Here is a 288,358-nt window from a genome sequence, read left to right as displayed (position 1 = left end):
ATGCCTCTCCCAGGCCTCCTCCTCCTCTCATGTGGTTGACGTGCGATACTTTTAACGACACTCCCGCACTCACGAGCGATATTTTTATATCGCTATCTTCGCTATTTTACGCGCGATACTGGACGGCACTCCCGCACTATTTCGGTACGATTAAAAATTTGATCGCGCGATGTATATATTTAATATATATATATACTTTCAACGACACTCCCGGTTTCGGTACGAGCGAAAATCCCATTTCACTTACGAGAATTAGCTTCAAGTCAACAGGTCGGGAATGCAACGATACAACGAGCAAGGACTAAGCCCAAACCGGAAAGAAGACGAAACGATTGACGGAAATAGAGGAAAATGAAGTTCACCAACTCTTTTTCGCGCATAATTATCCTATCTCGTATCGAACCTGGACCCGCTAAGCACGATTTCAGGTGCTCCGCCCGGACATATTATGCCTCCCGCGGTTGCTATATGCTACACCAGGCTAGTAGACGGCAAAAGAAGAGAATACCCACATTTTTTAAATGCTAACATTCAGCAATTTAAAAAATGGGGAGGCAATCCCTTTTACCGAGCGAAAATCGTGCCTAGGGGAATCCACTCGACTCCTCGGCAGGGTTAACACACGCAGTGCGTGTGGCTGTAGACGAGCAAAGAGAAGGGACCCATTGACGACCATTCCGAGCAATCGATCGAGTTCTAACTAATTCGGGCCGAATCACTTGACGAAGCACGAAGCAAGAGTGTACGTTGCATAGCAACGTGTGCAAACTCGAAACATCCCAGTTAGTTGGCATCGGAAGTAGAGACTCGTGACAATAACTGAAATTGGGATTTTATATGAAAAAGTCCAAAAGTTCCGCGAAAACGCGACAACGCGAGAATACTACAACGCGAAAACGCGGTAACGAAGCGCTTGCCGTCCGCGGCACATTGACGGCACCGACGACGCGAAAGGGTACTTAGCTTCCCATTCAGGCACCTTAAGATTTATCATAAATAGAAAAATTTAAAATAAACCTCAAGGCACCATCCAAGTACTAAGCCCTCCGACCACGACAAGGTGTACCCCATGGGAGAGTTATATTATATATAATTTTATATATAATATAATACATAATTTGAAATTTATTTTGTAATACAGTACATAAATTTAAATTCGCAAATATAAACGATAAATAAAAATATAAAAAATAAAAGAAAATCTATTATATAAAGCAATGTTCAAAATAATTGATTTTAAAACTAATTATTGCGCGCAATTAATTTTTACTTTTAAATAGATATCTTTTAATGTTATAAATCGCGTAATTGCAAAATAATTTATATTTCTTATAGATATAAACTTTTAAAAATATGATAAATAAAAAAATTTCTATATTTTTATATATGAAATATTTAAATAAATATATTAATATGAAATGTTTTATAAAATATAAGAAGTATCTGAAAATATTAATTAATAAAAAATTTTATAAATGTTTTAATTATTTTAAAATAAAATGGAATATTTTTTGTAAGTATATGTATTATATATATTACAATTTAAAATCACTATTGAATCACTATCAAAGAAATAAAATGAAACGTGAAATATGTATATTTTGAATATATACTAATGATAAATAATTTATATATTATTGCGTCCGCGGAACGATATATATCGAATGCGCGCGACACAATCGGCATACGCTGACGTTCGTGCACAAGAATTTTAAACCGCCAGTAACATACAAGAATTCAGAATAATCGTAAAACGGATCACAAATAAACGCGCTTCCGCACAGCTTAACAGCTAAACCCAGACTCTCTAACAGTCGTTGTTTATAACAACATCTTGACAACGCGCGCGGAAACGATCTTCTTCGAAAGAATTCAACGGATGACGAATACATTCAGCGGGACGGGACGCGGGGACGCAACAATATAATAAATAATGAATGTGATAAATAATTTATATTAATAACTTACATCATATCTCATTGGTCCATCCATTTCCAAAACCTTCTTTCTTCTTTTGCTTTCTTCACTATTTCCTCGTGGCACTTCAATCCTCGTTGCACTGATTTAAATCCCTCGTTGCACTTACACTCATTCACGAAAAGTTCCTCGTTGCACTTGCAATTGTGTTCAGAGAAAGAATTTGATAATATATGATACGTCTCACATCACTACTTCACTGCTCAAGAGCCACTAAGCGAATGATCGTAAGTCAGAAACATTACCGCGGTACTGTTTATATCGCCAAGGTTGACTACGTATAGAATGAATTTGATAATATGTGAAACGTCTCTCACGTCACTACTCTAGGTCACTGTGCGAATGATAATAAAGCCGTGTAACATATTAACAATAGCGCGATACTGTTTATGAAGGTCGAACACGGTGTTATTGATAATTCTCTCGCTGCCGAAATATTTTCTGTAATATAAAATATTTGCGCGAGGAATATTAAATTATAGAAGTATTTTAATTTATTGATTAAGATTAATTGATTATTTATTAAACTATTCATCATGAAGTCTTATGTTATGCTAATTATTTGCATCTATAATTCGATTGTTTTATTTCGTGTTCTCTCACAATCCCCCCCCCCCCCAAATTATATTTAGATTGTCAAGTAGAATGATAAAGTAACACGGATGGAATATATTTGTGACTTTAAGTATTACAATAATAATTATTGTCCGTAAAGATTGCAAACATCGATGTGATTATTTAATATGTTGGATTCCTATCACATTAAATCGATTCTCGATTAAATTGTATATTGTTTAATTAACCAATCTCGTGTAAAGGTCATGTTGCTCTCTTATGATATAATAAGCGTATATAAGTTTCGTATGATTATTTCGCGATTGAGTCTCGTGCAAAATGCGCCACGTATTCGATTAATCATAATTAAATCGTGTTTTCGTGAGTGAGTGAATGCCACAAGAGGAAATAACGAAAAATACGTAAGAGAGGAAAAGGAAATCTGGAAAAGCATCAGATGTAACGTACGGAGTAAAACGAAGTAACACGAAGTAAAACATTTGAATTATATATGCAAATAATTAGCATAACGAAAGGCTCCGTGAATTGTTTAATAAATAATCAATTTTAATCAGTAAATTAAAATACTTTCATAATTTAATATTCCGCGTTAATGTACATTTTATAATATATAAAATATTTCGGCAACGAATTATCGATAACACGGCGTTCGACTTTGGCAATATAAAATATAAACAGTAGCGTCCTATACATTACCGCTTTGTTATCATTCGCACAGTGACTCTGGAGTAATAAAGTAGTGGTGAGAAACGCTTCGTATATTGTAATTTTCTTACCAAACACGATTACGATTAGTATCGAAACATAATTTACTATAAATATTAATAAAAATTAATTAAATAAAAATTAATTAGCGACATGAAACAGTATCGCAACGATAAATCTTTATCGAATCGCAATCATTCATTATTGCGAATAAAAATTGAAACATGGGATATATAAAAGGAGATAAGAGAATTAATTATGTTATGATATCGATCATTAATCCTTATTATAATATTCCTTTAACAATATTAGAATTAACTATATTTCGACCAAAGCTTTAAATTTTCCCAATCCTTGTTAATTAAACACAATTTAATCGAGAATCAATTAAATTATTAGAATCCATAATATTAAATAATCACTTCAATCGTTGCGGACAATAATTATTATTTTAATATTTAGTGTCAAATGTATTTCATCCGTGTTACTTTATCGTTCTACTTGACAATCTAAATATAATTTGGGGGACGATTACGAGAAAACACGAAGTAAAACAAACGAATTATAGATGCAAATAATTAGCATAACGAAAGGCTCCGTGAATTCTTTAATAAATAATCAATTTTAATCAATAAATTAAAATACTTTCATAATTTAATATTCCGCGTTAATGTATATTTTATAATATATAAAATATTTCGGCAACGAATTATCGATAACACGGCGTTCGACTTTAGCAATATAAAATATAAACAGTAGCGTCCTATACGTTACCGCTCTGTTATCATTCGCACGGTGACTCTGGAGTAATAAAGTAGTGGTGAGAAACGCTTCGTATATTGTAATTTTTTTACTAAACACGATTACGATTAGTATCGAAACATAATTTGCTATAAATATTAATAGAAATAAATAATTAAAATTAATTAATGATATGAAACTATATTGCAACGATAAATCTTTATCGAATCGCAATCATTCATTACTGCGAATAAAAATTGAAACATGGGATACGTAAAAGGGGATAAGAGAATTAATTATGTTATGATATCGATCATTGATGCTTATTATAATATTTCTTTAACAATATTAGAATTAAATATATTGCGACCAATGCTTTAAATTTTCTCAATCCTTGTTAATTAAACACACAATTTAATCGAGAATCGATTAAATTAATTAAATTATAGGAATCCATAATATTAAATAATCACTTCGATCGTTGCGATTTTTACGGACAATTATTATTTTAATATTTAATGTCACAAATGTATTTCATCCGTGTTACTTTATCGTTCTACTTGACAATCTAAATATAACGTAATTTGGGGGGCGATTGTGAGAAAACACGAAGTAAAACAATCGAATTATAGAAGCAAATAATTAGCATAACGAAAGGCTCCGTGATAAATTGTTTAATAAATAATGAATTTTAATCAATAATTAAAATACTTCCATAATTTAATATTCCGCATTAATGTATATTTTATAATATATAAAATATTTCGGCCACGAATTATCGATAACACGGTGTTCGACTTTAGCAATATAAAATATAAACAGTAGCGTCCTATACGTTACCGCTCTGTTATCATTCGCACGGTGACTCTGGAGTAATAAAGTAGTGGTGAGAAACGCTCCGTATATTGTAATTTTTTTACTAAACACGATTACGATTAGTATCGAAACATAATTTACTATAAATATTAATAAAAATTAATTAATTAAAAATTAATTAGCGACATGAAACAGTATCGCAACGATAAATCTTTATCGAATCGCAATCATTCATTACTGCGAATAAAAATTGAAATATGGGATACGTAAAAGGGGATAAGAGAATTAATTATGTTATGATATCGATCATAGATGCTTATTATAATATTTCTTTAACAATATTAAAATTAACTATATTTCGACCAATGCTTTAAATATTCTCCTTGTTAATTAAATCCTTGTTAATTGAACAATAGTTATGTATCACAACATGTAATTATTTTAATCTTTTAATCTTACGATACATTAATACGTTAGATATATGAGATACATTAATATGTTAAAATATTTCAACATTGAATTAACAACAACATAGTATCCGACATAAACAGTACCGCCTTAATGATTTTGTTTTACGGTCTTGTTATCCAAATTTAAATTTATATACTATATTACAAAATAAATTTCAAATTATGTATTATATTATATATAAAATTATATATAATATAACTCTCCCATGGGGTACACCTTGTCGCGGTGGGAGGGCTTAGTACTTGGATGGTGCCTTGAGATTTATCTTAAATTTTTCTATTTGTGATAAATTTTATGGTGCCTGAAAGGGAAGCTAAGTACCCTTTCGCGTCGTCGGTGCCGTCAACGTTCCGCGGACGGCTGCGCTTCGTAACCGCGTTTTCACGTTGTAGTATTCTCGCGTTATCGCGTTTTCGCGTTTTCAAAATCCCAATTTCGTTTTTGTCAACGAGTCTCTCCTTCCGACGCCAACTAACTGAGATGTTTCATCGAGTCGTTGCTTTGCGACATACTCGCGCCTTGTGCATCGCGGCACTTGGTGATGCCGGCCGCGCAGAACGTATGTCCAGTACAAAATGTACATGGGCGCGCGGGTTCGAGCTTCGCGCTCGATCGGCTTAGTGATGGACACGCTCTGCTTCGTCAATTGATTTGGCCCGAATCGGTTAGAACTCGATCGATTGTTCGGAATGGTCGTTAATGTGTCCCTTCTCTTTGCTCGTCTACAGCCATACGCCCAGCGTGTGTTAACCCTGTCGAGACTCTGTCGAGTGGATTCCCCTAGGCACGATTTTCGCTCGGTAAAAGGGGTTGCCTCCCCATTTTCTAAATTGCTGAATGTTAGCATTTAAAAAATGTGGGTATCCTCTTCTTTTACCGTCTACCAGCCTTGTGTACTGCGCTAGTGATATAGCATCCATGCGGGTCACCTGAAATCGTGCTTAGCGGGTCCAGGTTCGATACGAGATAGGATAATTATGCGCGAAAAAGAGCTGGTGAACTTCATTTTCCTCTATTTCGTCAATCGTTTCGTCTTCTTTCCGGTTCGGGCCTAATCTTTGCTCGTTGTACCGTTGCATTCCCGATCTCTTGGCTCGAAGTTGATTCTCGTGAAATGAAATGGGATTTTCGTTCGTACCGAAATCGGGAGTGTCGTACCAAGTATATATATATTAAATATATACATCGCGCGACCAAATTTTTAATCGTACCGAATTAGTGCGGGAGTGCCGTTTAGTATCGCGTGTAAAATAGCGGAAATAGCGATATAAAAATATCGCTCGTGAGTGCGGGAGTGCCGTTAAAAGTATCGCGCGTCAACAACATGAGAGGAGGAGGAGGCCTGGGAGAGGCATCTTGCATCGGCGGAGCAACCTGATGGTAAATATTTATTATTTATATATCAATTATTATAAATCGTACGCATAATAATTCGATCTTATTATTTAAATGAATTAAAGAGAAAATTAGAGAGAAAGATTTTTATAAAAGTCATAAAACTTTCTATTTAAAAAACAGTTTCAAAAATTTATAAAATTTTTCCACACGTGTTTATATCTGCTTATTATTTTACACATCGGATATAAAATTCCGTGCGATAAGAATTTTTTGAAATATTGATTGCATTTTGTGAACATTAATATAAATGAATTTTATATTTATATGTTACAGACAACGTAGTTTTGAAAACAACAACTCCGCTGTTGCGCATCAGTGCCGGTGAGTGAGAAAAACTTTTATTTAACTTTAAGGTAACGGATTCGTAAAGATAAATAAATATTTTTCTTTATTCATTGTCATATTTATATCTTTTTATTTACAAAACAGAAGATGCCTGCTGTGGGATAAAAACATTTTTAATCGTATTTCTATAAATCTTCTTAATTAGCAGTAAACTGATCTTTGATATTTATCAATCATTTTTTTTAATTATTTAAAAATTTAATTATTAATACATGTATAGAATTTGTCAAATTAATCACTGATCGACTTCTCCTGAAGTTTTTATAATTAAGACTCGAAAAATATAGATGTTGCAAAATATTTTAAGTCTCTTCCTTTATATAAAATATAAAGAATTCATATGTTCCATTTTAATATAACTAACATTATTTTTATATATTTTTATTATAATTTTCATACCAACATAATATTTTTATGCATAATATTTTTATGCTAAATACATATTACAAAATATATGACAAAATATAATACAAATTTAATATAAAATATAATTCGAAATTTAATACAAAATAATTATTACATGGAATAATTTATTACACGAAAATGTCCAAAATATACGTATAATATAAAATTTACTAAAAATTTTTACATAGTCCAGACGAGACTGATCAGCGAAGATTAATTACGCGACATTTATTATTAATAATAGATATGCAATAATAGAATTTAATAAGTTTTATGTAATGTAAATAATCGTAATCAAAAGAATCATTAATAAAATTATTGATCGTTTCTTCGATTGTAAAAGAAAGTATTTGCATTACTGGCGCATTTTGTATAGATTATCAAAGGAAATATTCAAAATGAAAAGATAGAATAAACTTCGAAATCAACAATTAAATTACTAAATAATTCGCGATTTAAAATACACGATAAAATGCGACGAATAAATAAATCGATAATATTCAGAATATTCAATTGTAGATACGCGAGTGACATACCGATAATCCGATAAAAAGAGAAGCGATCTCAAAAATGGAGAACGATTAACATCTTGTTTCTACATCAGATTTCGCAAGATCAATCTGCGAAGAAAAGTTAAGTGATCCATTGAACGTCGGGAACTTCACTGTAGGAGGGAACGAATCCTGGATCTTCCGGACTATTCCCGATAGCAATGATTTCAGTAATATATCAACGACCAAACAATTATCCCTCGTCATTGTCTTCAATTCACGAAATTGATATGCACGTCAGAAAACATGTTCTTTCATTATTAAGAAATATATTTCTTTATTGAAAATTAAATGGATATAACGATTTTTTTATAAAAATGTGATTACGAACGATTATATTTATAAATAATAAAATACATGCATCATTGGAGTTTGTGTTAAATGTGCGAACACAATAATTTGGGGTACCGTTCGCGCGCGCGAGACGAATCGAATCCGATATCAGCAAGATTTAAAAAATTTCAATTCGAATAGTGTGCAAAATAAAATAAATAAAATAATTTTAAATAATTAATTCTAGATTAATTCTCTAGATTCTTATTCTTATAACGTTTAAACTAATAATTTTTTTTCTTTTAATCAATATCTTACTGATATAGAGGTACCCATTCGATTTGTCTCGAATTTTCAAGTATTCGCACATTTTATGTAACATTCATGTATAATTTCGCTTATATATATATATATAACATTATTAAAAATTATAAAAATATTTTGGATACGTGAATTTGTGCATGTATTTTATTATACATATATATAAAATGGTATATACCTAAAAACTAATATTTCAAAATGGCGATGGATGTCCAATACCTGCAAATAGTTTCTTAAAAGAAACTAAAAATTAATGTTAATATCCCCAGCACCTAGAAATAATTTTTCAAAAGAGACAAATTATATTAATTAAAAATATATTCGTTCGTAATCATTTTTATCAAAAAATTTATACAAATTAATTACAATATGAAATTACTTGAAAAATTAAAATTTATACACAACGCTATATCCATATTTAATCTACTATTAAATCTTTCTGGCATTATATATATAGACAATAATAATACCAATCCTAATAATGATAGAACATTTTTAATGAAGAAAAGAAAAGATACATTTCTCTCATCTAAATATATATTATTTAAATTAATTCGACTTCAAAGAAGCGTATGGGGTTCGTCGTTGAATTACTATCAAAATCATTGCTTTCGGAAATTGCCAAGAAAACCTGGGATTAGTTCCTTCAATCTTACAATAAAAATTTCCAATTTTCAACAGGGCACCGAACTAGACGTCGCGAATGGATCTCACAAGAACCGGTGAGAAATAATTCTCCATGATGAAAATCGTTTCGACTCCTCGGCGGTACGAGCCACGCAACTTTCATTAACGTTTATTTAACGAAAGGAACAATGATAATTCTTTTATTAAAACGACAATCTCGTCTAAGAACGCGAAAAGAAAACGTGGGAAAAACACGGTGATTTCGCAACCATAATTTATTAATTTATTTATGAATATTTTCCGATACAAAATTCGTAAATACAAATATAACTGAAAAAACAAATTATTAAATTCATAATAATTAACTCGCGATTCTATAATATCGAAGGTGATCGTTAGATTTTGTAAAGTTAATATTTAATCGTTGACTTATCACATCGAATCTTCACTCTCTCTTATTCGACATTTCTTTATATTTAATTAGCAATATTTAGGAATATTATCTGACGAGAGGGACAGCGATAAAATTCTTTTGTTAAAATGATAATCTTGTATAAGGACGCGAAGAGAACGCGGAAAGAACACGGTATTTTCGCAATTATAATTTAATAATTTATTTTAAGAATATTCAGTTCCGCGCGATATGGAATTCATAAATAAATAAAGCTAACGGAAAGCATATCATTAAGTTTATAATAATTGACTCGCGATTCTGTAACGAAGGCGTCCGTCAAATTTTATAATGCTTATATTTAATCATTAATTTAGCATCGAATTTTTACATTTTATATAAAAATTTTCCGAATTTATTAATGACTCTTTGACATGAAATTACAAACAGTTACTCTTTTATGAATATTCCAAAAATATATACTTCAGAAACAAATACTTTAATTTAATGAATTACTATTATGTAATCATTATACGTATATTTTCGATAATTTTTCGTGTAATTTACATAAGAATTTACAATCGTAAATACAATTTCATATAATACAATTATAGTCATAATTGTATTATATTTTACAATTAAAATATCAATGTTAGATTATAATTAAAATACAATTATAACTATTTATAATTTACAATTTACAATTTACAAATTTATGATGCTATCAATATCAAATAATAATATTCGATTTATTCAAATATTTAATAACATCGATATAATAATTTGATATTGATAGCATTAACATTTGGATTTAATATTATATTTGATTTAGTACACATATATTTTTAAGTTTTAAAATAAAATATAACATGTAAAGATTTCTTAAACGTTAATAATTATGCAATTTCTTTAATATTTCTGAAGATAATTTTGATAATTTAAACTTTTAAAACATTTTTATTTTTAAAACATGTTATATTTATTTTTACGTTTTTAAAAATAAATTCAACTTAATGAAAATAATTTTAATTTACCCCTAGGATTATTGGAATATTAAAAGAAAGAATGAATCTTACTTAATAGCCCTAACAACCCTACTATTAAAGGATTCTAATAATTTTAATAGCTCTAACAATCCTACTATTACAGAATTCTAATGATCTTAAGAGCCCTAACAATCCTAATATTAATAGAAGAATTCTAATGATCTTGATGATTACTTAATATAGTCCTAACAACCCTACTTCCTGATTAACTAAAATTATTCGAGATTTGTGGAACCTATTTCTAATCATCACCTAACCTAATCATGTATATATTTTAATCACGTGCTTTAATTACATGCTCTAATCGCGTGCCCTAACCGCGTGCCCTAACCGCGTGTCCTAACCGCGTACCCTAACCGCGTACTCTAACTGCGTCCTCTTCAGGCCAGTTGAACCTACCTTTCGTTGATCCTGGCCATTTTCTTTCTCGATCTCTAATCAGAGATCGAAAAAGGAGATAAACACTCCTTCTTTTGCTGGATAATTACCGGCAAATGAGCGTGAAATATTTACGCTCATTTAGTAACGATCGTTCCATTTTACGATCGTTCGTTAAATATTTGAATATAACTTTATTTTAACTGAAATAAAGCCAAATTACTACAAATTTCTATATATTTTATATTTTGTAATAAAATATAAAATTAATTTGTGTATAATTTTTATCATATTACAAATTATTTAATTAATTAATCATTTGACTTTATATTAAGTTCAAGTAAAGTTTAAAAACAATATCTACAAACAAATTCTACGATGGATGAGCTATAAGGAATTAGAAGATAAGTGCGCGTTATAAGAATAAATTAGCATAAGGAATTGATAAAATTGATAAAATTGTTAATGCATGTTCTTTATTTAATAAATTAATTTAATTAATTAGAGAAAATCTTTACAAAAAAATCTTTTCTTGATTTCTTCTTTATTTAATTAATATTTCAATATATTTTTGTAATAGATGCAAAGCATTTCGAAAGAACTTTAATCCATCCTAGCTCATTCATTTTAAGGCAACGGATTTATCTACAATCTACAATCTATATCTACATCTACATCTTCAATCTCTACGAATCCGTTACCTTAAAGTTAAATAAAAGTTTTTCTCACTCACCGACACTGATGCGCAACAGCGGAGTTGTTGTTATCGAAGCTAGTTGTCTGTAACATACAAATATAAAATTCATTTATAATAATGCTCACAAAATGCAATCAATATTTAAAAAAATTTTTATCGCGCGGAATTTTATATCCGATATGTAAAATAATAAGCAGATAAACACGTATGGAAAAATTTTATAAATTTTTGAAACTATTTTTTAAATAGAAAATTTTATATGACTTTTATAAAAATCTTTCTCTTTAATTCATTTAAATAATAAGATCAAATTATTGTTCGTTTATAACAAGTTAACGATTTATAACAATTAATATATAAATAATAATATTCACCATCAGGTTGTTCCGCCGGTGCAAGATGCCTCTCCTAGGCCTGCTCCTCCTCTCAGATCATCAGGGTTGTTACATCGATCTATAACATACAAAAGAAGATTCCAATGTAGCAGCGTTCAAAATAATTAATATTTCAAAAATTATTATACATTGTACATATTATACATTGTATTATACATAGTATACATTGAATTTTATATTCGATGCATATAATAATAGCAGATTAATAAAATAATTCTATAAATTTTAAAAAACATTACTAATAATTCTCTTATAACTTTATAAAAGCTTACACCTTTACAAGATTATAGCTTTAATTTAAAAATCTTTGTCTTTAATTCTCTCTTATTTAAATATAAATAAAAAAATATAAATAAAAACATCAAATTAATTGTTGCGATTAATTGTTTAATTTAAATTATAATAAATATATTTAATATTTAATATATAATTACAAATAAATAAATTGCTTACCAGAAGGTTGCTCTGCCGGAGCCCGATGCCTCTCCTAGGCCTCCTCCTCCTCTCAGTAGTCTTAGACGCGCGATACTTAACGGCACTCCCGCACTCACGAGCGATATTTTTATATCGCTATTTTCCTTATTTTACGCGCGATACTGAACGGCACTCCCGCACTATTTCGGTACGATTAAAAATTTGCTCGCGCGATGTATATATTTAATATATATATACTTTCAACGACACTCCCGGTTTCGGTACGAGCGAAAATCCCATTTCATTTACGAGAATCAACTTCGAGCCAATAGATCGGGAATGCAACGATACAACGAGCAAAGATTAGGCCCGAACCAGAAAGAAGACGAAACGATTGAGGGAATAGAAGAAAATAAAGTTCACCAGCTCTTTTTCGCGCATAATTATCCTATCTCGTATCGAACCTGGATCCGCTAAGCACGATTTCAGGTGCTTCGCCCGGAACACGAAGTTTCCCGCGATTGCAGGACATGGCTACACCAGGCTGGTAGACGGCAAAAGAAGAGGATACCCACATTTTTTAAATGCTAACATTCAGCAATTTAGAAAATGGGGAGGCAACCCCTTTTACCGAGCGAAAATCGTGCCTAGGGGAATCCACTCGACTCCTCGACAGGGTTAACACACGCAGTGCGTGTGGCTGTAGACGAGCAAAGAGAAGGGACCCATTGACGACCATTCCGAGCAATCGATCGAGTTCTAATCAATTCGGGCCGAATCACTTGACGAAGCACGAAGCACGAAGCGCGAGTGTTTGTTGCATAGCAACGTGTGCAAACTCGAAACATCCCAGTTAGTTGGCATCGGAAGTAGAGACTCGTGACAATAAATGAAATTGGGATTTATATGAAAAAGTCCAAAAGTTTCGCGAAAACGCGACGATGCGAGAATACTACAACGCGAAAATGCGGCGCGTTGACGAAGCGCTTGCCGTCCGCGGCACGTTGACGGCACCGACGACGCGAAAGGGTACTTAGCTTCCCATTCAGGCACCTTAAGATTTATCATAAATAGAAAAATTTAAGATAAACCTCAAGGCACCATCCAAGTACTAAGCCCTCCCACCGCGACAAGGTGTACCCCATGGGAGGGTTATATTATATATAATTTTATATATAATATAATACATAATTTGAAATTTATTTTGTAATACAGTACATAAATTTAAATTCGAAAATATAAACGATAAATAAAAATATAAAAGATAAAAGAAAATCTATTATATAAAGCAATGTTCAAAATAATTGATTTTAAAACTAATTATTGCGGGCAATTAATTTTTACTTTTAAATAGATATATTTTAATGTTATATATCGCGTAATTACAAAATAATTTATGTTTCGTATATATAAACTTTTAAAAATATGATAAATAAAAAAATTTCTATTTTTTTATACATGAAATATTTAAATAAATATATTATTGTAATATAAAATGTTTTATAAAATATAAGAAGTATCTGAAAATATCAATTAATAAACAATTTTATAAATGTTTTAATTATTTTAAAATAAAATGGAATATTTTTTGTAAGTATATGTATTATATATATTACAATTTAAAATCACTATTGAATCACTATCAAAAAAATAAAACGAAACGAGAAATATGTATATTTTGAATATATATACTATTGATAAATAATTTATATATTGTTGCGTCCGCGGAACGATATATATCGAACGCGCGCGACCAATCGGGCGGCACACGCTGACGCTCGCGCACTCGTAAATAATAACGCGATTTAAGGTACACAAGAACTTTAATAAACCAGTAACTTTAATAAACGAATAACATACTAGAATTCAGAATAATCGTAAAACGGATCGTAAAACAGATAGACGCGCGTCCGCACAGCTTGACAGCTGAGCTCACTCTTTGACAGTCGTTGTTTATAACATCTTGACAACGCGCGCGAAAACGATCTTCTTCCGTCGACGTACTTCCGCCGAAAGAATTCAACGGGTGACGAATACATTCAGCGGGACGAGACGCGGGGACGCAACAATATAATAATTAATGAATGTGATAAATAATTTATATTAATGACTTACATCATATCTTATTGATCCATCCATTTCCAAAACCTCCTTTTTTCTTTTGCTTCCTTCGCTTTTTCTTCATGGCACTTCAATCCTCGTTGCACTTACACTCATTCACGAAAAGTTCCTCGTTGCACTTGCAATTGTGTTTAGAGAAAGAATTTGATAATATATGAAACGATAATATATTTCACATCACTACTTCACTGCTCAAGAGCCACTGAGCGAATGATCGTAAGTCAGAAACATTACCGCGGTACTGTTTATATCGCCTAGGTCGACTATGTAAAGGAAGAATTTGATAATATATGAAACGTCTCACATCCCTACTTTACTGCTTAAGGTTACTGCGCGAATGATCGTAAATCAAAAACATTATCGCGGTACTGTTTATATCGCCAAAGTCGAACACCGTGTTACTGATAATTTGTGTTGCCGAATATATAAAATATACTCGCGGGGAATATTAAATTATAGAAATATTTTAATTTATTCATTAAGATTAATTAATTATTTATTAAACAATTCATTATGGGGCCTTTCGTTATGATAATTATTTGCATCTGTGATTCGATTGTTTTACTTCGGGTTACTTCGTTTTACTCCGTACATTACATCTGATGCTTTTCCAGACTTCCTTTTCCTCTCTTACGTATCTTTCATTGTTTCCTCTTATAGCATTCACTCACTAACAAAAACATGATTTAATTGTGATTAATCGAATGTGTGGAACACTTTGCACGACACTCTCGATCACGAAATAATCATACGAAACTTATATACGCACTTTATTATATCATAAGAGAGAACCATGACCTTTACACGAGACCAAAATCATTCGCTACAGCAATGCGTGTTGTACTGTATACTACTGATACGCGTATTATACGCTGTATAATATACGAATCATAAGAATCAAAAGATTAAAGTAATGAATAAAGTTGTGAGATAGCAATCATTTAATTAATAATTAATTTATGTTCACATTTTAGAAAAATTTAAAGTTTTGTATGTTTGACTGTAAGTATTATTAAATAAATAATTATTATTTATAAGAATCGATAATCGAAGAACCATAATAAAAGTTGTTTTTATTCCTCTTGTTTCAATTTTTACTTGTAATATTTGAATGACCGTTCTTCCATAAAGATTTACCGTCGCGATACAATTTCATGTCGTTTATCAAAAATTAATTAATTATTAATTAATAATCATAGCTAATTATGTTTAGATATTAGTTGCGATCGCGTTTAGAAAAAGAATCTAACAATTATACGAAATGTTTCGCATTACTATTTCACTGTTCGAGTGTCGCCGTGCGAATGATAGCAAGGTTGTACTACATAAACAATAGCGCGCTACAGTTTATACTGCCAAAGTTGAACACCGTGTTATTGATAATTCGTTGCCGATATATTTTAAATATACTATGATATGTATGCGCATGCGAAATATTAAATTATGAAAGTATTTTAATTTATAAGATTAATTAATGATTTTACTTATTAACGATTAATGTTTAAATTAGGAGCCTTTCCTTTAATGTTAATTATTTGGATCTATAATTCAATTGTTTTATTGCGCGTTTTCAATCTAAATTATATTTAGATCTTAAAGAAATAAAGCGACAAAGCGCATTATGGTGAAATATATTTGATTCTAAATATTATTAAAGAAATAATTATTGTCCGTAAAGATCGCACAATGAAACAATAATTTATATATATTTTAAATCTCCTTCTCTATCATTACGATTCTTACTTAATTAAACGAATAAATTACACGGAGCGTATGGCGTTTGTCGTTGAATTATTATCGAAATCATTGCTTTCAGAAATTACTAGAAAAACCTGGGATTAATTTCAATCTTACAATGAAAATCCCCAATTTTCAATAGAACACCGAACTAGACATCGCGAATTGATCTTATAAGAACCGATAAGAAATAATTTTCTATAATGAAAATCATTTCTACTCCTCACTGGTACTTTGCTATTCCTCGTGGTACTTGCATTTATTTGAATTTCTTGTTGCATTTGCATTCACTCGCGAAAATATTTGCGATTGCGTTAAAAAAGAAATTCGATAATATACGAAGCATCAAATAGCAAGACCGTAAGATATAAATATTAGCGCGTTACTGTTTATGCTGTCAAAGTAAAACATGATGTTATAGATAATTTGATGCTGAAACGCTTTACGTATTATAACTTATAACATATACTCTTATACACGCAAAGTATTAAATTGTAGAAGTTTTTTAATTTATAGATTAATTAAATAATTATTTCTTAAACAATTAATTAATATACGAAACGTTTCGCATCATTACTTACTGCTTGAATATCACCGAGCAAATGATAGCAAAACCATAACATATAAACATCGCGCTACTGTTTACGAGGCCAAAATCATGATTTTATTGATAATTCGTTGCCGAAATATTTTATATACTATAAAATATACACGCGCAGAATATTAAATTATAGAAATAATTTATAGATTAATTAAATAATTATTTATTAAACAATTAATATACGAAACGTTTCGCATCATTACTTACTGCTTGAATATCACTGAGCAAATGATAGTAAAACCGTAACATATAAACTACGCGCTACTGTTTACGAGGTCAAAGTCATGATTTTATTGATAATTCGTTGCCGAGAAATATTTTATGTACTATAAAATACACACGCGCAGAATATTAAATTATAGAAGTATTTTAATTTATTGATTAAAATTGATTATTTATTTAACAATTCATCATGGAGTTCTTTATGCATAAAATATCTAAATAATATATTATTGTGAAGAAGTTTATAAAATATTACTATCTATATAAAAGTATTAATTAATACGAGAATATTTTGAATATATTAAAATAAAATCCAGAATATTTTCTATATATGTTATATTAATATAATTAAAAAATTTAAATAATTTAGATAATTTAGAATCAGAGAGAGAGAGAGGGAGAGAGAGGGAAAGAGAATCGTTACCGAGAAAATGAAAAAAGGACAAGCAATATATAATATGATCTGAATAGAAATGATATATATATATATATATATATATATATATATATATAAATCTAATATATAAATGATATATATATAATATAGTCTGAATATAAATGATAAATATAAATGATAAATAATTTATAAATTACTTACCGCATATTGTTGCTCCGTACGTTGCCCAGTGTTTTTTCAGACTTGCTTTTCCTCTCCTTTGCTATTTCTTCGTTGCACTCACATTCACTCCCGAAAACAAGATTAATTAAGATTAGTTAATTAAGATTAATATATGCAACGATCGTAAGACACTTTGCACGGCACTCCCGATCGCGTAATAATTACAATTAAAAGTTTAGCAAGTATTAATTATAATTATCATGGCGAATTATGTTTCGCGATTGCGTTTTATTCTTAGAGAGAAAATTTGACAATATATAAAGTATTTCGCACCTTACTCCTCGAATGTTGCCGTATGAATGATATTAAGCAATGATGCCAGATTCCGGCCTTTCGGTAGCATGGAAGGGATAATAGAAAGAGACAAAACATGATTCTCTCTCGCTCTTTTCTCGCAAAGAAAGCGAAAGAGAATCATGTTTTGTCTCTTTCTATTATCCCCTCCATGCTACCGAAGGGCCGGAATCTGGCATCACTGATATTAAGGCCGTACATGTAAATACAGCGCGTCATACGCCGCCAAGGCCGAACGTGTTATTGTCCATTCATTGTCGAAATATTTTACGTACTTTAACATTATACACGGAATATTAAAGCGTATAGGAGTGTTTTAGATTATATAGATTAATTAAATAATATTTGTTAAAGGATTGATCTATTACGAAGCTTTTCATTATGTTAATTACATCGATTTATGATTCGATTTGTTTTGCTGTACGTTTTAAATCTAAATTATATTTATAATTGAAAATTATATTAATAATTTATAATATTTATAATTGAAAAATAGAACGAGATAAAGCGTCGCGGACGAATTATATATATGATTCTATAAATATATATCATTAAAGTAATAATTTCTTGTAAAAATCAATTTTACATCGAAACTATAATTTATTATTTTAGATTTCTGTTTCGACGATTCTTACTTGATTAAATGAATAAATTACGCGAAATATGCGCTTCGAGAATTTTCATTGCAATATATATATACATATATGTATATAATAATTTATGTAAATTGAAGTAGTGATCCAATACGCTTCGTATATTGTCGAATTTATTTTTTAAATGCAATTGCGAGTATTTGCGCGAGTGAGTGCAAGTGCCATGAGGAATTTGAGTGAGTGCAAGTGCCACGAGAAACAACAAAGAGAGCAAGAAAGAAAAAGAAGATTTAAATAACGGACGGATCAATGAGATATATGGTAAGTAATTAACATAAATTATTTATATAATATGTCATATGCCATATGTGTGAGTTTCTTAATCCTTTAATCATGGGTATGTATTCATGATATTAAATCTCCAAACGCAAAAATAAAATTTCGTTAACCGCTAATAATTATTAAAAAAAGTGCCCAACACGTAAGAAAAATAAATAAATAAATGAAATAAATTATTGAATGAATAAAATAAATAACTGTAGATAGACGCGAGATAACATAACGTAAACAAATGAAACTAATGAAATTGTCAATAAGCGATCGCGCGTATTTATATTTTTATTTATATTATTTATATTATCAGAGAGAAGACTGAGAGGTATCATGGTCCGCTTTCAGGTGATCTCTGAAAGTGATACGCTCTTTCTGGACATTAAAAAGAGGGTAACATATGTTACCCTCTAAGAACATTCGTGGACATTGGCTTTGTAGTTCACATTTTTAATGTCCAGAGGGCATATCCCTTTCAGGAATTATCTAAAAGCAGGCCATGATCATGACACCTCTGTCTTCTCTCTGATTTAATACATGTGGAAAGGATGTTTTGCACTATTTCGAGATTCCATTGTACACTACTGCAGCTATTTTTTATTTTCATATCGGATACATGCGAATTACATAGCTTAAATATACTAGTACAAAATCAATGTTCGTTTTTAATTTTTTATATACATAATCCATTTTATTATTTTGTTGTTATAACTTATATACGTATTTTGCATTATTTGTAGAGTAAAATAATTACTTTATTCACATAAGAGAATAATATTTCTGTTAAATAATCAATTCCAGAATATCATAAAACAAAGCATTAATATTTTATGATATACATTATACGTTTATTTCTGAATATCATTTAAAAAGTATAAAGATTAAAAAACTTCTTCAATAATATTTTATATATGCCATCCATTTAACTTGTAGAAAATAGAACGTATTTATTCTTCCAAGAAGAAATATTGTCCAGCCCTCTTTTGGTCTAAATCCTATAAAAAAAAGTTAAAATTATATATAAGATTTTATTTTATATATATATATATATATGTGTGTGTGTGTGTGTGTGTATGTGTGTGTTTATGAATACTATATGTGTATGCAAAAATATACACATTGCAATTTTTAATAAATTTTTCGCAAATATAATCTCAAAGAAATATATGAGAAACCTTACGTATATTAATAAAACTTATACATACCTTCACTGATTGATTTTTATTAATTCTTGGTCTAAAATTGTTGGGATCTCTTCTAAAAGTAATACCTAATAGCTTCAAAAATCTATTCATTCCATTGTATAAAGACTGAGGACTATGGGCAGTAGTTGATAGAGATGGTGTACCAGAGAATACTATTACACGATCAGCCAAGTATGTAGCCATAATGAAATCGTGCTCTACTACAAATCCTGTTTTCTTTGCATGTAATATAAATCTAAAATGTAAGTGCAATTCTTATAATTCTTATTTATTTATGCATATTGCGCATTTCCACAATCAAAAATATTTAATTAAATACCTTTTAATGACTTTTGCTGCAACCAAACGTTGTTCAGAATCTAAGTATGCTGATGGTTCATCAATTAGATAAACATCAGCTGGTTTTCCCAGACAAAGGGCTAAAGCAACTCGTTGCAACTCTCCTCCAGAAAGATTTTGCACTTCTTGATCCATAATATCGTCGATTTTCAAAGGCTTCATTACATCAGTTACAAATTGTGGATGCACATATGCATCTCGGACCTTTTCATGTAATAATTGTCTAACAATACCTTGAGATTTGGGACTTATCTTTTGTGGTTTATAACTGATATGAAGTTGAGGAATACTTTCTGCAAAGCAATAATTTTATCGTTTTATTTTATGTAAAATATTATATAATCTATAGACTTTTATCAAATATTTCATAAAAGTTTCCAAAAGTATAAAAGACAAAAAAGATATATTATTCATAAAGATATCTGTCAATTTTTCAAAAGTAAGATTTTTGCAAATAAAATTTTATTTTACATCTTTAACTATTTTATATATATATATATATATATATATATATATTAAAAATGGTACAAAAGATTTACTTTTATTATATATATAAGTCTTAAATAGAGTTAAATAAAATCTTAAATAAATTTGAAATAAATAAAATTTTAATTTTTTTAATTGCTAAATAAAAATGATTAATAATGGACTATACAATCTTGCATACTTATATTTAAGTTTACCTGAGCCATCATCTAATGCTAAGTTGCCAGCCAGCATCCTGATAAATGTTGTTTTACCAGTTCCATTTTCTCCTAACAGAACAAGTATTTCCGAATCGGTAAATTGTCCTTTTTCAACATTCAATTTAAAAGTTCCCATTGTTTTTGTCATTGTAGGATATTCATAATGATTCATGCGTTTTACTTCTTCTTCAGTTGCACTTTCTGCTACTTTAAATACAAGAGATTCTTCGCGGAATCGTAAATTTTCCGTGGGAACAAATCCATCAAGAAAAATGTTTATTCCTTCTCTTACAGAAAAAGGCATAGTAACGACGCCGTATGCTCCAGGAACGCCATATAGACAACAAATGAAGTCTGATAAATAATCCAAAACAGACAGATCATGCTCCACTACTATTATAAACCTGATATATAAAATATAAATATATTAAAAATTTAATAAAAATTAATATATATGTACAGTGTTTTACAAAATAAATCTTTACTTGTCTGGATGAATGAGAGATCTAATAGTTTTAGCAGCATTAAGACGTTGTTTGACATCTAGATATGAGGAAGGTTCATCAAACATGAAAATATCTCCATTTTGAATGCATACCATTGCACAAGCAAATCGTTGAAGTTCACCACCTGAAAGTGCTTCAATACCTCGATCGCGTATATGTAATAAATCTAAAAAAAAAAGAAGAAAATCTTAATAGAAGTATAAAATATGTAAAAGATTATCACTGCTTAAATAGCTTATATTTAGTTTTTACTTAAAACTATTATAATTAACATTATTGCTCACCAAGCATTTTGCAAATTTCCATTTGATTTTTGCACTCATCTTTTTTATCTAAAAGTTGCTGCACAGTACCTTTTACAGCTTTAGGAATTTGATCAACATATTGAGGCTTAATAAGTGCTTTTAAATCATCCTCCAAAATTTTAGTAAAATAATTTTGCAATTCACTACCTCTAAAGTGACTCAAAATTTCTGTCCAATCTGGTGGATCCTATCCAAATAAAAAAAATTTTATCCATTTTATTATTGAAAAACCATATATGCATATATATAATTTAAATCGACTTTATGGATACATACAGAATATCTTCCCAGGTTTGGTTTTTGCTTGCCAGCTAAAATTTTAAGGGCAGTAGATTTACCAATTCCGTTAGTTCCTACGAGTCCTAGAACTTCTCCAGGACGTGGAATAGGAAGTCTATGCAGTTTAAATGAATTTTTCGAATAGCGATGCGTTGTTTCTTTCTCTAAATTACTAGGAAGATTAATAATAGATATTGCTTCAAATGGACATTTCTGCAAGAATATATTTTTGTTAGTATCATTATTAAAAATTATTATTGCGTAATACTCATAAAGATAGACATTGTATATATAGAAGATATTTGAAGCTTGATAATATAATGATAATTTAATGATAATATAATTTTAAGGAATGTTTAAATAGTTAATAAAGAACATTTTATATATTTTATATCAATATTATATATAAATTGTATTATATTATAAGCACATTATGTGATATAGTTATGACTGAGAATATAGTTATAATTATTACCTTGACACAGATACCACACCCAATGCATAACTCCTCTGAAATAGCTGCTATTTTACTATTTGGGTTGACTTCTATACAAAGCTTTCCCATTCGTACTACAGGACATGATCTTTTGCATTCTTGTCTACATCGTTTCGGTTTACATTTATCAGAATTCACAATTGCTATACGGGTTAACCGATCTGTCTCTTCCATTGACTTTTTTGGCGGCATAGTAGAATATTAACTTAAGAAAGAAAAGAGAACTTTAAGTGCACAATTAAAATAAATTATATAAATATAATGTATACTGTAATATTGTTAAAATTATTTCTAACTTTTTTATGTATTCTAAAGCATAAATATTATGCAAATTATTATGAAGTAAGTTAAATACTTAAAATATATATAATTATAAGTATATAATTATAATATAAATATATATAATTTTATATATATATATATATATATATATATATATATATATATATATTGACTATCCATATTAAGTATATATGAGATTCAAGATATATGTGTGTACACAAATACTTTTAAATTTCTTTCATATGTATCTTAGATGACAGTATTTTAGAATTAAGTAACTAAATATATATAGTGTCATATGCACACATATATACAGATTCTCTCACTCTCTCTCTCTTCCTCCCGTCTCTTTTTCCTCACTCTAGAATATATATTAGAATATTTTTAAGTTATATATTATATTTTATTTAATAGAAATTGTGTTATATACATCTATATTTATATTTCTTATATTTCCAAATTATAAGTGAATTATAACATTTTTGTACAAGTTATGTAATATAAAACTTGCAATAAGTAAATAAAGTTTCTGTAACTTTCTTTTAATACATTTTTAAACATTTTTAAAATTGTTTTTCCAAAAATTTATTATATTTATTAAACCTATTATATTTTTATGATTAACAGAACGTTTTACAAATCTTTCCAGATAGAAAAATCAGCAGAACAACAGAAATTTAAATAAAGCTTGAATACAATAATGCATTAAAGACATATAACAAAGTATTTTAAGAATATAGAATATATATAAATTAATATATATAAATAAAGAATATATTATATAAATTACAATTAAGCATATAACACAAAATTAAAATAAGATATACAATAATAAAAGACTAAAACGATGATAAGTATAAATGAAATAAATTATTGTAAAATAATTCATATGAGAATATGTTCAAATTAATGCAAGCTGTTAAGATAATACTCCATATTATGAACATTGTATACTTTGCATTTTGGAGTAAATAAAATAATAACATGCAAATGCATTGAATAGTTAATTTATAATTGGATTTTAACTATTGTAAATGTAAAAGATGTTAATGCCATGCGGCTTTAACCTAACATTTTCTAAATGTTAGACCATACTTCAACGAAAATAAATCTCGAAAAGAAAGTTATCAGAAATAACACAGAAAACATATGTTACAATACGAATGACAGAACATAATATATCGATGCATACCTATTGTAAATTCTCAAAACCAATAATGTGGAAGCGATTCTGCTCAATATCTTCTGACTTTTCTAAAGGAATATTTGCTATTTCCGTGTTAACGCAAGTGCACAGTGCACGTAATGCGAGATGGAGGAACGAATCTTTCTAGGCGGGACTTTTGTGCGCACGCGTGAGTATGTCATCGACCATATGACGGATCCAGAATGCCTGCATAGCAGCGCCTCTATATTTATTTTAGAGCTCCCGAAACTACATAGTACATCTATTCCTTCGATGTTGGTAAAATCTTCATTTGGTGTATGTCCGTACTACATACATTGTGTAAGGATCAGAGAAGCACGGAAATATGAATTTAATAATATAATTTTATTAGCTGCGCGTGATGTCCTTTTATTTTAGCATATACTATGGGTAGCGTATATGTATAAATTATTATTGAAGTATTTTTATATGTATATGTGCGCATGTGTATATTAATAAAATAAATTTTCTCAATCAATTTTCTTAATAATTCTTAATTTAATAAGGAATAAAGGAGGCGCATCTGCAACAAATTGTTTCCCTTTTTTATTATTTTTAGAACAAATATGTGTATATATATTTATTATGCTACTGTAAATTTGTATACATAATAGAGTCTTTTTATTTAATATGCACAGTACTCATTATAGTGCATGCATTCGAACTTATTACAAAATGAAAACAATATGTATATGTATATAAAAAGTATCAAGCAATTAAATCAAATTAAAACTACTTATTTTACATTATAATACTGAATTTGTTCATATTTGGTTTTTATCTTGTATCTGTCATAATTTCTTAAAGATTCTCATAAAATATTGTATAAATTATGATCTAATATATCGCACGTATATTTGCTATTTGTCCTTCGAATCTACTTTTTTATTTCGTAAAATACTTTTATCTACATCAAAATTGGTACAAAATAGGAGTTTTATCATAATAACTGAAAATAACTTTATTACCTTTAATGATAGGAAAATATTTCCAAGAAAAATATTCAAGGGCAGTGTATGTAATTAGTAAGCACTTTTCTAAATTATAGTCTTTGCATTTGGCTGAAATATATTTTTAAATAAAAAATTATATATTTATTTACACACATAAATTAATTTCTCTCGCTATAATTGGTAAAATTTATACTTGCGCGCTCACATGTATATGTGCATATGTATATGTATTATTTAGATAAAAATATAATTTATATTTATAATTTACAATTTACTTCTATATACATATATTATAAACTATTTTTCCTCAGAATGTATTCTTTCATAGATATTTTAATTTGAAAAAATAAAGCCAAGAAATATAAAGCTGTTAAAAAAGGAAATGCTTAAAAGCATTGTATAGTGGTTGTTTGAAAGCATCGTACAAAATTGAAATAGATCTTCATGTAAAGAGTAACTGAAAGCATTAGAGGAAAAGATTATCAATTAGCTTGCTTTAATAATAAGCGAACTAAAATCTTTTAAAGATTATTCAGAATCACGATTTTGACAATATATGTTAATATTAAAGTAATTTGAAGAGAGGATGCTTCTTATTAAATTATATATACATTCAAAATTTAATATAGATCAAGTTATATGAACATAGCAAAGTTATTATATTTAAAGACAAAACATATGTATGTGCAAATTTTTTATGTTATTTTATTTTTTTTTATATTATATGTTAATTTTTTCATCGGAAATTGAAGCCACCAAATTTCCGACATTTGTATAAAATGTTAGCATTATAACAGTCATATTTAATACTTTTAGTTCTTATGCATGTGTGTAGAAATAAGAACAAAATGTAATTGGTATATACTTTTGTATTTTCGAAGTTTTGCAATTTCGATATTTTGCAATATCAGTAATGCGTATCGGCGTTATCATTTTGTGCAAAATAATAGAGCAGAATTGCTATTTCCAGGAAACAATTCCGCTTTTTTACATTTTGTTAGAGAAACTTGACACAATATATAATACTTTAGACGCTGCAAGCTACTTGTTTAATCATTTACGAAACTTACTTGTCACAATACACACTTGTATTCTGATTATGGCGTTTTGTTGGAAATTCTGTGGAAATATGAAGGGTATGTGAAAATTCGAAATAATATATTAAATGAATCGTATATGAAATAATTCAAATAATTATATGATTTTATTATTTATTATTATATAAATTAACAAATATAAATTAAATATATATAAATTATTTAAATTAAATTATTTAAATTAAAGATTGTAGAATATTTGTTACTTAGGCCTTTATTTATATGATTTAGAATATTTCTTGTATATTTTATATATACTCAAATATTTGCAACAATTAGTAGTATTGCAAAAATTAATAGTATTCTAGTCTAACTAAATGAATAAAAATACAATATGAAGCAAAATACAAATTCTATTATGTATTTTATATACTTCTAATTTCTATAGTTATATTATTATATTTTATTTCTATTATAAATAATGGATAAGGATAAAGATAAATATGATGCATATAAGAGATAATTATAAGAGGAAATTTATCTTTTATTCTTTTCTTGAAAAGTTAATTATAATGGCAATAATAATATTGCAATTATATCTTATTTATATTATTTGATTGTGTTTTAATATTTAATATTTATAAAATATATTTAATATTCATAAAAAGAATTTTTTACATGTTTTATATACTGTTAATATTAATGTTAAATAAACATTTACATATTTGTCAAGAAATAATTTTTGGTTACAAAAAAACTGTTTTTTAAATATTATAATCCATATGTCTTAATTGATATAACACGAAATATATCAATTATATTGTAGCAATGTTATAATCTTGCAAATTCTAATGTATATTGTACAGATATTGTAAGAATGGGATATGTATAATTGTGATATTTTACAAGAAATATTACAATAACATTCTAGAAATTACAAGAGTAATGTCCAATAGTTATTAATTATTAGTTTTTATGCAATGCGCTATCTATCTCATATTTATTTTAATCGTAAAAACTATATAAAGCTTGCAAAGAGCGCTAATAGTGTAATAATTATTTCTATAAATTTAATTTTTTGATATAATCCCAATACATAGGGAATTCAGATATTGAATTGATTGTTCGAAATCGAACAGATAAATGTCTGAATAAAAATCATTTGTTTATCTCTACTATTTATATATATGACAAAACTTAATGTAATTGAATCAATAACATAATATAAATTTAAATAATTTAAATTAAAAATCAATATTTTATTTTTTATATGTATTTATATGTATACTCTATTTTATAGACTTTAAATAAAGATAAACGAATGATATTTATTATATATATATATATATATATATATATATATATATATATATAAAGTGACAGAAACATGCAGATGTATGTATTATAATGTATATGTATAATAATTATATATAAAATAATTATAATTATTTTAATCAAAGCAGTTTTATTTGGCTTGCTGCTGCTTTTATTTATATTAACTGAGACGAAACAAAGTTGCAACTATTCGGGAAATTTAGAAATTGACAAAACATATCATGTGAATAATCCCAATTACCCTGAAAAAACCAAAGGAGAAGCAAATTGTAGGTGGCAAATAATGAATTATGTGGAAATAAATTGTAATGTTGATTTACCAACCGTAAGTTTGTATACAATTGTATGAATTTTTATGTAAATAATACATAACATACATATGTGTGTGTGTATGTATATCTATATGTGTGTTTTGTTTAAGATTCACAGAGAGATTTATTATTCATTAAAAATGCATAAGCATCATTTAGCAATTGAATTTATTTAAATTATATATGTATATATATATATATATATATATATATATATATAATATATATAATATTATATATAAATATTGTATAATATTGTATATAAATATTATATAATATATAACATTATATATTAAATGTAATATTATATGTAAGTATTATATATATATATATATATATTATATATGTAATAATATGTAATAAAGTTATAGACTATGTATAGAAATAGAAAAGAGAATATAAATAATTTAATATATTTTATAGAATACTACGGGATGTGAACAACAGAGTCTTTCTATCCAATTTGAAGGAAAAGAAGCGCTGCCATATTGTGGTAAAGGCACAATTACTATCGAAGGAATAAATCCGATTATAACATTTTTTTCATCACGTCACTCGCAACCAGGTAAATTTTTTTGCACAATTCAAGCAAAAAAGGTTCATGGAAATTGCAGCTGTGGTAAAAAAAAACCAGTAAGTTTAAATGCATTTTGGGAGGATGCAATATATATATATATATATATATATATATATATATATATATATATTAATTATTATATAGGTTATTAATTATTTATTTATAATTATTAAATATTAGTTTTATAATATTTAGCTTATAATCAACTATAAAGTTGTTTATTAATAATATTTTAATTCGATTAAGTCTTCAAAAGTTAATCATATTTCTTGAATTAGAAATGTTACTTATTTAGAAATATAAAAATAGACTTGAGGAATCTTAATACCATAAAAAATTTATATATTAAAACAATATATGCATTTATCAATAAATATTGTAACAAAAATTATATATTGCAAATCAAATTTTTGATGCAAATTACATATAACAAGTTGAGTTTATCATTCAAATTTATAAATATTTCGATTCTGAACTCTTTAATATTTCTTATATCTCAAACTCTATTAGGTGCAAAAATTGTTGTTGATTAAGTTTGTTCGATTATATATATATAATATAAAGTTAACTATAGTAGTCAGTTGATAACATACAAAATTCGTTATAATAATGGACAATAGATCGTTATCTAACATGAAATTTTTTTCGAAAGTTTACTATATATTATTTACATCAAAAAAACATTGTTAATCATGTTAAAAGAATAAAAAATCATTAAAATTTTAAGAATAATTACAATTAATAATTTCATATTAGAACTTATTCTAATTAATTTCTTATTCAAATTTAATTAATTTTTCAGTGAGAAAGCCTATAGAGAATATACATATATATGTTTATACAATTAATTAACATAATATATATGTAATATATATATAAAATCTTTAGGTTTTTAAATTAACATACAAAACAATAAAGTCAATCATATAAATAATGGAAATAACAAATAAAAAACGAAACTTATAACTCAGAATTAAATGCGGTAATTTTAAAGATCATTAAATTTCTTGATAATAAGAAAATAACAAGAGTTAAATAATTCTATATTGTTTTGCAAGTTTTGTCTTTTAATGTATTTGTAGAGCAGCTAGAATTTATTTGCACATTTCAACCAAATTTCATGATTTACGCTCATTGTTTCTCTCTCGCCATCCGCGCATCGTAACAAATCGTTAGATACGCGTAATTAAGGAATACGACACTTAAAATTAATCGTAGGGATATTTGTAAGACACAAATGTAATATAAGACAATATTTTTCTAATAATATTACGAAATTTCTTAAAATCAAAATTTTTTCTTCGATATTTTACATTTTATTAATAATACATGTAATATGTAATATGTAACACTATACATATTTTTTTCTTTTATCAATTACAAATATGTTCTGCGATAATTCTTAAGTTTTTGATATGTATATTGACATTTTATTCAAAGCTTAGTACTTTGTCACCGCAGATGCTGCGCTCATTCTCTCACTCGCTCATTGCTTCTCTCGCAAACTCGATCATTATAATAATAATAAGTTAAATAAGTTAATATAAAATCTTGCACAATAAATAATATGATAAGCTTAACTTACTATATATAATTTATATTGAAAAAGTTTGGTATATAATATTTAATTTTCGTTAGAATTTTAATATGTGTCCTTTTTAATCTTCGTATTAATCTTCTTCAAGTCTACTTTTATATATGTATTTGATTTTATCGGCGAAACCTTTCGATTAATTTGCTTGTGTAGACTAGAATAGTAGGTGGTAATGAAACTGGAGTAAATGAATATCCTATGATGGCTGGGATCGTTAACCTGCAGAACGAAATATATTGTGGTGCTACTATAATATGTTCAACTTACGTACTGACGGCAGCTCATTGTCTAAATAATAAGACTCCTAAAGAAATTGCCGTTGTTGTTGGTGAACACGATGTATCTACAAGTAATCGTTGAAATAAGCATCTAATTAGTATTTAAAGTATAGAATACAGATAAACGTTTATGTGTGGTCGCAATAATACAAACATAAGTCATATAATTCTTTTTGTATCTGTAAGAATACAAATATAATTGAAAGACAGAGCTATAATAAAATTAAATATTGACGGAATTTCAAAGTGATGTGCACAAGGAAAAAGCCAGAGAAAGATAATCACGCACAAAGCTATTTTTAAATTTTTTGACAAAAGTGAATTAGTATATTATACGAATAGAAATAAAAAGAAAAAGATACCTCAATATTTTCTTATAAATGCATTATTAAAAAGTTATGTTGACGATTTAAAATATAACAAAAATAGTAATGAAAACTTGTTTTAATTTTTAATGTGTAAGAATAAATGGACGATATGCTGAAAGTATTAAAAATAATCATACTGTTCCATTTCGAAATGGTGCTTTTATCAATACAAGATTAATACGATTAAAAAATTGTCTCACACAACTTATATAAACATAAATATCATTAATTTATTCTTACACTTTATTATCTATATACTAACTAGCACAAGTTCGTCATTCTTTTTATATTTAATATTTCTTATATAACTTTTCGTAAAATATTTATAAACATTAATAGATATTTCTATGCAATACTTTTTTTTATATGTATTCAAAAAATAGTAATACAATATGATCGGATGATTTTGGGGAACGTGTAATTTATATAGATACTTTTTATTACAAAAATTGTTTGCGCGCATGAAAAAGTTAAATTTTTCATATTTGATTAGAATCGATTTTTTGTTATAAAAATATTTTGATAAGTTTTAATGTTTAATAGCAGTTTAAAATATTGTATATATACATATATAGAATATGTAAAAATGAACAAAGTATTAAGTAATCATTAATATTAAGATTTTTGGAGAAACGCAAATTTTTTTGTATAGATTTATATATGTATATATTATTTCGCGGGTAGGTAAAGAGACCAATGCTGAATTGCTTCGCGTGATCGAAATAGTTAGACTCGATGCAGAAGATATAGCTCTTTGTAAGATTAAAGGCGTTATAAAATATAGTGCTGAGGTTGGTCCAGTCTGCTTACCTTTTCAACATAGTTGTGACTCGTTCGGTGGTGATTTTGTAACGGCATTGGGTTAGTACTTTTTAATTATTCTTATTATTATTACCTCTCATTACATATATTAATATCGGTTATTGATTTTATTCTAATACTATTCAATCATCAGGTTGGGGTTTATTGGAATATGCCGGCCGCAAATCTGAGGTGCTACAAAAAGTACCCTTAAATGTGATAAGTCTAAAAAAATGCGAAGAAGCTTATTCTAATAATAATGATGTTAACATAACTAGCAAAAACATATGCACTTACACTCCGGGAAAGGATACTTGTCAAGTAAAAAAAACATTTTTTATTGCTTGATTGTTATTAATGCAAAGATATGATTATGTATTCAAGAACAGTGATATATAAAGCATCTCAAAGTTATGACATTTTTTTCTATATGCTTTGCCACAGATGGACAGCGGCGGGCCTCTCTTATGGAAGGATCCTACTACAAGAAGGCTTGTATTAGTTGGTATAACATCTAGAGGTGTAGGCTGTGCTTCAGACACACCAGCTATGTATGTACGTGTAGGAGCTTACATAAATTGGATAAAATCTCACACAGATGGTAAGAATTGACAAATAGGCAAATTAGAAACATGAAAATGTCATCGCAATAAAAGATAAATTTAATATCATGTTTTTTATTTTAGGTTGTCAATTTTGTGGCGTAGAGTAATCTCTTTACATAATTATTTCACAAGATTATGATGACTCTTTATCATCAATAAATCGATGCTTCGTAATTTTGCAGAAAGATATATATGAAATGTATGCACTATAATATCATAATAACGTGTTTATATTATATTTTATTTTAATTATATAAACATAATATTCATTATGTTTGCTTCCATATAGAAAATGGTTTTTTTATTTAATGACATCATTTCTTTGGCTGTTCATAGTTTAATGCTTTTTATTCTTCCGACATGTTTTTTGTAACCGAAATTTCTTTTGTTCGAGAAAAGAAACAATAAAGAAAACACTTTATGGAAACTGAAGCATAATATCGAAGAACATATTTTATTTACACATATCTAAGAAACATGATACTCAAGAACAAGAATTAAGAAAGGAAGTGTTTATTGAAATTAAAATAATATACACTCATGGACATGTACATGCACATAGAGATAGATTCATATGCGTGTGTATGTTGTGTGTCAGTATATATATATATATAAAGTTAAATTGCTAAGCAAGCCGTGTATGCTATCTTTGAGAGCAGAACTTCTAATTAAGTACTAAACTGAGATTACATTATTCCGGAAATTAATCCAATCAGCACGGAGACATGTAAAATGTTTAAAAGTTTTGAAATGTATCGGTTAATTGCTTTCGCGAAATTTGATCTCAATTCAGAGAATTTCGGGAACATTTCCGATTTTATCCACTCTTCAAAAATCTACAATGATAGCTGATTCAAATCAAACTCAAAGTGAAGATACATATATGTGTAACATTTTGCTATTCGATTTTAATATACGTTAGTATTGATAAGTTGAATTCTACAATTTAATTTTCAATAATTAATATACTGGTTATATTTTACAGATTTTTTTGTGTTATATACATCATCTCTCTCTCTCCCCCCTCTCTCCCCCTCCCTCCTTTCCCTCCCACCCCCCTCTCCCCTCTCCCCCCTCTCTCCCCCCTCTCTCTCTCTCGATTACACATATATTTATTTATAATTTTATATATATATAATGACATATGCATGATTATATGTATAATATTTAAAAATTTTCTTTATATATATATATATATATATATATATATATATATATATATATATAATTACAGGTATCAGAAATTATTAGAATTCTAATCAAATCAATCTTCTTTGTAGTCAAATTACAATTATAATTTCTCTAATAAATTCAACCAGAAAAAATATTATTACAATATAATGTAATGAGGTAATTTTTACCAGAATTCTGATTTTTTGATTCAATTTCGAACAAATTAATTGGTTGAATTTATTAGTTTTCCAGTTCGTGCGATCAGATGTTTTTTTCAGTGTGATTTACATTTAATCTGCATTTAATTTTTAATCTTTGCATTCAGTTACGGTAACCGTATAAATCATGTTTTTCTAGATATATGGTCAACTGATCGCATTTGCATTTTTGCGAAATGTAACGACAAATTCGATAATGTATAGACAAGATAGCACGTAAATCAATAGTCTTTAAATTATTCTTCGATTCTGCCAGTAGCTTTTGCAGTCGTGTTATTTTTGTCAAAAGGCTGGACGAGAGAGAAAACTGTCGCGTAAGTACATCTGTTAGCGATATTTCAGCTCGAAACAAAATACGACAGCGAATTTCCGTTTTCTGGCAGAACGCCAGAACGTGGATGACGTGGATGCTGCATCCAATATCGCGATTGCAGAATGAGGTAATATGTTTTCTTGCTGGATCGTCATATTTTTATTTGATGACTGATGGCTAAATCGACAAATTTATTGAGTACGTTTTCTTGAGTTGTCTTGTATCTTAACTCTAATATTGGCTGATTTATCGAATCGAATCTTTTATGATTATTCATTGCAACAGCATTAATTAATGATTTGGAATTAGCTCATACAATACCGTATATTTATTTGTCTGATTTATAAAATTATAATTTTCTAAACTAGCTTTTTAGTTCTTCTGACAGTTTGAGTGAGCTTATATTAAATTGCAAAATAAAATCAGTTTTTAGAAACAAAAATTTAAAGACTATTAAATTTAAGATTATTAAATAGCTACTGTACTCACTGTACGATATATTAAAAATATTTTGCAGTAAATTTTTCTTCAAAATTGGCAGAAAATTCTCATCTCTGTATTTCTGTAATTCATTTGATATTTCAAGTTTGCTCTTCGCTATTCGTTTCTTCTCGTCTATTATCGATGCCAAAACTCTCTTGTATTTTAGCCAAACTGTGACCGCGAGTATCCTTTACAAGAAGGGCGCAAAGGATTCCGGCTAGCCAGCAAAAGCCAGCAAAGAGCCACATGGTCTTTGTAACACCGAGAGCATCCAGCATTTCTCCAAAGGTCATCGTTGCTATTAAACATAACAACCAATTGAAAGTGGCAGCACACGCAACGGCAGTCTCCCTTATTTGCATTGGAAAGATATCACCCAACAGCGCCCATGATATCGGGCCGACACCGATATTAAAAGCGGCAAAAAAAAGGGCTGTCCATGTCGGCGGCATCCAGAAATAAATATCGTCGTATTCTGGATCCTGGTCCCTCAATTCATAAAACCATCCTGAAAATACATAATCAGAAAAGAGATTTTATTCTATGTTAGTTTCATGAAATTTACTGCTAATATATTAATATTATTTTATTTTCACAAAAAAGTAAGTAGGTTTTTACGAATTATTAAAATATGAATGATTCTGCATTCATGTAATAATATTTGCTACAGATATCAAAACGAGTAGCATTATTAAGTGGAAACAATATTTTTTATATTGGAACATAGCCATAATTTCTGTAGATATATTTAATAGACGTGATGTGGCGATACTTTTTTCAAAAACTAATTGGAGGATGCAGTGTTCAATTAAACCAGTAAAAGACTAGGTTACACGGTTTATAACACGTATCTATAACACGTATCAATATTTATAAGCAAAATAAATAAAGATAGCTTTTTTGTAAAATTGTAACTCATTTCGAAATAGAACGTGATTAAATACTGTCTTAAGTATTTTTATTATATTGCGTTTTCATTTTTCAATATAAACATACTGAAAAAAGAAGTTAAACTAAATTTTCCTTGCAAAGCAAAAAAATTGTAAATTGAAAATACTGATGACAAAAGAATTTTCAGCTACTTTCTTTCTCTCTCTTGACAAATTTTGAATTTTATACATTATTTACCTTTGTTACATGTATCACTTTTAATAAAAATTTATATTTTATTTGAGAGAGAGAGAGAAAATTCAGAGAATTTTCGCAAAAATGAAAAGATTAATGAAATCTTTTTTGTTATAAAGAATTTACAAATTACAATGAGTTATAGCATAATAAGCAATATCTTGATTGACATTTCATTTTCAGCATGCATTTATTTAGAATATTATGTTGTCCGTAATAAAATGCTTTAAATCTTTAACCATTATTGTAGTTATTATCTGCTTTAATGAGTATTATTATCATGATCGGAAATTGTTTACCTAACAGCATCAAGAACAGTCCCATAAGCATCGAAGATGTAATTAGTAATATTCGACGTCCGACCATATTTATCAAACTCGTAGCTAAGAAACAAGACAGTATTTGTATGCTGCCAATAACGATGGTTTGCTCGCTTGCAGTTAAATCGCCTGATCCGCCGACATTGAAAAGCGTCAATGCGTAAAAGATCATAATATTAACGCCGCTCAATTGCTGGGCCAAGAATGCGAAGAAACACGTGAAGAAGGAACTTACGATATATCGATTTTTTAAGATACTCATTGTGCTCTGTAAAGAAAAATTTTATATTTTAGGGTCTCTTAATGATAAGTTATAGGAAACAAATAAATTTTTATAGAAGAATTAAAATAATTTTTACATAGTATTTTATTTATATCATAGTATCTTTTATAATGCTCTGCAATAGCATTTTGTTTCTAAAGATCTTTATATTAATTTACAATAACTACTAAATACTAAACTTAAATTGATGATCATGTTTTTTAGAGATGATCATGTTTTTTAAAAATAGATTATTTTAATGAAATTTGTTTTATGATGATCTTATTTTTGTAGTTTTATATCTGTATGGGTAATATTATAAGTATAACTTTTTGGATAGTTACCATAAAAAATTAAACATTTTACCTTTTTTGAATGGTTTACAATAGCGAGATATTTTAATTCTTTCATTTCGACGTCATCTTCATAAATTTGGCCACGGTACCATTTTAGAGAATCTCTGGCTTTAATTTCGTCATTCTTCATAAGATAATAGAGAGAGCTCTCAGGCACTAGATTTATTAATGCAATCAGGAGGCACGTCACAGCGCAGATAAAGCTATATCTAATTATTAACGATTCATAAGTTTTCCTGAAGTTTAATTCTGATTTAATTTCTATATTTCACATAATTGATTAAGATTGATATAAAAAATATGCGATATCGCTAAAAATGTGATAACAAATGCATGAATGTGTGAATATTATTTATTGATAATTATAATTAAGTTAAAGATAGTATATATTAATGTGCTATTAATATAAAAATTTTATTATCTATTTAGCACAGGATATAAATGAGATTCGAATAATCGATAATTGAATAAAATTTGATAATTATTGATTTGATAATAAGATTTAATAAGTTTAAACTTTGAATAAAATTTATGAAAATATAATTAATGAATTTAAAATGATAAATTTGAAATGTGATTATTATAATTAAAATTAATTAATGATATAATTCATTAATCAAATGACGATTAGATGCGAATAGAAGCCGAATCGCAATATTTAATATTTTCAGAAAATCAATCTCTGCCATGTGTCATATTTCTTTTAGATAATACCATTAATAATATCAATAATTATACAATTTAATTTCAGATGTTTTTATACCTTTCTTTTCTCTCTTGGAAAAAATTGAAAGAGAAAAGCAAATGAGAAAAATATTTAATCGCGACTAGCTGAATAAAAAATTAATGATATAATAAAGTTTCAAGAATTGATTATCTGGACAATATTTAGAAAATATTGCACGTTATCAACGTGCTTTTCTAGTCAGTAATTATTATTTGATTATTATAATTAAGTTTATAAATTTTGCGTACATCACATCAATATTGTGTAAATACCTCCATATAGCATCGTGCTCCTCTAAAATATGGGCGACCACAAAAGCATACATAATTCCGCAGTTGATCAAGAGATGAAAATACATAAGAAGTTGTTCTCGTAAATTTTTATCTGCTATTTCCGCAATATAAATTGGAATTAGAATGCATAATGCTCCACCACTCACACCACATATCAGCCGACCAATTATGAGAAGCAAAATCTATGAAAATATTTGATATATTAATAATACATATTTAAAAAGTTATAAATTACATATAATTTTATACATAGGATTTTTATATTTGTAGCATTAATATAAATTTTTACAAGTCTCTTCTTTAAAATTTAATACAATATTTTATTTATATATTAAAATTGTGCTCCAATATTTGAACTAATTTGATCATTTTCCGACGTTAAAATGAAATTCAATAATGAGACAAGGTAAAATTCGTGCTTCATGCTTTAAGACTCCTTTAATGACAGAGGGCAAATTTGCTTTCACTTTAATTTCATACAGTCTATTATATGTAAATGGCATTTTGGCAGAACTTAAGATTTAACAAAATGGCACGTGAAAGCATACTTTCTGGTCGGCCAAGCAGATAAACGTCCACCCAACGATAAATCCTGGCATGGTCAAAAATATGATTGTGGTACGGCTGAGATACTTCATAAAGAAAGGCACGAACATTACACCGATACAGGCACCGGCATTCAAGATACTACCGATAAGGCCAATCTCGATACTGTTAGCGTTTAAGATATTTCGAAGGACCTCTCCTGCGCTAGAATTCCAACCGAGTGTGACACCAAGAGCGAAACCACCGAGAGAGGCTAAATTTTCAAACGAAAGGGTTGTTAATTTACTATGTAGTAAATTAAATAAACTCTAGAACATCGCCGATATATATTACTAGCATATCAAAAATTTAAATTTACTTCAGATAAATATACTTGATTTTTATTATTGTCTTTTTATAAATATTATAAACCAAAGATTCTTTTTTATTTAAATTATATTTATTTTAATTTTATTTATTTTTATTTAAATTGTATTTTATCTTTTTAGATTATTTATGTGTAAAAATTTTATTGTGTTGGTATGTATATACATGCATATGCATTGTGCGTGTGTGTAATTTATATGCATAAATTTCTGACACATTATCTGTTAATGATGGATTTTTGATGATACTTGAAAAAAATCGTTTTTAAAATGTTTAGACTATATAATTGGCTAAAGTTTACGTTTTTAAATACGATATATCTCGCAGTAATAAGGATACTTTTAGATCTTTTTTATCGATCTACTTTTATTTTATTTTAATTATGAACATATTTTTATAATAATATTAAAAAATGCTTCTTAATATATATGCATACACATAATGAAAATAGTTATCTAGAAAAATTTAATTTGCATAGAAAGCATATAATCTTTATACAATTTTTAATTCATAAATATATATATATATATATAAAACAACAAAATATATATATATATATATTGTATTGTTACATCCGCAGATCGATATATATTCGAATTCCGCGTAATTAACAGACTATCGCATTCATTCTTGCTCCATAGCAAATCATAAATAGCAAACATTATTTAAGAAAAGATAATTTTAATAAAGCTAAGGGGATAAGATAATTAATTAATTAGCAAAGCTGTCCGTGCAACACGACTATACAACTTGACAACAGTTGTCAATCTTCAAAGATGCTGCTTTTGTTGACGAACAAAAAAGTACTCGGAGACAATCTCTCGAAAACGAGTACATCGGATATCAAATGTAGCCTTGAAAGAGCTTCACGTAGGGATGAAACGTAATACACTGCTCTTTCTTTTCAAGATTATTGTCGCGACAATCAATAACCAAAGGATTTATTTTATTGGTGTGTGTTTCACATCAATTTCAGAATTCTTAACAAATCTTTCTGTTCTATCTTGGGCTCCTGCCTAAATTATCAAGTGAAATGTCATACTTAATCAATCGATCATTACATCAACTCTATAGTGTTTCGATAAGGCTTCTTGCTTTACTTTGGGTCCAAGTTATTGAGCAATCCACCATACTGGATCTAATCTACTACCAACTTACTTTAACGTTAGTTTCAGAGAGCAAGACGAATTGCTATTCTATCTTAAATTGCTGTTCAAATTACCAAGTAACGCGTCATATCTTATCCGCTATTAATTCTACAAGTGTTCCATCTCAAACTTCGTTTTGATGCAGACACGTTATTGTCCTTGGGACTTTTTGGACAAGAGAAGAATATACAGAACACTGGATCTATCCAGTGTTCTGAAAGAATTTCTCAAGTCCCAGTTTCAACATTTGTCGTTGAGAGTATTAGACAAGAGGGGACTATTCAGAACATTGGCCTTATATATGGATCCAGTATTCTAAAAGAATTCCTATAGTCTCTGCCTCGGTACTTGCTCTTTGTCCCACGGAAAAATCACGGATGAAAAACCGTGGATGAGCTTTCTTTGAAAAAAAGAAGTAGTCTTTTTTCTTCTCCAAAAAGGCTCAATTTCGCATTTGAAATTTTTGCATTCATTTTTTCTGAATAAAAGACAATAATTCTTTGCGAAAGCAATCTCGTCTTATTTATTTATAAGAAATTATTCAACATCTTTTTAAATAATAATTATTTTGCAGGCTATGACTGTGTAATTTAATTATCAACTTTGTCTCAATTGTTCATTTTTTGTTCTTTTAATTAAGAATTAAAACATGTATGTGGTAGGATACTCTGCATATTTGCTTAAAAGTTGTATTCAAAAACTTTACATAAGAATTATGGTTATAGACACAGTTCTAATTAAGAACGTTTGTAGTACTTGTAGTACTTGTACTTGTAAACAACACATATACATACACGTGCGCGTGTACTGAAAAGTGTAGAAAGAAAGAAAGGCAAAATAATACCTTTTTTAAAATAATTAATAAAATAAAAATGTGTGATATATATAAATTATGAGATGAGTTCGATATTATATTATACAAGATCGTTAGAAATTATTCAAATTTCTAGAAAATGTAAATATATTCTAAATATTATATATGTATATATTATATATTTTATATATTATAAATATATTATCTATGTAATTTGGCAATTTTTATAATCGGTTTTTTTCAAAAGTGAAGTTTTACACAAAGGATATTTATTCTTTTTGACTTAATTTGGAATAAAAAATCACCTTTATTTCGTATGTATTATGATTTCAATGCAATTTGTTTGTTAGTCGTATAATTATTTTTGATGTAAATTATACGGACGCATTTCATAACACTATTGTTTCCGGAGTTTCCGAATTGCTGCAGCTGCAGCACATTTATTGTTTTTTACGGTCACTCCATTATTGTAGTTGCTCCATTATTCTGTTCTTGCTAATTGGCAATCAAGCCATTAATTTGATTTAAGCATATGATAATGCTTTATTTATCGAAGCTGGAAAATTTTTCTGTCAGTTATTTTAATGTTCCAAAAATAAACGGCAAAGCATTGTGTAATAAATAAATTAAAATTGTGCTATTGAAATTCTGTATAATCATTTATTTTATATATAATTATTTATTTTTATATAATTATTTTGAGCTATTGAAATAATGTATAATTAATTTGAGATAATAAAATTAGAGTCTATCTTTGTAGAAAAAATATTATTTCAACAAAAATTCAGAAGAATTTTTAATTTAGTATTTTTTGGTATATATTGTTTTAACTCTTGAGTAATTACTTTTATTATTATTTTATTCAATATTTATTTAATTATTATTAATATTTTGCAACTTAAAATGATCGTTAAAAGCAGTATTGTCTACATTTACCTATAAAAGCAGCAATCCGCTGATTCCAACGGTGGATTTTAGTACCGTCAGTGACTTCGGAAGTTAATGTCGATGTCATTTTCATAACTAGCGTGATGAGCAATGCTGTCTAAACGTTATCGTAGTTCTCCAACTGTCAACTACTGATATAAGTCGATTCGAGAGAATTCAGTTGCATGACTGACCACACAGGCGAGTTCAATATGAACATATCGATTTCGCGTTTAATATATGACCGGATGTTTTGCCAAACTGTGTTTGTGAAATGCCTTGATTCGTGATTTACTACAATCGCTACAAAAATGAACACTTTCGGGTGTAATTGCTTACTATAAGCTTTTCTTATTTTTAAAGAATATTTAGTAATTCATTATATATTAAGAAATTCATTAGATGCAGTATCATATAATTAAGCATAGAATCAATAAATTGTTAAATATTGTATTATAACATATAAAGAATAAAAAATATTTAGGATAAAGAATATAGAAAATATTTAGGAAAGTAATTTAAGGTAATTTAAAGAGTCAATAAATAATATAATTCATGTAATATGTCAATTTCTAAAATCTTGAATTTGTCTATCTTTGATTCGCTTTGTACGAAATGCAATAAATCTGATTGGCAATGTACAGTACATGCAAATAGTCTCAATATTTTATCAGCTGATCTTTTAAATAATGTTTCAGACAGAATTCAGTTCCTGCAATTATGGTGATTTCTTATAGAACTGATATCTTAAAATTTGTATACCTTAAGATTTGTGAACGTCTTACATATGTATATTTTGCAAATGAGATTAATCATTTTAATGAAAACATTTATTGCTTGAAAAAAGTTTATACTAAAAAATAATACATTAAATAAGATAAATAACATATAAAGTAATAAATATAACATATAACATATAAAGTAATAAATATAAAATAAAAATATTTTATTTTCAAAAAAATTAAGTTCATAGAAGATATGTTTAATTAATCTTATATTATAACAATGGAAAAAAAATGGAATCATAAGAACAGCAATAATGACGTATCAGTGTAGATCTGTACTTTCTAAATTTAAAATATAATTTAGTTCAATATCTTTCAGCATTCAAAATAGCAGCATTCAATAATACATTGATAAGCAGCAATGTTGTTTTTAAACTTCCCGAATATAACGATTGAACGTTGTGATATTAAGCGTTAATGCAATTATATTTAGAATGAGATGCGAATGTAAATGACATTGAATGATGTAGCTTTAGAAGTAAAGTGGAACATTTTTAAAGAACATAATAATGCTTTCACTTACATACACAAAACACATATACACCTTTGACAACATATATCATTGAAAATTTAAGAATGTGAGAAATTCTAAATAGTATATAACTTCTCTTTCGGAATAGAAAAATTATTTCTTCAAAAAATAGAAGCTAAAGTATTTCAAACTTTAAGATTTACTTGAAATATCACTCTAATAAACACTTATTTAGATACTAATAAACTTTTTTATTATTATGGACAATAAAAAAAAAGAAATAAGGAAGTTAGCACCATTTTTTCTATAGAGTATATTCTATAGAGTATATTCTAACTTGGATAATATATTATACGCTTTTTGTGAGATAGAGAAAGAGAGTATGGATCGTAGACAGAGATAGAATATAATATAATATAAGGATATAGTTTCATGAACTACAAGTATCGCAAATATCGTAATTTTTTACCTCGTATAAAATCCATACATGGCACACATTTTAACTTTATCAATGTAGCGCGTTTAATGCTGCGTATATATAAAATCTTACTTTTCTGCCATCAGATTTATGTTTTACATTAAAATTTAAAGCACTGTGAAGATTTGGACATAAAAGAATATCTGATATTTACATAAATTACGATACAAAAATTTTTCATTGCAGGGAAATATATATTATAAAAACTCTTTGTAACGAACGAAACATTTCAAATTAATGCATCTAAATAAAAATAAACATTGATAGAGAATAAGGAATATGTGAGCATATATCGTACATCTTTATTTTCTCTAGTGTAATATTTTTACTTTGCGCAGACTAAAATTATGTGACCATTTAAATTATTCTTTAAATTTGTTAATAGTGTTTTTCTGGTTTATGAAAAATGATAAATTCTGATAATTACTTATTAAACTATGTAAAGTAAATTGTTTTTTATTTTGTGTATATGCATAAAATATGATACTCTCAATGATATAATAATATGAAAAGTTCATAGCGTTGTAACACAAGCTTTTCACACGAATAAAGAGAATAAAATTGCAGGAATAAATTTTGCGCAATTCTTATTTTGTCTTCATTTTATTATTAGATTTAAGAATTTTCTTATAAAATGTAATGACGAAAATCTTTTAAAATCTGTGACATTTAAAAATGGAACAAACATTTCAGTACTTTTTATTAAATCTAGTTATCTGTAAAGTGTATTTTCTGCATTATCAAAACGTGTGTATGTTTGTAAAAAAATAATTTAAAAATTGAAAACCTTATATATATGCTAAATTATACAACTTTAAAAATATTTCACTTTCTCTTAATAATATACAATTCTTTTAAATTCATATGTACAAATAACAAAGATCTGCGCTAACTAAGATTGAAATATTTTAAACTAATATAAATATAAGAATATGATCGCAATAAAAATGGATTTATATAATTTTTGTGGTACGAAAATATATTTTTTGTAAAATAATTGTGTCATTATATATACTTTATTTATCCTAGCTCTTCTTAAAATATATTATCTTATTAATAAATTGCTTTAAGAATTATCATTTTTTCGATAGAAATGCATAAAATTGCAATATTATGAGAACAATTTTATTATATAAATATCATATGATTAGTATTATGTTGTCGGTATTAAACTCTTTTTCCTCGACCATGGCCCCATTTATATTTCATCAAGACATAATGGCGGACGACATTGCGACCTCATTGGAAAATGACTCAACTTTTCCAGATCGAAACGTTACAATGTATATTTTTACTACAATGTAATGTGTGTGCTCCTTTAAAACTGCAGAAAGCAGAGAGTTACATATTCGCAGAATTTCTATCGTATATCAGAATAGCTTCTATCTATGAAATATGTATCAAAAATAGTATAGATAAGCACATTGCATTCATATTATATTAAATGTACCAATTCATAAAGAGTTTTTCAAGACAATTTTAAAAGGACTTTTAATATAACAAATGACTCAAAAATTCTGAAATATACGCAAATTTTCTCCAAAATGAATTACCTGGTCTTCTCCCAGATGTTTCTCTCCGAGTAAAAACAGGATGTATTTTTTAATATGATGGGGTTCCTGTGTATTTCTGTCAGGTACGCGAATTTTTAAACACGTATTATCCAGACAGACGAATGAATCGAAGTAGCCCAAATCATTTAGCAATCATCAGATCTTAACGTGCTCGATTAATTCATGTAGAATATATTAAAGATTTAGTCGACCACGATAATTTATGCAAATATTTATTTAAAATTCTAAATAATGATAACATAGGTATCGCACCTGCAGTAATTAATTTTAAAAAACGTTTTTTCTTTTTGTATGAAAAAAAAATTGAAATATGATATTGATCAATCAAGCTTTGGCACTAAAATTTTAAAATATTCAAAAAGAGTTAATCACTTTAATCTGTGGCTCATATCTGTAATATCTGCTATATCTGTAATTTATATTATAATGTTAAATATATTACAGATATATATCAGATTAAATATCAGACAATCTCTGATATTTATTAAAATACAGTTATTAATCATATTAGTTAAAACTAATCTAAATTTAAAATTCTAAATCAAACAAAATTATGTTGCATTAAAGGAATTAAGCGTAGGATGCCATAGGGAATTCTTGTAACATTTACATTATGAAAATATAGATTAATCATATATTGCATGATGTGCAATAAAGTCAATATGAAACAACACGCTGCGGATATTGGCTTTTTGTATTTACATTATATTATATGTTAATGAGATATGAAGTATAATCGAATTGTGTAAAATATATTTTGTAATATTTATTGTGCTTGATAGAATAAATATTACATAATATCTAGTTCCTAATAAAGTACAGTAGGATTGTACAAATTGCACAAAACCTTTAGTTCTATATAAATTCTATATATTACATTTGACAATAATCTATAATTAATCAGCTGGCCTATTTACTTTTAGAATAACAGATTATTATATCGTCACGATCATGTATTAAATCCGTTACAGTTCATTGCTCTTATGTGTCACATATACATTCTATTTGATAGCACAATGTATTTATTTTCAAGCGTACAATTTCACATAAACAAGGTGTGTTTTATTTGTTAATGAAAAAAGTACAAATAAATACAAATAATGCAATGAATGAAAACTAAATAAACTAAACAAGCCGGTAGTATTTTATATTTCAAGATATTTATTTACCATATATTTTTAAATTATTTACCATATATTCTTAAATTAAAAGATTAGAAATGGTATAGACTTATGCTATATTAACAAAAAATTAATTAATTAATATATTTACTAAACAATGTTTTCTAATTTTTTTCTATGGCATTTTCTATTTATACATATAGCATACAATAATTATTTTACATTGCAATAAAGTAATTAATGTAATTGATTTGAAAAGTTTATTTCTCCTTATATTATAAAGGCCATATTTAGTTTAGAAATAGACTGCATATAAAGTTTAGAAATGTAAAGAAATTTTTTAAAATAAAATTGCTTATATTATAATAAATATGTACTATATATGTTACAATATATATATATATTTCATAATAAATCGTGACCTAAAATAATAACTCAAATAAGCAGGTTAAAAATTTCGATTATCTTAAAAATTACGAAGATCGTTAAAATATGTACAATAAAAATTTTTTGAAATGTTTAATAAAATGTTTAAATGTTTAGTTTTGATTGTTTCATATTATATATGATAAAGTCATTAAAATAAATATATGTATATATGGAGCTATAATAATATTTAGATATTTAAATTTATACGTATGTCTTTTTATTATTTTGTCCGTTGATATTAACATCAAAAACAATATGAAAAAAATCCTATTCTGATTTATATATGATTTATAAAATCCTATTCTGATTTATATATGATTTATAAAATCCTATTCTGATTTATGTATTTAAATTGTGATAAATTTAACAAAAATCTTTACGATTGAGCATGTGCATTTAAATAAATATATAATGTAAACGATAAGATGAGAACGTGCACTGCATGACTGCCAATGTAGTTGATTATAAGTGGACGTTACCTATTTATTGTTTGCATTTCAATTACATTTCTCATTTCTTGGCCGAGATGTCGATATTCGGCTCACTATTGAATGTCATATGGAGCAGCTGTGGATGTTCAGAGAATCTAAAAGCGGCCGATATATTATGTCAAAACGATTTGGTACTATGACAAGTCATTGATAAAGTATCGATTAAATGCTTCCGCCATTCCTGTCAAATCTTTTTTGTAGAATAACCGATTTTAAATAGTATTTTATATAGATTACTATGTTTTAATAGATTTTTTAATTTTGATTTTGTATAATAAAATATCTTCGCGACAAAGCGTTTCAAACTTAAATTATGATAAAACTAAGTTTTAAACTTGCAAATTCATTATATTTATAATAATTATTATATTTGTAAGAAAAAGAAGGAGAGAGAAAATCTTTTGATTTGTTCTTACATAACAATTAAAACTTTTTACTTTAATTTTAATTTCATTAAAATCATTGTGATAAAAGAAAGTATTATATAATTTTGACTGTATTTCTTATCGTATTGATCATTTGCCTATATAATATACAAGGCAAAATTTTGTCAGGAGTTGATTCCGTAGCTAAATGACATCTAATATTAAGTGCACAGCTGCCGCAATCACATTTCAAGAGATATTCTTCTCACGCTGAGTGAAATAAATTGCAATTTCGATTTCCATCCAGTAGATTCCGGTATGCCCATCGGTAGTATATAACTCGTGAAAAAAGCACCTTTTTTCTATTCTTCGTATTGGATCGAACATTCTCGATATATGTATTGCTTCGTATTTGTACAAGATATTGATTGGAATTGGTCGTTGCCCTCGAGTGCTGGTCGCTTTAATCGAACAATAATTAGATATTATAAATTATATAATATATAATTATACACTATATAATTATATACTAATTATGAATATAATTAAGAATCTGCTGTCGCATCACGATATCTTATGAAAAGTAAAAGCAAATGCAATAAATATAATGTTTGCATTCACGTCATCAATTTTATAATTGTTGTAATTCTTAAATATCAAAGTTTTTTAAATAAAAAAGATTAGAAAAAAATTAAAATATAATAATTATTACATTTTGAGTAAAAATACTTGAATGAGTTAAAAAATTAAGCTTGTCAAAGTTATGGAAAGTTTTGACAAAAGACTTATTTACTTTTATAGATTGCATACACAATATGCAAAGATTATTTTACTATATCTTTTTTTTTTGATATTTACAAAGACTGTTCTATGTATTCGTCTTTTTATTTATATAATTCTTTTATATGCAACCGAAAACTTATAATTTATAAAACTTGTAATATTGATATTTTATGTTTGCAAAAATTTTAATAATTTTTTAAATATTTACTTTTACATTCTTCCTTTCTTTTTCTCTCTCTTTCTTTCTTTTTTCCCAGCTTTTATTTAAATTGAGGAAGTTAAACAATAATATATATGTTAAAAATATTAAGTATATATATTTATATTAAAATATATAAACATATATAATACATATGAAAATCATGTAGAACTGTAATGTAACATACATATACACACATGTACACGCGCGCGCGTACACACACACACACATACATCATATAATCTTGTATATATTCATAAAGATGACTTGTTTGTTCACTGAGAAAGTTAAATTAATGTTTAAGTTATAATACAACTGACATAATTTATCAAATATAAATGGTCAGATAAAATAAATTAATTTATGTACATGCATGTGCATGCATTTAATCTTAAGACCAAAGAATTAATGCTGGGCACTCAAAAGAAATACATTATCCAAATTAGAAACATAAATTAAAAAATAATAATAAAGTAATAAAATAATAAAATATAATAATATAAGCAGTCTATATATAATTGATAAACAAAATAAAGTTTTATAAAATTACAATAGTACGTTTGTAAATTCAACGTAAAAATTATTATTAGATTTGTCTAATACAATGCCTATGAAAATCAATGTTATTTCTGTTACGTCAAAAATGTCAATTTCAAAAATATGGCCTTTCTGTAATTTATGTTTCAAGTTGTATAAATACATTGGTGTCATTTTTTAAAACGTTGTAATACCAATAAAATAATTAAGCTTCTTAAACAATATAAAACGATATTAAAATTATTGCAAATTTTTATGTGTATTTTTTTTCATCTGAATGAATTAAAAAAAGTTATTAATTGCTAAAACATTTTTCTTATATATTATTTTTACAGATATGCGTCACATGTATAATCTTGTTATACATATAAAAAATACGACGCAAAAACTGCTATGCGGTAATTTCTTTCTGACAATGAAAAAGAAGCAGTTCTAGTTGATATTTCGATTCGAAACGTAACGATTGAATACGTCGTTCAAGAAGCCACCTTAAAGCTGTCATTAAAGCGTGATCCCTTTAAAGATTGCTGGCACGGATCTTTGAAAATTTCGCTAGTGGTATTGGTCGTAGCTTAAATTCTCCCTCGACGCTGTACATCTACCCCTCTATCCTCGTCCCTTGTGCTCGGCGTCCAACTCCCTCTCTCTCCCACTCACTAGCCCGAGGTATGCTCGCTCATTCAAGCTCGACCCCAGTCGCCTCGCAACGATTCAGTCGCGGTCGACCCGCCACGCTGCGAGCTTTGTCGAGTACGTGTGTGCTACGATTTCTCTCTTTTTTCTTTCTTTCTATTTCCTTCGCTCGTTTCTGCTTGTTCTCATCTTTCACCTTACATCTTTATCTCCCTTTTCTTATCATATATGTACATCATCTTCCTTTTTTTCTATCTTTTTTTCTCTTTTTCGATCTCGTTTCATTCTGATTAAGTCACTGTTCTTTAAGAAAATTATCATGGTCCCTTCTATAAAGAGAGAAGTGACGAGATTTCTTTCTCCATCTCTCTCTTTCTTTCTCTCTCTCTGTCTCATTGCTCGGCTTATTAGCCGAGGAAAACCGAACTCGTGAATCGAAATTTGTTTTCTTTATGAAAAAGGGAAGAGAGAAAAAGAGAAAGAGGATAGAGAATGATAGAAAGAGATAAACGCGAAATCGACTTGGAGGGTCGAAGCTCCAGGTTCGGAGCTTGCGCCGGTTCACTAGGAGCTCGGACTTTCACGTACGACAGCGCAGGGAATCTTTCCAATTTTCATCTCGCGAATATCTAATAAAATTGATCGATTCATATTTAATTTTGTCAGGTTGCTTTTATGCTAATAAATGTGTGAGAAAAGAAAAAGAAGCGCTGACTTTTTTGCACAAGTTCCTTCGAATTGTACAGATTTTAAGAACAGAATCAGAGGACGTTGGAAAGCTAAAATGTGTCATCGGCAATTTCTGCATCATTTAGTTTGAAACCAGTGTACGAATATACAAGTCTATTTTCAATCACGTTGAATTTCGTTTTATGTTTGATTGGAATCGAGTAAAGACTCTATGGATTTTTTGTGATTGTTAGTATTGTGGAGTAGTAAAAATTGACGTAAAAATCCGAAAATGCTCCTCGAAAGGAGTTGTACGATTGAAGAGTTGCACTGGACGGTTCGATCTTGTCGTAGAAAGTCATCGTGTGCTGTCGATATACGCGATTTGATGAGCGACGTGCCGCGATAATGCAGTGATTAATCGTGATAACGTTTACGTGCACGTGCGCAAGTGGCGACAAGTGCAAGTGCATTTTGTGAGAACGTGCTTTGTGCTTGGCAACGACAATTTTATTGAAAATTACAAGAGATCAGAAATCATACACGATTGCATGAAGGACCAATTTACGTAAGTTTTCTGCAATATTATTACATTATAATTATGCTATCCCATAATTATACAATGATATGTGATATTTTTTGGTGCATACATATTCATGATCATTTTCAGTTGAAAAAATGAAAATATCTTGAAGAATCATTCTTTTCTCATCTAGTTCATATATTTGAATATATTTTTTCATAATTTTTTCTTGTGAGATATAAGGATAAAAAATGTTCTTGTGTAAGATTGTCGTCATACATCGTTTACATTTTAACCGTTTCATCGTTTTATAATTTATAATAACATCTAAAATGGTATAAACGAATTGTTATATAAATCACGGAACTTAAATAATCGTCAAATACTACGAGTCACAAAGCTTCAATGTCAATATAATATTTTGAAGGAAATAAATACGATAAATTGATTATTAATAAAAATAGATTAATAAGACAAATATTTCACTATAAGCTTTAAAAAATTAGATATATGTTTAATTATTAATGTTAAATAGATCCAATTTATCTAAAATTGAATATTTCGAAAATTTAACTTAAAAATTTACATAACATAATTTCATGTTTGATATTTCTTATCATTTGCAAAAATTTTGTAACATTTATTTTCACGTTTATATAACATCATCAGTTTCAAAACAATTAAAAGTTTGTGGAAAAATAAATTCCCAAAGTTATATGAATTAAATGTAAATTTTATAGGAATATTATTACTTTTTAAAACAGTAAAATTTTGCAACATTTTACATTAATATATTGTTTGTTAATTATAAATTTGTTTTAAAAAAACCACATATAAGTGCGTTCAAGGTTGTTAACAAATTTCTACGTACATCTGTTGTTTCACTTGTCGTGTCGACAAACTGATTTTGTTTACTAGCTTAGCGAGGTTGCATATGCGAAGCGAGAAAATTATATTTAGCAAATGAGATCCTATCGTGTCGCACGGTATTGCTTCGCGTGACATGAGAAATAAGTATTTGCGGCTATTTGTCCGCGTGCGCTTGCGCTATATTTCGTTTGCGGCTTTCGATGCAGTATCATCGACATGCACTATGCGAATTCTCTGTCCACGTATAGCAAAGATCATTTATAAATTTAACATTTACATTGGAATTGAATCAATACACAAAATAAGTGACGAATAAAATAAAAAGTGTGAATAAAGTCAAAAATATGAGTATAATAATATATACGTATATATGTATATTCCTCCAAATCATATTGATGACTTGAAATTAATTTGGCAAGCTTTGAATTTCTTCTACAAATTCATACGTGTTAATATGCACTATATTATTCATGAACTTTATTTTTGATTTCTTAGTTATTTTTGATGGTGTTATTTGTGAAATTTGTCATTAAAATATCTATCAAGTATGTTTACAAATGCAATCTTAAAACAGCAGCACACACCTGTCGCATATTAGTATCACACAACATGTATATATGTATATTATGTTATATATTCAATCGTGTTGTCCTTTGAGAAATTTTCGGTAGAAATAATAATAAAATTTACGTTTTCGAGTTTAGTCAGACATTCATGTCGCGAGAAAATCTTAATAAACTATTTTATTTACAAATTAATCTACGTTTTGGAAAGATTTGTGTTTTGTAATATACGGTTGTATGAGTTATAAATTATGAAATATATAATATAAAAATTTTTTTATATGTATATCTTTTAATCCTTTCATTTTTATGTAAATTTATATTAAAATTATAACTCTTACATTGAAAATACAAACATACGTAATTGGAGAATTTATATTTAATGTAATTACTTATATATATTAAAAATATTTCAAATTTGCTTGTAGTTTTCAGTATCAAGTAGTTTTTGACAACGATTATATCGTTTATTTATTTTCTTAAAATTTAGTTTCTATCTCGTAAATATTTTTTAAATATTAATGCTTTGATATTGAAATAAGTATTTCTCTCTCCCTCCCTCCCTCTCTCTCTCTCTCTCTCTCCCTCTCTCTCTCGAAGTTCTTTAATGATTTGCATCATCCTATTCATTGATAATAGGTCACATGGAAAAAATCTGTGAATATTAAAAAGAGCTTTAAATTAAAAATTTATTATATATATATATATATATACACTCACCCGCAAAAAAAACGGGCCACTAAATTTTAACACAATTTTTTCACATTTTTAAATAGCGATAAATCAGCAAAAAATCATCGTATCGAGATGAAACAAAGCTCAAATTAAAGCTTGAACATTTCTCTTCAAAACCAAGGAAACCAAATTTGAATTACAAAAAATTTTTTATAAAATGGCGGACGTTTAAGATAGCCTTCGAAAAATGGGAAACAAATTTTTTTTTAACTGTTGCATTGCTCAGGAGAATCTACACGCTAATACACAAATGTATTAGTTTTGAAGCTCATTTATTTCCTAACAAATCCATATTTTGAACAATTTTCTACGACCTTTTTTAATAAAGTTATACCGTTTTGAAGAAAATGTTGCAAAATGGGACTTTTCTTGTAAAATCTGCAATTCAACAATAAATTATCGAGAAAAACTTTTTCAATAAAAGAAATTAAAGTGTCGACCCAAGATGCTTCATATGGCTGGATTTAAATCTTGTGTGAGTGCGTGCGTGTACATATGCATATGCGTGTATCCTGCTCTTGGCATTATCCAGGGTCAACGACGTGGACGTGGCAGGAATTTGATTCCATGTGTGTGTGTGTGTGTGTGTCTGTGTCTGTGTGCGTAAGTGCGTGTGTGCGTGCGTGCGTGTGTGTGTGTTTAATAATGCGTATTGCCTCCTTTCGCATTTATCAATTCTTCGATTTGTTGGAGCATACTGTTACTCAAATTTCTTCCTGTTTTAAATTGTTCGATTCCTCTTGCAAAGCGTTGCGGTGAAAAGGCCCATTTTGCAACATTTTCTTCAAAACGGTATAACTTTATTAAAAAAGGTCGTAGAAAATTGTTCAAAATATGGATTTGTTAGGAAATAAATGAGCTTCAAAACTCATACATTTGTCTATTAGCGTGTAGATTCTCCTGAGCAACGCAACAGTTGAAAAAAAAAATTTGTTTCCCATTTTTCGAAGGTTATCTTCAACGTCCACCATTTTATAAAAAATTTTTTGTAATTCAAATTTGGTTTTCTTGGTTTTTAAGAGAAATGTTCAAGCTTTAATTTGAGCTTTGTTTCATCTCGATACGGTGATTATTTGCTAATTTATCGCTATTTGAAAATGTGAAAAAATTGTGTTAAAATTTAGTGGTCCGTTTTTTTTGCGGGTGAGTGTATATATATATATATATATATATATATATATATATATATATATTTGTATTTTGTCATTAATATTATAAAAGAAATAATTACAACAATAATTACAACATTCACAATTATAATATTTTTAATGTAATATATTATTAATTATAATTATATATTATTTAGAAATTATACACCACATATTTCGATATTACATTAGTCATCGCAAAATCAATTATAAGAAAGTAGGCTAAGGTAAACGAGGGATCATAATGCCACAAAGCAGTTTCCAATAAATTACATCTTCGCGTTAGCGAAACTATGACTAGTTTATTAATTAACGTTACGAATTGTAATTGAGAGGCGCGTATTAATCTACCATTAAGAGATGAAGAAATAATCGGATTTAATTATAAAAGAAAATCCTATCTTATTTTTTATAGTAGTCTAATAAAATACAATTGTAATTTTTTAATGGATTAATTATTTCAAGATAAATTCTTAAAAATAGAAAATCGTTAAATAATTATCTAAGTAATTATATATATTCATCATTGGTGATAATTAAAAGACAATATTTGAGACAATAGTTTAGAAGAGCAAAATTTTCTGAAATTTTATAGTGAGCTTTTTTTTATAAAGATCCTTAATTACTACTTTTTAGAAAGATTAACTCAATATCTACACACACACAGAGAAAAAAATTGCTCGATGTTTGCAATCAATTTTCGTAATTATTAAGCAATTTTAGTCTTTAATTTAACAAATATTTATTTTTGTAAATTTACATCATCAATTCTGACAACTATTATATGTACTAATTTACAGAATATATGTATAGTTTTAGTTTACGTTGATAAAAAAATGTAAATTTTGACATTTTTTTTCTCGGAAAGTGAAGTTATTAAAAGATAAAATCTTTAGTAATAATCCAGCAATTGGAACAGTATTCAAATACTTCAACAAATTTCACAAGCAATATCGCACAGCAGTGTTGAATAATTTCTTTGTTAATATTATGAATGTATTTTGAAATTGATTAATTATGTACCGATTTTATAATATTTGTTATGGTTATACATTAATATATTTATTTTGCAAGCTATATTTACGTTTTTACGGATTTATGTAATGTTTCTTGAAGATACATAGGTATGCGTAAATAGTGAATAAATATAAATAAAAATAAATAAAATCAATCGGACATTAATTGTACCGATATTCGTTATATCGAAGAGTTCATTAATAAGTATTATGATTGAACATCAATAGTCAGTTCGAATTCGGTTCGCCAGTTCGCAGAGGAGTATTAATTAAACGATCATCTGCACTACAAGCTTTTAACAATGCTTGAAATAACAATAATATAGGACATTTGCGATAAACTTAAACGAATGGTAAATCTCATTAAATTGAACAACTTTTATTAAGTAATTGATGTTCTAGCGCCTGTTAAAGACATTAGATATAAGTTTTAGCTTTATTTTGACTTATTGAATTAAACGCTGTTTAATTCAATAAATTAAATTATAAAAGTCATATGTTTTTAAATGTTGTGAATTTTCTTCGTTTTATAACAAATGTGTAAAAATGAAGGCTTCCAACTTTAAGCATATTTTAACTTCAAGACTAAAACAATACAATAGGATTTCTGTTATGTGTGTGTTCCAAGATTTCTTTTTTATATATTTCATTTCCAATGTTTTATATGCTCTAATTCCTAAATCCTAAATTTAATTATTCGATCATTCTTTTATTCAGATTTCTAATAGAACATTTTTATTTCTCTTTCGAAACAGAAAAATATTTTACTCAATATTTACATTCTTTCATAATTATCAAAATTAATCTTGATGTTTAATTCAATATAGAAATGATAGCGCGAATCCGTTTCTGCGTTATAATGGCATTAAAATATATTTAATCAATATCATATTAAATATCATATTAAAATTTATACAAAATATATTTTTAAAATATATATATCGTCAACAATGATACTTTCTCTGTACATGAATTAATATAATTTTTAATGCAACACTTTGTATATCATTTGTGATTTTTCAGCGTTACATTTTTTATTGAATTTTATAACGCGTGTGACGACTCTTTGCACTTGTATATTTGCTCTCAGCTGCCTGGATTTCCACTATATTTAAATTATATTACGAGTGCAAAGTTAATTATATAACTACCATCATAATCATAAATTTTTTATTTTTCTTTTCGTGCAATGTTTAGAAATTAAAAAAACATTAAATTTTTCTATTTTGCTGCTTATTGTAAAACTAATAATGCAAACCTGAAGGATTTTCGCGCTGCGGACATTGTGATGTATAGATTAAAGCATTAGTAGGCATTATTTTAGTTTAGTGGACATTACAAGAAAAGAATGATTATTGTTAAGCATTGGACATTATTAGTGGTATTAAAGTATTACACGGACATTTTACTGGGCATTATATTAAATATTTTATAGTAATGTTAGTAACTAGATTGATTGAGTACTATTATATGACATTATACGATATTAGTGAGCATTAAGAGAACGATCTTTTTTCGAGATGTAAAATTGTAGACATTTTTGCTATTTTTTTCATAGTAAACATTACGAAGCATTATCTTAAAAATAGTATAATTGAGCATTATTAGTGCACACAATTTTTAACAATTTACTTTTCGTATGAAAAATTCGAAAATTCCTGTTTTTTTCTCTTTCTCTTTGTTTCATTGGATTCTTCACCAATGACATTGTTTCATTAATAATAAATTAATATTTAATATATTTATAATGCGTGTATATGTAGAAATTTCTGAATTTATGTATTACATGTTATTTATGTATACATGTATGTCGAAGTTTATAGGGAATTTAATTATTGAGTACTATGAGGTACAAAGCTCCATGATATTGCATTTAAGAGAAATGCTTTAGTGGAAAGCGCGGCTATTAGAAAGTCAAGTACGACGAGAGATGCGTGCAGGTTCCATTTCAACATCGTTCATGTATATTATTTTGCAATCGTATTATATATATGTCGACAGTAATAACAATATTTGTCTTTTTTTATATGATTAAACTATATATATTAAAGCTCACTTTCTGTATGATTCTTTTATTTGTTATACAAATACTATATGCTATACACTTGAAATAATTTTAATAAGTATATAAAATTTTGGGAAAAGAAAAAACAGAAAAAATAATGAAAGATAATGAAAGAGAGAGAAAGAGAGAGAGAGAGAGAGAGTGTGTGCATTTTTTTTCTAAATTGTAGATTGTATAAAATATGTTTCATATTAACTATAATAAAATATGTTTTGTATATTAAGTATGATTTAATAAACCATAAATTACTTAAAGTCAATTTTAAATTTATATATTTGTTTATGTATTTAGTGCGTCTTTTTAAGAAAGGCTTTTTTACAGGAATTTTTTATTACTTTTATAGAGAGAATAGATATTTTATAATTATAATATGTGTAAATAGCTTTTTATACTATTTATAGAATTTGCAATAAAATTCACGATAGGAAATACATAAAACAACACATGAAGTGGAAATTCATAATTTGAATAAATCTCAGAAATCTTATAATTTACTTAAATTTGCAACGATTTTTAAATAGACGAATTAATTTTCACAATCAAAAAACAATATTTAGGCAAAATATTTCTTAATAAGTTACGCGAAATGGGTCTAATGTTATTTTTTGTTATAATCAAAAAACAACGATATAGATTAAGTCTTTTATAATCGAACCACAACTTGTTTAAATTACGACTTTTCTCATTTTCGCTAGCATGAGGGTCGACAGACATTGTGATCAACCTTATCGGCTGTGCCAGAGGCGATAACAAAGAGCAAGAGCATTACAATGATCCATTGTTTATGAAACCTCTCTAACAAAACTTGTTCGTTATCGGTTTTCTATCCAATAAAGAGATGCGATTTTATTCCTATGGCGTGCTATTTCAATCGAAAAAATGACTAACTCTCATAATTAGAGAGAGAGAGAGAGAGAGAGAGAGAGAGAGAGAGAGAGAGAGAGAGAGAGAAATTTTATTAGAATCTCTTATAAGAATTAATAGGCATTATTAGAAACAACTATTCAATAAGGAAATTTTCAAAATAATGGAACAATCATTTTTGAATGATTAAACACTAATAATACTACATTTAAATACTACTAGTATTTCGCATAAATAATCTCGAAATTATTTAAATGAAGACATAAAATATATATAAATATATTCTAGATTAAATATTTATTGACAATGAGTCATAATTTATGAATATATACATATATATATATATATATATATATATATATATATATATATATATATATAAATGTTTTCGATCGAAGATGTCTAATAATTATTTTACAAAATATCTAATGATTACTTTACGGCATTAATGAATCCTATGTTTGAGAAATAGTAAATTTACTCATTTTATTTATTATAATATTAATTATTTTATTATACTAATTAATTTCATTTTTTTACATACAATTTATACACAAGTAAAAATATTTTACGCAAATATATAAATATTTATCATTGAAGATATGTTATACGAGTTCTTTTTTTTATATAACAAAAGATATCAGCATATCAGCACTATATATTTTTAAAGAATTCATGGAAATGCAGAATATCTACAATTCAGGCAGGAAATAAATAAGGCAAGATCATTGTTCAAAAATAAATAAGGCAAATTTCAAATGTGTATTTTATGCTCCTGCATTTTGTGTAAATGCTTTCTGCACATATATATATATATATATATATATATATATATATATATGATACATGACGTTACTAAGCTCGCATTATGCAAATGTTGAACTTACCTTATGTTTGCTATAATAGAAGTTATGTTGTAATTGTCAATATTTGTATTTTAAGGCACCATAATGCATTTTTAATGCGTTTGCACTACATAAAAATAATGCAAATTGTTGGACAGGATTAAATATTATAATTGCGAAAATAAATAATTAATTGTTTATTATACATATGTTCTTTAAAATATAAAATTAAAATATAAAATTTATATGATTATTATTGGTGATAAGTTTTGTACTTTAATTTATCACAAAATTAAAAGTGTGAAGAAAATATATATAATAATGAATATCACAGAAATTGTAAAAAATAATATTATATAAATTTTATAAACAAATATTTTAAAAAATAATAAAATACAAGAGATTTAATGTATAGAAAAGAAATTCGAAGACTTCCGTTGTTTCTCTCTTCATTTAATACAAATTTAACAATTATATTATTTTTTTAAACATTAAGATAACAATATCCATCAACATTCTTAAAAAGCATTAAGGAAGAACACATATATATACGCTCACAATATCTCTTCGCTTGGTGATACTATATATAAAGAAAAACATGTAATGTCCATACTGCACAGGAACGTCTTTATTCTCTAGAAATACCTGCGGATCAAGTATGTCGTATGTTACGCGATTCCTTTCGTCTCTCTTTCCTCATGCAAGAATACCGTAACTTGGCGCGCAGCAAGTGGAAAATTTATTCGTACGTCGACTCCTCTCGTTCCATCCTCTTTCAGCAATATATCTCTCGTCGTTGATATTTCACGTTGGGCTCTAGAGGACAGAGTGGCCCTCTTGTGGCTCGTCATTTTCTGTGGCATGAAATTCAATTTCATCCGATTCTACGAGACTTCTGATGGCGTTATTACGCCTGCCTTCGTGTTGCGGATCAGTCAAGGATTACAGACGGCGAACCTTGGCAACCTTGGGGGTTAAGAACGCAATATAGGGCATCTTCGAATATGACAGCAAGAGGGTATTGTTTAGCAATTATTGGAACAGTTTCTTTTTTATCAAAATTGAAAGTATAATTTAATCACGATAATATTTAATATTGAAAATTAAATTAAATTTCAAAATAATAACAATATAAAGCGATACAGCAAAGATATTTGATAATAAAAATGTAAAATTAAAAAAACAGACAAAAAGTGAAAGAATCGTTTCCAAAGTAGATATCAAATATCATTTTACTGTTAATTTCTTGAGACATTTGTGTATTATTACACTCTTTCTAATGAAGATTTGTATTGGAGAGAGATATCTCGCAAAATTACTTATTCAGATCTCTTCACTTATTCTTAAAGTGAAAAAAGAAACTTTATTTTTTCATATTTATTTTTTATATTTAAAAAAACTTGGAACATTTTGTGTATCATTACACTCTTTCTAATGAAGATTTATATTAGATATCTCGTAAAATTACTTATTCAAATTTCTTCACTTATTCTTAAAGTAAAAAAAGAAGAAACTTTATTTGTTCATATTTATTTTTTATATTTAAAAAAAACTTGACAAATTCATAAAATAAATTAATTTGAAATAATAATTTGCGTTCGAAAAATTATGTAATGATGACTTACGTGCAGTTTATGGCGATTACCAGTTGAAAAGCTATTTCTCTGAAATTCTTTCAGTGATAATTACGACGTGCTTGAAAAAATATGCCGCATCACACAACATATTATTCATATTTTTTTTCTTTTTAAAAGAGATGTTTTCTCTCAGTACAAATACACCGCCTCGCGGCTATGTCATTTATGAATTATATTCACTTTATACTCATGTTATATTCGAAAGAAAAATGGTTTTAATTACAATTTGTAGCTTTTTTTATATTTTTAGTAAGCTGAATTCTTTTCTTTGCTCAAGATATAAGAATTCCAGAATTGAAAAAAGAAATATTATAAAGTAATTATTCAGTAGAATTGTTTAATAAACTTCGCGTATTCGTAATATTTATATATTACATATTTTTATACATATATGTATTCGTCGCGCTTTATTTTTATTTTATCATTTTTCTCATCAAGATTTGCAATAGAGAATTTTCGTTACAAAATTTAATAAGAAAAATTTCTTATTGTTTGCATTAGATAAAAGAAAATTTATTGTTGTCAGAGAGCAATGAATTTAGAATTACAGAAATTTTATGAAGTTAAAATAAACTTTTAATTATGCAGCTATATATGTATTTAAACTTTGTTGTTGATTACATCACCGCATTTACTGGATGTGTTGTATACACAACAATTGAGTATTGTTTTATGAACTTTTTGATTAAATAATTATTAATATATAAATAATAGCTTAATTAAAACTTTTTGATTATTTGAGTTTTACGTAATTGTTTGATAGGTCTGAACATTACTATTGATTGCGGAATGCATTTTAAATTTAAATGAGGAATTTATAATTTCTAACAATTAATTATGCTGCGATAACAAGCGATAATAAAATGATTATTTTAGTATAATGAGACAAGACATCTGTGAGATGACATAATCCGCATAAATCGCATAAGGCCGCTTTTGCATCTACGAATAATCGCATAAGTTAGCTGTAATATATATAAATGTAATACATGTAATATATGTAATATATATAAGATTTTGTGCTTGGTATGCTTTGTATGTAGTAACTTAACTAGTGGAATTATCTATTACGAAGCATATTCTACATAATAAAAAATACTTAAATGCGATGCATTTCCTTGAAAAATAATATATTTAATTGTGTCTCGATAACATTCACATATTTTGCAAATCATGTATTTTAAATTCCTTATTATTGCGTTATTTTCTTTATTGAGTGTGACATGATTCGATTGGCTGTATCGGATATTGACTTCCTAGTGGGAAGTTGCAAGTTAATTATTACGCAAAGAGTTTTTAGACTTGCAAATATTGCGTCTGAAGAATAATGATATAAGTGGCGATAATGTTACGCATTTATATAGAGTGTATGCAAGAGCATAAACAAATAATTATTTCTTTAACACTTTGTAATCTGTTTTCTTTTTCGATGAATGTTTAATTGAATGTATTAATAAATTTGTAATTTGAATTATAACTGCAAATAGAAAAATGTTTTGTAAGCTAGAAATTATGATTATATTAAGGATTTTAATAAATTTTTGATAGTGAAAATTAAATTCAAAGCTTTAAAATGTACACACAATTATATATTTGTCATAGCTTTAAAATATACACACAATGATATATTTAGATACAGGTTATTATATAGATTATATAATCGACTTGTAATAAAAAATAAAATCTTAAAAAAGATAGGAAAATATTGACTATAACATATAGAGGATTTTTTGAGACTATTTTGAAATGTGACAATTTTCCGTGCAGCTGCTGCTAAAGTTATATTAAAGTTCAGTCATAGACATTATAATGATGCATGGCCTACGTCCAAATGATGAAATTTTATCGAGATCCGAAAATGTGAATATACAAAATTACTTCAACAGTAATTTATGTTTCAAAAGCAATATATATCTTCCTCTATTATTTAACAATGCTAAGCTATTTGGTATTTTTAAATAATTATTTCTAAATGTATATTTCTAAATATAAATGTTTGTTTTTATTATCAGTTTTGAATATTATCTATGCACTTATAAATATTATAAAATATATATGTACCTTATAAATATCATAATTTTTTTATAAATATAATTAATTTTATATATATATAAGTTATTTTTATAATTATTTTTTATATAAAATGCATGATATATACAATTATAATTAAATAATGATATTTTATTTCTATCTTTCTTTCTACTTTCGATTACATTCCGATATTATTTTATAAATATTTATTTTTTTATGTGAAATTTTTAGCTGTGACACAATTTACACAATTGTTATTAAATAAATATATCATATTTGTTATTGTCAAATTTTACTAATTTCCCAAACAAAACATTTGAATTGCGCAAAGAACATGAAAAAGAATGCCTATATAAATATTGAATTTAATGGCTACAAGCTATTTGTCTGCTGCATGTTTGTCGTTGGCATGCAATAGTCGCGAGACGCATCTCGATTGACGAATGCATGTACATATAACAGATTCCCTGCAATTAATCTGAGCACCGTGTGTCGAGCACCGAGAATGACGGTCGGGCAATTAACAATGGCATTGTGTGTTAGAGTATACAACACGTTCATAATAGCCATTTCCAATTCCTACATACTAAAACGATATTACAAAAATTAATAAATTAAAACGATATTGTTACAAAATTGTGTGTTCATTTTTATCTTATTGATTTTTGAATTGCCAATATACCTTACCAAAGAAATTTCAGCAATGTGAAGGAAAGCTTTTTTAAAATATTTAATTACATTTTTAAAAATATTTGTTAAGCTTTTTTATAGATATACAGATATTTAGCATTTAATCTATTTGATAAATTAAGATATGATGAATTAGTGCAGTTTACTAAAATATAAAATCTATAGGATTTATCTATATAGGATTTATGTTTTCATTATTATTATGTTTCATTATGTTCCGATGCGATTTTATCATTGCGGTTTCATCGATCGTTGTAATTTTATTGAATAGTAGTGTTTGTACGTATATTTCTCTTTCGATTCTAATGGTTGATTTAATATAAGATAAAAATGATAAGATTTCGATTTGTTGAAAGTTGTGAGATTTGATTGAATGTTCTTCTGATGATAAAATAGACGATGTCGTATTCATTATTGTCAATTGCACAATATTAATCTTAAATGCTGTGATCTGGAGATATTAAGATTAAAGATTATAGTCCAACCGAGATCTAAAGATACCGAATTTACGCTATATAAGTAATCAGATTACGCTGTATAAGTAATCATTGCGAGCATCCATGAATTATGTATTACACTCGGAACTTTATAAATCTGAGCGGATACGAGGGCGTTACGCCGCGACGACTGGACTGCTCGTTTGATTATGAGCTATGAATATTCGATTGACCATTATTCACTTGAGAAGAATACCCAGATCCTCCTTACACACATCCTCAAATCGTCATACGAGACGGCCGTTTTCTTCTTTCACGTCAAGGAAGCTTATAAATCTTCTTAACTACGACTGTTTTCGCGAATTCGCCAATCAAAGCTGAAATCAAATGGTCTGATCTCGAAATTTTCACTTCATCGAGGTCAAGGAATTATATCGACCAAGAATTCTATTTTAAAAGATATTGATTTTCTTGGCTCCTATATTAATTGGTACTTTCGATAAGATATTCTTTCAATTATTGAAACAAGCAAGATGTAATTTACGGTTTGTTACAATCATTGTTTGTTTAAAGTTTCTAATTAAAAAAAAAACTTGATGATAATGTGAAATTTGCTTTATTTGATTGAAAACTAAGTCTCAAATGTTTCTCAAATTTAAACTTGCTTCTTAAGTGTTGCTGATCTAGCTACATACACATATACAAATACATATATGCGCACAGAGGAAGAGAAATATTCAAAAGAAAATTTTTTCTAAAAAGAATTTATATTTTTATATGTTCTCGTATAATTTAAAGTAATTTGTGTAAAGTCAAATCTATTGCTTGCTTTTCCACCTTTTCCAGTAAATCTTATTGAATTAAAAATAGTTTTTATATTTAGCAAAATCTTTTTTAATTTAAAAGAAAGATTATTAATTTGAATAAGATTAAATTGACTGATTGTGAATTAAAGTTTTATTTTGTATCTAAAAGAAAGGATAATTTGTTTAATATGGATGAAATTAAAATGCCGTATCAAAAATATTCACAGATAAAAAAAGAAAATCAGAAACTAAGGTCACTTTTATAACTCAAGAGTTTGAAGAGATAAATCTATACAGTTATTGAATCTTAATGCAAGATACATTAAAATATCAAATTCACTTAAATCTTACTTTTTTAAAAGGTTAATTAGTTTTAAATGACACTTCAAGAATTGCATATATTATATATATTCATATTCATTTTGTTTATATTTTATAGTTGAAAAGGACTCTGAAAACAAACTTTATACACTATTAATTATTCGATTCATAATCAATATAAAAATAAATTTAAGAGGATTAAAAATATTATAATTATATTTAATATATTCAACTGTTATTTAACATTAAATTTGTTGATTAAGATAATTTTTTTAAGTACTTTGTAATTTCAAGATTGACATTATTTGCATAATTCGGATTTTTGATGCGATGGGTGTAACTTAAAGCTTACAGTTTAATTTAAATATATTTTGTCAATAAAATGTGATTGAGTTTGCTAAAAATATTACTTGTTATTTACTAACATAAGCTAAAGAGTCATAAAATTTATACGACACTCTTTTTGTCACAATTTAAACTTTAATTTCATAAATAATTTTTAGAAATATAAAGTAAAATAAGGAAGAAATTATAGAGAAAGAAAAAAATGCATTTTGAATAAGAAGTATAAAATAGAACAAAAAAAGAAAACATATATATTTTAAAATGTTTCAAATTTTTATTAGATTTAAATTTTTAGAAAATATGTTACATTTTTATATATGAATTGTTTATAAAATTCAAGTATTTACCCTTTGAATATTTGCTTGCTTATCAGTTCATCAAATTTCAAAGTAAGTAACTTAGAAATCTTTTAATTTATTTCTCTCAAGATAAAAAAAAATGATGAAAAAGGTTAGAAGACGATGAAGACGATAAAACGTAATCATCGATCTAAGAAACAGTTGGTTATATATAGGCTAAAAGTTCTTATAGAAATAGCAACATACTTAACCAAGTAGTTATAAATAACATTGAAACTTATTTTGCAATCAATATTTATTGTCTTGACTACGGCCATGACAGAGGATTTGCTGTGTTAGCGGATTTACACTGTGACATGATATAATGTAAAAGGCTATAAGTACTAATAGTAATCTTGTGACGATATTGAGCGTAAAGATTAAATTTACATTAGCTTCCGTCGTTGCCTTTTGTACTTTGCGGTTTGTACAAGAATGGCGAATAGAGTGGCGTTTAGCTTTAGCTTTAACATCAAAGCAGGTTGCGCATACACATACACACACAAGTATTTTGTATTATCTATTAGAATGCAGAAAATTTGCATTTGATTTAATTTTTCCACAAAAAAGCTTTTAGGAATGCAGATCATGATTTTTTATATTATTACTTTATCATACATTTAAGAGAAAATCCCATTAGATTAAATCAATTAAATTTATTAATCTAGATATCAAGATTAATCAATATCGTTTATCGTATTTAATATGTAATAAATAATATGAGATTTTAAATAATTGTTAATCTTAAAATGTAATTTTATATAAATATATGAACTGGTTATTTTCTTTTCTTTGTTAAGTATACTAATAAATAAAAAATAAAAAGTCTAATTTTATTAAGATAAATAGTATTTATATATTTTTTTCATAATTAAAAACATATACAGGGTGTCCCGAAACTAACGCTTGATATTTTAAAGGCAGATTCTCTGGCCAATTTAAAAACGATTTTTCCTCAGCGAAAATGTCGCGGCACTAATAGTTTTCGAGTTATAAACGATTGAAAATAAAGGGTTTCTCGCAAACTAAGTCTTATGGGAATAAAATATTAATAAAGTCACATTCTTTAGTTAATTTTAGGTAGAGTTTACTTTAATAGAATTTTAATTTAAGGCTTAGTTAGAGAAAGATACATGATGACAAAAATTGGGAATATGCAAAAAATAATGATCTCCCTCGACATTTTCGCTGAGGAAAAATCGTTTTTAAATTGGCCAGAGAATCTGCCTTTAAAATATCAAGCGTTAGTTTCGGGACACCCTGTATATATAAGATAATAATAAGAAGATTTTTATATATTATTTACTAGCAATTATATAAATACAATTTAATCTAAACTGAATAAATATTTTTCATGAAAAGCATCATACATTTTTTATTTCATTTAAAATTAAATCATTTGTACATTAGAATCTATAATTTTCAAGGCAAATTATAATAAATTTGGACAATAATTAAAACAATGTAATCATGGAAATTCAATTTTCTCTTTTCTTACTTTCTTTTTTTCTCTTGTTTTCTTTTAAATTTATTACAAAAACTTCTTTATTACTGATTTCTTTTTTGTTTTCTTTTTTCCATTATTTTGTGAAATTTAGTTAAACTTTGATTTCCTCTGTGCTATTGAGATTTACATGACAGATTCAGCAGATAAATGTTAGAAATTCATCAGTTTATTGCTCGTTTAAAGCAGGTTCGAGCGAATCTGATCGAATATTGAATTCTCTCTCTCTCTCTCTCTCTCTCTCTCTCTCTCCCCTTTTATCTCTCTCTCTGTCTGTGTGTGTATGTGTGCAAGTGTAGAATCATTAAATTAATATTTATCATCAACTATTCTGCGTCAGCCATGTATGTTGACGATATGTTTGTGATAAAGCCAACCGTTGAAATCTCGAAAATAAATTCTTCAATGCTGTTTAATATAACTGTTTAATATAAATGTTCCTAATTTTTTATTAATATTTTTGCAAATCAAAATATTGTTTACATTTTTTTAATCTTTTGAATTTAGTACTAACTCTATATTTATAATTAGATAAAGGACAATCAAGTATGCACATTGTTATTTTAGTATTTTAATAAATAAGTAAATATATATATATATATATACACATATTTTTTTTAATGATATTGACACATATATATTTCAGTTTTTTTAATATATAAATAAATATTAATTTTTCCAAATAGATAATCTGTGTGTTTATGTAATATGTGTGACAACAAAGAAAAAATAAATATTAAATAATTTTAAAGCAATAAAATAACATAATAGAAATTATTTGTATATCAAACAATTGTATTTATGTATTAATATTAATTCTTAAAGTTATGATAAATTAATTATGTTTAAGTTTATGTAACAAAAAGTACAAACAAGCATTGTCATTGTGTTTTACGTACATTGGATGAAGATAAATATAGGTGTATTTTCTTGCGTTAAAATTGGCCTCTTAAATAGATACATAATATTTACATATTTTTCAGAAAATGCATTTATTTAATTTTGCAACAAGCTATTTCATTATCACGGTGTTAAACCACTAGAGACTAACTTAGAGACTAACCGAGCATTTATATTGGCTTGCTACAGATTTATCGCGAGCAAGTTTCGCGCATCAACTGATATTACGCTCTATTTCCTTAACTGAATCAAATATTATCATTCCCGCTTTTTCATTGTTTATGTTATGCAACATATTGTCAATGTCAAAATAGTAACATATCATAATTATTATGCAATCGCTATTATTAATATGCTCACATAACTAATTGTGAAATTATTAACAATAAAAATATCAATGCGAAAAATATCGAAGATTAATATAAAGATTAATATAAAGATGTATGTAATATATAATGTGTAAATACATTTTTTAATATGTACATTGGAATAACAGCAACACAATAATAACAACACAAGATTATTATTTATTATAATTTATATATTAAGATTTATTATCTCTCTCTGTATTAAATATTCATTCAATGGATTTGAAAACGTGTTTATATATTGCTTATTTCAAAGTCATATTACAAGAAGTTGTTGAATGATCTATCTCAATATTTATCTCAAAATTAGTAATGTTTGGATGATTGATAGGAAAAAAATATAAGTTCTAATTTACAAAACACTTCGATGACTTTAATATCGAATACTTTAAAATATATATAATTTTTTAATTATAAAATAAATAATTTGTTAATTATATGTATATCCTGGAAAAAAATATTTTTTTTAATAATAAAAAATACTTTAATATTATCAGAAAAAACATTACAGTGGTCACGAAATAAATGGTACATATATAATTCTATTTTTTAGTTGATTTGCTGTAAAGATTTTACTTTATGTATAAATTATTAATCTCAATTTAAATTTAATATTATAAAAATATAGTGTTACAAAAAAGGTGTCATAAACAATGATTTTTTCCAACAGCTTTGCTGAAAAAGAATATATATATCGTAAAATATCCTATGTGTTATATTATATAATATTTTGACACCTACGCATACTTGCGCGCAAAGAGAGAGAAAGAAAGACTAAGAATGCCCTAGAAATATAATTGTTCATCTGAAGAAGTCAGATGAATCCGAGCTATATAAATATAGACAAACGCAATTGGCATTGGGTACCCAGATGAAGTTATCAAGTATTTCCATGGATGAACAAATCCAATAGCGTATGGCCATTTATTGAACTCTCTTCTATTTGTGATACACTAGATATAAACAAAAATTACAAATATTCATTTATTTAATTCTATGTATAAAATTTCGTCTGACATAATAACTTAAGATAATTAGAAAACTAGAAAACTTTCTTTATTAATAATTTTTAAAGTTTTTATTTTAACAGTTTTCTAAATTTGTAAATTCAAATCATTTAAAATTTATATGAGATTAGTAGAATCGTTACATTTTTATTAAATAATATTTTAAAAAGAGGAACTAATTTATTTATTTCCTTTCTCATATTTAATTATAATAGCAAATTCTTAATAATTTTATATAAATAAAGTTTTAGATGTGTCTTACGAGGAGCATACATAAATGTTTTCTTAAAAGTATTAAAATAATTATATCAACAATAAAAGTTGTAGATAGCAATAATATCTAGTAAAATATAACAACAAAAATTTAATAGAAGAATTGATCAGAATGCCAGTTATGGGGCATCATATTTATTTTTAAAGTATATATAATTTGTGATACTTTATAATATTAATTATAAATGATTTTTTGCATGAAATATATCTGAACCAGAGATATTCCAGAATACAAGATTCTTTCATGTAACAGGCATTTTATTGAGTTTTGAAATGAGTTCTTAATTGAGTTCTGGATTTCACAAACAAATATTCCATATTTATTTGTCATAATAAATTATTTTTGTGGTCAAACAGAATTGGATATCGACTCCGCATGCGATTCCATGTCCGGTCGAAACTTTAAGTCTCGCTTCTCGAACCCTTGTCATTTCTAGAGGGTCAAATCGATATTCGACACCAGGCAGGGTCGCTTGGCAGTCCGGTATTGCGCACACCTCCGGTTATAATGTTCTCGCTAAAGGATTCTTTAGTACGCACGCGATTTCTCTTTTAATTATATTCAAAGTAACTATACTCAAGCGTTTTCTTATGTTAGATAAGTGAAATAGTTCAGTTAGGGTATAATAAAAAATAATATGAAATCTTTTATATTATCTTTTTATATGATTTACTAGAATTAAACTAGTATTTATATATTTATTTTATCTTAAAAAATATAAAAATTAAAGTTTTTCTAAAATTGAAGTTTTCAAAATTGAAATTTTTAAAATTAAGTTTCTACATTTTTAACAGAAGTTTTTATTTCTCTAGTATTTTCGGAAAGAACTTATCTATTTGAAGTATATGTGGATACTTTTTGTATTATTAATCTTTCTTCATATCCCATTTGCGAAGTAATGTACCATGTATTATATAAAAAAGGTAAACAAAAGTTCTTTGTCCTTTTGCATATTATTTTGCGTACGCACACACGCACACATACACAATAAAAAAATAATATGAAATAATAAATAAATAAATTTTAAAATAGATTATGATGGATATTAAAAAAAGAGGACGGTAATTGTAGGGAAATATGAGCATAAAATTGAGGTTTTTCAAGCATCAACAAATTAATTCATTGTAACTTATATATTCTACGCAAACAATATTTGCATACAGATTATTTGGGAATTATATATTTCTTATGTACGTTCGTTGTAGCTAAATATAAATTTTTATAAATAATATCTATTTTTGTTATAATAATATCTTTTTGTAATGTTATAAATATCTTTTATTTTATGTTAATATCTTGTATATGAGACGTATGCACATGCAAATGAGTATACCATAAATATGACGAAATAAGGCTCCAGCATTTGCAAATTTAATGAAATGTGGATAGAGATATATGAATCTCACCCTGAATGCATTATTGCACGTTTAGTGCTTGGTAAATATATATATATATATATATATATATATATATATATATATATATCGGGCAAGTATATAAGAATACTTATTCACACGAGTAAGTTTCTTGAAGTCTACCATGAAAGTTGATGGAAAATGATTAAATTTTCAACAAGTTTTAAAGATTGTACGTGCATGTATGTTCTAATTACACTGATTGTTCTAAAATTATCTTGGAAACGATAAAGCTGCTAAGTTCACGCGTAAATCTTAATTTAGATTTGATGTAATTATTCGGGTAAAAATGTTTTTCTACTTTCTTACCTTGAAAACATCAAGAATAATCTCACACATAAAAGAATCTACAATAATAAACCAATACACAACAATGTACAATAAGAGTAAATCTTTTTTTCTTGTGCTTGCTTAATATTTTAAGTTAAAATTCGAAAAAATATAAGTAAAAATTAAATTTAAAATTAGCGAAAATAATTTTTAAATTATAAGGAAATTTTATTTAATTTTTAATATGCAAACAATAAATTAAAATAACTTTTTTATAATTTTTTAAAATAGAGATTAAAAATTTTAATATAATTTACAAATGTCTTATTATTAATGTTGTTTAACATTTTATTTATTTGTTTTTTTATTAAGTACGTGAATTCATTAGTCAATTTTTGATGAATTTCCATGATACAATCGATGATCAAATTGAAAAACTTAATAAAACCGAAGTTATATTTTAACACACCATATGTTAAAATATGGTAAAATATAAGATAAGGATCTTATATTTGCATGTCGTTCATTCCATAATCCAGTGTAATCAGCATCTTCATATAATGAAACATTGTTTTATAGAGGGCAAACAATTGAACTTTGTTGTGCAATAAGAAGCGAATTAATTGATTATATCTTGAATGATTTCGAAAATAAAACTTAAGTTATATTTTAAAAGCACTTATCGCAAAAGCTAAATAAAGATAATGAAAACTATTGAATAGTATCGCTTATATTATACTATACTTTGCAATGCAAGAATTTTAAGTTTCTAAAAGTTATTATATATTCGCATATATTCTATTTTTAAATCGACATAAAATGATAAAGGAATTTTTATTCAAATAGAAAATATTTCTTAAAATTAAAAATTTAATTCATTTTAATATATTTTCTATTCTGTTTTGTTTTAAAATAGTTTTTTTTTCTATTGAAAGATAACATTAATTCAATACTTTAATTTTTTACAATTTTATATTAGAAAGAAAGGTCTCCATATATTGTAAAAATGTATTTATTTTGTTATACTTCCTTCTTCCGTGTGAACATTGTTAGATATCGTATCCAAGCAAACAGAAGAGAGAGGACAAACTAAAACAAATACATATTGAATAACTGAAAAAAGCATAAAGTTATTACGTTTTTCTTTGCTCTAAACTCGTAACACAATTGTGTTTCACAGCGTTTTAAAATATACATTTTTTAGTGAATATTTGAAATAAAAATCTGATGTTTAGTATATTACATTTAGTTATATTTAGTTACATTTAGGTATATTTAGTTTATTACATTTAATATAAATGTAATAAAAATGTTATAGTAAAATGCAATTAAATAAATAAGTCTTACAAAATAAATAATAAATATGATAATAAACTTTTAATTGTTTAAATTATCACCATAGAATATTTCAGATAGAATGTAACAAAATTTAATTACTTCGAAGATTTTTCATTCTGAATAATGAATAGAATGTTCAAAAATATATTACATTCAAAAATAGTTGGAAGACTCCACAATTTCATAAAAATTTAGAATTCTTCTTTATAAATATAGAATATGAAAAAAAGTTCGACATGAATTTATAACTTTTCGCACAATGTGAGATTCATTCCATATCGCTATTGCTTTTGGTATGAAACGAGTTTTGTAGTTCCACGCAGATTTACAACTTTTTACGCATAGCGAGATCTACATTGCCCAAAATTCGGTACGTAAAATGATATTCGATATTGTATGGTTTCATATAGATTTGCAGTTTTTCGCACTAAATAAAATAAATGATCCCATAATAATTAGTGCTTTCAGATTTAAAGATAAATAAAGATGATAAAGAAAAGAATGGTTTTCAAGCCATCAAATGATGTGGACCTTGTTTTGCCCGGAAAATTAAGTAGAAATATAGAATTGAATATAAAATTAGACAAATATAGATTTTTCGTTTCGCTCATTAAAAGCATCGGGTGATATGGCATGGATTTTGCTTTGTACAGAAAGTAGGAAACCTATATGAAATTGTGTAATAATAGATCACTTTTGTACTGAAAACACCAAATGATATGGAATGGACCTCGCTTTGATGTGCAAACTCATGTAGAACCGCAGAATTGTAGATCTCGTTTTGAAAGCATTAGACGATGTGAATTGCTTCTCACTTTAGATTGAAAATTATAAATCTGTGTAGAGCCTCTGCCTCTCATTTATATGTATATTCATTCTTCAATTCTTTATAATTTTCAACATTTTACATAAAAATCTGTGATAAGTATATGGTTATTTAGATATACGTTTATATGCATAGAAATATTCCATAAAATGTATGTAATGTCAATTTTTTCATTATATCAATCTATTTTCTTGGCATCTTGGTATCTTGGTTTGCATAAATATTAATAGCTTTTTAATAACTAATAATTGATGAAATCTTTCGGCTGAAACTTTTGGAGATTATTCAAGATCATGAGCTTAACATATCGAAAAATTATTGGGAAGAATTACACTAATATAAAGATTTATCCAAACTATGTTAAATTAACTATACAGAATCAGAGGTATTAAAAATTATACACTTAAAAATTGCAGAAATTGCATACATTGCAAAAATTGCAGAAATTGCATACATTTAAAAAAGACATGGGATTAAACGAACTTTTTCTGCGAGATGGAGGCGTTTTGGAAATTTTAAAGTTAATTTTTGATTTTGTAAATGGAACATATATTTTTTTTATAGCATAAAATTGTAATATATATTTTTCTGAGTACGATTATCATAGATTGTTACAGTTAGATTCTGATTCGTTATTTGCTGGAAGAACATCTTCAAGATAATTTTCTAATTTTTAAAATCTAGAAAGATTTCGTTTGAAGAAACGTTTAATCGATCTTATATGGCCTTCTTAAAATCATGCAACTTTAATTTAATCCATTTTTCTCTACAGACAATAATACTTGATATAAATCAAGATGTTAATCTAGTGCTCTACTTGTATATTTACTTGTATATTTATACTCCACTTGTGTAGATGTGCATAATTATACATTGTTCAATTTAGGCAGTATTACGTTTGGAGGTAATAAGGAAAATTAATCGGGATTTGTTAATTTATGTGACACAATGACGGGACATATAATCTCTCTCTCACGATATATTATGCTCAATTATATCTCAATCAGTTCGCAATTTCCATCATTCGTGTAATCATTTAATCCTTAGAAAATTAACAAGCTCTTTCTAATGATTGACAGAGAATATCAGTGAATTAATATTTTTATAGTATAAGGTATTCTATATAATATTATTTTTCTATCATAGATTTTAGATCTATTTAGGTTCAATTTTTCTTTGACAGAAAGCATCATGAAAGAATAAACATGTTAATGTTAAAAAGGAAGGAAATTTAATTAATTTCAATTTATTCTGATGAAATAGAAAAAGAAAGACATAAATAAGAGAAAGAGATGAATCAATTGTATTATTTCTCGAGAAACAAAGAATTTTGAAAAACAAAGATTAACAAGAAACAATTTAAAATAAATAAAATTTATATTGTCCTATATAAAAGAGAGAAGGAAATTTATAAAATCATATCGATGATAATTTTTTTAATATCTGATATGTGCAAAGGATAATATAATATAAAAGACGATGATGCAATCAAGTTGAGAATGCAGCAGCGAAGAACGTTATGCATAGGCGTCGATCCTAATGATATCTTCATTACAACTGGACACAAACGAAGCATAACATAACATACACTTCGATGCAGCAATCTTGCGATACGATAGCCTCTTGCGTAACGAGTACGGCGTTATTCAATTGTAACGTCTCAAGGTTTCTGCCTTCGGTGTTCACACGAACGTTTGAAAATATTGTACATTTCATGCAACGGTATTCATTATCTCAAATCTTTCGCAACTCTTACGTCTCTTCAAAATGCTTCTTTACGGCGTTTATAATCCTTTATTAAGGTTCGTGTTTGATCTCGTGTTTAGATCAACTGTTAAATCACGAAGTTTGATTCGAATAATTTCGTCGAAAAGTATGGAGAAAAATTCAAAATATCTAAAATATCATCATAAAATTATCTTACAATGAGTACTGAGACTTAAAGTGAAATAAAGAATTGTGAAAAGATGTTTTATCTTTGTTTTATCGTTGAAGATTAATTTAAGCATATATACTCTTTTTATGAATGAGAATAAATAAATGGACATATAAATGAACAAAATATGATGTTATAACTACAGAAATATTTTTAATTATATTACATACAGTATTGCAGGTATTGTCATCATGCAACCATTTGCTAATGACAAGTGGAGTTATTTGAAAGGAATTTTTCCTCGACGAAAATGTCAAGGGAAATCATCATTTTTTATGAATAATGATAATGAAAATATAATTAAAATTTTGTTAAGTTTCCAATTTTTGCTATAATATATTTTTGTAATTGAGCTTTAAATTAAAATCCTATTAAACTTCACTTGAAATTCGAAGAATGTAATTTTGTTAATTTTTTAAATCTCTTTTCACCAAATTTAATTTGCTTTTTTTGCAATTGCTTATAACTCGAAAATTATTGATGCCTCAATATTTTCGGTAAAAAAAATCATTTCCAAATCATTTCAAGAATCTGTTAATAATAGGTGGTACAATAACCCTAGATATTTTGTATATGTATATATGATTTAATTTTTTATTAATAATATAATATAAAATAATTATGTATATAATATAATATAATATTATAAATATTTATAATACAATTTATTATTTATATATTATATTAAATAATCATATAATGTATTACGTATATAAATAGAATATATATACTTAAGGTAATATTTTAGTATAATCATAAATGATTAGATTTTTATGCACATTTATAAAGATAAATTATTTCTTATATTAAATAAATATTATTTTTATTGTAACGATAATCTCTGTTGTATCATTGGTGGCACAATATAGTACGCGTTCACCAATTGCGAAAATAACAACTCGGGAGACGATATTCTGGTGAGAGACGCATGCATCTTCATGCGTCGCTTCCTTTGGATCGAATAATGACATTCTATTTATATAATTAAGAACGACCAAAAATACACAGGCGTATTCGATTATCTATTTCGAGAACCTGCCGGCTCGAAGGCCGAATTACAAATTTCGTATTCAAGGGTATTAAACACCACGTACATACCTATTCGCGCTCGTTAAATCGATCGCTACCTTGCACGGCGCGACCTGCATTGCAGCAACTGAATAGGAACATGTGCATACGGATTTTCCAATTTCATTTAAAAGTACAATGTTTAAATTATACAATTTTATGAAACGTGTCGCAATGTAATTACATCATGTAAATGTTGTATTATTTGTATACTAGTCCACATACACTTATGTCCACATATACGATATTGAACATTAATTATTACAATATGTATATTAACAAACAAAAGTATTAAAAATATAATATTCGATAAAGAAAAAGAAAAATAAAAAAGAGACAAAAAGAATATAAATGGAAGAAACTCTAGACTTTAAATGTATGAATAAATTAGATATGCTTGTTTGTTAAAGTGTTGTATATTAAACAATAGTTACAATGTAATTGCTATTATAATGATTGTAGAAATAATTAGAGAGCGCTCTTTAATATTTGAATTATTAATTAAATTTCTTTACTTGTTTTTAGTTTAAATATGTTGCTTTAAAATTTTACAGTAAATAAATAAATATATTTATGTTTACCTGTGTGTTTCGCAAGAAAGTATATATGAGGCATATATATATTTATATATGTATAAATATATATGTAGAATGTTTTTAGATATTTAGAGATGTTGAGTTGAATATATAATATCCTGAGAAAAGAAAATTTATATATAATAAATATATATATTATATATACGTTTCTTTCTTTTCTTTGTATAATCTCTGTTTGTATATGTAGGAAAAATAATAAGAAGAAAAACTGAAAAATAATTAAAAGAATGATTTTTTGCATCCTTTTGTGATATTCAGAATGAAAAAATACTATCCATATATAATTATATATCAATTTTTATACGATTATATATGGCTTTTTTCCCAGATAATAAAATAGTAAATATCATTTGTATAATAATATAGTAAAAATATAGTATATAGTATAATAAAGTAATAATATAGTATATAATATGTAATAAATATAGTAAATAATTAATAAACTTTGCATTAGCGCGCGCACATATATTTACACAATCGAAAGATTGAAAACAATTAATAATTTATTTGTTGCATTATATGGTGCATCTGCTAAAGCTGATAGCTAATATTTCTGTTATTATAATATAATATCGTATGTCACTATTTTTATCGCGGAAAGCCTAACGAAATAAATTTATTTATTTATTATATTCCGCAATAAACAGCAAACTTTGCTACAAATGGCGTGACGCCAATGATAAATTTGAATGATAAAAAGCACGAAAACAAATAACAAAATACTTTACGTAATGCAATCAAGCTATTAATCGAGAGAATGAAGCGAACGAAGAAGCGACAATTTCCTGCTTGGCGAGGATAAAGATGGATCCATTTATTTCAATGTAATGCGGTAGATCTGTTGCCGTTCTTGCGTAAAATGAGACATCAGGGTGATTATCCTTGAACCAATGACAACTACCATAAAAATTGCGTAACTAACGATTTAATCGCGCAAAAACAATCATGAAGCATTTGACAAGTTTACGCACTTTGTAGAAAAAATTTTATTGAAAATTTTAAAAATAACGTTCCTTCCCTCAATAACTCTTTCTACATAAACGAAGGCCGATATTAACATTGTGACTACAAATACAATCAGTTGTTGAGAGATCCTGCGAACTATGGAACTTTAAAATTTAGAAGTTTTTCAATAAGAGTAACTTCTGTCCGAATTGTATTCTCGTTAGATGTTTCATAATATTTTTCCGTTTTTAATTATAAACTTTTTAATATGATCATGCATGACATAGTCAAAAAAAGAATTACAGTAAGAAAATATAACTTTGCAGTTTAAAAGATTGCAATCTATTTTATACACAGATATTAAAAAACCAAATAAACAATAAAATCTGATGTTTATGCTCAGAAGATTTTTTAAATAGATATATTCTGCATATATATATTATTGTTAATTTAAGATTAGAGTAAGATTTATTACCATGAATTTTTTTAAAAATATTATTATAGAAAAATTTTTGAAAAATTAAATATTAATAAAAATGTTTGTGATTTTTTATTTTGAGCAGTATTTTTTTGAAATATAAGGGTTTAGAATTCAAATTGGTCAATCACAGACTACATTTAGATTGTCGCCTATTTGTGAACTGTGCATGTGTTAGTTTCATGACACATGTACGATTCACAAACAGGCTATCTGTAAGTATATCCTGTAATTTTGACCAGTTTTAAATTTTCATATTTGAAAAACTATATCTAGAAAACTAACAAAAAATATATAAAAAAGTACATTAAAAAAGAATTTTAAGAGAGAGAATATGAAATTGACCTTAAAATTATGTAAAAAATCATTATGCATGGAAAATATAAAATTATAAGATTTTATATTCTTTTAAATATTCAATCAAAAATTTAAATTGATATTTTTCAGTAGATTTTTAAATTAACATTCTCTTCCAATCTCATAACATTTGTAAAAAACATATTTTTTTATTTATTTACTAGTTTAAAAGTTATTTATCGAAAATACTCTTGTGTAACTTGTTCTTTTAATTAATATTATCCAAAATTAATTACGATAACGAATATCTGATTTCATGAGTGTATATCACAGATAAGAATCCTGGCTTTCTCAGCAACCCTCCTTTACGTTACCTTGAATAAGACGAGGAGTAATTTGAAAACGATTACTATTGGATAAACGTTACTACTGAAACTTCAACGATAGAAGAACGAGAAGAAAAAGCAACATAAATTTTAAATTTTATCATCAATTTTATCAATTTAGAATTAATTTTCTTAAATTCTTTCTTTCTTTAGATTTATTATTTAGTATTTATTTGATGGAGTATCATATCAACTGTGTAAACCAGGTCATGCTTGCCCGAGTAAGCCCTCTTCATCACCGTTAACAATATGCACTGATCACAGGACTTTTCTCTTGCATATGACTCGCGAATCATTTTAAATGATCTTAATTTAAATTTTTCTTGCTATTGTTTGTAATTTGCTTGAGCATTTTTATACCAAACTATTCGTCCAATAAAATTGTATTTTTATAATCTTTAAAGAACACAATGCAATTGCATAAGGATATTATTATATCGCAGAGAATTTTCGTTGTGGCAATATTCTTGCTTTATGCATGATTTTGAGAATTGAAAAACAACTTCGCGTATCGTGGATATTTGCATTAAAAAAAAATCTCATCGGAATATGAATATTACGAGACATAGTGTATAACATATAAATTATTATTACGTTAACATATAATGTAACATATAAATGTGATATTGAAGTTCTAACAATAATTTATTATAATCATTGCCTCAGTTTTATTGTTAAAAAAATTCAATATGTTTGGAGATCCATAAGTCGATTTTTTTTTTAATTTTATTCTTTTTAATGATGAAGCAATTTTCCGTAATACTGAAATATTGACTCAATGTAATCACTATTGTGATTTTGCATGCTCTTTTTATATGATTTTGCAATATCTCTGTTTATAGAATACACAGAGCAAAAATGAAAACATTCTTGTTATATAAACTCAACTTTTGATTAAGTCTAATACTAATAAAAAATTCGATTGGCCTATAGGCGTTGCTAAAATCCAATAATCTTAGGTACTCTTAACTGGGGTAGCGCTCATGTATATATATATATATATATATATATATATATATATATATATATACAATCTCGTTATATTGCGCATTATTATTTCCTTGGCGCGAGACATCATGTTTCTTGATTTTCAGATATACAGAATTATAAGCTATTTTTTGCGTTTATGTGGAATACAGGTGGATTTCGTGATAAGCATAAGTTATACTTTAATAAATATAATTCTCATTGTTAGCATTTATGTACAAAATGTTCCTGACTATCTATCTTTAATCTCTTAACAGCTTTTTTCTAAATAAAAAACGACTTTTATTATTAATACAAAATTACATTTTTTTTTAAGAATTAAGTAAATTCAATTAAAACTTGAAGACTTCTCACTAATTAAAACCTTAAGCGATTGCTCAATGTTAATTATTAAGAGGAAAATTATTGTCTAACGATAGATTCATGAATATAAATTTTCATAGAAACGTGTTTTACGATTATCATACATTGTACAACATAAAGTAGGACGAAAAAGATGAACGTAACAGATAATGAAGCGCGTACTTTTGGCACGCTTAAGGATTCGTGTCGGGCGAGCATCGATTCATCGCTGCTACCGCTCTGTGCTTTATTAACAAACCGGCAATGAGATATGTATCCACGGAAAATTTTAGTCAAATGAACGAGGAAGAAAGTACGCAAAATATGTTTTGGAAAATCACAGGAAATATACAAGTTTATACACACACTCATCACTCGGCATATACGCACATATATACATCATTGAACTCTATCCTAACTAGAAATATAAGCTAACTAGAAGTATAAGCCGATGATGGCATGCTTGAAATAAAAAAAACGCAATAAGATATATATATATATAGAACTGTCTCTCTCTCAGAATGAGTCACATGACTCGAGAACAATAGCTACGCTTTTTCCAATTAAGTTACAGTTCAATGGTATACATTTTATTGTGTATGTCTGTGTGTTGTATGCGCGCGCGCATACAACACACAGACATACACAATACAATCCTTTCATATATATATACGTACACACGCATATACTATTGCTAGACGCGTAATAATTGCGGAAGCCAGGTCCGTTGGTGATTTTGGCATGAATTGGCAACGCATTCGATGTATCTCTCGTAGAGAGACAAGATCTCACGACAAGATTGTGTGTGTGTAGCTCCTCGATCGAAGGTCAGTGTCGTAACAAATTTATTTACGGGCTGCATTATTTATGGAAAGATAGTCAGCGCACTTAAGTGGACGCCTCTGATGAGGTTACACATAAAATTATTTTAAAAATAGCATGTTTTCTGTTTTTCATCGTACTCTGCATTAACATACTTTAAATATAAAGACCGCCTAAAAGCCTAGAAGGGAAATTATATGGCATGTGTAGATCATATGCAAATTGCAGATTTGATTGTGATCTTATTCGTATATTGCGATTTTATTCTACTCTTTAGTTTTTCCTAGAAATTTAGTGAAGAAAAGTAAGAAAAAAGTATGAATTATACATACTATAAAGTACAGCTTTGAGAATTTTTTATCGCAAAAGATACAAAATTACAAGTACTAAATTTTTTATCGATGATGGTAAAGTTTCGTCTCATCATAAAGAAATATATTTAATCATTGAGGAGTATAATTAATTTTACAAATGAACGCACATGATATATTATATTCGTATATGTTTATATGTACGTATATGTATGTGTATTTCTAAATTAATAACATTTAAATTAATTATTATTTATTTTTTTGCAATTATTTAAATGCATTTAGTGTGTTCGTTTTCTTAATTCCTAAGAAATTCTTTTTTATAAGTGTACAATTACTATTTCATATTTTAAATAAAAAAATCTGCCTGCCTTGAATAAATTTTAATTTTAATTGTGTGTACGTGATTGGATGCTTATGAGGAATCAGGTGGACTTACAATTATAGGGAGTTATAAGGCTATTGCTTCTTTTAGCTTTCGTACAAAAGTTCGGTTTCAACCTGGACAAAATAAGTTCCAGTTCAAGGGCACGTGCTCTTATATGTATTGATCGATGGAAACGCAGCACAATGATATTATCTTAGAACTTAGCGATCTGATTATATAAATATTTAAGATGTCGACTAATTAAAAATAATCATGAGATTGATATAATAATCGTATAAATGTGTATATATTTAATAATATCAATAATGGTCAATATTTTGGACTATAACAATCAATTCAGATTGATACATGTAAGCTATATATTGAGGCGTTGCATTCAAGTAACGGTTAATTGTTATTTTTTTACTTTTGATTTTTTTATTTTAATCATAACTATGCATTTATCTGTTTAAAACTTAAATTTTATCAGTCTTTCAAATGTTGAATTTCTGATGAGAGAGATATATATCTCAAAGTCACAATTTAATCAATAATCATATATTAAGAACAGAATATTTTTAAATGTACTGCTATATATGTACTTAAACGCGCATATAAATGTATATTTAAGCATTTTCTACGAAATAAATTAATATATTTATTTAATTTTGATAAATAGAGGTATATTAAAAGTTTAAAACATGGAAGAGAGAAAAAATGCAATTAATAATAAAGTTTTCTGGTAGAAAATGTGGGATTTATTTTCGAAGTTTGTGCAGATCTTTTAATTAAGCCTTGTATATATATAAGCCATAAATCTTTTGTATATATCATATTTTGTATATTCACTTCTCCATATTATATCAAAAATAGCAGAGATATTTCTGTGATTTTCTATTTTTGATATAATGTGGGAAAGTAAATAAAGTGTGTGAAGATATTTAATTGTTAAATTAGATAAAAATGATTAAATTAGGTAGTTAAATTAGATAAAATGTCCTAAATGTATGAGAATGGTAATATATTATTGCTTTCGATTTCAAGCGATTTAAAAAATATATTGTTTTTGAATATAAATCAATCAAATAAGTAGCTATCGAAGAAGAAGACATTGCTTTTCTTTCTTTTAACATAATTTAATGCATCTTGATGTGATCGTTTATTGCACGTTATCACAATATTCTATTTCAAATGTGCAAAATGTGAAGGCTCAGTGAGTTGGCATTTACAGCTAACAAAGAACATCCTGGCAGCATGATTTGAATCGTTTAATTTAAGCGCGTTTACATAACTCGAGTACATGTGAACAGTTGACTAGTATCGTGGGAAGTAGTTGAATTTTTCTTGCTTTTCAGACTTTTTTCGCGCGCGCGAATGATCACATATAGCATGAATGCATAAGAATTTTAAAGGACGATTTTGAAATAAACACGTATCAAATATAAGAACTAAGCTCGCGAATGAGGTTGCTTGTCCAAAAGTAAACAATTGTTTATGACAACGTTACTCTTATAAAAATATACTGAATGTTGACATTCGTATGTTACGGAATGGAATATGATCTTAAGCAAAATCTTCTTGTTCATTTCGACTATGTCTGGCTTTCTGTGGTTTATCTCTCCGTTGCTATGTATGTTGTATTTTAAAACAATCCAATTTATCTCGCTTTCAGTTTGTGTTGTATTCTAAAATAAACTAACTTATTTTGATATTTCTTGCTGCACTTTTATACTATCTCTGCTTATAGTATTATGCTTATAGCATTCTCTTCTAGAAGAAGGATTTTATTCTTAGTCTGTTTTTCTTTGATTTATTCTACGATATTAACAATCTAGTAAACAATCTGCGTATTTTGAATAAATATTTGAAGTTATGCATCAGAATAAACATACATACATAAAGCTACATTTTCGGCTTGAGACTATCTTTGATTATTTACATTTGTATGAAATAATAGAAAAATAAATATCAAGAAAAAAAAGATTATAATTTATTAAAATGTGAGTGTTTTTAATTTTTTTATATATCAATTATCTGTTTAAATTTTAATACACTTATGAGCTTAAGTAAAAGTATATGTCTGAAATATCTAAATTATCATTGTCTCTCGTGTCTCTCATTTCCTCTTTTTTATCTTTATAAAATAGGTCTGCAATTATATTAAACTAATATTTTTCATGTTTGTTTAAAAATGTTTATACTGTTCAAGGTAATATGAATTTAAATTCTTAAGATGCACCTCACGATCTAGATGACTTTTTACTACTATTATACTACCCATAAAAAGCACCTGTCTGTTAACATTATCGCTCACAAAGTAAAGTATACTTGACAGAAATAGTACAAATGATAACAAAAGTTTAAATTTCGAAATTTTTTCAATAAATTTCATTCTGTCTTAAATCGACAATATCTCGTCTGGCACAATTCGATCACCTGATTTGACTTTCATGCCAGAACAACAACTGCTACAGATTAAAATGTCAGTAAAAACTGATAAAGATCATATAAATATGGTGTGCGCCAACGATAATTCGCGGTTGTTAGTTATTATCGCGAACTTGAAACGAATGCACTTGAAGGTCGGTCGAAAATGATAGTGTAAGAGAGTCGCGTAAAAGTGATAATACCTAAGAAAGAAGAGCTGTAAAACCAAATATAACTTAATGTTAATACATTTTTCGTGATATTAATATGTATAATACGTTTAGTTATTGTGAATTGTGATTAATATAAAATTATCTATTTACATATTAAAATAAATATTTTTAAAAAAGTAAGTATTTTAAAGAGCTGTGCTAAATAATTATAAAATTCATATTGTGTATTATAACGTTGATTATAATATATTTTGTAGAAAAGACACAGCGTGTTACTTGGGAATATGAGATCTTTAGTTAACTATTATGCAAATACGCTTAAGATTAATTAATTTTACGAAGCATATTATGAGAATAATAACTAAGACAAAGTTCTGATTTTACATTGAATAATTGATTATTCAGGGAAAGTAGATGCACGCTTTTATGTTAAGGAGAAAGATAGGGACAAAATGAAATATTTAATATTGAACTATAGATTATAAGGTAAAAATATATAAGACTATAAGTCAATAATATCATTTATTTGATTATGCTTTAGCAATAACACATAATGAAAAATATAGAAAAATTAAGAAACATAAATTAATTTAAAAAATTTAAAGATTTATTTTGTTCTCTTCCATAGATGAAATGTTCTATCTATAGAGAAGCTACATAAAGCTTTATTTAAAAAATAATGATAAAAATATAATTATGCAATACATACACACAATATAAATAAATATATAAAAGCATACTTATTAAACATAATAATAAATTATATAAATATATTTCTTAATTTATGTATGTAATTTTTTATCTGTGATATAATTTATAAACATTCATCATTATCATTTTCAATTCAATTGTAGTTGTGCGCTCATTTTTTGCATTTCCTGTAAACCATTTAACTTTAATATAATATAAAATGTAGGTCATAACAATAAAGACAAACTGCATCTTTGTTTTTGTTTCCATCGATATACTGAATTTTGTCTTTCTTCGTATTTTATTTCTTTTTTTCTTTTTCCAGTTCCAACTTTTTCTTTATCTGAGATTATTTTCCGTGTTTTCTGTTTTTATTTTATCAATTTTATCAACTTTATTACAAATGATTTTATCATTCAATTTATAAAGTACAAATATACAGAAAATATTATTGAATGTCTCATTAAACATTAAATATTGTTTACATACACACACACACACATATCTAGTTTTAAAATTATAAGTATCAAAAGATGAAAATTTATCTTACATCTTATCCCTTATTTTGGACGCAAAATCTTAAAATATACAGCTTTGCATATATTTTCAATTTTCTACACAAAGCGAAATTACCTATACACTTCCTTGTTGTTTGGATGCGAAAAAAAATCTAAAAATGCTCAGTTCTTTATAAATTTTTAATTATTCAAGCAAAACGAGATATATCCCATATCAAATTTTCCTTTTATCTTTTGTACCTTCTCTAGACAATAGACATTGTTTTAAAAAGCTATTGTGTGGAAAATCGAAAACGTATATAGAATTTTAGATTTTTCAACCTTGTTCTACATCCAAAGTAACGGTGTGGAGTGAATTTCGTTTTGTGTGGATAATCGAAACTACGCAGAATTGTACATCTTTAACTCTTGAATACAAATATCAGATGATATAAGATGAAACTCACTTTTCATTCAAAACTTATACAGAATTATACACATTTTTTAGCTTTTCATTTAAAGCACTGAACTATTCTTAAATTTGTCATTACGTTCTAGATGATTTCTTCCTTTTGTTAACTTAAAGCATTAATTGCATTAATATATATATATATATATATATATATATATATATATATATATAAACTCTTAAATCTGATCACGACTGAAGATTAAATTACTCGTTTTTCGTGAATATATGTAACAAATATTTTTCTTTAGCCGAAATGTAATAAATTTTTTCTGATACCAGGTACATCGTAAAGTAAAAGAGACCTCGGAGATTTCAAAAAGATTTTTCTTGTAACCGGCTTTTATATGCAAAAAAGACACTAGAGATTATCGAAATGTGCTTTCATTCTTATCGATAAATATGTTATAAGGGTGTTAAAAGAGTGTATAAGAATGTTAAAAGAATGTATCAATATTATATAAAAATCTGTAAAATAGCATATAATACTATTAGGATCAAATAAAAATAAACTTATAAAAATACAGCTGTAAAAAGTATTTAGCGAAACATAAATTGTATCAATTAAATCAATCATTTTTATTTAATATTAGCTGGGTAGAATCTTAAGATTCTACCTAAGACATTTGGACGATTTTGAATATAAAAATAAATGACAAATAACCTAAAGAAACTTCAAAAATTTTAATCATTGTTTATTAAATCGTTATTAATAAAAAATTATATATAATCATTAATAAATAAAAATTTATGTACTAAGTAAGATTTAATGTAGAAAGATAATATAAAGAGTTCAACATTAAATAAGTAATATATAGATATTAATACATACAACAACGTTCTTTAGAATTATAGGAATAATATTATTGAAATAGGAACATTTTAAGAAAATACATTATTAAAATATATAAATAATTTTTGTCCAAATTATTTTTTTAACAATTATTATTAAAAATAGGATGTTTAAAGATATAAGAAGACTAAAAAATAAAAATAAATTAAAAAATAGAATGTTTAAGGTAGACAAATTAAGATAGTTTATTAAAAGAGCTAACTCTCTCTTAAAATTAAATCTGAAATTAATTCGTCTATCCAAGTACTCTAATATTTGTTTATCAATTTATAAGTGATTTTATAGAAGATCGACACAGAAAATAATTAAAACGTAAAATATTTTTAATTCTTTTAAATATTAATTTTTTGAACATTTTGAGTTATTTAAAATGATTCTTAAATATATTTTTAAATGCCTTAGAAAATGTTTAACAAGTGAGAATGATATCACAATTTTTGAGAAATAGTCTCTTTTAATTTTCACATATCTTTTTCTTGAAAATCATTAATATAATTTTGATTATTTTGTTCAATTTATTCTATTTAGATAAATAACTTGGTTTCAATTAAATATCGATGAACTTTATCGTGCGATGTATAAAAATTATTTTAGGAAGAAATTTTATAACATTTTATATATTTTATAACTGGAAAGATATGTATTTTTTTAAATATTATATTGTTCATATACCACTATGTTTCTCTCTTGTTATTATTTTTGCAAATTTGAAATTTAGGACAAGGCGCAAAAGGAGAGAACTAAATGTCAAACCATTCATGTGAAACAATAATGCATTCCGAAATCACATTTTTGAAAAATGAGTTTTAAACATTGTATCATATGGATCTGGATTATAATACGTGATAACAACTTTTCTTACTTTATGCCTTCATACGCTATAATATAATTGAACAAACTAAATATTTCTAGTAGCGTGCATGCATGACGTATAATGCATTATATAACATATAATAAATACCTTATACATATATGTATAAATAAATAATATTTATAGCAATATTATGTTTAATCAGGAAAATTGAGGAGAAATATTAAATTTGTTTGAATAATCGAAAAGTTGTTTTAACACGAAAAACATATGTAAGAAATATATGTCTGTTTATATGTTATATAATATATTCGAAATTTTATCTACGTAACATATATGTATATATTATCGAAATATAGCTTATCAATATAAGAAAACTTTTCAATAAAAATTGTTAAAATATTTTCAAAATTTTCTTGAAATAAATGATATATTTTATAACGATAATAAACTGTACTAAATTTTTGATATTACCGTATTGAATATCTATATCGGCCCACGTCCCGATTGAACGCAGAATCTCCTAATTGGTCAATCACGCCTGGGCTAGTGAAAAGAGCATTGATTGCTGTGAGTGGTTATTTCTAATCGGGATATGTATTAATAGGATGCTCTCACCGTGTCTCTTGGGCTTTATTGAAGATAATATTTTTAATATATATTGAAATATATGGAAATTAATTAATTAAATTTTATAATACAAAAAACTGTTTATTCCTAATTGATGCATATTTATAATGTTATACCTTGCGATATCCCTTTTACGGGACACCATTAACGTTAAAACAATACCTTTTTTTATTTTTTTTTAAAACGTATGAACTTGTGGACTTTCTCTAGTTTTGCAAAAATAATATCTTCTTAATATATATATATAAAATGGCAATTAGAGAGTTATTGAAATTATTCAATTGTTATTTGAGAACAAATAAGAAATAACAGATACGTGACCAAACAACAATTTATTATTAATTTTTCAGTATAAACACTTTGAATTATTCTGCCCATAAAAAACGTTCTTCAAACAATTTAATAATATTAAATAATAAAATATTTTTGGATCATACAGTTGCATAATATAAGTTCAATTTAAGAAAAAAAAGTTGGAAAATATTGTTCGATAAAATTAAAATTTAGCTTTTAAAGTTTAACTTATGGAAAATGTCGATATATTCAATAACGGATAAAGAATAAATAACTCCACAGAAATATTTTATATATATACTTATATATAGCGCTGTTTTGCTGTGTATGTTAATTATATTGCATTATAAATCAATGTGATGTTTTTCTGTTGAAACAACGAACTGTTTGAAGAATTAGCAGATGAAAATATTTCAAACTGAAACGATGATATTTATATTGTCGGATGACTTATGTGTGTGCTATTCATATTTTATTGGAAGCTTTTGGCACAAGCGATATGAGAGGAGAAGAAAAAGAGAAACATAGAGGGAAAAAAATCGCGAATATTAAATTTTAAAAGATCTGCGTATCTCCTTATGCTGACAAATTGAGAAGTCTGCGAGCTTGTTGGTAAATAGACGCTCGTTTAAAAAATAAATGAGAAAGAAAACGACAAAATTTATCAGATAATACAACACAACAAACAACTTGCAACACAAATAAAATTTTGACAATATTGTCTACACAGATGATATGTGCATTTCTCTCTTTAATCGAAGATCTTAAATATATTAACATGTCATTGTTATTCACATGGAGTCAGTAATAAAAGAATCTGAAGCATTTTAATTACTGGAAAACTGCCATTATAATATAAAACCCTATGTTATAAAACAGCTTTGCAATAAGATTGGAAAATATTGATGATTTTCTTTTAGTCTTTTATTTAATAATCTTAAGTCTGTTTGGAAAGATATTTTCCGAATTTTTAGAAACTTGAAAAATATACAAATTGTTCAGAATTTTATTGGAATTCAAATAGCCGAATATTCGAGCATTATTAATCAAAATTTAATTATTATTATGTTAGTTTTGTCCGAATTGCAGATACTGCTCGAAAGTTTAAAACACAAAACATTTCTACTTCAAACTTTAAACAATTTACGCTCGCAATTTATTAAAGTTTATATCTAGGTTTTATTAAAAATAAACTCGAGGAATTCTTGCCGATAGATGCGTGAACGTTTCTAATGTTTGTAATGTTCTGACGAGACGCCGACAATTATCCAATTTATTAATTTCGTGACACATTTGATGATTTGCGCAACTACGATACACATTGCCCTCGGAAATGCGAGAAATTCTCATTACGAGTGGAACGGTAAGGCACGAGACCGACTTATCATTGATCTTTCGAATTCCACAAAGTCTGTCCTTGGCCAACCTTAGCGTTGAGAATTCTACTTATATTCAGCAGACAATTGCGTGCGATTTACATACTCGGCATTGTTACGTGATGCGATCCTCTGCATGGATGTGCAATATGTCTTCCACGCACAATTTTTTCCGTAGATTTGTACATTCTAAATATGCAAAATTCTCCTGAAAATACTAAAAAAGAGACATATTATGTTATGTTTGTAAATAATAGAATGATATCAAGTATATAACTTGTATATGTATATTTATATATGCCCAAACAGCAAATGCAACAATGTTTGCTGGCGATTTTTCCATGCATTCTTTAAATAAGGCATTCGCCATTACATAATTAAAAAAGATATAACGAACGAGAGAAAGATAATATGAGAGAATTAATAAGAGAGAAAGATAAGAGTAATATATAATTGTGTAACAACATAAAACATCACGATTTCTTTATCCCGTGGATGAAGTGAAAATTCCGATATTATCTTTTATCTTACTTACAGAATCTTGCATTGCTACTTTCTCTACCTCTGTATTAGAGATAAAATTTGCGCATGAAAGCAGGAATAGAGAAATTTAGATGTGTGTGTATACGAGAGAGAGAGAGAGAGAGAGAGAGAGAGAGAGAGAGAGAGAGAGAGAGAGAAATATAACATTAAATTTTTAAGTAAAAACTTGATTCAGTCTTATGCATATTACTTGTCAATTTTCATCGATATGTTCTATTTATTAATACGATATATTATTCTATATTAAACTCTATATCTTCCTTTCATAAAAAATTTTTATAATTATGTTTATTTTTCGTATTATTTTCATACTATTTGTGTGAACACAAAGCCAGTTATGATTTTTCTCATTCAATCACAATCCTTTCTTAGAGCCTTCATTTCACGCAATCAGTGAGATTTCATCCTGGAAAAGCATATTACTGCAATTAAATTAAAATGTTTATCACTGAGGAATTATTGTGTGATTTTTGATTGATTATAATCTCATGATTATATGAAACATATGGATGCATTAACAATCTTTCTTAATTCTCCTTAATCCCTGTTAACATGATTATGCTCACGATACTATCATTTACGCATTCTTTGTGATTCTTTCTTTATAAATAATAAAATAATGGAAAACATAAATTAGTCATTTTTATAAACTGACTTAAAAAAATCTTTAATGACAATTTATATCATGTTTTTATCAAGGATTATATACATATACAATATTATAAATAAATCAATAGTTTAATTTCTTAAAACAGAAAGAAAACTTAAAACTTTTTATTATAATTAATTAATTATTCTTAAATATTTTTTATAAAATGTTGACATTAAGTTACAGCTCACAAATTATTTTTTTAACATATATTATAAAAGATACAATTCTCAGTAATATATACTTTGAATTACGTGGTGTGGTTACTCTATTAATTTTTAAGATATGCAACTTTGAAATATATTGTAAAAATAAAATTAAAAAAAAAATTTATATCTCACACACACAATTACTTTAACTTTAATATATGTTTTCAAGATTATGATACTTGGTAACTTCCGAAATATATCATAAAGCATTTAAGAGCGCAGGGCTCTCTGCATCCTCGGCAAAATTCAAACTTAATCCAAACCTATATACATTTTTTATTTTAAATTAAAATTAGCTTTGGATTAAGTTAGAATATTTTTGAGATGAAAGAAGGTGCACAAGGAAAGGGGCCCTTTTCCCGTCTACATGTTTATTTATATATAAATATTGATTTATTATTTTAAATAAATAATAAAGCATGTAGATAAAATTAGCAAAATGATACAGTGACTATACATGTACATATATATATATATATAATTAACTATATATTATTATAAAATCTATATATTATTATTAAAAAATTAATAATATACTTTTTATTGCTCTTCATATATATTTATTATTTATTATTCTCTATTCCATTATTTAGATAAAAATGGATAACGTATATAATGTATAACTATGTTTAGTATATCTAATTTAATTTAAAAATCACACGCAACTAATTTATTTAAATCTATATAAAAACTTCTTTAACTTTACCACAAATTTTAGAAAGAATGAAACATGCAAATTATATTTCTATATTTCATTTAATTTTGTCGCAGTATTTAATATTCGATAGACTACTTGAATATTTACATTATTCAATTGCAAGTAGTTGTGCATAATTTTTTATTTTCGAACCGATTTTTCATTAAATGAAAAACGTTCTCGTTTTTTTTTTTTACTTTGGTGAAGCTACATTATCACGAGGCCATCGCGTTAAGAAAGGGCATCCTGTGGAATGGGAAAAGCATTCTAAATGCATCATGGCGCAACGTGTGCAAAAGGCAGACATATTTCAACTACTGTGGATCGCGATGCATGTATGCTCTGTGCAACTGAGAACGAATATAACCAAAAAAATTTATGTGAGCATAAATAATGTTGCTTTGGGAGAACGCTGCATATTTTTCATATGGCACTATCTGTTTCTATACAAAGTCACTATGCACCGGACTTAAAATATAATTCATGAACTGACGTGTACGATTTTTATGTGTACATAAAAGTGAATTTAAATAAAATACAAATATAATAGGACATCGTCTTTGTATGTTTCATACATCTAATCTCCGTAATTTTAAATTCCTATTAATTATTATATTTTGCTAATACCTAAAATCATAAACAACATTTAAATATTATTTATAATTATTTAAATATTATTTAAATAATTTTTAAATATAATACGTATGAGAAAATTATATAGAAATTTTTTAGTGTTATTTTGTATAATATTTTAAAACATTTGTTAAATATTTTATATTTTATAATAAATAAAAAAAAGTATACATATACATATACACACACGTGCATGTGCGGATTTAAACGAAATCATTGTACGTATAGTCACATATAGTATTCAATATGCGATTTTTATGAATGTATGCCCTAAAAACAGCACTGCTTGTATGAATGCCCTTTAATAATCCCTCTTTCGTTGAGCATCGCAGAAAAAAAATGGTTCAGAACTTTTCGATTTATTTTTCAGGAATAGCGTTATATGATTCGTGAACATGAATTATAATTGAAATGCAAAATAAATAAACGGGAGAGGGATTCTCTGCTCTACATTAGATCTAATCTAAAATTAGGAAAGGGAATGTTGCTTCTTCTCTTCTTATATATTTATTTTTTATCTTTAATGTAAGATAGAATTTACTTCGTGCGAAAAGAAATTGCAGGCTCATGTAGAATCCATGTTCCGTTCGTACATTCACCTTTCAATTTTTGATATTTTTAAATATTTTATATAAAGACTGTGTGTGTTTGTCTAAGTATATGTAGAAAGTTCGAGTAATAATATTCAAATAAACTGTGTCCAATATTGACTTTCTTATTCTCAGTTTTCCTCGCTTTACATAAACTTTTGTTAAGAATTTTCTAATAAATAATGTAAAAAACTAAAATTCTTTCTAAAATTATTTAGAATCATGATTTTAATAAAATATTTATATGTCAAAATCAAAGTTATTGAACGAGTAATGTTGATAATCAAAATATTAATTAATTTTTTATATTATACATATATAATATTTACAAAATATTTAATAAAAAATATATAATAAAAGAAAGGGAAATATACCACATATACATCATAGCATATTGGTATAAACTTCAGAAGTAGAAGTTTGTTAAAGATTTAAAAATTGATGTAAAATTAAAAAGTACTTTAATCGCATGAAAATACATATCTCTTCTTTTATTTTTGATTTTTTTTAGGTATAGGTATTATATATTTTTATACATTTTTATTTCCGATCTTTTTCTAAATAGATATATATTTTCACCCTTTGGTTTTAGATACTTATAAAAATTTCTCCAACTAATAAATCCAAAATTACCATACATAATTATTTAAATATTATACATAATTATTATATAGCTATTATACAGTTTTATATACGCGATCAGAAATACAAATACCTAAATACCTGAATAAAATTAAATTTATTGTCCTCTTTAAAATATTCTTTCCCGCTTATTACATATTTATTCTAACATTTTTGTCACTTTAGAATTAGAAATCTTTTTTCCTAAGTGCATTGATTTCTTTTTAATTGCATTATCATAGCTGCTTCAGTCTTCCTTTTCATTATTATTTTTATTTTGAGAAAGAGCCAAAAGTCGCATAGTGTCAAAATGGCATATAAATCTGGAATATATATGCACACATATAATTTTTTTATCTATGTTAATGCATTGTTCGTAATTTACAACAACTTAAAAACTTTCATATAACCATAACTTAATACTGGCTGATCGAACTAAACAACTGAAACTTGTTGTATATTAAAGTTGAAACTTGTTATATATTATAAGGGGAAGTTTTACAATTAAATTTCATTACAAAAGTTCCCCTCTTTTTACTATATATAACGCGCTATGGCAATCACCATATTTTTTGATCATACTTTATACTTGAAATAAGATTCATTGACCGTAAGATTATGTTCTCAATCACGTTAGATTATTTAGTTTCATGTGGAAAAACATGTTCCCCTTTATATTATTTCTTCTAACATTCACTATGATAGATATTAAATAATGTAAGAGTTTAATTGCAATAATTATTTAATTAAGTAAATCAAATTTTTTATTTACTATCTCATAAAATTATACATTAAAATAATTAAATGTATATTTTAAAACGCATAGAGAAGTATATAATTATATATATTTTTAAAAGAGAAAGAGAGAGAAAGATATATATATATATATATATATATATATATATATATATTTTTTTTGTCTCTTTCTCTCTTTCACTTTTTTTCTTTTTCTCTTTCTTCTCCTTTGCGGAAGGAAAACTGTTCGCGATCAAGATGAAGATAGCATGAAATTTCTGTCATAAATTTAATCAAATATTCACATTTAATCAAACCTCTTGCGTTTATAAATTAGCTATTTTTTTTAGTAAAACAAAATTTTATCAAGAATGTATATCGTATCTTTTTCTCATGTGATTTTACGTCATGTAATTTATAAGATCGGCACGCGCTTATTGAAGAATAAAAATATTATCTTTTCGATAATAACAGTTTTTTTCTTCTATTGTTTTCTTTAGGACTGACCGATACTACCGTCAGAATAATTGACTTAAATGTACCGCAAAAATAGTGGATCATAAATTACACGGTCTTGACAAGAGTACACTTGACACAGCACTGTCGCTACATGACTATTGTACAGAGGAAGAGACAGAAAGACACGGAGAAGGGAGAAACAGTGACAAAGAGGAATGGTGAGCAAAAGGTGGGGAAAAAAGAGGACATTCCATTGAAGATTGCCAGTTCTCTTCCGACGTGTCCTCATTTTGAATAGAAACGAATGGAAAACTGCCGTACCAACTGATATGCAAATCTCGAAGGAATTGCAACAATCGAAGTGGTTATATGCCAAAGGATCATTTAATTATATAAATTTGTCTGTGTATTGCATCTCAAATCATCTAAATTCATCTATTAGTTGTGTGACATCAATAATTTGTTGTAATTGTAAAAATAAAAAAAAATATCATAAGAAAGAGAAAAAGAAAAATTACAACAATAAAAAATTTGATAACAATTTTTAAAATTTTAACGATTTTACATATATGAATTTTTAATATTAAATTTTTAATAATTTTAACAATATATTTTTAATCATAAATATTTTTAATAATATTTTTAATAATAACATTGTAAACTTTTAATTAATTCGTGTAAATGTGCTTGACAAATATTTATTTTATTTATTAATAATATTTATAAAAACAGATTTTTTGTGTATGCGTATGTAAATGCGTGTCTGAGAAAATTTAGAAGTATAAAAATTTGAAAAACATCGTAAGAGAAATCTGAAGAAAATCGTTTATTTATATTTCTAATTACATGATATAATTTCATTTAGTTATATATTTATTAGACTAATCCTGTAATTTATGTATCTTCAATAAAATGCTTTTCTGTTCAATCACTTTTAATTTTTGTTACACTTATTTAAATGTTAGAAAATAAATAAAATGATATTCTTTTACAAGTAATGAGGATAAAAATAATTTGTTGGCATCAATTCAGACGAATAGAATAGGTATAAAGCTGTAATATTTTGTTAAAGATTATTCAACATTGTTATGGATTATTGCGGCATTGTGAGTAAATGTGTCATGCAAGAAGATTTACTCTTGGGTCGTCACATTTCGTTTCCAGTTCTTTTGTTAGATGATTCAACGTTTCGTAACTTGTTTGTAGTACACTGTATTTACAGTTAGTCTTTCTGAGATAAATTTTTTATAATATCTTTTTAAAATAATATCTTTTAAAAAACAAACGAGACTTGATTTTTAGACATATTTTTTGCGATTTTCAAATTCCAATTTCTGCGGTTCCCGAAATAGTTTATATCAATTAATATACAAAATATTTGATTTATTGGAAGGAATTGTTTTATTTCTATAAACTGTTTTTGCATTATCCGAACTGTGTTTCAAATTTATATCTTCCGCCTTAAAACAAAATTTAATTGCTATTTTGCAAACTTAAATCTGATGATAAAACACAATTTAGAAATGTGTAAACTCATCAAATATATACTATAATGTATAATATATAATATATAATATATAATTTCTGTTTTATCTTTATTATATAAATAGAAATTTAAATTCATAAGAATTTGATGAATTTTAATTAATAAAGATTTTAAGCTGTTTGAGTTGACACAATTCAATAATGTTAATATAAAATATTAAAAGGAAGCTTCTAATAATCCTACCGCGGCATTAAAAATAATGAAATATTTTTCGAATATTTTGTAAAACAAAATGGTTTTATCGCCGCTATAATTATATGCCAATTTTTTGTCGCATTTAAATTAAATATATCTTGTGAACACTTTAATAAAAATGATTTTTTGAAATTACATTTGTGAATTTTATAATCATCTACTCGCTTGTATCACAATACTTTTTGTAGATTAAAAAGAATTCCTTGATTTTCTTTTATAAAAATATCCTTTTTTCTCATTTACAGATCCAGAAGAGTGCATGCGTGACAGCAAAATAAGATGCTAGAAATGAGCTAAAACTTTTTTACAAGGCGCCTCTTATGAGTCGGCATCGTGAATCTCACGCCAATTATGTTGACAAACAAGGTTAAGAAAAACAAATTCGTAAGAAAGGAACATTCTTTTTCTCGAATCAACAATGAATGTCTGCCTTGCACGTCGATTGGTTGGGACTTCCGTCACCTAAAGTCACCTTCTCGGAACTCTTCCGTTTGACCGAGAGGATAAACCAAAGTGTGGTCGACGCTCGGTGACGGCAGGGACCGTCATTGAGCGAGGATGACCACAAAAACGACATTCGATCCAGCGGAGATCTCTTCGTTCGATATGACGTCGATGCTGGATGTCACTTCGACTGAGGAGGATCCTTACGTCAATAACACTGAAGTGAACGTTGTGGAGATCAATTGGCCGGATGTGCCATCAGCCATCATGAAAGTCTGCATCCTTGGTTCAATCATCACTACGGCTTTGTTCGGTAATCTCCTTGTGATGGTGTCCGTGATACGACACAGAAAACTACGAATCATAACGAACTACTTCGTGGTCTCGCTAGCATTAGCGGACATGCTTGTGGCGATGTTTGCAATGACCTTCAATGCTAGCGTTCAGATAACTGGCAGGTGGCTCTTTGGCTACTTCATGTGCGATGTCTGGAATTCTCTGGATGTATATTTCAGCACTAGTTCGATACTTCATCTAATGTGTATCTCAGTGGATCGATATTACGCAATCGTGAAGCCGCTTAAGTATCCTATTAACATGACAAAAAGAGTGGTGGCATTTATGCTGCTCGCTTGCTGGCTAGCGCCAGCCATTATTTCCTTCGTGCCAATCTTTTACGGTTGGTACACTACGGAAGAGAACAGTGTGCATAGGCACAAGCACCCAGAACTATGCGAATTCAAAGTCAACAGAATATACGCCATACTTTCATCGAGTATATCCTTTTGGATACCCTGCACCATTATGATTTTCACTTACTTTGCAATATTCAAAGAGGCTAATAAACAAGAAAAGCAGATGCACAGCAGAATGGGCAATGCTATGTTACTTAGTCATAGACCGAGTAAAGATCTTAATAATTTAAACGGAGAACTGAATAGCGGCGGATCATCGAAAACGCTAACATTGAACGAGATTAATACTGAACATTTGCACACTCCCACGAAAGATAAACACATGATGAAAATGAAAAGGGAGCATAAAGCGGCAAGAACGTTAGGTATTATTATGGGTACTTTCATCCTTTGTTGGCTGCCATTTTTCCTCTGGTACGTGGGTCCAAGTGTGCGTTGGTATATGAATTTTGATATGTTAAATTAATCTTTCCTTCCTTCTCATTGTTTCCTATTGTATCATCACTAACGAATTATTAATGAATTTATTATTCTGTGGAAAATTTACATTGATAAAACAAAGACGGTTAAAAAAATATTTTTCAAAAAATTATTAAATATATACTATAGAATTTTTTTTATATATGTATATACATACCTACAGAAATCCAGCATAAACTTGAAATTAATTATTTTTGTACTAAAATTTGTACAAATAAATAATTTTTAATTTTGTACAATTATCAGGTACGTTACTACGGCGTTATGCGGCGAAAGCTGTCCGTGTCCCAATATCGTGATCGCGATCCTCTTCTGGATTGGATATACAAACTCGGCATTGAATCCATTGATCTATGCGTACTTTAATCGTGACTTTCGAGAAGCGTTTAAAAACACGCTACAGTGCGCTTTTTGTTCGCTCTGTAAACGCGAACCGTCGGATCTCGAAGCGCTGGACTTCCGTCGACCATCCCTCAGGTACGATCTGGTCTAACACCTGAAGGTATGCATTCATTCTATCGCTTTATCTTTTCAAATTTAATTGCTCATGTTGCTATATTTGTCACTTGATAATACAAAATGTTTCTTTCTTGATATATCAGAAATCAATTAACAAGTTGCTATCATTTATAATAGATAACAATATTACTCCGGATGTTGAGCAACAATTACATATGTATGTAAAGCTTAAATTATTTATATGTACATATATTTTTAAATTTTTTTTACGATAATACTTGTAATTTTTTTTATTCAAATTTTAATTTATTATTATACCTCATGCATACATTATGCGTTTTAACATATACATCTTTTTTTTGTCTTGCAATTTTTCACATAAAAGTATTTTTAAATTTGTAAACTTTATATAGATTCACGTACTTCTTTCATAAATAATACCATGTATATATGTATGTTATAATCATTTTCTGTTCTCTACAAAATTCTATTGAAGTTATATATTTAAGTATATATTTGTAAAATTGTTAATGTTTTGAACTTCATGTTGTATTTGAAAATTTTTGCTATCTATCATAATCATGTCTCTGTTATAATATCTTATATCTTAATAGTTTTATATCTTTTTTTATGACATATAATAAAAAAATACATTTACATAATTCCATTAAATACAGATTAAAAATATTATTAAGAAAGAATAGAATCAATAAAGCAAAATTATTAAATTTATTTTGATTTTATTTAGTACGATTTTATTTAATATAAACTATTTTTTAAGTATATTTTGTTAATTATAATTATTTTATTATAGTTACTATCATATTGCATGCGAAATTATGCAAAAATGTACTTTTTCCATTATAAACTGTAAATTTATTTACTCTATAAAGCTTTAATGAAATTTAATGAAATTTAATAATATAACTTAATCGTGTACATCTCTGCAATTTTTTGAAACGGCACAGAAAGTCTGAATACTATGACATATAATTACATTATAATTATAAATACAACTAAAATATGTGGATTAATTTTGCAAAAATCATTAAACCATTAATTAAGAATAAATAAAAATATTTTAATCTTTATCTAATTAAAATAATAAATATTATAATAATATATAAATTTAATGGCATACACACACATTGAGAGAAAGAGAGAAAGAATTATTAAAATTAGTTTTCGTAATTTGAATGGTATTCATCATATAAAGACGACATAAGATGTTAAATGTATTTATGAATGCTTCAGGATCATTTTGTTATGATAACATTTATTATAATTTGTGTATCTATTAAATTATTGTACGATGCTTTGTTGTTGCTAATAGCGAGTAATTTATATACTGAATAATAAAACAATGAATATATACAGAACGATTATTATGAACACGAATTTATCTCAAGCATTTGCGAATCCAAGAAAGGATATCATTAAACTCATAAATTAAACCTATTTTAATCCGCGTAGATATATGGCGTCATGTATCTCCATTTTCATTCTCTGCGCCAATTACTTCATTATTCTGTTCAATTACATACACTGCGTATCTCACACAAGTCGCATCCGCAATGATGCACGATGACGACTGAACTGCAATAAACACACAAGAATAAACTGACAAGTAAGGATTATTAAAAAATGCTAAAAATAATCATCATTATTTTTTTATTTAATATAAATGCTTTTTATGCAGTATTTTTCTTTAAAACAAACTATATTATAAACTATATGATAAAAAATAATGAATTATTAATTTGTGTTTAAAGAAAACGTTTAATAATCCTTCTATTTGAAATAACTTGCATTAAATTTAATTAATTAATAGCTGTATACACTTTGTAACAATATTAATTGAACTCTTTGCTTTCCCAAAGTTGTTTGATGTATACTATGTACATGTGTAGCAATGTCAGTGTATAGCAAAGGATTAAACTAGTTGCATAAATTTAACATAGATCGACACACAAGATTTATGATTTCATTTATATAACATTATGTTCTACAATATACGCAATTTTTTTGGCTACATTATTTAATACATCCATTTGAATTAAAATTGAATAAAGTATAAAAATCACTTTATTAATATTAATAGTATTATTTTGTTATTTTTACATGTGTAAGATTATTTTAAATGAGATGAAGTGTGCAAATATTTTTTTACTTATCATACATCAAGTGATCTATATAAAAGATTAGGACCTATTTTATTTTTTTATTCCCAGTACAATCTATGATAACACAATTCAACAATTTGGTATTTGTGTATGTGATATATTTAATGCATTTTTACATTCTCAGTTTTTCACAATCGAGTTAAAATAAAAAAAACATAGCTAAAATAAACGATTATTAGATATTGATCAGAAATATCGAACATTGATAAATATGTTATGCATCTGCATGTATTCGCAATTTTTTTATGTATAATATTTTTGTTACAACTTTTTAATAAAGCGTTTCCGAAACAATATTCATTTAACATTTTTTTTATCCATAGAAGTAATAGCAAACTGCGATTGTCTAAATTTGGAACTTCTATGTATATAAATATGTATGTATACATGTGTGTGTGTGTGTGTGTATGTATCAGTTTAAAGGATAAATGGATATTGTACAAAATTTCATTTTTATGTAACTTTGCGGAAGAAATTAATTTCGACCTTTAATTTTGTTTCCAGATACAATAATGTTAATTCTGTTTTCAGATATGACGATCGTACTAAAAGCATATATTCGGAGACATACATGAAGCACATCGACCGACGAAGATCGAGTGAGTTTGGAAGCAGTCTTTGAGACAAAACCTGTAAACATTAGTGCATAAAACAGCGTCTTTAAACACAATAGTACTGCAAACACATTTAATATGTACCACATATACATACGCGCACACCAATACAACATAACATAATCATATATACATGCATACATAAATCATATATATATAAGTTAATATGAAACAAATAAATCCCATCTAAATCTTCCGTCATTATACTAAATGGATGAAAACACGAAGAAGATAAAAAAAAGAGTCATCCTTTTTCTTATATGCCGACGATAATTATGCGCGACATACATTGCATGAAACTCGTATATGTTAGATACATATACATTATATCCTATTGCCAAAGTTAGTTTTTTTAAGCAAGCTTTCGTAGCCAATGAGAAGTGTGTCGTGTTTCGCGAGGATCAATAAAATCATGTCCGCGGAGGAAGGAAGGAGGTTCCGACTGAACGACTGAACATTGCTGAGCACTTTGCGAGAAGAAGCGTTTCGTTTCTGGATGGGTACCCTGGTAGAATACCTGAGCGAATGTAACTTTGAGAAGTTCGAGAACGATGGAAAGCCTGGTTGGTCCCATATATCTCTTAATGTACTCTTTGCGAATTGAAAGATGTACCTTGGAAGGTCTTCTTCTGTAAGTCTCATGCTTTCTTCGACGAAATTAAATCTTCCTTATATTACATCAAATCTTGTATTCAATCTGTTCTAAAATCTTGTATTAAATTTGTCTAAAATCTTGTATCAAATCTGTTTCAAAAAATGATCTAATTTGAATATTTACTACTGATTATTTACTGAGATACGAATATTATAGAACGTTTTCTAATTTGGTGAATTTTGTAACAATAAAGAAAATTTTATTATAATATTATGTTGCAATTAAAATTAATTTTCTGATTTGATTGAAACAAATTTATATTATACATACATACATGTATATACACACATGTATGAATATATGTATATATGTATGTGCGTGCATGCATGCGTACACACATAATTATGTTGAGAAAAATAAATTTTTAATTAATATAAATGCTCATTTGTAAATATAAGACTAATGATTTTAAAGTTATCCATTAAATTTCAATTTTCACAAACACATACAATCTCAATTTTGGTAATTAAAGTATTAATATTTTGTCTTTAGAAAAGATTATTAAATTAAATATAATGTATTATATTTTAGTTTGAAAATTCATAAAGTGAGAAAAAATTAAGTCACTATATATATATATATATATATATATATATATATATATATATAGATATGGAAAGATCTAAAATTGATATTTAATATTTAGCTAATCTAATGCTAGTTGACGATTATTGTTTATTTGCACGTTCGCGACTAAACGGGCATGACATCATTCGATTGTTTTTGCTTGATAAATTAAAGCTTAAGAAAAATTTTTTTATGTGTATATCTAAATGTTAATTCATAAATTGTTTTAAGTAGAATTTTTTTAGGCCATAATCGATGCTAAAACTGATACATAAAACATAACTGTTATACTGTAATTATATATTATTGTAACCTATAGGAATATATAATAATTATAGTTTTATTATCGCATTAAGTAGAAAAATCAAACATCATTCTTCATTGTATTAGAAATTATTAGAAATTTCTGTCCCGAACGTGGATTTGATCATTATATAATTTAAATTTGTAGTTATATTTGATAATTTATCGAAATTTATTGGCATTGTTAATCGAAAATATATAATAATTTTTTAATGTTTACGATTTTCGCTTTAGAAAGTCTTTACAATAAAAAAAAATTGAAGTTGAAATTATAAAAAAGAATACTTTAAATTATAAGTTTAATTCTAGTAATTTACTAAACTAATTATTGTATATATGATGTAGAGGAAAATCTATTTCCTTGTTCAAAATATGTTTTTAAAATTTTTTGTTTAAAGAAATGTTTGTAAATATCCAGCTCAACTTACTATCAAGTATTTGATTCACTGCTTCGTAAAATTAGCATAAAAAATAATCAGTTCAACCAAAAAAAATAAAAAAATAAAAAGAAAAATTTATTAATTTTTTAGTGTTCAAGATGATTTTTGGCTCAGAAAATCTTTATAATTTTAAGAAAATTGAGGTTAAAAATATGAGAAAGACTATATCAACATAATTTGTGCTAATTAAACGTAATTATTATACGATATACTGGAAAAAATTTTATTTCTGCCAAAATTTAAATATATTTTTAAATTTTTAAGCTTTTGCAAGATATTTGTTATAAATATTAAATTTAAATGTTAAGGTTAATATTCTTTCATTATCAAATATTATTAATATAATAATATTTTAAGTATTGAATATTCCGACAATATATTTAATTATATTTAATTAATTATATATTTACTTATATATTTAATTAATTTTGAACACAAAATAAAAGTTATTTGACACATCATACATATTACAGATATAACATTAAATAAGTATTAAAATTTTAAGTTAAGACAATCTTTTTTACACAAGTTTAACTTCAATTTTTCAAAATTGTAACGTAATACGATATTTAAGAGGCTGGAATTATATTTATAATATAAAAGAAAATTATATAAAGAGATTGATCAACTTTTGTTCTAATGTAAGTCTGAGAAAATTTAATTTTTGTTAAACTATAGTATCACACAAAAAGACTTTCTCAGGATTTGTAGTCGTTGTAAGCGGAATTTTTGAACGTCAAGAGGATTTTTATAGAAGTTATTGCGCTTCGAAAAAGTATTTAATATAATGACAAGTCGCGACAGTATTATTACAGTATCATTAATATATTATACGAAAATAAATTATCACTACGTTATCATTAATATATACGACTCAGCGATTTAAGGCCAATCGAATTATTCCATAGATAATATCAAGATTAAATTCTACGGTCTGTCGTCGAATAAAACGGTGCTGAATGTAACATGATTCCTATAAACTATCTAAATATTTTTATCTCTTTTATTTCTTTTTTCTCGTTGACCGAATCGATTATTTTCCCGATTATTATTTAAGAATCATAAGAATTTTTTATTTTGCGAATTCGCTATTCAAAAAGCAATATACTAGCAGAATTTACGAATAGTTTATTGCTATTCATATATATTAGACGAATATTTATTCTCTCTTTTTTTTATCTCTTCTTTCGCTCTTTCAATGAAATGCTGTACTTTTAAAGAAATGACTTCTTGTTTTTTATAAGCAAAAAGTGCAATTAATTACTCTTGATCAACCAAGCAATAAGAAAGAAATGAAATTGGAAAAGCTTGCTTACCAGAATGATGAACAAAACAATGATAATTGCAATCCTGTCCCTTCATTCAAATCCAATGAGCGTGTATTTTATTTGTACTTTCTATTTCCTCGTTAAGAACAAAGATCATTTGTATGTACATCTTGTTCTCATGTTATTTGAAAATCCAATCTAGAATTTAGTAATGCAAGTGTAGAATCCGCAATAATGCGATTTTCACTAATCGTCGGTTAACATCGTCGCACTGGTCGTTGAGTGATAGTAAACAATTAGAATAAGATTAATTATTGTTTAAGATGTGTGCAAATATGTGACTGTTGCAATATTGTAAAATTAGCAATTGCGATGAATTATATACGTTTCCATCAACTTTTTGCTCTACAGTGGTACATTTGCACTCAAACGCATAGTATGACGCAATCGGATAGTATTATGCTAATTGCTAATTATTGTCATTATATTTAATGAAATTATATTTATGTATATATATGATATCAATGAAATGCTCAAAAATGTTATTATTTTAATAGTCTTTGACGTGCGTAAACTTTAATTAGGCGATTTTAATGTCGGTCAAAAATAAGCAATTGTAAAATAATATTGCTTGGATTATTGAATTCTTTAAATAATGAAAATCATTGATTATTATAATAAAAAATTTTAAATATATCCTCCCTGTATATATATAATTAATCAAAATATTGTGTATTAATTTTGTACTCTTTATTATGTATTTATGTATTTTAATTTGCCTCGTTATATTCTTTATTTCATATTTATTATATTTTTCATGTCATATTTTTCACTTTTAAATGTCGAATATAACAATTGCTTATCTTTGTTATCGATATTGACATTAAAAAAGACGCACATATTCGTTATATTAATTTAAATGAAGAGCAAAACATCGCAAAGAATCGGCAAAGAATTAAATCGACATGTTCGAAATATTGTATAATGAAAAATTCTTTGTAAGAGCAACTTCATGGGGTGTATATAAGTTCTTTTTTACCAATACTTGACTTGTAAAGCGCAATTATTATTACATATTAGAGAGTAAAGTTTCTCTTGCCGGAGAAAAGAACTGAGAATCGATGCAATAACGTTCTTTCGTTAAATCATTTTTCATATCGAGATAAAAACAGAATTTGTGTAAAGAAAATTCGTTATTAACTTCTTTTAAAGAAAATGTGCAGTAGTTTAGTCTTTATTTAATTAATCTTTCAAATTTGTTAATATTTGTCAATATTTTGCTTTTCATTTTACACTAGAGAACACTCACTACACAACAATACACTATTTTATACATACGCGTTTGTTTTAATTATTTTAAAATAATTCTTATATTGTGCGTTTACGTAACTAAAATGTAATGATTTCGAAAAAGAGAAAAAAAGATAATAATAATTTGTTATAAAAATAGTAGTCAGTCTTTCGATTAATATATATATGTTTGTTTATATAATACTATGATATGTTATTCGCTTTTCTTCTGTGATAAAAATTAAGAATTATTGGATTTTATAATTCGTTATTTGTATACAATTTGTAAATATACAGGGTATCCCATGCAAATGAACGAAGCTGTATCTTTATAACAGTTGGATATAAAAATTTTAGAAAGCACAATTAAATATTTTTAAGCTTGTTCCATATCACTTTTATGCATTTTTATGCATGAATCCAATTGCAAATTGCATATTATTTTTAAAAATAGAATAATATATTTTTTGATACACTAATTATAGTTTTTCAGTCTTTAAAAATATCTAGAAAGTTAATTTAGAAATTATTTTAATTTTAAGTTTGTAGCATTTGTGACTCTATCAGCAGAGATTGACTTATGCATAAATATACATAAGAGTAATATAAAAATGTGATGCGTCTAAAAATCATTTAATTTTACCTTGTGATATTTTTTTTGATTTTTAATCATTTTAAAACAGTTCTGCCTAGTTTTGCTTGCATAGAATACCTTGTGTGCGTGCATACGTGCGTGCATGCGTACGTGTATGTGTGTGTATGTGTGTGTATATGTATGTGTGTGTATGTGTGTATGTGCGCGCGCGCATGTATGTATTTCATGAGACAAATAATTACCAAAAAGACTAGTTGTGCAATAATTATATTAAAAAATATTTTATCCTGTTTTGGTAACATATTTAATAATTTTAAAATGCGTATTAACAATCAAATAATACAGTGTAATGATCGTAGAAAATATAAGCTATAGATAAACGATGTAAAAAAAATTAACTCATTTTTTTCAATTCTTTTTCTATTATATCGCAATATAATATCAGTGGCTATCAAGATAATATACCATATCATTATAATTTTTATTTCATTTTCTACGCTATTTGCTTCTGACTTTCAATTTCACTTGAGAATAATATCGCAGAAAGAGAGAAGCACTAAATAATAAGATATTCTGACTGTGACCGCTTAAATCTGAAAAATCACTTAATTTAATTTTATGTTAAATTGACGATACATTTTGTAGAGAAATATAATATCAACTCTGACAAGAATATATCAACGCCACGTTACGACAGACACTTTATATATAATAGAAAAACTGCGATTTTTCTTGTTCGTATTTTAAAATCTATCATTCAAATTTTGACAAAGTATGTTGAATGTACTGCAAATTAACTGTAAATCAAGAATCATATATCTAATTAAAAGTATAAAACTTATATATTTGCATGTCTTTTATTATATCTAAGTCTTATTACTTTACCATTTTGTTTTTATCATAATAAGATTATTCAATTCAGGTTTAATAAGTCTTCGCTAATATGAATTAAAAATCACTAATTGTAAATATATTTTAAATCCAGAATATTTCGTACATGCCGTCAAATATTTTCTATTCACTTTTATTCTGCTTGTTTAAAATTTACAAATTGTTCGACGAAATAAATTAATGTTATTTTTATACGCTCAAGAAATAATTTCCAGAGATTTTTTAAAATCTTACTACTTTATCTAGAGCTTCAATTAAATATGATTTTCTTAAGCTAATCATGAGTCTAATTTTTTCATGCAAGAAAAGATATATTATTACGCGACTCCAGCGATGATTTCCGTTTTATTAAGGAGATTCTTGATCAACAAAATGGACATTTTGTGGAAAGCTTAGGTCTTGAGTTTTGCAACTGCAACGTGCTATGGTAGCTACGATTATTGCAATATTTCTCTGTGTTTCTAATTATTATTAAAATTATTATGTGCTTTTCAAAGAATATTATTATTTTGTGCGAATGCCATGACGTATTACGAAGGCATATTACGAAATTAATCGAGATTGATTCATGCAGGTGCAATATTTAAGATCATATTAAGATCAAGATCACTGGGATTCAGTAATCAAAGATATTTACTGCACTCAATAACTGCATCATGTTTTGTTGTGTGTGTAGTTTTAAATAACTTTTGAACGGTTAGTGAATTTAAATAAAATTTAGCATAAATGTTAAAATTAATAAATTCGTTAAAATTAATAAATGGAAAATTTGATTTGGTTAGCAATGTTTTATCTTTATTAAATTTATTAACTAGTGCTGCAATGCACAATTTTTCATAAGAATTAATTATTTTAAAAGTTATAATCAATTTTGATTAGTGTAAAAGTTAAATAACTTTAATCAGATTGGGAAATTATGCTTAAATTTTGAGCAAATAATTATTATGAGAAATAATAAAATAAAATATGAAATTTTTATATTTTTTAATGTGTTTAAATATGTAACTAATATACAATTTTAATTCAAATCTGATACTTTAATTGCGTATGGCGATAAATATATAATTAAATATCTCTACTAAATAATATTTAATTATACATTATACAATATCTTTGCTAATTAAATGATATTTAATGCACACATTATTAATATTTATAAATACATTTCAAAATACATAATTTGCAAAAATTGATAACATGCAGAAAGTATGTAACATACATCCATAATTCTACAAATTAATCCTTCTCTTTAATCATGCAAAACTTATTCTACCTTGCAATATTGTACATCTAAAATAAAATATAATATAATAATAATAAAAGAATAAAATAATAATAAAATAATAATAAAAGAATAATAAATATATTACACCGATTTTTTTTGTAGTAACAAAATTATTGTATTATTCTAATTTCTTTTTTACTGCCAATTCTTACCAGGTGTTACAGACATTATCCAATCAATGAAGGCTCCTGTACGTGTTGCAACAGCAGGTTCGTCTGAACCACAACCAATACCAGTAGATACTATACCAACTAATACAAGATTATGTGTGGTAGGATTTTGCCATAAGACAGGCCCGCCACTGTCCATCTACAAAAAAAAAGAAGGAATTGTATCTTTGAAATGACTTGTTTTACTATGTTTTTTGAATAATACAGTTTTGCACTCTTATGTTATAACTATTAATAAAAATTATTTCTTCACCTGACAAGAATCCTTTCCAGGACTATAAGTACATATATTGTTATTGGTTAATTCAGGATAATAATATTCGCATTTTGTAGGACTTATTACATTTAATTTTACTTTTTGTAGCGTAGTTGATTTTGCGCCGGCAAATTCTAGCAAACCCCAGCCTGACAATTATATGGAATTAGATTGTATAATCAATAACTATGAAAATAATTAGAGAATACTAACCCAACACATCTACAATAGCACCTACGAACGTGTCTTGTTCATGTTGAAATGGTAAGCAGACTGGACCAACCTCAGCACTATATTTTAGGGCACCAATAATTTTACAAACAGCTATATCATTGTTAATTTCGTTGTAATAAGGATGCATTATGCACTTATTCACACGGAACACCTTAGTTGCTTTAGTCTCATTACCTAGTCACAAAATGATATAGTTCAAGATTATGCTATTCAGTGCTATTTCAGTGTTAAAATCCAGAATATTCTCGATGCATTCGGAAAAGCACTTCTTTGCTGCCTTGGTTTTCTTTAGAAATATCATACGAAATCAATTGATCAATCGGATATGAATACTATTGCAATCATAAAGATTTGCTTAAAATTCTTTTATAAGTATTAATTAAATATTTTAGTATAAAATTACCTGTGGTTACATCGTGTTCACCAACAACAACGCCAATCCTAGTGATATCTTTACCTTCAATACAATGAGCTGCTGTCAGTACATATTGTTGAGATATTATAGTACAACCACAATATATCACTTTCATAGTACTATCAATGAGTCCACACATCATAGGATATTCATTTATCCCAGTTTCCGTACCGCCTACTATTCTAGTCTAAATAATTTAAATTATGATTGATACTTTATTTTAAACGCTTATCAAATTAAAGTATAGTTTTAATAAATAGTTATATACTTGGCTATAGAATATAAAGTCAATTACAAATCAATAATTACTAACCAATTAGTAAATAATATTTTACGAAATATAAATTGTACTTACTACTTTTTTCCAACCACATTTGCAATTGTTTTCATCGAACGGGTTCTCTGCTTGAATTTGGCATAAAAATTGACCTCCTTGCGAAGAATAAGGTGAATTTAATTTTATAGTCGGATTTATCCCTTCAAGAACCAATGTACCGAAACCACAATATTTCTGTATATTTCCTCCAGCAAATTGGATAGAAAGACTATCTTGAATACAACCATTCTATAAAATAAAATAAAATAATAATTAATAAGATAATATAATAAGAATAGATAAAATAATGTATTAAATTCATTCTTTCCATTCTATACTGTAGCTACATAATATAGTAAAATACAATAAAATGATTTTTTTTCTTGGATTCTTTTCTGTTAAATTGTATTCTGCTTGAAGATTTCCAATTAATGCTAAAGTCTATGCATAAATCTTGAACAAAGTATTTATCTACAAACTTACAAGAAACGCTGGCATATCAACACTGCAATTTATTTTAGTAACATAACGACTTGTCATTTGCCATGTGCACTGATTTGCACCTTTATATTTATAGGGAAAACCAGGATTATACACGTAATATGTTTGCCCAGCTTCTAAATTTTGAAAATAGTCGCAGGCAGATTCAATCCCATTTAGCATCAAGAATGACAGCAGGAAGCCAAATAACACCTTGACTAATTGTAAGATAATTGGAATTGTTTTTTCATTACACTATATTTGAGCAATTTTCTGCATAAAAAATTTTATACGTCACTTAATATACAATACATATTTGAAGCTTATAACATTTTTTGACAAAATTTTATATTTTTCTCTATATATATTTGAATAAATTAGTATAATCTTATAATACTTTAAATTTTTATCACCTCGTGATAAAAATTTAAAGTATTATAAGATTATACCTCTTTAATAAGCAATAATAAGATATCCAAAAAAAAGATATATAAATACACTCCAATTTTTTAACAACACAATTATAAATATTTTATAAATAATGAAAGTTCGATATGTAAAAAATATATTATAGAGAGTATATTTAAAACGTATTAAGAATATATATTAAATATATAATAACGAATTGATATTATATTTCGAAATATGTATATTTTTATAGACACAGTTTGTAATACCTGCTTGCATGGTACATCTGTTAAGATATTCTGGCACTTTAAGAAGTTAACTTACTTCTGACAAGCAACCATGCATATCATAGAAATGTCTGCTTTCATTCCAAAGATAAAATACAGCAAAAACTGATAATATTTCATGTACCTTATCTTAATTAATTACAGTTTGCGAGCAGATTTACCGCAAAAAAAACGAATACTTTTAAAATGGCATTATTGTAATCTCAAATTTGATAAGATATGGACATTAAAAATAAGTACGTAAAGTATTTTAAATACTGTTAATGTTGTCAAAATTTAAAAAAATACATAAAACAATGTTTGTATAACATATGTCATTAAATTAGTGCTGTATTTACTGAAATTATATAGACATATCTTTTGGCGAAATTAAAATTAATTTTTTCTTAATAGAAGAATGTGATATAATTACAAATTTTTCATTATATATGAATTAAAAAAACTTAACAGAAAAATATAGATTTAAGACCTTGTTCTTTATTCAATCTGAAATAGACTTTAACTAAAGCTTAATATAAGATTTAATTATTAACATATTTTATGTTATATCACATTCTTTAACAAATATTATATTTTAGGAAATATAAAATTGCAATAAAATTGCAATAAAATAAAATAAAATTTTCTAAAACAAAAGTAAACTCTAATTTAATCTCTCAAAATTACAAATATTTACAAAATTAATTCTTTAATTTATAGAATAGCAATATTTTTCATAATAAGAATTTTATAATAGTATTTTCTTCTTCTTATAAAATAGAATTTATTTAATTAATATTGAAATGGAATGATTTTTGAAACACATTAAAAAGTCAATAATGACGTCTTATGACAATAATGATATCTTATCTTGCAGATGCGGCATAAAAGTAGAACACATGTTACTTTTTGCATATGATATAAATGATATAGTAAAGTAATAAATAAAAAATATTATTATATTTTTATTATAATATATATAAAGACAAATAAATTTAACAAGTATAAGAATACAAAAAAAGCAATAAATAAACAAATAAACCTATAAATTTAATGTTATTTTACAATATTATCTGTATAAACTCAACATATATTTATTTATTATAATTATAAGAACAATATAAATTAATTAGTTTTTCTATTGAATTTGTAACTCTTTTATTACATATTCTATGAAATTATAAAAAATACACATCAAATATATATAAAAAAAACAGTAAGTTTAAAAGGTTTAAAAAAATAAAATACTGAAAAAATCACTTGTGCAAAAATAAATATGAGATTAAGCCAATTAATCAAATAATTGATTGTATACTTGATTTATAAACAAAGTGCTATTTTTAGACATTTATTAGTTCATATAGTATATTTAATAAATGATGTACAATTTGAAAGAAAACTTCTTGTTGCATAAAACAGATATAAGATTAAAAGTAAAATAAAACTTGGCATAACAATATTTTATATACAATATATATAATTTTTATTTTACATAATCATACATTATACATTATTAGATACAATAATTTTAATGTTAAAATATAATGTTAGTTTACAACATCAAAAGTTTTATAATTTAATGCAATATAATTGATATTTTTGCGCGTATTTCCTATGCAATACTATATCCGATTTTTTTTCTAAATATCTGGCAAACATTCCTGAAATATGAGATATCAATTCTACACAGAAACACTACATAGAATTGAATATTTTGCATTTAAAGTACAAATAATTCATAGAAGAAATAAATAATTTTATTTTCTACGTGACTTATGAATTCTTTCTTTAATATGAACATAAATATTTTATGCCGTACCATATCATACTTTATTTTCAATAATTTCGAATATCCTGTACATATATATTTAATATTACCAGATAATATTAGAGTATAGGTTTTATTTTAAATCTTAAAATAAAATTGCATAAAGTTACATGATAAAGTTTAAAATTTTCTGGATTATGTTTATAATATTATCATGATTTTTGTATAAAATTGACATCATGATGCTTCAAAATATAATACATAATTAAAATTTTAATTACTTACAAAAAGGACGTCTTAAATTAAGATCGGAATTCTAAATATCCAAAACGGATTCTAGGCTTCCTGGAAATAACAAAAACGATTTTCAATTTTGTCGAAAAGCTTAAAATTTCGTTTATGAATATTTAAAATTCGAATCTCAGGTTCAGAGAAACGTTTTTCTTGTTAATAATACTCACTCAGTTGCATATATATATATATATATATATATATATATATATATATATATATATATATATATAGAGAGAGAGAGAGAGAGAGAGAGAGAGAGAGAGAGAGGGAGGGAGGGAGGGAAGGAGGGAGGGAGAAAGAGAACTTATCTCATATTCACATTACTTTTCAATAAAAATTATGATAATTAAAATAATATCAAAAAATCTTAAGTAAAATTTATTTTTATATAAATATTAATAATTATCAATCTTTATAAAATATTGTTACGATTTATAACATATAAATAATGATTTATATATTATACTAAAATATAATATATTAAGATTTACAATTTGCAGAGAGATTTTACATAATATTGATATTTTTTAATAAAGTATTTTATTTTATTTTAATAACAGTAGAGTGATTATACATATTGTATTATACATAATTTCGATACGAAAGTTATTATTTCGTGCAATTCCTCACAACATCAAATGATATATCATCATATCATTACACTTGCATTAGTTATTTGCTGATTGTGTTGTATTATTAATTACTATTAGTATTCCTCCCAGTACATAAGACGAAGCCATTTATAGCAAACTTCCCACATCCACTCTAAACAGACTGTATTCTGAAAAAAATATACAAGAAAATAATTAATATTTAATTCCTACCTTTTTGATATACATTCTTATATTTCGCGAATTGAAGAAAAATACTTTACGCACTATGATTTGTATAAAACATTCTTTTAAGAACTTTTATTTTTCAGATATTAAAAATTATATCCCATTTAGAGTATGGACATAATAAATAATTCTTGATTTTTTATTTTATATATTTTTTAAGAACTATTCTATAGAAAAATATGCATACATATTGTATGCATAGGTTTCATAAATACAACTATAGATTATATGACTATTTGGTTTTAAACAATTTTAAATAATTGCACAATTTTTATAAAAATATATATTTAATTTAATATTTATGTTAAAAAATTGTCAAAAATTGATAATTGATATCATTTTTAAAGTAAAAATATAAATATTAAAAGATACAAGTTCTATCATATACATATACACATATACATAAATATACACAACAATTTTTCATACCATGTAATTATCATGTTCTTTTATTTTTTCGGCTTCTTTAGTATATGTCTTCAGTTCTTCTTGATCAATAGCAGTTTGATTAATTTTTTGAGCCACACTAGAGATCATGACGATCGAAACAATTAGCAAAGTTAGATATAACACCTTCATTATTGCAAACTTATAAAGTATCCAAGGTTTAAAATGTACCTATCACATCTTCACGTGATACTCTAATTTATACTATAAAAATCGTGATCAAAGTGCTATAAATATTATCTACTCCAAGGAATTCTAAAGTTTATTAGAATTTTAAATAACTTTATTTGAATATTTTTTTTTAAGATTCAAGATACAAGTGTTTTATAATATTACTTTAGTAATAGCAAACAGTATCATTGATCATAAAATTTCTTAAAGGAAATAAATACGATATTTTATGTATTTAGATATTCACATATATCTATGATGTAAAACACGTTCCTACTATTTAAACTGTGCACAGTTAAAGTGTATAAAAAGAATTATTTTACTCAATTTAAGAGAAATAAAATGTCGGTCCATTATTTTTTTTAAATTTTAATCTCTAGATATTTATAATAAATTGTTCTTGTTTATTTGATGATACGAACGACATTATTATCATTAGACTCTATTAATAATTGTTACAATAATTAAAAGTGCCAGTGAATATAGTCTTTATGTACGACTTAAAAAATATTAGCATTAATCTCATAAATATTTTTCATGGATGCTCTCCCTTGCAATGTTTGATTTTAATAGCTCGCTCGGTCGGCAAAGTGAACAGGTTGACGCGCGGTTATACGTCAGGGCAGCTGAAGAAAATAAGATAGAGAGAGAGTTTGAAAGTAGGTCTTAGTCGTTCAGTCAGTTGTCGACTACGTGTCTGGACGATTGGTTAGCATAATGGTGAGTTTTCGAACATCGTGAAGTGAGTGATGCATTTTCTATTATTGGGAAAGCATGAAATATTTTCAATTTTCCTGCACGAATTTGACATTATTTTATAGATATTGGTTTAATATGTTTGTGCGATGGCATCGAAATCAAAGACTGTCAAAAGAGATTTATATTGTGACAAATTAAAATTGATAAATCAAAATAATTTAAAATTAAAATTGGAAAGACGATTTTTCAAACGTGAAGTGAAAATAAACTTTGTATCCACAATATTGTAACATGGCAAATGTTGTTTACTTGCGTTAAATGTGATAAAAAAACTCAAGAACATTTGAATATTTCAATGTTATGTGAATATAATTGTTACAGAATTATACTCTCTTATAAATAATTATTCTACTTGTATGTTAATCGCTACATATCGTTATATTTATTCGAGTTCTATTTGTCATATAAATCGTATTTTAATTATTACCAAATTATTAATACTAATATATATACATTTGTTAATAACAATAACATATGTACAATTATTAATAATAATATATGTACATTTTAATAATTAGCTCACAAGGTATTGTCATAAACATTATGTCAATGCTTATTTTTCAATTATGAATTTATTCTTCAAAAATTGGTTTATATCTTCATATTATATCTTTCAATGCTTTCTTAATTAATTGTATTTACTCTATTGCATTTTGCATATATATCAGTAAACATTATAATTTTTTGCAATGAAAACTAGTAAATATTTTTCAACATTGCATGACATCAGATTGTGAAAGTTGGCTCTTTCCGGTGACGTTTTTGCTGTACGCTCGTTAAGCAAATTTTTTATATACATGCATTCGTGATTATTTCTCAAGTATTTTCTGTGCAATTCAAAGCTGGAAAAAACCGCAAAATAAATATTTATTTCAATGTTTTATGATTGAAAATATTTATGATGGAAAAATCAATTATCATCAAGTTTACGAAGATCTTTTCTATTGCAAGAATTTTTGTTTTAGAATCATATTTTTTCGTTTCGAATTATGGACTGTAACAATTGTAATTTCCTGTTGCGATATCACAATACATCAACAAATTATAATTATGGCAAATAAATATTGTATTCATGCCTAATAATATAATAAAATACAAAAAATTTAATTGCCGAATTTATCGAATCATCGATTAGGTGGAAATTGATTTTATCGTGAAGAATTGATTGCGTTGGTCTCATAATGTATTATTTCTTCTTTTTCGTTACGTGAAATAAATATTTATATTGTTAATATTGTAAAATAATTGCTTGTTAGAAAAAAGCATACTGTATGATATAAGAGTAAATTTATTTTATTACATATTTGTTATTATATTATTATAATTTATATTTTAGTAAAAATATTATTATGCTTATATAAATTTAAAATTTACAAAAATATCTTTGATATAATTGCTTTGCATCTTCTTATATTCTTGAAAGAATGGATACAAAACAAGTTTAATAAGAAATGAAAAAAATATTGATACTTGTGAATTGCGATCTGAAAAATGTAGTTAATAAATATCATGTAATTTGATTTATAAGAATGTTTGATAATTCTCTACAAAACTTACAGCACGAACTATCTTGACTTTGATACATATATTGTAAAGGATTCATTCCTAAGTAATATGCGTTTCAAATTGACCAACGCGCTTTTATATAATTTTGGAAATATTTTACGTTAAAATTCATATTTTAAACTACGTTGAATATTTTAAAATTTTTGTAGATATATCTTATAACAAATTTGATTATTTTATAAATTTAACAAAATATAAACTATGTACGCATCATGAGTATTAAAGATGTTGAAATGAAAGGATATAGACTGTGAAAGTTAGTCAACTATGCTCTTTGACATCAGAGATCTAGTCAAGATTCATTTTGCAACTTTTGCTCATGAATATGAAAAATATAATTGACATATATCTTTGACTCGTTCTTCTTTGGTTCAATTGCGTAATCATAGCTTACGTATTATTAAGGCAATTCCATCTAGTAAATTAATATGTATGAGATGATTTCTCATATATCTAGGACATCTACGTAAATATATGCAAACATTTCTAAGAAAAGATATATTCAAATTAAATGAAAATTATTTTTATAATACTTTTGTAATTCGTATTAACATTATTCAATATTATGTTATAAATCTTATGCGTACATCAATTTTTAATTAATTTGCATTATATTTAACAAAGAATGTTAGAAGAAACTAACATTCTATATGTGCTTAATATATTGCAATTAATTATAAATCATATTTGGGCTCACAAGAAAAGGTTACTATTGTAAAATATATTTATATACACAATTTATATATAGGAAAATCAGAAATATTGCGGAGCTAGATACGTTATAAAATTAGATTATTGAATTAGCTGAAATTATATATATGTTTGAGTTTATAATGTAACTATACCGAAAAGCCAATTTTAACGTTATAAAATTATTTTATCGTTATAAAATTATAACTATATAGTTTAGAATATAATAATTAAATTATTGCATCCTAATGCAAATTATGTTAAAATACTAATATTTCTAAAACTTATTACAATCTTTCTGTTTGTGAATAATTTGTATAATAACTAGAAAATGTTGCATTTATTTTTCCAATATTTGTTGCATTGAAATTCGAATAATTGCTATTTTTTTTTTTAGATTGTGTTATTGTGCATGCTGATCGTCTTTGGTTTAAGTCATGGCGATGATCTTCCATCAAAAATTGAAGTTGAGAACTCGATCAATCGAACGATTAACGAAGTCGAGAGATTAATTCGTGAGAACTCGACTTTGCCGCATCTCACTAGGAATGAAATCGTCGAAATTCTTTTAAACATTACAACATCCAAAAACCTACAGACGCTTAAGAATAAAGAGACAATTGAGAAAGCAAGAAAGCTTTATGAAAGAGCGTTAATGGTAGTTTTACCATACAATGCAGAAGATGCGAAAGACAATATAAAAGATCTATATACCAAGCCACCGATAGTTCAAATAATTGCAGACTCTTCTTCTAAGGATTCGAAAGACTTTAATGTGTGGAAAAGCGAAAAATTACCATACAGCACACTCACACAGAAAATGCAACGTGATGAAGAACCTCTTGAAAATTTGGTAGTGACACATGCCTCGGAGAAAGAGAATCCATCCCTCAAAACGCAATATAAAAATCACAGAGAAACATATTCGGAAATGCGTAAAACGCCGTTAAAGGAGACACTGAATTTTGAATCGGCACCAATCAAATTTAGTTTTAATTTGGACAATCTACAAAAGCAACCAGCGATCAATGAAGCACCTTCAACTAGCACTAAGCGACCAGTGTTTCAAGGAGAATCTTCATCAACCAAAAATGAAGAAGTCTACATAATATACAGTACAAGTGCAACAACAATGCGACCAGTGGAGACGAGTTCTAAGAAGGAGAATATTTTGACGATTAATTTAAAAGAATCACAAACAACATCTCGTCCTTTGAAATACAACGAAAATGTTCTATCAGTTGATCAATGGCGTTATAACGCACCAACAAGTACTACGGAAAGTCCTACGACATCATTGAAGTCTTTAGATTCGCCTTTTAAGATATCATTAGGAGACGTTGTGGTGCCAACTGTAATTAGTAAAGTTGAGGACCCTCCAGAGATTACGAAGATACCACTCGAAAAAATACAAATGACGGATGCGGAGCCATCAACTTTTGTCTATATAACACCAACACCCTCTTCTCCTTCTTCTTCTTCCGAAAAATACAATTCTACTTATAATTTAAATTCTGGAGGTTTTCGTGATATTACAACAACAACAATGCGACCAGAAGTCATGGAATTGCTTGCTTCAATTGGACTTCGACCGGAAAATTCTACGAATGTGGAGGAAGTGTTTGAAAAAAATCAAGAAAGTCTGAAAAATAAATCTGTGATTTCCAATAGTAACGGCATTGTTTATCCAACGATTTCCGGCCTGACAGGCATTGTACCAGATTCGCCCTCGATAACCGCTCAAAATACTTTCGACAATCCTGTTCTAGAGATTGGAAAAGGAATGAATAATTTGACGCCAGATGTACAGTTACTCTTTCAGCGATTCGGTCTGCAGAAGTCTAATCTAATGACAACTACAACATCCACGCCCAGGCCAACCGTGAATACAAATTCTTATACAAATTTCAAACCTTTACCGACGTCTAAGGTAAAAAATGAAGATATGAAAGAATTTTTGGCACAGTTCGGTCTTGGCATCAGTGATAATAGGCAGAAGAAAGCTATGCCGGTATCGACAGAACGGCCATCGTTGATCGAGGTTGTTCCAGATAACATGAGGCAAATTTTAGAGAATATAGGTCTCATAGGTTCTCGCAAGACATCGAAAATAGTACCGAAAATGAAGGAGAGAGAGAAGGATGTAGAACCAAAAAACACAACCAAGTTCCACATATTTAAACCTCATGAGGTCCAAGTGAAGGACGAAAGACAGAAGATGAAAATCAACGAATTATTGGACATTATCAACAAATTAGTTCAAGAGGGAAAGACAAATACGGAGGATGTGCAAAGGGTAGCCGACGACCTGCTCATAAACATGAAAACCCTAAAGGATGGTCCAAATCCGTTAGATGTAGAAGACATTATTAGAATCTATAACGAAGACATAAAGAATGAAGTGAAAAGACAAAATCCGGAAGAAACTGTTGAGACAACCACTATTGGCGATGAAGATCTCGCGAAGAACACAACAACAACTACCGGTATAAAAAGATTTATGATATCCATTTTGGGCACTTCGGAATCTTGGATTAGACGAATTAATCAGAGTTTCACAAGGATCGGGCGCATGCTAATTAATATAAGGGATATGTTTAGACGACCTTTCGATTAAATAGACTTATTCTGAAAGGTTGCTATCTACATATTTTGCTACATTTCTCTCCGCATGATCTTCTTTGGCTACAACTTCTTCCCTTTCTACTTCAATATTTTCGCTTTATATCTTATTTATATTTGCTTAAATCTAACTTTATATTTCAAGAAAAAATTTGCGGATTGATAACAGAGATATCAATAATATCAAAATGATATAAATTAATTAATAGTTAATTAATATTGATACTAATATATTTTTACATAATTTGGATGCCATAGAAGATATGAAGTGGATAATGTTATGTACTTAAATTATTATTAGCTGTACAATAATCATAGTGATTTGTATGGCTTATTTCATTATTTATATATATATTTCAAATTGCAATCGTAATGACGCAATAGATATTCTTGATAATATAACATATACTTTTAAGAGACAAAATTTAACCATATAAAGAAAGTTGTAGATTAATTTGAACAATTTCAAATGAATTTTTAACGCTGCTTTACTTACATTGATTAATAGTAAAACTTATTCAAATAATTGAAATCTAATTGAGAAAAATCTGATGTCCTTATAATAAAATAATAAGGACAAAATAAATTGCTACCGTGATGTAACGTTCGATAAATTTCGATTTGTATTGGCATGCAATTTATCTCTGCAATCCTTACAAGTTTTTTGCACGCTGACTCTTTCTTATGCGCATATATGTATATTACTGTCAGCTAAGAATATGACTTTTAGCCTACATTTTCTTGCCCTCAAAGCACACAGAGAAAAATATCATTCTACTGCCAAGAAAAGCGATTACTCAGTTTATTTTTCTTTTTTTAAATAATAATTTTCTTCAACAAAGAATATATTCTTAATAATAGTCTTAAAATATACTCATCACAAGTGTTAGAAAATCTCATTATCATGTACTCAGAAGAAGAATTTATTTTCTCTTCAAGAATATTGTAAAGTTATATCAAAGAAAAATCAAATTTACTTTATGTAGTAAGCAAACCAAATTTTTGTTTAAATTTAATATTCTTGACTAAAATACTGCACTTACTAAAATTCAGAATATATTCAATTAAATTTAATGCTTGTGGTGAACTTGTGATATATTTGCGGATATACAAACTTATGATATACTTAAAATAAATAATATTTACTTGAATACAGTATACATTTTTCTCTGTGCAATGTATTATAAATGTTGTTATGCAAATGTTGTTATTGCACGTGCTAGATTATACACGAATTGGTTCATAACTCGAACACAATCTTATCGTCATCAGTATTATTCATGATCAATTAAATAAAAGCTTTAATTTTCTTTACTCTTGACATACATACATACATGTGCAATTTTTTTTAGAATTTTTTTGATGCAATAAATTAAACTGTAAAGAAACCATACAGTAGAGAGTTCTCATATTTCACATTAGAAATCAAAAGTCTGCTTTTTTGAAATCTTAAATTATTTGCTTATAATTTTTATTTACTTTATAATTATAATACATTTTTTTAGTTCTTGAATTTAAGATTTTACTCAAAAAAATAATATTATATATTTAACATTAAGATATACACCTATAAAATATTATTTTAAAAGCATAGAAATAATAGAGAGATTTATATATACCTATAAAGTATTAATTTAAAAGCATAGAAATAATAGAGAGATTTACAGGAATGTATATGATTTAGTTATCAGAGCACATTAACTTTATTTTATGAGTTATTTTATGCAAAATTTCCATAAAATTTTCTTTTAATATGTACATCATAATGCGTATAAAATATTTTTTACAAGAAAGAAAAGAAATTCATTTAGACTCTTTTAGAAACTAATTGTGTATAATCTCAATTGAAAAAATCTACTTTAATAATTGATATTAAATCTGTTTTGAAAGATTAATATTATTATTTTTAACAATTGTTTAATAATTTTAATTTGTGAATTTCTGTTTATAATATATATAAATATGGATACTCTCTTATGTATGTATTTGTGTAAAGAAGTTTTGAGAATGATTTTTTATTAGCAATGTTTGCTGCAAATATGATGTTCCTTATTAATATTTTATGCTCTCAGCATCATCAATTTATTTTTCAAATTATGCTTGCATACTTTATGATTTATTATTATTGTGTATACTTTATTATTTTGTATGCTTCAGATTTATATTTGCGGTCGCAAAATTTATTACAATTTTTAGTAATGCTTTTAATTGATCTTTATATATTCATTATTAAGCATGCCAAAATCACTTGCAAAATAAAATGCGCAAAATATCAAACACTTTATCAACAACTTTATCACGGATCTTGTCGGCAGAATCTATAAATGTTTCCTCGACGATCCCAACAACAATGCCCACGACGATTGAATCAGATTCAGCAAAGAATGGCTCAATTCTTCTTACGGATATATTATCACCCGTTCCAATGCCATCGACATCCACAAGTGCAAATCTTGCAGCACTAGAGGAATCCTTTGGTGGTACCACTCGTGCACCAGATCCTGTTTTACCAACTAAGCGAAGGAGCGGTCTCTATTTTCTCGTGGACTGGAATACCTTTCTCGAAGTTGGCGACGAGGACAGCGAAAAAGTGAACCTAAGATTTCAACCGAAAGTTGGCGACAGAACAAGATTTCTACCAATCAGTGTTCCATAATTTATGAAGAACAATTTTATTATGTAATATTTTTTCCAATGTAAATGTTACTTTAATCCTTAGATTCTTATATCTGTATTCATAATTTAGAGGCTTAAATGTCTAATATATGTATATATATTTGTTTCATTTTTTGTTATATAATATTCGATACTGAATACAATTTTTCAATACTCTTCAATATTTAATATATTGTAAAAAAAATTAAATTTATATTTTTTATATTGCTTTAATGATGTTTCATTATAAAAATTATATCTTTTGTTGACAATTTTTTTAATCTTGTTTTACAATTCGATGTGTATCTGATTTAATTACAAATAAATTGATTGAAACATCATATAACAATGTATGATACGATTGTTGGAGAAACCAGAAGAATTTTGAAAAATTATTTATAGCATCTATACACAAGAATTTATCTATTCTACTTAAACTCTTTGTATATATAACAAATATAAAAGATATAGAAAAAATGGTAAATTATACAATAAACGTTTAGTTTAATTGTTAAATGCATTCAAGTTATTAATATCAACAGTTCTTATAAAATATAATAAATAAAAAATATGTAGAGAGAATAACGAAAGCGCGTAATAAATGAAATTAAAAAATATAATTTAAAAATAATTAAATAATTAATTGAAAAGAACCTTATGCTTATGAAAAACATATATATAATCTTCTTATATTGAGTATGTACAAGATATGGTAATATCTTGCGCAGCAACTACTGCGAACCCTGTATTTATGTATAAAAAAATAGATTATTTATGTATAATGTATATATAACCCACTATGCTAAGAATATTTTAGATTATCGGATTTCAATATATATATATATATATAAAACGCGCGTAGCATGCGTAGATCAATAGTGTTTATAATAGACTTATGTGACTGATAGATTGATTGTTATATCACAATTGCATTCAGCATAAAAAAATTACTTATATTAAATTAATTATAGAAAATAACTAATCTCTTGTATGTTCTTCAATTTTTTATTAAACTATATTATTAATAAAATTATATTTTATGAGAGAGAATGTATAATTATTAATAAAATATAGTACAGACACAAGCTGGGAAATATCTTGTTAATAATATCTTATTTAATTTTGAAATAAAACGTTTAGGTAAATTTGAAGAATGTGTTGGATTTTAGATGTCAACACTTGGCTCAATGAATAATCAAAATATTATGAGTCGTATGAGGATATTTACGAGATATTAAACGTGAGAATCTCACAGTCAAGTCTCAGTACACATCCAGAATGTTACAGAGTAAAGATCTTGTCGTATATTTCCTCTTTCTATCTATTTTCGTGAATAATGCAAAATGCCAGGATATCGAAGAAATGTCTAAGACATTGGATAAAATACTCGGTAATACTAGATCATTTCGACGACCACGGAATCACGAAGACACATCGTCAATTTGGCAGGAATATGAATTTGGCACTGGGGCTGGAAATCGAGAAGGTAATTGTTATCAAATGTATTATTAAATTAGTATTAACAAGTATAAGTGTATATATATATATTAATATAAAATTAATTAAATATGATTAAATCATATGTCAATTATAAAGAAAATAAAATAAATTATAAAGAGGTAAAGGAGGCATATCAATTATTTTATTTTTATACTAATATACATTTTTTTTCCATAACATAAAAAAATTAAATAATTGAGATCATCTAACATAATTATATATATTTAGTAATTTAATCTTTTTTATAGAACATCTGTAATATTGTGTTTATTGTTTTATTATACAAATAAAAGTGTAATTTTTCTCACGCCAGCTATTTATAATTTAAAAGAATGTGTTTATTTTCAGAAATTATTGTGACAAATATTTCATTGCATAAATTCAATATGCCCGATAACATTAATTGGCAAGTTTTGCAAGCGGAAACTACTTACTTTATTCGTGCTGAGAATTCAACATTGTTTATCTATGAAATTGAGTTTGATGACTTGTCAGTTGAATATATTATGAATATAATAACTTACGGACATATATTACAATTTAAAGTTCTTAATTTAAATACCGAAGAATCATCTGATGAGAGTCATATCAATTTAATGATAGTTCTACTGGTTGAATTTGAACAAAGCTATTATTTGTATTGGTATAAAATCTTTGGAAATACGTATACATTGTATTCGACATGGCCTATACAAAAACAAATTCAAGACATGGAATTTGTCCGAGAAGAAGATCAGTATGAATTATTGCTACTCGACAATGATGTATATCTCGAAGGACAATCAATGATCGATATTTACGGTTTTAATATTGATTATAATAGTCATCGCATCAATATGTGGTAATTACATAATTTTATATATATACATATATATATATATATATATATATATATATATATAATTTATAACAAAAATTTATAGCAGAAAATAAAAAGAATTGTGTTTTAAATAATTTACTAAATAAAATTACTAAATATTAACTAAATATTGAATACACTTTTATGCCTATAGATTTTAATACTTTCTTTATTAGAATATTTTTATACAAAAATTTTAAAAAAGAACACACTTTTTATTTATTTCAAAAAATTTAAAATTATTTCTTATTTATATACATACAAATGTTTTATGCACATGCTGAAATTATATTTCTCAATGTGCAAAATGATATAACACAAATATAGAATATTTTCTATATAAGCAAACTTATATTGCACAGGCTTTGTCGGCGGTTATTTGTTCCAAGAATATTTGATATTCAAATCTGCTCGATTTATGGACGCTCCGTGTTGGGCTTCCAAGGAATTGATAACATTGTTTTATACAAATCGAAAAATGACCATGACTTATGCCAGTTTGAAAAGTTTGATACTATTAAATCTAATAATCTTACAAATTTTGTCTGTTTCGAGAGTGGTTATATCGAATATTTGGCAAATGGTGGAAAGAAAGCACATTTACTTCGCTTTTCTGAAAACGAGTTTCAAAATAACGTTGAAACGGATCTGCATTTCAATGGTAACCCAATGATAATTTGCAATTAAAATGTAACTTTTTTTTTAAACGAATAGTATTTATTTCACAGACACTACTGAGATTTTTTGGATCACCACTATGCCACTGGACACATATCGAGATGAGTCATTATTATTGGTTCAGTTTAAAAATTTATCAGTAATAGCTTTGGCTTGGCAAGGATCAATGTTTAAGACAGTAGTTTTACCTAATCAAATTTTAAATAATTTTGATCTGTCAAAAATCATCATTATTCCAAAAATTGGATTCATTCATGCAAACGTATTCGTACGTATAGAAGTAGCATTGAACGAATTAGGGCATCCTGTTCATAACGAAACGGAAAGCATGTTAAAGACGCAAGCTTTGTTGGAGGTACTTATGTTTGCATAATTTGTTTTTCTTATAATATTTTATATAATTATGCATTATAATTATATATTTTGTACATAATTATATAAATATATGGTTCAAACAACTTAGAATACAATAAAATGTATGCATAAATATATACAATAAACATATTATTTTATGTTTATTTATGTTTTAAAAATAATTTTTAAATTGAGAAATTTTATAATTTTATACTTGTTTAAAATAAAATGTTTTCAGGAGGTTTTTCGAAAACAGGAAGTTGTCTTTGACGAAACTCAAACACGTTTGAATCAAAGTTACTTTAAAAATTCTATATCAGGATTTTGGAATTTTTCGAAAGTGGATGCGTCAAATGCTACAATCGAAAGCAATGTAAATTATGGCGCTGTCAAAGTTGGTTTAGTCGATTTAAAAATGGAAGATATGTTGATAAATATAACATCAAGTTTAAAGAAACTAGAAGAATTTGAAACGAAGCTTAATCAAATATTATCGGATTTGGAAAATATAACTAATTTGAGGAGAATTAACTTATCGTCGGATATTGAATTAACTGGAGATTTTCTAGTGACTGGAACTCTGCATACGAAAAATATAACTGCTGTTTTTATAAATAATGCGTCAACTTCGATTGCAGCAAATAATATTATAAATTACGCTTCTAATATCATTATCGATGGCCAAAAACCTTTTCTCTCTATTGACACTGATAACTTGACGGTTTTTTCCTTGAATGGCATCCCGTTGGAAGATATTGTTTTCGATACGTCAATCAAAAATTATAATAACATTGATTTTTCGCAGTTTAATCGATTAAAAATTAATGGACATTTAAACTTTTCTCAAATAAATGATGTTAAATGGAAGAATCTAATGCAAAGTATAGTATGGAAAGATAAATCAAGAATTATTCCAGGAGAGACAGTCGTGGAAGCGGTAAGACAATATAATTATAAAGAATCATAAAATTTTAGAAAAGGAGACCTACCTAACACATTAATAATCTTGATTTATGTTGTCAAAATCGCTGTTCATTTTATGATTTACTAAACGTATATTAAAATCGAAGTTTTATAACTTTTTCTTTGATAAAAGATAATTTTTTTCCAGCTTATCGCCGATGAGGCTAATATAAAAAATTTGAATGATTTACGATACCCAGAAGATTATGTTTTAATTAATAATAGAGATCCCATCAACATTACGGGTGAAAAATACTTTGTCAATCTGTCTACAACAGATTTGTTGGGTATCAATACAATAAATAAAATAAATATTGACGATTTCATTATTCTTAGCAGACACGAAATTATTAATAATGAAATTACTTTTGAGAATTTGGAAGTTGGGACTTTTCAGGTACGATCACATAAATAATAATATACTACATAATATACTCACAAATAATAATATAATATAATATATTATTAATATATATAATAATATAAATAATAATATACTCACATAATAATATACTATATTATACGTCTAAGGGTACAATTCGATAAATGTATTTCACAATTATGTAAAAAGACATTATGTCACAATTTTAGATCGATGGCAATGTGACGGGTATTAATATAAGCAATATAGAGGGGTTAATCAATGAAACCAATAGGCTTTCATCAGATATTATTTTTGAAAATCTGACTGTTATGGGAAACATTATACTTCAAGATTCAATTAATGCTAAAATGTGGTCAGATTTTGATGATCTTTTGTTGAAAACTGATGGAAATGCGTTAATTACTGGGAATAAAAAATTCTTGAATGGCATTCATGTAAATTCTAACGTAACAATTACATCCGGACAAATTAATAATCACTTATTCACAGAATTTGTAACGCTAAATACTGATCAACAGTTTCCTTGTAAGTATTAATTAAAGTAAAATAAAGATTATTTATAATTATTAATTGCATGCGCATAAAAATTATTAAAAACATTTTAAATGTTTTATTTTTGTAACAGTAAAATTATAAAATATAAAGACCTTATAATATTACTTATAATATATAAACGAAATGTATTCTGTTTTTCTTCCTCTTTTATCGAAGAAAAAATAATTAAAAAAATACTTGTTTTTATTTACATTACACTCTACAATATTATTTTTATAATAAATTATTTTACTATTTTAGATTTGAGAAAAATATCGGCAAATGTCATGTTTGACAATGTAACTTTTGGCATGATGAAGAAGTTAGAAAATTATATAACCCGTGAGCAAAATGTTGCTTCTGCTTGTCTAAACAAAGTATTATTCTTTATTAAATCATGTATCACTGATAACTTGTCTTTTAATACTCTGAAGCATAATATCACGCAAACTACTTTCTTTGACAAATTAAATCAAACTTTCCAAAAACTGAATTTCGAAAATTTAACACTCTCAACATTAATAGCCGATGAAGTCTTGCCGAACATGATCAATTCTATCAATTACATTGATTCGACTAAACGCATCTTAACAATCTCTACGCAGCAGAATTTGACAGGCACTTTAATAATTGACAATTTAGAAACCGATGTCTTGAACGCGGAAATCATTAATGGAATGTCATTAAATAAATTAAATCGATTATTAGAACAAGCAAAAACATTTTACGATGACATTTTCAACGGAAATACGTCGATAAAATCACTTCGAGTGACAGGAATGTTAACAGCATCTTTAATTAATGAGAACGACATCGTTGACGTTTACAAAAGAGATCGCATGGGGACTGTAATTTTCAATGAAAACACATCGATTAAAGACCTAACAGTGATTGGTTTCGTGAATGGTTTAAATCTGTCTGAATTTGTTATTGACGCTGTACAGAAAACCGACAGAAATATTACATTTGCAGGCTACAAAACATTCGAAAATGTTACATGCGAGTTTTTGAATATACAGTTTATAAATGGACACTTCGTCGAGAATATCTTAGATCCTAATAAAATGCAGATACTGAAAGGACCAGTTGTTATAAATGGTATATTGCAGCACAAAAATATTTAAATATTTCTTTGTTTCTCTGTTTTTAGTTTATACAATTTTATTCTCAAACATAATTATATAAATAGTTAATTTTTTTAGGCTGGGTCGACGTTTTAAGAAATTTCAACACAACTGGCAAGATTGGAAATGTACCTTTACCTGATTTCACAAATAGATTTAAATCACTTGGAAATAATTCCTATGCTCTTCGCGGTAATTTTTATTTCAATGAAACCACTTCCATAACAAGACTGAATATAAGTGGATCAATTCAAAGATCAATGTTTAATAACTTTTTGGAGACAGTTATCTTTAAAAATGATATGAATATTACACTATCTGGATTCAAAGTATTTAAAAGTCCAATTACTTTCAACAGTACATTCATCATTGATGACAGTTTAAATAATTTAGATTTGAATACATTTCATAAAAATGCTGTTTATATTGATAAACCTTTCTCGATTGATATTAAAATTATATTTAAAGAGGATGTTTACATACGAAAAGCTCTCGTAGTAAAAACAGAATTACAATCAAATACCATCATGAAAGTCGATATGCAAGATTTACAGGAGAATGTTATTGCTCTTAACAAACTTAATTATTTTTCAGGTAATTACGTGTTTATATATATTATATTATGTATTTATGTGTAATAAAAAATTACATGTAAATATAAATATATAACAATTGAAAGTTTTTTAACGATTTGTTAAATAAATAGAAATATCATCGAGCAATTTTTTTATATAATAAAATATTTATATTTTAGAAAGGATTACACTCGATAATGTGACTTTCAAAGCAAATTTAAAAGTTGAACAAGTCAATGACTTAAAAATGAATATGTTGATTCCATTGCATACGAAACAGTCCATCATGGTCGATAGACTTCAATGTATTAATGCCACCGTTAAAAACATACAAATATCAGGACATATTAATACCTACTATTTAGAAGATATTTATGAAAACACTTTTTTGGTATAAACATCAAAATAAAATAACAATTTTATCATTTCAGACTTAGATTAAAATATGTGAAAATATTTGAATAAATTAACATGTGTACAATTTATATTCACTTTAATCATGTATTATATTTTATAATTGTATTAAAAATTGTATTATTTTACGATTATCTATTTTATTTTTTCAAGTACACAATTTATATTTATATTAAAATCTTAATATTATATAATAAAAGATTAAAAATAATAAAATTAATAATTTTTTTACAGATATACAGCAATCAAAATATTTCGGGACATATAAGGATTCGGGGAAATGTTTATGCATATCATGACTTTAATGCACACCTCATCAATAGATTTAATCCTAAACGAATTGTTTCTTTAATTACCAATGACACTTTAACTGGTAAGAAATTGACAAATATATATCCAGGAACATCCTCAATCTCCCTTTTTTCATATTCGCACACCCACACTTTTCCTGTTTTCTCTCTTTCATATTTTACGTCATTCAAAATTTCGTCCAGAGAAAACTTATACGATGGCAATTAATATAAATAATACATTTGCTTAATTTTTTTAGGAAATTTTATGTTTAAAACTCCAGTTATCCTTAATAAAAGTCTGAGAATTTTGGGTCTTCTGAACGGAATAAATCCAATTAATTGGCAAGGCATTGCAATTAAAACAACAGATAAGGCAAAACAGATTATATCTAGGAAGTGGAAAATATATGGAAATATCCATTTCGAAAAAAATATTGACGGAAGTGAGTTTTTGAATGGAGTTAATGTCACGGAAATATTAATTGCTTCGTCACAGGAACATATTCAACTAGATCATATTATTGATGAAACATATGTAAGAAAATTATATATATTTTATACACATATTCATAAGATTATTAATTAAAATTAGATTATAAAGACATTTAGTGAAATAACATTTTTGACAGTAAATGCGTTTTTATACGATAACACTCAAAAACAAATTAATAAATACTTCTTTTTTTAATTACTAACATTTATTTTTTACTATATAAACTCTTTTTACATTGAAACCAACACATGTCCCATCAAAATTTAATTTTATGTTTTATTCACGCTCTTAACATAATTTTATTTTGTACAGATGGATCTAAATAACGTGTGTGCATTGCATTTAGACATGCTTAAATGCAATGCCATAAATCAGATATACAAATTCAATACTTTTGATTACTTAAAAATTCAGGAATTCGAAGGAGATATTCATGATATCCGTACTATTGAATTAGATGATTTCGATTATATATTAGTAAATTATGATACCTGCCATATGAAACTTATACTGTATACTCATGCTGATTTTCAAGTGGTCGACGAAGTATCCGATGTTGGATTAATTAATGAATGGATCTTTTTTAAATTAAATCGCCCTTTATACTTGCTTACCATCGCAAAACACACCTGCGGTAGAAGCTTCAATAATATATGGAAATTGGAAAATAATAGATTACAGGTGAGTTTATTGCAATATGTAAGAAATATATAAAAAGAAGTGATACATGCGCTTGATGTAATAACAAATATGTATATATATTATTTAAATAAGTTTTTCAACAAAATAAAAATGCTTATAAAATATAATATAATTTTTGCTTGGAATAAATTCAGCTTTTTTTAATTTCTTATTTTATCTTCGTTCTTACAGCATGTGTTGGAACTTGGTAATGTTAGCGATATTATGGATTTATATCAAGATATATTTGTAGCAATGACTCACGAAAATCTTGAAAGTACTCCAAACAAGATTCAATCAGATATATTAAAGAGTCTCATTTCATATAAGAATGAGAATGAAAAATTAAAATTAAATTCAAATACTGATCCAATTGTCTTCGTTAATCAATCATTAATTTACGAATTACAAGGAAAATCTTCAAATGACACACATCTAAAAAATTGTCTCGATTGTGACAGTACGTTAAATTTTAAAGTAGGTATTTATGAGACAGAAGAATTCTTTTATTATAACAAAGAAGTCAGCCAGAATTATATATTTGTAAGTAGAAAAAATTTTTTCTTTATTATGATATAAAATTAAATATTATTTTATGTATTAATATATTGTTTAAAATTTGATCATGTTTGTTTCATCATTTAGTTGTGCAAAAATGACATCTCGCAAACAAAGATCTTACAGATAATAAAAGCACGTCTGCCGAAATCATTTTTGATTCTGAATTTCGATGGACTTGTCGAAACATTGTTTATTTTCGCAGAAAATAATGATGCTATCCAGATTTATGAATATAGAGGTAAGTCTACATTGTAGAATTGAAAATGTAAGCAAGTTAAAGAAAGATATTTATTTAATTACATGTAAAATCATATAATTATAATGTTTTTTCGTAATTTTTTGCAAGGTATCGAAGGTTTCATGCATAAAAATGTTATCAAAATTAAAGTCGATAAGTTATATAACTTTAAAATAAGAAAGTACACTAATCTAGAGAAAAGACATTGTTTGGCTGTAATACACAAGAATCGATTAACCATCTTAGAAGCAAAAATGTATGGTGAAAAGTTGGATTTAAGCACTCCAGTTAAAAATGCCTGTTACACAAATACTAGTAAATTTAGAAATTGTGAATAAATATAAAGTTGCGCGCTATTGTTGTACAATGTATTAAAAATTTCAATTTTTAGAAATTGTTTTAGAATTTAATAAAAATTAGCATAGAAGATGCTATTAATATGCGCGATTAATATGAATATATAATTTAAATTAAATTGTTATTACAATTGCAAAATTATTATATCATGTATGTTATCAAATATTATATTTATAAAATTATTATGTAACATATTACAATATTATATGTATAATATATACATATGTATATTATAATGAGCTATTACTAAATATAAGTAATTATTCAATTTGTTAAAATTTTATTTATTAGTTTATTACTTATAATAACCTAATAAATATAATTTAATCCCGTTTAATTATATGAATAATATGCACATAAAATAGTAATAATTACACACAATATTTAAATAATAATTAATCTCATAAATCGTCCTTACATACACAGTTTGAACAATAGTTTCATATTTTAATATCTTTATAGTAATATATTTTGTAGATATAAACGATTAATATCTATTTTACGTACGCAAGCTCGCTCGAAATTTTCGCGCCATAGCATCGCCTCTTGCGTCTCGATATCTCGTTGCGTTCAAGAAATCGATTCAGCCGGTACGCGCGCACGAGAAAAGGCTCCGGCGCGCGCCGTCGCGTCATCTTGACGACGACGACGACGTCGACGTCGCTGTGACGTCGGCGCAGTGCGTCGTCGCGTAATAAAAGCCGCTGCACCGGGTCGACGGTCCCGCCGATGTCAGGCCAGTGTCCCGACTTTTCTCGGCTTTCGCGCTACGTGTCTCGCCTCGTCGCTGACGTCGGCATCGTTATTGTCACGATTCCATCCTATCGTTGGCCTCAGCCTCTCATATGATCGCATAAAACCTCGTTAAAAGCGAGGGAATCTGTCGCGTCGTAAATTTAAAACGTTGGCGAGAGACCTAGTGCGCTGAAACCTCCATCGCCCGTTCAGCTCGCTGACGACGCGCGATGTCGTCGAGCGATGCTGTCGAAAATGCACGATGTTGATCTTGTGACCACCATGGTGTGAGAAGCCACCGGGACATGTGCCTTCTTGCTCCCTATTGATCGGCGCGTCCTGACCGGCGCGACCAGAAGATTTGCACATTTCACGACTTGTACGAGACCCGGTAAGATTCTTTAATCCCTTCGTGATTTTAGACAGCCATTTGTTTCTTGAATAAGTTGCTCTATTAAATACATATAGAATTAATTGTATATTTCATAAAAAATGAAATAACGTCACAGCCTTCTAAAGCGCGTATTATATATAAAAAAGATCGTATTGCAATGTTAAAACATTGGAAATGTTAAAAATATCGTATAAAGTTAGAACACGTATGTAGTTAAATATTCTCATAATACATATTCTATTAATAAAAATATTAACATATTTAAATTACAATTATATCCTCTCGATGCTTAATAAGCAGTTATCTTGCCCGGCGAGATGAGTTATGTTATTTTATTCATAAAAAATTAAGTGTGATACATTTGCATCATCTAATCATAAAAGCGACTATTTCCTCTGATATAAATATAATTCTTATTGTAATTGCTATTATTATAGCATAATGATAAAAATAACAACGTTGTAATAGGTATCTTTTCCCGTATACTATTTTAATCTATAAGGAAAAATATAACTATTAATTTTATAATTTATTTAATTTTTTTAAAAGTATTTATTTTGTACATTATTTTACTGTCTTTTATAATTCTTTTGCTTATTTCTTTCTGAACGGTTTATTCGCGAAGGGGATAGCTTGCAGAATGTTCCTTACTTATCATGATTGCTCTAAATATCTCCATAAAGAGAACCTCTTTTAATTAATGGTTTCTGAAATTATAAGCTTATTGAAGTTTTCCTCAATTAGAATTATATGAAAGTATTAGAATAAGATTGTAAAAAATTATTTAAGCTTTTTATAAACTATATATCATATTTAATCCTGACACATATTCTCAAATAAAAATAAATTATTTATAAAATATTTACTTAATTCTAATGGAATAAATAGTTGCATAAGTTATTGTATTAAAAAAAGATAATATTCTTATAAAAAATACTTTTTGATAACTTTGAAATTGCAATCTTAAAAAGGTTCTCGTTGACTATGAAAAATTCCTTGCTTTCAAATAATTTTTTCTCGAAAGAAATTATTTGTATATCATTAAAAGCAATAAAACTTTTTGAGGAAATAATAATAAATGAAATATTCTGTAATCAAATCTATAAAATAAAATTATAAATTTATATTATACTATCTCTAAAAAAAAACTATTTCTTATAGAACTTTCTCTTATATTATTTAAGCCAACTTAGATTTCTCATTATTATTTTTCATATTTCATTTCATATGTTATCCCAAATTCCATCCTATCAGTATTTTTGATTATAAATACAATTTTAATTGATCTATTGTTTCTTAAATAATCTAAATATTATATATACACTTCTTCAATTTTAAATTAAATGTTTTATAATTGATATTTAAATGTTTTATAATTGATACAACCTGGCATGTGAAACTAACACGATTAGATTCAGTGTGTTTCAACGAGCACGCGTTAAAATTTAAGTCGTTAATGAATAAGGTAAATAATATAGTAATTGACACACATGTTGGGCGATCCGGAAAAAATTTACTCGTTTAGTCTGTGCGCATGCGCCTTTCTGTAGTTTGCAATCTGTAATGTTGATGAACTGTGACATCTGTGTCGTGGATATTTAGTCCCAAGCATTCGAAAGTTGCCAATTGTTCCGCATAGGTGCGGCAGAAAATTAAGTGTTTGCTAATAGAAAAATTGTCTCTCAGAATTTCTTATTAATTTTTAATCGACATATTTCACTCCCATTTGATTTCATAATCAAATATACTTTTAATCATATATCTTAATTATGTCATTTAAAAACAATATTACGATAAAATATTATTAAAAATAATATCATTAATTAAATATATCACAGAATACTCATTATATAGATATAGAAATATGTTAATAGCAATTATTTATCGAAATATAACTGATTTAGCGAGAAATGTAACTCATCTTATCTTTGAAAACAAAATTAAAAAAATTTTTTTCTATTGCTCAGCATCCGATAGAGATACATCAAACTATAGTTTATGGCAATACAAATGATAAATAGTGCATTGTGAGAAAGCTTGACATTTGAAAATGTCAGTGACTACCTACGTGAATTCTACATGTGGCCTTATGTTGCTTATTGTCATATTATACTGACACTCGGCATGGGGAGCTGAACAATTCAAGTTTGTCCAATGCGTGCATCATACATGCAATCCATCTCCGCCTTTTTCTACTTCGAAATAATGAAGATAACGCAACATAGACATTATTACATTATAGAATTTTATTGATTATAATTTAATATTATAATCGATATTTGGGACCTGTTGCAAAACAAAATATGAAGTTTTAGGAACATACATATGTATATGTGTATGTGTGATTATTTATAATTATTTCGATAGAACCATAAGGCAAGATAGAAAACAATTTTTTGAACGAAAAATTGATATATAAATAATAATGATATATATTTGCGAAATATATATTAATTTAATCAATAAGATCGTATCAGTTAATTAAACTTTCGATACATCTCATGATTGTCAAACGCAAGAGACATTGTGTCATATATATTTGAATATAATTATTGTCGTTTCAATTGAATACTACAACTGTTATCATATCAAATAGAAAAAAAACGAAATTTTTGTAATCTATGTAAAGTTTATTCTTGAAGAAAAATTAAAAAATTTGTTTATATGTTTTAAATTTTTGAGGAAAATGTATAAATTATCCAGGATATCTCTTATCTAGATTAAAAGAAACATATGTTCCTCCATGGATATTTTAAATATGTATTTGGAGAAACGATTTTACAGGAAACCATATAAACTTTGCAGTGGTTTCCGTCCATGTCCAACATCTTTTCCCTCTTATTCAAACTATTTTCGGCATCGCTGCACTGATACATCGCAAGGCTAAACTCATGTTTTATTACGCATCGTCCTATATTATTTTAGATCTTACACTTTTTGTCATACCATAAAAATATACTTTATCATGACTATTGTTCAGTCATATAACTCTCGGAGGAAATATTATTTTCATTATCTTTATAATGAAACTGCGAGAAAAATTAGAACAATAAAAAATGATTCAAAATATCTCACGGAAAATATCTTGATAAATTTTCCGATAAAGTTATTCCTCATCAATCATTTTGATTTTTACATATATATAATAGATAAAGTCCTGAATTATATGCACTTTGAATCACGTTGCACGTAAGTTAGGGCTCCATCCATTATAATACATGTCAAAATTATGGTGTAACCTCTTCGAAAGGTTTACCAATATATCTTGATAGTATAATATTTTCGAAACTCATCAATATTTTAATTTTAATGATATCGCCGCATATATGATTAAGAAAGAAAGCAGTCCCATAAGAATTACATGACATATTTTGATGAGTTATGCTTGAAATCATCATTCGTGGAATTCCTGCTGTAGTAAGATAATAATAAATGAGAAATGCGAACTAACGAGCGTTATTTAAAACTTAATGATTACCCATGATAAGAATCCAGACGTTTTTTTGAGCGAGTTGCTAACAGAAACAGGAACGAATTAATAGTAGGAAAAACTAGCAAAGCTGCATTCTAATCAATGTTCATCTATTCGTTAGCGAAATAGCACGATAAAATCGATAGCTCCACATCTCAACAAGAGCAAAGAGCGCCATGTGGGCTATCGACCACAGCTGTTAACTCCCTGTGCGCATACATCACGCCCTTAAAGCTTCTTTCACACAAGATCTCGTCTGCGAAGAGGAAAACTGATACAATTGTTGGGAATCTAGGGAACGATAATCTTAAGTTTTTTATTATGCGATTTTTTTATTAAATCCACAAATTGTCGGACAATTGATATTCAATGTGTATATAATTGAATTTTAAAAAATGGAATGATAATAGATATATAAATGCTTGATTATTGGATGTAAGAATGTATAAAAAATATTTAAATATAATATAATTAAACACGTATCTAAATAATAAAATAATAAATATAATTTTGTATAATAATCTAATGCAAAAACATTTTTGTTACCGCACAAATAAATAAAATACAAATTTAGTTGCAATATTAAACAGATGAATAGAATACAATCACTTGATATTATAACTAATAATATAAAAGTTGTATAATCACTTAAAAAAAAATTATGATTTTATAATGTCTCTCATAAAATGGAAAACCTATAGTCACAATTTTATGTATCTATGCGGTAATATGTAAAGTAACAGTCACATATACGTAAGTAATAATAACACATGCCTTACGGCTCCATTAAAAGGTTAAGGTCAATGTAAATAGGCTCGTAATTCATTCATACCGAGTATCGATTACAATCTATTCACATGAGCTCCCGAAACTTTCTTATATGATTTTTTTCGTAATCTTTTCTTGTGTGCACGCATCCTAAGGATGAATCCTAACACAACGTCTTAAGGATCTCATTTCCGAATGAGTCAGAGAATCCGGATGATGTCTGCCAAAATACTATACGCGTACATATCTAAGTTATTGATCGTGATTATAACAGTGAAATAATGTCATTTAAAATATGGAAGCATTAAAAATGAATTTGTTGTAATTTTTTTTTCTCGTAAATTAAATGCGCATCATGCTATTTTATTTTTAAAAATATTTTTCATATATGTATATGTTCGTTATTACATAAGTATTCAGTTTCAATATCACAAGAAGAATTTTAAATTCAAGAACAGAAATTCAAATCTTCCATGATTGAGAGTATTTTAAATTCTATTCACATCTTAATCGTGGACCGAGTTGACTTAGTTGCATTTTTTTATTGTAATTAACGAAAAGATATTTTATTTTATAATTAAGACAGTTATTAATATACAATAAAATTTCAAATGTCTTATTTGTACCTTTCAGTATCTCATACTTTTATATTACTTTTCCCACGTTTGGATATATTGATTTCGATCGAACAATTTTTTAATATGTTTGAATTATTTTTATAAAATTTAAAAATATTTTTATCAAATATAATTTCAGAAAAATAAATTTTCATTATTATTCTACATTTATTGATATTCTTTCTGTTTACAAATTAATATTACAATTCGATAATGCGTGATTATATCGATAAAATAGAATTTATTCTTCTGACTGCTGATAAAAAAGAAAAAACAGACCTATTATATTAAAAATTAAAATCATAATATCATAATATAATTTTCATAATACGTACATATATTAGCGTTGTTTAATAATTATTATTTATTAATTAATAGTAATTAATTAATATTACATAAGATATTATAATTCAAATCTTCAGTTATATCAATGATTATTATAATTGAATATAATAATGAATCAAAATGTAATATAAACATCAATTAGTAATACATTTTGTTGACCATAATTGTCATCGTATTTACAATCTCTTTTCTTTTTTTTTCTTTCACTTTTTTTCATCTTAAAAGTTGTAACCGTAATAAAAAATATAGTTTATCCAATTATAAAGTCCAATTATATGAGAGTATATATCGAATTTTATATAATATAAACAAAAATATAAACAAAAATATTTTTTAAAAGAAATAAAAGCAGAGCTATAAACTAAATAAACATATGTATAGAAGAAAACATTATTTTATTTAAATTTACTTTGCAAATCTGAACTTCTTATAGAAACATATCGGAAACAATTACTATAATAATAAAATAAAATTGCAACGTGCATATAATCTCATTTATTATCTCTTTCCTTGTTGAATAGAATAATTATTATGAATGCAACGAAGAGAGAGAGAGAGGAAAACATCAAAGCGATTGAGAAATATCATAATAGTCTTGTTTGTATTAATTGACTATCCTATCTAAAGCGATCATTATTGTAATTAATATGCCAGTAAACTTATATATTATGTATGCAATACAAGATTCAAATGTTATCACTACACGAAACGTAAATTACAACTCTAGAAACAGCATAGTCGCTTGGCAATTGGCAGCAATTGACAGCAATTAGGACTAAGAGTCGGGATGGTCGTGATTGCACATTATGCCAATACAGACCGACAAAGCTCACGCTTTGAATTTTGAATATGCAAGTAATTGATCTCCTCTCTCTCTCTTTCTTGTGATTTAAAATTGATAATTAGCTGTCATATTGTTGCTCTGAATATTGTTGCACTGATGCATGATGTAAATCAATATCCAAAGATACATGAGCACGTTACATTGTCATATTGAATGTCGGATGCGCATCGGAAATGCAATGCTAATTTAATGCATTCTTCCATGTTAAACTGATATTTATGAGCGCGTACATTGTAATTAGAATTGTTTAACGGTTTATTAAAGAGGGATCAATCATAAATGCACTTCGTTATGCCAAGTAGATAATTAACATTGCATTAAGAAACGTTTATAATAACAATCGAATGTATAAACGAGTAAAAATTGTCTACTTTTAAATATATAAGAAAGATAAACAATATTTAAAAAAAAAACTGTAATTTTTGTTCCTCATATAGAATTAAAATTTGGTGCGTTTGATACTTATATATGTTGAAAATTAAAAAAAAATTATAATTCTTATAAATTATTTTATTTTTATTTATTCTATATAAATTCTTTTAAAAATATTCGTACTGCTCGAAAGATCAAATAAAAAAAAATCAAAGATAACGAAGGTAGAACACAGCAGTAAAAATATACTATTATTTTGATATCTGAATCTGCATATCTAATCTAACATGTCTAGTCAAACATCATATAAAATATGAAAGAAATATATACCGTATCTGAAGGCAATGGGCCGGCTGATGGTAGTGGTTTAGAAGGGAGGAGGGGAGAGGAATCTTGGACAGATGTTTAATCCATAGTGCGAGGGTCCAGTTCCCCCATGGAGAATCGTGCCAAGAACTACCCTCCGTCAACGATTACTACATACGAACGCAGTATTGGCAGCATTGTATCCACGACAATAGTCCCACTATTGCTACCTTAAACCCTCGTGAGCTACGCTTATATATAAGGGCCACGCGACACGTGCTCACTCACATACACAAACACATACATTACATACACGTATATTGTATGCCCCACGTTCTGAGCAAAATTTGCCGGAGATTCTCTTTGGCTGTCTCGGTGTTCGGTTTACCACGTGGATGTCTCTCGCCAGTGAAAATGTGTGAAAAATATCTCGCAATCAATTGCAAAACTGTAATATTTTATATTATCAATTTATAGTTAATATTGATATTATCGTGTACGGCTTCTCTCGATCGACAAAACATGGTTATATTCATTTTTTTCGCATGACAATGAAAACAAAGTCTACAATGATGTACACAATGATAAGTATAATTATATAAAATAAAAAGTGAAAAAAAGTTTGTGATGGTGCAATTAAGATTTAAAGTGAATTTTTTGTTAAATTAAATAGGATGTTATTATTCGCGAGTGATATGTGTTGCTGATTATTATAAAACAATTCTAAAATTGTTATATTAATGATTATTAAATGTGTGCACTTGGATAAAAATGTGCCAGAGATGAAAATTTAAAAGAGTACAATATATGTTATATAATATATAATATTATAGTGATAAAATTTTCTGATTGATAAAAAAGTGTGCATTTAAATATGAATATTTTGATAACAATATCAACATGCTAAATCAATATCCTATTTGTTTGAAATAGCTTTACTTAATATATAAAAGAAGGAACGATAAATCGTGCGATATAAAAGGAAATGTCAGTTTTATATTTGAACAGCTGCATTTCTCTGATAATTTGGAGCACATATTATTTTATGATTCGTAGCAACTAGGGGATTCAGATATATTTTAAAAGAACAGATTGTGTATATGTCTAAAGTGATGATGTAATAATGGGCGCATAGCACTAACAATAAGAGAAATTTCTCGCGTTGGGACCCGACCTGACAATGAGACAGGAAGAGAAAAGTGAGAGAACGACGGATAGAGAACATTGCGTATTCTGAGTTCACCCCAGAGCAATATTTAATGTGTAAGTATATAGTGTGCGTGATTAACAGTTATTTTCTAATATAAACAGATATATACTAGGTAGTTATCAGTCAGAGAATGACAATTGTCAACCGGAAATAACCAATTCTTTCATCATCAACACTCTAGAATAGTCGTTAAATTCATATTTAATGATGCATTTAACTGTCATATTATAACACATAAAATTTATATGTAAATAAAATATAGTATACTAACAGTATATTTTATTTTCTATCACTTAACTTGATTACTTATCAATATAAAGATATCGCAATAATTTCTCTCTCGCTCTCTATTTCTCTCTATTTCTTTTTTTTTTCTCTATCTCTATCTCAAATAATTATATAATAATTAATGATGAATATTTGATAGAAATTATTTTTCAAAATTAATTTTTTCGAAAAAATTTAATATGGAAAAGAAATTATTTTAAATTTCCAACTAATTCTTACGTAATATTATTATGAGAATACTATTATGAGAATTACGCTATTGTCACCATTGTATCTCATATGTGTGTATCTGAAAAAATGTGAAAATTTAATTTTAATTTCTCTGTTTTATAATTATTAATTATTTTTACTAGTAAATATAATTATTATGATATTACAAGAAAAAGGCATTAATTATTAGCTATTAGCATTTGCATTATACAAAACAGCTATAATTTTTCTTGTAACTATATTCTAAATATTACATAATTATATTACGTAATTATATAACTATTTTCTCTAATTGCAAGATACGAGTGCAAGCTTTCCGCACCGAGGAATATTTATTACGGCGGAAACTTATTAACGCAAAATATGAAATTATCAGTACATCTCGTAGCACGCTAATGGCGCTAGCACGCACGTGCTACGCGATACGCTTTAAGCATCTGCCAAAAGCTTTTTCATTCCAGACACTAAATGCACGCTACGTACGTACATATGTATGATGTTTTATTTGCGCTTTTTTCCCCGAGATTTGTACAAAAAAAAAAGTATTTTTAAACCGGTAAATTACAAGTCGTTTGAAAAACGCTTATGTCGAAAGTAGAAATGATATGACATCGTAATAATTAATATATGCATCTTTCCCCAGCAACAGATTCAGAAAAAAAATTATTGGATATGATTAATTTAAAGAATGTAGAAAATAATTAGAGAGCTAATATTACACAGTTTGTTTTTACTGAAAGAACGAATTGCATATTTTTTCAAACAAAATACATTGTATTCGAAAATAATTAAAAACTCAATTATTTTGCCATGTTCTTGAGATATAATTTATTCAATTTCTTAATTTAATAAAGAGCATATTAATGTATATGTCCGTGCGTGCATACGTGTATGTAATTTTCTATATATTTCTTTTTAATTTGACTCAAAATTTACAATTGTATAGAGTAAAGAATTAAAAGCTACAAGAACAAGATGTAAAGAATTTTTTTCTAAGTGCATCTAAAGAATTCTGATCTATAAAATTTTTATTGCTTGAAATATAACAATTAAATTTAATGATGTGATCTAAGAACAATTATTTTAATAAATTGAATAATACAATCTTACACATAATGAAATGTAATTAAAATTGTAAAACATATAATTAAAATTACAAAACATAGTAAACCAGCCTACTATTATAAATAATTGTAAATCGAATAAATAATAACGTAACCGGGTTTCTTGCGATTCTGTCTCTTTTTCTGTCAATTTGGGTCGACCTTAAATATAGAAAATCTTGGGTATTATCGCGGGCAGAGGCAAATCGAGTGACACGAAGAAACGGGATAGTTACAAGTCATGTAGTGAATATTGAATGCGCTTGAACACTTGCCAAAACTTTTGGGTCGCTTTGTTAGAACGAATTTTCGAAGAGCAGAAGAAGATTGATTTTTAACTGCTTTATAGCAGCTGTTATATAAACATAAATATATAATTCATATGTACAGATGTATAGATATACATATATTGTATAATTATGAATTAGCTAAAAAATTGTTTAAAATATGCTGAAAACACAAATTATTTCCACGAGCATTGACAAGATTAATATAATAATAAAGAAGAGAGAAAAGAAGAGAAAAGGAGAATGGAGTTTTAGATAGTGTAATAATTAGAGCAGTATCTTGGTTTGATAACGAATAATTTAATCGAATGCAAGAGGAAGAATTTACGAGATCTCTAGGTGCGGTATAAATGCATTCATATTTCTCATATACTAGGTCAGTGGGACCAGCTATTTTACGATTCTTGTTGTACTAAGCTCCGCCAATCTAGGCAAGCGATTTTTTCCGGCGCTCTTGCTGCATTCCGATTGCGATTCGATTGAAAACCTCATGTATAAGAACGCGCTACTTCTCGCGAGTATTCGCCTTTTTTTTGCTGCACCACCCGGTGAAAAGCGATGAGTCGCGATGGACGATTAGAACGAATGCTGATAAGCGATCAGCCGCGAATTTGCCATAGTCATGCGAGCATATTATCTATATTGATAAACTCACATTGCAGTAATAAATTGACATGCTGTTCTGTAAAAGTTGCGAATGTGGAGCTCGCTTGTTGCTTGGGAGTACTTTTGGCATACTTCTATGGTGATAAGGAGATTGCACATTCTATACGCTTAAACCTAAAGGAGATATCTAAACTCGTATAGAACGATCGAATTGCGCAATAGATCTAGGCAATGGGAGAAGTGTTACACGAGACTAGTATATATAACATCTATGGAGAAAAATATTAGCATAAGAAAACAAAATTTATTATGCATATACAGATTTAACTTATTGTATTGATTTAGTTATAAGATTTTTATTTTGTATAAACATCTTGACAAATTTTAAAAATTTATGTGAATTATAGAGTGATTAAAAAGAAAATACAAATGCTTTGTCAAAAATTAGAATTAATTTTAAATAAAAATGTTTAACTAAAATTTATATTAAATATTTATATTAAATGTTTAAATAAAATTTATATTAAATAAATAATTTTAAATAAAGTTTATTATAAAAATTTAATATTATATATAAAAAATATATAGTTTTTTATATGTATGTATTAATGTATTATATAAGAATCTCAATATCATATGATGGATCATTTAATTAATATTATTAATAAGATATGCATAAAATCTATTATTTATTAACTGTTATCTTATAAGTGTTAAATTGCTTAACATCTTATGAATAAGTTTCAATACTTAACCATTCAATAACCAATATTGATGATCAATTAAAAATTGAAAATATGTTATGACATTTTTTGTATAAACTTAATTTCAAGAATCACTGGTAAAATATTTGCATTTTTTAAAGCTTATCTTTATACTAGCATTCTTAACTTATAATACTTCTCTATGAAATGTATAATTTTTCTATGAAGAGAACAATATTAGAAAAAAATTATTTTTATAGGCAAATAATTAGAATCTTTATTCTAAACTCTTTGACAAATTTAAAAAATGATAATATGAGGATAAGTTGTCTGAAAACGGCGCAAATATTCATAACAATTATTTATGTGCTGAGAAATCATAATTAGTCGCTTTCTTTATATGCTTGGTCGCATGCCAGTTCTTCTCCACGTTTAGCGAATTAAAATGCGTCCCATATCGTCCCATATCGGACCAGCACCGTTAACATGTGTGCGTGTGTGTCTGTCTATTAAATTTATTCTAAAACGCACCTCTTGGGTTAGTATGTCACGATTTGTCGTCAGATGTATGTATGCAAAGCATGTTGATTTCTGGGAAGGTTACAGCTCGTTTGACAGATAGCTCTTTTTCTGAATCAAAGCATTAACGAATTATTAAATATTTAAAGTTTTAAATAAAAACATAAGTAATATTTTGAAAATCGTGATTTTTAAATATTCTAATTTATAATTTCAGAATGTGCCAATTAATAATCAGAAAATTTCTTGCACATAAAATATTTGAATATCTCTTGATTTAAATTAATATTAGATTTTTGTTTTTCGAATTATTTAAAATCTATTATGCTATAAATTGATAATTAGGAGCTTGCAATATCGAACAGAGTGGCTCATTCCTTTATTTAATGATTGTCATAGGAATTCGATGATTAAATAAGATATATAAAATCATTAAATATTACCAAAGCTTAAATAATGTTTTCGATTTTCAAAATCATGTTTTTCGCAAACGAAACTTTGTGTAAAGAACAATTTATTGTATGTATCTTTTTTATATTTATTTATATATTCTACTAATTATATTAAATATAATATTATATATAATCTTCTTATCAATTTTATAGTCAATGATTAACGATTTTATTTATTGTAATTATAAGTAAGTAACTTATTTTTACAAAAAAAAATGTTTAACATTATTTACTTCTTGAGGATCTACCATCTCAAAGCCTACATGATTTCAAAATCATCAGCATTTGTTCCAGACTGTTGTTAGACATCCTTACAAATATGGCCATGGTTGAAAAGTGCAAAAGTGTGTAACACGTGAAAAGATAGTCAAGGATGTTTTGTTGTATAATTAGAAAACGGTATAACACGAACGAGAAAGGAATGGCAAAGTAATCCATGAATGAACTTACGCAGCTGCAAACGTACCCACGCTGAATACTAGACAAGCCCCGATGTCATAGAATTCTATCTATAGGAGTTCGCGTTAGAATATATATAATGATACTTAACGGGACATGAAGTATAAGCGACTAATATTCCAGAAACGACGCGTGAATTTTTAAATGATCTTCCTTGACAATCTGCATGGGTAAGAATGCCTTAGAAAGCTATACTGTACAATTTAAAAAATATCTAAAGAAACGTGTGTGCGTGAAATTTACATATTTATTAGTATTATTAATTAAGTTCATCATATAATCTAATTATTATACATTATTGCATCTAATAATTTTATATTGAGTGCTTAAAACTGTGTTTAATTTTACCTGAGTAGATTCTCAAGTTAAATGAAATTAAAGATTGATTATCTTCACTATTTTCTAATCTGCACATCCATTGATAATCTATCTACATTAACATTCTACCAAAGACATGATGATGACAGACCGCCCGGTGACGTGTCACGAACGTACTAAAGTCGAAAGCCAGACAGAGGGGACGATATATCGCTGCGACGGAAGGGATAGGAAGATACTGCATAACGGGTCTTCCTCAGTAGGTCGATACATGCAATAGTTGACATCGATTAAGCCGCCGCGGAAAATGCATTTATATGTGTACATTCCATTCTCCATAATTTCACGTCGTTTTCTCACCCACGATGAGAGGCCACCCACCGAAAAACGGCGCGTTAAAGAGAAAAAGAAAAAAGATTCGATGGTGACAAAGAAAAAAAAATAAATCTCATTAACTTACACCTCACGGATCACTTTCCTTTTGACATATATTGCAGAGGGTACATTCTTAAGTAATATATGCTTTAAATTAACCCTCTACAATATATGTGTCAAAGGGAAAGTGAGGTGTAAGTTGGAATCAAGATTTGCCGAAAAAAAATATCAATCGCGAATTTGGATGCTTTTATCAACGTTTATCGTGACTCTTTTCATCGAAATATTGGAAATCATTCATTTCTTCAGTACTGCACGTAGCATTCTATACAGGACTGACAAATCATTGTTGTATGTAAATGATGATGTCGATGCGGATGTTAAACTTGCAAATTGCCAGCGAAACATATCACGAGCAGACGAACTTACTATAGTCACTGCCAAGCAACGGGTTACGACAACTCGTGGACACTTATCACGCATCCTTGAATTCTTTTTATACTTTTCGCGAATATATACTTCCGGAGAATCTGATTATATTATTGCAATGTGAAATTGAAATCTGTAAAGAAAGTTAATTAAAAAAGTTAATTAAAAATAATCAATGACTGAGAATTTCATACGTTAAAATCTTCCGTTTCTTGAATAAAATGTTATACTTTTATTTAGGTTTTGATAGATTTTTAATTCTGAAATCTGATTTTCTTAAGAAAATAAATAAGCTTTTTACAAAAATTTTATTATACTAACCGATATAGTAACCGATATATTCTTTCATGTAAAATTTTTGGATATTAATAATAATAATTCTATGTATCTCCTTTATCTATAAAGTATACAATTTTGTTATTTGCTTCAAAAATTGTTTCAAAAATTTGCTTCGCTTCAAAAATTAAAATTACCGCTGAAAGAAAAACTTTTCGAGAAAATATTAGGGACATATAATCTTTTTTTACAAAATGGAATATCTTCACAAATCGTTTTTTAGCTGTAGATCTTGCTAATCGCTATATTTATTTATACAAATTATTAAATATACATTTCTTTACGTATAAATATTATTTATCTTTTATATGAAATATATAATAACTTATCACAATCATATTTTCTTTTTAAAAAAATCAATTTTGCTATTTATACATAATTACCGAATTAGATATGCTACGTTTTATAAAGATGCTTGAAAATCGCATTTCGTTCTCATGTTAGATCATTCCGGAAATATGATAAAAAAGTAGTCCCGCATGTTCCTGCGGAAGCGCGGAAAGTTTCTCTAGTTTGTTTTCACCAGCGATGTATGCCAAGTAACATTAATGCTGAATGTCCCACAGCTTTAAAACATTATATACATTCCTACGATAGAACAAGTAAGAACCAATGCAATCGATTAGCTTCAACGCTATAGCGAACAGTGCCGCGTGAGTGTCTCTATCTATTCGAATGAGTGGCAAAGGTATGCGATAAAGAAACAAATGTCAACGACATGACAATTCAATCTTATATGCCATGCACATAATAAAAAAGTAGACATTAGTATTAATAATAAAGAGTGAACGTTTTTTAGATATATTCTGAAAGTTTTAGATACTTTTAAATACATTCATACTACTTATAATTAATAAAATTATAAATAATAAAATTAATAAAAATTTTTTTGTTGAAGAAATTGAAAGAAATATTTTATATATTCAAGAATAAGATATATTTATAGATTTTGAATTTTATAATTTATTAATTATATAATTTATTTTCAGCGACTTTCGGCCCGATATTTTTCTCGCCTACAACATTACAGGGGGGAAAGAGGGATAATAATTAAATAAATTCTCGAATTGAGAATTATTTAAATTTGCTTGGTATCGTACCAAGAAAATTTGTGCCCTGTGCACACAAATAAGTTTCAACGAAAAACTTATTTTCTCGTTGAACTTACGCACTATCATCCGCGTTTAGCTCTTATGGCCTTTAAATTTAAGTTTATGTTTTAATACACAGAGCCTAATTTCTTATAGTTATTTATAATTTATTTTATTCTATTTATATAGGTACAAATTTATATGACATTAAATTAAATTACAAATTGGAATATTAAGTGTTTACGTGCAGTGAATTATATTTGAAGAAAGATTTTTCAAGATTCTGTTAATCAAAAAATATATCGAAGATAGACTTGTAGTCAGAATAATAATAATAAATGTAATAGAAGTCCAATGAGAATGGAAAATAAAATATGCTGAATGATTTCATAATAAATTGGTCGATGTTGGACTAGAAAAGTATCCAAAGTACCGGATAAGTATTGTATATTTGTTGAAGCAGCAAATCAAGTGGATTCTTCTGAATAAAAACATCTCTGACAAAGCTCATGTCATTATCATTTGTATTTGATCGACTTATTTTAATCCGATTACATGGACTCCCCCCGTTGTTAACAATCCTGCAGATACAATTACCACAATAGAACATCTTCAAGGTGGAGGCAGAATCTGATGAAAGAGATGGCAATAAACTTCTATCTCGTCCCTCTACTATGCAGAAGGAATGACGCAAAGAAGGAGAAAAAAATTCTGACGGTCATGTGTTTTATTTTTCCTTCTGAAAAACCAGTCGTCGCGCATCAGCGACGAAGAGACAAGAGTGTAGTTTGCCAGCAAGGCTGTTGCCGCGGGACAAGCAAGGACGGACACTTTTTGTTGTGCGTCACATCAACGATGACAACAACGCGGGTCACGATTTCGGGTCTGAAGATCCAAGATTCACGTTTCGCATGCCAGGCACACGCAACGCATACATGCGAGTCAGTTAGCTGTGATTCTATTTCTTTATCTTCGCTTATCAAGTACATTTAGCATTCAAGCTTATTGGCCATTATGAGCCATGATAAAATGTGTTTGGATTCTAATTTTAATAGCTAAAAATTTGAAAAATGCGTATAATAATGTGTAAAATTGCGCACGAAAAATCTGATAGTTGGATAAAATTTATTTCATTGCTTTCATATGTTTTACAACGTGTTCGGTATAGCAAGTTTTTTGTAAATATATAGCAAACTTATCACAGATCTATAAGATGAAAGCAATCGAATCATAAAAATGATTTTTCCAAAATCAATTGGAAAAATCAATTTTTCCTACAAGGAAAAATGCATCGCACATGCTCGTTATTTCATTTATAATATATGCAAGGATTTTAAGAGCCTTTCGCTTCAGAATTCATTAAATCTTGATATACATATATTAATTGCTGTGTATTAATATATATGACATATTAATATTATGTATATTTTAATTAAACATTGGTCTATTTATTAGATAAATATATCAATTATAATATCAACGTAATATCACGCTATTGATATAGCGTTAATATGTAAAAGAATTTATATTATTTACAAATGTACTTAACAATAGAGAAATTAGTTCGATTAAATCTATAATTTAATATTAAAATTTTAATATTAAATTATAATTATTAAGATAAAAAGTTAGATTTAAAAAATTGCATCATTACATTTATGTAAAATAAACCATATGAATATTTTTCATAACATTTTTGAGTAAACTAAAAACGATCTAAAGAAAATAAGATATATTATTAATCATCTAATGCACTTTCTTTCTTTTTTTGTCTTTAGTCATTTGTAATTGGTGATAACGATAGAAAGTCTATATAGTCACAAAAGAGTTGGAGTTTTCGCATATCTTATGTTTTCATTAATGTTACACGCAAAAGAAAGTGCTCGAACGAGGTGATATTTCCCCGCGAGCAAATTTTTGAACGTACTTGGACTTTCCTTTGCGCTTATCGCTCGCCGACTGATGACTCCTATCTGTTCTAAGCTAATATCTATCCCATTTAAATTCGATCTTTGTAGAGAATGGGGATTGCGCAGATGATATTCTCCGGTTTCACCATCAGGTCCGCGCCGATCAAAGTATTCGTGGCGAAGAATCCTAGCGCGCAAGTAGGCCCCCCTTCTTTCCAGAGCCCAGTCGGGGGACTCCTATGTGCACCTGTGCAGGTTAAGAGGTGTTGTGTTTTCACCTGGCAGTTCAACCTACAATCGCGAGCGAGAACGTTTCGCAGACGAGATCGTCTGCTGATCTTGATCGAAACAGAGAAGAAAATTCGAGTGTCGTAACATTTGTAATGTCGAATTTTACTTATATATTATATTTTTCTCGGACTCTTCAATAGTTGCAAGCGAACGTGAAATATTCCTATGAATGAAATGTTGTGATGTTAAACGTCTAATTTTTTTAACGAAGATTCGATTCAGTTTTGTTAATAAAGAGATTCAATGAGAAAAACTTCAAAAAAGACTTCTCTTTTTCGGGGGAAAACGGTGACTCGACAAACAGGAAGAAAACAAATCTTATAGAAGAAAAAAGCTGGATTATTTTTTTATTATTTGAAAATAGATTGTATTATAGAAACAGATATCGAAGTGATTAATAAATTAATTAATATGTTAATTAATAGGAAAAAGACGATGATAGATCGACGACAATAATGCGATTAAAGTTTATTGTAATTACTATTTATTGTAAAACAAAATTTTGAAATTTATGATAAAACCTCTAAAATTAACATTTCTATTTTTAGAAATAAGGAAATATATACAAATATTATAACCTTTTTGTAATAAAAATCATTATTCAAGAGTGATAGAGAAGAAAATTAGTATAATATTGATTTTTTAAAGTTAATTAATTTTATCACTACATAAAGTCTTAAATAAAAATAAAATTGCAATGTCTCTTAAATATTATTCAACACTTTTTACCTTCATCTACATAATATAAGGAATCTTTTTATTCAATTCTGGATTAAACAAAAATTTTTTAAAAATCAAAAAAGTGTAATTGAGAAGAAAAGAAAAAAAAGATTAATTAAACGTAAATAAAATCTATGATAGGAACAAATGTCAAATTGCAAAGAAATGTAGCAATTAATAAAACTAAATTAGTATTTTCAACTCTGTATCAATGTTTTTTGAGAAATAAAGAAGTAATATATCAACTGCAAGTATTCAGAAAAGAATCAAGATATTCGCTCAAAAGGATTATATTATAAAAGAATTATATATCAAAAAGAAGAGATCTCTCTCAAATGTTACGTGTAATTTCCAAAATCTTTGCAGGATGATGCACATTAAAATATTATAAATGCGCTAAGTTGTACATTTTATTCTGGGACGATGTAATTTTACAGTGCTCATCGACAAATATTGATAATCCTCGTATGCTAAGCAAGTAACTTTCGAATGAGTACTCTCGGTATAAGACATTTCAGTTAGTGGCTTGAAAGGGCAAACGTTTGAAGAAGAGTCTAATCGACAAAATTCAAGATGGACACCATGTTGGAGAAAATGGGAAAGCTGAATCTGGTAATGTGTATAGTTCAAGTATTAAGCTGCATATTATAGATGCGTTATTAGTGGAAGCTTCGTCTTAAACGCAATTATTATTTCTAGTAAATTGCGATAAAAGAATGTTATATTGCGCAATTGGAAGAACAGGCAAAGTACCGTTTATTTTATGATTATGGTTTGCTACTTACTTATCTTTGAGCAATCTATTTTGGAGCAATGGAAACAACATGAAAGAAAGCATTTGGCATTCTTTAAAGAAAAAATTAAATTATTTTTATGAAGCCTATTTTCTAGATTTTTAAATAAATAACGAAATCATAAGCTTTATTTAATTTGAAATAAATTATATCTAATATTATTCTGATTAAAATCTGGATTGTCAATGTGTTTAATTTTGAAAATTTAAAATTACAGTAAGTAATAATTTTTTTGGTATTTTAAGAAAAGACCAACTCTATTAATATGACCTAATTATATTTATATAACAAATATATTTATATAACAAATATTAATATATAAAACAAACAACATATTTAAAATAAATATTAATATAAAATCGATTTGTGTATATCATACAAGCAGTTACATTTTGCCTTGATATATTTCTACTCTACTCTCATGTTTATTTTTAATATTATGATTCAATCATTAGTTAGCAGCAGCTTCTAAACTATAGGAGACTCTAGAGGAAAAAAGAAAGAGAGAGTGAAAGAGAAAATGACAGTAGCTAATAAGAAAGTTATTTTTATTAATGGTAAAAAATTCAACTCGCATTTTATGACAGCTGATAGATCGATTAATCAATGATTCCACTGATGTCGATAAGGGGGAAGGGCACATAAAAGTTTCACTCAAATATCTTTGGTGAGAGTATACTCGTAAAGAAGAGAGAAAAAGAGAGAGAAAGAGAGAGAGAGAGAGAGAGAGAGAGAGAGAGAGAGAGAGAGAGAGAGAGAGAGAGAGAGAGAGAGAGAGAGGAAAAGATCAGAGCTGACAAGGAGAAAAATGTAGATGGTATGAAATAGAAAGAGATAATGTGCGGTGTAATTCAGCTTGTTTTTCATTGTTCATTGTTACAAGTGTTTCACTACAGTTGAATTTATTAGCATGCGAATAGCGAATACGTAATCATAATACGTACAATCTCTTACTGTACAGCTGTTCTGGATTCAACTACACCCAACAAAACTTGTCTTTTTCTTTATTATGTCTTTCTATTACATCGCTTTAATATTATAAAATTATGTAAAAGATAAAAAGATAATCTTTCATGTAAGAACTTTTTAGAATTTATGTTTATTATTTATATATGTCTATTACAGATTTTCTGTAAGATTAATCTCTGCATAAATAGGCTTAGCCCTTTTATAAAGCGCCGAATCTGCATAGATTGGTTTTTTAAAAAGCCTAAACTATTTGTAAAATATTTAATTTTCAAAGAACTTATGCACACAATGTACATATATATGTTATTTACATAGTATTAAATATATAGAGAGAGACAAAAAATGTATAGAAATTATTAAATGCTTTAAGTTAATACACTCTGCTAGATATGCAATCAGATGAATCATAATGAATTTATTAAACAGATATTTGTAATGTTATACATACTTCATATTTTGAAAAATACGAATTTATATGCAGAATACATTTCGCATTTTTTGTCCATAGAAGATGTTTATGGTAGTGATAGTTTCATCATAGTTGAAAGTATGATGGCATAATGCGTCGCGCCATAATTATTCAAGTGAATTGACCTAATTGCGAGGAGGTATTTATTTCGATCATAATTCGAAAGAACCGTGCATACATTGATGTAGTAGAAGTCGGTTCTCAACAAAATTATACAAAGTAAATAACTTCAAAATTGTTTAAAAAATTGTTTAAAAAATTTTTTCAGGAATTATTAAAATTAAATTTAAATATGTAAAAATGGAAAGGCATATTTATTTTCGATAAGTTGATTTGTTAACAGTGTTTAATGATTTTTTATTTTTTTAAATAAAATTGTATTTTTTTTAATTTTAATAATTCTACAAACTGCAATATCATATATTGAAAAAGTTACAAAAAAATTCTCGATGCAGAATTAAGCAGCGTTATTAATTTCAAAAAGACGCAAGAAAGAGAAAATGTATATTCATATGTACATTCACAATCATGTGATTATCTTCTCGCACCATGAGCAATGAAACTTGTGCGAAATTTTGCTCACATAGTAAATTATAAAATGAATCTCGCACGCTGCACAGCTTCCAAGTATCGAGTGTCACGAAATAGCCATAAATAAATCGTACATTAATCGCGACTGATGTGCGCGATTATTTGATCCGAATGATGTACGCGTCATTAAAATGATATCTACGAGATCAAATCGCTTGCACGCGCCTCACGAAACACAATAATTATAGCAGGTAATTATACCGCGGCAGTGAGTAATGAGTTTATTACTTTCAAGTATATTATTATTATGCTTCTTTTTGCAGCATATATCTAACATAATATGTCTTAGCGCAAATTTAATATTATTTCTATAACCAGATCTTTCGAAATATGTATTATTGCCATGAATTATATTGATAAAACATTCATTGATCTAAATCTTAACTAATCAGATTTAATTAGCTAAGCAGTTTTTGATATTTTCGAAAAACGTTGGCTGATTATATAATTCAAGTTATATTTGCATACTCAAAGGAGATATTAAAAATAGTGTAAATGTATCATGCTTTTTTATGATATAATTTATTAATAATTTTTTTAATAATTTGATTAGTAATTTGATAATTGATGATTATTTATGAGATATTATATCTAATGAAGAATGTAAAATTAGAGACATGTATATATTAATATTGCTCATTTTTTGTAATCATGTGACGAAAGAGATAAATTATTAATCGATGCGATACAAGTTGATAAGACGCTTCGGAAAGATATCGGAAAAGATATGAGATTATATGATTTCTAGCAAAACAAATATTTCTATGTCAATAATCATTTAATTAGTATTATTAATAATAATTATATATATAAATAGTAATCATATTAATATATAATTAATATTTAATAATTTAATTAAAAATTAATATAAAAAAAAACAAATTGTTTTGATTCAAGAGAATGATTTTTTAAATATTATGTTTTTAAACTCTTATTTTATTACCTTCTTTTTATTATTATAATTTAATATCAGAGTTTGTTATTTTGTATTATTAAATATACTTATAATCTTGTATTATTAAATAATAATTACATTATTTAAAATTATGTGTTGTGCAAATAAGAAAATTTAACGTGTCTTATATAAATAAAATATAATTACTTTAACTAATCAACTACATATAATCACACAAATTATTATATTATTAAAATTTATTTATGACGTATTTTTTTGAATATAATTCTTTGTACATGAATATTTCTTGCAAAAATTTTACTTGTATTGACATGTTAAACCAATAAGACTCAACGCTTTCCTTATTTCTTTCTTTTGCTAAATTAATATACGTAATAAATGACTAAATGATCGATAATGAAATTGTCACTTCTTTCAAGATATACGATATTATTTTCTTATACGTTTATAATTGTCTCAAATTGATAACGTGCTGACAGTGAGCCATGATGCACGTAAATTCGCGTATCCCTGTATTTTTCACGAGGAAGTAATTTGAAAAGATGGATTAGAGACCGTAAAGCTTTGGAAAGTATGCTTACAAGTCCGTGACTCGCTTCCGTCGTTGTATAGTCGCTTCCGGCAAACGCCGTTACGATGGCATTTGCATTTAAAATAATAATTCTTTCAGTATTCTTTAAAAGTTAAGATATGTGTAGATAGATTTATACATATATCAGAACTCGGTACTACGCTCGAAATACTACTATCACTTATCGAAATTTATGCAAATTAAATTGCAAGGATACGTATTAAATTATTCGGTCCGACGTCATTATATATGTTTGTTTTTTTTTCTGTCACGATACATTAAATAAGCGAAAATTTCATTCATTCTTACATGTAGTTATGCATTTTGAAAAGCATGTGTCACAGAACGAAATATCGTGCGCGTTTACACATTCACGTACAGGTGCTCTGATGTGTTCGACATTCTTGTTACATGAACCGCGATATAACGGCTTGAGAAAGGTTGCAATTATTCACGAATAGAAACAGCCGAAAGAAGCACATATAACTGCCAAATACATATCGAGTAATATCTTATTGACGATTATGTACGTCATAAAAAAATTAATAATATTCTGAATATGTTCTGAATAGATGCTCTAAAGCAAAATTTTTACTTTAAGATCGTTACATGTAATCAGGTTGAAATCAATTATATTCGAAGGAAAGTTCATTTCTGAACTTTAATTTTTATTTTTTTAATTTTTATATCTTTTTTTCACACTTTCTGTTTTTTATAAATTTGAATTTTACTTTTAAATGGGTGAGCGCCCACATTCTCTAAGAATATTTCTGAGTTTTTTCTTTTTATACCTGTTTAACGAGTTTTACAAGTGATAATACACGAACAATGTATTATTGCATTAATGTGCGAATCGGTATCGATATGATGACCATTTATCTCTTTGTTTGTTGTTATTTCTTTGCCTTTGTTTCTGACAGTTAATTTTAATATGTACTTTTGACTCTCTCTTCTCTGTTTGAATTAAGAAGAATCTGGATTAGATCAAAATTATGTTTTTCAACTTATGATTATTATTCAATAATATTTCGCGGTTTTAATCTTTTTGCAAACTTTGTAATTTATTTTTTCATGGATAATTTATTAAATGCTGATTACGTAATAACTTTTGATAACGTTTCTTAGCCTTATTTACATATTTTCGTTGATTGCTTATCATATGAACACAACTCTTTATTTAATATTTATTTACCTTTAAATATTATCTCTAATCATTTTGTAAAACTAATATAAATGCAGGAAAATATCTGGAAGCTAATGAAATGGAGGAATTATATGTCCTTCGCATCATAAAAATAAGATGCTTGCAAAAGTGGTTTGTCTATTTATGACTGGCAGTCAGCTGATTGTTAAGGCCGCAATGATATGCATAGTCTCGCGATAACTGGCGCACGATAATTGACGTAGTTCTGTTCTTTTTTTCTTCGCGATAAGAATTTCAACGTGCAAGATAAGGTAGAATATTAGTCGACAGCGTCAACTAATGGCTCAAACTCTCCAGTTTTTACCTTCGTGTGAGCGAAGCGGTTTCCTCTCCAAGACACGCAAAAGTGAAAATCGCGGTTAATCATAAGGATAATTACAATCGAAAACGCACTGAGCGTTTGATTTTTATCTGATTGTATCGTATAAAAAAACGATTTGATTGATCTTGAAAAGTGATGTCGACATGTCGTCTTCTGTTGAGGATCAGGATATTGTGCCCTGCCCGAAAACTGAAACTGAAAGATGGCACGTAGGTAATCAAATCGCGAAGGAATTTTGATTGTTAGTGAAAGGCTTTCGCTGCGTTTATTTAAAATCCGTCATCTGTAGGCTGTTATATAATCATTGATCATCACTTGTTGCATTGTTAATTAAAAAAAATTGTAATTATAAACTACGATTTGTAATTAAAATTTCAGTTTTCTTTCATTATTATATAACATAACATAATTTTTGATGTATTTACAATTGTATCAGACAAACTAGAGAAGAGTTGAAATTATCACATTATTACATTACATTACATTTTTATGTATTATTTTTATATATTAAATTAGATCTGTATTTCTTCAATTTTCGTCATTTTTATACTTATCATACATAATATTCTTATATTGTAATTGTGTAACGACTAGACAGAAAGTTCCGTGTATAAAATTAAAGGAAGACGAAACTCTGTCTGTTACGAAATTGACATTTAATGCAATGTTATTATAATATTATATCCCTAAAATTATTTACTCTTGTTTTCTAATAGCGTTTTTAAATTATATGTTATATGGCATATTATATTGTGTTATGAAAGTGCATAAAATTTCTACGACATAATTCTTAAATTCATCTCTTTTTTAACTACATCTTTATATAACATAAAATTAGATATTTTTTCTAACGAACTTTTCGTTATACTTTAACAAAACACTATTGTGGTTATAACGATAAGTTTTATAATGACTTTAGTCTTATAATGACACTAATGCGTTATCTTTACATATGTAAATTCTTTGGATCTTTTCATTAATATTTTTCGTTATATATATATATATATATATACGGCGTAAAATTATAAATATTCATGAAAAGAATTTTATGATTTGCAGAGGATTCCAAGCTGTCCTGTGAAAAGTTCACAGCCTCTGAAAGAGTTTGTCGGTCGCTGCCAGACTATGCCATCACGAGTGAAGAAATCGTTTTGCGGCTGCCTCCAGGTATGATACTAAAAGTAAATTTTGTGTAAATAAATATACTTTCTACGCGCATGATTAATTTTATAGATAATATATGATATGATGATTATTATTAAATTAAGTTGATATTTGCCAATATATTAAAAACTAATATTTTATTATTATATCAGAAAATTAATCTCATTAAGTCATCATTAAGTTACAACAGTAATTTAATTTGAGAAAATTAGTTAAATAAAAAAATTTCAAGTTTAATTCTTTAAAATAGCTAATAAAATCTCTCTTATATGTAATTATGGAAAAAATGTCAATAAGAAAAAATGTATTATCTATTAAAAAATATATATAATGTAACATTATTATTAATATAGCTGCATAAGCATTACAAATGTAAAAAAGTTATATGTTTTTTATATCTATAGCAAAAGAATATAAATATATGTTTACATTTTGTAAAAAAAGGATGAAGAAAACGAGTAAATATTTACAATAAGCATTTATATATTTAATTCTTTTTTAAATTTATGCTTAAATTTTATGTGTTTTTTAATTTATAAATTTGACATTAACTTCTCTCATAAAATTATTATTATATATGATTAATATCATTATAAAAAATGTTTGATATGTACATATATTCTTAATTATATCTTCTTAATATTTCTTTTCTCTTATTCTCACATATGCAAACACATGTATACTGCATAAATTTGTTGAAGCATTTCTCCGTTAAGCTAGATACATGTGTTAATTTGAAAGTCGACTGAAAGTGAAAAGAATTGAGTTATTAACTGCACTCTCTTAATTCGTCTCTTATGCGATTTATTATCATTAAATCAATAAGAAGTCTATACAAATATATCTGTTCTATTTTAAATACACGTGTTCTGATTGAATGCGTTCAATAGATTCAACACGTGAAAAGCTTTAAATCTGTATGTATACTTCATCTATTTTCATGAAAATATAAAAATAATATTAATAAATAAAAATAAAATAAAGGATATATTATATCAGTCTGATAACAAATTTTAATTTTATTTATACACTATAATTACTTATATTTTATTTATACGTTATAATTACTTATTTATAAAGAAATATTTCTATATTTAATGAAGATAGAATTTTCTTATTATGTTAAGCTTTCTTAATCATCGTTAACCATAATTATTTCCATATATATTTCATAAATATACATCATCATTGCTTATTAAAATGCATACATTTCTCGATAAAAAATCGTGATTATTCGTTCATATTCTCGATGAAAATATTAATAGACAGAAATCTAACTATTCCAACCAGTGAGAAAAAATTTTCTGCGTAAGTTGCTTCAGGCTATTATGCATTGCATGTCATGCAAGTGCAAAATTATTTCGTGATCAAGATTGGACAACAAGGTTGCAACAACTTCAAAGATTTCTCCGTGATACTCATCAATTATCTTTATTTATCTAGCAACCTAGTGAGATACATTACTAGGAAATCCTTTCTGCATGCCAAGCGCTATATATCTTGACATTATCGACCTTTGTAAAAGTCGCACATGTCCTATTCTAGTTTTCAGATTGCAGCTTTCTTCTTCTCTTGTATATGTCTTTTTAAATAAAATAAATATCGTGATGTCGAGTAATCTTATTACAGCATTTTAAAATCTCGTACAATGCACTATTATGAGATTCCACTGTATATATATAAAATATTTAAGATTAAAAATTAAAAAATTGATGCAAAATATTAGCTTTAAAAAGAATATATTTTTAACATGTTAATATATTTCAATCAAAAATCAGATAATATTTTAAATATATACTTTTAAATTAACTCCCATGATCTCATGCTAATTTTTTAATTTTTATTATTAAGTAAAATATATAATTATATACATATACATATTTGTAATTAAAATTGAAAGTCAATTATAGAATTATATATTAAAATTCATATTCAAATCGAATAAAAAAACATTATTTTATTCTATATTCGCATTTTATTATCGTAAAATATTTCAATAATTTTTTAAAATATTTGATACAATTTTGATAATTTTTAATGTATTTCTACTAATCGCAAATTGTACCATTCATAATATTGAACACATATTATATGATTTTAATAATGTAATAATTTCGTAGAAACGCAAAATCGAACGAAAAATCCGCGGAAAGTTCATAGTAAACTTAATTAAATTACTATTCTTTATTTAATAAATAATTCAATATTCTCGGAATATATATCGTGTGTAAGAAAAGGACATCATGCAATATTAACGGCGTCTTGCAGCGTCATGAGATCTGGCATGTCCCTCTCGTGCAAACACGAACATTCGAGGTCTTTGACATCGTGACCGCGATGGTCGATTGAGCCAAGAAAATCGGTATACCGTTTCTTCCAGAAACGCAACATAATCTACAAATGGTCGTTTTCGATCGGTTCTCTGCTGTCTCGGTGATCTGCAAATTTCATTATCTTGATTGATTTTTATTCATTCGATTCTCTCAGTTGAAAGTCGACTATATTCTATATGCGAATATAATCGTATATCTAGTATCCTTAAGTGTTCTGTGATCTTTTTTTCCTGGTGAACGATCGGCCGAAAAGTAAAACCTTTAAAATATTTGACTCGGAGAATAAACACGAGATACCAAGATCGGTCTTGCCAGGACATCGTATTCAGTTCCTTTTCTGGAAACTAGTCAAGCAAAGGTAGATTCGGAAGTCGTATTTTATCGATAATATCCTTTCTAAAATGTTGCACAGTTTTTACGAGTTTGTTTTCACACGCGATACCGAGGGGAACTTGGGTTAAAAGATTTAAAAAGAAAAACAAATATATTAAGAAAAATACAATTTTTGTGAATATAATGTGGAAGAAAAAGTACAATATAATAAAAAGAATTTATCTAAATAGGTATTTACCTAAATAGTTTATCTAATTAATTTAATTATCTAAATAATTTATTTAATTTCATATTATTTCATTATCTAAATAAGTTTTTATCTAAATAGATATTTATCTAGATAGGTTTTTATCTAAATAGGTATATAATTTATCTGTAATTTATCTAAATAGGTATATAAATAGGTTCAAATATTATGAGATTATAAAAATAATCGTCAACTCGGATAAAAATATTCTAGACAAGACTGTGTATTTTATTTTATTAGAATTAAAACACGCATCTAAAATAGAAGTAGATCGCTTAGAAAAATACTTTATAATATATATATTAATATAATCCAAGCAGATTGTAAATAACTTTGAGAAAGAAAGAAATAAAAAATGGAACAATCTATTTGAATAAAACAACTTTAATTGATAATATAATTAATTCTCGCGTTTCAATTAATGTATTGTTTTTTTAAAGATATATATATATATATACGCGAGAATTAATTAAATTATCAATTAAAGTTGTTTTGTTCAAATAGAGAGATTGTTCCATTTTTTATTTCTTTCTTTCTCAAAATTATTTGCAATCTGCTTGGATTATATTAATATATATGTTATAAAGTATTTTTCTAAGATCTGCTTCTATTTTAGATGCATGTTCTAATTCTAATAAAATAAAATACACAGTCTTGTCTAGAATATTTCGAATATATCAAAGGCTATCGCAGGTCATTTAGAGGGAAATATAATAAAGAGTTAATATAAACAGAGATTTTAAGTTAGTTAAATATGAAAACACACACACACATATATATATATATATATATATATATATATATATATATATATATATGTTTGTTTTCATATTTAACTAACTTAAAATCTCTGTTTATATTAACTCTTTATTATATTTCCCTCTAAATGGTCTGCGATAGCCTTCGATATATTCGCGATAAAAATGAAGCTCGATAAGCATATCTCGTCTTCGCTTTCTAATCACCTCATTCTTTCAAATCTCGATAATGTCGTCATTAGTGACCTACAGTTACACCGCTGTAGGTAAGGCTATTCATCAAACACATAGTTGCGATATGCGTCCGAAGTTGCTTTTTCTTCAGCACAGCATCCAAGTTATTTCCTTTTTATCGTCCATCTGTTTCGTTTACCAGCATGACAGCATAATTTTCGCGGGACGACAATAAAGACTTACATACAATGCGCGACGATTAGATCAGCATCTGCAATGTGCCAAGTGAGTTTATCATAAATTGCGATTTGCAACACATGTAACGAAGGGACAAAATATGGGCCTAATTGCAGCCAGTTACGCCTAATACACATTAATAGAACTGATTCATTGTATTATCTAACAGAACTTAAAAATATTGCAAATCAAGAGCGTCTCAATTATAATATCTTTTATAATATCAATGAATTTTCCTCTAGAAAACGCGTATTATTTTTTACAATAAAAATGCTTCTTCAAAAATAATTTAAAAATAAATATCGTATGTTAAATCATTTTTTCGAAAACTAAAGATATTAACAATGATTATTTTTGAAAAGACAAATTTTTCGAATGATAATACCATGATAAAAGTAGATAGGCATTTAATGAATATATAAATATGCATTTTTCTTTTAATAAAGAGAGGAATTAATAGCACCTTTTTTTTCTCTCATGTGTGCACGCTAGTCGAGTATCACGTTTGATTGTACCTCCTCGTGTCGTGACGGTCACGTGCGTGCACACGTCTGTTTCACAAGACGCGAAGGATACGTGCGTGTAATCCTCAGGAGAGAAACGTCAGAGGATCCTGTGCGTACATATAATATATGTAATATGTGCGATCTCTTACTGCGGCAAACATATAGGGATAATATTTACAAAGAATAAATCGATGCCAGTACGGGAATAAATAATTTTCTAGTCACGTATGAAAGTATTTTAGGAATTCAGCTTGTGTACTTTTGCTATCGCTTCTTATCGACTGGAGTTACTGCAAATAGAACGAAATGAAAATGAGTGTATAATGATAAAAATAGATTTTGAAAATTAAAACCGGTAAAATTTTCCTAATATATGTACATATACAATCACATATCACATACACAAATTGTGTATCATATCTTAATTATAATAATTTATATAATAATTTTCAAATAATTTGAAATAATTTAATTATCGTCCATTATTATTACGTGTTTATTGTTGTCTCGAAATTCATAATAATCAGGCATACAATATTACCTCGCAATGTATAATATTCTTCCTTTCGAATTTGTTTAAATAAAGTCTTGAAATTTTATAATATTCCATATAATTAGATTTGTAAATATATATAAATAAAGAATTTGCAACTTTTCCTAAGTCTATGTAAATATCACCATTACAGAGTTTTCGAAATATTATTGAAGGCTTAATAAAATATATTTTGCATACTGTATATACTGTGAAATCATTGACAATATTGTCTTAAGTGCGATGATTTAAAAAATACTCAGGCACACGTTAATTTACATATATTAATAACATTAAGAGTTAATTACATATCCTCGATTGTTATAACTCTTTCTGTCATTATCATAAATATTCAATTAAATCACTACGATAATTTATTCAATGGAAAAATGTATAAAAGTTTCCAACTTTTATTAGTCGAAAGCGAAATTCACTCATAGTGCAAAGAACTGCGGCAACAGCAAGTTGCATTATTGATCGCGATGCTATCTGCTTACCCGAAAGTCTATATATATGCACATATATGTGTACGTAACTAACATTTTAAATATAATTTTGCACAATATAAATATAATAATAATAGTATATTTAGTATTATATTTATTTAATTATAATTCATATAAATAAAATTAATATAATTCATATAACGCACATGTTGTGTGTGTGGTATAAAAATGGCGAATTTTTTATTACGTTTTTGTTATAGGATTATATTGATTATTCTCAATAAAAAATTGGAATGATTATATTGATACTAATGTAAAATACTGAAAATGCATTATTTCAGAAAATTTATTTATTATGTATAATAGTTTCTTTATTAAAAATAAAATTGAATAATGTTTAATTATATTAAATGATATTGTGTGAGAATTATAATGTTTAATTATATTAAATGATATTGAAATTAATGGAGATAAAATTTACTTTTTCTTGAAACAATTTTATAGATTTCGCAGCTATTTATATAAATATATGTTACATGTATATAGAATGAAAAATGGCCAAACTAATATTTTTATAACTTGTAATATATATATTATTATATATTATTATATTACTATATTTTGCATTATTACTTATACAATCTATAATAACCTATACAAAATGCTGAACTAATTTAATTGCTCTTTTTACAGGATGATGAGCCACCGGAAATCACGTATTGCGTTGTGGAACACACGGGTACGCTCACGCTACAAGCGATGACACCTACCTTGCCGATGCCATCCGAGGAAGAGCTAAATAAAATGTTTCTCGAACTAGTCGATGAATTGGATTTAACTCAAGCCAATCGACAAGCAGTTTTAGCACTTCCTGCGAACAAAAAGTGGCAGATATATTGCTCTAGAAAAGGTAATGGCACGCTGGACAACGGAGGGTTGCGGACAACCGATCTTAGCGGCGATCCCGAGGACTATATCAATAGATTGAAGACGATAGCGAACGTGAGTGAACGAAATTGTTTAACGGAATATAACTATCAATACAATCAGCTTTTTCTTAAAAAAATGTATTCGACATTTCAGACTGCATTTAATATTCCAATTAAAGAAAAATTTTGATGTGCACTAAATATATTGAAATTTTCTAATGAGGATCGAGATGTCAATAATACAACATTGATATTTGATAAACTATTTTCCTATTTTGTAATTTTATTCATTACAAATTTTATTTGTTATGGTATAATAAATTATTTGCACTTTAAAAGTTTTTTTACTAAAATATAAATCAAGAATAAAAAATTAAACAAAACTAAAATTAAAAGATTTGACAAGGGGAAAAAAGAGGAACGTGCTTAAGAAAGAGCTGTATCTATCTTATAAGTGAGATGTAGTACTAATGAGATGCAGAAACATATTTTTATATGTTATGCGTGTAAATTCACGATAAGAAGACTGCTTAAAGTTAATAATTTTCCGAGAAAGTTATAAAAATTATACAGTGATATATGCGAATCATCAACTTTCTCTAATAATAATATTTTTAAGTTTCTCTAGACCCTATATATGATTAGCATATCGAATATTCTGTGCAGAGTCCTTTTCCGGAGGAAGATGAGGAGATATCGAATCAAATGCGCCAAGTCGAAGCTCTAAAGACTGCCTTGAGGACGCAGCCGCATAGTTTCGTTCTCAGATTTATAGAATTAGATGGCTTAAATGCTCTTTTACAAGTATTAGAGACTATAAATGCTGAAGCGGCTGATAGCAATCTCCATACCAGCGTCATAGGATGTCTAAAAGCTTTAATGAACAATTCAGTGAGTTCCGTCTTTACTAATTTGTGTAATAAATATATAGTTTGTACCTCAAAGAAGCAAACGAACAACTTATTTCATTCTCATATTTCATTCTCCCTTTTAATGAAGATACGTAAACCACTAATACTTGACTAAACTCTTATATTTCTAATTTCATCGAGGGAAACCAAGTGTGTATCGCTATTTCTTCTTTATTATTCATAATTAACTGTTTCTTGTAGAATGGTAGAGCGCATGTGTTGGCGCATCCAACGGCAATCAACACAATATCGCAGTCGCTGGCGACTGAGAATATAAAGACAAAAATCTCTGTATTAGAGATCCTCGGCGCGGTTTGTCTAGTGCCGGGAGGTCACCGCAAGGTCCTAGAGGCTATGCTGCACTTCCAACAATATCATTCCGAGAGAACACGCTTCCAATGTATAATTAACAATCTCGATAAAAATTTCGGCGTTTACAAGGACAATCTATCCTTGAAGACGGCAATCATGTCATTTATCAATGCCGTGTTGAACTATGGGCCGGGTCAGGTGACACTGGAGTTCAGACTGCACTTGAGATACGAGCTATTGATGCTCGGCATTCAGCCTATTATCGAGAAACTGAGAAGGTATGAGAATGAGACGCTCGATAGACATCTCGATTTCTTCGAAATGGTGCGGAATGAGGACGAAAAGGAACTTGCCAGAAAATTTGAGAAGGAGCACGTGGATACTAAGAGTGCTAGTGCCATGTTTGATCTTTTGCGACGAAAACTCAGTCATACTGCTGCTTATCCTCATCTTCTTAGTTTACTTGAACATTGTCTCTTGTTGCCATGTGAGTTTTTGGATCGACAGATTGTTTCATGATAAAATATATAAGATATATCATATAATTCTGTGTTTGATTTTTTTAGTGGATTACGGTTCACATCCTCAGCATTGGTTGCTGTTCGATCGAATCGTTCAGCAAATCGTCCTGCAGTCCGAAAGCACCGAGACAGGCTTGATAAGGAATCCCGACGTGGCTCCGATTGAAATAAATGTAAAAGAGATTGTCCATCTTCTCGCAAAAGAGGAGGAACTTGTGGCAGCGAGAAAAAAGGCCGAAGAGCTGGAACGTGAAAATTTAGATATGTCCACAAGACTGGCTAAAAAGGAGCAAGAATTAGATCTGAGAACTCAAGAAAAAGTACGTAAGGTTGAAAATCAATATTCTTGGAAATAAGATATAATGCCAATTTCTATCTTCAAAAAAATAGGAAAATTTTAATTATAAATATATAAATATATCTATAAAGATATCTATAAAGATGTCTATAAAGAAGATTCGGTTCTTTTTATTTGAACTGAGAATCAATACATTCTATTATAGAAATGAAAAGAATGTTGCATTCTGATTTGAATTTATAATATATTGAGAATTTCAAATTTAAAATTAGTCTATTATATAACATTTTAGCGCACTATTTGTTATATAAAATATTCAACATAAAATATATCTTATTTATTAATCTTATTCTATATATGATACATATCAAACGTTATCATTCTATTGCTCTGCACATTATTTATTTTTTAATATAAATAGTCATGTGTGACTATCATCTAGAGTTCTTTATAATAGTTTGTAATTCCATTAATTTGAATATCATTAAAATGTCTAATGAAAATCATCGCTAATCAATATGTATTTTGTAGGAAGATATGGAGGCGAGTTTAGCAAGAATCAAAGAACGTCTCGAGAAAGAGACATCGATGCACATAGAGACAAAGCAAAAAATTTCCGAACTGCAAGATAATCTTGAGACATTGTCGCGACAAATTAATAACGAGAAATCTGAGAGAAAGCGTCTAGAACAGTTGGTAGCTTCCGGAAGTTTGCCAGACGATGCAAAAGCTACACTGAAAATTGTGGAGGATGAAGTACTTGAGAAGGTTGAGACAAAACCTACCCCGCCACCACCGCCACCTCCTCCATTAGCACCCCCACCACCTCCTTGTTTAATGCCGATTGCTCCTCCAGCAATGAAGGTTATTATTAATTATTATTATCAAGAGACATGGCAATGTCTCGTCAAGTTTATACTTTAATTTACTAAATTATTACAATTAATAATAATAAATATCAATTTATTAATTTATTAATTATGAAATAATTATGTATTTTATTAAACCTATATATTATTAATAATATCATTTAATTCTATAATTAATATTATCATTTAATGATCAATTTTTTCTACGTTATGTAATACAACATATCATATAATTAGATGCATCAAAAAGTATAATTAATAATTAATTGAATATTAAATATTGCAGGTGGAGATAATAAAAAACGTTCCGCAGCCGAGTAATCCTTTGAAATCATTTAATTGGTCCAAGATACCTGAGCAAAAGTTGCAAGGCACAATATGGTCTGAGTTGGACGATAGTAAGCTTTATAATGTAATGGATCTTGAGTCTATCGACAAAATCTTTTGCGCATATCAGAAGAATGGCGTCTCCACGGAGGGCTCAATAGAAGACTTAAGGACTCTAGGAAAAAATAAGAAAACGATGTCAGTGATCGATTCGAGGAGGGCGCAAAATTGCACGATATTATTATCGAAATTGAAGATGTCTGACAATGAAATCACTAGGACGATATTGTCAATGGATCAACAGAACATTTTGCATATCGATATGGTGGAGCAATTGCTAAAATACATACCGTCCTCGGAGGAGGCCGCCTCGTTAGATATCCATCAGAAAGAATTGCAGAATAGAGCCGACAGCTTTTTGTATCAAATATCAAAGTGCGTTGTATTTTCAATGTTATTATTATTATAATTATTAGCTTGAAGTTAATATTAAATTATTGAAAAATATTATATTTTAATTAATCTTGATTGGACTTCTAGTTTCTCATGATATTTAAATTTCGGAAAATCTATTAACTTATATCTCACGCATCACTTTGTTTTTGTTTTATTGTAACTGTATATATTGCATAAACAAAACGTTTATTTCTGCCTTTAGAGTACCGCATTATGAACAGAGGTTGCGTTCCCTGCATTACAAGAAGAAATTCGCGGCCAGCATCGCGGAATTGACGCCGAGGATGCGAGCAGTTCTGGAAGCGAGCCGGCAAGTGGCTAGATCAAGGAGACTCAGAAAGCTTTTGGAATTGGTTTTGGCGTTAGGAAATTACGTCAACCGCGGAAACGCGCGGGGTAACGCGTGCGGTTTCCGATTGGCTTCTTTAAATCGTCTGGTTGACACGAAGTCTTCTTACTCCAAGGGTACAACTTTGTTACATTATCTCGTGCAGATTCTCGAAGCCAGATTCAGAGAGGTCTTAGATATCGAGGAGGATATGCCGCATGTTAGAACAGCAGCTAGAGTCAGTATGGCTGACCTGCAAAAAGAAGTCGCCAATCTTAAAAATGGACTGCAGGATGTACAGAGGGAGATAGGTACGACGAAAATTATATAATAATTAAGTTTTGTAAATTAATTCGAATTTGCATAAAAAGACTTTAAAAACTGGGAATAACTTTTACTTGCTCTTACTATTAGTTATAATTTTTCTTTTTTCTATGTCTCTTTCTTGATAGTTTTTCAAAAATATCAGAGAATGTATGAGAAAAAAACTAGGTGTGTTTTATTATATTATTTGTGCTATTTGTATTTTTTCAGAATTTCATCGAGGTCAATCTCAGGTACTTCAGGGTGATATGTTTCTACCAGCTATGAGGGACTTCCAGGCGCAAGCCACGTGTAGATTAGCAGAGGCTGAAGACTTATTCCAAGACATGAAGACTAGGGTAAGAATATCTGTAGTATCAATCATATGATAAACTTCTAATTCCTATCAATTAACTCTATTAATTTTATGATACATGTAACATATATTACGTTATATGTTACATTTATGAATGAGAAATTATAATTAATCGATCACTTATTTTTACTTATGCAATATTAATATTCAGTTTTATTTTACCTAAATAACATTAATATAATTGTATTTACTGAAACAATAATAATATTCTTTTTTTACTGAAATAGTTTGATCGAGCGGTGAGATTATTTGGTGAGGATTCGGCTGGCGTTCAACCAGATGAATTCTTTGGTATTTTCGAAAATTTCCTGCAAGCTCTGGCTGAAGCGAGACAAGACGTAGAAAACATGAGAAAGAAGGTTGAAGAAGAAGAACGTAGAGCAAAACAAGAACAGGAAGTAAGCAATTCTGTCTTGTAATTAATAAAATATGTATAGATATCGTATTTATATCTATTAATTTATATCTTATTCATACTACAATTTCATAAAACTTTCTCATCACATTAAAATTATTATTACAGCTTCGAAAGAGAACAATAGAGAGGAAGAATTCGCGAGAAGGTATTTTAAATAGCATATCGCTAACCAAAAAGAACGAAGCAAACAGTAATGGCCAAAATGACAATAAGGGCGAATTCGATGACTTGATATCCGCTCTTCGAACTGGCGATGTATTCGGCGAAGATATTGCCAAATTTAAAAGATCAAAACGACGACCTGTTACACCCAGTGGTCAAGAAACACGCAGGCATAGCGCTCATAAGGAAGATTCCCGGGAACGCCATTAAAACCTCCATAAATCTTAACCATCGAAAAATATCTCGAAAAATGGATCATTTTTTAACACAAAATTTATTTATTATTATTAAGAATTAATCGTATTTGTGGAAGCAAATTGTTTAGGCAATCTAATTATAAATATAGATAATGTTCCTTATATCATTTACAAGTATGTATATCATATTGATAATTTGATATCATTCGTGAAAGACGCGTTGATTTACTAATGCATTTTTAAATAATACATTTTTACATAAAACGTACCCCCAAACTTACACACAATTCGGAGAGATACATAAAAGTTTGTTGTCTACAAAAGTGAATTTTATATACAAAATTTGGTACATATATACATTATATACACATTTTTCGCGGAAATTTTATACGACGAATTAAACACCATTATGAAAAACGCTTACAGGAATTTAATACACATTAATATTTAAAATATGTTATATAATAGTCTTTACAAAATGCAAAATATGCCTATAAGGATTTGCCAAATCAGAAAAAATTTTAAATGTTTATACATTTTTAGAAAAATTTTGCACAAAAGAAATAAGCACCTTTGCAAAAAAATAATTGAATGTGGAATTAATATCAACATTTTTTAAATAAAAATTTACAAAGAGTTGAACGTGCAATTATAGCTTAGTATTCTAAATTTCATTAATTTTTCATTAATTTATAATAAATAATAAATTTATATAAATATAAATAATAATATTATAATTTCTACCTGAAAATGTAACATAAATTATATATAATTTATATATTATTTGATTTACTGAATAAGATAGTAATATTTTTACTTATCTAAAGTGATGGCAAAATGAGTTAAAATCACAAGTTATCTAAAGTTAATAAAATAAGATCAATAAAAATAATCACATATAATGAAAAATATAACAATTATGCAATGGAAAAATATATATATATATATATATTGAATGTATGTGCATTTTTAAAGAACATGTACAATTTTATCTTTTATTATTTTTTATAGACATTATTTTTTATCTTTTATTATTTTTTGAGACACCAAATTTTCAATACTCTTAGAATATTATGTAAATTAACAAAGGTGCTAGGTAAACCAATGCAAAATTCTATTAATGCTAAACATTAACTACGGCCTCTACCAAATTATACAAGATTTTACTTTTATAAAAGCTACGATACATATTTTGTTAATTAAAATCAACAGCAATTAAGCATAATTAATTTCGCAAAATATCATTAATAATAGTCATCTAGTATTAACAAGACAGACAAGACGTTAATAAAGTTCCTGTCCATTGTATCAGAATCAAAGCAATGCAGCAGATTATCTGTAGCATATGTTTAGTAGGATGTATTTATTTTACTTATAGGTATTAATAATTTTATCTTGAACGAAAAAGAATGCGATAAATATATAAACACTCGCAAGATTCGTGGTGTTTAAATAATAAATAATATTGATCAAAAGGAATGATTTTTTATCCATCAAAATAATATCTACCACTATTAATAAAAGGCCTAGGTAAGCAGTGAGTATATAACTAATTAATTGCTCCCGGAAAAAACTAAAAGTCTGATTTTCTAAGTTAGAAAAATGGTACGATTATTACAATTTAGACACGATTAGAAAACTATATTATATTGGCTTTATTAAAGCCGTTATTAAAGCTAGTTTTCGATGTGTAGAAAAAGAAAATTATAAAAAGTGATTAGAAGAGTTTGCTGTATAGTAATTGATGTTTTGTAAGCTTTTGTACTTTTGTAAATATTCGATATTGATGTTTTCATGCTCGGAGCATAACCATTTTACAAGACTCAATGTCCAATTAATATATTATATATCATCGATATCTCACATGTATCTATATATGAAGAAATATATCAATTAAATGTGAAATTTTAATAGTATTTAAATCATATTGTTTAGTTTATTTGTTTGGAAAAATGGAACAATACCCTAATATCTTTTATTTTTGAAATCAATCTTATATAATTGATTTTTTTCTAAATCATTAATTAAATTTTACATACTTTTCTCTTAATCAAGAGTATTCAAAGATAATATTCTTTATTTATCTCAAAAGAATTAAAACGAACTAATAAATTAATAATAATTATATTAATTAAAAGAAGATAATTATATTAATGAAGAGAAGATAAAATTGTAGCAACAATATAATTATCAGAATTTGCAATATATATTACATAAGGTGTTTCAGGATTCCTGCTCGAATCGCCTGTAAAATAGGCAACCGGTATTGCGACAGCATTGCACGTGTTGATTGACAACAGTACAGAATCCATATATACTAGTATCCTTTAAATAAAATTTTCAAAAATTACAGAAAAAACAAAAACAAAAATTAAAAAACGTGAAAATGGTTTTCATCGAAGTAAGTAAAAATTTTGATAAATCGTATATTCCATCAACGATAGCTAAAAATATTTTTTCCAAAATAAAATATAATCGAAAACAAATTGATTAACTAAATCCAAAAAAAAAATTCACCTTTATTCTCATTTAAATTAATTTATCTCATTTAATCTATTAATTAATTTAATCTATTAGTCACAGTTCTTTATAAAACTTTAAAATAATAAACAGTTAATCCAAAATTATTTATTTTTTATATTGGATATTTCTAATCTGCTCCAATTATTATACATGCACATATTGTTTTACATAATGAGATTTCAGTAACAGAAAAGAAAAATTATTTGCGAAATGATATGTTCCCATCATTTTTAAGCGAGGTAATGAACATTGAAAAATGCGTATTTGTTCAGAAATTTTATTTCTTACGTATACTATCCGACTACTATGCATGCGTTAGAGCATTCAAATACAGAGAATTCGCTGCAGATCCGGAGCTCATCGTTAAATGTATTCACAATAATAGCGGTATTATTTCCATTACGATTCTTGACTCGTTTTTTTTCTAGAGAACATGTGGTTACTTTGTTTTTCATAATCGCGCGAGTCCTTTAAATTATAACATGTTATGTTACGTGTATAACTTGATCTAAGACAGACAGAATTTTGCTTGATCGTTGTCCCTGAATCCTCGCGAAAATCATAATTCGCAAGAAAGTCAAGATCCTCCTTCTTGCGGAAATTTATATTCATATATCTAAAAAGTAATCATAAGCACAAAATAGCATTACTAATTGTAAGTTACATATATATTAATGGACTATATTAGGAATTAGACGAGACTTTCTGTGACCTATTAACTCTTTCAATATAATATTTGTATACTGCACATTTTAAAGCAAATAACGTGGAAATAATAAACTTTACATCGACTGAAGAATTTCCAAGCATATTAATTTTTCAACAGCGGACAGTATGATTCACACGCGAACGGCAGAGGCTGAGTCAATTATATATGCATAATATGTATAACAAAATGTTTCAAAATTATTATCAATGGTTCTTTTATTAATAATAAATTCTTTGAAGATAATTTGAAGACAATTTTTCCACGAAAATATCAAAGTATCAATAACATTCGAATTAAACGATTAAGCGAAAAAGAAAGACTTTTCCCACACTAAATTTTGTAAAGTTAAAAGATTAGTACAATCACATTCCTTTTAATTATAATTAATTTCAGGTGGAGTTTACTTTACTAGAATTTCAATTTAAGATTTAATTAAAAACATATACGATAGCAAAAATTGGAAACTTGCAATAATCTTCGACATTTTGAGAAAAAATAGTTTTTAAATTGACTAAAAAATCTGTTATTAAAAGTTCATTCGAACATTGTAGTTTTTTAAACCTAGTTTTTTAACTATTTTTTTAATATTATTTGTATGTGACAATTACAAGAAAAAGTGAGAAAAATATTCTTAAAATATAAATTATTGATTTTTTCAGATAATGCACAAGAATATTTTAATTTATCATATTAATTCTATGAAAAATGCTTTATAAAACATTTTGTAAAACACTTGTTAAGATAAAAGATAAGTGACTCTGCCTCAGCGAAAAATTAAATAAGTAATATAGTGCAATAAAAAAACTAAAATTATCTATTGATTTCTACTCCGCGAAGATTTAGTAATAAAGTAGTAAGGCAAATATTTTCTTCTTGTATTTCAATATTTTCATTTGAAGATCTCACAAAAGTGCAAACTCGCGAAAAGATTTTCGTTCGATTCAGCATGTCTCGCAACCACATTTAATTTAGAGTCATCTTTTACATTCGCACATATGTGTATATATATATATATATATATATATATATATACTTTTTTATTTATATAATTATATACAGCAGGCGGGCGCTCCGAAACAACGGTGCAACGACGTAGATGAATTTATTTGCAGGAACAAAAAGCATAAGAATTAGACGAGCGATATTCCACGAATTTCTTTCAGTTCATATATATAATTGTCGAGAAGACATATTGCAAAATTTGTTTATATAACAACCGCCCGACGAGACACCGGCGCCATCGCAACCACCTCGCGTAAGATGTATCTGTCACTAAAGTATACCTTATCGAGCTAGAACTTATATCGATATATTGCACATTTGACAACAGTTATGTTTTTCTTTAAGTACTTGCATATAGGAAGTCTTCGCTAATAAATCTTACACATCTCTCTTTTTCTCTCTCTCTCTCTCTCTTTCTTTCTCTCTTTTTCTATTTTTCTCTTTGCTTGTTTTACACATCTACACATATAATATCTCTCTTTCTCTCTCTTTCTCGCTTCCTTTTAAATACACACATGAGTTTATTCGGTCAATTCAGCTTTCGATGCTTGCATGTTATCGTAAACTTGTAAGTCTTAGGGGCGCTTGTTATATATATATGTATAATATGAAGTCTTCGGGCCTATCTTTTTCGATGTGTTGATATAATCTGTTATTTTGCTAAGTATTCCCTACAACCTCTCTTTCCTCCTTTTTATTTCCTTTGTTCATTGCGTTGTTCATTCGTTGCAAATTTACGCTCTGAAGATGAAATTTTCGAATCTTCAAATTTTTTTATCACGCTCCATTCTGTCACTTTTCCTTTCGCATGTTTATTCACACATACACACACACATACATACATATGCACATACACACACATACACACACGTACAAGCATACGTATACTGTCGCACTATGAAAAGCGATTATATTCTACTTAGGTAGTTTTGTTCACTCTTAATCTGTCGGTTCTTGATTTACCACCTGGAATAATCAAGCCTCGTCCTTCGTCAACGATCTTAATCTTTTTGGAAAATTTTCTCTCTGAAGATTTTTGTTGACGACGAAATTTTTATGATCTTTCATTGTACGTTGTATCGATCGTCAGTAGGCTATGTTATTTCGTTGATAAAGATTAAACTTAACAATTAGTCCCATCATTCCCTTTCCGGCAATAATTCGTTTCTCTCGAAACATATTATGAAGATATCATTAATGTCTTTTCATTGTACGTCAAATCGTTGCGGTGGATTTACACGGATCCGTATCGATTTATAGGCCTGCCTAATTGCGCGAGGCATGTAAACGGATAACGCAAAACAGGCGCTCGATCGGTTGGTTCGTCATGCTTCGTTGTGCTTGTACATATCTTGCGTGTATCTTTGATGTTCACTAAAGATTTAGTCTGCATCACGGATAATCTCGATCCTCGCAAATATTTGCGAAAGTTGGCGCGAGGAATGTGGTGTATCAGAATCGTGTAGTCAATCGGAAGTCAATTCGAGATCATCAACGATCACCGCGATCGCTGCAGTCTGACTATGAGCGATTCCGATGAGATCCTTATACCTTATCCGGAAAGAATCCGTCTTCGTCGAAGGTACCCATTAAAAAAATATCACTGATTTTGAAATCGATGCTGCCGATTCACCTGTATTCACGACAGTCTGCCGGGCAGGACGATGTGCTTCCGTATCAGCAGCAAAAATATCGGACACGGAACTATCAGGAGAGAAGAGCTTGTATAATTGCGATTAAACCGAGGTGTGCAATGTGTTGGATTGTGGTGCCGACGGATACGATCCGCCAGGCGGTGTCGATGTTGGCTGCAGGCTCAATTGTAGCTGATGCTGTTGCGCTTTCGCTCTTAAACAGGCAATACTCTCGTTTCTAAGTTGCTCTGTATCCTGTACAACACCTGTAAACACAATGACGCGTGTACTTATTTGTGTGAAATTTTTTGTTTCTTGCCTTTTTTATTATTTTTTTTAAGTTTTTCTATTCTACATATATATTTTATTTTTTTATTGTAGTGTTTAAAAATTTATATGTAATAAAAAGAAGTACATAACTTTTTTTATTAATTTTTTTATCAATAGTTAAATTTCTTAGAGAAGGTTTATTTAAATAAAAATGTTTGGGCAGATAAACTAATATATAATATTTTTGTACAATATATTCTTTTCCAAATTGTCGAATTTATAATTCAACTGCTTTCGTTAAGATACATATTCACAAAAATATTAATTCCCATTAAATATTTATGTAGTACATTGCAACAAAAAAATTTTTTAATTAAAATATTTTAATATAAAATTTATCAATTACATTTTTCGACTAGAGAGATTTTTTTTAAGTTGAATATATATTTAGGCAAAATAGAACTTACTCGTAGATGACGAAGGTCCCATGCCGTCCTGACTCTCCTGTCCGCTTTCCGAACTGGTTGGTCCTCCTTGATGATGATTATGATTGGGGCTGCTTCCGCTTCCGTTTTGATCGTTACCACTGTCCTCTCCGCCAGATTTGAGATGCTCTGCTGCCTCGAGCGACTTTCGATGCATCCCTACAGGTCCACAGTCAATCAGTTCTTGATTACATTCGAAATCTTGGTTAAAGCTGCTTGTCTTAGACGATTGAGCTGGTACAAACCAACAGAAAAAAATATTCCAAATTTGCTGGGCCACTTTCATTTTAAGTGTTCCTATCAAAACTTTTCCGGTTTTTCAATGGTCTCTCTCATAATCTTTTAAGCATTCTTATTTTGGTCATTTATTTTTTTGCTAATATATATCGCAAAATAGAATAAAATTACGAAATTAATTAATTATAAAAAATTTTTTTACAATTGTCTAAATGAAACAATCGAAATAATCAATAAGTAATAAAAATTTCTTATAAACATTACATTAGATGTATTTAAATTGTCCTATATACATAATATATTCTCTTTTATATATATATATATAAGAAAAATATAAAATGACCAATGGTGCATTCTTGTCCAATTTTATTAAGAGATTTGCGGATACAATTCTAGGCCCAAATTTAAAAAGAAAGATTCAAGGAATTTATGTACTTAAATTATGAAAATTACTAATTTAAGAATTTTGTTAGAGAAATATATTCTTTCTTACCTAACAACCACGGTGCAACGGATTCATTTTCCTTGGCACTTCTTAAAATCGTTTCTGGAAGTGGTAAGGAATGTCGAACCATCGCTCCGTATAAACCATATTCCGCCATTATAGTACTTCTGCCCCAACATTTCTCCGTTTTGCGCCATTTTGCTCTCCGATTTTGAAACCATACCTGAAACAAAATAAACAGATAATTAGAAAAAACATTTTCATACCATGTGTGAGAAAATACAATAGAATTAATTCTTATTCTTCTAATTTAATATTAATCAGAATTTAAAAATTAATATTGTATATACGTTTATAATATATTTCAAAATATACAATATTTGTTAGTTTATTGTGTACATGTATAATAAATACATACGGTGCAAACAAAAACCTTGGAATATTTATTTGTAATTTAATCTATATAAATAAATAAGTAAATTGTATAACTTATTTATCGATTATATTTGAATCTCTCTTCCTAGTTCCCTTAACAAAAAGATTGATCTAGTTTTTTTACAGTTTTTGTCGTCAACATATATTCATTGAAAATGTAAACTTTACGGTTGATAATAAAGCATTCAACCATCGAAATACCTAATTTATCTCGATATTGTATTAACGTTAAAAAAATATTTGCACATTAGTTTTCTCGCTTACATTATTCCTTAATTAGACTACCATGATCGTGCCGGACGATCAGTTACTTTATCCAATTTGCACTCGCACGACACGTGTCACAATGCTGTATAGTTAATTATCATGCTCAAATGGCCTTCTCAAAAGCTACTATCCTATTTTTCATGCCTGTTAGGTTACTTGTTAGTAATGCTGATGATTCGCCTCCTACGGTGAAGACGCGTGTCGCTTTCTCCACACGCACGCTCGCATATAACGAACTACATTTCCAAAGAATAATAAGCATTGCATTATTCGACAAATATTATATATCTATTAATTATTTATTAATCTATTAATCGCATAAAAGCAATTTTATAAAGTATGTGCAGCTCTACTTTTTTTTATTAACTGTACATCAAACAAATTACAAGTAATCATCGTTTTGGAAACGAAAAAAATTAATCTTGTTATCAAACTTTTGTTATAGCTTTCGTTCGAAAATAATCAATCATAGAGTAGAAATATATTATATGAAACAATACAGATATGTGCATTTAAAGCAAAATCAAAAGGTAGATACATAAGCAAGTTAAAAATTAATGTTCAGGAAATGATAAAATAATCATTACTTTATTTATTATTATTTTCGAAGTCGATTATTGTAGCAAAAAATTGGTACTGTGATTCACCGCAGCTCTTTTCAATTTATGATATTAAATATGTTTTTAATACGTCACATTAAAACTTTGTACTAAAATCTACATTTAAATTTAAGTAAAATATATAATTTTTTATTGTGTATTTTTATTTATTATCTATTTCATTATTCCTATAAAACTTAATTTTCAACTTTTCCTTCATTTCCATTCGTTTATGCAAAGTTGTAACTGTTGTAATATTTTTATAAAGAAAAAATCAATTTAAAATTTGCGAAGTAATCCATAATTTAAAGCGTTTAATACAGGACGTATATACGCGATAGTTACAGGCCGTTATTTAAAAAGCTGGACACAGGCATCGGTTTGTTCAGCAAGCGTATGTACGACCGGACACAAGAGGGAGGCCGGAGGCTAGGGCGTAGACCAATTTGTAGCAACAATGCCAAAGTCACCGGCAGAATTGGTGCGTAATTTAAATGAATGGAAACGCGTCGCGCGCCCTGTCAATTTGCGCTGCCACCCCGAAATTATCTTCCGCTTAGATTTCAATGTGCACGCGGTTTTTCATGATTTACAAGCGTCCACGCAAAAACATTGGTAACAAAGCAACTCGCTTTTGTTAACAAAAAAATAAAATTTATTAATATATGTGCTCTTATAAACTCTCTGCTTTTAAAATATATATCGTATTCTATTTTTATATCATTGCATCACATACATTTTTTTAAATTAAAATTATTATTACTTAAAATTTAATTAAAATTATTCTATATCGCTTGTATCACTTTCTATTAAATTCAACAATTTAACTTTAATATTTTTATAAAAATATAAGAAAAGAAAAATCAACTGTAATATGTTAGTCATATCAAAAATGTATAAATAAATAGACACAGGTTCCCATTTCTTCATCAAAACATTAGCACTGTCGTGTTAAAAAAGAAGAGGGTGTTTAATAAGTGTCTAGGGGACACCGAATACGTCTTGACGTCGTTGTTTGAACGTAAGCCGAGAAAGCTACGACATTGGCTAAGACACTGGATAAAAAAGGAAGTAAAGGAGAGAGAGAGGAAGAGAGAAAGAGAAAGAGATCGGAGATACAGGATTCGATATCTCATTATCGGTCGATCGCAAATTGAAGTTACCGGTGGGAAGTAACGAGATCTCCAATTATCCTTAGGACAGTGTCACCCTATCTTATCATATATATATATATATATATATATATATATATATATATATATGTATGTGTTCGCAAGTCTTTCGAAGAAAGGAAACAAGCGGCATTCCTTAATTTTCATCTCTTCCGCCATCACAGTATTCCATACAATGCGATTAGCAAGATTCTTTCGATTCGTTCAAAATTTTCATGAGATCTGATAATCGAGATTGTTTGAGAAATATTGATACTAATGAGCAAGACTGTTATAAGCTTTAAGTTATTTCGTTAATATATTTATATAAATTAATTTAATTAATTATCTTGTAAAGTTGAGAAGTTTAAACAATTTAATTATCATATTATTGAGCAATAAATCTTATTAAAATAAAAATTAATGTATAAAAGATCATTAAATTATTATCATATAAATATTATTTACTCATTTTATAGATTATACGTTATATGTATATTATATATTATATATTAGATAGAGCTATTAATATATTAATATCATAATATAAAATAAAGTAAAAAATTGATTTAACAATTCTAATATAAAACTTACAGCGCAAAATTACAGCATCAACTAATAAATAAAAGCTAACCACGCATATTAATACGTAAGTATATATTGTCGGAAGTGAGTTTTTCTTGAAATTAAATAATCATATGCACAGGATATCAATATCCTTATTGATATCGAGTAATTAAAATTATTTCAATTCAAGATTTATTTTAATTATTCCGCCCCTTTGAAGAAGCATAGGTTAAAAAAAATTGAGGCATAATAATTAAGTCCAATCCGAATTCTATATGTGTTTTAGTTTTTTATATTAAAATTTTTCAATCTTATACTCTCGTTTAATCACAAAACAATTTCAAATTATTATAAACTGTATTAATATTCAATATGAAATCTAGGAGAAGAATAAGAGATAATATATTTAATGCAACAAATATAACAAATTTCAAGAAAATAAGTGATGGAGTATTAAAATGTCCAGAATCCTTGGGATCCTGGCCAAAAAATTACAATCATTTATGATAATTTTCCACGACCTTACTTTCTTGATCTTGCTTTTCACAGCGAAGAATCAAAAAGCTCGCAGTCAGATAGGCCTTCAAGGGTTCTCGAATTAATAGCATCTGATGGCAAATTTTCAGCTTTAGTTTCTAATTAGTTATTTAATTATATCGGGATATTTAGCTTGGAATAGATAGACTCGTCTTTCGCTTCTCTTAATCCTCCAAAAAATCCGTCCTGTTTGCTTGTCTAGTTTCAGTTAGAAATCGCTTCGCGACGACTTTCTCAGGTCCACGACATGTCCCGCCCTTTCTATTTTTCCGGTTGTCTCCGTTGTCCTTTCTGCCAGACAGTATATCCTCTCTTTATTCCCATTTCCATTCTCATCCTCTTGTTTTGATCCAATAGTCAGTCGCCGGTCTGATCGATGATACGCCAACAGGCAGTACTGCGCATGGCCGACTAAATACAAACGCTCCTTATTATACCGGGTGTGCCAATAAAGGAAGTACAGAAGAAGAGAAGAGAAGGGGAGAGAGGATGGAGTGGAGGAGAGAGCGAGATAGAAAAACGATAGGGAGGATGCTGGGGGAGTGTTCTGCCGGAGTTACTGGCTCCTTCGAGTCAAGGCGATCATAAAGGATCCTCTTCCACCGTCTTGCTGCTACCGCTGCTTCAGCAATGCAGCCTCGTTGCACCCCTTCCTTATACTCTGCCTCTACCCTAACTCAGCAGCGTCTCGTGATATACTAGGAGATGCCAAAGGATAATCCAGATACCCGATTTCCAATCCCGATGCTACGAAACGACACCTCCATACACCATCATCGATCCTCCTTTGTGGACTTCGTCTCGGCGATGCTTTTCAATGCGACTTTTCTCCTCGGTTCTAGGCATGTTTTCATTACCACGCTTCTTGTATTGTAAATACCTTCGATGTATTGGAAGTCTACTGCTACGAATGTTCAATGCATGATTTGCAATGAGAAACGATAATGTTTACGAATTTTAAATTTAAATTATTCTATTTGTGATGTATCTGATCTATCGTTAATATATTGCAATTATTATGTTAATTTTTTCTTAAAAATGTATAAACAATTCTTTTATTCCTTTTAAGTAAAGAATGATTATTTTGTAGAATGACAGATTTGTGAAATCTTAATGTATACTAATTAAAAACAGAGAGAATATTTACTTGTGCTGTATGTAGGTATTAATAGAATGATAATCCCGCGATATGAAATCTCATTACCTGTGATATTATGCGCAGGAAAGTCCAATATACCTGCTGCGTATAAGCGCCATATCAGATATTATGAAATATCTAAATAATTTACGACTATATAATTTTCGTATTATTATTATATATTAGCGCCGATGTTATCAAACTATGCAAATATATAAACCGTTATTACATATAGTTTACAAGATATATATGTCAGTTATATATATATCATCGATTTCTGATATATTGTAACATCAAATAGAAGAGATTTCTCTCCACATCGCAGTGAAATAATTTAATAAATCATATATGCTATGAGAAATTCATTAATCAAAATGATTAAAATTTGAATTAAATATAATAACTATAAAAAATGTATATGTTCAATAATAAAATATTTTTTACATATTTTTTCGTGAGAAATTATAATGCGCCAACGATATGATGAACACATCACGATATAATCGCATATTTTTATTTTAGATATATGAAAAAATATAAATCTTATTTATATACATAACAATCTAAGAAAATGCTAGTATTTTTAAAAATTTATGTATTTTCTATGCTAATTTATGCTGTAATAATTTTTCTAATTTATTGTTTTATAATAAATTATTAATATTAAATGCATAAGTTATTAATATTTTACAACATTCATTTTTTTCACAGCGCGAAAGAAGAAACGAGTATTGATCACAAAGATTAATTTGGAATAATTAAAATAAAACTTTTTCTTCATATGCGATGTAACTGTATGAGATGAAATACATTAAAATAATTCTTCTTTAATTCTGATTTTTTTTAAATTGTGACGTGTAATAGAATATTTCTGATGCCAAAATAACGTTAAACATCACAGAAACTATACAAGAAAAATAATTATTCTTTCCCTGGATTCTTCTTTGTTTGGGCTAATGTATATTTAAATCAACCTATCTAAATCAATTTACTTGTTGTACGTAGCTTACAATTCAACTTCGTCTTGCTTATTATTAATTAATGCAATTTACAAAAGAAGTATTTTGTGTAGAATGCAAAATAAGTGATATTAAATAGTACACACCTGTAATAAAAGATACTTCTTACAAATCACTTAATAAAAAAAATACAAAAAAACGAAGATCAGTCGCGATTCGCGTCGAGTGGATTCTCCTAATCTCGATCGGGGTTCGGTAAGTTAATTAATCTTGGCAAATAAGCGAGGGAAACGGGATAGGAAACGCGCGTTACATCCCTCAAAAACGCATGACTTATTTGCCGCATAATACACGCATAAGAGAGACCCAGAGGCCTAGTCGTGGCCCCTTACTTGACCAGCGGCTGGTAAATAGTTAAGTCGGATGGATCTCTCGTTGGGGGCCCCATACTGCGAAACGGCACGCGTCAGGGCATCATTACATGGGACACTTGCCGAGCGGAGGGTGACCCGAGAGAGGGATGTGCGCGCGTTTACCCATCACTCGGCGTCGATAAGCAGGAAATAATTCAGACACGAATAGACGCATTAACAAGTGAACCGGCATCGATCGCGCGTTGAAGTAATGAACCGCGATAAATTAATAGCGTCGGTTACTGCGTGTGAATCGTGATTTAAAGGATAAAAGATAATCAAGATCAAGCATTTCTAAAATTTATTCAATTCTTTATACTTAATATTGTCGATTATGCATTATTTTACGGCGCATTTTGAGTTCGTACAAGAAAAAGAAAATCGTTCCCGAAATATGCAACTTTGAGATATTATAAAAATATAATTTTTTCAGAAAAGAAGATTTATATTTTGTTTCAATAGGCCTTATTATTTAATGTATTATATATATTTATTTATTTATACATGAAAGCAATTTCTCAGACAAGACATATTTACCTAATTGACATTTTTCGTGGCAATACGTCTTCTCGTTATTGAATTTCCTTTTTGGTATATCGCGAGCCACGATCATGCTCTTATTTCTCTCCCATGCCCTCGATTTTCACTATGCAGACTCGGTTTCGATAGCGTTTCATCGGCGGCGTGGGCGTGGCGAAACTTCGGTCCATGCTTCTAACTTAATTCGGTTAGGCGAGATTTATATCTGCTACCGGCGGCGCATTTCCTTGTTCAAAGTCGTCGTGTCCCTCTCCATCCTCTTCCCTCCCCCGACCTCTCTTCCAATTCCCTACCGATTCACTATGTTTTCCTCCGACCACGAGCTGGTATTATTAGAATTTATAAGCGGTCCCGTTGACAGCGGCGCAACGCCCAAACTGCCAGATATTCCGCGATTCGCATCCCCGATTTTCTCCGGGTACCCTTATTTATTTGCCACCCGGTACACCAGCTCCGGCCAGAGACTCGATGGATACTCCGCGATGTGCATTATTGGTCAATTTTTGGGGTGAAACGCGCCCATCCGGAAATCACCGCTTTGTTTGTCGGTGGTTTTACGACCGGCATCGGCACGATGGTGAGTTTTCGTCCTAAAAATCACCAAGAAATCTCTTGCGCGAATACAATGTCATGGAAGATTGTCACATCCCGTGTGACCAATCTTAAACTAGATTTATCCATACAACTACATTGAACGTAGAGTATGATTGATTACATCAAAAGTACCCATTTCTCGTTTTATCAAATATGATTTTGTAATAAAAATTTGTTTGCGAAAAAAAGAAGATTTATTCTCCTTTCTTTAATTATTGGTAACTAATCCTTCAAATGGTGTAATATATGCAATGTTTTTAAATATGTAGATACACACACATTATGATTTTTTTATTCAAACACCTCTCTCTCTCTCTCAAGATATTTGAAGTTATTATTTTATTGTTGTACTAAAAAATCTTTCTCTGTCATTTTTATTTGGTGTAATTAAAATAAATTAAAGCATTTATTTTAATTACACCAAAAACATAGTTATAATTGAATTTATATTTCTAATATATATATTAAAAATTTAATATTATATATATTAATAATATATATATTAAAAATTTAAAAATTGCTATACAATTTACTATTCTCGCGATAATAGAGTAAACTAAAAAATGTATATATGTCAAACTATTTTTATTTTCATCAGTAATCGTGTGCTATCCATAGATTCTCGAAAAAAATATTAAATTGAAATTACGAAGATGTGGTACGTGTCCTATGTTTCTAAAAGAATATTGTTAAATAAACAATGCATTTAGCAAAATAAATAAATCGCAAAGCATATGGCATATGCTAATATTGTTGCGATTCTTATGCAGATACCTATGATGGAAATTTATATATTATAAATTAACAAAATTTATTATTTTTATTCAAGTATATTTAATTACTAATTACCATTGCTACCAACACTTATTGAACATTTTCTTGCAAATAAATTAGCTACAAGAATTTGCTCAAATAGAAATGAATGACGCATTAAATGGTCGACGTGAGAAAGCGCGCGATGCATTCAGAGTTTTCTATTCGTAGGCGCAAACATATAAGGATGCATACGTTTGCTCCTGTCGCGTCGGATTGTCGGCTCGAGGGTTGCCGATTAATATAAATAATAGATGATCACATTGAGGGAGGGGGAGGGGGATGGCCACTTGTCACCGTTCTGCGCTAAACGCGCGGAAGTCGAAAGGGCACCCTCTACACGAAGATCATTTAATCATTTCGACGACGAACGGATAGAAAATTCATGAGCCCGACGTCACCGACGGCCGCAACCCTATTACGGGGGCTGCGTGATCCACGGATGCGAGGGTGATGACGCCCTGACTTTATACGCGCGAACGATAGTTGCTCCGCTACACATCCAGAGATTATGGCCACTTCGTCATGGGAATGCTTATGGGTTGAATCATACGCGCGTATTCTCTAATTCGCTTTTAATTTGATTCCTCGGTCGATTCGAGCGGCCGGCCTCGCCGACACGACGGTCTCGATTCACTTCCGTGAATAGGCGAATAGAGAGAATCGTTGATTAAACTATAATTTAGAAATACAACCTGCGTTGCATAATAATATTCTTATCGTATATCTTATGATTTTTTAGATATTGACTCATGGAAGATCTCTTCGCCTTATTTCATATTCATCAAAGTATACCATGTATCGAATTCTACAAGTATAATACACATATTAATGCATATTAAGATAATTAATTATATAATTTCATTATTAAATATGAAGATATAAATGAGCATACGAAGATTAATTTTTTAATTTTGTGCTTTCAATATTATATCTCAGTCATTTAATTACATGCACAAATCATTGCAGAAATTCTCTTATATATACAGAAATTTATTAATCGATTACAAGAAATAAAGATAAAAAGTAATTATTAATCTCTTAACATTATGAATTGCAAGGTGAATTATAAATATTTAAATATTAAGTAGTTCTCAAATATTAACGAAACATATATTTTATATAAAAATATTTATTTTTCAGATATTTATAAACCAACAAATATTCTAAAGCAAGTAAAGCAAGAATTTCCAGACTTATGGATACATGATATTTTTATTATTTGAAATAACATTATAATCAATTGGAATCGTTATGCAATAAATTTTATTGCATTTTATTACAATTTTATTATATTTATGATTTTACTGCATAATTTTATGCTCTTCTCCAATTAAATTAAACTTTTTGTCGTCATTTATGTCTCTTATAAAGCAATGTATATACGTAGATATTTACACATATTTATAACGTAATTAATGTACATTGTGGAAAAGCGTGTGTTTTGTGCAAAACTAAAAATAATTTATCGTGTACTTTTTTCAAAAATTTATGTATTGCTATTATATTGCAAATGTGGATAACAAGTAGACTATCGGATAAGTTTGTGCAAAAGAAACGATTTGCTTGGATGAAGAAAGGAAAGAAAAACAATGGAAGTAGTATATAAAAAAAATTCAAGAAAGAAAAAAGAAAAATCAAGAAGGAAAAAGTGTACGAATAAAGTCTGGAAAAAGAAGCATGCGGAATCTTTTCCGCGCGTTGCGTTTTCAACCACGTCGACTGCTCCTTTATTATAAAGATCTTTCCGCGATGAGATCGAGTCGGAAGAAATGTAAGAGAGCCTTTTCGTCAGATTTTAGACGTAATCAATTTAGGAGCTGTCCTGGTACGCGTGTGCGCGTCACCGTGTGTGATCCGAGGACACTACACCCTCGAGTATTTAATGCATTCGTAGCTTTGTCAACCCCTCGGTATCATGCGCGTCCATATACGCATGTTACGCATACAAACACGCGTGTCCGCTACATCCGTTGGTTGCAGACATCCAAAAGATAAAATCAATAATCGGTCAGCGGCGCCGAAAATTCCCTGGATGTCGTTACATCGTGTGTACATCGTACGTATGTCGTTACTTAATTTATGTATGTAGAGCAGACATATTAATATGCACTGATTTATTTAAGATGAAATTTCATAAGTAATAAATAGATATCCCTATTTTTAAATAATAATTCTTAATAACTCCTTTTTTTCATATATTAAACGTATTAAAGTAGTAAATTTTCGTTATCTTTTATAAATAATTGCAACTTTCCAATCTTTATTTTAATATGTTAAAATTTCCTAAGTTGTAATATTTATATAATCTTTTACTGTATCATTAATTAATATAATAGTTTTTCCATTTTATATTCTTCTATCAAGTTCTTATCATCTCATTTCGCTTTTAAATGTCTAAAAGTCTCATTAATCAGTTATACAGCAGGTATTTAATGTTTCCAAAAATCTATCTATTAAAGAAAGAAACAGAGAGAGATAAAATAGAGAGAAATAGAGATAGAATAAATTACGAGAAATATAAAAAAATGTATTTGATAAAAAAAATATTTATATTGACCATTGTTCTCCATCCAGTATCTTCATTAGCTCTATGTAATTTATATGTATATAAAATATACAATATGAAATTATAAAAAAACTAACATCCCTAATTCAAAAGACTCTTTTCCTTGTTTAAAAGTAATAAAATAAAATTATATACAAAGAAATGGATCTTGTTATAAATGCTTTTTATGAGTTCAATTGCATTTGAGTTAGGGCACACGAACATCGAATGATCAGATATATTCAGCTTTGAAAAATTTTCATAATCCTCTAACAAAGATCCGATGTGAAAATATTTATTTTACTCGGTCGGGAATAGCTAATTTCAGGTCTCAGTGTTATTTACTCAGCGTTAGCCGCACCTTTAGAGATGTTGACGTCTTCTCTAGATACCCGGATTCGAGTCCTTATAAGGTTCTTAACCAGGATATCCACCTGTCACGACTCTCGCAACCGTCAAAAGAAATAATTTTTCAAAAAATATAAATGTTTCTAAAGTGTTTATCTGTTTGAATTAAAATAACAACTAATTTTGCACAGATGATTACTTAGTAATTGTAAGCGTAATCTCATAATGATTCTCATTTCATGAGATTTATAAAAAAATATAATAAAAATTAATCGTATATATTAATATAAATTAAATAAATATAATAAGATACAATTTTTAAGATCTGTTTATGAAATAATTTGAATAAAAATTTGCGTAACAAATTTTATATTGCAGAAACTTTTGAGAAAAAAAGTAATTATAAAGATATAAAAGAAATATATTAATATAAATTAATATACAAAGCATGCTTTAGATTAATTAATGTCAAATAATTAATCTAATGCATATGGAGCTCTTCCATATAATTTCGTGGCAATAACACATTATCTGCAGTGTAAATAGTTTTCAATATAAAATATATCAGAGAGATAATGTGTGGTAAGAACATCAATAATATTTCTCCGATCGTTGTACATAGAATAATCGTGCAAGTTGTCATTTTCGCAAACGTCATGCAATATCAATGATGAAGAAAAAGAGTCATGGCCGATTTGCAAATTACCATAAATTTCCCGTATGAATGATAATATCCCGGCATAATTTTCTGCGATTTACGATTGCGGGCGCCTACTAAACATAAACACGAATAGGAGATCTTGTCTGCCTGCTAAAATTCGCGGGTCATTTGAGCCGTTCACGCGCCATTACCCTTCCTTAGTGCGAGACCTCTGTAAGATTCTCTCTGTAAAGTTCAAGACGAGGCGAAGAATTGCGGGACGTTGTATATAGAAATCGAAGAGGTTGAAATAGAGAAAGATGGGCGACAGAAAAAAGAGAAAAAAGAACAGAGTAGAAGAGGAGAAGACTTAGTAGCGCGAACGTAATTCGATTCCTCGTTATGTCAATCCGAGAAATTATGTACTTCCAATGAGTTTTCTTTTCTCCACTCTGCCATTCTAAATGTCGACGATATCGGAAACGCTCATTTTGCAATGTATGATGCACGCGATGCATCGATATATCGGAAAATACCATTTTATGAAATTACAAAAAATTAAAATATTTTAGTTTCTTTATGATGCGTGTTAAATAAAATTATTTCCTGCAATATATCTCTTAGGAATATATTTTTTAGTACAAATTTAAATTTTTACATAAAAATTAGAACAGTTAACATATAAAATTGAATGATTAAAAGATGATTAAAAAATGCTTGAAAAAAAAGATTATCTTATATAATTATAAAATTATATAATTATAAAAACTTCAAGATTATATTTTTAAGATATATATAACAGAGAATTTTATGAAGCACATGAGAAACACGAATTAGAAACAATATAACAATGATGTTATAATTTTACACACACACAAAGTATTCCATGAAGATTTTTTCTAACTTGATATTGAATATAATTATTGTCGATTCTTCAATTATGCATTCAATACAAGTATATTAAATCTATATTTATTTTAAAAAATTAATTTTATGATTCTGTATTGAATTTCATTGCGAATCAAGGAATTCTATCCTTTCAGGCGCTCGTTATATATATATTCATAAGTATTTCTAATAAATGTTTGCTGTAGAAATCTGGCATTGCAAAGATTTGGAATTGTATCCGTCACTCGCAACGGTTACTAAGAGAATTTACGAATTTGCCTGCAGATATATTTATTGTTTCCAAAGAGTATATTGGTTCTTCATAGAAACGGCTGTTATAGAAGAACTGTGACACAGGCACAACGACTTCCGCTTTAGTGTTAGCTTTGGCTCGATCCTACAAATAATATAGTAGCTGCAGTCGCAACAAACGCATTGAGCAGAAGCTACGTACCGAAGGAAGATCCTCCTTCGAAAGGAACTGAACTTCGAACAAGCTGCTTCCACCGTTTTACGAGCGATGCTACTCGCTTTGCCTCCGCAAGTGCCAGCTCGAGCCGCCATTTTGTAGATTGCACCCGTTGTTTTTCCGGAGCGCGGAAGGCATGATGTGCTTGTGAGACGCGTGACATTAAATTTTAACGCGAGCTACGTTACGAGAGCAACCTGATGAAATGTTGCTGTAAGTTATTTAACATCTGGTCGTGGAAAGTCTGAAATTCGTCATCATACTTATCAATCTTTTTTATTGTATGCAATTTGCTATCATCTCAATATTATTATATGCATAAATCATAATAATTAAAAATCACCCAAAAATTTAGATATTAGTATTTGAATTCAATAACGTTACAATAGCAAGCATTGTAATAAAGAAATAGACAGTAATAATAGGATAGGAAATTATTATAAATTAAATTTTAAAAAATATATAATTAAAAATATTAATCTTCAATTTTTGACATACTTTATAATGACATGTATCTCTGAATCTCGTTAATTTACTAGAGAATTATTTTTATTACTTAACTTCCTTAATTCATTCTCGAAAAATATGCTTCTTTAAATAATATATAATATAAATGGTGAAAAAGTACTATAATATATATTATAGTATTATAATATATTACATGACTAAAAACAGAAGAAGGATCAAGAGCATATTAAAAAATATTTAATAATGTATGACCCCTTTTATAAGAGCTTAAACAGTACAATAATGTGCTTTAAGCAGAACTGTTAATTATCGAAGAACGATACGGAATCGTAGGATGTAGCGGAGAGTGATCTTGCAGAATGAGAAGGAAATGTCGAACATCTTGTCGGAGAAGCGACTCGCGCCTCTTACCTGGCGAGCCGTTCTAACGAATCTTCAATGGCGCCCGAGCGCAAACGGGGCCTTGACAATGGGGCCTTGTTGTCAGGAAGGGGGATTCCTTCAGAGAAACTCACTTTTGTCAGAGAGCTCACGTGAAACCCCGGGTGAGAACCCTCGAGAGCTCCGTGGATGACTTGCGTATCGCGAGCCGCTCGCTCTGCTACTTGAAATAAATTTTTTTTTCCCTCGACTCTCGAAGGCGACTTTCCATCCTTCTGCTTTCTTCGGTCAGCGGATGCGTGACGATTGTGTGAATCAACGTCAAAATTCTTTGCTAATGGGCCGCTTACGGCGGAACACTAGCACGATCCTATGCATTGCCTTCCTCTAAATGAATTTACAATCTCTCGTTACGCGCAAATAGATCATTCAGATACCATCACCGACACCATCATTATCCTTGCAAGAAAATATCGCACTAGTTTTGCCATCTCTTTACATTATTATTTTTATACAATTCTGTGATTCAATTAAAAATATAATTCTATAAATATTAAAAATAATACATACATGCGCAATGCGTGATTTCATTTTAATTTTAGAATAAAGAAATATATATAAATTCAAAGTGAAAAATATTACATATTTTATGCCTGTGTGTGTGCGCAAAAATAATTTTTTAAATATATCTAAATGATTATCGAATTACTCTGTATAATATTTTACAATTCTCGAAATTTATTTATATTATTATATATATTTATATTACAATTTTGATATAAAATTTTTTCGATTATTTTACATGTATATACATGTAAAATATAGATTTGTATATATTTAATTATATTAAATAAATATTTATTTAAGTGGAAAAATTTATGGATCAAATATATTTTTAATCAAGCTAAGTAATATAATAATAATTTAAAGTAAATATTCGAATGAAAAAATTTTTATTTAAATATAATATTTCTTAATATTCTTAATATGTGAATAAATTTTTATTTGATTGTCTTCATTTACTTGTAATTTATAAATTTGTCCAATCCTGTTCTTCAAAAACGATATAAAATAGTACTGCAGGAAATATACGGAACATGAAATGAAATATTAGCCGATTCATTCTCTCATAATGGTCGACTCTAATCACATAATAACTCAATACTCATTCTCGTTATAATTTAATTCAAATCATTCTGTAACGTGGGACCCTTCCCATATATCGATCGCACCGAAAGAACTGGTAGAAAGACAGGGTGCAATTTTCGCGCGCTCCCTATAAGAAACCTCCGGATCGCCGAAATTATGTCCATTTGTACGCGTTGTATGTGATTCTACCCGCCAATCAGACACCGCCAGGTTACGAATACGATCGCTATAATGAATCACCTCCCTCATGTCATTTGCAGGGAAATCCCGATTGTATATCAGAAATTCCAAGTATTTAAACACATTTCCTCTGTAATAATATAATATAGTGTAACGCACTTCAATGTAAAATCAACAAGAGAGATTTTGAACTTGTTTTGACTATGTTATACTTTGTTTATATAAAGAACAGCACATATATTCTATTTTTGCATATTTTTTTAATTTGTATGCTTACAGTACTTAATTTTAATATATGTTTATTTTAATTTATATATATGTTAAATTATTATACTCTTGAAACATCCAAACTAATCATGTTCAAATAAAAAAATCAATCAATGTTCTTTTCTCTCTTTTGATTATTATATTATTTGATTATTATTTTGATTGCTTTAGTCCTACATATATATTATAATATGTACTGCAATAAAATTTTTAGAAATATTTTTCTAAATAATAAATTATATTATATGACATAAAATATTTCTATCATCAGAATACTACCAGAATTTTAGCACAAATCATATGTTTCAATGAATAAAAAAAATAAAAGATACATTATTATTTCGTTTAAATCTGTTATAAATCTGTTTATTAAATTTTTCTGAATTAAAATTATAATATATAATAAATGTACTCAAAATCTTGCTAAATCTTGTGTACTATCTTTCAAAATATTTCCACAAATTTATTTCGTTGTATTTCGAGCATAAAGAGTTCTCTTTGCCGATTATAAAGAACCAGTGCAGCAGTCTGGTGAGGACATTTCGATTAACTTCGCTGTAGGAGGTTTCAACTGCTATTTTTCTTCGGTATTGTAACTTTAGTTTGGAAGTACATTGGCAAAAATGGAGACAAAGCTATTAACCTTATTGTAATTCTATTAATAGAAATGATTGATACGCAAAAAAAAATACTTAAAATTTGATAACAATACGAAGTTACATTGCTTGCAATCATGTAAAGTGAATTTCGAACTTGCTTCATACAATCAATTAAACTAATTGAGCAGTTTTATGATTATATCATTCAGATATTGTTACCTAGATATTGTTATATGGTTTTATTTATACAAATCCTTCAAATAAGGTTAGGTTAGGTAAGAATTGCTTTAATTAACGTGTTATAAAAATTTATAATTTGATTTGAAAATAATTTAAAATGCGTCTTTAGTACTTTCTTGTAACTTTTGCTTGCTATTTATAGATTAACTGGAAATTTAATCGAATCCGAGGATTAGGCCAAAGTGTGTGAAACCTAATCATTAATTTCAAAAAGGAATAACACTTTGATACATTCACAGATCGATAGGTAACTCAAAACCAAATTATCGAGTAAAACTTCAAAATTTAGATAACGTACGAAGACGTTGTGCGGCGTCTAAGTGACTCGTAAATTCAGCCCAAGAGAGACAAAAACAGGCTCGGGAATAAAGAGCAAAGCGCGCGAGAGGCAGGGATGAGGGTTGAACGATGGAGGGAGAAAGACGCCGCTCCCCGAGCAAAAATATCCCCCGTTAACGATTATCAGCTCCTCTTTCTGTCTCGCGCCTCGTTATATTGTGTCCCCGTCGCGCGCGCAAATTTAGAAACAAAAGACGGGTGGAAAGCGTCCTGATTGGCCGACCAGTCCCCGGCACCACTCTCTGATTGGCCCGCGGGACCGCACCCATCCTGTAATGGCCGCTTTGTCGTTCCACGCTCTGTGCTCTGTGTGTACGCGCCTGCACGCTTCAGGCAGCCTCGACAACCCCGTGCCGTCACGACTCTCTCCAATCCTCCCCTCCAGCCTTCATCCTACTTGGCCCATCAGCCAGCTACCCCTGCCGTTCACGGCGGCCGCCCTCTCTCTCACTCCTCGAATTATATCAAAATATAATCACCGACTATGCCGCGTACAGGTTTACTGCATACGTATGTATATACGTGTATCCGCGCGCGCGCGCGTATATATGGCTGCACGCTCATTCACATATGTGCATACATACAGAATCGTGTCCGAGTCGTGGCCCGCGGGCCATTTTCTCCCACTACATACTCGCCACCACTTCCCCTAGTCTACGATGCGAATCGACAAGCGTGATAAGTTAGTGGTGGTGGGAATGTACAAGCGCGGTGCAAGGGGACTCTTAACCGAATCCACTTGGGCATCTCTGATGTACGATATACGTTTACACGCGATCGTGGCGTCGCGAATGAACATTCTATGCTCTAATACTTGGGGATCTCTTGTTTTTTGTCTCCTTTTCTATGACAGAAGAGTGAGGAATTACGATCATAAATATATATGTATATGTATTTGTGATGATAGTGCGGACATTTTGATGAAACTTTATGCACATGTAAGGGAGGGAGGATAGAAGAATTTAGAAATTTTTCAGTTGCTGTCCAAGCACTATTGTAAGGGGTGAAACCATCCCTCATATGTAAAGTGACTTATTTCGATATCTCAAAAATTATTTGAGATATCAAAAAATGTTGTATACAAAAGTTTCATCGTTAAAACACCTCTATTTAACCATATTAATAAAATTTTAAAAAATTATTTTTTTTTTTAAAGTCGGTATTGTGATATAGTAATTCCACTTAAGATTTTTATCGAAATTTCTTTCCAAGATTAAAGATATTTCTTTAAATCATATCCTCAATAATATTCACAAATTTTCTTACTATTATACTTACATATAGTTGCAGAGATGCTATGATAATGTAACTTTTTATATTCATGATATTCATGTAATTTCATCAATAATTAAAGATTATTGATCTAACAAATATTATAATGCGTCTTGTTTCCCATACATTGCATCTTCAAATAAAAATTAATATCGATTTTTCGAAGACCGCACAAAGCGACTTTTTCTACCTTTATAAATTTGTTTAGACTGTGACAATTATTTGGACATTTTTGCATTTGCAATCATCTTGACTGAGATATCATCTATATGTCAAAATTGTTTTAACGGGCTTCTCACAATAACTGAATAACATAAAGATAAAATATCTGAAACATCTTTATGCATTTGCGTTAGATCCACGGATGTTATTTCGAATAGTATACAAGAGAATCAATAAGAGAGAGAGAAACAGAGAAAGAAAATATCGATATAGGGGTAAAAAAAGTTAGAAAAGAGAAAATAGGAGGCAGCATAACAAGAGGCAGAAAGGAGACATAAAGGAAAGAATGAAAAACCGGAAAAGAGAAAAGAAGAGAAGAAATATCTTATTCCGAATCCGCCATGCGGACACCGATCTCAATCTACTACTCCATGGATCCGCCGTATAACTTAAACCATCAGCTCTAAAAAATTCTCTTTTATAGTCTCGGTCATACTTTATTCTTAATGAACCATCGTCTATAGCGAAATCACCCTCATTATGATCATTACATATTGTAGATTATTGTTTTTCATATTATAATAAAATGTGTATGCATGAAATAACAGTCTTTATTTATTGCATTCTAATCTTATTTGTAAAATACTGTTGGAGTTCGATTTGTAGTTTATAAAAAATTGTTTTATTAAAATAAAATATAAATATTTTAAATGAAACGCTAATGCATATAATATATAAATATTATTTTTCATATGACTTGGAGTTACATTCATTCTATGAAATCGAATCAGATTGACATGATAACAGGGGGTACCTACTTTCTGGAAAAATATTTAAAATCTAAACTTCTCAGGTATTTCTTTTGCATTTGGAGAAATTAAAAAATTTTCATGAAATTTAAAAAAAAAATTATCTCTTTGATAAATCTGAATATCTCTTTGATTTTATATTGTAAGCAGTTAGTAATAAACTCTCGCTATTTCGTCACAGTAAATAAAATTGTTAAAATTTATATGCAAAGATATAAATGTTTCAATTCTTACTCACCTGTATCCTATCTTCAGGTAGATCGGTTCTCAGACTTAGCATCTCGCGAGCATAGACATCAGGATAATGGGCCTCCTTGAAGGCTGCCTCCAGCGCCTCCAGCTGCTGTGACGTGAAGATCGTCCTGGAGCAACAACCATATGAACCTAGTTATATGCCATTACAGCGCTTCTACCTTAAATCTACCCTATTCTCGCTAAAGACTATGACGTAAATAATATAACATTTTGTGTTTAGGGATTCACAATTGGAGATATAAATTTTTATCAGTCACTTGACTGTGAAAAAGTTAGTATTTCATTTATTATATCGCAATATTCGCAAGACTATTGTGTTAGTACCTAACAATTGAGACTTGGAATTGGAAATGCACGAGCATTGTCATTAAAATTGTATCAAATTACTAATATATACAATTTTTTTCTGGATAATATCCAATGGATATTTTAAATATATATATTTCGATACATATTAATAAATATATTAATAAATATTATATACTTGGTATGTGTACATGAACGTTATAAAAACCTGATAGACAAATTGAAAACAATTATTTGAAACAAATGTTTCTATACAGAATTACTTATTTTTCAAATCACAATTTGTTATATCTGAGGACATGCGTGTAATATTAATATTTATATAAAGATAGTAAAGCAGACAATTTTGCGTTGATAGTATCTTTGATTATTGATTAATACAACTGAAATTGCATTAATTAAATTAATTTATTTGTTTAATCATATCATATAGTATTGCTTTTGAAATTATATTTTTATGGTAAATCTTTCGAAAAAGTTACATCTTATCAATCATTTTGATTTTCACATGTAGTGGATAGAATCCTGAATCATGTGTGCGTTTGATTCAAGTGCACATGATTGAGAACTTTATCCACTAAAATATATCAATGAAAATCAAGTAACCCCCTCGAAAGGTTCATCATTTTTTGTTAGCATCGATTCGCGATGGGCAGTCGCTAATTCTATTTCTTTAAGTGGCTGCAAGTACATATAATCCCGGCATTGGCTCTCGATTAATTATAAACGGAAACACGTTTTTCATCAATGATTTCGTCAATAGACATGATGTAGATATGAGAGACGAACAACCAGCCAGCAACCGATGATTACTTCGTTTCTTTTCTTTTTTATAAGCAAGATGCATAACTCCGCAATACGATGAACAGTTGATGATAGAGGAATATCCAGGCAGAAGACGCATATGTGCGTGATACGACAAAAACCGGAGAAGCGAATTTGACGGCAAGATGTCCAATTAGTCTTGCGATTCGACAAATTGTAGGTTGCGCGGAGAACGAGCTGGCATCTGCCTTCGTGGGCCGAACGAAAGCTTCGAAATTGAAAGTCATTTCCCGGATGATCATCGGCTCGTTAAGCGGACACGCGAAAATCGTCGACAATTTTGTCTCGGTTTTGTTGAACGCTTGTAAAGATTGCCGCGTAATCGTTTCAAATTCTTCCAGATTGATTTCGGATCTTCGAATGGAAACTGCATGTCACAATAAGCTATTTGAAATTTGTAATATTAGAAATTACTTTAAACATCACCTGTATTTTTATTTATTATAATTAGGCTGAAAGATATATATCTAGAAAATTGTCCACATATATATAACTATTATTATGCCTAACTATGTGGAAAATATAGTTAAACTTTGTTCTTAAGTTTATTTATTCTGTATTAAAATAATTTCATTTTTTAACGCGACAAAACACATCCTATTTGACGATATTTCTACAGATAATAAAATATGTGATTTTAAATTTTATGTTATTAAATTAAAACTGTCAATAATATTACAATTAAAAGTATTAAATGTATAATAAATTTTTATGTCGCTTGTTATCATAATGATTCATTCATCTTTACAAATGTCTAAGTAATTAATATCTCTAATATAGAAGACATTACTGTTTCATGAATATATTACGTGGACCCTATAATTATGGCGAGAATTGTATAGCTAAATTTTAAAAGTATAATTAAGTTTTCTATTCGTTAAAGCGCTGTGTAATCATCTTCCACAAAATATGTGATTGCATTTAGACGTTTGATTTTACATCGCCAGCTGATTCAATTTCAATAACATTTATCGTACAATATAATGACAGAAAGAGAAGCGTTTGTAATATTTCCTTTTACGTTTCCAGTTTCAGTTGAATATTAAAATTAAACCTTGTATCACTGCAAATTACTTTATTACTTCGAAATAAAAAAATAAATCAAAAACTATTATAATATAGTCATTATATAAAAGAAACTTTTATATGCAAAATGGTTCGTCAATTTCAAGTTAATAAACACAGATAATATTTTCGTGATTAAAAAGCATTGAATAGTCTTAAAAAAAGCACGATTCGAGAGATGGAAGACAGAGTGGCTGAAGTTTCTGTCAGAGACTCACCTATGACGACGCTTCTTCTTCTTCTTTTTGCTGAAACCCGAGAGTCCGTCTACTGTGAAATCCTTCCCTGATTCTATGTTGTGTCCGACACCTATAATAATAAAAAAAAAAAGCGTGAACATATATTATGTTTGCATAATTTTAAGAAAACGATAAAGTACGAAAGTGCCTCTCTCTTTTTCATATGTGTCTATTGTTATTATTATTATTATTATTATTATTATTACTCGTCTAAAATTTTTTTAATGAAAAATAAGAAATAAAAGCATAATTATAAAACATAATACGTGCGGTTGAATTAATATTTGCGCGATACAAAAATCAGAGCGTGTCGAGATTAATATTTTACTGAATTCGCAGCTCATTATTTGATAGCATTATCTGTAATTGATAATTATACGGTTCTGTGTGCTGAAACCGCCCATGCATCGCGTATCAAATTACCTATTATACCAGACTTGGCGATGATTCTCTGGACTCTGATATCAATCTGATATGCGCCTAAAAATGAACGGGTTTTATATTTCCGCGATTGCTTTTTCATTAATTCATTCTCTTCTCCACTTTATTTTACTTTACAATAAAAATGTCGACCTAGGAGAGGTGTGATTTAATTATTTTATTTCTGAATTAATTAAGTTATTTAACATAATCCTACTTTCATGTAATAAATTTTTCTAATAAAACCATTCCTTTGTAAGATAATATTTAACATTATATATAGCACATGTTTAAACTTTTCTTAGTATTTTTAAGATTTATCAGCAATATATAATTGTTTTTTTATATAAAATTTTATACGAAAATTAAATTTGTATAAAATTTTTCATATAAATCATTACTAAAGAAATTACAATATCATATATTTTGCCACAATTTTATTATACGTATATCATATAAAGAATTTTTTAACAAGTATAATTAAATTTTTTGATAAAAGAAATGCGAATGTATACAGATTATTTATATAATATATATTTACACGTTTCTTACGTTCGTATATCTATTTATTATATTTTTTATTCTTTAAATATAGTAAAAATATTATAAAAATAAAGTCTTTTAAACTTAAAAAAAATTTAATTAATGTAAATTGTATCAGCGTAAATTATATCAGTTTATAATTATCAGCCATGCATACATTTTCATCGAAAAAAACTGTTGCAATTAAGAGAGCTCGTGGTCTGTGAAATTTTTCTGAAATGCTTAAACGGTAATTTTTTCTAGTACAGTGAGTTAATACGGCGCCATGGTTACGAACAGAATCCGTTGGCCAAAAATAATCATCAATTGTAAATTAATGTCGAATTAACGAGCGAAAGCGGTGCCTGCGCGCACAATGAAGCTCTTCTCTAAGGGCGATTCTCGTTACTACTGTTCGCTGTCACCAGCACCACCGGTGGCTAATTAACTAGTAATTAAGAGCTTAATTCCAATTATGCGTGTCTCTCGACTAATTGGAGTCTGAAACGTTCGCTGACGTCACTATTAGTATATATATAGGAGATTGGTCGACAGCTTTTTTCGCTTAAAGCTTTTTCGACAATTCAATGACATATTCGCAGAGGAGTTATTATTCTACAGCACGCTTATTTTTTTCATTGTTATATGACATGTCCATAAGATTAAGCACGAATAAACAACATAAGTAAATAGAAAAATAATAAATTTATCTCCTTTTCTATTAAAAAAACATATTCATGAAGAGAGAAAGAAAAATGTTTCTATCGAAAATTATATAAACTTGTTTGAGAGAGTATAAAACTAGAAATGATTTTAAAAGAAGAAAAAAAAGAAATTGGATAAACATTATATGAAAAAGAGTAAAAAAATTGAATTAATAAGAGTTAAAACGCAATAATTATGTGGTTTGGTCAACAAAATGATATGTTATATAGTAATTTTACAGGCAATTTTTTGTTAAAGTATCGAAAGTTCTACTATTAATTCAATAATTGTATCTTTTTTGTAGTAAAAAAAGGATATAACAGATATATGAGGATAAGATACACCTAAAATTAGATATCAATTAGAAAATGTAGATTTATCATTTAAATTCAAATTTAATGATATCATTTCAGATAACCATGCCAATCCAGAAAGTTAAATTTTATGGGTATTTATTTCAACGAAATTGTACAATCATTATATTGTGAACTAACTCTCCTATACATTTTCATTGCTTACGACGTTCTCCTTTTTATGTTATTGTCAGATATAATAATTGAATAGATTACTCAATTCTAAATTTAATTAAATTATTAAATATTATCAAATTTATATTTTTTCGAAAAAATTTGTGTTACAATCAAAATTTATATATTATACTAAATATTTTATTTATATATTTACAGTATATTTATAGTATACATTTATAATATTCATTTATAATAAATTTCAGTGATTAATAGGTATAATGTAGACAAATTCCAATTACTCTGTGTATATCATTGGATAGGAATCTATGCAGATTTGTATTTGCTGACAGTTGTATTCTCAACGAGAATGAATTTTATTGCGAAACGTTTTGACGGACATTCACCTCCGAAGAAGAGTTTGTGCTTCTTTATTATTATTATTATTGCGAATAAACGTTGCTCTCTTTTTTTACATAAATTATTACGGTTGAGAACGCTCAATTGGCGCATGCGGCCAAGTGCATTTTGTACGTAGTACATAAAACAGTAAGAGAAATGGCGGCCAAGGAAAAGAAAAATAAATATTTCAAGCTCAGGGTATACAGCAATGTGCGATGCATTGTACTCAGTGCTGTAAAGAAGCCTCTTTACTCCCCTGATTCTGCTTCTTGTTTTCTGTATTTAAGTGCGCTCATTTACTTCAAGATGTCGAATCAATCATCCTGCTTGCATAGATCAACACTGCTTTTAAGTAAATATTTTTAAATGGCATGGAAAATCTTATGTTTCTTTATGTTAAAAAATTGTGTCAATAAATAAAAATGAAAAAACAATATTATAAAAAGAGATGAGATATTTGTTGCTATTTAAGCAAGATACCAGCGAATATTTTATATATGATTTGTTTTTTTCTTAATAATTTATTCAAAAGAAATGCTATGTATAAACTTTATGATCATAATAGTGGTAACTATAGAGAGCAACATTTTAAAAGTTATATAATTAGTATTTCTTGGATTTATTAAATGTATAATAATATTAACACTTTTTGTATTTATTAATAGAATATAAATTATATCATAGACTTAAGGATTTATAATTACAAAGAATGTGTGATTCAGAGTTTAAATTATAACTATTTATTTATGATGTTTAACGATTTATTTCCATGTCATATGAGTCACCAATGTAAAGAAAACTGATATTCTCTTAAATATAATGTTATATATTTTTAACGTATCCATATATCTGTTTATAAATGACATCATTAACCTAAATTTTATGCTCAATTTATTATTTGCTAATACTAGTCTCCACAAATCTTGATATTAACTAATTTCACGGATCACAGACTTAATTTCAATTTAAAATCAGAAATAGATTTGTATGGATTAAATTAGTTTTTGTCGGAGGGTGGAAGTGTAGGAGAAGGAACAGAGTCCCTTCATCGCCCATGTATTTACTTTACAATAAAGTAAAATTATAAAATACATGATTTGGAACTTTCTGTAGAAAACTTGAAATAAATGAATGCGATATACTTGCATATTTAAATCTCTAAATGAATTTAATCTAATAAATATAAACTTAATGACGAATGCTTAATAATGATGAAAATCTTTTGAAAGTTATTAAAAATCATGATCTTCAAAATATATGTCAAGATTAAGGCTGTTGCACTAAATCCCCTTTTCTAAAAAATTTATTTTAAAGTCGTATAATTCAAGAACGAAAAGAGAACGTCACAAAATTCAAAGCGAGTATTTAGAAATGCACTCTGTACAATATACATATATAAAAAAAAAGTGATCCGTAAAATGTAAGTTAATGTCAAGCTTTATCTTAGCCTCGTAAAACCCATCAAATTAAACATTCAAGAATTTCGGAAATTCTTGGCATTGCTATTCTCTTGCCTTTGAAATAGAATTTACAGATTTATTCACTACAATCATACATTACATATATATCTCTAAGTGCTCGCGTTGCTTTCCCGTGAATTACGTGAATATTAGCTGCGCATCCATTAAAAAGTCGACACTCCGAGCGTTAAAACAGTGATAGAGCTTTCCAAAGTGTACTCGTGCTACCCGCGGCTCCAGATACACCCCGAAGAGATATACATGAGCGCCACGATCGGCGCGACCGAAAGGCCAGGAGGGGAGGAATGTGTGTAGAAGGCCTGCGGAGAGGGTTGCCGACAATCACAGGGTGATGGTGTGCGTCAGCCGGGATGGTGGTGCGTCAGCGCGCGCGTGTTGGTACCAGGCCGGTTACCAAGCAACCAACGGTAAGGAGCGTGGATGGCCAATGGCGGCCCTCAAAATACCCCTTCGTCTAACACGGCTTGTTTCCCGTGCCAAAGAGCGAGACAGAAACAGGTTTTCGCTTTAGTAGCTGTTAAGGTCTTAAGCCCCGCGTCTCGGATCGCTCGTTTCGAAACCCGGTCTCTCTCAGAGCTCAGCTTTCTCTAGCCTTCCGGATAATTGATATTCTAATCCGATATGCTGCGCGCAGCAGATGATTGTATTTCTTATCTGAAAAACCAATTGCTGGAGCGTGTGTTCTTCGATGTTTCGATAGATATCGAGGAGAGGGAAAAAGATCTACATCTACTAAGGAGGATAATTAAAAGAGACTCTTGAGAAAATGAAAAAATTAACTTTAAAATATAAGAGGCTATCTATAAAATATTTAAAATATTTCAAGTATCTTATTTATCGATTCTTCGTTTCTCACGTATATCTATAAAACTAATTTAATTCTGATAAAAAAACACAAGATAATATAAAAATAAAATTTTGAATGAACGTCAAATATAATTATATGCAAGGAGATATAATAATATAAAATTTTTAATTTCACAATAATATAATGGATAAATTTTTTATTCAATATTTTCAATTTTCTGCTTTTCTCTCACTTGTAAAAAAAAAGATATCGAAATTTATATATCGTTTTGTTTTTAAAAACTTTAGCTCTTTTATAATAGGAAATTCTAAATAAGTATTTATATTTACAGCTATTTATTAGAGGTTTCTCATTATCAGATTACGACGATAATATTATCACAATTTTGATATTACTTTTTTTTCTCATAATAAATAATCTTTATCAAAAACATAGGAAATTGTTGAATTTCAAAAATTTTGGTACAAATTGATTTAATGTAATAAACGTTATGAAACTAATAGACTTTTGATGAGTAAACTAAGCGGGTTAAGTTTACATTAGCTTTGATAAAACGCTCAATTGCTGAGAAATAGAAGTACGTCTCTGAGACTCACGCCGATTTCGATCTATCTTTTTTCTACTAATTTCGTTCTAAATAAACTGATGAAATCGTAATCAATCTTTAGATTGCTCCGCTATTTCCTGCTTCGAACTAAATATAAATGATCGAGTATCGGTTTTAAATAAATTACAGTTCATACGATTTGCGTTTTTGACTGTTCCTTTCAACAGAGCAAGCATTTCACAGACGAAGATCGACACATCCGAAAAAAATAAAGATAAATAGATAAAGAAAAAGGAAAGAGAATATGGAAAAAAAGGGAACGAGTTTGCATCCAATAAATGGAAACGCGTGAAGTGTTACGAGCGAGGGAAGACAGCATATCGTCGTGTCGTTGCATAGTGAGCTGTGTGTATGATGGTCCCATGAGAGTGGTAGAAGGGTCGTGGTAGCGCCTAGCACACCCTTGGGACGTCTTCTGCTATCACTTGTCCGCATTAAACCCGGGTACTAATCCCGAAATTTAATTTGGAAATCTTTTCAGGCCGACTCTCGCCGCGCCGTTCGCGGTATGTACGCTAAGATATTTTAAAGTGGGAATTACCTGCCCTTTTGTACGTGATAATTGAAAATTCGTTTCTGCTCCTCTGCTACCCTTTCCATCGGCGAAGATGGGATAAATGGCCTTTTGTAGATTCACGTGAAAATTACCTCGAAGGCGAATCTCTCAATCTCAATGTTTTTATTTTCTCTCTTTCTTTCAATTTGTATCAATTACAAAATATGACTTAAGAAATAACTGAGAAGAAACAAATCAGCAGTTTAACTAACGGATTTGGGAGTAATCCCTTGTATGAGTCAAATTCATTCTCTACAGTTTTGTTTTGAACGATGTTATTTATAAAACATCTTGACAAGCTTTTTCTTTTGTAAAAGATATTATTCGGAAAAATTATCTAGAAGAATAACTATTTCTTACAATATTTTTAAAAACATATTCGTGTATATAATTGTAAAATGCATTATTAAATAATAAAGAAATGTTTTATTAGCATAAGTTAATTTAATAAATAAATATTAATGACAGAGAGAAAGAAGAAAAAAGAAAGAAAAGAGAAGAGGGAGATAAATGTGTGTAAATGAACTTCTTATTTCTAAAAAAAAAACATAATATACAATACTAATAAAATCAAATATATGAATGTGCTTCCAACGATTATTAAGTGGATAAATTGTTTGTGTTTATAAGTTCTATAGATGATAAATAAATCGCATTTGTAACAAACTGTATTGCATTAATAGTCCTTCTCCTAATGAAATCTCATTACATCTTATTATATTTAAATTTTGCATACTTGTCTTATTAATAAAGTTATTAATAAAGTTATTAAACTGATTCTCTATTCTATGTATGTAAATATTAACAGAGATATTCTTTATATATTTATGTAATATTTTTTTAACACGTTTAATATAGAAAAATTGTCAAAGTATATAATGACATACTTTTATTAAAAGGAAAATTCAATATTGAATTTGAAGATAAAAAATTATTTTACCGAATAATAATGTTTATGTATACTATAAAGATAATAATAATTTTAATACAATTTACATATTTATTATTTTATATAATTTTTATATTATTTTATATTTATTATTTTATATAAATATCAAGGAATATTCAAATTAATTTTCAACAAATACTGCATCTGATACTACATGTCTAGGAACGTTGAAACACCAATCGCTGAAACGTTCCTTAAAAATCTATCGAACTGGGAATTATTTATAGAATACATGAAACGTGTAACATAGTCGTTTACAGAGTCGGAAGGGCGAATGGAGCGTATTCGAGCGTAGTCGAAGCCTAGATACATCCCGGGGGATGTTTCGGTAGATTAGGGGCCCTCCACCCTGCCAATTTTTCTACACCATGTTACAGTGTGTGTAAAACACTTGTAGCGGACCGGCCGGTAGCTTTAGGGTAAGTTGTTAATGCACCCGCGATGTTTTCGGGGTCGAATTAATTTGGTCGAGTCGATCGTCGAGCTCTCTGGAGAGTCATGCGCCGCGCAAAAGCCTGCGATTTTTTTCACATGCGATTAACCGATGCTAAGTGTGTCGCGACAGGGGTAAAGCTTGTATGATAAATGATATATGTTTTATTCGAACAAAAGTGGGAGATAAATTTTACATTTACATTTATTTTAAATGATTTTCACCAATATCGGAAATATTATTCTTATTATTATTCTTCTTCTTCTTGTTACTATTTTTCTATAGATTGTGAAGAGAAATTCTGTTTTAAAATTTTAGTGAAGAGAAATTCTGTTTTAAAATTTTATTAAGAATAAATACATTCACATATATATTTATTACTAAATTACAAATAAATTAAGACAAATAAGACAATAAAAAGGCAAATATCCTATCATATATTTTTTTGCTAAGACACTTTACGTAGTTGATCCTCAAGTATAATTTATAGAAAGTATGCTTTTTTAATACGATTATAAATGTGATAATACGACCAAATCGAATAATAATGAATTCCAAGCCTCAATGAATAATTCTCGGAACCTTCGACCTTTCTCAATTTACAGCACATTTCATTCTAATTCTTTTTCTCTTAACGCGCATTTCACACCTCGTGTTTTTACGCGCGTAGCAGTCCATTCTCATTCTCGCATTGGTCATGTTCGAAATTCGAGCCTTAAAGAATGGTGTGAATATTGTGATGTCTGTGCATTCAAATGTCAAGTAAGAACAAAGAACGAAGTGTTGATTGCACGAAAACAAGATATTTTTTTATCAATCTTCTTCGATTTTGTCTTATGTTCATGAATCCTGTGAGAGGAAACTCAAAAACTTTTTGATTATTTATTCATGTGATGTTACTTTATTTTTTATATAAAATTGAATAGAATAATATTATTATATAAAAACACTTATTCAGAGATAGGAGAATTTTTATCAAAATTTGTTAAAATATGTCAAAAATAATATATATATGCGTGGACGTATTTGTGTGTGTATATGTGTGATGTATGCTAATATAGCTATTATTATATACGTCACACTAATTAAAAATGAAATTAAAATCATATCTTTATTAAGCTTTGTAAAAACAAATTTTTACTTATTTTTAATATACTAAAACTAATTTAAAGTTATTAATATCTATATTAATCAGTTTTTCATTAAAAATTGATTTTTTATTAACCTATCGTCCCTGGAAATCCCTGTTGAATATATAAAACCATATGAGAACTGCCTTCAACTGTAACATTTAATTAAATCAGATATTCAATTCGATTAATTATCAAATATAATAATAAAATCATCAGATCTTCAATCTAATTTTTTTATTATGAAAAGGAAATAATGTAATATGTCAATGTGCTAATAAATAAGAAATAAATCGCAGTACATAGTTTCTTCCCAAAAAACCTGAAAATCCTTTCTAATATTTCAAGCCTAAATAACAAAAGGAGTATCGACAAGTCCAACGTATTTTGAACATGATATCTAAACGGGCAGGAGAATGAGATGCGGTTTTTAGCGAATAGTCTCTCCGAGAAAACGGGGGACGTCCGGACGCTGACGTCTTGGCAATCCCTGAAATAAATTCACTTCCAGCACGTGTGCAGGCAGTACAGCGGTACGTAGGGCGCCCCTTATGTAATATACCAACAGGACGAGAGAAAGAGAGATCAGCGGGAAGAATGAAGGAGACAGAGAGAGAGAGAGAGCTGCGCGGCTACCCCTTTCGACTGGGCAGTACTGGCATAAGTCAGGAATTCCTGGCACGCAGTATATTGCGCGGGGATGGAGGCGCGGCGGTTATAAGCTATAGTTCCAGCCGTGGCATGGCATGCACAGCCATTTACTTCATTATGTCATTAAGCTTAATGGCCCTGGCCCTAACACGACTCTAGGCTATAGCCACTTCTACAGTCCGTCCCCATTAATTCCTCTCACTCTCCTCGTCTCACCCCTTCCGCCACCTCCTGTCCACCCACTGTCGGAAGCCATCCTCGCTCCGGTCTCGCAATGAGCATTGACTTTACGCCAATGACCGGGGAAATTGTCGACGGTATAACGTGAAAAGTTTAGCCCAGTGACCGGACTCGACGACGCGTGACACGTTATATTTTTTACAAACTGTCAGAAAATCCGCAATCCACGGGAATCGTCGAGGGATAGCACGGTTCTAAACAGGATTCGCGAATAAATATTACATAATTCCGGAATCATGTCATATATTAATCCTTGACTTGCATGTTACCTTTATATTGAATTTTAAGCAAAATTTACTTTACAAGCTAAACGAAAGTTTTGCGTATTTTTTTCTTTCAGTTTTTAAAATTACATTTACAATTTAAGAATAATTTTGGAAGAATAATTTAAGAATAATTTTATTCATCCTTTTATTTATAAATACGAACAGCTTTCAACGGAGATTCAAATGAATTGACATGACGGCTATAATGCTTCTTGTTAATTAACGATAATTTAGATAATTTATTCTAATTAAAACAATATATTATCAATGATCGCAAATGGAATAATCATGATAAATAACAGAGCTCTTGCAAATAATGTCATTAAATGTCGAAAACTGAGTGAATATATAATTGAGAAATTTCATGATTCAGTGAATTCATAATTATGCAGATACTGCACGCTTGCATTTATTGTGCCGTTAATATACCATTATCTGTCAAAGTATTAGACTTGGCCATTTTATTAGTAGGAGTTTCATAGAATAACGCAAATTTTTCAATTTCAAAAAATTTCAATTTAAAAATTACAACAAATAAAAAACAAAAATTTGTTCTTTCTTTTCTTACAAATTATATATGTACGTCATACTTTATTCTTTTTTTAAAATGAAAGTTATTTTTTGTTAAATTGTGTTATATAAATGAAAATAGATATGCTCTTTAAGTATTAATAATATAAGTAATGCAAGTAATAATAATGAAAGTGTTGTACAAAATATTATGAAATAAATAAAAATATAAAAATTATAAAAATCGCTGAATCTAAATACACTCGAATTATTAATAAACTCAATAACTGTAATATTAATTGAATCAAAACATTTAATTAAAATATACATTTGTTAAAAATAAAAATTCTATTATTTTTGCTTCTTGAAATAATATATACAATGTACATTAATATAAAATTTAATTAATGTTTTCTACTTCACTTGACTAAACCAATCTTGTGCCAGACGTTGCGGCAAACTCCGAAAGTCTGTCTCAAGCGCCGTAACACGGCATTCCAAAAGCATATGTAACGTTTCAGGAAAGTGTTGACTACCGGCTGTTTTCGATGTAACTTTATATTTCTGAACTTATGCTGCATATTTTGTACACTGGCGCCAGACAAAGTTACTCTTGCACATGTTAATCTAAACATAGCTCCTGAATCGTTAAATAGAGGTTGAAATAGAAGAAAAGGCAATTTTATGACAATCTATCTTATTTCTTTTTTCCAATATTCAATAAGTTTTCAATATATAATTTTTTAAATTTATATATATATCAATTTCCATGAAATTATTTAGGTTATATTTAAGATTTTTTAGCAATTTTTTAGCAATTTTAACATATACAAAATCAAGATGAGACGATAAATATTTTATAAAAATGAAAAGTATATAACTAAAGCATTATAATCTTTCACACCGATTATTTATTCACAGAATATAAGTTCTCTTATTTTGGATGTCGATGTAGATACTACAGAAGAAACTTAACGATCGAACAATCTCTTCAATGTCTCGTTGACTCCCCTCAAGATTGGGAAAAGAGTCTAATTGTCTCTTCAAAGAAAGAGAAATAGAGAGAGAGGGAGGGAGAGAGAGAAACTTGATAGGTTTTAAAGCTTCTTTTGTTACAAATTCATGAAGAGTTGAAAAATATACATCTTTCAGAAGATTGTCGAAATTAAACAGTTAAATGAAGTCTGGAAAGATTAACAAAAGAAAATAGGGCTCAATAATAATTCATCTCGATTGATATTAAAATCGAAAATGCTAATTGATTTTTCTCATAATATAAAAAACGAACCGCAAAAATGAAAATGAGAAAAATATCTATAAAGCAATTATAGCTAAAAAACTGATCAAAAAATAATTATGCATACTATTGGTTAATTTGATATAGTTTTGCATTAATCAATTCGAGTAGGATATATAAAGTATAATATTGAATAGATTAACACATTTTTTAAAATTAATTTCTTCAATATTTTTTTTAAATCATTATTAATAATATCAAATTTGATTGTATAAACTTGCAAAATGTTTTCTTCCAAAAATCTTTTTAACCTCCCCGTATTTAGCTATAAAATGCTTCAATGCTACAAATACATTTTAATAATGAAATATTTATTATCTATATTAAATGCATAATCCATATTAAATGCTGATTATTTACATGTCAAATTATTTATATATCAGATATTGAGCTTCTTACTAAGAATCCATATTCAAACACACACGTAAAAAAAAAAGATGAATATTTATAATTAATAAAATTACAACATATATTTATTTTCTTCTTAATATTACATATGAATATCTTATTTATGTTTGAATATTATGTATTACAAGTGTATTTTAACTCCGATCTCTCGGTGCAATAGAAAAAATCGAGATTTTTTCTATTGTATATGTCATGTACGCAAAAAAAAACGATTATCCAAAAAATGAAATATAAACACCGTTCTCGGAAACGGTGTGTTTATATAGATAGAAGATTCGCATCGCGCTTCTAGGTTTTTCTTCCGATCTTTCATCCCATTCTCCGATTTGCCCTCCTCTCTCTCGCTCAATGGAACGCGCCCATCGTGGAAAATCGCGCCTGTGAAAAGGTGTGAATCTCCGGCCCTCGAAAAAGCGCGACAATGCCCGGTGGTGCCGGACGCACAATGAACCCTAAACCCACAATGTAGTCACTGTATCCGCATAGAGGGCAGGCAGGGGTGTAAAAGGTACCTCTCTTTCCGCCACCCTCTCTCTCTCTTTCTCTTTCTTCCTCTCTCTCGCCATCTACCTTTCTTCGCAATTCCGCCTCGAGGAGTCGAGGATGGTCCGGACGTGCTCTTGACGGCGCATTTTCAGGCGCGCAATATTTATACGAGTCGTGTATCGCTTTAAAGCGCCATCCGTACGGTGTGTAACCTAAAACCCTCTCCTTCTCCCTTTCCTTTAATGTAAAAAATTTACTAGACCACATGTAACCACCATCGCATCTGTATATGTCAAAATATTTTTTGAAGCGAGAGCTTGTCTTTTCTTTTGATATACGTTTTAATTTCGTTTCTTGCCTTTTACCTTTAATAAGTATATGTGTACTACGTTACAGGAGTCAGGAGAGTGTGTCTTCCAAATGCTTATATGTATAAATAAATAATTGAAGTCCACGAGAGGCAAAGATATCTTGCTATATTTAATTTGCACTTATCGATTTTTAAAATTTTTTGGAGCAAAATGAAAATACTATCTTAAATAATTTTGTTATATTAAATAATATTAAATAATAATAAATTTGTTATATTAAATAGTAATAAAATGTATAAAAAATATAATATATAATAATTTATAAACAATTTTATTCTTTGTTGAATATCTGTTAATCACATATTTTCCTTTTTTCTATTATGTTGGAGATCAATATGCATAAATATAATTTATATTATAATTTATGTAAAATTATATAAAATTTTGTTATCAGAGTCTTGCTTTCCTTTATATTGTTGGAAAGAATTCCTAATTCTGTGCTTACGAATACATACGAAAATACATGTAAAACGCATTTCTTTGAGATATGCGAGGCACTGACACACGCACGAATTTTGTTGTCTCTATTGTGCGACTCTCTGGTGCGAGGCACAGAGGACATGGCGTCCTGCTATTCAAGCTGCTTTTTGTTACGACCAGCTGAGCTAAAATGGCCTCCAAGCGGTGACGTCATAATTTCACATACTCCATGCAATGCATACAGATTTTGCCTGTAACGAGCCCGCCAATAGGTTTAGTGCAAAAACAATGAGGAAGCCTACAAGTCCTTAAGTTTTCGTCGTCAATCTTGAAGGATTTTTCAAAATTGAAGCTTTAAAACTGATAAGATGCACTTTTCTTATACATATATATATGATTATTATTTTTTTATCCGATAAAATATTCAGCAGTATTATAATAGATCCCGAGTAGTAGATGTATAGATACAAAAGCACACACTCCGGATAGCGATGTTACTAATTAAGGGTAGTTTCAATACGCATGTTAATTCTTAATTAATATCTTTGTCAAGTCTTCTGGGATATGGATGCTCTCTACATACACTCTTCTCTGTTTCCTCTAGCTATGTCTCTTCTTTTCTCTGTTCTATTCTCTCTCTCTCTTCTTCTTTCTCTATGCTTATTTCCGTCCCTAGTACGACACCCTCGCGTTATGACATCCTCTCCCCCTCGACGGAGTTTGTTAGATGAAAGAAAGCGGCTACAAGCGAAAGCACGTTCGTATCATGAATCGTTATCGCCGTTACAATCAGTTATAAGTCAGGGACCAAGAAAAAGTTGGATGAGAGGAAACAAAAATGACATTTGAAGCAAGTAACTGGACTCGATTTTATTTGTATCGAATCGCTTTCTCCTGAGTTTAATTCGCTTATTATATTTTAATGTGTAAAAATAATGTATCCACGAAAAATACGTAGACTTATTTTTATCGTTTGATATTATATATTATATTATATATTATATATTATATATTATATATTATATTATATATTATATTATATATTATATATTATATATTATATATTATATATTATATATTATATATTATATATTATATTAAACTTGTACTATTTTTTTTACTTCTTCTAACTACTTTTTTGTCTTAGTTATTCATTCATATCATATCATTAATCAATGTAAATCAGATGACAAAAAAATTCCCATTGAACAATACATACACGTATACACATAAAACATATTCGTTCCTAGATTTAAAGATACAAAAGATAATATTAAACATATAATTTTTATAATCTTAAATATTGCATAATGCAAAAATCTTCTTTTCGAAATAACTATTTTCAAAATTATTTCTAAAAGGACTATTTTTTCACCTCTTATTAATTGTAATCATTACAAAAAGTATACAGAACTATTTAATTTAATTTATATTAAGTCTTAGAGAAAGAGTGTCTTTAAAATTAAATCATGTGTTTTATATATTATATATACATACATTTTTGGTAATTTAAAATATTTTTCAAAGTTGTACTTTTTGTTCTGATAAGTGATTCTTGTCTTCGTATGTGTGCTTCAAAATAGAAAGGCAGGCTTATTTTTCGGACAGACGACGATTGAGTTGAGTTTACGTATCATGCGAACCGCGCGAATCCACAGGACTTCACACGAATATGCATAGCTTAGGGTAGCGACCCTTAAAACGGAGACGGCGTTTACGAGGATGACGACGACGACGACGACGACGACGAAAATGTTGGCAGGGCTCCCACACTCGAGCGGCGCTAGTAATCAAGTACGAGCTCCTTCATGGCTGAACGCACTTAATTTTTCATGGAAGAAAAATACGAGCCATCCCTCTCTCTGCCCCTCGCTCGCCAGAGCGAGTTCTATATATGCCGACTCCCAATTTCGATTTTCGCCGTCCCTTCCTGTCCTGGCGCTTCCGCCTTCCTTCTCTTTGTCCCCGTCTTCTAGTCTCGTGCCCGAGACGCACACAATTTCAAAATCGTTTATAGAAACCCGAGGTCTTGTTCTCTCTTTCCTCCGTCGTCCGTCGTCGCGAGTTACCACCGTAATTCCCTGCCACGTCGCTTGTTCGGCCCCTTCTCTCCCCGTGCCTGTTCCGCGCGTTTCTTTTCACGGAAGAAATTTCTAGCGGACGGTGAAATCGATATGAGAGGAAACGAGATGATTGGATCGGAGTTCGGGAGCTCCTCTAAACGCTCCATAACGCGTGGCCCCCTTTCGACAGGATATAATCGTTGGCCTATTCTGCAATAGTGTGTACGACGTGCGTAATGATGCATCAAGTCGCACATGCATATAACAATTTTATTTAATATTTATGGTAAATTTTCTCCCTCTCTCTCTCTCTCTAATTTTATATGAAATATCTTTTTTTTCTCAGATATTCGTGTTCACTTGTACAAGAACAAGAAGGAAAAATAATTCTCGCATTGTTTGTTCGTCTTAGAAAAAGTTAAATTAATCTTAGATTGTACAATATTATATATATAATTACATACGTGAGATTTTATACATTTATTTATAATTATATATAAGAGAAGGAACAATTTTTTGTCACTTCTTCAAATTTACCTTTTCTCATTTTCCCATTTACTTTTTCTAAAAATAAAATGCGGAAGTTATTTTTTTAATTATTTTTCGATTTTTCATGAGGAATATAACACACGCTCTAATTTTCAAATGTAATGCGTGTATCAAATAAAACACTTAGCGAAATAATTAGCGAAATCATGATAGTATATATGTATTAGTAGAACAAATAATATGCATATACGTGTATAATATTTTGACGTTATCCTATTTGAATGGAATTTAATGCAAAATTATGACAGCAATTATTGATCGTCGCGATAATGCTACGAATAATTAGAGAGCCATTCTTGTTGATTTCATTATAATTGGAAATATGCACTACCATTTGACGTGGCATATTCAGACAGCAAAACATGAATGCATCCCTCTCTCTACATACCTCGCATAATTCAGCCCCCAACGTATGAAATTCATTTAATCGGAAACTTGATGTTAATTTAATGTACTAATACAATATATTACATAAGTTACTAATATCCTCAAGTCAGTATTTCTAAGTCATTTTGAAATACCAATTAAATTATTTAATATTATCAAAGCTTTGCAGACATGAAATTCATTAAAACAGTTTCACATAAATGTTATTTATAGCAAGTTAATACGTGAAAATTCATGCAATGAATATACCAATGACATTAAATTTATTGCAGGAAATGATTTACGGAAACATTCAGCGAAAGTGATTACGAGGTCTAATATTTATCGGGGGAGGCAATCCTCACGCGTCTTTATGAGCGCGCGGCGACTTCTTTTACAGGCCCGTAGTGTCTTCCGTCAGAATTATGGAAGCTGCCCCCGCGGCGAAACGGCAGACACCCGGTAACGAGGGGCTTTTCGTCGGAATTGGTTGTTTTAACAACTGTGCGCAGCACTTTGAGACGCGAGAGACGGACAGAGAAGGAGAAGAGGGAGAAGAAGTGAGCGCGGAAGCGAAACGTAGTGTGAAGGATTTCCCAAATAGTGGATGGGCGAGAAAATACGCGGTTCTCTCGCGAAAATGCGCCTCTGAGGTACGAGCTCTGCGAGCTCGTAATAGTCCAATTTGCCGGCAAAGGAAAATACTACGGAGGATCCTGCGAGTAAAAGGAGACTCGCGCGCGTTGCCGCCCGTCCTCTCCTCCACCTTCTCTCCCCCCCGGCGATAGCGAGGGTGCTACTTGGAAAAGGCTGCTGGAAAATTGAGGATGCGCGAAAACACGGTGTGGAATCTCCAACCATCCGGCATCGCCGTCAGTTTTTTCGCAAGGAGAAATTTTACCGGCACCGATTCGGCGCAGCATCTTGATTGCGTACACGTGTACATCACAAACACAACTTTGGAAACTATTGCATCTCAAAATATTAAATGAATAATTGTAGGAGGAGCGCAAATAAAAGATACATTACAATCTATTTTTTCAGATTTAAATAATTTTCGCTTAAAAATTATTTTTGGTCAATATATTATATAAATGATCTTTAAAATTCAAGAATATTTAAACTAAATACACTAAATAGGATAATAGAAGATTTATAAAAATGCGAAATGCGAATGTAACCTATCTTTAATTTTTTTTACTGTAATTAATTTTGAATAAAATTTAAAATTTTTATTTAGAATTAATGTAATTTATTATTCTTTCTCTTTCTTTTCAATATCTAATGTACCTCCACTTTAATCAATATTGTATCGTATAGATATATTGTATTATACGTCAAAATATTTTGAAAAATTGACGATGCTGTGGGTACACCCACATTGAAACGCTAATCTGTAACAGGAGACTTTTTTCGCTCGAAATTCGAGTACGTTTCCACGCCTGCTGTCAAATCTTAAATCGCCTTCGAGGGTGCTGTACGCTTTGGGATATCTTTATATACTTCTTGTTGTGGTTTATATTTCTCATATAAGTTAAATGAGGTTGGCTATTTATTTCTCCTGAATTGAAAGTAATGATCTTGAGACGTGCAAATTTTGACACAAACTTGTTTCAAATAATCATTCAATAAAGTCATTTTAATCAAGATAGTAGAAACCTCTTTGTTTATCTCTAAATAATGCTGATAAATTAATAAACCAATAATTAATGAATTTAAAAAACACCAAATGTCTGAGATGCAATTAATAATACAAAATCAATCATGTTCTTTTTTTACATAATAATAAAATCATACTAAGATCTTAAAAAATTACAATTGTTGAATATAGATATACATGTTTTGGCAAATACATTGTTTCTACTAAATAATTATTGATATAATAGATATTCGAAACTAACGCACACATAAATATAATTCTTGTACAATGTTAATAAAAATATCAATAGAATTGGAAGATTAACCGTGCATAGTGTTGTGCCGAAAAATTGCTAATAATAATTAATTGACCGATTATATGATGTGACAATGAATATCCGTAGCAAATAATGCAGAAACACGTCCCCATTAGATACGAAACTCATCCTCGGTAATCATTTTCAAGTTGTCGTATCTTGTTTCGAGCGACATCGCTTTGCGGGCCAAACGGGCCGCGCTTAATGGTTCGGAAAAATCGAAATCATCGCGCGCATGAATACGTAAGCAGTTTTTTTTTCTCTTTCAGTGTGCACATGATGTCATCATATGGCGATAATGGTTATGGCATCTGTAGAATTCATTATCGGAGAATTATTATTAGAATGACGATGACTTGGTATTCATTCATTATGATTATGTTTTTTCCCATCTTACTCCCCGTATTTGTATTCATATTCATTAACGAAATTGATATCTTCTTTAATCTTTGAAATGCCTCGCAAAAAAAATGATGACCGATAAGTTATTACGTAACATAATCATTTATTATTAATGTATAATTGACTAATGCAAATTTGCTATTTGCATAATTTCACGCTTGTAAAAGAAGTATGCGACTCGAAAATATTATTTTTATTACACAGGGAGGAACAAGTATATACCGTACGTATAATATATAGGTACAATCAATTTTTCACAGTTCTCGCATCCGAAAAGCGTCATAAATTCAACGTGACGACATGAATGAGTTTACGATTTTGGCAGTCGCTTTCGCTACCTTGAGAAAGAAGTCTGGTAAATTTCCGTGCGTTTCACGACATGCGTAAAAGTTTCGTGTGAATATTATTAAAAACGTTATATCTTTTCGTCGTTATCTTGTGAAACTTGGAGTTACGATTTTCTGAAGAATTATGATATATTTATACCTATATTTTCTCTTGAAACTATCTATTATAAAGAATTAATCTATTGTATCTTGTTGCAGCTTGTTATAGTTTATTGAAAATAAATTAATATACTTTATTGAATTTCTTTCAATAAATGTGACTCGTGCATTATTGTAAAAATTTACGAGAAATCAAAATTAATTATATAATTTTTATATTTATGTTTCAAAATATATGTATTTTTTATATGAATTATTTGGATCACACATCTAATTAACATCATGCATTGTTACATTGCAGTATTATATTATAATTGGAAATATGTAATAAGAAAAATCTTAGAAATATTAAAATTAAAAACATACCTGGACTCGTATTTGGAAATGATCCTTTTGATTGCGAAAATCCTAAAATAGAAAAAATATGTCTTTAATATACCATTTATCAACAATAAGAAAAAGAGAGAATATTGTAATACATTTATTTTTTAACCAATAAAATCCGAAATTATATTTATATTTATATATAAAATTAATAAAATAATAATGTTTAAATAACTTTTCCTTGTTGTGTACACGCACATAAATATCAATTATCATGACAAGTCATAAATGGTGCGAAAAATAATAATAATATTAATCACAATTAGTTTTTATAACGTTTTTGCAAATTCATAGTTGAAAATAATTGAAATTGTGTTAGTTATATTCAGAGAATTATTCTGGGATATCAATTAACACATTTTGTCGAAAGTTTAAACCTCTCTGCTATGAACTGATATGTAACATTTATTTAAAAGAATGAAATAAGAAATTAATTTATAGTTTATGTTTTCAACGCGCTTTTAAATAAATAAACACACGTTAATGCGAACTGTGATTAAAGAGCAGAAAGAAAGAAAAGAAAAAAATTATGATTATTTTATAGCTACCTAAGATATTTCAAATTTCAGTGTTCTTTATTCTTCCTGCAGAAACATACATTACGTTTCACTCAAATGCGCTACTTTTAATTATTCAACATGAGAATTAACCGTAATTTAATTAATTAAAACCTCATAAAAAATTCTCTCTATGCTGGAGAAAAGAAAACCATGACACAGGTCTCATTAGAATGATTATCAAAAGAATCCTCTTTTCTATTCCCCTGACTATATTGATTTCAAACCAACCAAGTCAAAGTTCAAAATTTCCATTGATTCTCTAAAGAGTTTCGAATAATTTTTACCAAATTAATAGATAAATTAATAGATAAATAAAGCAGATAAATACATAAAAATAGTAGATAGATTATAGATGAATTATATAAATTAATAGATAAATTAATTAATAAATAAAATTAATAATTATAGCTATAAATTTTAATTCATCTTTAATATATTATGTATTAATTATTAAATTGCTTGCGTACAGTGAAAAAGCGCACAAGATTCGACGGTACAAAGACGTTGTTAAGAGGAAAATAAACACTATGTATATTAAGACGCTTCACGGTGCAGCCATTTTCTAATAAAGTCGTCCGCGGTGTAGACCCTGGGGTGGCGAAAAACAGGGGTTGAAAAAGATTTGCCTGGCTTCTAAGAAAGTTGGGGCTTGTTGGCGGCTACGAGATAGATTCTGTTTCACTGAGGGAAGGTTGGTGATGATGGTAGTGGAACTGCTCCCTCAAATGACTTTAACGAGCCGGCGTCTTAAAATGGGGACGCCAAGCTTGACCCGGGGTTTGCGCGTTTGTTTGATAAATTAACGTGGAAAGGTGTGGTATACATTGACGAGAAATTTAACAAGCTTAACTTATTTGTTTGGCGTAAAGCAAGATATATTACCTTGAAAGAAATCGGTTTATAAATGGAAACGTTTGAGAGTATAATGTAAAATTTTTGTATACGCGCGCGAAAATATTCTGCAATTTACTCTGCATTTATTAAAGCACTGAACCTCTCGCGCTTATAAAAACATAATTTAAAGTCTTATATATGATGAGTGCAAAACACATAATTAATTAGTTCAAACTCTGCATTCGTCGCAATAATATAATTAACTCGACAGAATAATCGCGACAATATACGATTTTTATTAATTAATTCTGAATTTAATTTTGTTATTTTCAGTCGAGATGTATAAAGAAGGTAAACCGAACATCTTATCGAATTAATTTTCACGTATATTATAATGGATAGAGTTCTGAATCACCATTTTAAATCACGTTGAAGACTCTTCTAAGATCACTTCAAAGTTTTCGACTTTTTCGACTTAAAAGTAACATATTTTTGTGATAAGTGTAAGTGTGATATATAAGTTTAATTTAATAAATAGTTTAATCAGCTTTAATCATTTCGATCTAGAATTATGTTCAAAAATGTTAATAACATCAGCGTTACAATTATATAATTTCACATGAGTTTGTTACACTTCATCTCCGAAACAAGGATTACATGCAGAAAAAAGTAAATTTTCTACTGTAATATAGGTGAAAATCAAAGCGATGGATAAGGTAGAATCTTTTCGAAAGGTCTTTTTTTTTACTATAAAGGATATACTAAAAAAAATCATACTAATTGGATAGAGACGCAATTATTTCATTAAACGTTATTGTTTTTTTTTTCACAATACCGTCAATTAATTGAAAGATTATGATACGTGATAACGTGAATATCTGAAAACGAAAACGTCACCGGAAATCGAGCTCGCATTCAACATAAATTGCACACATATATCGTGTGCGGAATTGTTCACTTGAAATTCGAATAGCGTGTTAGGCTGATACGGCATTCTTCGGTTTTTCCTATTCGTTCTCCTTTCACGGGATCGGCGGTTGCCGAACGCGGTGAAACTTAAACCTCAATCGCGCACCCGGGTGGAAGGTTTCAGATTTTTTTGAAAACCCCATAATGCGCATCGCCTTGTACCGGTTGACACGAGAGAGGGGGACCAGGCAGACCCCCATTGAGAAAAATCCGCTTCCTAGGCTCGTGTTACCCGGCGTATTTTGACAAGATCTTATTGTCGTCGCGCGGCTAAGCTCTATTGACCCTATTATGGTCCTATTAGTATTATACTAGGATTTGCGGTTACTCCTTGAAAGGCGTCTTCTCTACGGGTCTCTTTTACGGGTCGAAGAAGGCGTGCACGCGGACGGCTGCGGAACACGTCGGTCCATTCAGCACGTTACTCGAGCGTATCTTCTCGATAACATGACATGCGATTTCTCTCGAAAGAGTCGCCATTCGTAATTTTATGTTTGTTGCACAGCGCGTGGGGTATCTCTCTTGCTTTATGATTTATTGGAAATTTGAAAATTTTTTATAATAATTGAAAAATAACTTTTTTAAGGTTAGTTACTTCTCCTAATTTTTTAAACGCGACAAGAATATGCTCTTCCTTTTTGATTCACTGAAATATTTAATCGAGAAATTAACATAAAAAAAAATAAATAAAAATGCCATTAATGAAAAGAGAAGATTTATAAAAAAAATTAGGTACTGAATAAATCTAAAAGCGCAAAATATAATGGAAGGATTAACATATAAGAGAGAAAAAGAGAAAGAGAGAGAGAGAAGGACAGGGTAGAAAGGGTAGTAGGAGATATGAGTAATGAAGGGATGAACGGAAAGGGTGGTACATACACGAGCAAAGTAAGGATTAGCAAGGAAAGGATCTCGCAGACGGGGAAGAAAAAGACAACTGTACGAGGTGACGAGGTGAGCAAGAAAGATAAAAGATTGGGGAAAAGAAGTGCGGAGGAACATGTTGTGGTAAGAGGCGATGAAGGGAAAGAGGAACGACGATGTACGTGTGTTCGAGGCGTGAATTCATATATGCCCGCGAAGCACTCTTTAGCGAGGACAATCGAGGTGTCGGGCTGGAAATCCGTACCGATTTGAACGACTTACCCGGACTCGTTTGAAAGCTTAGTAACAATACGTCGGTGTCCACGGAATGTGCACGCGTTTGCGCGTAGTATTATATAAATGAGCGACACAAATAGTGGATAGAATTTTATTTATTTTATTACATTAATGTCGCTCAATTGCTTAAAGTATTATGTTCGTTATTGAGTTCAGTATTTTGCTGTGTCAACGAACTCCATTGCCGAGACTCATCGATAATTTAGGGTCTGGGTTGATTAAACCCACCTAAACCCTTCTATTTTCCCTTCGGTTCTCAATAATAAGATACCACACAGTATTGCTTTTATATAACCAGTAAATGTATTTAATACATAATTATGAACAGTTTAGAAAAAGCTTATATTGATTATTTTTTAATTTGTTTAAATCTGCAGTTATATTTCCACATTTATTATCTATTACATATGTCAGAAAATCTTTTGTAAAGAAAATAAAATTACATTTGTGATATGAAGGAAAAATAAGAAGCATTATGATAAATAGATTATTTTTTTCTATCTATATATGAAAACTATATATAATATCTTGTTTAAATACACATGTGCACACACATTTCTTATTTATAATTTAATAGAATAAAACACTCATAATAATTACACAACATAATATAATTAATACAAGTGCATTCATTTTCTTCGTATGTAATAACTTTTAAATTTAGCAATATAAATAGAAAACACATAATACTTTAATCAAATTATATAATAACAAATAGTATTATAATTTTGAATAAAAAATATTACGCATGCAAATATAATTTAACGCATACACAATGCAAAAGGAATTATCCTCTGATTTAGATGAAAGCTTACAGATTTAAATATAATCTTAAAATTTTGTTCTCGTCCTGCAGCAACCCCCAAAGTTCAGCTTTCGTGGAACGCTATATTTTCGCGCGCAGGGCACGGTAATGGACATAGTTTGTCGGTAATGTCCGAGACTAATTCCCGTGTTATTTCATTAACGTCCCGCAGGTCCCGAGGGGTTAAAGCTTCTACGCCAGCCGAGGGTTGCCACTGTCGCGCCGACGCCATAGCTAGTACTCTCTCTCTCTCTCTCTCTCCCCCTCCTGCCCCTCTCCCCGGTTCTTGCCGGTTCTAGGGACTCGTATCGGGCGCGTGTCAAAGGGTGAGAATTTACGAGATGGGTGCACAGCGCGAAAAGGCCGATTGATAGTCGGCTGTGTATGTACGCGCCGCCTTGAAACAATGCCGACAAGTTATGGTGCAACGGGACGTACCCCGTTTAACGCGCATGATTTTATCGGGGGCAATAGATCGATACCGGTTTGTTCGTCGACATCGCGACGTTAGATTGATAACTCACAATTGAACGCAGCTCTCCTCAGTCGTGCGAGATTTTCTCGATTATATATATATATATCGATTAAACATCGATTAAACAATTATTATCTGATAAGGGAATTAATATAACGGATAAACTGTATAAATTTTGTAATGTTTACAGATACACTTAATCGTGTAACTAAATTTTCGAGCAGCTAATAAACGTTTTGCACCTTGTGATTGCATTTTTAATTCATTGCATACGTTTTTATACAGGTAAGGCAGATTTTCAGAAAATAGAATATATCTGGAATATGAATTTATTATATAACATTATATATAACATTATATATAACATTAACATATGTGTGTAATTTTATATAAAATTGTTACATTACTCTACGACAATTAAATATTAATATAAGATTTAATTTAGGGATATGCCTTGTGTTTTATTGATATTTCTTGCATTATATATTTAATTAATTTACATATTTAATTATATCATCGTCACCGATAAATTTGGAATTTTAATGTTATCTTGCGTCAAAATATATTATGCTGAATAATCCGAGTAAAATTCCGTATCTCGATAATCGGCATAGTTACCAGGCAAAAGCTATAGAGCGTGAAGTGGCGCTTTCGGTCGGAGACCCGAATTGATTTGTCGAAGCGGATTATACGATTAGACGATTAGATGAACTACTGCGGCGACGAGGGTCAAATGATTGACATCGCGCGACAAGAGTATAATGAGAGAAAATTATTTCTCTGTCCGAATCGGAAAAACTCGTGTCAATCAGTGAGGAAAATAGAATTAGATTATTATGATGAACAAAGATAGGGTATCCAAATTAGCAACTCATATGTATGATTTAATTTTCGATACTAAAATCTTCTTTTAATAAAAATATCAAGGAAAATTATTATTTAAGTTGAGAAATACATAAATAAAAGATAGCTCAGTAAACATAAACGTGCATATTACACAAAATTCTATCAATTTATTAAATATGACAATTGTTTAAAAATTTTCAGTATTAAAGAAAATGATTGTAATAAAAATCTTCCTTAAAATAATTAAATAATAAAAAAAAACTGTAACATTTTCTAATTTAAAACTAACATTTTCAAATTTTTTACTTCTGTTTCATATCATTGATTTTATAGTAGACAAAAAAACAGAAGCATTTTAATTATTATATTTTAATTATTATTAAAAATAATAATTGCGGTAAAACTATACGCTGCGAACTAAAATGTAATCATTAAAATGTGCATTACAAAATGTACACGGAGTTCTTGCTTTCGTTATATGAGAATTGGAAAAATAAAATAATGAATTCTACAAACGTTATTTTGTTGAAATAATTTTACATCATGTATACAGATATATATATTGTAATTTCATTACATATTTTTTCCATATATGTAAGCTTATGTCGTATAAAGTTAAAATTCTAACTGTTAATTCTATTTGTTAATTAAATTCACAATAATCCAAAAATTGTTAAAATGATTACACTAATATAAACTATTATAGTCGAATATGAAAGACTACATTTTCTTTTCTTAATTAATATGATGCTTATTATTTCTCTTATATATACATGAAAATAAAAATTTCATCAAATGCCTTTAATTTGACAACTCGAGAATATTATTATTTTCAATAGAGAAAAGGGGAGTGCAAGAGAAAAACAAGGCAATAAAATAAATAGATATTGCATAGTTTATATAAAAATCTATTTACTTTTTCGATCACAAGCGACTAAGAATTTTTCTTACAAGGGAAGAATTGAAACAAGATCACTTTGAACGTGTATAAGGTAAATTGCAACGCATTTAAAAAAAAGAAATGTCCATGCTGGAAGACTAAAATTTTCCTCCTCCTAGCGGTGAGTGCGCCTCGGCAGTGTTATCCAATTATTCTAAGTTGTTAAGGCGAGTTAGGGCGCTTAAGGGACTAAATTAAGACATTCCGCGCGACAAATCTCCCAAGAATCTCAATTAACTTCTCTAGGAGCGCCAGTACTTTAATTAACTGTTTAATTTCGTTTAATTTGCATTCGCGCGCGCGCGCAATTGCATAAGCCAAACCGGCTACCGCCACTGCGTTGCATTTTCCTGCGAAATAAACTAATGAAAAACCCTCGGAATATATTTGAATTATATCGAAAAATGCAAGATACCCCTCGGTTATAGAGAAAATGCCATTTATTTTCTTTTTCAGACGCCAGTCTGCAGTTTCAGACTCTTCTCTACTGTCTCTGTGCGAATAAATTGCTTCTTTTTACCTTTTTTTCATCAGAGCTGCTGCTGATGACTTTGAAGAATACTCTAAAAAGAAACTTAAATGTTTTTATTCACCGTAAAAATTCTTAGGTTAATACGTTTTGAAATTTTTAACTGTATTCCTATATCCTATATAACTTATTAAAAAAGCAAGTAGAAAGTACGAAAAAGGAAACGTCACAATATTTACATCTTATAAACTTTATAGATATACATATTTATATATTTATACGTATAATATTTAATAGTAAATATTAATGTGCTTTAATATAATCCATAATTATATAGTCATATCAATACAAGTAATATGTTAATATTATGTGAGATACATTGACGTATAGAAAACACACACATACACAAAATACACACAAATTTTTGCTATCTTTTGTTTACTTTATATTAAAAATTTTATGTTTAATTTAATTTAGTTTTAAATAATTTAATATCTGTTACGCATAATATATATAAAATTGATTTGATTGAGTTTAAACTGATATTCTACAAAGAATAATAATCATTAAATTTTGTTTTAATATTTTTTACAATATTATATATAAAAAAAGTATACCGTTCTTATTTAAAAAGTTTAGAATAATCTTCCTCTTAAATTTTTACGAAAAAAAATTTCTAACTATTTTATTGTAAGTTATAATTAGCATTAATCAGATACACTTTTGTCTGCAACTCTTTTCTTCATATATACATTTTTATTATCGCGTTGTCGAGATATCTTAATTTCTAATATTTTAATGCATTTTTGATTATTCATGTAAATAATTCTTTGTATTAAGTGTAAGTTTTGATGATCCTGTTATAATAAATAAATCTAATATGTATGTACATATGAATAATCAAAAATGCATTAAAATATTAGAAATGAAGATATCTCGAAAACGCGATAATAAAAATTATTTTTAGCAATAAATACATCGGTTTATAGCTTTTCAAATCCTGAACATAATTGCGCACACGCATGCACATATATATAATATATAAATAATTATTATAATTATTAAATAATTATTATTATCTTATTTGCAAGATTGCGTCATTTTATCTTGCGTAAAGCGGAACAGCTGAGGTCGTTCTCGAAAGTTAAGTTCTCGTTCACATCAATCAAGTACTACTTTATCAAGAGAATTTTATTTTATATCAATTTCATCACGCTAATTTGCATGACGAGCCACTTGCGCGTGGCCGCGCAAAAGATTACAAATTCGGGCGCACAAATTTATGCAAACGTAGTCGGCGCGCCGCGACGCTCTCTTATGTGTAAGAGACGCGCGGCACTTTTCTCGGAAACAAAGAGCGCTGACGAGTTTGTAAACCCGCTAATTTGTTCAAGACTTCTTGCTCTCGAGCTATCGCGCGCCCTTATCGCGCGAAATATCGAATGTACGTACGTACACACGTCTAGAATCGACATATGTGTAAACGGCGTACATGAAAGTCACACATGATCGCCCTCTCCCTCTTCCCTCACGCTTTGAAGTACTAATCAGTATCGATTTGTTCCTGCAAACCATGCACCATGTTCGTATCGCGCGCTTGCCATTCTCTCCGCTCCTTCTTTCCGCTCCGCGGATTTTCCAGAGGAAACCATTTCGTCAGAGGCGTGACTGCGCGAGAACCGACGACGAATGTCTGACTACGCACCTAGGGTAAAAATACGCGGATACGCGAATGCGATAACTTCCGGTGACATTGACATGCGCGATGAACGCGAGGGGCATAATTTTCTCACTATCATTATATTTTGGATAGCGACTTTAGATAATAATTTAGATAAGTTTTTTTAATTGATGAATCTAGATAGATTTTTTTATTTGATAAGTGTGTTGAGTTTATTGTATTAAATTTTCGATTTTTTCGACTCCATCGTTTATAAAACTCAGAAATTTTTAAATATCAAATTTAATAAAAAAAAGAAGCTATAGGAAAGAAAAAGAATATATGTTGCTCTCAGAAATTCCGAGATTCGCGATCGCATTTGATTCGCGCCTTTCGCTTCCTAGACGTCGCATCGTGTCTCGAAACTGCTTTTTCGGATCGTTTGAAGTCGGCAATCAACTAAATTGCCTATCAACGCCTGAGAAGCCCGCTCACGCACTTCCCTTCCCTGCGTCTTCTTCCTTTTTCTATTCACACACATGCTCTTCTCTTCCTTTCTCACTTGTTGGTATCATCGTTATATACCTTGCTTTTCTGCGCGAGAATCCTTCCGTCTATGTTTTCTACCTCCCTTCTTTCCCACGTGACATTATATTACATTTTTCAGGACGGAAAATCAAATACATATTTTCATGGTTGAATATAATTTCTACCATGCCAGACTCTCTGAGAAATCAAAAAAGTCATAGTTTATCGTAATTTAATTTTATTGTAATCCTTATAAATAAAGATGTTATTAATGTAATTATATGATTATAATAACTTTTATATATATTTAATTAATATTTTAAATATTAAGTTTAATTCTGATCTAACTATTGGTTGTCCTTTTTTAAAGAAAGAAAAAAAAGATAAAGAATATGGTTAACTTAATTAAATTTAATTAATATGTGTTCATAAAATTACTCTTTAATATATCAAATCTAATCATTTAGGTATTTTTAAATAAAATCTTTTATAAAGTGATCCTGAATTCCTTACTTTTATAAATAATCTTTCACACATTCATGTATGGTAATTAGTTTTCTTTATAAAATACAAAAATTTTTGGATAAAAATTTGCACTAAAATAAATAAATGTGCATAATCAAAAATAAATTTCTAGATTTCCTTATAAATCTGAGATTGCATTTTGATCAAGGATTGATGTAATAAAATTATTAAAAACTACTTTTTGAATTTCTCCATAAATTTACGGTGTATTTACAATTAAAGATCAATGTAATTGCTATTAAAAACAAATTAAATAGTTGGCAATCTAACGGTAATAAGTCTTGGTCTGTGCTCTCGTCTTTAAGCCTGTTTAAGTTTTAAGACAAAAACGAACGAATGGAGCACATCAAATAAATGCTGTGAAACGAGGTGCCAGAGTGACATTTGAATAGAATGGTAGATCCTTTGTGTGTTCTGTCTGGAACTCGACACCCGAAAATCGTTCTCAAAATTCGTTCTACGTCGCGAAATCTCCAATGTTAAGTAGCGATATACACTACATTAAAACTATATATACCGTGAAACCAAAATATGTTACATATGTATATGTATGTGTAATATGCGACTTTTACGAGATAAAAATTTTAATTTATACAACTACAATTTCGTAGGTAATAAGATAATTTAATTATTAAATTATCTTATTCTCAAGATAAAACTGTTAAAACAAAAGATAAAACTGTTAAAACAAACACTATAAATGGCGTTCATTTGCATGAAATATATGATGGAAAAAGAGATTAAAATGCGCGCTTTAAAAAAAGAATTCTTTGTGTGCTTAGATTTATATATGCAAATCTTATTTTGATATATATAATATTCATAAAATTTATGTTTTTCTATGTATTTTTTTATTCGATGCTCGAAAATGTAAATATTATTTTTATATTGTAGTGTCACACATGCTACGTGCACATACACAAATAAACATGATAATATAATTTTATATAAATAGTTTAATAATAGTGTAATAAAATTCTAATTTAATTTCATATTCTCACCTTTCATTGATAAAATTGTAATTTGGTTTTATTTCTTTATTTCCTCATACTTTAATAAATTATAATTTAACTGTAATAATAAATAAGTAAAACATAATGTTAGTAGTTATAATAATAAATGAGAATAAAACTTACACACACATAATATTTAATATTTCAATGTTATGTTTAAAATATCAATATCATATCAAAACAAGTTGAGAACAGTTGTATGACGGACGGCCAGTTTTGTCGATGCTCTTTGTGTTTTGGTGAGACATTGCAGGCCTGCCTAACACTCAACTCATTATACCACTAATTATTCATAACGTTGAGGATTATTCTGACGAAAATAAATCAATTCCCACAGCGTATTCTCACTTCTTTTCATTCCTTCTTTCTCTCTGCTCTTGATTCTAACACCATAAAAATATGCATTTCTTTTCAAAAAAGGTCGTTTATCACACTATCTTTACTGTGTGACGTCTAATATTACGTTTTATCAATAATATGGAAAATTTCTATCAAAAAATAGCCAATGTGCGGAGAGAACTAATGTATATATTTATAAGATATGGAGTTATTTGTTAATTATTTGTTTATGCGCTGCAGGGGTGAAATAGTCTCAACTTACAACATGTAATAGTTCAGCTTTTCACCCGCTAAATGCGTCAATTTGTGCCCAATTTAGTGGCAAATCAACATACTCGACAAATAAAAGTTTTCTGCTTTGATCGAGTGATGGACATTGGAGGGCACTCGGTTGGCGTTTTGTGTGTATTGAGAATGTAAGATGGCTAAAAGCAGCTGCCGATTGAATACAGTTTTCCCGAAAATTCCCTCGGATTCTTGGCGCATACAATGCCGACGGCGCGCGTGGACGCGCGACAAAGATGTGTCGATTTTCGGTAATTTGATCTTGAGTGGCTCTCTGTTAAGTGATAGCTGTAAGTGGCAGTTAAGTGCTTGTTTCATGCCAGAATGACGATACGCCTATTAATTTACTTTGACTTGCGAAACAGAGGGTCATAAGTTCAATCTCGTTCGCAATTAACGTGCAGTTTATCATACAATGAATATATCGTCCAAAAAAGGATTGCTTATTATAATAATAATATGTCAATTAAAATTAGCTCTTTTTGTGCGATAATTATCTGATGATCGGTTATTCCTCAATTTTTTATTTATTTTGATTAGAAAATATATTATATGATATATTATATAATAAAATTTTAAATATCTTTTATGCAAACTATATTGATGATTACAATATAAGTAGGAGTAAACATAAATGTCTTAAATGTTTTTATTATTAATATTTATATTATGATTAGCTATTAATTCATATTTTAGTATGTTTCAGAAATTATATACAATAATTGTCGATATTTAGATATTTGATTTTATACGCATTAAATATTTTTTTGGCAGATAAAAGATAAAAACAGAATCTTTTATATTCTATTATTCATATTTTTAAAGAAAAAGAAATAGACGTGAGCCAAAATGAATGATTTAGTTCTATGTAAATTAGCACACATTATTTGCATGTAACGTCATTTATAAGCGATTGATAGAATTGTCTATCGACAATATTGATCCTGAGTAAGACAAAGAATCATAAGAAAAAAAAACTCTTAGCGATTGTGAACATTACGTTATTAGCGTATCAATTATATTGAGAAATATATTAAAGAAATTTTATAATATACTATCTACATACTTACACACAAGAGTATAAATTATAGTCATTAATTAATACAAATTATTGCCATTCTTATCGTCTTCACGTAACTGAAGCTCATTCCCTCACATCGGCTCTAACAGGACGATAGCCGCCAAAAATCGGAAATTTAAAATCATCGACTTACCATGAGGCGGTGTATGCTGAGTTGGACTATGTTGATGATGATTCGTGGTTACAGCCGTACCAGGAAGTACATGCTGCGCATGTGCCGCGGGATGCAGGTTGACGCCGGGCGGCGATGCCGGAAGTTGGCCCGATTGATGTACCTGATGATGCGGTACATGGTGGGCTGGGTGGGGATGGGGCGGCGGTAGAAAGGCGGCCGCCACGGCCGCCTGCGCATTCAGGTAGGCCATCCTCGAGGCCGTGAGATTGCCCAGATTCCCCAGATTTCCCAGATTCCCCAGATTGCCTAAATGATTTAAGCTGGGCATGTATTCCCATAATTTCGAGTGATGAGGTGCAGCTGGAGCGTAGGAAACAGCCGAGACGCCGGCGGGCGGCGAACTTTGCGGAGATCCCCCGCGATCGGTTCCGCTCCGGTTTCCGGTACCGTCCAGGCCCAGCAGCTCTTGAATCGCGAAAGCTGATCGTTGCTGCTGCTGCGGCATCTTCGGATCCTTTGACTGAGATCACACGGGTTCAAAGCATTCTCAGTTACTTGTTCATTGGAAACCAAGTGATCTGTGTCGATCTTCGATCCATGAATTTCACGATAGGCATGTAATGAAAGTGCTGACAGGCGGATATTGGGTCGAAACTGGCCAACATCAAAGTGCACATTCAAGAGAACGAACTTATCTATCCTGTCTTCGTGTGATTGTTCGTTCGTGTGATTATAAATATTAGGTCTCCTGGATCGTTGTTCGGTTTCTTCGAAAGATTCTTCCAACGTTCAGGAACTCGATCGAAGAGAATCGTTGTATATTTCCTGGATTCTTGATCTCGTATTGGATTATAAATTAAGCACAGAAATTAGAGAATATATTGCAAAATTTTTTACGAAGTTAATGCTAGTTTCAATAGGATTTGTTGCAAAATTGCCAAAATGAACGTAATAACGTTTATAAATCTGCTAGACTCTGACATCATCGTGCGACGGTTATTGCCATACAATGTTTCATTGAAGTTACAAAGTATTTTCTTTAAGGCCGTTCAAAATTTTATTCTCTTAAAGTCGTATTATGTGCACGATTGGCATGAAAAGAGGCCTAGCGACGCATAGATCTAACAAATCATATGGCGTTTTCGTACATATTTATGAAAACTAAGCTTCTTTAATAAATATTTACAGCGAATGCAATACTCTGCGATGACAGAATACGATTTATTTCGATTTATCTTCGTTGTGTTGAAAGATATCGCTAGCAAACGATACTCTTGTCAATGTTTCATTAACCGTCGGCAATGCGAACAATAGGTTCCATTAAGTAGAGCTCGAAAAATTCTATTTTTTTTCGTTTATATCGCGACGATGTATGATTTTTACTTGCTTTTGTGTTCTTCACTTCGTTAAAATAAATATTTCGTTGTGATCAGGTACAGATTGCTCTGTCCGTCGTTTGTCACGACACTGTTTTGTGCGCGTGTATGCAAAGTTACTTTTTTAGTATAACTCGAAAGTTTGCCTTTTCTTTTTGGCATTAACACTAAACAACACACGCAAAGAGTGTCGCGCATAATAGTCAAGTTTCACTCATAGAAGCACGTGCAAGCTTGATCAAATTGTTCTGTACTGACAAAATCATCTTCTTTCATTTTCTTTGAGAGAGAAAGATTGATTTCAAAGGTAACCGGTGAAATTTCGCTTGTCAGACACGATGGGGATGATATCGACGCATCCAAATCTGGTGGTCACGTCCTAAGAAACGCGCAAACAGAATGATTCGAAGGTCAAAATCAACACTATTCCAAGAGTTTTGACCAAGATTCATCGGCACTCTCGATAAGAAACGCCAATCGACGTATGTCTTGCGTATATCTCTTACATAGATTATATCCAGGACATTTTGATCACTCCCATGTCCATACCATCCCTCTTCAACAATTGATATTACGCGTTTGTTAGAGCCAAATTGGGTATCTTCCTGTCACAGAATGATTTTCAGATATTCTCCAAGTGTATATGAGACCTAAAGGCGATGAAACGCGCGCGTAACTCTCTTCAATTAACATCCGATCGAGACTTGGTCATTTTTGAAGGAGCGGGCAATAAATATCGTGACGTAGATCACTTCATAGGGATGGTCCCGACGTGAGAGCAGCGTATTCGCCGTCGTGGCGCAACCGTGTCGTCCTCGCGGTGTTAAGCAACTGAGCCGTCGAGCAGCGCGGGGTTGCTCGGCTGTGCGCGACGGGTAACGAAGAAAGGAAACCCCCCCGGGGGCGGCTAGTACGAATGGTACATGCACCCACACACATAGGTACCCTTCGGCGCGCGCGGAGGGTGGTGTTTCACCCCCCACTCGCCTGACCCTTCTCTTCTGCCGTGCCCGCAGACTCGCTCCCCCACCTCCCCCGATCTTTCACCCTCCGTCCTGCGATCCCTTGCGTACCTGGGCGACAAAGGCGCCTCCGCTACTTTACGCGACGGCAGTGGCCGTCTCGTATCGCGGATTGGTCGGCTTTTTGAGACGGCCAGCCAAGTAGACATAGCCCTAGTTACCAGCAGGAAGGTGGGGTCTAGCAACGTCGACGCCTCGACGTGGCTACGCCTACGGCGGGAGCGGTTCACCATGGAGAAAAGAGGGATTTTTCTCGTTCGGCAACGATCGTGAGATGCTTGGTGAGCCCGAGTGATGCGAGCCAGCCGTGAATAAACACGAGTCTGGATCATGAGGTGGTAAAGTAAGAGCTTCCCTGTGATCCCTTATATTTTTCTTCAATCTTTCTTTTTATTTTGTATCATTATCCTTATGAATATTATTATTTTATTATTGGTATTTAATATTATTATTATTATTTTATTATCATTATAATTTTATCGATTTTTTTGTTGCTGATGTCACAACCCACTCATCCAACCACCCACCCACCCACCTATCCACCCATTCATCCACCCATCCACACACACACACACATACAATGCATACATACACACACACATACAATACATACACAAGTAGATCTAATTAAATTATTATTATTATTATTATTTTATTATTATTATAATTTTATCTTTTTTTTATTGTTACAATCCATAATGTTACAACCTTTTAATGTTAATGCTCCACCCATCCACCCACTCACATACCCATCTATCCACCCACCTACCTACCTACCTACACATATATATATACACGCGCACACGCGCACACAATACATACAAATAGATCTAATTAAATTATTTAATAAATTTGCAAGTAGCTTTCAATAAATAATATTTTTGTCTTTAGATTCATACTTCAATTAAAGCAGAGAAAAAAATTGTTATTTATCTAATACATTTCTTATAATTTTTTATATACGTTGTATAACCATTGTGAAAAGAGGAACGTCACAAATAAAATTTTAATATAACATATGACATCACCTAAGCAAATAATTTATTAATTTGTTGTTAGCACAGAGATCTGATAATGGTTAGATTTATTAGATTATGGATTCATGATGTGATGAAATTATTTATTTAATTAATTGATAACATGAGCTGAAAATGATGTAGATTGTATTGAATTCATTGCACTACCATTATATCATAAGCTATCGGTATTTCCAGGTAATTACAAACATGCGTTCTCTCGTTTCTATTGTTAAACAATTCATCAGTAATACTGCACAATTACGAATATCAAATGATTATAATAGATTCTATTTTAAAGGTACCTTTAATTATCAACTAATCTTTCGTGGCAAAATTCATACCCTACTTTTTAAAACGCAACACTATTTTTTATAATAACAATTTTATTTTATTTATAAACTGTGATTTTAATTTTTATATTATGCTTTAATTACATGATAATTATACACTTTTTGCTGTTCTATTAAACTTTATGTAATATTAACATTTACACTAAATTTTATTATTTTAAATGCGTGAAATAATTGTGTGCAATTACAAATAGTTTAATATAATGTTATTTATGATTAAAAGCAGAAAGTATAGTTAAATAGTATAGAAATATTGTAATATTAATGTACAAATAATAAATGTTGAATAAAAATTTTACAGTATAAAATGTGAAATCGTAAATACACATATATATACATATATACAAATGTAATTTGTAAAATCAACATTTACAATTACGTATTGTTATAAAGTTGTATTTACATATATAATTTTTTAAACTTTACTTAAATAAAATCATCAACTATTATTGAGATAAAATATTACCAAGATTAGAAAATACTAAATCTAGATATTTAGCATTGTTGAGACTTACACACATATACATTGCATCTTGTGAAGAATGATTGTGGCGTTGTGAAACTGGCTTTCGTTCAGATCCTTTATTAATACTGTGGGAGTGGTCTGGGTATCGGCCAATCAGAATACGCCACTTCCAACCCTCATTGGCTGGGATACAAATCGATTTATAACTCACCCCGATGATGAACGAGTATGGATACACGCCCTTAAGGCCGTTCTGCTTAAGGTCGATTCTTCTCGCAAGCCTTCCAACACCGCCAATTCAACTGTAGGAAGGTGGTGGTGGATTTGGTAGCGACAACTAACGAAAGATGGTAGGAAGGGTAGAAACTTCTGATCCCCGACGAGATTTCCGATAACATCAGACAGTATTTTTTCAAAAGTCTCCCCAACGCGGTCGACTCGTAATCAAAATTAAGCCATTTTTGAAAAATGAGATTTTTCATTCATTTTCTCATCCTGCTTTATTTCTCCTTTCTCCTCTCTATAATTCTTATAATTTTTATCTTTTTATTCTTTGTATTTTACTTATATATTGCTTACTTATATATTGCTTACTTATATATTACTCATATATTATTTATATATTATTGTGTATATGTGTGTGTGTGTTTTATTTAATATATTTTTATATTTTTCAATTTTGCTAAGATTTTCCTTACATAGATATATAAGATGTTGTCATTATAAAGTTTATATTCTATTCTGTAAATTATTAATTCATAAATTATTCTTCCAAACAAAAATTGATTTTGCTTATTAGATAGCTGTATATCTATATAAGACTTCAAAATTTTATATAAACGTAAATCTAATATCTCTTATATGATATAAACTATATAATATAAATTATATGCTAAGTAAAGAGATATATAGAATGTTTTAAAATTAAATATTTCTTTAGCAGATGTTTTGGTCAATTTGGAAATTTATTTTTCTTTAACATATCGAGAAAAGTCATTATTTATTGCAAATTTCTATTTCTTTTATTATAAACAAGCTATTTTATAAGATGTAAAATTTACTTCAAGTTATGGTGAACAAAGGATACAAAATAACAAAAATAAAAGAATACAAAAATGAAAAATGTCTATAAATATATGTTCTATTTGATTTTGTACCTAAATTGTAGCTAATTTTGTGCTCCAATAATATATAGCTGTATATCTTTTTAGAAAAGATCATCTAATGCAAGCCTGCAAATTTTATCATATTATAGAGTTTCTCAATTTTTTAATAATTTCGTATTCAATATTCATAATTCAATTTATTGAATTTATTGGCAATTTTGTTGTATATATAGACGGAAATGATATCAAATAGGACATATTTTATAGAAACATCATTTTATTCATTCATTATTTTGTTACTTTTTATGCACCATTGAAGAAGTCTTACATGTTATCAAATCCCTACATATTTATATTAATAATTAAATTTTAAATTAAAATTCTATTAAAATAAAGTTCATTTGAAATTAGCCGAGAAACATAGATTTCTTACCTCTTCAAAAGATTAGTTTGTGTAGAAAATATTTCTCTTCAATTATGTACAATTTACAAATAATTGACATCATGTTCTTTCTTTAAAACAATCTACTTCAAATTATTCAGAGAATCTATCATTATAAATTTGAGATACTCAAATACATATGTACATATATGTATAAAAAAGGACAATATGTCCAAAAATATAAATTATTGGACAACAACTTATGTTTATTGCAAATTTTAATTAAAAGAAAACTATTATTTAATAGTTATATCCAATATTTTTATAAAGATTTTTAACTACAATATATTATAATTGCATCTTTTTTGTTATAGTTTTCAGTTTTAATTTTATTATGTATACATTTAGGAAACATAGCAAATAAATAATAACAATTACAATACGTTGATTATAACAGCAATAAAAATATTATAATAGATTGAATAATAATCAAGTTATATAACATTCTTCCCGAATTTAATGTTACGAGTGATATTTACATTGCGTTAAATCAACGTATGCGGAAGACGGACATCCATCTCTAATGACATTCAAGCACAGTATTTAACGTATACGTAAATGGTCACAAAAAGCAATTGTAGCACAGTACAATAGCGCAAAGTTGAGCGCCGGGGAACGTAAATCGACGGGAATTCTGCAAGCCTCTTTGCAGCCCAAAGGAGATGTCTCGCGTCCGTAGCTTTGTTTCGTTGAAAAATCTCCGACTTCTTCATTCATTTTCTCGGTCTAAGAAAGATGTATAGAAGAGAGCTAGAGCCTCCTTCGCGACCCTCCCTTATTTGCTACTAGCAGCAAAGGATTATTGTATACTTTGCGCTGCGAAAGCACTAACTGACGGCAGAGGGAAATTTCTGCTGTTAATGCATCGTTGTTTATAGGAAGATGTTTAAATTACTACTTGAATATACTTTTGACATTTATACATATTCATATACATATATTTATATAATAATACACACATAGGTGCGCTTATCATATTATGTATTTGAAGATTATACCATATATATTTGAATTAAAAATTATAATATATATTACACATGTTGCTAACAAATGCAGCATAAATAATGAAGAAAGATATCAAATAAGCAATTATATAAAATCAATAAAATCAATAAAAATATTAATATTATAATTAAGATTTTATATTTTTGATAATAGAGAAAATCCTGATGTCGTCATGTTAATTAAAAACATAAAATTATTTGTATAATTTTATTATTATATATTATATTTTATCTTTATTGATAAAATTATTTTTATGAATTTTATTTTTATAATTAATTTAAGCATGGATTAACGGTAGTATTAACAGTTTAAGCGATCTTATCTAAAATTTTGACTTTTCTAAAGTATTACGACTAATTTTATACTTCCTGACAGCATTGGGCTTGAATTTCCTGTCGTTTAGAGTAAATTATCCTGCTATCGTAATTAGATAAATTAACAGACCGTAGGCGGAAGCACCGTGTTCGCACGGAACATGGAACTATATATTTAGTGAAATGAAAGGAGAGTCCAGTTAGTTTGAATTTATTATCGCCACTTAATTTGCGAATTGAATAAGATATAATTGTCAAGAAATATTCTTAAATATAGCAATTAATAATGATCGCATTTCCATTCAAATTGCAATTGTCTTTTGGGAAGGACATTTCTTTGTTTTGATATTAAATATATTTAAAAAATTTGTACAGAAATACTTATTAATCCATAAAAACTATTAAAACTTTTTATTAATTAATATACATGAATCATGTTAATATAATAAACAAAATATGATGCATGCATAGCAAAAGCTGAGTAGCGAAATAAGCACAGATAAAGATTGATTTTATATTGATTTATGTGTTTATTAAATATTTCGCATATCTAATATTTATTTTTAATCTAGTTACTATTTGTATAATAATGATTTATCTTTAAAATTGTATATTATCGCAGATTTATTTAAAATTTAAAGCATAATTTCTAATTTAAATTGTATCAGTAATTTTTTCCAAATTGCATTTCAAATCTGCATTTGTCCGCATTATATGCTTTCCAGTAAATTCTATAAGAATCCTCCATTATACACTAAAACGAGTATTCAAGTGAGTCGGTCACTTGTATAATCCTATTGAAAGAGGTTTAAACTTTAAAAGAGCACAATCGGTCCCACTGAGAAGATATTTGCTGAACTATATTGCATGATACGGATATCATGCACTTGCACGAAACATGTAAAATAGGCTAAATTTATAAAGATCCATAATCTATTAACAATAAGATTAATAACCAACAATGAGAATCTATATTTTTATATATCTTATATTTCTATATTTTTGACATAGAAATGCGAACAATCCCGAAAATATTAAGAGATATATATACATATATCTAAGAATCATTTATTTAGATACTATAATCTAGATTTCAAAAATCCAATTAAAAATTTGCAAAAGACAGGATAAATATAAATCATGAAAAATTTTTTCATAATTTTTTTCTATTAAAAATTATAATATCTATAATATATAAAATTAAAACCAATATTTATTATTTATATTTATCAAAATTTCTTTTTCTTATTTTTAAAAATTTCCACTCTATTTCCAATATTTTATCATTTCTTCTTATTCGATGAAATAAATCATATTACGCACTTGCAAATTCTCGTTAGAAATATTTACGTGCGTGTTTATGACAAATTTCTGCATGATCGCCATTTTAGCCAACTTGTTCAATTTATTCTCCTGTGAAGGAGAAGTCTTATAAATTAATTTCTCAAATCAGATTTCGCCGAAGAAGCTCACCCGCCAATATCGGTAAACTGCGTCCATCTCTTCTGCACACGTACATGCAATATTCTCACAAACATATTCAAATGCAGTGCCGCGGAGGTTCCGGCAAAAGGATCTCGTTGCCTTACCAATCCTCTTTCCGAGAACATTTTCGCCGAGTCTTGCAAAATTGTTAATCCCAAGCTTTTCCAATTACATGGACCCCCTCCCACACCGCTATCTACATAGCTTTGCTTTCTCCTTCTCTCTCTCTCTTTCTGTCTCTCTCTTTCTTTTTCTCATTCTCTCCCTCTCTCTCTCTCTCTTTCTCTTTCTCTCTCTCTTTCTCAGCTCTTTGTAAGCGAAAATATTGAATTCGGACGTTAAATTCAATTACAGCATTCCTGATTAATCCTAAGTATCCTTTGCTGAAGGAAGGACGCCTGCCATTTCTCCTTCCATAGATCCCTTTCTTCGGACGAGCCGGATCTCTTTCGGTTTAGCTTGTCCTTGAGTTGAATAACTGTTACGAAGGATGTCCGATCATTAAAACTTGCTCGTCCCATTTTCACCGCGATGGATACTCGATTGTGCGCTATTCAGATTATTACGCCTTTTTAAATCGCAATAATATTTAAAAATAAACATGCAAAGAATTTTATTACATATTTATGAAATTAATAATTTTTAAATTATTTCTCCGAGGATATGATTAGAAGTCTTTTTATTGCGGTATCTGATGGTTATGATATTTTTTCACTTATAAATTATAATCATAATATTGAATGTGTGTTGGGGTATTTGAGATTTGATAGTATATACAATTTTCAGTAACACTTATTCGTATTTTTTCATTATGTATAATTCCTGTCTCTCCAACTAACTCATATGATTACTTATAACTATGTTTATATTCTATCGCCTGATCAATGATTAAGATGCAAGCTTCTCTCACGTTTCTTTTGTTACTAAAACGGTTCATTAATGGTCTCGCATCTTGCAACTTTTCGATATGAGAGAAAGAGAGAGAAAAAGAGAGAGAATCGGACCACCCAGAGGATCGTCCGAACAACGACAAGATAATTCTTGCCTCTCAAAAAAGTCAGCCAGTCATCGCCTCTAACTGGTAGTCTTTCTCTTAATCTTCGCTCCATGAGCTCTCGAGTATCCACGACCACTTGAGATTTTCACAATGTCCACACTGGCGCAATCGTGCCTCCAATCTAGTTTTCGAAAAATGAACTACCATCTCCGCTGCATCGACTCAACGAACAATACTTAGAAAAGGCAATTCTTCGCCAGATTTTGGAAAGTGAGTGATTCTTGACAATAGCATCTCAATTAAATTTTGAAGTTAGAGATTCTCCATTACTTGATGTTATTTTTAAACACAAAATATTTATACTATTTTCTTATATTATTTTTCAATATTTACTTTAATTTTAGATAACTTAAGACATACTTTTTATATAATTTGCACTAAGACGTTATTAAAATATATATAAATTATTCTCCTATTAAAGTTAAATTAATAACATGTCTTAAAATTGTACTTTTGAAAAAAAGAATACAGCTAACATTTATTGCTATATAATACTATATTAAATGCTAATAAATAAGTATCTATGTTAAAAAATAAGCTAACATTTTTAATTATTTTATTAAATTTATTAGAAATATAAACTGTGTTTCGCTTTATAGTAGTATTTTCAAATGATGCAATAAAAATATATAAATATGTATAAAAAATATTTAAAAAATCTACATTAAACCATACACACATACATTTAAATAATTGAAATAATTATTTTTTTTATAAAACGTCAAGTTCAAAGAAAATGCAACAGATGGCAGCAGATATCTAGTCGGTAATTCTGGATGTGCTGCCGTCTGCGTGTTAGAGAATGAACTGAATTTCGATTTAATTCAATTATGTTATAAGTCACCTCTCTTTTATTATTATTATTTACAAAAAAAAAATATAGATATCATGTCTTATATAATCTTTTTTCTTATATTATATTCATAATATCTTTTGTTAAAACATGCATAAGCGCGTATTTGTCAAGCAAAGCAGTAAGTGAAGCCAAGTGCATATATAAAACAGCTGATTAGTCATGCGACTTTACAGTATCGATGTACTTAAGGCGCTATTAAGTAGCTTAATTTATCCATAAAATAAAATTCTTTTACTCGATTCTACTTTTTTTTTATTAAGATATCTCGGAAATATTTGTTTTATGTGAAATGTGCGCGCCCTGATCATGTGAAAAATTTTTACACAGACAATGTAACAATTTGCATCACTTTGACGCTTGATATTTGAATATTTTCTCTCTCGCGATAAACGATCAGTTTGTCAGCGTTCGTTACATGTTCGATTAACATCTCTGCAAAAGCGATTTTTGTAAAATGGATGGAAAAAGCGTGATTCGTTAATTATTGTACAACTGCGCGCCCTCGATTGCTTCTGATGCACATCAGGATTATCGTATTGTCGTAAATAATTTTGCATATTTTATTTTTTGTAAAAGCTTTGTTATTGAAATTTCCTTAAACTCAATGCAGCAAAATATGCAGTAAATAATAATTTGTTTAGCATAATTAGACATTTTGTAGAATTGCTTGCTACATATTTATTAAAACAATTATTAATTTATCTTTTAAACAAACATAACAATGTGTATAATAATAATATTAAAATTTTCTAATTATATTGAGTTGAGTTTGAGATAATTACAGATTATAATTATGTATATAACTATGCAATTGTATTTATAATCTTTTTAATTACAATTTTCTAATACACAATTTTTTAAAATATTTATCACGTTTTCAATATTATTTTTATATGAAAAAGTTTGAATGATAATAATTTGATAAACAAGAAAAAGGTTACTTTTCTTTTGATTTCATCATCGCTTTGTTAGAATTATGTGTATTTTTGCTTATATTGTTTGCATATAGAAAATTAATTTCTGCTTTTATTTAAATCACGAAGAAAATCACTTGAATCTTTATATAACTACATTAATTAAAATAATAAATTAATAAATTAAAAATGTGAAGAGATATCTTTGCTTCTTCTAAATAGCTAAATATTAAGCGTATTTAAATTGGATTGTCATTCTCATTTAGAAATCATGAAAAACATATACAACAAACATCTCGTACGATATTCCTTTTTCTTCGATTTTAATTTAAAGAAGTGTATTAATCATTCCGATTAGAAGGTACAGTGTATATCGCGAAATTATCCATCAATATCGAACGAAGCCGTGAAATTTCTTCGAAAAAGCACCTCTAACAACGAGACAGTAACACGAGCCACGAAGCTAAGACGAATATTCTAAAGTTCATCAAAGTTCGAGGAGATCGCGGTCGCTCTTAATGGCGCACTGGATACGGCTTCAAAAGAAATTACGTAATACTTTTTTCACCAGCCGATCGCGAGCGAAAAGGAGAGAGGAACGTCGGTGCGAAAAGGGGAGAAGAGAAAGCACCCTCGTTAAATATTAAACTTTAAGGCTCTGGCTTTCCCACGGTGCCTCTGCGGCCTTTATGTACCAGCCTCCTCTCTCATTTCTTCCGTAACGACATCGCGCGATCGTTGGAAACGAGACATTTGAGAGATTATGCCAATCCAACGCTCGCAACCTCCTTGGAAGAAAGACGCGAGCGTCCCTTTACGGATCGATCATTTATTCTTGATTCGTTGATGTCGCTTTGTAACGTCTTACACTTAATGTATTCATTGTTCTTTCATTCTGCATATATTCGATAAACATACTATTGAGAAGAAAATCAAGTTTGTAAACTTTTCGAATCGTATATTGCGGATATTCTCTGGTTTCTTTGAGATATATCAATTTAAAAATTTCCTCCTTTTTAAAGTTAAAAACACGCATATCTTAAGTTTAATATGTATCAATACTTCAATTATCAATTTTAACAACTTTGCTAACTTTTCAAAAATGTTAGCACTTTCAACATTTTTGTTTTTACTTTACTGCAAAGTATAGGCGGAGAAGGGATTAATACACAGTGAAAAACTAAATATAATCATAAATGAAATGCAATATTTTAAAATATTAAAAATTAGAAGAATTCGCAACGTGATTCAAAATGCACATAATTCAAGATTCTATCCGTTATAATATATGTGAAAATAAAAATGATGGGTGAATTGTAATCTTTTCGAAACGTTTACTTCAAGTTCCTTGTAACTTAATTTCAAATAAAAAGAGAATCTATTTTTCCAAAATTACACTACCGATGAAAAATGTGACTCTTCACAATCAAGCTTTAAAAAACGACAGTTCTTTTTGAAATCGAGATTTACAAAGAGATCCTTTCATTCGAAAGTATTTCGTATTCGTATTTCGTATCCAACGTTTCTCTATTCATCTCGATGTGTTTCTTTTTTTTGTCGATTTGGGAAAGCAGTTTATCCTTTGCCGTTCATTTCTATTGGAAGAAAATGGAATCTATTTCAACGCATTGTGAAAAGTGATAAATCTATAGTCACAGTTTACTTCTTGCCAGAAGTAACAATAGAAAATTATTTAACACTTTTAGCTATTTTATTTGACACCTTGCAAATTTTCATTGCAGAGGATATTGTTTTTAGCATTCCTTTCCCCAAAATTATCTATGCATGCTGAGAGTGATACGTACAGGGATTTGGGTTGAACAAAAAGCACCTTCAGGGCTTTCGCATCACGACATTGTTTCACGTTTCCGTTTCAGTTCTGCATCGGCACGAGCTGACCAAGCGAACAGTTATCCTCGCGCGCTGTCAATTGGCCTGATTTGTCGCTCGTGTCAGATCTTGGTCTAAGCACGCCCGGTATTGGCCGGGGATCGGCACATCATTCGCTCATTATACGATCCAATTAAGGGGATATAGGACTGCGATACGGCAACAATCATAGTCCTTCTGTCCACGTGATTAGCCCTATTCGGAGACAACGCGTTTCTATGGGTGCCTCGGGCTGTGACCGATCGAAGTCGTTCCTTGTTCTCGATATCTCGACAGTCACGGCCCCGAAGTTATTAAATCGATCCTCCTCTCCTCGTGAGCAATTGCGGCGTTCTAATTTCCGGCCGCCGTGCTAGCCACTACCGCCGTTTCGCGAATCAGACCGATGACAATCCGACGATGCGATCACGAATTGCACTTGTAGTTCGCGACGAATGCCCATTATCATGATTAAAAACTATTAACGAAACAATTTTTTTAACTTTTATACATTTTTATCATCGTTAACATCTTTATTATTTTGAGTATTTACATTCATTTTTATTTGATTTTATTTCAAATAAGTAGAATCCAATCCTATGCAAGGTGTACTTTAAAGAATTCGCGCACTCGGCTTTCTCTTGTAAAGTTAAAAATTTTTTAGTTATTTTACTTTAAATTTTGCTTTCTATATTATAAATGTAATATATATGATTCTCTATATATAATAATTTTTGCAAGATAAAATATTGGCTATGCCTATATACATATACATATATAGGTTTTATAAGAGACAAAAATCTCATACTTACATAATCAAATTAGAATCTCTGCTAAAAGAGAAACTTGTAAGATATGATGTAGAAATAAATTGGAAATTTATATAATTTTCTACATTGCTAGATATGCTATTTCTTTCAGATTTTAATCATATCCTTCTTAAATGGATAAATATTTATCTGAACATGCACACATAACTTTTTTTAAATTATTTATCGATTGATTCAACTCGATTTATACAATTAATAGAGTTTATAAAATTTGACGTTATATAAATTTATCTTAACTTTATATCTAGAAATATGTTGGTATGTATCTGTATATATTATTAAAACTAAAATACATATTATACTTCATTATTAAATAATATCACTATTTAAAATTTAGATATTAAAAACTACATTATTTCTTATCGAGAATACATATATGAATTTATACACAACAAAAATCTTAAAACAAAAAAATAAACAAATTATTGAACATGTTAGATAAGAAAATTTACATATAAAAGCGAAGTATTCTTTTCTTTCAATCACAATAATAGAAGATATCTATAAGATTGCGCGTTGTAAAATTATACAAGCCATTACAAAAGCAATTAAAATAAACGTTGTCGTAAAAATAAATTATATATCAAAATATTAATTTATTTATATAATTCGAGATAAAATAAATTTTAGCTTGTTATATACATCTTTTAATCTGTTAAAATTATGATTTATCATTTAGTGATATATTATTAAAATCATTCTAATGAACTAACTTGATAAAATTATGATTTCCTATTCAGTGATATATTATAAAACTCGTTTAAATAATGTGTGATAAAATAATGTAATTTTAATTTCTCATTTTCTTTAATATTTCAATTTTCTTAAATGAAATCAGTGTATTATTATTGAGGAACGATTTCAATTATAATTTTAGCATTGCAAATGTGAAATCTCATTGGAAAAATCAGTTAATGATAATGGCTGTTTTAAACAATGATGTGTCAAAAAATGCATCTTGTCATAATATTGCATGTATATGAAATAAAAAAATGCATAATATATATTTTTTAAAGTACTGCCACTAAATAAATATCTGAAATATTTAACATAAGGTTTGTTCATTTTTCATAGATTCTCTCTCTCTCTCTCTCTCTCTCTCTCTCTCTCTCTCTCTCTCTCTCTCTCATCACATTTTAAAAAGTATAATATATGCGTATAATTCTGAATTTGAATATTAGTTATACATGATTTATTCCGTATATGAAGGCTTCTCCTAAAAAAATAGTAATCAAAAACAAATAAAAAAATTTGTTAAACTACAACTCTTGCAAATATTTACTATATTATTGAAACTTTCCAGTGAAATTTTATTGCCATAATGAATGAAACATAAAAGAAAGCAGCAAAGTGTGAATGTTTTTACGGGAAATTAGTAAAATATTTCTCTAATCTTTAGTGAAATCTTACCACTGTTTTAAGCATATCAACATTGTTTTTATAAAATAATTTTTACCGAAATGTACGAAATTCTCGAATAATCAAGCACAACATCCTATTATATTATCTGTAATCATTGATTTTATTCTCTACTGTATAGAAGAAAACATACACACACATACACAAAATATGATGATCTTATGGTCTCGTCATCGACGTCCGACGTATCCTCCTTTTACCACATCTCTTTTTTAGCGGCATCGTTTTAAATCCGACTCAGATGTTTATACGGAAATATCTAATGGGACTTCGTGTTCTGGCCGCTCTCATTATCGTATCCCGCGCCTCTTTCTTCGGCATTTTAATTGCAGCAATGGGTTGCACGCTTCCACTAAGAAATAATTATGCACGCCACGATACAACTACAGTCGCACGCGCACACACATACATAAACAACATACCAATGCATTCATATAACACATGCACACGACGCACGTCCACATATGCATTCGCATATACCTATGTACAATTACGTTGCGTTCGAGCGATCCTCTTCAGGGGTGGAGAACTTCCCGAAGAGTGCGCATTTCTTGTTCGCGCGACCCCATCTGGCATGATGGTATCACACGTGCCACGCCTTCCTAACGACAAAATTGCAGCGGCCATGTTTGCCCAAGATCAAAGATCCAGGTGGGAATGTGTGAAGGATGAAAGAAGACGTGCGAAAGAGATGCCTTAACTACGCCGAAAACTAGCGCTTTCTCATCTTTGACACTTCACGGACTCGTCGTTTGTTGAGATCCTTGTCGTAAAGACAAAACGATAAGGATAATGATAAAGCACACACTGAGGCGATAAAATCTTTTCAGCATCACAAACCTTAGTTGTCCAATATTTATCCAAATATAACGATTTTATAGATAAAAATCGGGAGATATATGTTCTTTTATAAATCCTATTTTAAATATAATTTATATACATTCGAAATTATATACGACAATAATATAATTATTACGGATATTTGAAAAAAGATACTTTTGAATGTTAATAAATAATTTGTTTTTTTTTATTTTTAATTAAAAGTATCTTTTAACACAAAGATACAATGCAAAAAAGTGTACATTTTTTAGAATTTTGAGATATTGTTAGAAAATTATCTGAATTACAAATGCTTATTTTTTTATGTAAAAGTATATTATTTTATTCGTTAATTCGAATGTTATTTTATGACAAATTCAAAATGACGTTCTGAAAATTGAATAACATGATGTGTGTGATATGTCTCTATGCACATATCGACGTAAAACATACATATACATACATACATATGTGCAATAAATATGCACGAGTACAATCGTCAAGATATAATTTATTATAATATGTGCGCGAAATTATACTATGATATGTATTATGATATATATCTATTTCGATAGTATCAAATTATTTTACATTTATTAAAGGTAATATATGATTATTGCTTTCACACACATTATAATTTTTAACACTTTGGTATATATTTATACATGTGCCAAAACAGAAACTTGACTGCTAAATAATTAGTATTATTATCATATTATAAATTATAATTACAAAATATAGATTTCTCGATTAAAAAACCAAATTAAAAATTTCTAAAGCAGAATCAAATTCAACGCTGGTATTATAAATTTAATATTTCTTTCTCTCTCTTCCTTTCATTAAATTAAGTTCTTCTCTTTTCATCAAGAAAATATTATTAGTTAAAGAGTTAAATATAATAACAGAGCATTAAGATGATTTTATCTTTAAAATATTCGGATTTTTTTCTTATACAAAAAACGTAAATTTATGATGATTGTAAAGAGAATTCACTCTCTGCTGCTTTTTCTTTCAGATAATGTATTCAGATATTAAATTTTAAATTTATTTTTTTCAAAATTACATTACAAAATTATATGTATGTATTTACTATTATTGCATTCAATTTGTTATATAATATTTTTTATATCAATCAGCACATTTATAACATCTTATAATATGTATTTTATAACAGCATTGCAAGCGCGTGAAAATTGAAGACAGGAAGGCCACGTCATCTTTGCTCGACAGTTTCGAACGCTTGCTAATAACTAATCAACTAGTCAGTCGTATAATTGCATCTTCCCCAACAATTTCAGCGTTCCCATCACGCATCATCACTTCCAATCAGGCATGTCCATCACGTCAGGAAGATTGGGTGTAGAATTAGAAACTGTCGAACAGCGAATGTTAATTCGATTCCCATACGTTCGACGTACATCGAATCAATCGATTTATCTTTATCGTTGATTCTATCTTTATCATTTTTTTATCATTATTATCATTATTATTATATTGTTATGCCGAAGATATCAAGATATTGTATGATACACTATTGTAAGACCACATTTTCACATTTTTATTCATTTTCATATAATTACGAAATCTTAATATGATACGACATCTTACAAGAGAAATTTATTTTTGATGTATAAAAATTACATAATTTGATATAAAATAAAATTTTATCGATATATTGTTTAAATTTTAAGAGGATTTAATGTTCTTTAGATATATTTATTTACATGGAAATCATACCGTATAAATTCGAATAGTAATAATAAAAGTTTGATGTCTTATCAATTGTTGCTTTTTTATCAAAAGAATGCATTAAAATCACTTCATTTTTTTTATTACAGATAATATTTGCATATCATTACTGTTTTCAATAATTACTTTCCAGATAATTTGCTATGTTTATGAATTATGAATATTTAAAGCTCTAAGTGAATAGATTGCAGCAAAAATCTTGGCCGAACCGTTGCCAAGAATGTTTTGTGTTAGCTAGGTTGGATTAGAGCCTCGGACGACGTGTCGTGACTCAAGTAGGTACCTCGAGAGGCGAGAAGAGGATCTCTGTCGCTTTCGACACTTTCCGACATTTTCTTTCTCCCCTGACGTGATGGGCCCTGCCCTTATATACCTCGCCGGGATTTTTCAGCGTAACCCGAGGCTAGCGAGGATGTGCAACAGGCCTCTACTAACAAACTTGGAGATTCTTGTGGCACTTCTCTGCTCTAGTAGCCTCGACGCGTGTAGTGTCATACACAGAAGCACGCTAGTTAGGTTTTGCGCGACATTGTCTCCCGCTTTTGCTTCCGCAGGTGAAAAGGAACTGTCTGAGAATGATGCATCAGAATCCGTAAGTACGGTTCAGGATGATTGTTTTAATGCAGCTTTGCTAATTCAAGTAGTATAACGTACATATATACACTACAAATACAATTCAACAATTAATAGTAAAATTCCAATAGCTTATAAAAAATGTCCTTTCTTAGTTGTATTTATTATATTATTACATATAAATGTGTGTGTGTGTTAAATTATTATATTATTATTATTATTGTTATAAATGTTAAAATCATATGCGCATTTAATAATATTATTCTAATAATTAAAGTTACATGAAAAATCCGTTTCAAGAAAGAGATTGCTTATTTTATTTTTCTAACACAATATATGTTATATATTTTTGAAAAATGCTGGTTGTAATTAATATTTATTTAAATAACTTCAAAAATAATAATTAAAACATAAATATAATTTTTATGGAATATATTATAATACTTTGTCACACACATATATTAAAAGTTATATATGAAAGTATATAAACTAAAATAAATATATGTTTTAATAAAGATACATGATTTCACAAAAAAAACAATTTTTATAGTATAATAATATGTGTCTAAAATTTTATTCGAGAGATTTAGTGCACACCTATAATACTTGATAATAATTATATGTTGTATAATATATATATTTATGTGGGCACACAAACATGCTATTACAATATTAAACATAAATAAATAATTCTAATTATAATACTATAAAATTATATTGTAAATTAAATTTTATTTTAATATGTATATATTTACTTTAATATTTTAAATTTATTAAATAATATTTCTCAATATTTTCTTATTTCCAACTGGAAAATTCTGACAAATTTCCTTAGTTTTATCGACTATAAAAATATCATAATACATATCTTAGAATGTATAATAATCTCAATTTATTACTTTCTAATATTTTCTTTCATAAAATGAAAAAGAAAAAGTATACAAAGAATGAAAATATAACAAAGAATGGAAATTCAATCGATAGGCAAAGAAATAAATTTGCTTCTTGAAAAATATAATTTTTCTCTTTTTTTCCCTATTTAATTATTTTCTTATGTAATCATTTTTACTCGTTTTCCTATAGAATTTTGATTTGAAATAAATATTTTTAATCGTTTTGCTCTTTCTACTTATAAGTAATAAATTATAAATAGAATATATTTTATACATTCTTTAATAGAATTAATGTGATTGCGCTTGCCAAATTATCATATTTTAACATAAGTAATAAGAAAATTATATATTCTAAAGATCAAAAGCGCAATTTGTCTCTGAATCATTTATCGAAGGATAATCCCTTTGGCTTCGTGATTTCCTAAGACACTCGAGAGAATTATGCTTACGAGGTCTCCTTTTGACAGACCAGCAATTTTGTCATATCCCGGTTAGAAGAGGGGAAATGTTTGTACACCCCGTGTACTCGAAAAATTTTGAAAATGCAGTGTCGCTAGTGACAACGCTCGGAGGTGATGACCGAGAATGCATCGCAATTGAGGGATCGAAACGGTGTTCTCTATGAATATTAATGTGCTGAAGCAGCTAAACGGAAGAAAAGCGAGAGAGGGTTCTTCTAGCTACCAGCTATCTATTAATTCTTAACTGCAATCTATCGTCACGACGTTATATCGGGTTGAGAGATCACATTGCGGTAACTATATATTAGAAGAAAAGAACGAGATCCTCTCGAGCGGTCGGCAAATCTATTACGATATTATGTCGTTTTCTCTATCGAGAGTTCGATCGGTCGAGTTTTTGTAACTTCGTTACTTCAGCTTGCGCTGAAGATCCGGTTTTTTCATGGGTGCTGTTACCGTTCTCGATAAAAGCCTATTCATTTTAAGTCATTGAAAAATAATGATTTCCGGGAAATAGCTTCTTTTCATTATCATATAGATTTCCTCACCTGTTCAATACTATAATTTTGTAAATCAAAAGATAAATTTTGAAACATATTACTAGACTGAAAAAGTATAAATCAAAAGTGCGTACGTTTGAAGCAAATTCAAATTTTGCTCGATATATGTAGGATTGTTTACGATTTAATTTCTTATTTATTAGAACTTATTTTATTCAACAACTATAATATCATAATAGTATCTATAAAATTCGAATTAATTCAGTGTATAAAAAGTTCAGTGTCAAAAATTCATCATCTTCTAACATACATATTTTAACTTGAAAAAATTTTAGAATGCATTGCTATTTTATTAACAGCTGAAGAATATAAATTTTCTCTTTAACTTTTTCCTCCTTTTTTCATTATTATGTATGAGACTGAGTGAAATTTCGAAGCACTTTATGCGATTAAGTATTTTATTAAAATTTTTAGCTATTAAAAGAAATTTATTATGTTGATTATGATTAATAAAATATTCATGATTAAATGTAGGATCTATTATTAAATTATTCAATGTTCGAATAGTTTTCTTAATTACTATTTAAAGTTAAAATTTTTTGGATCGTTCAATATGAAATGTCAAAACTAACAAATTCAAATAGTATATATAAATTTTTTATATGTAGATAAAATTTTAGCAAAAATATCAACATTTTTTTATTTTGACATTTATAATTCCGTCACTTTGAATTTGACAACTTTTACATCAAATTTATATGTAATAGTTCATAAAAATCCTTACATTTAAATGTAAACATGAATTAAAAATTATTTGATAGATCTTCAATGATTCAATTTGTAATAGATCGCATTTTGAATCATGAATATGTCTTATTATAATCGTAAGTGACATAACATAAATCCGTTTGAGGGCTGAAATTCTTACAATATATTTAATTTTTATTGCAATAAAACTTCTCCAACATGAATCTCACACACACACACACACACATTATAGTTGTAATATGGCAAAATATGTAAAAATAGATATTTCTTGCAGCTTTAACTGCAATTTGCACAAAATGATCGCCTTCTCGGTCGTGAAAAGATAGTTTAATTTTGATGGTGAACGCTCGCGAACGCATTAATTGCTCCAAAGACAGAATGCGAGAGTAGATTTCAAGCCTGTAGATTTCATCTGACAATGAAAAACCGGACTCCCGAGGGAAAGCGTGCGCTGAGAGTCTGAGTGCGATAAGAAGCGCGCGTGTCTTTATACATGCGTGCATGCGTGCACTCTCCTCGACAAAATAATATTTTTCCCATTTTCCTCATCGCTCTTCCCCTTTTCCCTCTCCTCTCCTTCACCCCATCCTTCCTCCGTTCGACAGCCTAACGGAGGCTGCCAGGCGTTTCCACATCTATTATGCACGTTATACTTGAGGCAGGCGGCTCCTCGCAGTTACGTGCATTTTATGCATTCGTTCGAATGCAGACGGCTATGACGAGGGGCTCGAAAGGGGGTCGTGGGGGTGAGCAAGGCTGAAGCAAGGGGAAGGGGAGGAAGGAACGATTGGGTGAAGGGTGCAGCCGAAAGGAGAGGATACGGGGAAGGTGGGCAGAGGGGAGCGGGGCATCGGGTGGATAGATGGACCCGCGTGCGGAGGGGAAATGCTATGCTATCAAGAGGCTACATATAAAATCATAAGGCACCGTCGGGACGCCACGCCCACCACCCTGCACATCCGCCAATCGGCGCCAAGTGCATTTAAATCGCAACCCCGGTTGCATTGTCGACTCGCTCTCCTTTTTTTTCACCGCGGGCGGAGTGTCGCGGGCCCTGAACACGTCTGTCCCGCAGGCTGTGCCAACATCAGGAATAGGAATATGAATATTCCCCCAGTTGGGGCTGTGTCGTTCGTGATAACCCTCCCCCTCTTGGCACTCTCCTCCCCTCTAGCACCCCTCCTTTTACGAGGGTTGTACACGTGTGTCGTTCACGCGTGCACTTATTTACCTGTGTACGCGAATCGGCCATTCTCGTTCCTTCTCTTCTTGTATGGCAAGCCCTATAACCGACGGAGAGATCTATCTTCTCGCGAAGGGGGATAGCAAGGGAGCGCTAGAAAGAATTTTCTAGGAGCTCTCGATAGCGTGGAGGATTCTCAAGGATGGTATATCTATGGAATCCGGAAAGGGTTGATAGTTTACGCCGGCGAGGGCCGAGGAAATGTCGCTGAAGTGAGAGGATAAGGTATGGTTCTACGATACACGCGTTCCTTTCGATTTTTTCTTTAACAATATTATGTTTTTTCCGTGAAAATTATTATATTACGTGAAAATTATACTACGATACAAATATACACGAAACAACACAACACACATAAAAATCGTGTATAAAATTAATTATTTTTTATTAATAAATACCCAAAGTGAAAAATGATCCTTAGGTCGGAAAGATGGTATTAGATATCTATAGACGTTTAATAGATATCTGATGGACGTATTTTTTATCTGGATAATGAAAATAGTATAGATGATTATAATTATCTAACCATAAAATTTTTTACAAGCTTCAAAAGGAATTGTTATGTCAATTATAATTAATAAGATAATCATGATTAAAGGATCATGATTAAATATGTAATTTATTATAAATTAGATTATTGAGGATTTATCAAATAGTTTTTAATTACGTTTAGATTTAAATGTTAGGTTCTTGTAAGTTTAAATGTAAATTTAAATATAAATTTAAATATAAATTTAATATGAAAGAGTTGACAAATTGTTAAATATTATAAATGCCAAAATGTAAAAATATTCAAATTTTTGCTAAAATTTATATATACATATAAAAATTTACGTATACAATTTAAATTTATCAATTTTAATATTTGATTCGTATTTAACGATCTAAAAAATTTGAAGTTTAAATAAACATAATTAAAAAAGCTATTCGGTATTCACATTCAATAATCTAATGGATCCCACATTTAACCATGAATATCTTATCAATCATAGTCGATATGACAATTTCTATTTGATTGCAATAAAATTTCTTTAATATATCATAGCTATAATATTATAAAAAAGATAAAAGTAGCTATTTCTTGTAATTTTAACTACAAATTTTTCAAAAGTATGAGGTGATAAAATAATTTGGAAATCGTAAGAGTATATTTATAATTCTTATAATAAAAAGTCTTATATATAAATATATATATGTATGTGTGTGTGTGTGTGTATGTTAGAAACAAATTAAATATATTTTTTAATTTTTAATATTAATTATATATATATTAAGATTATATCTTCAGTGAAATTTTTAATTTTAAAGAATTCATATTTTTCTCACTCTATCTTGTATCAATCTGTTTTTTTATTTTTTAATAAAAAAACTTGTATGCACCATATTTATAGAATCTACTTATTAATTATTACCAAATTATTTATTTTAATGTTAAGAAAAACCTATAACTTTTCCTATAGAATAAATCCTATAGAAATGAAAGAAGATAATGTATAATATACTACTAAAAATAAAAATTACTTAAAATAAAATATTTTATTTTCTTATAAAAAGAAAAATTAATTTAATATATTTTTTTATCAAATTATATTATATTTTATCTAAAAATTTGCACATAAGTAAATATATTTCCGCCCTCTTGTCGCAAGAAATATAAGAATAGGTAAGTATATTTAAGTGACCAAAAAGTTCACGAACCGGATTTAAAGTAATTTAACCCTAAGTTATCGTAGGGTAGCTGGGTAGTATTTGGTCTGCTGACCACATAATCTCGTTGTGATCGATCTAGCATCGACATCTCCAATGCTCTGCAGCACAAGCATGATTTCCGACGCGATTAAGCTTCTGTCATCGTTTTGCAGATGATTGACAAGGAAGGAGAGGAAAAAATGGTGAAACATTCCATAAAATTGTCGGAAGGGTACGTCGAGAACGCTGAAGGGGACTCTTATCCCTTCCTTGCTGCCTATCTTTAAGTACATTACCCCAAAGCCCATTCCTCCGATCCCTTTCCCCCTCGGCTTTCCTTGCTGCATCCATCATGCGTTCATTTGATTTCTTCTTCGTGCGGAAATGGCTGAGCAGCCATTTGCGCAAGACTTCCGGTTGACTGGAGGCAGAAATGGAGTCCCTACTTCGAAAAGTATAGGCAAGGGGACGTGTCGAGGTGAAATTGCCGTTCGCGAAAAATTGATAATAAATTCGATAAAGTCGGTTCGCTGTGCCGATAATCAAATGAGATAAAATACCGAGATATTTTATGGATATATATATCGGCGCCCGCCTTGCCTTTCGTTCCATTTATTCTTATCACCGTTGATACTCATTATAACGGCCTTCGATGTTTATATTGAATCTTTACGTCCCGTTGTGTCATCTTTAATTGATTTCCATCAACTTTTTTATCAGTGTTACCTTTTTTATCAGTATTACGTTTTGTTATTTCAGCTATTATTATTTAATTATTTATTTTATTATTTAATTAATTATAAGATTTTACAAGATTTTTCAATAAATATTATTATTATTGTATCATAAATGTTTGCTCTTATTTATATATGTAAAGTTATAGTTTTATAATATAAAATAATTAAAACTAAAAATATAAATTTTAATTACTCTAAAATTTTGATTTTGAAATTTACACCTGCAAATTATTTCAAAATAATCGATATTAAATTATTTCTAACGTTATAAATTATTTGGATAATTATATTGCAAAATATCTATAGTAACATGTGATAAAATGCTTTTTTCAAAAGCTAAAAAATTTCAATATTATCAAATTAAGCATAAAAAATATTATTTTTACTATTTATAATATTTTAAAGTTAAAAATATATTTTATAATAAAATCATAAACATTTATTCTTCACATTTATTTTGCATGCAAACAAAATGTAACCATACACAAAATGTAATCATATATGCATTATGCAACTTTAAAATTATTTTCTAATCGTCAAAATGTCACATAAAACTTTGTTTTATGATAGAAACACGTAATTTTTTTATAAGCTTATATGTATATGTAAAGAATATTATCTCAGAAAAATTAAATAATATATTAAATAATAAAAATCGAATGAATTATAACTAGTTATATATACACTCTCGAACATGTCTAGTGAAGAATTTTCAATTTCTATAAATTATGATAAATTATAATCACACAATTGCAATTATTACAATGTATATAATCATAATAATTCTTATAAAAATGTTAATTGATATTACATTTTGTTAATTTCTGTGATATATAGAAATGTTATGAAATTTCTATCGCGTGGAAAATACAAGATTAATGTATACACTATTTCAGTATTATCGCGTCGATCTATTGCCAAAGGCATTTTCATCATCACGTTCATAGTCGCCATTTTACCACCCTTAATTTCTGGATCCAATCAAAATGACTCACGCGACTTTGTAAGGCAGTTCAACCACCCTCGGGACACAGTAGTTACGAGTGATGCAATTACGTTTAAACGCTAACGAGCTAACTCTCAATAGAAAATGGCTGTATGCTCCGTTGGTTGCAAACAGTAAAGCCATTATGGTTGCTCCCATCCTTCTATTATAAATCTTTTATGTATCATCGTACAAGATGATAAAAAATTTCTCGTGAGCGTACAATTATGCAATTTTTTCAATATCTAAAATAAAACATCTAAGTTTTGATTATTAGCTTATTTATCTAAAAAAAGAAAAGAAATAACTCTCCCCTAACAAATAATATTGACAAATTACTAATGAGATGGGAAAAATTGAGAATAATATTCTTTTTCTTTTAATTCTTATTAATTTAATGTAATAATACTAATGATGCATTTAACTACGATAACCAATCACTTAATTATAAATAAAGAATTGGAACTTTGCGTAAAAAAAATAATTATTTAAACACATATTTTGAAAAAGAATTTTCTTATTACATTTCTTTATTGTTTTATTGTTTTTTTTATTGTTTTCATGTTAAAAGGCAAAAATTTTCTTTTTAAAAAAAGTCAATTAATAATAAAATTATGAGAATTGATAAATTCTGATTATATTCAATATTTTATAAAGTAAAACATTAGAAAAATAATTATAAGAAATTGTATTTCAATTTAAAAAAGTAAACTAAATTGACTTTTAAAATGGCGATTTATACTTATACAGATTATATCGATATCAAACTGTATTTAATATTCTTAAAGAGAATCTTACGGATCGTGTAGTCTTTTTAATTCGACTTCTTATCGAGAAAGAATCTATCTAGAAAATTGCTCAAATTTTGATCAGCAATTTTCCGGAAGGGTCTATCTACACGAATGAAAGCCGAAGAAGCACATCGACAAAGACGGAAATAAAATGAAAGCAGGAAGCATGATATACACGGTGACTGAACCGGAAAACAAACCATGCACTTGTCTCAGATGACCAATAAATATGGCGCGATTTAAAATATCATTTTAAGCAAAAGACATATATACAAAAATTAATTAGTATATATATAATTAATCGGTATTTTTTTACATTCTTTATTTTATAATAGCTAAAAGAACAGTCCGCAACTAAAGAGTTACAAGGGAAAAAAATTAATTAAAATATAAAAATGATTTCATGGGATAGCAAAACATCAGCTGATATGTCAGTTTGACAACTCGACATTTGTAACTTCACAATATCTCGATGTAATCAAAATACAAAGGATAATTGCCAACTCAAATGTAATAGAGAGATAATTATTGCTTTAAAATATTAATTATCGTAGTTTGCGTGTATATCGATGGGACACCCTGTAACTCTGGCTTAGAACCGTCAAAGGTTCGATACGGAAAAGTCGTTGCGTCCTCACCATTGTCGTGTGTCCTCGTCTGCGGATCCTAAGGGTGCTATCGCTGTAGCGTATATCCTGCGGCCGATGTCCTTTCGATTCCGCACGAATTTCCCCTGCCCCGCTGCGAGGAAGGGAGGATTTTCACTGAATGCTTGTCAGAAGCAGAGGACATCTTTTGTAGCGGGCTAGTGGTCCGGAGAAAATTGTGTGTTGTACTCTTCGATATATCTCGCGAATGAGAAGGCGCCCTCCGGTTCCTTTCTTCATCTCTACTAAACTCTCATGCTTTCCTGGCTTTCTTTTCTCAAGACATTTCTTTCCTTAAGTGTAATTTCATTATCGCTAATGTTATCTTTAATACCATCATATAACTTTGATTAATGAAATTTGCTTTAAGCAAACATTTTTCTTTTTTTTTTTTTGATTATTCAGAAATACATTTTTTGATATATAAATATGAGAAAAATTAATTACTTTATTACTGTGTATTTATCAAAATAATCATAAAAGAATAAATGCTTTTTTATATATATATAGATTAATTTATATATATATATATATATATATATATATATATATATATATATATATATATATATAAATATTTTATATCTGTACAATAAGAAATTTGGCTCGAAACAAAGCAAAATGACAAGTCAACTGCGCTATTAAAATTCTTTTTACATTACGCTCATCGATGTGCGCACAAATATAGTAACCATGCATGAAAAAGCATCATTGCTGTCAGTTTTCTCTTTGAGTCTGCTTTACAGCATTAATATTACCGAATGTGGGGAGGATAAAAGGCATCCCGGGAAGGAAGAAAAGTAAACATACGGCGAACAGAAACGTTGGACGTGTTTGTTACGATAATAGCTGCGATTAGAACTGCGATGGCATATGGATGGTGCGATTTTAATGCGGCTCTCGAATTTGCGGAGGCTCCATATGTACGCCGGTGTAGGGTATGAGATAAAGTTGTCGACCCGGTACCTCCGCAAAGAATGAATTTTAATAATGGATTTATGCGCATATGTCGAGTGCGAAAGCGCGCCATTATAATTTTTCACAGCGCGTGTCGGCCGAATAATGATTCTTACTTGAAGAATATGCTGAAATTTTTATTCGCGGCATGCCTTTGTCAAAATATCACCGCGGCTCATATACGATTATTTGTCACTGATAACGCAAGGTTAGTCGCCATCTTTATCGCAGCAGCCTCACCGTTTGAAGCTACACGATTCAATATGACAAATCAAACGTATCGCGTTATACGTTCGTTTGAATGGATTGAAAAATAATTGAGGCAACGAAAAGCAAAAATCTTATGTAAAATTAATAATTGAAATATATTGAAAAAAAATGGAATATTGATAAAAAAAATTCAGCGATGTATAACACATGATCGTTGGAAGTCATTTAAAATTTAGAACAGCGTAAATATATTATTAATTTGTTAAATATCAAAATCTTAATTTCTTCATAAAATACAACTTATACGAAAAACTATTATCTTACATTTTATTTTCGCACGATTTACTTTATTACTTCTTTCTCTTTTGATTGTGTAATATTTCCAGATCAATTTTGTATAATTATTAATCTAGATACGCGTGATAAAAAAAGAGACAATATATTTTTTAGTGTTTTAACATTTATAGGATCCCTTTATGACAAATGGAATTAACCGGGATTTCTCAGGAGAACAAAATTCTCTTTTCTCATTATTTTTTCAAATAATATGTTTTTTAACGAGTAAATTTTTTTCAATATTCTGTATATGAAATTAAAAATAAAATTTCCAGAAAAGAATAATTTTAAAAACCATTCTATATTTTATCTATCTATGTCGTTAGTCAAGAATTTTTTCAAGATGTCAGATTTTGAAACAAAATTTTAATCCATAGAAAATTTGAAATTTGAAAAGTTGCCAAAATTTGTTCATAAACAACCTCAAAACAATAAGTTACCACCGGTTATTCATCAGATTTTATCAGTATCCGTTCGCCATGTTCTTTCTTTCGTCTTGCATTTGAACGGTGTACCATTTCGTGCTTCATTATCTTGTTCATGGGCCACACGCTGCGCCTCGTCATTTTTGTTATTAAGATTTCAATTTAAATCTATAAGTCATTTAGGAGTTTATAACCGTCGTCATTTCGTCCCGCGCGAGCGCTGCGCATTTCCAAAGGGTTTGCTTTAGACCCGTACTCGAAAGGACCCCTCGGAAAACATTTTTTTACTAATGGCTCCGGTCTGCCAACCCTTCGGTCGCGGCTCTTTCGGTCCAGACGCGGCCCTAAACTAACCACCCCCTTTGCGCTCCCCTTTGCGCACATATAATTGAACGGGTACAAGTGAAGCAACCCCCAGTACGTACATCCGTCGTCAAAGACGAGAGTCTATAATCCGGTGAACGTTCGCTTTTAGTAGGAAAAGAAAGATGGAGGACGGTGGACCGCCTACGGAAGACATTTGTCCCCCGGCGCTTCACCATAATTGCAGGTATTTCTCGGATAACGCGGCATCATAATTATTAGATACCTTGATAATTATTTTCATTTTCAGAAAAATTATTTTCATGCAAATTTAGAAAGTAATATTAAAAACATTTAGCTATTTTTTAAAAGATAATAAAAAAATTATTTTGTAGAAACTAGAATCAAAAATACAAAGATTTTTTTTAAATATACATATATACACACACAAGGGAAAGAGAGAGAGAATTCTAAAAGATTTTTTTACATGATGCAGAATTGTTTTTTACGTCATCCATAAAATAATAATCAAACAATATGTGTTAATTTAAAATTGAATCTTGTTTATTCACATGTTCAGTGTTAATTAGAAATATCGAATATTCTGTATTAAATAAATGTGCATAGGTATGTTACAATCAAAATAAATTTCAATTAAATTGAATCAAATCATTGGATTCAATCAAATTTTTCTACATAAATTTTTCATTAATTTTTTAATATATCTAAAACACTCAATGCAATCCTAATTTAACGTAATCTATTAAAATTAAAATTTATGTGTATATGCTAATGCAAGTAAATATTATTATTTCTGTATTTTTAATTTTTAATTTAATGACTTTTCTGATTATAATTTGTTAAATTAAAATTAAAGGAATTAATTGTGAGCAAAGAAAAAATTATTTCGTATAAATTTATACAATGTGCTGTAATGTAAATGTATGTGTATATGTATATATATGGAAAAAGTCATTAGTTATTGAGGTTACAATAAAAAAAAAAGAAATAAATTGGCATAAAAACAAAAAATACTAAAAAAGTGCAGTCTGATTGCAATTGTGATTCCATTATTAAGAAAATTATATCCTAATTTCGTCAGACAAGCAAATATCAATATATTATATAATAGAGTCAGAAAAGATATATGTATATTAATTTTCGATTTATTTTTTTGAAAAATATTGTCATAATCATTTATATCATTTTTAAATAAATTGATATAAATTGTTATAAATTTATTAAACTAAAATAAATATTTTATTACAAACAGAGAGAGAAGGAAAAATACAATGGTAAAACTGACACTATATTTCAATATATTGTCTTTGATTTTCAAAAAATTAGAATATATATATATATAATACGTACAAGGAATTTTTTTATAAAATACACGTTCAATAAACCGTACAATAATTTATCTTCTGTACAGAATTTTAAATTAGATGACGAGTTTTAAATATCCAATGAGAACGCACCGAATAATTTTGGACGTACCGAATTTTCAAATAGTGCCAGAATAAAATAACATTCCAAGAGAGGAAGAAAATTGGATTAAACATCTGGCAGGTGTTAAGTGATAAAATCGAAAATTTCGGAACAAAAGTTGGAAGTCGCTTTTGCGACGACTTCATGCAAATGGTTCGCATCGCGACACCCTCGGCGTCGCCAAAGTCACCGTTCACCGCGAACGAAGAATTCCCTCGTAAGTCGGCTCGTTAGCTCGTTATTTAGAAGCGATTTACGCTCACCCACCCAGCCTCGCACATAGTTTCGGGTCCTCGAGTAATCGCGGTCTTCGCCATTTGACATTTAAATCCGATAATCGCGTTTGCCAACGGCGCGCGGGGTTAGCCTGCCATAGCAAGAAGACGAAGCAAGCCCGAAGCCGCCATAGTAATCCGCATTCTTCCTGCCATGTTGATTTTTGCACAGGAGCTTTAGAGGCTCTCTATGCGAAGATCTCCTTCGCGAGTCGTTGCGAAAAATTATATATAATAAAATTATATTTTCAATTTATTTTAAATTCTGATTAGAATTTTTTGCAATACTTTTATTTATTTATTTGCAAATTTTATAAGAAATAATGAGCTATACAATTTACGTGGTCTATATTAAATTTTATTACAAAAAATGTTGATTTTTATTTAATGAATTTTATCGTAATCTACAGTCTTGCTCCATCATTTTACCTGTAGTTTATCTAATATAAATAAATATATGCACGCTAACATGTATCTATACTATCTAACCTATCTATATATAATTTGCATCTTTAATTTTTATTATGCAAAATTAGAGAATGATATTTTTTTAATTGTTGTTTTAAATTTTTAGTAAACTGTCACCACATTTTTTTTGAAAAGTAAATAAAATTTTTACATTTTACCCCTTATTGCACGTTTTTTTGTTAGTTTTTCTTATGCACTTTGCATGCAAATCTACTAATACAGAGTCTCTAGTCAGAGTATTACAAATGTGCCCACCCCTCTCGTTTATGTACCCCATTCTTGTAGTCCTCCCCAATGATTGGTACAAAACACCCATCTATCCCATTATTGTACAGTCCATGCAAAGAAATCAGCGACGATCAGCATCTCTGATTTCTCGTTATCTCTAATTATGGATCTCCTTCAAAATTTCATTCAATATCAGTATCTAAAATATCGTGAAAAATATTATAAGTAGATATCACAGATCTGAGATTGGTGTTACAGGTGGGAAAAAATTCGCAAAAATCGCAGGAGGCGCGAACCATGGATTCTCGTCACCCCTACTGGCACTCTTAGCGTCCCACCCCGCGCTTTTTTTGCATTAATTAAAAGCTCCTACCTCCACCGGTGGCACGGCCATCTTGGCAGCAGGCACGCCCCTTCTCCTTTGTTTTCAGACTTTTTTAATGATTTCTCCTTTGCAGACGCGCGACTATCTCTCTGTCTTTCTTCCCTTCCGTTCTCCCCCTCTTTCTCCCTCTTCTTCCTTCTTCTTCCTTTATCGTTTTACCCTCCTCTTTTCTCCTCTGCTACCTACCCGATGTATTCCCCTCTCTTCTCCTCGAAATTTACGCGGTTACCATCTCCGCCTCTCGTACGCGCATTAGCATCTATCATGCATGTATGTGTTTGTGCAAGCGCGCGCGAGTGCACATTAACGTGCGTAAATACATGCATGAGCGGGACTCGTCTCGAGAGAGAGGGGTACCCTCTCTAATATCAATCCGCGCAAAGCGCGCGCGATGGAAGAAGAAAGACAAACAGATTGAAAAACTTGAGGACAGAAAGAGAGAGAGAAGCAGAAAAACTGACGAGGAAAGAAGATAATGTGCTGAGTGATGGAAATGAGACGGGGAAAGGAAGGAGAAAAAGAGAAGAATAAACGGAGATCAAACTAGAGGGAAGCGGATTTAAATGAGAGAGAGAGATATAAAATGGAATGAGAGAAGGTGAAGCTGCGGAAGAAAGAGTGAAGGGAAGGGGAGGGGGAAAGAAAAGAATCGTACATGTGTATGGAGGAACATGGTTTTCGAAATAGTTTGCGTTCACCGCGACAGGCCCTGTCCTTTTCTGCGTTTAGTTTTTTGCCAAGAGTGCGTGGCATCAGATTACGCAGTTTACATGACAGTTTAAATACACTCTCTGCCTCTTTTTGCCCTTTGCATCGCCCCTTTATCTCTCCTCCCTATACCTGGATGAGGTTCGATATCATCGATCGACGCCCGATACGGAGCCCTGCGAGAAAATCGGTACGTATTTTATGTTTATTTCATCTGTTTCCTTTATACGTATTTCTGCTTTCTGTATTTATATTTCTGTATTTCTGTATCACGAAGTTTTCCCGCACTTTTCATCAAATCTAAACTTGAGAATAACAGAAAAATTAAATATAGGAAAATCAAATATATATAAATATAAGTACAATATTAATAAATATTTCATGAAACTATAATATTTTGTATTTTATTTGTGCTATTATGTGCAAATTCAAACTTTAAAGTAAAATTTATTTAGACTGCACTGGCTACTTTCATAAGTGTATGTGACCAACAGAATAAGGCAAAATTAAAAAAAGATCTTTTTTTTTCTTACTTGTATAAACTTACTACTAAAAAAGAAATATACAACAATATAAAAAAGCTTGAAACCTATAATGCTCCATAAAATGAACATCTGTTTAATAGATGCAGAATGCCATTCAATATCATGTTATCAATGCAAGTCACAAATTTTTCTCGATTTAAAGTAATTTAAATTTACTAAAAATTTCATCATATGCATTACATATACGTTAATTAATATAACTGTGTTATAAACACAGTTAAACGTATATATAATTAAATCAATTGTTGCGATGCATAACGAGTACGAAGTGAAGTAAAGAAGAGATTCTTTTTTGAAGAAAGAAACGAGCTATCAAACGCTAGTTTTTACGGATGTTAAAACGCGTTTTGGCGTATTTCAAAAACTTTTCGCACAACGCGAGCGCGTTGCTGAATGGAACGACGCGATAGTAAAAAGGCGAACGAGACATCTGCTCTCGACAATGTTTGGACATGTCGCCGACGACACGTAACTTTTGTCCATTGGGATTTCAATGCGGACGCCTCCACTCAAACTCCGAAAAGCATAATGGAATATGTCGTAAATATGAAAATCCGAAACGCTCTCTGTGTTGGAGAAAGGTGTGACGTTTTGCTGAAGAGTATTGGAAAATTTTCGATGTATTTAACAAGCATTATACGTGAACTAGTTGTATAGTGATGTTTTAATAATATTAAATTATTCAAGGATCGTAGAAAGAGAGAGAGAGAGAGAAAGAGAGAGAAAGAGAGATGAATATTTAAATTTCTGATTTTCCAGTTAATTTAAAGAAGTAATTCTTTGACATGATGATTAAAAGAATTACTTTTATTTACAATAAACTCTATAATAAATTGAAGAGATAATTATATATAATAAAAAAGATATGTATGAAAGAATTAGATTTTTGTTCAAGTTTTATACTTATCATGTTAATTACTTATTTGTTAAGTATTTATTTGTTAATTATTGTTGAAAAACTACGAATTAAATTTTTGCAAATGTTTTATCCCCATGAATATTTTAACACTAGCTATAAATAAGCGAAGATATTATATTAGATATTTTTTTATCATAAGGAGCAATTTTATTGTATCAATAATACATTTTATGAAATACATGTAACACATGTATATATTTTTTTTAGTTTTTATATCCAAGGAAAAATAATGTTTGATAATGTGTAACGTTCTAACAAACCAGATCTTATTTAAAATACAATAAAATTTATATGTATAATAATGATTAATAAATCTCTTTGAAATATTTAATGATGACCTGACTATCATGTGATTAGATGTCAATGTACTTTGTCGCAAATTTAAATGTATAAAGTAGAAACTTTTATAAATTTGTGCTAAAATAACATGATTAATCAATTGCATTTATTATATGCATATTTTATTCAAAAATAAACAATCAAATCTTCGATAGATTATCATGAGCAATCTATTGAAAGCTTGCGTAGCATTTAACTTTTAATTTTATATGTATTGTAATGATTGAGCGCATACGCGCAAAATGTAGTATGAATTCAATAATTTACAAAGAAAATTTTTGGTTCAAGGAAGAAACTTAGATTAGTTAGACGATGAAAAGTTATGCGACGGCACTCGTTTGCCGTCGGCACATAACTGCACTTTCCCGTTTACCTCTATTTTCCTTCTCTCTCTCTCCCTCTATTATATAATCAACAAATACATATAAACAGCATTTAATAATGAACGTTTATATGTTGAAAATAGAGCAACGAATTCATAAAACTACTAACAATGATTTCGTTAAATTAATCCATTTGTATTTCTTTGCTCCTTGTCATGTCAATGTCATCTTTTGATTGTCAGATAAACTTTGTCTGATACAAATAACAATTTCGCAACAGCATTTGTAATCGCTGCCAATGTTTAAATACATTTTACAAATGCATTTTAAATGAATAATATTAACATCAATTTTTTTTGGATCAAGAGATTTTTTTCCTAATTAATGATATTAAAAATATTTTAAAAATCGAGCGTGATAAGGATGAAAATCACTTTTTACACTAATTGAGCTTATTAACAGTATTTGTGAACATCACAATTATATAAATGTATGTATGTATTCTGTAAAATATGGATTAAGAAGAGGCGAAACAATGCATTTTTGCATGATTATATAATTCAATTGTTACATATTATTATTCTTGATATTCTGTGTACATTCAATGCTGTTATAAAATATGAATAGCTCTTGAGAATATTCATTTATATTGTTTTTAAAAATTTTTATAGATGTGTGATGCACATAACAGTTTTTTCAAATTATCTAAAATAAATTGCGACTGTTAAAATCTTAAATACCTGCAAGAGTGTTTAATAAGCTATTATTGGTCATAAAAAATATAACTTAAACTAACAATTATATTAACAGATATCATAGGAAATTATAAGTTGATATTAAAAAATTGGCATTTTCTATGAGAAAGGATTTTGATAAGCTCCTGCTGAAAGCCATCTCGATATCTTATTTTTTTGCGCTGTACGAAACGACAAAATTCAATTTCCCAATTTTCCTATCGAGACATGTCGCGTTGCAACGAGGAGACGTGATTTCGTTGTGGATTTATGTCGTCAGCCGGAACTTGCGATCAGTCTCGATACTGCGAAACGCAATTTGCGCGAAATTGCATTCCTGCCCTACGATTCATAATTTATCGCATTACTGTGGAATTCGACAAATTTCCTTCTCGACAAAATTCAAGTTATTATATTGTAATCTGAATTATATACTAGAACTATTTCATAATAAAAAAAATGATAAAAATATAATGAAATTACTGATAAAATAATTGAAGGAGTGCAGAAATGTATTTATATTATTAAAAATATTATTCAAGTTTTTATACATTATTACAGGATTACTGCACGAGATAAAACGAGTAAAAAAAATAATATAATTGCAATACACAATATAATTTTTTTATTTACATTTATAATGTGTGAAAAGAAGAAAATTTTAATTTTTACGCTTTGTCAGGTAACAGAAAATATAATGCTTAAGATACTTTTAATGATCTATATTCAAAATTTTTTTCTTTCTCTTCTATTAAATTTCTGATATTTAATTTCATTTATTAATTAAAATAAAATATTTTATTTGTAATAATAGATTAAATGGATAGTTAAAATTTTTCAAGATGATATTATTGAAATAACTTATATAAAATTCGTCGATATTCACATCCTATGCAATTATACTCTTAAACATTATCGTAATGCATATGTAAATAGATAAATTATTAGTTGCAAATAGTGTACTGTGAAAATTATGTGTCAAGAAAGTCAAATTTGTTCTGCGACTTACAAGTTTGTTCGAAAACCAGAAATTCGAATCCTTGTTTCATTGTCGTCTTGTATTCAGGATTATGCAGCAAACGTGCTTTTCATTTGACATTGGCATTTCTTTCTCTTTCTCCTTCCCTCCCTTCCTTTCCCCCTCTCTCTCTCCTCTCTTCTATCGATCAATTCAAATGCGCAATACAAAAGTTTCGCGAATAATCTAATAAAAACGGCCCTGTCGGCCGAGAGCTCTATCTTATACATGAGCTAATTTGTAGAAGAATTGAGTTTCGAAACGTGAGATCTAGCTGGCTACGAAAACCGAGCGCCTCTAGAACTTGTCAAGGCATCTTTTCACTTTAGCTCACGTTCACCATTCATTGTTGTATGAAATGCTTGATCCACCGTGTTTGTGGGATATATATATTTTTGAAATTTGACGTTTTCTTTCCTCTTATTTGTGGCAAGACGGTAACATGTTTTTTCACTCGATCTGTTGTAAGCATCAATTGACGAGCTTGTCCTCATCAATGCTATCTTATCGGAAATATTTTACAATAATAACAATAAAAATAATAATAATAGTAACAGTAATAGCAAATAGCAATAATAGAAGTAATTATAATGATAATATACATACATATAACAACATAAATATAGCATTCTAATAAAGCATTCTAATAAAGTATAACCTGATTTCAATTATTAATTTAATAATTATTTAAATTAATATTTTAAATTAATAATTAATAAAATTTGAATATTTAAATATTTAAGGCATAAATATTCACGATATCTTTTTCCTAACATTCTGCTTTAGCTTCCGGGCTCTTTTGCGAGATTCGAGGGGAACGTTGCTCGAGCAGACGCACATTCTTTAGGGAACAATGTGTTCACGCGCTATTCGCGTAATACGGGAAAGGAAAGGAAAATTGCCTCTAGATGCTGTTTTTTCATGCCCGCGAGGTGCGTTGCAATGAACACACATTGCACTTGTCATGTCTTAGACTCGTTCATCGACTTTATCGTGTTAACATTCCTCCTTTTACTCCCTCAGTTTTGTAAAACTCGTTTTTCTTTGGCATGCAATCTTGTACTTACTTTCGATCCACCTTCTTGTTCTCTTTCTTCCTCTCTCTCTCTCTCATCTTTTCTGACAAGCGCGTCAGGAGTCGAGGAAAACAACGGGTCCGTTGTTGCACCTCGTTCGCCTGCATCGCCTGGGAGTGTTTATCTCGTCGCTACCTGAGAAGCGAATTGGAAGTGCAAAGTAAATTGCAAATGTACGCGACTCGAAAAGTATATTTGCGCCCGCGGAACGTTCATCGGATTCGCCGCCGGGCCTCGAGCGCGAAGCTTGTTGCTCGTGAGCTCCGCGAACTTATTTCGTATCGTGTACGTGGGCGATGGGGTAATTACTGCTGTCTCGTAAAAATGAAATTCGTGTTATCGCCTTCAAATAGCGAACGTACTCGTCGCAATATTTGGGCAAAGAAGAGCATCATCATACGTGATGAAGAATGCACTTAATCAAATGACACAAACTCGACTATCATGGTATCCCATTTTTTCAAACACTCTTTAGAAGTATTTTTTAGATACTTTTTAGATATTTTTAGATATTTTTAATTTTCCCATTTAGTCTGTTATTTCATTCGTTAGTCTACTTAATAAATTTTCTGTCTTGGTTGCACAATAAAAGATTTGCAAGTGCAATCTTTTGTATCTACTCTCTCCATTATATGAGTCTTTAAAAAAAATTTCATGTTCATATTTTTATTCATATTCATATTTATATTCCTATCACAATTTCTAAATTTTATTTTTTATCCTAAAATATTAATAATGTTACTAAAATTAAGAAATTTGCAAAAAGTGAAACTGATCAATTTGACTTCTGATAGTGCATGCTTCTAATATTTAATAAAAATAAAGATTAACTTAATAAAAAAATAACAATTATTTTATACGCGAAAATGTGTATTAAAAAGAACGAGCAGGAAATTAAATTTGGTACTTTATATAAATCTAATTAATAAATTTTTAATATTTGAAAAACATGTATACTTATAATGAGCATATGTTACAAATAAAAATATGCGATTATTATAGTAATATGTGAATTATAATGAAAACTAATATAAAATTAATATTTCTTTACAGAAATAATCATGCAGTTATGCAGTTTTTTTAATAATATGAGCGTAATATATGAATATGAATAAGAATATGAACATGAAATTTTTCTTAGAGACTCACATAATGGAGAGAATAGATACAAAAGATTGCATTTTAATAATATTTTAATAATATATATTAATATGAGAGAGTATTACGCTATTATTAACGCAATCATTATTCGCGTTACCTTTAGCATTAGCAAACTATAAAACTAACTTTAATATAATCAATCTGTGAATTTTACTAATGAAATAGGAAATTTATATATCCGTGTTATTTACATATTCCAACCAAAAATTAATGGAAGCGTTTGCCTCCATTCATTGCTAACAAGAGCCAAATGATTTTATTCAGCGTCGTTTAAGAATCAATTCGAAACGTAGCCAACTGTTAAAATCGTCGCGTTGCCATTAGCAGTTTCCGGATCACAATTTCCGCCGGTGGATCATCTTGATCCTTGACGTGAATCAGTGAATTCTTCCATGTATTTATTTCCCTTTCCCCATCTCTCTCTCTCTCTCTCTCTCTCTCTCTCTCTCTCTCTCTCTCTCTCTCTCTTCTCTTCCTTTTTCTCTTTCCCTTCTTCGCTTCTTCTTCTCTTTCTCGCAAACGCACACATATCCTCACGCAGAGTTTCGCCTCGTGTCTCGACCATCAACAATCAACACCCTCGAAAACGCGAGGATGGCGCGGGAAGGGTGAGGAAGGGAAAACGAAACGGGGGGAAACGAAGATGGTTGTTGGATAGCGAGGACAGGGAGACCGAGAGATACGGGAAAAATGTGTGTGCCGAGCTATTCTGGCGGTTCGTAGGAGAGCTCGTTCGATTCTCAGTGTCTGGAAATAATTAGAAGCCGAGGTGGCCCGGGTGTTGCCACGGCAACCGCCAATCGCAGGGCAAAGAAAAATTTTTCCCTTTATAACGCGCATTTTTCTGTGCTCGTCTTCGCATGGGCGCCCAGCAGAAAGCCCAGCGCGGGGGCTGGTACGAGGTACCGACGAGAACGTCGATGGGTGCGATGAAGAAGTCGGATGGTGAAGTGCGGATGGGCGGAGGTAGGCGGATAATGTATGCAACGGCACGAGCGAGATACACGGATGTACACATACACTAAGCTATGCTGCAAAATACCCGGGCATTTCGATTATACGTTATGTGTCACACACGACTGTCTCCGCGATTTATCGACGGCGATGCAACGCGACAATACTAAGATGCTTTTTCTCGGGAAAGGTATATAATCATAGTTTCCTATCTTGGGTAATAAGAAATTGAACGGCAAGAAATAATTTGAGAACGAGTTGATAGTTAAAAAAATTGAATTAAAATTGAAAGAAGAATTGTCTAAACTAATTATGAATTAATAAATCTTAAGATAACCATGAACTATAGATTAAACTTGATTATTTTTTCATGTATAAGCTGCTAAATAGATGTTAACCGGTTTTTATCCTAGTAAAAAAATTATTTCTTGTTAATAGTGTATCCAATTTTTATATGTGTGTATTAGAAATAAATTATAACGTGTGTTTGCGTATATGTATATGTGCTTTGTATATCAATATTGTTAACTAATTGTAAGTTAAAGAGAGAAGTAAATCAGACTTAATTTTGTATCTATAATATCTCTATAATATTCCTTTTAAACGATTATTATAAAATACAATAAAAATATATCATATTTAAATATACTGTTATTTACATATATTATGTAATTATCAAAAAATACAATATAAATGTATGTGTATAAGTATTAAATAATAAGTTCTTATGTACAGTTATCTTCCGATAATTTTTTTTCAATATTCTAATGGAATTGGTTATTATACTTAAGATTATATATATATACAACACTTTAGAATTATAATTATATTCATAATTATAATTATAAGAAGGTTCTATAAAAATTACTTCATCTTAGAGAAATGTGCGAATAATTCTAAACATTGGAAATAAAATTTTTATTTTACGATATTATTCAATAATCTGGGAGTTCTATTCTTTTATATGTCTATTCTTATTGTCATTATTAATTCATGTCATCGTTGATTATATTTTAATGTATAACTATTGTATATATGTATATGTATAATATATAATACATATTGTGTAAATAATGTTTTTCGTGCTTTTATATATAATAAGTGTATATGTATGTGTATCTGTATATATAATCTATATTAAATATACAAATCAGAATTGTACATTTCGGTACAAAATCTGCACATAAAACTTTTGTAAAAATTTGAAACATTTTTTATAAATTTTGATATCATATTGATTCTGTCATATTGATTTCATCACCTTAAATTTGTCAATTTTAATATCAAATTCATATTTAAGAACCTAAGTTTAAATACACATAATTAAAAAATGTTTCGTAAACCCTTAATGATCAAAAGCCTTGATAACATATATCAACCGGAAGTCATATGGAGATCTGATTAAATATTTATTTATAATTATTTATATCAATAATTGACATAATGAATTCCTTTTGAGAGTTAACAATATATATTAATTTTGACTGCAAAATTTTGTCAACACGTCACAAATCTTAACTGAAATACATTAAAATATCTTTTTTATGATTTTAATGACAAATTCTTCGAAACTATGACATGTGAGTGAGCAATTTGAAGACCGCGGAATCATATTTAATACACACAAAATACTAGAAAAGATGATGATTCTATTTCTTATATTCGAAAAAGTTATCTCTTGAACAGTATAATTACTTAATTCATATTATATTCAAACTAAATATTATAAATAATGAAATTTTGTCTATAAAACAACAATGAATGTGTATAAAGCAGAATAATAAATGTATTTTTACTGTGCAGAAAATTTCAAAATGTCTTGACGCATTAATTATCGTATTTTTTCATTAATGAACAGTCGTATGAAAATGAATGTGTTGTACGATGACCTGCGCTACTTATTGTCTGCATACGCTTGCAAAAGAAATTAACGAAATCCTTATGATGCATTGCCAAGGGAAGCAACAGCCATCTCATTAAAATTGAGACGTCGGTTATTATTTTATTTGCGCGATGAGACATTGCGCGTCCGCTTTGATGTGCCGCTTCCACTCGTGACATCAGCTTTTTCATTTAACGTGAAAAGAACCGTCTTAGACACCCCCTACTATATCTCGCTTTCAAAAATGTGTGCACGCACGCGAGAGATTCAGAAAAGATCTTATTGTACAGAAATGTGTGTTTCAATGCAAATTTTGCGATTTTATGAACATTTTGTTTCTCGTGCTCTCGAAATCGTTCTTTTGACAAATATGTTTAAATCTTTTTATAAAAAATTATAGGTGTAATAATTTCTTTAATATGAAAAAAATGATAAATGTGAACTTCTTTATTTAAAATATAGAGAAATCACCATTTCTCAAAATAAAACTCTTTGATTTTGAGAGTAGAAGTATTTTTATATCAGAAACTAATTTTACAGGAAACCCAATGATATGCCGCAAAAGATATATTGCACATATATATTTAGAATATATATATTTTTTATAAAAGTATATATTTTTTTAATAAAAAAGGTTTTACTTTGCGACCAAGCAAAGTGTGAATGTCATAGCTGCTTGAATAGTTTTTATTTTGGTTAAGTTCGCTAGTGAGCTTTTGTTTCGATTCAAAGTAAAAGCCGTACCTGTTCTAATTAACTTATTCAAAGAATATTTGGGACCGGATATGTAATGTCAGAGTCGCGGACGTTTAAATGGATCTCTTGAGATACGTGGCAGGTCACACGATGATCCTGTATTATATCAGAACACTCCACACATCATCGATTGTCTTATGAACGATATCGGAAATCTCCTCTGTATGAATTTGTAAAAATTTACTTTGCCAGGGTGCTAGCCTTCAAGATGTTCAATGCTTTGAATTTTATAAATGACTAGGTATAAAAAATATATGTGTTGAAGATACACAAAAATTCAATTGACATATTTTTCGATATATATACCCCATTTATTATTTACGATTTTATTACCCCATTTATTTTATACCCCATTTTATACCCCATTTATTATTTACGATTTTATTACGATTGATTAAAAAATAATGTTCAGTATTATAAAATAAAATTTTAATATTGAGCGATAATTTAATATTATTTAATAGAAAAATATAGAAAAATATAGAAATATTTTTCCATAAAATTTAAAAAAAGTGAAACATAGTAAATATTAAAATAAATCAGGGATAAAATAGTAATATTCATTATTATCAGATTAAACTTTCTGACATGATTGCAACTTCGCTGTCTGTATTTGGTCTAAATGTATTAATTTACTAATTCATGCAATAAGTGCATTTTAAAATATTTAACATAAAAGATATTTATTATATGTTCAGTTATCAATATAATAAATAATAATGAAAATATTATATTATCTAATATTAATTTTTTTCTCATATGTATATCTGATTGAATATATTTTTAATTATAAAAATTTCTTCTTTCTGCGCCGTACGATATTATTTTGCGTAGTACATTGTTATTAGATTATCCATGACAATCATCTTTATAATAATTTATTCATTATATATAAAACTATCCTTCAGATTCGTTATACTAGTAGCTACTGCTCTAATTTTGGATTTCGTTGGTTTCAGAAGACCACACACGTGATTTTTTTCGAAATAAAATCTTCGACCGGAAATTGCTCACAGAAGCTTTACATAATCCTTCCGCATTGATTGTCGATTGACGTGATCTCGATATGGACCGTGATCCAAGATTGAGGATCCTTTTCTGTGTGTCTCAGATTTCTCGCGGTCAAAATTTCTTCCGGTGGTCGCGAGCCACATACAAAACGCCGTAATACGACACGTATCCCTTCTACGCAAGCACGTGGGAAGAAACCGGCTAAAGAGAGTAAATGCATTCTCGTAATAGAAATTCAGAACTGGTACCCGATGAAAGAGAAGAGGTATGTTTCAAAACATGTCAGCTTCAATATCGGCGCTAGCCATCGATCCGACTGTGCTGGTTGACAGCTCCCCCGCCGATGATATTTCATTACTGATTGTGAGATCAGTCTTGGAACACGTAATATATTATATAAGATTTATTTTCAAATAATATCTTTCTATATATCAATAGGTTTTTCTTTCAAACAAATTAATATCTAAAAATATTTCTAATAATAAAAAAGAAACTTTTTTAAAGTACATTAATAATACAAAATTAATTTTGAATTAATTGTGCTAGGAATTGTTCTTCAAAGATAGATTCGCACATTCAAATATGCTTTTGTTTATTAAAATTTATTATTATTATCAAGTTAAATTTTTCCACAATTAATAATTATATATATGTATATATATAATTACTGAATAGATTTTATTCTAGTTTTTAAACGATAATTGGATTTTCGCCGCGCGCCGGGAAATGCGTAATAAATTTAATTAAAATCTCGCCTTCTCCTGGTGCATGTGTCTTTTCGCGCCCGGCAAAAAAAATTGCTCGAAGCTTTGGCAAAGCAATACTCCCTCGCTCCATCTTGCTTCCGACGGATCTCACAATTATTTTTTGCTCCCCGTAAAATTGTTGAAACTATAAAATTTTTGCCTTCATCGTCAACGTGACAAATCAATTCCGCTTTTCTCTTCACTATCTTTTTTTTAACCGCGTGTACAATTTTTTGCTCCGCTCATACAGAACATAATTCCCAAATAGTATTAGAGTAGCTGTTAGATTTGCCATTAGAAAAAAGGAATATTAAGTAAATGGCACCAATTCGTGAACTTCGAATTATTAACATAATGCAAATTTCAAAAAAAAAGGGGAATTGAAGAAGAGAGAAATCATCATATCATGATCAAAAGATGCTTGCTGTGAACGAAAATTAAAAACGATTGTGCGTTTAGATTTCTCTCTCTCTCTTTCTCTCTTTCTTTTTCTCTCTCTCTTTCTCTCTCTCTCTTTGCATAAATTCTATCATATACTACATATTTTCTATTATTATACTACATAAGAATTTATGAACATATAAAAAATATTAGCACAAAAAGCAAATTAGTTTTTAAGCGATTATTAAGTGATTTTTAGATTTCTTTAAACGTTTTAATTAAGGATTTTCTTGCACTTTTGCATATTCTTTTCAATAATAGTTTCAAACATAATGTTCAGAATATCCGCCACATATATTGGCATTTGCTGTTTTAATAGTTTTCTCTATTTTTAATGTCTAATAGTATCTCTCTAATAAGAGAATAATATCTCTAATTTCATTTAGCAAAATTTATTGAATTTTTAGGAAATAACGATTTCTGGCAGTTAACTACAATATCAATAATATTAGAATTATAAATGAAAACATCTTAAATGCTGAATCTTATATGCAATTAATCAAAATTAAAATATATAAAATTGTGATTTCTTTTATACATATTTTGTATTTTGGATATTTTGATTTGGCCTTTTTAATTTATATTGAAAATCAAATTATTATGACGTATAAAACTTTAATATAAAATTACTAGAGAATCTATCAAAATAACAAGAAAAGGACAAGTGTTTTAAAATTTGAAAAATTTAAAACTAATTTTCTCCTATATTTTTATATCAAGAATTAATTGCAATTATGTTCAATGATTGATTTAATCTTTTAACATTTTAAAGTTTTAAGTAGTACAACATAATGTTGCTGTTGATTGAATTTGTACACTTCATTTAATAGATATTAGCGCGGTTTTTATCCCGTAAAAATCTCAAATCGAAAGCCGAGCAAGAGATGCAGATTGGAATCTCGATTGTTATATGCGTGAGAAGCGGACATCTGCTGGCAATGGCCGCCATGAGCGGTATTTTGAGATAAGCATCTTCAGTGACTAACAAAACCTCGTACATCATTATTTCGAGCCGTGAAAAACGCTGTCAGCGATTTCGAGATTATTCTTGATAAATATTAAAGCGATGCGATGATAAAGCTGTAGTTGTTCTGCCCCTCTCTTTCGGTTAAAAATTTTATGTGAAAATAGGAATTTTTTGAAAAACTTTGGAAACTGCATGACTAATTACATTGATAATTAAACGCAAATTCGTTTTAAATAATACGTAAAAAAACTGCATTAATTATCAGTATTAATTTTTTATTTAATCAGTATTATCAGTATTAATTTGAATGAATAATAAATTATATTTGTAATATTAAAAATCATATTAATGAAGGAATAATTAATAATAAAAATGTTTAAAAAGAAAAGAATATTATCTTCAAAGAAAGTTAAAAAACTTATTATTTAGATAGATATTTAGTTTAACGAACTATTATTTAGATATTATTTTCAATTTACAGATGAAAAATTTGTAATAAAGTTTCTCGCCTTGAAGAAACAAGTATGTGTTACACAAATCATTGTTTTCATTTATAATTATGTACTATATAATTATATATAAATGCATAATTTTTTTATTAGAAAAACCCCATACAAATCATATTTAATATAATTGTTTTAATGAAAATCTGGTTTGAGATAAATAAAACATAAGTTGCCGAATTTATTGACATGTTTCAAATGTCTTTCTTTTGTTATGCTTCCACGTATGTACATATATTAGTTCTTTTCCTTTCTTTCTCTCTCTTTCTTTATTGTTGTTTCATGTATAATTTGTATTGTCAACGTCCACCATTTTGAACGATACGGGCGCTGTCCCATTTTCGAAGGGTTGATCTACCATAGGTCCAGTATTCTACCCCCTGGGCACCCTTCGCAGTGTGACATTTATTTAACAAGGTAACGGTGTTAAGTTGTTAGGTCGTATTAGGGGATCCCTCGATGTGAATTCGAGGCTCTAACGACCAATAGGATTTATTATTACTGGTAGCGTGTGCGCAATTTTCAGCTGCAACGATTTCTCACGATGGCTACTAACGGATCTTGTTGTATCATACATTTGAATTGTGTTGCTTATACTTATTATTCTTTACAACATATGTTGAAGTTTTAATTTTCAGAAAAGAATTTTTGTAGCAAATTAATTTAATGCTTATAATTATTGAGAGAAATGATACGTTAATTATTTCTAAGACAAATTGCAATCGTTTATATATTTATATATATTGTATATATGTTTGTAATCGAATTACTTTTATCATATATTTTGTATTTTTATATTGACTCTCTTTTTATAATAATGTACATTTTCGTTTTCCCTTTTAGAAGCAAAATTTAAAGTGATTTTCTTAAAACATGACATTTTGACCGCTTCTTTATTATCTTATCGTTTATTAAATAAGAGAGAGAGAGAGAGAGAGAGAGAGAGAGAGAGAGAGAGAGAGAATTATAATTGTATATAATTTAAAGGAAGATTATTTATTATATCATTTTTAATCAATTATTTATTATATCACTTCTAATCTACATCTTATCACTTCTAATATATTAAATGCATTTGGACTGTATAATTCATTGCTCCTTCAAAGGAATAATGGATATTGAAAAATCTTTAAACTCTTCTGTATTGATTAAATATTATAGATTGAGAAAAATTAAGTTTTCTCTCATCTCTCAATATCTTCCAAATATACTATATGTATATATTATGTGATTTCTAGTTATAAGTATAAATTAACAATTTTAACTTTCGTACAATCAACAATTAAAAATTATCAAGTATGCCTTTCAACCGGCTTGTGACGCAACAACAATTTTTAATAATTAAAAAAAATAATTTTAAATCAAGATCTCTACATTGTAGATTTCTCTTGAAAAATTGATTAAATTAATTAATTGATAGAAAAAATTGATTGAAACAGGGAATATTTTTGATTGATGAGTATAATTTAATATAAAAGAATTGAAGATATGGAGAAACGAAAGAAACAGAGGAAAAGGAGACGCGGAATAAAAAATATCTTGTTTCGAGACCGGGAATAATATGTTAAGATATATCATTATCATTTAATTTTCACGTTTTCTCGTCACAATCGTTAACACCGCAGATCGACGGTGACATTTCGTTGTTTGCCGCCGCGCGTGAAATTTAAATATCCCTGTGATCGATGGTCGCCCGATATCTGATCATTATTTTTATCGGCTAGCGAGCGTTTTGAAATTGGTATCCCCGTTCTTACTGCGAACACAAGTCGAGTTTTTATTATTTTAATGAACATTTCTATGAACGCGCGCGTATTGTGCGCGCGGTTTCCCAGGCGAATAATATCTGCCTTCTGATTATTATTTTCATCCCTATCGTTTGAGAACCGTGAAAGCAGGCTGCCGTTCGTTAAGAAAAAGTTTGCTCCTAAAATGATTGGATATCGCAAAGTTAGTCGCGAGAAAAATAATATTTCGGAACAATAAGCACGGTAGTCTCGACAGAAATTTTTCCTGAAAATGTTAAAATATTTAATTTTAATAAGGTTGTATACGTGATGAGTTATAAATAAAAGAGGCAGTAATAATGGACAGATATAAAAATATGATTGTTTGATCGATTTCATTTTCAAATAAGAAGAAATTGTTTTATTTGATTATTTTGTTATATTGGGATAGTGTGTTAAATATTGTTTCAACTCATTATTTTCAAGATATATATAGATATATACATATGTCCTTTTTTGTTTAAATATATTTTTACATATTAATTTTACTTTAATTTGTTTTTAATTTAATTTTTCTCAAAAAATAGATAAAAAGTAATATTGGGACATATATTATTTTTATTATATTATTTTATTTCTTTTTATTAATAAATTTAGAAAGACAATATATTATATTGATCATGCAACTGCAGATACATTTTAATAGAATTAAAATTTAATAAATTTAAAATTTAATCAAATTTAAAGTATACATTAATAGAAAATCAATATTGCATCTTTAATAATATTTATTATAATTTGTATTCATTATTCTTACCTGATATCTCCACACTTTAAAAGAATTATTTTGTATTTGTTATTTGTAATTACGAGTGCACGCGCGCACATATACATACATAAAAGTATTAATAATTAATCTAATTTCAAAAATAGCAAGAAATGTTTTATTAAGCTAAAATTATTCGACAAATATAAAAAAATTTGAACTCAAAAGATAAAATTAAAGATAATAAAAACGATAAATTTTGTTGATACATAAATGTATAAAAACTTAATAAAGTAATACGTATTAACGTCATATACAAATAAAGTAACAAAATGTATATAACTTATCTAATGTAAGTAATAAATATATAAATTATATATCAATTATATATATATATATATATATATATATATATATATATATATATATTTTATAATATATTATATGTATATATACACACACACACACACACAAAAATACATTGTTATATTTATAAATGACGTTAAAATATAAACATCAAAAATCATTAATACTTTTATGTTAACATTTTTTGTTCTTTAAGTATTATGGTTTCTTAATATTAATCTTTTTTATATTTTTTCTCTTTTAATATTTTTTATAGAACTTTCAAAAATTGCTGTAACTATTTCATATTATTATATATATTTCATATTATTATATTAATTTCGTTATTATAATATGTTAAAATATAAGAAAATACTTTTCGAGCACACTTTATTCAGCATAATAATTTTAATACGCAAACCGTACAGTTGCTTCCTCTATGTGTTAAGCTCAGAAACAGTGAAGCACAACATTTTTACCAGCTGACAATAAAATAAAGTTAATTCACTAATTTCAAAATGTATTAATACATAAATAGATTGAAATTTCGTAAATTTGAAAAAGAAATTTGTATTGTTATATAAATTATAATTTTTTTTAAATCTTATTTACTTAAATGAAACATATATAAAATAAAATAGCCACCCGAGAGTTAGAAGCAACGTGCATTTATATAAATCCACTGCTTCAAAATAAAAATTTTGTTACTCACCGGTATCGATGCGCAACAGCGGAGTTGTTAATATTGAAGCTATGTTGTCTGTAACATACAAATATAAAATCCAAATTATAATAGCGCTTAAAATAATTAATATTTTAAGAAATTATTATTATATATGCATTGAATTTTATACGTAATTATAAATAAATATATAAATATGAAATAATTTTATAAATAGTTAATTTTTAAGTAGAAACTTTTATAGAAAGAATTTTTATAAAACTTTTTCCTAATTTTTTCTTGTTTGAATCATTCAAATAAATGAATCAAATTAATATATGTACGCAATTTATAGATAACAATATAAATAATAATACTCACCATCAGGTTGTTCCGCCGGTGCAGGATGCCTCTCCTAGGCCTGCTCCTCCTCTCAGATCGTCAAGGTTGCTGCGTCGATCTATAACATACAAAAAGAAAATCTAAATTGTAATAACGTTCAAAATAATTAATATTTCAAAAAATTATTATTGTATGTATTGAATTTTATATTCGATCCATATAATAATAAGCAGATTAATAAAATAATTCTATAAATTAAATAAAAAAAAACTATTAATAATTCTTTAATAACTTTATAAAAGCTTATACCTTTACAAGATTATAGCTTTTATTTAAAAATCTTATTCTTCAATTCTCTTCTTTAAATCATATAAATAAAAAATCAAATTACGCGATTAATTGTTTAATTTAAATTATAATAAATATATTTAATATTTAATATATAATTGTAAATAAATAAATTATTTACCAGAAGGTTGCTCTACCGAAGCCCGATGCCTCTCCTAGGCCTCCTCCTCCTCTCAGTCTTAGACGCGCGATACTTTCAGCGGCACTCCCGCACTCACGTGCGATATTTTTATATCGCTACTTTCGCACTTTTACGCGCGATACTGGACGGTTCCCGCACTATTCGATACGATTAAAAATTTTCTGTTTGGTCGCGCGATGTATATATTTAATATATATATACTTTAAACGGCACTCCCGGTTTCGATACGAGCGAAAATCCCATTTCACTTACGAGAGTCATCTTCGAGTCAACAGGTTGGGAATTCAACGACATCTTACCTCCAAACAAGAGTTAAGTCCGAAACGGAAGAAAACTATCGATTGATGGAATCAACGCGAATGAAGTTCACTCGACTCTTGTTCGTGCATAATATCTCATGGCTGTTAGAACAAGAGAAGGGACCCATTAACGACGATTCCAAGCAATCGATCGAATTCTAACCGATCCGTACCGAACTGGAGCCCGAAGCAGAGCGTGACCTCAATCATCCGAACTTGAGCAAAAGCTCAAAACCGCGCGCCCATGTACACAGTACTGGACATACGTGTGCGCGGCCGGCATCACCAAGTGCCGCGATGCACGAGGCGTGAGAATTTCGTTACATTCGCAACGACTCAATGAGACATCCCGGTTAGTTGACGTCGGAAGATGACAACTCGATGACAAATAAGTGAAATTGGGATTGCGAGAAAGTCCAACGCGAAAACGCGATGACGCGATGACGCGAAAAAGCTAAACGCGAAAACGCGGTAACGAGACGCCGCCGTCCGCGACACGTTGATGGCACCGACGACGAAAAGTTGACGACGCAATCTGCGTCCAGCGCATTAAATGCGCGTGAGATCCATTGCGACTCGTGGCAATGCTGTGCAAATGGGTACTTAGCTTCCTCTTCAGGCTCCTTAAGATTTATCTTAAATAAAAGAATTTAAGATAAACCTCAAGGGACCATCCAAGTACTGAGCCACCCCACCTCGTCAAGGTGTACCCATAGGGGGTTATATTATATAAATTTATAATATAATTTATGAAAGAGAAAGAGAAATTTATATTATATATAATTTTATATAATTTATGTGGAATTTATTATATCATTCAATAATGTAATCTGGATCATTAGCGCTTCCGATTTTTATGTCATGTATGCAATAAGTGCATTTAGTTAAAATAACAATATTTTTCTCATTGTAATGTCTACTTATATATTATTGAATAAAAAATTACACGACGATCATTTTCTTTAATAAAGAAAAATTGGAATCTAATTCACAGAGATGTTGTAATAATAAATAACAATGAGAAAATTATATAATATAAATAACAATGAGAAAATTATATAATAATTATATTGTATATAATATTATATTGTATATTATATATAATAATTATTGTCGCAATTGCTGCTCCTTAGATTTGCAACAGCGTTCATATTAATACGTGAACTGCTTAACTCTTTTTCTTATTATTTATTTCCGTTCTTACATGCGAAATGTTGACCGAGAGATAAAAGCAATCTGAATAAGAAAAATATCTAATTGTACATATAAAACATACTATCTTAAACTGAATCGATGAAAATTTTATTGATTAAAAATGTAACACAACGTATCATTTAAATACACAGAAAAAAAGGACATTCTTGTTTTGAAAATATATTTAGTTTTAACATGAAAATCTTGAAGTGAGATTGCGTTAATTAAAGAAAAATATAATTGCTTGAATAATTGCTTACTTGAATGAAGCCATTTTATATAGTTCAATCAAAAAAAATATATTCTTATGATTTAAGATTTAATTTTCCTGAATGGAAAAGAAACAATGTTAGATAGAAAATAATATTTTTAAATCAAAGATTATAATTTTCTTAAAGTAGAATTAAATAATTAAATATTCTTGAGATGACAATTATAATATTAAAACAAGGCTATAATATTGTTGAAATTTAAAATTATTAAATTCTTCTAAGAAGATTATAAATTGTTGCGTATGTACGAAACAATGAACGCCTTAATTTAAAGTATATAAGTCTTGATTTGACACTTATTTTTTTCTGTGTAAGCATTGTGTTACATTTTTTTATAACATTCTTTGCGAATTATTTATATAGAATAATAAATGTGTTTTTAAAATCTGCAAATAATTTTTTAGAAAATATAGTTAAAATGTTTTAAATATATTTTTTTCTAAGTGCGAATCGAAATCATCAATGAATTAATATTAATGTATGTTAATTACAATACCTTACAGCTGAAAATTAAAAGAATATGTGTATATGTAAACATTTATACATGACGTATATGTAACATTTTAAATGACATTGATTGCTTTAATCGTAATATATGAATAATATATAAAGTGCGCCTTTAATAAATTGAGTTTAAAGAGAAAGTGCTCGAAACTACATCGTTATAAACGAGTGTGTAAGTAACTGAAATATATGAAATAAATTTGTGTAACTAAATTAAGACAAATCTTATACGCGATAAGAAAATGATGACAAGTGGACACGTAAATCGGTACATTATTTTAGTTTAGTTTTTATCTGCGTATCAAATTACAACAGATAAAGTCGAGCAGATCTGCTCGCTCGAGCTTGCCCTTTAAAAGCAATTAGAGAAAAGGCTGCAACGAGGATGCGAAAAGAAATAGGACGCGAATAAGACGCGAGATATTTCACGAGCGACGAAATCCGAGTTTTCTACTTTTGGATTTAAGGATCAAGGATATAATTACTATAATTATTGGCTATCGATCGAATCCACATTGATTATTTAGGTCAGAAAAAATTCGGGATGCTACCGATATATTGAACATCTGACGCGAATATTAATCGTTACGCAAGACCAAACACAAATGAAGTGCAAATACATTCAATTTTAATATTTTTATAAATCTATTTCGTATAAAATTAAGTATCTAAATTTATTGATTGTATAATTAATTATTACGCGCAATCAATTTTTTTTGCCTTCAGATATATAATATTGTAAATTGTAAATATCAAGAATCGTCTTGAATATAAAACTTTTAATAAATTCAATCTATTAAAAAATATCTAATTCTTATATATAAAGAATATAATAATTACATTATTGTGAAATATTTTATAAAATATCTTAAAATATCAATTTGTACGAAAACTATTTTATTATATTATTTGGAATATTTTAAAATAAAAACTGAAATATTTTTTATATATGCGTTATTTATTAGATGATAATTTAGAATAAATTACTTTCGAAAAGATGAAAAAGAAACAATAATAAATGTCTGAAAGTAATATATGAATGATAAATACTTTATAAATGACGTACACCGCATATTTCGTTGCTGATAATTTTTTGCAATTGAAAGAAATTTAGTACTAATTCGCAAATATTTAACGACAATAAATAATAAAAAATTATTAATATATAAAAAAAATTATTAATATACTATATAATGATTATTGTTAAAATTATTGCAATTCTCTATTTTTTAACGGCATTTATATTAATAGTACGCCTTTAATCGAGTTTAAAGAGAAAGTGCTCGAAACTACATAATTATAAACGAGTGTGTAAGTAACTGAAATATATGAAATAAATTTGTGTAACTAAATTAAGCATAAATCATATACGCGATAAGAAAGTCGATGATAGGTGGACACGTAAATCGTACATTATTTTAGTTTAGTTTTTATCTGCGTATCAAATTACAGTAGATAAAGCCGAGCCGATGCTTGCTCGAGCTTGCCCTTTAAAGGCAATTAGAGATAAGGCGAGAGAGAGAAAGATCCAAGAAGAAACGCGAATAAATATAGTATTATATGTATATGTATATATAAGTATGTGTGTGTGTGTATGGTATATTAACACGAATTAAAAGATCGAAAGATTAATCTAATTGAAAGTCATGATATAGTAATTGCTTAATTAATAATTAATTTATGCTCGCATTTTAAGCAAATTTAAAATATCGGAAATATCGAAATATATTTGACCCTGTGTGTGAACATTATTAGATAAATAATTATTATATTCGTAAGGATTGATAATCGAAAAATTATAATAAAATTTATCATTTTTTTACCGTTATTTCCATTTTTATTTTTGCAATTATGATCTTTAATAAAGATTTATCATCGTAATAAAAAAATTCATATTGTTTATCAAAAGTTTAAATTAGATTTAAAAGTATATTATTGCCTCTTTTCGGCGATAATGATTGATTATTTCACTGTATCTATTCCGTGAATAGCTATCATTACAGAGATCGCGTATAGTTTGACAATTCAATAAAATTAATAATAAAATTCCAATAAAATTAAATACATTAGTTTATAAAATTAACTTTGTTCTACGTTGGCAAAGGTTCTTCGTTTCTTTTGGAATATATTAAAGATTCTTTTATAATTAAATTTTACGAAATATAAAATTATTAAATTTATAGTATTTAATATTTAGAAATAAATAGGTAATTAGAATATTTTGTGTTATATTTTATTTTTATGTAGCTAAATTATACGATATTATGTAAATTAATTATACGATATTATTTATTAAAAGACTAATATATCTTTTACGAATCTTTTTATTAAGTTAATTATTTAGATCTACGGGATAGAGAAGTACGATTCGCTCGACGTTTTTATGAGATCAAATTAAATACTAATTCATTACAAATGTTGTTTTCATTATTGATATATATATGCAGTACATGTATATTAATACGAATTATAGAATCGAAAGTTTAATAAAAAAGTGAAAGTCATGATACAATAATTGTTTAATTAATAATTAATTTAAGAATATACGACGAATATATTCGCACTACGATCTTTACTGCTCGAGTGTTGCCGTGTGAATGATACCAAAACCGTATGACTAGCGCGCTATTGTTTACATCGTCAAGGCCGAACACCGTGTTATTGTCCATTCGTCATATCGAAATATATTGTATTATATTATATTATATTTTATATTATAATATAATATAATATAAATATGTTAAAGTACGTAAAATATTTCGATGACGAACAGACAATAATACCGACCTTGGCGTAAACAATACATATTTATATTTATATTATTTTATTATATTATATTATATTATATTATATTATATTATATTATATTTTACGTATTTTAATACAGCATATAATTTTTCGATATTGATCGCGATCGCGTCTAGAAAAGGATTTAACGGAGCGTCTTGTATACTACTACTTTACTCTTTGAGTGTCGTCGCGCGAATGATAATAGAGCGAAAAAATTAGTCGGAAAGACTGTGTTATTATTATTTTTTATCGAAACATTTTTCAAGACTATGGCATATAAACATTAGCGCGCTATTGTTTACGCCGTCAAGGTCGGTGTTATTGTCTGTTCGTCATCGAAATATTTTACGTACTTTGACATATACACACACACACACACACACACACATATACACATGTGGAATATATTAAAGTATATAGCAACAAATATAGCAACAAATTAAATCTAAACTACCCTTAGGTAAAGAATAATTTTCTGCGCCCAAAATATCGAAAAATATCGTAAAAT

General features: G+C 28.4%; 10 protein-coding genes across 28 annotated transcripts; 5 read left to right on the top strand and 5 right to left on the bottom strand.

Annotated features, from left to right (window-relative positions):
- Positions 1–19,613: 19,613 nt before the first annotated feature.
- Pix (ATP-binding cassette sub-family E member 1 pix) lies at positions 19,614–24,496 on the bottom strand. Its single transcript, XM_083084512.1, has 9 exons — positions 24,335–24,496; positions 22,840–23,065; positions 22,362–22,577; positions 22,065–22,272; positions 21,760–21,946; positions 21,272–21,678; positions 20,569–20,881; positions 20,250–20,484; positions 19,614–20,039 (listed from the first exon to the last, which is right to left on the bottom strand). Exons 2-9 carry the CDS (start codon positions 23,050–23,052, stop codon positions 19,992–19,994), a joined length of 1,827 nt encoding a protein of 608 aa, XP_082940638.1. The 5' UTR covers positions 23,053–23,065; positions 24,335–24,496; the 3' UTR covers positions 19,614–19,991.
- Positions 24,497–26,312: 1,816 nt separating this feature from the next.
- Positions 26,313–32,646, top strand: Sp34 (serine protease 34). 2 transcript variants are annotated; one of them, XM_083084419.1, is made up of 8 exons: positions 26,313–26,438; positions 27,803–27,999; positions 28,409–28,618; positions 30,310–30,505; positions 31,487–31,663; positions 31,758–31,924; positions 32,048–32,204; positions 32,290–32,646. In XM_083084419.1, the coding sequence occupies exons 1-8, from the start codon at positions 26,402–26,404 to the stop codon at positions 32,313–32,315; spliced, it is 1,167 nt and encodes a 388-aa protein (XP_082940545.1). In that variant the 5' UTR covers positions 26,313–26,401; the 3' UTR covers positions 32,316–32,646. The 2 variants fall into 2 exon arrangements, with proteins under 2 accessions (XP_082940545.1, XP_082940544.1); XM_083084418.1 differs by having other exon boundaries at positions 27,800–27,999.
- Positions 32,647–33,445: 799 nt separating this feature from the next.
- LOC145963144 (facilitated trehalose transporter Tret1) lies at positions 33,446–41,468 on the bottom strand. The gene is made up of 7 exons (XM_083084833.1): positions 41,289–41,468; positions 38,027–38,277; positions 37,458–37,660; positions 36,469–36,667; positions 35,820–36,108; positions 34,402–34,903; positions 33,446–34,089 (listed from the first exon to the last, which is right to left on the bottom strand). The coding sequence occupies exons 1-6, from the start codon at positions 41,371–41,373 to the stop codon at positions 34,494–34,496; spliced, it is 1,437 nt and encodes a 478-aa protein (XP_082940959.1). The 5' UTR covers positions 41,374–41,468; the 3' UTR covers positions 33,446–34,089; positions 34,402–34,493.
- A 7,735-nt stretch (positions 41,469–49,203) lies between these two features.
- LOC145962781 (octopamine receptor beta-2R) lies at positions 49,204–107,417 on the top strand. Of its 9 annotated transcripts, none has more exons than XM_083084129.1 (6): positions 49,221–49,263; positions 49,813–50,383; positions 94,884–95,060; positions 96,829–98,136; positions 98,449–98,679; positions 101,376–107,417. In XM_083084129.1, exons 4-6 carry the CDS (start codon positions 97,142–97,144, stop codon positions 101,464–101,466), a joined length of 1,317 nt encoding a protein of 438 aa, XP_082940255.1. In that variant the 5' UTR covers positions 49,221–49,263; positions 49,813–50,383; positions 94,884–95,060; positions 96,829–97,141; the 3' UTR covers positions 101,467–107,417. The 9 variants fall into 9 exon arrangements, 7 of the variants coding, with proteins under 7 accessions (XP_082940256.1, XP_082940255.1, XP_082940254.1 ...); XM_083084128.1 differs by having other exon boundaries at positions 94,884–95,071; XM_083084134.1 differs by lacking the exon at positions 94,884–95,060 and adding an exon at positions 98,839–98,878 and having other exon boundaries at positions 101,376–101,407.
- A 1,050-nt stretch (positions 107,418–108,467) lies between these two features.
- On the bottom strand, positions 108,468–111,325 carry LOC145963022 (venom serine protease 34-like). 2 transcript variants are annotated; one of them, XM_083084600.1, is made up of 8 exons: positions 111,301–111,325; positions 110,627–110,896; positions 110,183–110,392; positions 109,816–110,014; positions 109,392–109,586; positions 109,176–109,327; positions 108,905–109,061; positions 108,468–108,757 (listed from the first exon to the last, which is right to left on the bottom strand). In XM_083084600.1, exons 2-8 carry the CDS (start codon positions 110,804–110,806, stop codon positions 108,732–108,734), a joined length of 1,119 nt encoding a protein of 372 aa, XP_082940726.1. In that variant the 5' UTR covers positions 110,807–110,896; positions 111,301–111,325; the 3' UTR covers positions 108,468–108,731. The 2 variants fall into 2 exon arrangements, with proteins under 2 accessions (XP_082940726.1, XP_082940725.1); XM_083084599.1 differs by having other exon boundaries at positions 110,627–110,841; positions 111,301–111,320.
- A 2,396-nt stretch (positions 111,326–113,721) lies between these two features.
- On the bottom strand, positions 113,722–114,831 carry LOC145963023 (uncharacterized). The gene is made up of 2 exons (XM_083084601.1): positions 114,628–114,831; positions 113,722–114,140 (listed from the first exon to the last, which is right to left on the bottom strand). The coding sequence occupies exons 1-2, from the start codon at positions 114,775–114,777 to the stop codon at positions 114,066–114,068; spliced, it is 225 nt and encodes a 74-aa protein (XP_082940727.1). The 5' UTR covers positions 114,778–114,831; the 3' UTR covers positions 113,722–114,065.
- A 320-nt stretch (positions 114,832–115,151) lies between these two features.
- LOC145962886 (uncharacterized) lies at positions 115,152–124,143 on the top strand. Its single transcript, XM_083084351.1, has 3 exons — positions 115,152–115,536; positions 118,229–120,317; positions 122,769–124,143. The coding sequence occupies exons 1-3, from the start codon at positions 115,534–115,536 to the stop codon at positions 123,107–123,109; spliced, it is 2,433 nt and encodes an 810-aa protein (XP_082940477.1). The 5' UTR covers positions 115,152–115,533; the 3' UTR covers positions 123,110–124,143.
- Positions 124,144–124,232: 89 nt separating this feature from the next.
- Positions 124,233–133,353, top strand: Fs(1)n (female sterile (1) Nasrat). Its single transcript, XM_083084350.1, has 16 exons — positions 124,233–124,594; positions 124,957–125,449; positions 125,830–126,128; positions 126,196–126,500; positions 126,738–127,436; positions 127,611–127,859; positions 128,054–128,372; positions 128,643–129,479; positions 129,584–130,099; positions 130,260–130,471; positions 130,729–130,867; positions 131,045–131,322; positions 131,593–131,961; positions 132,154–132,504; positions 132,607–132,760; positions 132,869–133,353. Exons 1-16 carry the CDS (start codon positions 124,387–124,389, stop codon positions 133,096–133,098), a joined length of 5,658 nt encoding a protein of 1,885 aa, XP_082940476.1. The 5' UTR covers positions 124,233–124,386; the 3' UTR covers positions 133,099–133,353.
- Positions 133,354–133,799: 446 nt separating this feature from the next.
- Daam (disheveled-associated activator of morphogenesis-like protein) lies at positions 133,800–173,176 on the top strand. Of its 7 annotated transcripts, XM_083083750.1 has the most exons (14): positions 133,800–134,243; positions 151,376–152,031; positions 152,645–152,890; positions 159,174–159,281; positions 165,538–165,846; positions 166,440–166,664; positions 166,886–167,483; positions 167,563–167,837; positions 168,347–168,679; positions 168,971–169,446; positions 169,670–170,106; positions 170,330–170,457; positions 170,702–170,872; positions 170,998–173,176. In XM_083083750.1, exons 3-14 carry the CDS (start codon positions 152,852–152,854, stop codon positions 171,262–171,264), a joined length of 3,366 nt encoding a protein of 1,121 aa, XP_082939876.1. In that variant the 5' UTR covers positions 133,800–134,243; positions 151,376–152,031; positions 152,645–152,851; the 3' UTR covers positions 171,265–173,176. The 7 variants fall into 7 exon arrangements, with proteins under 7 accessions (XP_082939876.1, XP_082939880.1, XP_082939881.1 ...); XM_083083752.1 differs by lacking the exon at positions 133,800–134,243 and having other exon boundaries at positions 151,389–151,647; positions 152,716–152,890; XM_083083751.1 differs by lacking the exon at positions 133,800–134,243 and having other exon boundaries at positions 151,389–151,647.
- An 861-nt stretch (positions 173,177–174,037) lies between these two features.
- LOC145962562 (uncharacterized) lies at positions 174,038–234,843 on the bottom strand. Of its 3 annotated transcripts, none has more exons than XM_083083746.1 (7): positions 231,936–234,843; positions 219,295–219,336; positions 199,998–200,088; positions 197,567–197,690; positions 178,605–178,779; positions 177,857–178,108; positions 174,038–177,385 (listed from the first exon to the last, which is right to left on the bottom strand). In XM_083083746.1, exons 1-7 carry the CDS (start codon positions 232,420–232,422, stop codon positions 177,222–177,224), a joined length of 1,335 nt encoding a protein of 444 aa, XP_082939872.1. In that variant the 5' UTR covers positions 232,423–234,843; the 3' UTR covers positions 174,038–177,221. The 3 variants fall into 3 exon arrangements, with proteins under 3 accessions (XP_082939872.1, XP_082939871.1, XP_082939873.1); XM_083083745.1 differs by having other exon boundaries at positions 197,567–197,697; positions 199,999–200,088; XM_083083747.1 differs by having other exon boundaries at positions 177,857–178,033; positions 197,567–197,697; positions 199,999–200,088.
- Between the last annotated feature and the right edge of the window lie 53,515 nt (positions 234,844–288,358).

This window comes from Camponotus vicinus, unplaced genomic scaffold (assembly GCF_025532165.1).
Source record: "Camponotus vicinus isolate PSW18456_S1 unplaced genomic scaffold, iyCamVici1.0 SCAF_12, whole genome shotgun sequence".
Taxonomy (NCBI): Eukaryota; Metazoa; Arthropoda; class Insecta; order Hymenoptera; family Formicidae; genus Camponotus; species Camponotus vicinus.
Note: the sequence above shows the minus strand (reverse complement) of the source record. Positions and strands in the feature narration are given on the sequence as shown.

Excerpts from the sequence above, each read along its gene's own strand:
- Pix (XM_083084512.1), bottom strand. The coding sequence starts at position 23,052 with ATGCCGCCAAAAAAGTCAATGGAAGAGACAGATCGGTTAACCCGTATA. Across the intron at positions 22,273-22,361 it reads CAAACCTGGGAAGATATTCT|GATCCACCAGATTGGACAGA; the intron begins GTATGTATCCAT and ends TTATTTGGATAG. Across the intron at positions 21,679-21,759 it reads TCTCTCATTCATCCAGACAA|GTTTATAATAGTAGTGGAGC; the intron begins GTAAAGATTTAT and ends TTTATATATCAG.
- Sp34 (XM_083084418.1), top strand. The coding sequence starts at position 26,402 with ATGGCGTTTTGTTGGAAATTCTGTGGAAATATGAAGG. Across the intron at positions 28,619-30,309 it reads GCTGTGGTAAAAAAAAACCA|ACTAGAATAGTAGGTGGTAA; the intron begins GTAAGTTTAAAT and ends TTGCTTGTGTAG. Across the intron at positions 30,506-31,486 it reads TGAACACGATGTATCTACAA|GTAAAGAGACCAATGCTGAA; the intron begins GTAATCGTTGAA and ends TTTCGCGGGTAG.
- LOC145963144 (XM_083084833.1), bottom strand. The coding sequence starts at position 41,373 with ATGAAAATGACATCGACATTAACTTCCGAAGTCACTGACGGTACTAAA. Across the intron at positions 37,661-38,026 it reads TCTGCTTGGCCGACCAGAAA|ATTTTGCTTCTCATAATTGG; the intron begins GTATGCTTTCAC and ends ATATTTTCATAG. Across the intron at positions 36,668-37,457 it reads GAGCACGATGCTATATGGAG|ATATAGCTTTATCTGCGCTG; the intron begins GTATTTACACAA and ends GTTAATAATTAG.
- LOC145962781 (XM_083084130.1), top strand. The coding sequence starts at position 97,142 with ATGACCACAAAAACGACATTCGATCCAGCGGAGATCTCTTCGTTCGAT. Across the intron at positions 98,137-98,448 it reads TGGCTGCCATTTTTCCTCTG|GTACGTTACTACGGCGTTAT; the intron begins GTACGTGGGTCC and ends TACAATTATCAG. Across the intron at positions 98,680-101,375 it reads TTCCGTCGACCATCCCTCAG|ATATGACGATCGTACTAAAA; the intron begins GTACGATCTGGT and ends TTCTGTTTTCAG.
- LOC145963022 (XM_083084599.1), bottom strand. Across the intron at positions 110,015-110,182 it reads AATGTGGTTGGAAAAAAGTA|ACTAGAATAGTAGGCGGTAC; the intron begins GTAAGTACAATT and ends TAAATTATTTAG. Across the intron at positions 109,587-109,815 it reads TGAACACGATGTAACCACAG|GTAATGAGACTAAAGCAACT; the intron begins GTAATTTTATAC and ends TTTTGTGACTAG.
- LOC145963023 (XM_083084601.1), bottom strand. The coding sequence starts at position 114,777 with ATGAAGGTGTTATATCTAACTTTGCTAATTGTTTCGATCGTCATGATC. Across the intron at positions 114,141-114,627 it reads AAGAACATGATAATTACATG|AATACAGTCTGTTTAGAGTG; the intron begins GTATGAAAAATT and ends TATTTTTTTCAG.
- LOC145962886 (XM_083084351.1), top strand. Across the intron at positions 120,318-122,768 it reads GAACACAACAACAACTACCG|AATCTATAAATGTTTCCTCG; the intron begins GTATAAAAAGAT and ends TCTTGTCGGCAG.
- Daam (XM_083083748.1), top strand. The coding sequence starts at position 158,258 with ATGTCGTCTTCTGTTGAGGATCAGGATATTGTGCCCTGCCCGAAAACT. Across the intron at positions 159,282-165,537 it reads CGTTTTGCGGCTGCCTCCAG|GATGATGAGCCACCGGAAAT; the intron begins GTATGATACTAA and ends CTCTTTTTACAG. Across the intron at positions 165,847-166,439 it reads GATTGAAGACGATAGCGAAC|AGTCCTTTTCCGGAGGAAGA; the intron begins GTGAGTGAACGA and ends TATTCTGTGCAG.
- LOC145962562 (XM_083083745.1), bottom strand. The coding sequence starts at position 232,422 with ATGCCGCAGCAGCAGCAACGATCAGCTTTCGCGATTCAAGAGCTGCTG. Across the intron at positions 219,337-231,935 it reads TCAGCATACACCGCCTCATG|GATTTTCGCAATCAAAAGGA; the intron begins GTAAGTCGATGA and ends TTTCTATTTTAG. Across the intron at positions 178,109-178,604 it reads CGTTGCACCGTGGTTGTTAG|CTCAATCGTCTAAGACAAGC; the intron begins GTAAGAAAGAAT and ends GGTTTGTACCAG.